This window comes from Apteryx mantelli, chromosome 15 (genome assembly GCF_036417845.1).
Source record: "Apteryx mantelli isolate bAptMan1 chromosome 15, bAptMan1.hap1, whole genome shotgun sequence".
NCBI classification, from domain to species: Eukaryota; Metazoa; Chordata; class Aves; order Apterygiformes; family Apterygidae; genus Apteryx; species Apteryx mantelli.
The window spans coordinates 115,725-394,836 of NC_089992.1; the positions used below are offsets into that span (position 1 = coordinate 115,725).

General features: G+C 48.6%; 13 protein-coding genes and 1 non-coding gene across 23 annotated transcripts; 6 read left to right on the forward strand and 8 right to left on the reverse strand.

Moving 5' to 3' along the window:
- The first annotated feature begins 3,215 nt into the window (after positions 1–3,215).
- TUBGCP4 (tubulin gamma complex component 4) lies at positions 3,216–16,961 on the forward strand. The gene is made up of 18 exons (XM_067305465.1): positions 3,216–3,323; positions 3,424–3,552; positions 4,188–4,310; positions 4,807–4,860; positions 5,345–5,401; positions 5,986–6,065; positions 6,755–6,956; positions 8,996–9,161; positions 10,359–10,483; positions 11,154–11,204; positions 11,613–11,718; positions 12,078–12,185; positions 12,414–12,552; positions 13,017–13,194; positions 14,122–14,256; positions 15,510–15,626; positions 16,074–16,213; positions 16,527–16,961. The coding sequence occupies exons 1-18, from the start codon at positions 3,246–3,248 to the stop codon at positions 16,537–16,539; spliced, it is 2,001 nt and encodes a 666-aa protein (XP_067161566.1). The 5' UTR covers positions 3,216–3,245; the 3' UTR covers positions 16,540–16,961.
- Positions 16,962–18,713: 1,752 nt separating this feature from the next.
- TP53BP1 (tumor protein p53 binding protein 1) lies at positions 18,714–54,777 on the reverse strand. 7 transcript variants are annotated; one of them, XM_067305885.1, is made up of 28 exons: positions 54,613–54,777; positions 54,464–54,527; positions 54,308–54,395; positions 54,000–54,070; positions 53,200–53,361; positions 52,664–52,745; positions 52,379–52,507; positions 51,591–51,736; positions 50,215–50,341; positions 47,687–47,778; positions 46,601–46,776; positions 44,288–45,542; positions 34,943–35,062; positions 34,068–34,304; positions 33,448–33,505; positions 32,094–32,186; positions 30,585–31,089; positions 29,151–29,303; positions 28,280–28,569; positions 27,772–27,948; positions 27,134–27,555; positions 26,811–27,002; positions 24,249–24,452; positions 23,456–23,668; positions 22,763–22,857; positions 20,697–20,896; positions 19,727–19,872; positions 18,714–19,053 (listed from the first exon to the last, which is right to left on the reverse strand). In XM_067305885.1, exons 1-28 carry the CDS (start codon positions 54,775–54,777, stop codon positions 18,866–18,868), a joined length of 5,850 nt encoding a protein of 1,949 aa, XP_067161986.1. In that variant the 3' UTR covers positions 18,714–18,865. The 7 variants fall into 7 exon arrangements, with proteins under 7 accessions (XP_067161986.1, XP_067161985.1, XP_067161984.1 ...); XM_067305884.1 differs by having other exon boundaries at positions 46,601–46,803; XM_067305883.1 differs by having other exon boundaries at positions 46,601–46,806.
- Positions 54,778–102,344: 47,567 nt separating this feature from the next.
- Positions 102,345–141,729, forward strand: MAP1A (microtubule associated protein 1A). The gene is made up of 6 exons (XM_013954288.2): positions 102,345–102,404; positions 123,280–123,362; positions 124,071–124,211; positions 125,913–134,799; positions 137,125–137,357; positions 138,128–141,729. The coding sequence occupies exons 4-6, from the start codon at positions 126,063–126,065 to the stop codon at positions 138,281–138,283; spliced, it is 9,126 nt and encodes a 3,041-aa protein (XP_013809742.2). The 5' UTR covers positions 102,345–102,404; positions 123,280–123,362; positions 124,071–124,211; positions 125,913–126,062; the 3' UTR covers positions 138,284–141,729.
- A 4,600-nt stretch (positions 141,730–146,329) lies between these two features.
- On the reverse strand, positions 146,330–203,842 carry PPIP5K1 (diphosphoinositol pentakisphosphate kinase 1). Of its 4 annotated transcripts, XM_067305200.1 has the most exons (31): positions 203,830–203,842; positions 198,501–198,670; positions 197,983–198,157; positions 195,132–195,327; positions 194,935–195,025; positions 193,804–193,889; positions 193,406–193,560; positions 192,301–192,402; positions 191,888–192,049; positions 190,724–190,845; positions 190,168–190,269; positions 188,819–188,905; positions 188,296–188,371; positions 187,664–187,773; positions 186,543–186,628; positions 185,971–186,099; positions 182,946–183,067; positions 181,999–182,181; positions 179,519–179,660; positions 178,650–178,873; positions 177,391–177,518; positions 176,775–176,889; positions 175,201–175,308; positions 173,691–173,807; positions 173,151–173,315; positions 171,929–172,019; positions 163,577–163,699; positions 159,475–159,537; positions 149,947–150,084; positions 149,388–149,501; positions 146,330–148,128 (listed from the first exon to the last, which is right to left on the reverse strand). In XM_067305200.1, the coding sequence occupies exons 3-31, from the start codon at positions 198,127–198,129 to the stop codon at positions 147,422–147,424; spliced, it is 4,191 nt and encodes a 1,396-aa protein (XP_067161301.1). In that variant the 5' UTR covers positions 198,130–198,157; positions 198,501–198,670; positions 203,830–203,842; the 3' UTR covers positions 146,330–147,421. The 4 variants fall into 4 exon arrangements, with proteins under 4 accessions (XP_067161301.1, XP_067161304.1, XP_067161305.1 ...); XM_067305203.1 differs by lacking the exon at positions 203,830–203,842 and having other exon boundaries at positions 193,526–193,560; positions 198,501–198,782; XM_067305204.1 differs by lacking the exons at positions 191,888–192,049; positions 203,830–203,842 and having other exon boundaries at positions 198,501–198,782.
- Positions 203,843–204,909: 1,067 nt separating this feature from the next.
- Positions 204,910–215,071, forward strand: CKMT1A (creatine kinase, mitochondrial 1A). Its single transcript, XM_067305301.1, has 9 exons — positions 204,910–205,118; positions 211,624–211,822; positions 212,056–212,151; positions 212,386–212,607; positions 212,837–212,922; positions 213,658–213,781; positions 213,988–214,122; positions 214,441–214,566; positions 214,821–215,071. Exons 1-9 carry the CDS (start codon positions 204,970–204,972, stop codon positions 214,935–214,937), a joined length of 1,254 nt encoding a protein of 417 aa, XP_067161402.1. The 5' UTR covers positions 204,910–204,969; the 3' UTR covers positions 214,938–215,071.
- Positions 215,072–215,411: 340 nt separating this feature from the next.
- Positions 215,412–226,639, reverse strand: STRC (stereocilin). The gene is made up of 23 exons (XM_067305442.1): positions 225,811–226,639; positions 225,704–225,728; positions 224,036–224,963; positions 223,637–223,699; positions 223,400–223,497; positions 222,798–222,983; positions 222,202–222,388; positions 221,761–221,876; positions 221,433–221,565; positions 220,936–221,118; positions 220,108–220,488; positions 219,974–220,032; positions 219,389–219,673; positions 218,805–219,155; positions 218,608–218,770; positions 218,312–218,471; positions 217,615–217,862; positions 217,269–217,583; positions 217,028–217,170; positions 216,674–216,822; positions 216,475–216,572; positions 216,102–216,249; positions 215,412–215,507 (listed from the first exon to the last, which is right to left on the reverse strand). Exons 1-23 carry the CDS (start codon positions 226,637–226,639, stop codon positions 215,422–215,424), a joined length of 5,334 nt encoding a protein of 1,777 aa, XP_067161543.1. The 3' UTR covers positions 215,412–215,421.
- A 2,433-nt stretch (positions 226,640–229,072) lies between these two features.
- Positions 229,073–236,150, reverse strand: CATSPER2 (cation channel sperm associated 2). Its single transcript, XM_067305777.1, is given in 12 exon segments — positions 229,073–229,104; positions 229,685–229,846; positions 230,064–230,176; positions 230,295–230,712; positions 231,234–231,412; positions 232,107–232,231; positions 232,558–232,713; positions 233,299–233,465; positions 234,027–234,095; positions 234,602–234,775; positions 235,911–236,070; positions 236,139–236,150. Coding segments are annotated over 12 exon segments (1,767 nt in total).
- Positions 236,151–238,279: 2,129 nt separating this feature from the next.
- Positions 238,280–247,808, forward strand: PDIA3 (protein disulfide isomerase family A member 3). The gene is made up of 13 exons (XM_067305327.1): positions 238,280–238,501; positions 238,602–238,680; positions 239,710–239,827; positions 240,480–240,587; positions 241,518–241,647; positions 242,334–242,450; positions 242,943–243,068; positions 243,652–243,834; positions 244,386–244,494; positions 245,334–245,462; positions 246,417–246,496; positions 247,045–247,102; positions 247,398–247,808. Exons 1-13 carry the CDS (start codon positions 238,329–238,331, stop codon positions 247,515–247,517), a joined length of 1,530 nt encoding a protein of 509 aa, XP_067161428.1. The 5' UTR covers positions 238,280–238,328; the 3' UTR covers positions 247,518–247,808.
- A 3,802-nt stretch (positions 247,809–251,610) lies between these two features.
- LOC106494091 (uncharacterized) lies at positions 251,611–252,639 on the reverse strand. The gene is made up of 3 exons (XR_010885766.1): positions 252,523–252,639; positions 252,200–252,302; positions 251,611–251,734 (listed from the first exon to the last, which is right to left on the reverse strand). It is a non-coding gene; the product is annotated as an uncharacterized protein (transcript).
- A 2,707-nt stretch (positions 252,640–255,346) lies between these two features.
- LOC136993433 (peptidyl-prolyl cis-trans isomerase FKBP8-like) lies at positions 255,347–258,489 on the forward strand. Its single transcript, XM_067305779.1, has 7 exons — positions 255,347–255,820; positions 255,917–256,005; positions 256,093–256,310; positions 256,489–256,661; positions 256,730–256,807; positions 256,934–257,040; positions 257,147–258,489. Exons 1-7 carry the CDS (start codon positions 255,347–255,349, stop codon positions 257,181–257,183), a joined length of 1,176 nt encoding a protein of 391 aa, XP_067161880.1. The 3' UTR covers positions 257,184–258,489.
- Positions 258,490–259,926: 1,437 nt separating this feature from the next.
- Positions 259,927–264,235, reverse strand: LOC106494095 (ras and EF-hand domain-containing protein-like). Its single transcript, XM_067305404.1, has 14 exons — positions 264,092–264,235; positions 263,698–263,772; positions 263,434–263,549; positions 262,853–262,921; positions 262,620–262,701; positions 262,266–262,339; positions 261,997–262,192; positions 261,739–261,831; positions 261,468–261,609; positions 261,319–261,400; positions 261,006–261,120; positions 260,478–260,588; positions 260,328–260,404; positions 259,927–260,199 (listed from the first exon to the last, which is right to left on the reverse strand). The coding sequence occupies exons 2-14, from the start codon at positions 263,767–263,769 to the stop codon at positions 260,103–260,105; spliced, it is 1,326 nt and encodes a 441-aa protein (XP_067161505.1). The 5' UTR covers positions 263,770–263,772; positions 264,092–264,235; the 3' UTR covers positions 259,927–260,102.
- A 1,982-nt stretch (positions 264,236–266,217) lies between these two features.
- On the reverse strand, positions 266,218–270,267 carry SERINC4 (serine incorporator 4). The gene is given in 11 exon segments (XM_067305686.1): positions 266,218–266,502; positions 266,817–267,121; positions 267,368–267,440; positions 267,781–267,907; positions 267,980–268,075; positions 268,432–268,643; positions 268,708–268,801; positions 268,913–268,992; positions 269,075–269,253; positions 269,966–270,100; positions 270,217–270,267. Coding segments are annotated over 11 exon segments (1,569 nt in total). The 3' UTR covers positions 266,218–266,285.
- A 1,812-nt stretch (positions 270,268–272,079) lies between these two features.
- Positions 272,080–273,589, forward strand: HYPK (huntingtin interacting protein K). Its single transcript, XM_013954294.2, has 4 exons — positions 272,080–272,303; positions 272,594–272,649; positions 273,054–273,105; positions 273,354–273,589. Exons 1-4 carry the CDS (start codon positions 272,118–272,120, stop codon positions 273,447–273,449), a joined length of 390 nt encoding a protein of 129 aa, XP_013809748.1. The 5' UTR covers positions 272,080–272,117; the 3' UTR covers positions 273,450–273,589.
- An 899-nt stretch (positions 273,590–274,488) lies between these two features.
- Positions 274,489–279,058, reverse strand: MFAP1 (microfibril associated protein 1). Its single transcript, XM_067305588.1, has 9 exons — positions 278,899–279,058; positions 278,579–278,798; positions 277,836–277,965; positions 277,272–277,459; positions 276,605–276,713; positions 276,370–276,530; positions 275,936–276,095; positions 275,415–275,504; positions 274,489–275,244 (listed from the first exon to the last, which is right to left on the reverse strand). The coding sequence occupies exons 1-9, from the start codon at positions 278,975–278,977 to the stop codon at positions 275,062–275,064; spliced, it is 1,320 nt and encodes a 439-aa protein (XP_067161689.1). The 5' UTR covers positions 278,978–279,058; the 3' UTR covers positions 274,489–275,061.
- Between the last annotated feature and the right edge of the window lie 54 nt (positions 279,059–279,112).

Here is a 279,112-nt window from a genome sequence, read left to right on the forward strand (position 1 = left end):
ACATCCTTCATTCTAATGACTTATCTCATCTGTAACAGTCATTCCTTAACACTGTTCTTTGCACTTCAAGTATTCATAGACAATTGAGACCTTTAGATCTCATTTATCCAAGATAGGTTTATTTATGTCTGTAACAAGGTTTAGATCCCTATTCATTTTTGTTGTCTTCTCTAATTACCCAGTTTAGCTACATGTTCTGTGTTAATGGGCCCAGACTGGCCTATAGGAATCCAGACACAGTTGCCTCCATTGATAATATTTCTGTGACTCCTACCCCTCATATATTTGATGATACTGTTTGGTATTTGGTCACCTTAGGCCGTGGCTTGCCAAAAGTGAAAGTCAGCTTTGTGTCTCCCAGCACCAGATCAGAAACATAGTGGCCAAATGAGACAACTTACTGACCTGGTCTAAAAATGCAGTGCTGTTTCAAAACCACGCTCTCTCAGCCCTGGCCCTCCCATCCTTGGGGCAGGGAACTTTGCAAGAGGCTCTGGGAAAGCTGCAGAGGAAGTGGCTGCACACTTGGGGGAAGGGAACATGGCCAGCCCCACACCACTTGCTCCTGCAGTGCCACACCAGCCAGGCAAGGCAGGGCAGTCTGGCTCACGATATGGGATCTCCTGCATCCCTTTGCTTCCAGACTTGCTTTTGCATCCTGACCTCACTTCACATGGCCCAGAAGCTACCTGGGACACAGCCCTGCATGCACACTCTGCAGGACTCCCCAGGGAAGCCTGGAAGCAACATGACAGAAAAGCACAGAGCCCAAGCACTGCCCACAGTCATGGCACAGAGCTAGGATGCAGCCAGAGGCTGCTGGGATGGCAGAGGAGCCCTTACTCTTCGGAGGCAAGTGAGCCATCCCACACTCTGAGCTCCTATCAAAAAACACTCTCCTTTCTCCCTGTAGCAGTGCAAGATAGGCAAGCTTTGTACTGGAAAAAGACTTCCTGAATTGGAAAGCTGTGCACTTACCCCCAAGCACCAGGTACACTTTCTTTCTCTTGAAGTGTCTGTAATGTCCAAAGAAGCCTCAAGGTTACATGAAAAAACAATCCCCATTGGACAATTCTCAGGATACATTTGTCTGTGTGTGGTACAGATTCCATGTCTTTTTATCTGCTTTGTAATGCTGCTTTGCTTCCTCTGTATTTGTTCTCATGTAGGACTACCTATAAAGACACTTGGATTAAAATCTTGAGCAGACCACAATATTTAGCTGCAAATAAATGAGTGGGAGTGGGCTGCAGATTTACAGATTGTAAAGAAAAAGAGACAATGAGGCATCCAGTCTGACCTGTTCTGCAACACTAGCCACAGTACCTTACCAAACACTGTACATCAAACCCGTAACTTTTGGCATCCAAAAGGACTCCAATGATAAAAAGGCCTCTGTATCTCTATTTAAATTGCTTTAATGGTTACTTATAACCTTATCTCTACTACGATTCATTTCCAACAATTCACTAGCTTCATGGCACAAATGTTAGCAGCTTTTTTACACCTTTGCCAAAGGAAAGTTCATTCTGCTCTGATAAATTTTATACCCAATTTACTCCTCCCCTGTCTCATAAACGACTCTTATGAGATTATCACTTTCTGTGGAGGAACGCTACTGTAAGCTTAGTTTCTGTCTGTAGAAGACTGCTACGCTTAGATTCAGGATTTCTGTAACAGATTACATATGTAATACCTATTTCCATAAATAAAATATAAGCATTGTGTTAATAGTACTGTACAAACACACTACTAGATGATGTATTTAATATTTACAAACAAACCATTTGGGGGTAAATTAGTGAGTCATCATGCCCTCTATGAATTAAACTATCTATAAACTATGCACAGCATGCTTAGCTTCACAATCTTTGAAAACTATTTAAATTCAGCATTGATCAAATCCCCCGTTAGTGCAGAAGTTTTGGCCAGCAGCATGGGATTGAACCAAAGCCTGTTATACATGAAGGAAAGACTGCCACCAATTGCAAGACTGATGTTGACAATGCTAAACCTCAGATACAGCTTCCTAAGGGCAGGAGCACCAGGTAGTTTTACCGGCCCAATTGTATACTGTGTTACTTATGTCAATGATAAAAAACAAATACCTAGCCAAATTCACCTTTGGTCAGACAATGGAGGGTTTGTCAATGTAACAAAGAGTTATTTTCTTATATTGATACGTGAGAAACTGATACTATTGGTGGCTCCTAAATTATGCCTAAAGATAGGTATAGGAATGTATATGCATACATGTCAGAGAGACAGTATTAAAAGAGAAAATCCTACTCTTTAAATGATGGGGTTATGCACTAGGAATTTATTCTTCCCACAAGAAGCTTTGCTACCTACATTTCAGACCTTATAATGACAAATAAATGAACCAATTACATGTTAAAAAAGGGAGAGTTAACAGACACCAGTTCCAAGCGATAAAAAAACTATACTTAATACTGATTTTCCCTAGATGAGGAAGTAATGAGAAAAACTGCACAAAAAGACACAGCCAAAAGTAGGAAAATGAAAAAAAAATCGTTAAAGAAGAGTTTATTAGACAACTCCACAATTCTGAAAGAGGGCAGTTTCAGTTAAAAGATTACCTGGCTTAAGAGACAAAGTGAAGGAAAGCAATATATAATAAATAAAGGGGAAAGAGATAAATATGAATGTAAAACTGCTATTGATAAAGAAAACACTGATAAAAAAAGTGAGGAACTGATAAAAAAAAAACTGATAAGGAATACTAAAAATAAAGACAAGAATCAGGAGAACTGAGGGTTTTTTTCTATCTTAGAAGAGACCTTCCGGGTCAGCCCTTGCCATCACAGGCAGCCGCGTTACTCAGCCGTCCTCCCACGGAGCCAACCACCAAAGCGGCGCGGCGCGGTCCGGCCCGGCCCGGCGCGGCCCGGCCCGGCGCTCCGCCGGTGCCCGGCGCGGCGCGGCCCGGTCCGGCGCTCCCCCCCCGACAGCCCGGCCCCTCCCGGTGATTCCTCTGGCGACGCGACGCGCCCGCCCTAGCACAGCCGATTCGTATCCGCGCCCGGTAACGAGCCGCGCCACGACAGCGCGCCCCGCAAGCGGCCAGAAACGCGCCGCACCGGGCGCACCGCAGGCGCCGGCGGGGCCGCCCGGCTCCGCGGCCCGGGGGCGCGAGGGCGGCGGTGCAGGCGGGGGCGGCACCCCCGCGCGCCCTTCCCGGCGGCCCCCGCGCGCCCTTCCCGGCGGCCCCCGCGCGCGGCAGAATGATCCACGAGCTGCTGCTGGCGCTGAGCGGGTACCCGGGGGCCGCCTTCACCTGGAGCAAGCGCGGCGGCCTGCAGGTGCGGCGCGGCGCGGTGCGGCGCGGCCTTCCCCTCCCCTCCCCTCCCCTCCCTTCCCCTCCCAAGCCTACCCCTCCCCACCCGCTCTTTTCTCCCGCAGGTGTCCCAGGAACTGCCGTTCCTCCACCCCAGCGAGACCAGCGTCCTGAACCGGCTCTGCCGCCTCGGCACCGACTACATCCGCTTCGCCGAGTTCGTGGAGCAGTACACGGGGCACGTGCAGCAGCAGGTGGGGCCCGGCGCGGGGCCGGGGCTGCGGGAAGAACTGCGGTGGAGGGAAGCTGCGGCGAATCCGCCCGAACTGCCCTGGGGGCGCCGGTGTCCTGCAGCACGGATCTGTGCTAGCACAAGTAAATGCACTGCCCAGACCAGAGCTCCAGAAAATGCTGCGTGATTCTGGCAATGGAGGGTCCAGGGCAGTGAATATTAAAAGATGGACCAAGTTATGCTAAACTCATTTTTGGGAATGCGAGTTGTAGTAATTTGCGGTTGCTGCAGAGTGGCCAGGGTTTGTGAACCGTACGGGAAGTTCAACCCTTGAGCGCTGTGAGCCTTTGTCATGATCTGCGAAGACCTTTGAGGCCCAAGAAGCATGCATAATCACAAAGAAACACCAGTGGCTACTTGTACTTGGATAGCTATTCCTAGCCCTTGCATGTGTCCACAGAAGGGCTAAATACAGCTTTGCTCAAGCAGCTCCCGTGTGAACCAACAGTTGGTTTTTTCTGGGTGCTTTCCAGTGGGTTAGCGTGCATTTCAGGATGTTTGGACCATTGACTGCTGGTGTACTGCTCTGCTCAGAGGCTCCATTACTCCTTAGATCTATACTCAGGAGCTGATGTAGATTTTATTGTTTGGTTTCAGGACCATCATCCATCTCAGCAAAACCAAGGTGGATTACATGGGATTTATTTGCGAGCCTTCTGCACAGGTCTTGATTCAGTTCTGCAGCCATATCGACAGGCACTACTTGATCTTGAGCAAGAGGTAAAGAGAGACTTGGAAGAAGAGGCTCTTCTGCTGCTAGCAGACCGTGGAAACTTGTAATTTCTGCAGTTAAAAAGTGGTGGTGCCTAAAGAAGTGACAGGATATTTTTCTTTCCTCTTCAGGGACATCTTCCAAATTATTCCTGTGAGGGATCATTGTAAATGACCTTTCATTCTAAGTAATAAGTTCCCTCTGTATTCAATCCAGTGGGTGTCCCATCTGCCTCAGAACCCAGTGTTATCTCAGGCTATTGTGACTTTTCTTTTCAGCTGTGAAGATTCTGAATTAAACACCTGGTGGATTAGCAGCTGTTGCATCTCGGGTACTGTCACTGTCCAATAGTTTCATCGTAAGCTATAGGCTAAAATGAGACATGACCCAAAAATCTGAGAAAAGCTGTGATAACTAAAGGTAGAGGGCATAGAGCCAAACCTGCTTTTTTACTTACCTGTATCCTTATGTTAATTTTTATTAATTGTTTTGTTGTTGTTACAGTTTCTGGCTGACCCTCATCTTTCCATCTCACATGTCAATTATTCATTGGATCAGGTATGTCATGGTGGTTAACAGGTAGTGTTCTTTGGTTGCTTTTATTCTCTGATCCATAAATTGCTCTTTGAATCTCTTGAGAAAATGGATGGGATAAGGAAGGGTCAATCTGCCTTTTTTTGTTTTGTTTTGAACTCCTCTGAAACTGTAGTCCCTTGACCATGCTCAGAGGATAGCTTGCGCTTTGACAGAAAGCTTGGGTCCTCCACCTTTTACTCTTGCACGTTCCTCACTACTTCTGTTTTGCCTGAACTGCTATTAGAATATAGTAACTTCATGCATCTTGGTCCAGTGGAGGGAGGACATTCTTTCCAGAGATCTCCAAGTCACTGAACAAGAATAGTTTCTGTTTGTGGGGAAAGTGAGATGAGATGATGGTTTGATTAAACTATTGTACTCAGCTGCTGTCTACATTGACCCAAGCACAGTTTATATCTTCCCTTGCGTAGCAACCTAATTCAACATTTTGCTCCTTATTCTGCAGTTCCAGTTACTCTTCCCCTCTGTGATGGTTGTGGTGGAACAGATCAAGACTCAGAAGGTACAGTGAAATTACAGCTAGTTTCTCTTAACAACATTCCTCTATAGCTGATTAAATATTCTCTGCCCTCGCCCCAGAACTGAATGTTAGGAAAGAATCTGGCTTTGATAATGTGTCCTATTCCTAGTACTACTATAAGTATTGAATAACTTTATTTCACAAATCCATTTACACTGAATTTGACTTCCTGTTCTTTTTCATTATTAATATGATCTTTGATGATTTGCCTTTTATAATTGCAATACATTTCATTAATTACCACATGCTGCTGATTGGAATTTATTCTTTTTTGACTCTTATTTCTCCCATCCTCCCTTGAAAGAAAAAGGCAGAAGCTAATGTTTTCAGAATCCAGAGATATTTCCTATTTGCTAAGAGAGATTTTTGAGAGAAGCTGGGGTGTAGAACTGCACATAGGCATTTTTCTTCACTACACAGAGTATGTTTCATCTCCCTTTCTGTGGGCATTGTACAGCTTGCAAGGGCATTTCTTATTAGCTGAACATGTAGTGTTTCAGTGTCTGAAAAAATCAGTACCGGTCCAAATGACAGACCTAGTCTGACCACTTTTTTTTTTTCTGCAGATTCATGGATGTCAGATACTGGAGACTGTCCACAAGCACAGCTGTGGGGGGTTGCCTCCTGTTCGCAGTGCTCTTGAAAAGTATGTAGATGCAGTAATAATATTATTTCATTCTTATGTAGCAACTAGAGTTAGTGTCAGTGTGTTATCTTACTTATGAAAGCAGGTAATGTCTTTGAATAGGAGTGTCATGCAGGGCAAACTGTACTCATTGTTTATCTATAGAGGTTTACAGCAGCAATTTAGGCTTTCTCCATACTTTGGACTGCAAAGGTCTTACTAGACTTTTGAGGCATCTCTTAGGGCTGAGTAAAGTTCAGACTCTATGGTTTCTCTTCTTGTTGAGGTCCACCTGGCAGTTCTGGATATGTCAGGCCTACTAGGGTTTCTTGATCCCTCAGAAAGATAAATTTGATTGGGTGAATGTTACTAGGTTTGTATGTCCTTGGGGAGAAAGTCAGACCACTGGATTTTAAAAGATAATTTATGGTCATGCTGAAATGGTGATTAAGTAGAAAGAGCAGGACTGGGAAGCCACTGCAAATGTATATTTCTGGTATGCTAGCAGATCTCCCTAGAGAAGCCACATATTCATGATTATGTTAGCTCAGTCTTGCAAGTGATTCGTGTGCTTTTTCTCTGTAAGCAAATTCCGTGTTAGCCATTTAGCATTCACTGCACTGGCTGGTTGACTTACTGAACTTTCCAGAATGATATATGTTGAGGTTACTATGTGCAGATGCCCCACTGTCTGTTTCTCTTGACCTCAGGATTCTGGCTGTGTGTCATGGAGTCATGTATAAGCAGCTCTCTGCCTGGATGCTGCATGGATTGCTACTAGATCAACATGAAGAGTTCTTTATCAAACAGGGCCCATCCTCTGGGAATGTTCCTGGCCAGCCTGAAGAAGATGATGACGACCTAGGAATTGGGGGACTAACGGGAAAACAGCTACGAGAGCTGCAGGACCTGGTAAGACTGCAAGTCATCGCTTGGTATCCTCTGGTCCTTAGAGAACTAAAGAAGAAATACTTTGTCTTCTGCTTCAGAGGAAAGCTATGCTAGACTGGACATCACTGAGCCCTGGTAGGATGGCACATCAACGGAAAATTGCAATAGGTTGAAGCTGGGCATAAAGAACAAAGCCATAGAGGTGGGCACAGCTGGATAATTTTGGGGCAGAAAGGCCTACTGATAGAATCTGTTTAGATGCTGATGTCAGGTAGTACCAATTGAGCAGCTTCAGGTTTTGAAGTGCTATACTCACCCTGCTCTTGACTGTCTTCCAACTCCTAACAGTCACCACTGCAATCTGCTCAACGTGGACATTCATGGTAGCATCAGCAGTTGCAGGGGAAAGGGTGTGGGGAGCTTGGGTGTTGACTTGATTTGCACTTCCTCCAATGGTAGTTGGACTGGTTACCTTTCTTGCACAACCCTTGGTGCAGATTAGAATGCAGATATTACTAACAGGGTAATACTGCTGACTTTCTCATTGGGGAAAAATGTCTTATGGGAGAGTCAGGAGACTGCTAAGAACAGGGTGTGAAGTTAAGCAAGGGAGCAACATGCCAGTATATTGGCTAAATGCATTAATTCTTCATGTAGATGATATACCATTAGAGTGCCTTTGTGCAAAGCAGCTTTCTCTGTGGAGTACACTTCCACATTTTGTGCATCTGAAGAGTGTTCATCTCAGGGACTAGTGAGGAGCAACTGCAACACTGTTAAGTTCACACTGTAGCTGACTATGAGAAAACACTTCCTGTGCATTCATGGTGTTAGTGTGCTGTATGTAACTCCAGCTGTGCATGCACAGAAGATTCACACCTGAAAGACCCCATGTTGCACACCAAGTGCCCTGTATAAACAGGCTGTGCTGAGGATAGATTACACGTGGACAAAAACACAGAAAACCTTCTAAAGGCAGTTAAGGGAAAAATAAACTTATTTCAATATACTGGATGTAGGCAGTCTGTGAAAACTGGTAGGTCTTCTAGATCCCTGGTGGAAAATGTAGGCATTAAGAAGATGAGGACACTGAGAAAGCCTAATTAAATCTATTCTTCAATTATATTGACTAACAATGCTGGCAATAGTTTTGTCAGATAGTAAAATAAGAATTCCTCAGCTTGATGTGTCAGAAGAGTTGGTAGAATAAACCGATAAAGAAAATACTTGGGTATTTCATCACCTAAAAGTGCCAGAGGTATCTTAAGAAAAGAATTACCAAGTTGCTAACATCAATGTACAAACTCATACTGAACTCTAGTATTAAAATGAATTCTGCAGATAACATTCTCAAAAATTTGGTAGCATGGTGTTTTTGGATAATGGACCAATGAACCTTGAAAACAGGATGAAATCATCAGAATTGCCTTTCTGAAAGAAAATCTTGCCTCTCTACTTGGAGTTTTCTGTATTAATACATCAAGAAAAAAGTTAATAACTTACTGTATTTTTGGAAAACCTTTCACAGGAATTAACCAAGGAAAAGAGATATTTCCTAATTCATGTCAGCAAGCCTTCAGATCTTTAAACTAGTTGCTCGCTAGTAGAGGTGTTTACATCTGGCCTGTACCACAAGCAGTGCTAAAACATGTACAATGAGGGTGCGGGACAATTATTTTTGGTACTGCTAACAAACATTGTTATGGCAGCAAAAACTAATGTGATGTAGTTGCAACAAAAAAATTCTTTTGCTGGTATGATATTTTCCTTTGGGAGAGCTAATTTGCCACTATTCCACAAAGGCTTAGCTTCTCTCTCTTTTCCCTCCACCCCCTTCCTGATGAAAGCAACATCATCTTTAGGGAGATTTGCTAGCATGCCAGAACTGTAAATAAATTTGCAGGCTTACTGAAATGATGCAAATCAGGTTTGCTTCCTCTCCACTTACTTTTAATATTGCATTTTGATTTTTTTTTTTTCCTTGTTATACCTTTCTTGTCTGGTTTTCTTAACTTTTTTTTATCTTGTGTTGTCTTTCTTTTCCATGGGCTCTCTGACAGCGCTTGATTGAGGAGGAGAACATGTTAGCTCCATCTCTAAAACAGTTTTCTTTGCGAGTGGAAATGCTGCCATCATACATTCCTGTGCGGGTTGCTGAGAAAATCCTCTTTGTGGGAGAATCTGTACAGATGTTTGAGAATCAAAATGTTAACCTGACCAGGAAAGGTAAGAAACATCTTTCTTGTGGCCTCTGCTCAGTTATGAGTGACTGACAAGTATCTTCCAAAATGCTGCATTATGAATTCTTCAACAGTCACTGACAGCCAGCTGATGTTCTTCAGAACTATAGATGACTGTGCCAGCTCAGACCAATGGTCCCAGTATTCTGTTTCTGACTAATTCCTAGGGAAGAGTGTTAGAGCAGGATGAATAAATAACACTTTCCAAATACAGCCTCCAAGTTTCCAGCAACAAGTCACAATGTGATTTACTTTGGATAAGTAAAGCTATCATATAGGTCATGTTTTCTTTTCAGTTTGCATCCTTGTCCCTGAAGGGTGCAAATGGACACAGGGGCACATCTTGCTCTGAGTCTGTATTTTGAATAATGGTGTCATAGGATTAGAACGCATACACGAACAGGAGAGATTCAGTGCAAGGCAGTCCCAAAGATGGCTGTGAATGATAAATGATCAAGATGGAGCCTTGAAGACAGCAAAGCAAAGGTAATTCTGGTTGATGGTGCTGAGTGCCTGTAGATAGTTTTGGAAGTATATACCTAAACCAATTGGGTAAGACTGCAGTAGAGTCTCTGTCTTGAGCTTGTCAATATGAAAACCACTCAAATGATTCACATGATGTTGCACAGAACAAAGGACCAATTAAACTGTACTGTTTTCTTGCCCTTGGAGAAGGGGGGAGGAGAAAAATCTGTCTTCTAGCTTAGTTTAAAAAACAAAAAAAAAAAACAAAAAAACCCACTCAAGTCCAAGTAGTATGATAGATTTGAGGACAAAGGGAAAAAAAAACAACAAAAAAACCTCAAACCAAACCAACAACTAGTTAACTGGGCAGAAAAGTTGTGGGTTCAAAGATCGAGCACCACAGTGCTAATCCTAGGAAAAGGCTGTTATTGGTGATAACTTTTTTTTTCTGGTGATGCCTAATTGTTGTCCACTAATCCAATAGTGGCAAACAGCATACTAATACCAAGGCATTGTCATGTCAGGTGTCTGTACTGTCATGGTATTGTAATACTAATCTTGTACCTACCTTGAGGCTTCAAGTTCACATTTCTCTTGTCAGACCTAAGATGCTGCTGCCTGGACAGCCTGTCTGCCCCACTGTGCTGGAAGTGACCTGCACTTCTCCAAATGGTATTCCTTGTTATTGTCTCCAAATGCTTTTCTCCTTGCTGCATAGGCTCCATTCTAAAAAACCAGGAGGACACTTTTGCAGCAGAGCTACATCGACTCAAGCAACAACCACTCTTTAGTTTGGTGGACTTTGAATCTGTGGTTGACTGGATACGGAGCACTGTTGCTGAGGTAAGGATCTGAAGAAGGAAAACCATATAGACTGAGAAGCTTTTGAGTTTTGTAAATGGCCAGGAGAAGAGGGGTGCTCTTTAGAATCAATGTTTAAACAGGAGAGTGAAGGCTGCAAGCAGCGTTCATTTTGTTGTGGGGCTCAGAGCTTCATGTTACCTCAACTTCTAACATTGCAAGGACATTAATAAATACTGTCCATCCTCTATGGAAGAAAGAAGGGAATTAGTATGTGTTATTTCACTTGTAACTATTTCAGAACTTTTTATCATGCTTTTTACATCACAGACACCCTCTTACTAGACAAATTCTTTGCTTTGGCAAAGTATTGTTTACTATTTGAAAAAAAAGTAATGACTGGCACTTGATGAAAGAGGTAGGGAAAGGTTACAGAAGTGAACAAAGCTAGGGGTGCAGTTGATTTCATAGGAATTTGGATATTTTTTTCTCAAGGGTCTTCATTCCTGATATAGTTCAAGAATGTTCTAACTAATGGCATGAGCTGCCTACACACAGGAGTTACTGTGTGCCTCTTGTGCTGTATATAGCACTTTCTATAGATTCTCTTCTATACATGTCGAGTATTTTAAGACAGCTACTGTTCTGATTGAATGGGTTTAATTAAGTCTGAGGAGAGATTTGTTTTGTTTGTTTTTTGTTTCCTCCCTAGCATCTTTGGAAGTTGATGGTAGAGGAATCTGATTTACTAGGACAACTGAAGGTAATGTAATTACTACCTTGTTTTCTCTAAAGAAGCTTAAAGTTTTTTTGTTGTTGTTGTTTTTTGGTAATGTCTCTTTTCCATTAAATGCTTCATTGTCTTAGGATCTGTATTTTCTTCTTTTAGGTAAAACTGTTTTCATTTTCCAGATCTCAGGAATGAGCGCAAAGTGGTAGAACTTGTCAGAGATGAAGTTAGAGGGGTGTGTGTGTGTGGCTTTGTGGTTTGTATCCTGCAGCAAGGCATCACAGACCTTTTGGGTGCAGGATGAAATTCAGAGCTTTCCAGATATGTTTTGATGTGGCAAAAGTTGTCCAAGCAGTAATAAAAATGGATGCTATAAACTAGGATGCACAGAGTTTCTGCTCAGTTTTTGACATGCTTACATACAAAAACTTATTTCCACAGATTATTAAGGATTTTTACCTTTTGGGAAGAGGGGAGCTGTTTCAGGCCTTCATTGACACTGCACAGCACATGTTAAAAACACCCCCTACGGCTGTAACTGAACATGGTGAGTGTTCCTCAGTCACTCACCAAATTGTCCTTACTCTGATATGGCAGGAAGATGGTTAACCATATTCAGTACAGAAGAGCTCCATCTTATGCTCTAGGTATCTATCTTCATTAATCTTGAAAGAGCAGCACACATGAATTAGAATCACTCACAGAGTGGGTTAAAACAACATCTTCCAGAAACTTTCAGATTTCAGGTTTCTCTCCATATTCAAGACAGGAATTAAATAAAAATGGTGGAAATGGTGTGTCAGTGTTGTCTTGAATAGCCCAGTATAAATAAGTAGTGGGTGCAAAATTATCATTAGCTGCAGCAGCATCTTGAATATTCTGACATCTGTGCTCTCTCATTGTCAGATGTCAATGTTGCATTTCAGCAGTCTGCTCATAAGGTATTGTTAGATGATGACAATCTTCTCCCTCTGCTTCACCTGACTATTGAGTATCATGGAAAGGACCACAAAGGTATTTACTTGCATTTTTTATAGTGAGGTAAGAGGGGGGGAGATGATGGCCTTATTTTAAAGTCCTATTACTTCTCCTTTTCTAGAGTGAAGAAATATTAACTTGGTTCCCTTCATAGCCCTGTGCCTTGTTTGGCTCTTCTCATTCTGTTCTTTCCTCTTTTCTTCCTTGCCATGGTTGTCTTGACTGAGAGGAAGACTTAATTCAGCACCTTTAATTTTTTTTAAGATACTTCTCAGACTCGTGAAGGGCCTTCCCGGGAGTTATCTCCACGTGAAGCCCCTGCATCTGGATGGGCAGCTCTGGGCTTGTCTTACAAAGTTCAATGGCCACTGCACATTCTCTTTACTCCTGCTGTTTTGGAAAAGTAAGTATTAGGTAGGGTCACTGTCTGTCTGCCTGTATGCTCCCAGATCTCAGGCACTCATTGATCTTCCCCTCCCCCCCCCCCTTTGAAGAGGAAGAGCTATAATACTTTAGCTTGCTCCCCAAACCATAAAATTATTCTTTCCCCTTACTGATATTGGGGGCACTTGTTGCTAGTGACAGTAAGGCCTATAAGATGCTGACAGATCTCCACTGTTTTATCAACAGTACTACTTGGACAAAACACTGTCAGCTCTTTCCTCCTTATAGTGAAATGACTTAATATTTTTTAGGTCAACTCCCACTAAAAGCAGAAATCAGTCACTCAGATGGGCTTTCACCTGACCTACCCTGCCTGTTGGCAAGCAGCCACCTCCTGTTTCTTTTTCTAGTCTCACATTGTTATAGGTTCTGTGGTACCTGTACCCAAGGAAGATTTGCATCCTAAATATTTTTTGACTGTAGGTACAATGTTGTGTTCAAGTATCTGCTGAGTGTGCGGCGGGTTCAAGCTGAGCTACAACACTGCTGGGCTCTCCAGATGCAGCGCAAGCACCTGAAATCTAACAGAACTGATGCTATCAAGTGGCGTCTGAGGGATCACATGGCTTTCCTTGTGGACAATCTTCAGTATTATTTGCAGGTCAGGATTATAGAGAAGGGTAAACTACATCAGTTAATCAAGCTGGCAGAAATTCATGGCAGGAGCACTGAAGTCCTGTCCCTCAAGATTCAGATTCTTTATACCTTAGGGAAATTAGGATAGAGAACTCAGAACAAGTGTCTAGAACTTTCTGAGTTCCCAGACTCAGTGTTACAGTTTATAAAACTCTGCTGCTTCACAAGTCCAAAAGCTTTGAGTGCTGTTGGAAATGAAGGAGTTCTGGTGCTCTAGTGCTACTAAGCATTCATGAGAAGCCACAGTCATCCCTGAAGTAGCATCATTAGGATACCATCCTGTCTTCCTCCCCTGCCCCTTTAAGTGAGCTCCAATTTGAGTCTAGTAAAAAGTTATTTTCTAGGAAATGCAAGAAGCCATAATCTGACCATTTGATGTTAAAAACAGAATTTTCAAATGTAAACATGAGTTACTAGTAGCACGATTTTGTGAGAATTACAGATCAATTTGGTAATAGCCATAGCAGCTAAACTGAGGGGGCCTGGTTTTCTGGCTTTCTAGATTCTCTAGAGTAATCTGGCTGAGCTTTTGCACTGCAGCTTTGCCTGATACTCCAGATAGCATCTCCCAGTGTAAAATTCAGAGGTGAATACAATCAATCAAATACCTTTGTTTACATGTTAGCTATATACTTTCTTATTAGTTAATCTTAAAGGAAGTGACCACTTGCCTTTCTACTTAGGCGTCAAAAATTGTTTCTTTTCCCTGTATTACGTAGTGCTGTTGTATATAGTTTCCCATTCAGGAGGCAGAGAGAAAGTGATGCTCAACTTCTAAGATAGGAGTAGCAATAGGGAAGGTAAGTTTCTTACATGAAACTTCTAGCTGGTCTGAACTATTTCTGTCCCTCAAGAAGAACATACTAATAAGATTTATTTACATACTCCTCAGGTGGATGTACTGGAATCTCAGTTCTCACAGCTTCTGCAACAGATAAACTCCACCCGAGATTTTGAAAGTATACGTTTGGCTCATGATCATTTCTTAAGCAATCTGTTGGCTCAGTCTTTCATCCTCCTAAAACCTGTAAGTAGGTCTTGTTTTCACGCTTCCACAAATTTTCCAACTGCCGTGAGATTATACACAGCTTTGGAACAGATACAATAAACCATCTCTTCTGAAACAGATCAGTGATTATCTCCATCAGAGCATAGGCTATAATTCCAGGAATAAAACGGAGTATAAAGTAGAGCAGATCAGTTAATTTACCTTTGGTAAGAGGGATGCTACATTCCTGGCAGTTTTTATATCAAATTTATTCTAGTCATTGATTATCTATCTGTGTTGTTAATTAGAAAACCTGTCACTATGTTTTTCTCCCAGACAAGTTATTAAAGAAGTACTAACTAGCATAGAGTTAGGAACTGTATTTCTGAGGGACTCATTCAGAAATGCATTAGTTTAGTAAAAATTCCCTCATTTATACTTTGAGGATAAGAATAGTTGAGATGATACTTCAGCGGTGCTTTAGTATTGTTGTTTTAGTCAAAAGTATGTTAAATGATTGCCATTATCTTTATCAAACGTGTAGCCTCAAAAAACATTTAGCAGGAAGGTTGGTATCAATGAAACAGTGACAGTGGGGTCTTGTCTGTTCCATTATTTTGCTCAGTCTATGAGGCTGTAGCATAAAGGTGGCAAAATACTAACTTTACAGTCTGGAACCTTCCAAGCATTCCAGTATTCGTGTCTGTGAGGTAGTTGGGCAGCTCTGTTAACACTCTTGAGTGCAAATTACCTTGACCAACTGATTCCCCAAAATCCCAAGTTTTGCGAACAGAGCAACTGAAACCTTGAACCTTATCTCTGCAACTGTGGCCTGCTGGGTGGATAGGAAAGCCAGTTCTCAACTTCTGTGCCTATGTTGACAGCTGGTCAGCTGATGCCAGTCAGTGTTTCAGATGAGTTTTTCCTGCTTTTCTGTGTGAGGGAGGCACACTGCAGGATCTGTCCGCTTAGCTGTTGATCCTTTTTAGTGAAACTTGCAGAATGTTCATCTCTTTAAAGCTTCTACTCCCCTTCAAAATAATATCCCCTAAAAGTTGGGGGCAGGGGGGTGCAGAATGCAGCATAGTCTTTTAAGTACTATCTTCTTAGAAAACCCTACCAAAAATGCTACAGATGCTTTAACATCTTCCTTACTAATTGTTGGAAAACATGACATCAGCAATATCTCGATTATGAATGCTGCAACTTCTCTGATACTAGAAAAGCTTTCTCTGTGTTTGATCTCTGTATTTGTTAACTACTATCTCTTTAAAAATTTTTTTTTAATGCAGGTTTTCCACTGCTTGAATGAAATTCTGGATCTCTGTCATAGCTTTTGTTCTCTGGTCAGTCAGAATCTGGGTCCATTAGATGAGCGTGGAGCCGCACAACTCAGTATTTTGGTCAAGGTGAATCTTTGTTTAAATGGACCTTTTCTTCCCCCATGCAAATAACTGCCTAAGCAGTCATCTTGGTTCTAACAGCTGCAGAGCAGGAGTGAGTTTAAACTGAGATGAGACCTTCCATATGAGTGCTTGCAATGATTTTAATTATTCTGCAGCTCCTGGGTAAAAACTCTACCCGCACAGAGGGGAAGAATGTAGTGAGATATGCAGAAATTACTCCATTGGAATAAGAAAGGTTGTAGAGGTGGATATCAGTTTGTGCTTCTAACTGTCCTTTCACATACCTAACATCAAATAATTATTGTGGCTGACAGCTTACCTTATAGTGGGTCACAGGCATCACTTCTCTTGCAGTGAGTCTCTTCTTTGGGCTGTTAAAGGATTGTTTAGGCAGGAACAGATGAAAGTTTTTCCTGAGAGTGCCTAGAGCTGACTTCCTCTACTTTGTAGGGATTCAGTCGCCAGTCATCACTTCTCTTCAAGATTCTCTCTAGTGTTCGCAACCATCAGATAAACTCTGACTTAGCTCAACTGCTGCTACGTTTGGATTATAACAAATACTACACCCAGGCTGGAGGAACCTTGGGCAGGTAGGAATATCTTCAGGGTTGCTTGTAGCAGTATCCTGAGGTACTTGAAACAGGAAATTATCAAAATGATCTGAAGTGATTTTATTGATTGTGTAAGCCAAAATTGTTTATTAGAAGCAAAATGCTAATACTATGGCAGAAGAGTAACAAAACCAGCATGATTTATTTTTCATTTTCATATACCTTCTCCCCTTCAAGTTTGCTTTGGCATCAAGTTGAGCTACCTGCTAGTTAATGTCAGCTGAAAAAGACGATGTGTTGGTAGAGAGAGTTCCTCTTAACATGTAGTTAATAGCGTATTCTTCTCTTGCAGTTTTGGAGTTTGAGTACTAAGGCCTTTTCTTCTGGTTGTGACTGACAGCGCTGCAGGTAGTAAAGACTGGTGCTCTGAGAGAGTTTGCACTCATGCGAGTTTTTCTTCATAGCTGGCTCTGCCTGATGAACCACTGTTTCAGAGAGAAATGTGAGACTGCCTAGTAATTTGTGGAAAGCTACTCCATTTACTCTGAGCAAATATGAACATGCTTTCTGCAGCACTGTATATACTTCTACCTACTTCTTGGGAGGCAGTCTATTCCTCTTCTGAAAGTGAAAAAATACAAGGATTATGATGTCTTGGCTCTTCACCTGGACTTATAACCCTTTGCAAGTTGGAATATGGAATAAATGGTCTATTATTTTTGACTATGGCTCAAGTTCTGGCTGTATCTAGAAATTCCACTTGTACAATAAACTGATTTACAGTTAACTATGTCTGCTACTCAAATACACCTACAGGTACGTGAAACAACTGACTTTGCTAAGGCCCTTAGAATGTGATGTAGATTAGGCAGGGGGAAAGACAGGATAAATTGTAAGAGCATCTTCTCATACAATGCACTAGTCTACCGCATCAGGATAGGTAAGGAATCCACTCATAATGTCACATGCTTTCTCTGTATAACTTGATACATTTTATTTGCTGAATTTATTCACTTTAAGACAGAAAGAGCTTTGCCTTATTCAAAGTATGAAGCCCATTATGTGGGAGAAAAACATGCTAGAATTAAAATAAGGCAAAACTTAACTATGATGTCTACTATAGCTGTACCCTGTTTTCATTCAAGACTATTTAGAATGCTCCTAGCGACTATCATACTGAATCAAAATAAATCCATATTGCGTCTGCAATATGTAAACTACTGTGAATGTCTGCACTAAAGAGCAGAGGTGTTAGAGCAGCACAGCAGTAGCTGGAGGAAACTTTTTGTAGGTTAGGAAAACAGATTTACTAGCTTTGGGATAACAGACAGACTATCTTGACTAAAGTCTGCTTGGGCCAGTGGCACAAAAAAGCCCTCCAGGCAGGTAATATGTTTTCTGATTTGAACACCAAGGTACAAGGAAACAGGCTTTCTGCTTGAGGAGTTGGTATTTTCACAATTGCCTAAGCTGCAGCTCTCAGGAAAGTCAGGTGCCCTTGAGGGAAAATCCACTATGCTCAGTCAGAAAGAAGCAGTAACAACAGAAAGTCAAATAAGAAATCTGTCATCTTCTATATGCTATAGTCCTTCATGGTAGGACTGTATATATTGGTAGGCTTATACTGTACAAAGTTTAAAATCCTGAGACCATGAAAAAGCTAAAAACTGGAGGAAGGATGTTGAAGTTAGGGGCAGGAAAATCACATTGGATTTACAGGCCTGCTTACTCAAAAGGTGAGTCACTCAAATGATGACTGATCTAGGAAATGACTGGGGATGGCGAGGGGGAGCCTAGATCAAGAAAAGCCTAAGCTTTTGAAATAGAGGACTAAAAGTTGTGTTCAAGGCCAGATGGAGGCCTGAGTATACCTCTAGCATACAGTACTCATAGGGTAAAGGGTTCTCAAACTGAGCTCTTGCCTCACATCAGTTGACTGATGATTATCTTAAATGCTTGACTCTGAATGCAGCAGCTCAGAATCAGATGGCTTAACCCCATTACCTACACCCCCTGTAACAAATACACATGGCACTTACTCTTACATACTTTTTGCACCTCAGTCTTCCATCAGTTTAGTTGTTCTAGGTCACTGTGTTTATATCTCCACTTAGTGCCAGTCTGCACTCAGACAGGTTAATACCTATACGGTCAGGATAGGAGAAAGAGAGGTAGCCCAGATGAAATGGCACTTTGTTCTAGAAATTCCTACCAGTCACATCTTGCTGAAGTTCCTGGAAAATATCAAAAACAAGCTGGGGGGGTTACTAAACATACCATTCTTTCAACAAAGAAAGAGAAGTGCTGCTGCTGCCCTGCACTTGGTCATAGGTATATACTTCTCTGCACATACAGCCTGTCAGATGAGATCATCTTTCCTTCCATTTATAACTGCCTTTGTGTTGCTGTCTATCTTTGTAGAAAATAGGAGAGTATTAGTGTTATTCAGCCCAGAGAAATGTAGGCATTTCTTTCCCTCTGCCTCCTTCTCTGGGCAAGACCCTGGGACAAGTTCAGATAAGTCAGAAGCCCCAGCAGCTACCACAAGAGATTCAACATTTATTTCATCATAAAAGTCCAGCAAATAAAACTATATACAGTAATCCATGCACATTGTTCAATTACACAAACATTTAAAACCTGATTAAAACACAGTCTGCACAACAGAAGGTGGGCAGGGCAAAGGGCAGTTTAGTGGGGGACATAGTCATGTTTATATTTCGGATGCTTGTTGTAGCCTACTCTCTCCCCAGCAATAAGGCTCTGGATCACCCACTCTTGCGACACAACAGGCAGCCGTAATGCTTCTGCACACTTCAAGAGACCAGCTGGGCAGGAAAAATCAGTCACCACCACGTCATAAACACCCAAAGCAATATCTGCACAGGAGGAAAGACAGGCATCTGTCAGGTGAGAAAAAGAAAAGGACCTTCCCTGCTGCAGATGATCAGTGTGTTTCACTACTCCAAATCTCTCTTCCATCTCCTCTCATTCCTAGCCAGTGAATTCTCTTTGTACAGACATGCTCTACAGCAAGACTGCACCTTGTAAGTAAAGGAGTCCCTCTAGTCCAGGTAGAAATTAACTAACAGAAATTCAACATTAGTAGCCAACATTACAGGCAGTAGATAATGAGCTTGACTTCAGCCTGTGAGTACCAGGGCCTACATCCCATGTGGAGAGGGAGAGACAGTTGCGTGTGCACACAGGAGTTCAGGGGGACAAGCAAGAGACATTTTAGTGCCCTACAGAAGGTCTGGGAGCAACTCATGACTAAGTTTCTCCCTGTTAACATAGGCTGGAGGCCGACTGCCCACATCCTAAATTACTTCAGCATATGTTTATCTGGAAAAGAAGCATCTCCTAGATTACATTCAAGCAGAGAACTAGTATCTGCCCTTTGCTCCACACTTTGCCTTCCTGTATTCTTAAAGACATCCTCATAAGCCATCCTAAATGGTTTTAGGACTATACTAGAGACCACAGTGGCACAGGATTCCCAGCTACTATGCATGAGAGACTGGGGTAGGGGGGAGACTGGCCAATGAGTACCTTTGTTGTGAGCATTTGAGTAATGCTGTTTAACAGATGCTGCTCCCCCTGTCATGAGGATTTCAGACCACAGATCCAGGAAGTTCTGCTGCTGGTCTGACACCAGGAGAACCTTCAAGTTATGGAACGGGTTTTCTCGGGGGTGCCTGGAAAAAGAAGAAAGATGCAGACTGCTAGGAATCCTGTATAATCTGGAACTTCATTTGGGGACCATTATCTGGTCACTTGACTGGCTCCCATATGGGTTCTTGAATATTTTGCAATGACTTGTCCTCTTACCGCTCCCCTGAAATACCTGGAGCAACTATCCTCTGTTTATAGATAGGAAAACAGAACTAGACCTGAAATACCACATGGAGGGGATGCAGGGTCCAAAAATCCAAAGTTAGGCTAAGCTCCTCCCCAATCCTGAGCCACCTTTTCTGTACATATCCAAAATGCCTCAGCTTTGACAGGGCTGAGCAGGCAGGCATCATTCTCCTGCACAAAAGCCCACAGGGATTTGCAAACTTCCCTTACCTTGCCGGATGAGTTTGATGTGACAGACGTTCTCTCAGAGCAAACCTACTGGATTAGATTCCACAGAAAATGCAGAAGCTGGTTTCAAAATATGCAAGAGGAGAAGGAAGTGGCATCCCCTTTTTTCCAAATCAGAGCAATTAGAAGAGTCAGGCAAGGATGGGATAAGTCTTGCCTGAATTACATCTTTCTCATGAGGAGATTGAAATCCCCCTCTCATATTTCCCAGAAGACTGCCTTTTTGTATATGGCACCCAATTCTACCTTTGCATTAGATGTCACTGTAAAACCAAGAAAGAGGTAGGAGCGCTGTTCCCATATGGAAAAGAAAACATGGGGAGCAGTACTAGGGACACCTTCAGTCCTTGCAAGTATTCAAGAGCCTTCCAAGCTAACAGCTCTCTCTCCTTACTTAGCCTGTGCACTCAGATCATGGTTATTTGGCACTTACCATTCTAGCAACTTTTGCTCCTGGAGGCTATAACCAGCTGGCAAAAGGTAATTTCGATAGTTTTGAAGCTGGTTAGCATGACAGCTGTCATGGACCCAGATATGAGACACACAAGGGATCCCTCTGGCAAGGCACAGTAAATACTTCCGAGTTCGACAATGCTGGTCCGCAATTAAAAGACACTGATATGCTGCATTACACTACAGGGGAGATAGAAGACATGTAAACAGGAGATGTAGTGCTTGCACTGAAAGTATCCTGCCAGTAAACCCTTTAAAGAAGAAAATGATCAAAACTAGGAGTTTTACAGCCATATTTTTGTGAAAAATGAATTAGATTAACAGATCCTGAAATCAGAAGCAACTATAATGACCACCTAGTCTAAGCCATGCAGTACACAGGCATAATACAAAAATTACTAGGCAGAGTTTTTTGCCTATTTCTTCCAGGTGAGACAGAGGAGGAGATTCATCTTTTAGGCTGGGACTAGTCACTAGAAAATCCTCTAGATGCTTGGGCAAGTTGCTCTAAGGGCAATTTATCCTCTCTGTCAAAAATCTGAACCTTACTTTCCGATTTGGAGAAAAACAAACAAACAAAGAAACCCCCCAAAACCCAAACTTAAATCTATCATCTGCCATGCAGTCTGTAGGATGTTGTTCTGGTTTTGCCTTCTATTATATGCCCTCTTTATATAGCTAGAGGAAAAGACTTTGACTGAACCAAGCAGAAATTAATACGCTCACCCTGGGAGCCATCATTACTTGTAAATTCTTGTCAGCATCACATGAAGGTTCTGTACATATGTGCCTACATTCTTCACATGTACATGTATCATATACTATCTAACCTGTTACCTTGTACTTCAAATGAGCATAGAGAATCAAACAATCTAGATTTGTACATAACAATGAAAACACAGTTTAATACTTTCCTGTTCTATATTACCTCCAAATGCCATTGATTACCCTAAATTCCTTATGGTATTTTCCCTAGGTTTTGACGAAGGAAAAAAAAAACCACCAAAACACCATCCATACAGGGCCATGCCCATGAATGCAGGATTGTACATTTGCAGATAGAGCTCTTCATCTACCAGATTTATTTGGATACCAATAATTTCATTTAGTGTCACTTTTACTTAAATTTAGAATTTTGCACAGGACTAGGTCAAATTATTTGTATACACTAAGGATAGTCTGTTCCAGTTATTAGACAAATTGGATTGTTCTTACAAAGTCAGTAGCACATTTGAAAAAACTTGTTTTATAGAAAACAATATTACTGATTGGTATAACTAAAATATCATCATTAAATTCTTCACCAGCTGCAATGTGGCTCAGTCTTCTGGCAGAGTTATTTGGGATCTTTCAGATTAATTGGCCCATGTTCTTTTTTTAAATCTTTTTTATACAGGTCATTTGAATTTATCGCATATGTATCTTCTTCGCTGCCATTTTGTATGGTGATTAACTGCTGGGTTAGGCAGGCCCACTACAAGTTGCAAAAGCAGCTGAAATTAAATTTTGATAGTAAATTGCCATGTCATGTATGTATATGTATGTGTATAGATATACAGGTGTGCGTGTGTGTGTGTGTGTGTGTGTGTGTGTGTGTATATATCCACCATGTCCTCCTGGATGACCAGTTGATCATGAGCCAGCAAAGTGCTGTTGCAGCAAAGGCGGCCAACAGCATGCTGGGTTGCATTAGGAAGAGCACTGACAGCAGGTCAAGGGAGGTGATCCTTCCCCTCTGCTCAGCACTGGTGAGACCACATCTGGATTACTGTGTTCACTCTGGGTTTCCCAGTAGAAGAAAGACACAGACATACTGGAGCAGGTCCAGCAAAGGGCCACTGAGATGATTAACGGATTGGAGCATCTGACATGTGAGGAGGGGCTGAGAGCACCAGGATTTTTGAGCCTCGAGAAGAGAAAGCTAAAGGGGATCTTATCAATGCGTATAAGTATCTGATGGAAGGACATAGAGAAGATACTCATACTCTTCTCTAACTTCAACTAATCTGTGATTCTATGGTTCTAGACCACTCTGCAAGCTCTTACCTGTGTTTCATTGAAGTCTTCCAGGATATAGCCAGCTCCTGCTCGCAGCTGCTGTGCTATGTAATGTTTGTTGTATGGAGTCACCTCTAAAAATTCTAGAGCAGAAATAGAAAGTTAAATCTGTGGCTATAATATGCTCATATCCATACCCCCCTCAGTCTACAGAGCCCTCACCCATCCCAAGACAGACCCCAACCTTTTCTCTTAAGAACATCTAGAGGAAACCCTCAGGAGACTCCAAAAAAAGGCAGCAGAAAGGGGAGCACAACACTGGCCAAACTAGCCAAGTGAACATGTTGTGGCTTTCATCATGCTGCAGTTCATTACACGAAACACCACCATAGCAAAAGCAAATTGGAACAACCTATCCATGCTTTTAAGACCTGTGGTTCTCAGCACTATCCTGTATCTCTGATAACCTTCCTTCTCAAATTATACTACTCCAAGTCTTCCTATCTCACCGATTTTCACATGTTTTTTTAACTTCCTGAACAGCCCTGTGATCATCATCGATGCTTGCTACGTTTCCGTCTGAGTTTTAGCTCCTTTCTTCAAAGTGCCTAATACATCTTGGACTAAGCAGCAAAAAGGAAAAACTGGCACTCACACAAATGCCTGATCAAATAGCATCCAGCCTTTTTCCTAAAGCCACATGGTTCCACTTGGAAATGCAACGAGGAAGATTGATCTCACCTTCTTCCTCTTCACTACTCCCTGCAGGACCATCTGATGGTTTCTGGCGATTGACCAATTTGTCACTCGGTGTTGCCATGGTGAGAAGAAAGGCATAGCCCAAAAAGAGGGTCTTGTTGTGGGGCAACGGGCCATGATGGTCCTCCAGTACTGGGGGGTCTACAGCATCTACACTTTCACAGGTGCTCACAAACTCTGCTGGTCTCACAGCTCCTGTGGAGAGAGAGAAAAGCACCATGAGTCTCAAAAGTCAGGTTCAGTAGAAAGACCCTGGGAAGGATTTAGATTATGTTCAGTTTTGGTTATTTTACTAGGAGAGACAGAGGGAGACAGAATCAAGCCAGCCTTAAGCTAGGTTAGGTAGGGGTCTTTTACCCTTATGGTTGCAAAGGATCTTCAAATCATAGCCTGAATGACTAACGGGACAGTGTTTGCCAGTCTGTCAGCGTCCTGAAACAAAGGGGCCCTTCCCAGCAATAAGTGTTTCAGGACTGACTAAACAGATGAGCAAGGAGAGAGGCAAATCACAGCATTAAGGTCAGAACAGTATGTCGCAAAGGACATTTCCAAAAGACAGAACTGAAAAGACTGCAGATAAGTATTCAAATTATGCTAAAAGCAACTCTGGCTGCTGAACGCGTCCAAGGAGAATCAGTCTCAAACCCTGCCAGGCAAAGAGGTAATCTACTCTGCTTTTGGCTTATGGGAAGTGGAAAGATCAATTACAGAAATATCAATCAGGGAGGAAAAAAAGGCTGACTGCAAGTTTAAGAGCAGAAAACAAGGTTCTCACCAGGCTTTACTGTTGCTGACTTGCGCCCACGTTTAGCCGGGGATCTCTCATCTTCAGAGGCAACAAGTTTCCTCTTCCCAGATAGCATTCCCAGTGGGATGCGTGGACTCTCCAGCCCTTTACGAGTAGGAGTTGTGCTACTGCTGGAAGTGCTGGGAGACCCAAGGTTACTACGTCGCTTCCGCTTCCCCTCCACGAGGTTATCTATAACACAGTATGCAGAGACTAGTCATCAGCTGTCACCTAACTCCATAATCTTTCATCCTACATATCTGTCCAGAGATGGCTAAACTTAGTAGTACCTAGCAGGCACATACTATCACCCTCTGACAGAAAAGAGCAAAAAGAAAATCTTGCATGTACATCTTTCTTCTCAGGTCCTATATCTTGCCAGTCTCTCTTCCTCCCAGTACTGCTGAACGGTCAGTATCATAGCAGCCTCCCACCAACTGTAAGCGAGCACTGCAACCATCACTATCTTGGAAGCTCGTCACTCTCAGTCATCTATCTGCAAGCACCTGTGTTCCCTCTTAAAGAAAATACCCGTTCTTCTTGCACACAGTGTCACTTAAAAAGCAGGCGTACACAGCATGTGGCCCATGACACAATTTGCTTGACTTATACTGCCAGCCATTTGATAGAGACACAAGCAAACACCTGCACATCAGTTGCTCCAAGACAACTGTCAACATAAGTATTTTCATTAGCAGCAAACACAAGACAGTTCAACTCTTTGATGAATAAGGACTAAACTGAATAGTGTTGTCTTCAAGGTAAGAGCTTGAATATGGAAAAGAATTACAGTGCAACTGACATCTTAAAACTTGCTTTTGTGGCTTTCACTCTTAGTGAGGCACCAACTTGTACACCTGCCTGTGGCTCCCCAAGCTCAGCAACTCTGTATAGAGGCTGAATGAGTGACATTGTTCTCACTCACAAATTCATATAGAGGAAAAGCCGTGTTAAGTTGAAGAAGTAAGAAGTCTAGAAAGGCTAGGTGATATTTTAGAAAGCCAAAGTTGACTCTGCTGAGATCACAGAAATCAAGCCAGGAAAACTTAGCTACAAGAAGTTTGGCTAACCTGCTGCATCAGTAGACTGATATGTAGAAGTTACTTCATTACCCAGAACAGTTGTTAACATCACTTTTTTTCTGCCTTTTTTTTTCCTCTCTGTTTGAGCAAATCTTTGACTTCCTGTAACGCTTCTAGATTTCTTTCTGCCCAGTCACATTAATGCAAAGAAACAATTTCAATCCAAACTGATAGCCAATATCTGTACCGAGACAAATGTGAAGTCGGGAAATGTGGGAGCAGGGGCAGAGGATAGAGGAATAGGAGACTTGAATGGGAAAGGGGATTTAGAGTTGAAGAAAACAGGGACTAGAACTGTGCTTAAAGTAACTACAAAGCTGTGGTGGTTATACATGTAGAGGAATTTGAGGCTAAGGACACTTCAGTATTATCAGACACCAAGAACTGCAGGATCAAAGTATTTGTCACAAAATAATCCATAAACAGTGCCTGAAGGAGTTGGTGCCAGCTCTTGGGAAGAAGTACCTGCTCACCACCCTACTGGCTGTGGTGGATATTAGCCAGTCAAAATTTCAGATCCATTGCAACCCAAGAACCTTCACACAGACTGTAGATAGAAGAAAGGACTAGTCTGTCTTTAGGGACACATTATTATTGTGTTTGACAGTATTCTAGTAATATATATAAACGACAACATGTAGTTTTTAATCAAAAGCTGATTAAACGGTTGCACTTAGTGCACTAGAGTCTTAAAGAAACAAAGTTCATATGTCACAATGTATTGCACGTGGATTACCACACACATCAAAAGAGTGTAAGGATCTGTAGAAGAGGTAAGCAGGAAAAGGGCCAGAACCCGAAATAAACAATCACATTGTGGGAAGGCAACATAGACAGTGAAGAAGAAACAACCTGAAGTATAATGCAAAGGCAAAACTCATGGCTTAAATCTAGAGAAGCAGACTGAAGGCTGTATTGTAAGTTTAAAAAAGAGAAAGTAAAACACCAAGTAAGGTGGTAAGGTTGCATGTGAAAACCTAGTCAACTCCACAAGCTAGCCAACACCATTAACTCTCTGGGCAAGACACACTAAGAAAAGGATCTCAAAGATCTTGTTATAAAGTCTAGACCAAACAGCACATCAGATTTTGTTCTGCTCTCAATTTCGTATTTACACCCACCTGAGCCCTTCCCTTAAGTTTTAAAAGGTTTTCTTTTACATGGAAGAATCTGTCTAATGGGCCATAGCCAGAGGAACTGGGTCTCCCTGTGCTCTCTCTGTTCAATCTCCCCTGGTAAATTCAGAAAAGCTGCAGTCTGAGGCAGTGCACAGAGCTAGATGGACCTTTGATCTGGCTCAGCTCAATTCTTAGGTAGTTCCCACTCAACTCTGAAAGCATTATTGAATACTCAGAAAGATCTAGATACGGATAATTCAGATGAGGAAACAGAAAGATCTCAAACGCACAAGTTGCAGAACAGGAGGTCTTCAAACTACATACAGGAGCTCAGCGCAGTCTCCCCTTACCAAGGCTGATGTCAGCTGCCTTGGTCAGGGGGGTGACAGGTTCATAAGGACCTAGCCCAAACTGCTCCCGGAGCTTATTTCCTTGTTCCAGAGACAGGATAACAGCCATCCGTTTGTACCACTTCCTCTGGCCTTCCTTTTCAATGCAATAATATAGCTCTCCAGACTCCTTCCGGTGTCCTTTCACTACACCTGACAAGACAGCAAATGACAGTTGTTAACCAACTACATCCAGGCTTCTCATCCTCCTGCACAAGCGTCCATCTCCCATTAGATCCAGCAGCTCAGAGAAGCTAAGGATTGAGCTCGAATACTGCTCTTACCTGCACTGAAGTACTCATCCTCTGAGAGTGCAGTCACCTCAGTCTCCAGAGGGATAGGGTCACAGAGTAAAATATCTTTTCCTAGCACATCACATTCATACCCGTCATCAAAGAGCAGCTTGTACTTTCCTGCCCCAACATCTTGAGTAATCATCCCAGAATAGAAGTAGCCATTTGAGGACCACTTTGCTACAACCCTGAGGCCCACAAAGCTGCTTCCAGAGGATGAATCTGCACAGTCTGAAGGACCAGCCACCACTTGTAATGGGATTTCTGGAGAGTCACTTCGACGTAAGGCACAGAAGCCAGCAGTGTCAGATTTCTCCCCTCCATCTGGCAGGCGAACTGTACGAATAAATGATTTCTCCTCGGGTGATGCTGTAGTTGAGAGATCCTCCACACCAGGCAATCCAGTTAAATCTCTGTAGAAAAGACAAAAGCAGCCCCAGAAAGATCAGGAAAAGCAGCTACTAGGTGCAGAATATTTGGGTGAGATGCTTGCAGCTGCTACATGCTGCCTCTAAAAACTAGTTCCTGAAATACTCTGTACTCCTTTTTCTCCGTCACATTAAGACACCAGCTCCCCATTCTCTTCCTTGACAATAAAGTTTAGATTACAGTCTCCTTTTTCGGGGTACCTTGTTCCCGTTGCTCGAGATGGCGGACGGCCTCTTCTTCCTCGCCCACGAGGTGTCACAGGTGCTCTTCCACCCTGACGAGCGCCAAGCATAGAGTCCTCATCTTCCTCACAAGGAAGCACTCCCGTCTGGCTAACCCTGAGAGGAGACGCTGGCTGACCAGCTCCTTTCCTAGGACTAGAGAATTAATTAGTTCAGTTAACTGTTCGGAAAAGAGCTGCCAGCTCATTAGATCTCCCCAGTTTTCACTGTGATTTGACAACTGGACAAAAAATTTGCCTCATCACTGCTAAACCATCAAGAGCTTAGGAAAAGTAATGCATCACAAGAAAACAACCTCTACCCTTTCAGGAAGAACAGATGGGAAAGCAAAGACTATGTCCTCATTTCTGTATATCAAGCCAGAAAATTCTTGGTTTAAGGTCTACCCTGCTTTCACATTCCACCCAAGTCAGCTGTTCACTTCTACAAAATATCTACTCTTTCTTTCCCAAAGCTCTGCTGGTACCTTAGTTTTCCTAAGATGCCTCTGCCAATGGGTAAAGCAAACTCTCCGGTTTCCGTCCCGCACGCTTTCCCTTTGACAGCTCCTGTTCCTCGCCCTGAGCTGCTGCTGCTGTGTGTGGCAGAGTGACCACTACTTGCTCCACTGGATGTACGGTGGAGGCTTGAGGCCTTAGATGAGAAGGAGCTGACATCGCCAAGGTCCCCTGAGGTCAGTGATGAGCCCACTGCAGTTCTAGAGGAGGATGTGTCAGTCTCACACTCATGGCACTCCACTACAGGCTCCTCAGTCTCCTTATGAGAAAAGAGAGGTGACAAATGGTTGTTAGATGGAGGCGCTATAATCACCATGCAAGAGTGCAGAGAAGTTGAAATCACATTCATGAAATAGATGATAACCACCCAGAGAGAGAGTCTAGACTGATCAAAGGTAGAGAGGGGCATTCTCAGTGCCACTGAGTTGCAGAACAGGCTAGAAGGCAAAATTACCTTACACGGTTTGATTTAAAAGGTAGAAGCGATTTTTGCTGACCAAACAGAATTTCTGCCCACTCTGAAATCTCTTTTCTGACAACCTTCCCAAGAACTTCAAAATAATTAGAAGAGGATAATAAAGTCTTCTTCTTCAGGAAAAAAAGACAACAGAATGTCTTCCGAATACAATAACAAGTATGAAATACACCAGCAACATATACACAGCTTTCAACATGCACTACATAGTCTACATGTTCACTGATGGAGAAAAGTTACCCCCTCAGCAGGCTGGCTTGTTCACTCAATTCTTGTTTTCTGCAGCCACAACATATTCGCATTTGAATTCATTTTGTTTTTCAGCCAATATATCATTACATTTAGCCCTGGAAACAAGAACTTACCTCAACTACCTTTCGTTCCACCTCTGCACCATTTATGTAGTAAACATCCGTGATGACACGTGTAACAACAGTGCGTACTTCTCGAATAGTTCGTATGTGGCGATGTTGAACCCGGCCTCTGGGTGGATGAAGAAGGTTAAATTCCTCCTCTCCCTGTAATAACAGAATAAATCAAGAACAAAACAGACCACAATCAAAAGCAAATTTCCTCTGGGTAGAGATACTTTGCAGCACAGTTTTTTTCATGCCATATTATCAGGAGATAGCTACATACAAACAGGATCTGCTTGGTAGTCCAGTTCTCATGGGACAGTTTCTTCTAGATTCTCACACTCACCACGTTATCATTCCTAAACCCCAATTACTTTTGGAAAAATTGTTCAGAAACATCTACACTGGGTGTCAAAGGAAACAGATAACCCAACAGCTTTAAGTCAGCAAGCACTAGAAACAAACAGTTCAAATGGTGCTGCTCAAGTACTGCAGCAAAGAACCTTTCAGCATCTGCATCTTGTTGTATGTTAGAAGCAACAAGATGAAAGACCCTGAACAGGGGAGAACTGTTTAAAGTTTACCAGACAACACATTTTGATGACTGCCTTGGGGGGAGGGGAAAGGGGGGTTGGAAGAGGGGAAAATCACAGTGGTCTAAGGAGGAAACAGCAAACTTGCTTAGTATGGCTTCTGATACTGCTTTCACTCAGTGGGCCCTCAGACACACCACATCACTGTTGCACTGCATATTAATGGCCCTGCTAATCTCAAATTTACCAGAGAATGCACTATTCTGCATTCAAGTTTATAAACAACCATTTTTCTAGTCCTTATGGTCACATGGAAATATGCAAACTGCAACTTTGAAGCAGTGATTCTTCTCTAGTATGCAAACTTTCTGATATATTAACTTGAAGTTATTCACCTTGTTAGAATGTTCTGCACTTATTTCAAGATGACAGTTTATTATGGACACTTGAAGGGGTTTCTCTGGAGGAGCTCTCCCCTAGGGTGTTTATCCATTGTCACTGGATGGAGTGGCAGAATAAGCTGTCAAAAGCTGGTTGGTGCAAAGTAAGAGGCATCAAACCCTTCATTCAAAATCTCCTGCAACTTCTACCTCCAACCAACAGAAGGTGCTTTTTTTTTTTTTTAAATAGCTTTAACCATATCTGGACACCAAAAAAAACCACCTACCACATTTCTCCGGAAAACAAATATGGAGACATTTACTTCCCAGACTTACTCTGTCCACCAAGTGCTGCTATCTTAGCATTTGTGTAAAGTTCACACAGGAAAGCTTGTGATAGTAACATTTTAAAGTTGTTTCTTTTCTTTTTTTCTGCGTGTCAGAAAAACTACCCTAAGTGATTTACTGACTGAGGGAATATTTAACTGGTCTAAAGCAGTAAAATTAAATACAAGCAACCTTCATCCCACCTGACTGTGCAGAGAGTCTGTGTCCTCTCCAGAGGCATTCACAAGCTTTTCCCCACTCTCCTCAGTTTGGATGTTTGCATCTTGTCGGTCAGGTCTTTGCCCAGACATACTAGTTCCCACTTCCACCTGCCCACAAAGTTCTTCTGCCGTTTGTGTTGCTGTTGTAACAGTTGTTGGGGCAAAATCTGCTGCAGTTTGAATCCCTTTATTATTGGTGTTCGCCCACCTCTCTTGGCCTTCAGCCCTCTCTTCAGCTGTCACAGCCTTATTTGGTTTCTTTGGCATTCTTTCCCCTTCTTCTGTCTGACCGCTTACAATACCAGTCTCCATAGATTCAACTTCCTCTGCATGAGAAGGCTGTTGATTGTAGTCCTGCTGCAACTGCTGAGAAATTTGGACCTGTCCACCACTGTCCTCTGCCTTGTGCTGCTGGCATTGCCAGTCACCAGGATTTTTACACAGTTCCTTATCTTCTTGTGTGCCAGGAAAATTGAATAGATTCCCCCTGCAAACCAGTTACATACAGATCAACATTAATGATCAAAAAAGCAAGAAGTCCAATATTCAAGTGAAAGCATTTTAAGATAAACTGGCAGTCATTCAACTGCTTTGTAGAACTGTAAAGAACTCACTTGGTGAGCTTTCAAAGTATAAAATAAACCTGTGACATCTCTCAACTGATTCACCTGGCTGCAAGGAGAATGGCTGACACCTATACAGAACTAGGAATTCTAAAGTTTTTGCAAACATTACTAAAGCAACCTATGCTCCACATATCAGGCACCAACTATGCAAAATGCTTCTGGAAGTCATGCCATCCTTGAAGGTGCTACAGTCTGCTCCAGCATTCCATTGGCTTGAAGCAATGATAACCAGTCCTGGGGAGAAAAGGCAGGAACATAAATATGAATGCCATCCCATGTTTTCACTAGAATTTCTCTGCCCAGTCACAGCATTATCAGATATTACATGGGATCGTATACTGAGCCATACTAAGAAGTAACCATTTGGCTTCCCTCATGTACTTGAGAGACTTGGAGGAGTCTGAAGTAAAAGACTCCTACACCTAATACTCCAGCCAGCAACCTTATCCCTATCAGCTACGCAGCAGTACAGTCCTTTTAAAAGCAACCATACACAGTGAAAACTGACAGCCTTGGAGAGAAGACAATAGCAGAAATAGCAACAAACAGAACAGGTCAGAAGATCTGGGGACAGGAGCAAGAAAAGGCATGGAAGCAGCTCTAAATATGCTGTCAGCTCTTCCAAGCCCCAGATTTCATCTAAGCATATTAGCCAGCTGCAATCACATCACTTCTCAGTCAAAAAGATAAGTCTGCTTACCATATGAGACAAAGACAAACATACAGTACTGATTCTACTTACCCTGTTGTCCCCAACCTTCTAAGTCACCCAAAGGCTGTGACCTAGTGGAATTTCTTTGACATAGGAAATGCACATGTGCATGTAAGTCCAACCAGGACTGGCAGGCAAAGACTGAGTAGTTACCTAAATGGAGAAGCGGAAAGACCATGGCCTCTGGCCTCATCCTCTCGCCGAACTTCACAAACACGACTAAACACAGATGATGACTTCTGGGAGCTAGCAGTGCAGATTAAGAAAACAAACAAACAAACAAAAAACCACACACATCAGGGAACAGAAAAATTCCTTGACAGAAAAATAAAATTCTCTAGCTACTTGGAAAAAAACAAATCCAACTGGTATTAAAATTGAGTTTGTTGACCTATACAGTCACAGAATAAAGATCGAGACGGTCAGTCTCAAAGGTCAAGAAACAATTTGCAATTGCATAAGCATTTCTGTCATTTCTTCAGAAACCCTCACAGCCAAAAGCAATCGAGAAATTCCAGGAAACATAGGGTGGAAAATATCAGCATTATCATGAATTTCACCAACCACTACCTTTCATAACCACCAGGGGACACCATTAGATCGTTTATGGCTTGTCAGGATCCTCATGACACCGCAAAAATATTGGGAATGACAGCTATAAAGCAGACCCTAAGAGATCAAATTCAACCTGTACCTACAAAGGCCACCCATTCTCAACAGTGAGACATGATTACCATCCAGCATGCAATCCTGTGACAAGAGATATTGAGTTTATTTCAGAATGTTATCATTGCTTCAAACCCTTATACTTCAGTCAGATGACTATAAGTCCCTATCTTCTGACTCAGATTATTATTACTTACAAACCATATTCCTCAAAACCAGCAATGCTAGGCACTGTGCAAATACAGTACACTGCAGTCAGCCTGCCCCCAAAACCTTATTTCTTAAGTGCGAGGCAACAGATAAACAAATACACATGAAAAGAACAAGGGAAACACTTAAATGTTGGTCAACATGTTAATTGTGATTACAGTATACCATTGACTTGGTTAGTTATGCTTCTATCAGCCTCACATCAAAAAGAATATTCTCTTTCAAAACCCTCAGGAGTTGAGATTCCTTCCAGAAAATTGTGCAGCACAGAAAGAAAGCAGAAAAACACTTATTCGAAATTTAAGAGGTGGATAGTGCAGATTGCACTTTGGACTGAATGAGACACAAATTTATGCTTTGACTATAATCAAAGGGGGCAAAATAAAGATGTTAGTAGGAAGCACAAAGTCTATAGCAGAACAGCATGTGTGGCATTAACCTTATATCCATGCTTATGTATACAAAACACACTGCAAGAGCTAAGGAATTAATGCCATGACTACTCTTAAAAGAGCTCCCTGCTTCATATCTCATTTTAATTTTTTTTTTCCCTGCTGTTGGTAATGAGCAGAAAAAGATCTACAAAGACCTTTGTATTCATCCTTTCTGCATAGCAACAAGCCTCAGTTACCTGGCAACAGCCCCAGCAACAGCAGAGGATCCATTTTTCCTTTCACTGGCTGTAGGCTCTGAAACAAGAGGGGGAAGGGAGGAAGAATTCAATGTCACACCTGAACAGTCTCTCCTTCCCATTTCCAGCCCCCCCCCCCCATGCACTCCCAGCAACTAGAAAGGCTGACTGTCATGAGAAGATAGATATCTAGGCTTCCTCTCCCAACTTCTCATCATGGTCCTGAGCTTGTACAAGTTTTAGAATACTACACTGAATGTTACTCTTCTGATTAAAACCCTGTCAAAACTTTTTTCTCCAGATTATATTTTTAATATCTTTTCCCTCCTCAATATAAACAAACTCAGTTCCTGTCCAGGAATGCTGCCAGTCACCGTACATTATAATTTTTAGTCTACTGGAAATACCTTTCCTCACAATAGAGGCCTCTCCTCTCACTCCATCCTTGCTTAGAGCATTGCAGAAACAGAGAAACAAATTTAAGTGACACTGCCCAAAAAGAAAAATGAGAAAGATTTCAGAAGTGACTCTGAGACAGTCTCAGGGAATGCCACTGAGCAGTTTTGAGTTAGGGCTGAGATATGGCAAAACCTCTATGTTCCCAGGTTCCATTCTCTTACTTTCCAAGCTGAATGGCAGGGACTCCTCACTCCCATCGTTCAAAGGGGTTACAAGGTTCATTCGCAGAGAGAGTTTCCCATCAGCATCAGGAGCCACACCGGAATCTCCTTTCTCGCATACTTCCAACACGTCTGCTGATACTATTGCACTTTCTACATTGACACTGTTGGTCCCCATTGTGCCCTCTGCTGTTACATCACTAGTTGCTATAGTGCTGTCTGGACAATTATCATCCACTGAAAACAGGAAAACAGAAAAAAGTAAAAATGAGAGTAGCTGTTGTGGTCCACCGCGCCAGGGTTCAGGTCCCAGTTGTGTTTTGAAGATGCTTCACTGTATGCACTACTAGCAATGGTGCAGTAGTGGAAATTCCTGTCTGGCCATCCTAGAGCTCTAAAGCATAAAAGTTCTGCAGCAAAGATACCATCTTTAGCTTGTGACCAGCATACATTACTATTACTAAAGCAAAAAAATATACACTTTCTTTTATTCAGCAAATCCAGACCGCTGTTTTGTGAGCCTGACAAAGTCCTGCCAAAAGATAATGAATACTGGGAACAATCATCTTTTAATTTAAAACTCTTTCTTTTCACTAATCAGATGGGTCTTTTGCATCCTTTAATGGAGGTGTATCTGGGAGGGCAATGAGTTCAAGGAAGACATGTTCCATACTATCCCATTACTCAGGGAGCAAACCCCTTCACTGGAGACCAAGGAGAGAACATAAAGAGGAAACAGTGGAGAATGATGACCCCTCCTCATAGGAATGCAATGTTTTCTGCCAAACTGGGTTTAAGTTATCCTCCTGCATCAAGAATCAAAAGTTTCCAAACAGGCTTCCACTGCAGAACAGGGCCATTCAGGTCAAACTCACCAATTGGTGTGCTGTGTCTTCTGGGCTCCATTTTAAGCTGGCCAATAAGCGGTGGTGTTACGTTCATCAAGGGCTGAATGACATCACCCTCCTTTGGCAAAGTAAAATGAAATGGGGTTCCTAAAAGACAGGGAGAGCCAGGATTAGTAATCTGATGGGAGCCCCCTGGTCCAAATACCAAAAGCACAGGGCTCACTGTAAATGGTGAGAAACATAACCCTCATGCTGTGCTGTACTAGAACTAGAAGAGCTACTAGTCTCAGGATGGCTGCTCTAACTGATCTTCCTCACATTTTTGTGATGTGCATCATAAATTATCTCAGGAACTCTCTCGGTGAGAGTCTGGACTGTGGTCAACTTGATGCAGTTGTCCCCAGGTGCTAGATAAAAGAAAGACTAAATATCCTGACATGAATAAGACTTTTACAGAATGCAGCTTTGCTCGAAAAATACTCAGAATTTTCACAGAAAAGAGAGATAAGACCAAAATGAGAAATGAAGGGTTAGAACTGAAGTGAATTGGCAGAGCTGTGTGTTGAAAGGCATATAAAGCCTGATTAGTACCCTGAAAACTTGCACAAAATGATGCTTTATCATCAGATACACTGATGGTCAGCAGATACACTTCTGATAGCCATCTATGAGCCTGAACACATTCTCAATTAGTATCAGTCAGTTAAGGGTTAAACCATGAGAGTAGAAACTTGCCTGGATAGTAAACCTTAAGGCAAATGATACTACAGCTTCATAATCAGCTGCATACTGGCCCTGTACTTCTGTCCATTCCTGCACTTCTGCCTCTCCTCACGCAGGCTCTAGTGTAAGGGTCTGCAGGGTCTTTTGGATGAGGCAGCCTATCCCACCAGGGAAACCACCTCCCTGATAAATCCTGTAAGATCCAAACATGGTAAATCTAACAGAGAAAATAAATAAATTGGTAAAACGTTCCTCCCTCTCCCTTCACCCCCTGTCATCTATTTGCAAAACCTCAGTGTGGTATATCAGTAAATTGCACTCTTTCCAAATTGCATTGAATTATTTAACAAAACTAACAGAATGAATGATTAACCCTTTCCTCCCCATTTTAAGGTCAAATAGGTTTTCATCATCTTTGTCACTAATTCCTCTTTTCCCCTTTTTCTTAAACTATACTTGGTCCTTGGACTTCATCCAAGATATTACCCTAATAACACAGTTCACAATTTACTTAACTCCTGAATTTTAATAACCATGTATAAAAAAATAAATGAAAAAAAACAACCCAAAACTAAGCGGGGACAGAAAATTGTTAGTTAAGGGCATAAAAACACAAATTGAAGATGCTAAATTCAAGAGCGAGTGCTACACATTCAGATACCACTTTTAATTATAGCCAGATGCAGTGCATCGTTCTTCCGGTTGCACAAGACACTAAGATATGATTTATACAACTACCTTGCAGCAAAGGATGCCATAAATACCGGACATGAAAAAGATGTAATTCCTCCCACAGAAAATGCTGACCAGTGAAAAGCTATTTATTGTCCTTTTGAAAATTTATCTTCACCATCACCTGCCCTACTGTCACAAGTTTTAAAGAAACGGTTCAGCAACTGCAACATACTGCAACATCAAACTAAAGGCTTAGGCATATTTTTGTGATGGGTAGATATTTCATACTCATGCTCCTTGGGTACACTCCATATCAAAAGGCCAATGATCATTATTCACTAATAGCTTGCACATGCTTGCCATACTATGACTTATAGCAGATCTCCATTTAAAAAGTGTTTTATTTAAAAATCAAAGTCTTTAGAAACTCCACAGAATGCTGATCAATTTACATATCACAATCCCTTCTAGACTACAAATCCACATTTTGCAGACTGATATCAAATTATCAAAAGAACAAAACACTTAAGAAATGATCGGCCTACATTTGTAAGAAAAGATAATCTATTACTAAACCAACTGATACTATTAGAGAAAACAAACAAGCTTTCATGTTCACAAGACCTGAAAAACATGTATGCCTGAAAGCTTAATTGTTTTCTCCTAACTCCATCAACCGTTCTAATAACAAAAAAGGCTATTTCTCCCTACAAACTTTGCTTATATCCTTAAGACCATCATCCTATAACATTTCCTTTTATCGTTCAGCACCAAAAGATTCCATCTTTCTTTGGCCCACTCTGCCTCCCACAAGTTTGCTAATACTAAGGTACAAAAAACTTCAGTTGCTTGGACAACACTTCAACAGGAAGAGTTGTGTTGTATTAAAGCACAATACAGCAGTGGCTGCTACTAGCACAGCACAAAACTGTGCCCTCATATAAAAGGAGATAATGGCAGCTTCCAAATCTGTCAAGCTAACTGAAGCATAGCTATCATCCCCCTCTTTTCTAAAGAAAAAGAAAAGTCCCACTTCCCTTTTTGCACACAACTCTGATGCTTCTAGGACACTACCACTGTAGGGATGGCCAGCCTGCAGCTCTCAAGCAGTTCAAGTGCAGCTCCCTCTGCTCTACCTCTTCTCCCTACCCATTACCTCTACAAGAGGTGTGCCACATGTAACCGTGGCTCTCATAACACAACACATTTTTCAGGAGGAGAGATTCCCAAATGAAACAAGAATTGTAAAACTGCCTTCCCAAGTAAACAAAGTTTAGAGAGAGCTATGGCTCCACAAACTGTGTCAAAAGTACTGTGGTTTGCACGGATTTCTCTGGTGAAAACACAGGCCCTAAAAAGTGAGCTCTGAACAACTTAATGCTCAGTAGCAATAGCAAAAGCAAAACAAACATTAATAATTATCAGGAAAGTAAAACAGAACCGAACATGATTATGCCACTGTCTAAATCTATGTTTCACCTGAATTTTGAATACAGTGTGCAGTTCTCCTTCTCAGAAGGCACAAAGAATATGAGAGTCTCAGGGAAGGACAAACAGAATGATTACAGCTATGGAACACACTCTTCACAAGGAACAATTAAGAAAGCCTGGACTCTTCAGCTTAAGGAAAAAATAAAAAAGTGACTGAGAGGAGATATAATAGAAACCTATAACATAAGGGGCACCATGAAGGGGGGGTAGAGCCAATAACTTGTTCACCGAGTTCCAATGTAAGAACTAGGAGGCATCAAATAAAACACCTCAAGGCAGGTTCAAATCAAAAGAAGGCAGGTCTTTATGCAACACATAATTAAACTGGAATTCTTTGCCCTACGATGATGTAAATGCTAGAAGTTTATGCAGCTGCAAGAGGAAACTGGATAGATTAATTGATAAGAAATCATTTATTGTAAACTGAAAAAGTACTTGGGGAAAAGTCTATTATGTGCTTGCCTGTTCTTATGCTGTTCTTAAGCTTCTGCTTTTGACTGTGCTCAGGACATTGGGGTGCACTGGATCTTTAGTCTGTGCCAGCGTGGCTACTCTTAAGTTCAGAACAGCCATTTTAACAATAGCATTAACAGGTAACCAAATTTGTGTTGACAAAAGTAAATTCAGAAAACGTTCCCTCTGTTTTTAAAAAAGACTCTTCACAGTTAATACAAACTGTCAAAATGCCTTAAGTCCAATCACAGTAAAAGTCACAGCAAGTAACGGAGAAAGGTTGCACAACTTCTGCTGCACCTGACATCTCACCAGAGACAAAGCTACTGGATATGAGCACAGAAATAGACTAATTATTTCCCCCAAAAGAAACTTGAATATTGCTAGAAGCTAGTTCTCTGGTTGAAGCAAAGCATTTCATAGTTTTGCAAAATGGGCTAGATGAGAGAAACAGCTGTTTCTCTCATGTGGAAGCTGCAAGACAAAAAGAGACTCTGCTTAGACCAAGAATCTGAAATTCTGAAAGATCCTGAAGCTCACAGAAACATTCAGAAGAAGAAAAATGTACATCAGCACCGGTTAGCCCAGACGGCACCAACGTTATTTCCCAACTGCCAGTGGAAGGCAGGAGCTCATGAACCTCAGGCAGAAAATAATTGCTCCTTTCAAAAGAAAGGCCAGTAGTAATCAACTTTCTCTATCAGCCTCACAAAAAGAGCCCGAGCTCAAGGACAGTTTTGCTATGGACCTCTGAAGGACAGTCTTATTTTTTAAACCACAAATCCACCCTGACACCATCAGAGACCCTTCATGCTGGTAAGATGCCTATAAGAGTCCATCAAGCAAGTCCAGATGGTGGCTGGTTACCAGTGGCATTCCTCAGGGGTTGATACTGGGGCCAATACTGCTTAATATCTTTATTCATGACCTGAATGATAATACAGAATGCAACCTCAGCAAGTTCATGGATGATACCAAATTAGGAGAAGCAATCAATATGCTGGAGGGCAGAAATGCTATTCTGAAGGATTTCAACAAGCTAAATAAATGGTCTGATGGAAACCTCATGAAGTTCAAAGGCAAATATAAAACTCTGCACCTTGAACAGACTACCCTATGCAACAGAACAGGTTGGGGGCTAACTAGCTAGAAAGCAACTTTCCAAAAACAGGAGCTGGTGGTCTCACTGGAAAACAAGTTTAACAGGAATCAGCAATAAAGAAGGCCAGTTGCATACAGGCCTATATTATCAAGACTGTAGCCAGGAGTTCAACGGAAGTGATTCTTCCCCTCTGCTTGGCACTTGAGAAATTGGATCTGGAGTACTGTATTCAGTTTGGGGCTCCCCAGTACAAGACAGATGCTGACATAATGAACTGAGTCCAGTGGAGAGCTGTCAGGATAATTATGGGTCTGAAGCATACAATGTATAAGTAGAGGCTAATATGTTCAGTCTTAAAATGAGAAATTAAGTAAGGGGAAGTATCAGGAGGGTACAGAGAAGAGCCAGACTCTTCTCAGAGATGCATAGTGATATGGTGAGAAGCAATAGACGAGTTGAAAATTCAAGAGAAATTCCAATTAGATGTTAAGAAAAAAAAGAATTGAGGTTGTGTAATCTCCATCTTTGGAGATACTCAAAACTTGACTGGATAAAGCCCTAACCAAGCTTCTAAGTTGGTTTTGCTTTGAGCAGAGAGCTGGGCCCAGGTGACCTACAGAGTTTCCTTCCAACCTGAATTATTCCACAATTCTATGATTCTAAGAACTTAAACATTCTAGAGGAGAAGAGCAAAAAATATACCTGCTTTGTCCATCTATTATGAGGAATTAATTCACCATGGGATAATACAGTCTTGAGACCTGAACGCTTCAAGTCCACAGTGCTAAGTATCACTGGCAAGGGTAGGTATAATTCATTTACCTCAACTGAACACAGTCATACTTCCCTTCTGAAACGCTGGGTGGCTGGTTGGGGATTTTTTTTTTTTTTTAAGGAAAGATTTAAGAGGTTTAGCTAAAACAAAGACTGATACTAAGCCAAAATTAATACTTAACAAATTCCATTTCAGTATCATGGCTGGCAAAACGGAATCAGAAAATAACAATTACTTGATATTTTAAACTGTCATATGTGAGCAAAAGGCACAAAAATGTATCCATGATCCTGAAATACACTGCTATGTAAACAATCTCCAGCCCCCAGCTTCCAACCACAAAGAGCAGATGGGAACTACAAAACAGCTAGCATTATGCAGTGGATGTCCCTAACATATTTTATGCAATGTAAAATGTACTTGGGTAAAATGTATCCCAAAAGAATGATTGTTTCATAAACAGATGCTTTGCCAGGCAGTAGAAAATACAGGGTACCTGCAAAGTTCTTAAAAATTCAAGGAAAGATCGTTTTGCACTTAGATATTTCAAATGGGACTTCAGCAAGGAGTGGTAACAGCAAATGTATCAAAGAAAAGAGCAGAGTTTGACACTGTTTTAATGGATCTTAACAGCACTGTATATCTTGGTCAGTACCAATTCCAGAGCCTGATGAATTTCAAGAGAACATGAAAAATTCACATGGGGATATATCTAAAAGCTACCTTTTTGATACAACAGTGAAACTCATTTATTTGCCCCCCTCCCCCCCCCCCTTTTTTTTTTTTTTTTTTTTGAAATTCAAAGATGTTTCGGGGGAAGGAGAAGGATATCTTCCATAAAAACATACTCCTTAATTAATACTTTAATAATTCATCTTTATCTAGTCACTTTTTATTTCATTTCTGTGCAGCATCAAATTTTAGCTACGTGCTACTTTCTTTCCCAATCATTCCACTTCACGTCAAGTAATATTTGAGCTCCTGGCATTTCTGGCCAACTGAAATACTCTACTTCACCTCTCAACAACTAAAGAGTTTGCTTTAACATTCTGAAAGAAACTGATGGTCACTAGTTATGGGATGTGAAAGAAAACAAAAACAGAAAATCCCTAACATTTGACTGGTCCTGTCACATTCAGAAGAACAGGTGCAAAAGTGACATCCATTAAATTGCTATTATCATTTGTATGAGTATATGTATGAATAAACATATTGGAAAAGTGGAGTTTTTAAATCTAAAGTAAGAAGGGATCAGACCCCCTAAAGCAAGGGAATTTTTATAAGACTAAATCTATGCTTAGTTCAAAATGAAGCAACTATTGCACAAGCTGTTCTCAGATGTTGGTGATGTTAGGACTCTGGGGCCACAAGGCTCCACACTCCTTGACAATAATTTGAGCTTTATTTTGTTTTAAAACAGATCATGAGGTATTGACATCAAAGTCTAGCTTGAAAACTGCTATTATCTTGTGATGGAAGTCCCTCCAAAACTGATTACCTGCATGAGCATTCAAATCTCTTTTCCATACCTCACTGTAATCTAGCTTCTATAAAAATCAATATTTACCTGTCATTCTTTTCTCACTAAACAAGATATTATCTTCATCCTATTTTTGAATACCTCAAGTTTCCTCTCATCAGCCAGCTCCGTACTATTAGTTATGTTTCTCAAACTTGCCAGAAAATTTGGTATCAAAAACACGCACAAGTATTATACTCAAACCTTTTTCATCCAAATCTCCATCTAGCACTTCAAATTCATCTCACCTACTTCTGTTCAGACATAAAGAAGAAAGCTCTTCCTCTTGCTCCTTTTTGAAATCTGCCATTTTGACCTTTCCAAACAGGATCACATGTTCCAGAAGTCAGCACGGTTCAAGGTCACAAGAACTGAAGAAAAGGGGAGGGAACCATATAAGAATGAGCTCAAAAAGCTATCAGGAAGAAACAGCCAAAGCTGCCATAAAGATCAGTTTGTAACTGCAAAAAGTAAACAAGTAGTTCAGAAAATAGCAATAAAAATATCAGATGGGTGAGACTGATCAGAGAAGTTCTGAAGAAATCTATAGCTCTGGAAGAAACAAAAATTGGCAGAGGAAACAAGAGAGATGTCCCTCACTGAGAAAGAGCAGTAAGTTGTTCAGGGTAGTTAGCAATTAGGAGTGTGTAAAGGGAAAAATTAGACTGAGCATGAGGATATGTTTTTAAACAGTATTTCTTACACTAATTTTTCAAATGACAAACTCGAAAACATGATCACTTGTACAATGCTCTGCAGAACAGACTATAGGACTATATAACAATGCTACAACCTTCAAGTGATAAGAGAAATTCTACCTAGCCCATGACTTCATAGATTCCACAAATCAAAATCCCAGACTGGGGATTTTGTATCTACTAGTTGGTTCAAAAGCATCTTCCCTGCTAAACATCTTATTTAATTCTAACAGTATTGCACAACTCTGTTTATCTTCCATGTTACTCTAATTGAAGGTCTTAAATAATTCACAGTGAATAAAGTACCCAGCAAATCAGTGTAAAGGGTTAAATAAGCCTCTAATAGCGTACTAGTCAGTTCAGGGGACATAAAGACAACAATTACCTATTGACAACTAATGTTGCCAGACTCAACTTTCATGTTCACCAACTTCAGAGACAGGAAGTCGCCTACTGCCATCACAAGAAGGGGGAAGACATTCAATCTATTTGCAAATACAGAACAAACTCAATTGCTTCAATGAACTTAAAAGACAAAACTTACTACGAGGTTGAAAGAAAATTTGCACCAGGACACACTAAGATTCACTCCCTCCCTTCTGTAAAAACCATCTACATTATCAAAATGGCACCTCTGTGCCCCCCCCCCCCCATATTCTTATATATATAAATTTCCACAAATTGAGGCAAGAACTATGTGGAATGTTTACAGTTATTCCATTACTTCCTCATCTTCTGTCAAATTTCTGTTACAAAAATCACAGACTATGCCAACTCTGCAAAACCCCAAAGTATCATTCCTAATAGAAAGATTGCTTACATCTCAAAAGTTTGTATGATACAATACAAAGTTCTAATGAAACTTTGTCTTATATTACTTTCTCATTAGAGTACAGAATTCTATGCTTTAAAACGACTCCAACTAAGAGGCAAAATCTCCACAAAATTCAGGGACAGCATCCCAGTTTTCTTATTTAACTACACAACAGCTTGTTAAAAGGATTTTAATGCACAATGTAAAATCACAATAACATTACACAGAGTTGATGCACACAGGCATAAGGCTCTAGTCAGACCAACATTTTAAGGCAGCATTGTTGGGGTCACTCCTAGAGCAGTCCCATCCTTTCCTCCTATTATAATTTCTAGCCACTTATTTCTCATCCTTGAACAGCAGAGCTACCCAGAGCTGCATGGCAAACCAGCGTGGAGGAATGATCCAGAAAGATAACCTTTTTTATCTGTTGTTGATTAAGATTCAGCCAGAACCATTCCTTATTCTAGCTCACTGCATAAAATCTCGTCCCAGGTCAAGAAAAGGGGTGCAAAAGGACAGACAAGAAAGGGCTGGTCTGCTTCTTTCCATGTTGACTTCTGCTTCCTTAAAACGTTTGCTGAACCACAGCTTAAGTGCGAGTGCAAAGCCATTCAATTTAAAAACAATCTCAAGATAAATTTGCTATATTAGCGTCTGGCTCAAAGATGCTCTAAACCTCCACCAAGAAAATTCACCCTCTGAGAACACAGAAAAGAAAGAGTAAGGAGACCTGAAAGAGGGAAAGTACAGACTACCACACACACACTGCCCTTCAAGGACACTACTGTTGTTACTTCTGACAAAAAAAATTAAGTTAAAAAAATCCTTGAGCATTGTCAAGGTCAGAACATTTTGCATTTTTAAAGTTGCTCAGTCAGAGTCCTGCCATAAAATAGTGAGAGGGTGTTAGGAACAAGTACTACATATCACACTTGCCTGTTGTAGTGTTACAGAGGGGAAAAAAGTAAAAGCATATTACACATGTAATGCTGCTCTTAGATACACCAGTCAGCATACATCCAAGATCAGTGCTTCCTGAAAACACTGAAGATTGTACACAGCTGTCCTTGACATTATTCAAAATATGCACCTCTGAACTACTAACCTGAATTCACTTACCACTGGAAGGACTAGGGGACTTAGCAGCTGCCTTCTCCTGTGGCTGCATCTGCTCTTCCTGCTCCAGATTCCTTGTCATAACAATATCTTCTGTACTCTTTGGTACCTGATGCTCTTGCTGAGTCACCAGCATATCAGCCCCTTTCTCCTGAAGTGGTGGCCGATTCCCTATTATCATTATCTGGCCTAATTCTGAACCATCAGGATGGTTTTTGGCACACAGTGCCACTTCTGATGAAATGTCGATCTTTAACTTGGGAAACAAATTGTTGTGTTGTTCCAATAACTCTCCTACAGAAGGTGGAGATAAAACTTTACTGAGCTTTGGCACGTTTTCTGAAGCAGCCCTAAAGGACAGTTTTTCCATGTTTGTCACCTCTGCATTGCCCAAAGTGCAAGCTTTTGAAGTTTCTTTTGCCCAGCTTTCTGGTCCAGCCTTTTCTAATTCTTGGGTCTGATCTGACAAGTTTTTGATGTTTTTACAAGAACCATCAGCAAATTCCACTTCCATATCTTCATGACACTGTATTTTCTTTTCAAGAATAAACTTCTGAGTATGGGTTATGTTGATAAGAGACTCATCTTCATTTACTTGCTTCTCTTTCACCTGCAGCTTTTCTTGTTCTTCACATTGAGTCTCAGGAACTGCCTCAGGTTCAGAATTCTCTTCCAATGGATTATCCTCAGACTGTGCTTCTTTACCCAGAGTATACGACAAAATCTCAGGCTGGTCAGACAGATCTGCAGCAGCCTGACTTCCAGAGTTACACTCACGATCACCGTAAGCAGTAGGGGCTAATGGCCCATCATCTGCTATGCCTTCAGCATCTAACTGCATTACAGGTTTTCTTGCAGCCTGAACATCCTCCTTTTTTGATTTTTCACAGTTCTCAACAGAGAGGGCTTGGCAGCCTGCATCCGGCCTCAGTTGTACGTTATCATTCTCCATGGAACTGAGTCTCAAGTCTGAGGCCTTACATTCAGAAACCATCTCTATCTGTGGGGTTTCACTATCTCGGCCAGTTTTCAGAGAGCCTGAACTGCCTTCTGCATTCATAGGCTGGCTACATTCACTGACAGAAAGCATCAGCTTACAGGAATCAGAAGGCTGTGACACAGAGTCCCCTGCAGGCATCTTTGACAAAGCACCTGTGGGTCCAGAGAGATCTCCAGGCAAGCACGAATGGGGTAAAACAGGAGCTTTTTCTTCTCCTTTATGCCTTTCCTCTGGACTCTGAGTTGGAATAAAGATATCCTAAAATGAAAAAAGTGGGAAATAAGAAGAGTTCCATGAACTACCTTCTTCTGGAAAGATCATGTGCCCCATCAAGCATCAAGGTGTTCAGAGTAGGGCTGGTTTTAGTCGTGGAACAAGACAATGGATTACAGAACACAGCAAGTTCAGCACAAAACTAGTTTAAGAAAACTTTTTCTCCATTTACATGGGTCACAACTGCCACCCTCTTGCTGAGAAAAAATATCATCATCCATTATCTCTTAGCACCTCTGTGGCAGAATCAGAAATGATCCTTGGTTAGTCTCTCCAATTACCAAACCATGAAGTATGGGGCAAGTATTGCAGTTCTGTTGCTCTTACCAGTTAAACAACCAAGGGTTCTGTAAAGACTCTCTGGAAGATCTATTATATTAGCATGAAAGCCACTTTTAGCTAAGAAGAGGCTACTTGCTTCTATTAGTGCAGTCTCCAGTACAACCTTTATTCTCTGCCTTGAGTTGATGAAATTTGTTATTTTAAGCTCTAATGTCCCCAACTGACTGTTCAATCCTTTTGAATAGTAACTAACTTCCATAACCAAGAAACACAAAAGAAACAACAGATAATAAGACTAGGTAACTTAAAAGAAAAATGCAGTAAGTCAGTTCCTTTTATTACAAAACAGTTTCACTTTCTCTGTGACAAATGATGCTAAGGTCTACCCTAGTAAAAGTCTAACTTACAACATGCTTTGAGACACAGGATGTGTATCAGTATCTGAAAGCAACAGCCTTTCAAAGAAACAAAGAAAGAGAGCACACAAAAAAATTCTAGCACAGACTGAAAGACAATAGATCCTATGTTGAATAACCCATTGTGCCCTCTTAAGTTGGTCTGCACCTTCTCTCTAAGAATAAAGTGCTACACTTACAGAAGAGTATGATCAATACATAAAAGGGACCAGTGGGAACAGGGAAGCTCATGAGAATCAGCTTAGTTGGGAAGCCCAACACAGAAGCACAGAGACTGACTCAAACATGTGTCTTCTGCAACAGCCATACAAAAACCTCAGAAAAGATATTTACATGAACCCTCACATGAGAGAACTCTGGTTGTGATGGTATAGGTAAAGATCCAGGAAAGAAGGCTGGGGCACTCTGGGACACTGGAGTTGAAGCCTGTGGCAGGACAGGAGGTTCTGGTAGGATACACGGGACGGTGATCTCCACTAGCACATCTCCTCTCTGCTTCTCCTGTATCAAGTCTCTTCCTTCTGCTGGGAGAGATATATTCATCTGTTCTTCTAGTTTGAAAGAGCAGAAAATAAATTACTGGCAGATTCCTATGTAGTACTTAAAGTTTCCACCATTCTATTAAAGAATCAGAAAGTTGTATAAGCCACTGAAGACAATATCTTTTAACTGGTGAAGGTGTTTCTCTGAGATCAGTTTTTTTTCTCTTTTACTGCCTCTATTAAAATGCAACCAAATTCAGAATTAAAAAACCCCACTGACTAAGCATCTACTCTAAAGGTATTTTGCATTTTGTGCAGTGAACAAGACAGGAATCTTGCAGAAAGGAATAGTGATTTTTTGTCACACTAAAAGTCTGCATGGATATCTTATCTCTGACAGTGAATACCATCAGGTGCTTAGAGGAAATGTATAAGAGCCAAGGTATGGTATAGAACAATCCCTCTTTTGGCACAGCCTTCTAGAATATACACATAATACATGAACTTTTTTTTTTTTTTTTTTAAATGATGCGTAAGGAATCTAAGTTAAGGCAAAGAATTGTTACAATGCAGTTTCTGTCCCTACTATTACCCTAATAGTATGTATTTAATACAAATATCACCTGTAGCAAGACTGGCTTGCCTCCAAGAAAGGAGGACAATTGCAAGCAGCCCTGTATCCAATACAAAGTATATCCACCACCTTTCACCCCATGGAGAACTAGCCAACAGTACCAATTTTACTATGATAGCTATACAGGAAATGTCAATAGCACACCAGGATCTGAGTCACAAATACACATCTTCCAACGCCTACCTCTTTCAGTGTTCTCAATAATGCTTTATTCCTTAGATATAACTTAAGCAGGGTTTGAAAAAAGACTGCATACTCAAACTGAACCACAGAGTACAGAAAAACCACCACAGGCCAGTATGCAGACAGTTTTACCTTTTGCTTCCTCCTGTTCAGTAGGACTGCTGGGGACAAGAGTGTTGGATCCAAAGGCATCAGGAGAAGGAACAACTAGGTCTGAAGAACCACTGTGAACCCAGGGAAAGGAAAAACACGTATCAGCAGAAAATTTATTAACTTCTCAAATGTAGCTCCAGCTTATCACAAGTCTTCTCACACAAAGAGAGTGTCAGGTGTTTGCTAGCAAGAGACCTGAGACATGGTTATTGATCACATGAGCACTGTTCATTTCACTGCAAAATAAAGTCATGCTCCTCTAACAGTGCAAAATTAAAACATAGTTTGCTTAAACTAAAACAAAGTCAGCCCTTTCGCATGGTCAATTATGACATCCCCGTAAAAAGGAGGGGTAAGGGCAGCATCTTCTTAGACAACTGTGTGCTTTTGCAAATAGACTGAGTACACATTAACAGAACCAAGATACTCAGCCTAAACCCCTCAAAGGTCAATAGATTAGCACAGAGCACCAACAGCTCAGCTCCCTGGAAGCACATGCCTGCAGATCACAATGAGAAGCCATGAAGCAGGAACAAGCTAGCCAACTTAAGATATTTTTATGGCCAATAACAATAACAAGCATGTAAACAAACATACTACCAAAAAAAAAAAAAAAAAAAAAAAAAAAAAATCAGACAAACCACATTTTCAGATGTTTTGGGAGTCCCTCGTCCAAGTACCCAATCCATTAAGTTTTGGTTTAATAAACTGCATCATAGCTATGGAAATCTCAAAAATAATGAGCTTTATTAAGTAAACCTTTGCAGAGTGCTGTTTAAGATTGCCGTCTCTGAACTACTGTCTTCCTATTATGTGACACACAGCTTTCTCATTCTTCATTCTTCCATATGTCTCTATCTTATATCAAAAGGATGAAGTACTAGTTTTGAGCTCTGGCTGGGAAAAGATGACTAGGAACTCCTCTGACAACACAGATTTAATGGAAATTAAGGAGACTGTAGCATCTCCCTCACTGCCTCCAACAGCACTAAGCTAGCACATGACCTGCTCATGGCTACACCCAGCCTAGTTATTTTGACAGCATCTCCTTGCTCTCCACATTAGAGAGTGAAATGAAAGAGATAATTACAGACAATTGATACAGTATACTCAGCTTAGAGATAAATAAATAGTGAATTAGCTGAGAAAAGTAAAAGAGTCAAGGGTATGGTATTAAGATGGGAGACACAAAAACATACATTGATTAAAAAAAGGTGGGGGGTGACAGGGAAATCTGTAGATGAGGATCCCTCACCAATAGGGGCAGAAGACTTGGGGCTTCTGTGTTGTCAGGGGAGTGGGAAGGAATCAGGAAGCAGAGTGTTCAGGACAGTCTTCTCTAAAGAACAGTAAGCAAGTCAGGCTCAAAGAGTCAGAGAATCCTTGCTAGAATGAGAACAGAACTGGAGAAAAAAGAACCTGCAGCAGAGGAACCTATTCTGCTTTGAGAATTTCCATCTAAAGCAACCCAAACACAAGGAGAGGAAGTAGACAACAAAGAAAGAACTAGCATGAACTGTGAGACTGTAGAGGAGGGAAAAGAGTCACAAGTGGGAGAAAGCACATGGCATCCAGGATCATTAGAGGACAAAGAAAAGGCAGGACCCATCACAACATGAAAAGTCAGAAAAAGAAGTATCAGTAGATAGATTGTGCTGGAAGAGAACTGATAAGCTCAAAAGGAGCTTTGTTTAGGCAAAACCAGCTAAAAAAATGCGTCTTTATGAGAGCTAGCCCAGGTTTACAGGCTGGAATCAGCAACCTAATTCCCTGTTCAGCTGCATCTATCCTTTTAATCAGAGAACATTATCAGGGACACCCCCAATAGTGATCTCAGAACTCTCCTAAATTATATACGCGCCTCTACCCAAAGGCCCCTTACGCCACTCCCCTCCCCCCCAGCAAAAAACCCTCCGAAGTAAAACAACAAAGATTACACCATCATTCGCCGTATCAGAAACAGGGCGGTTCATGGAGTTTTCTCCCTTTGTATACAATCTCCTCTCAAATATGTCTTCTCTGTGAAATAAATATAACATCTGCTTTTTTACACTAAAATTTTCCTACATGAAGCATCCCTTGCCTAGCTGGCCATAAACTGATGCAATTCAGGAAAAGTGTATATGCATGTACACACGTTTTTTGACAGAAAGATGCTGGGAATCTAAGAAAGTTGGTGCAAGCCAAACATTCTTTGCTCTGGAGACTGAGACAAGGGATTTTAAAAATCCTCCTAATCTCTAATTTAATACCACATAAATAAAGCAAAGGCATAATGTGTAATTCCTATTCAAACCATGTGAAAGGAAGTTCAAGAGCTTCATTTAACTCAGTGGCTATTCCAAATTGTAAGGTACAAACATGAATGGGTGGAGCCCAGACTAAGATAACTTGTGCTGGTTGTATGGGCAAAGGTGAAGAGATAGCATCAGCAATCCTTGAATAAAGAAAGATGGTGGAAATGGTACAGAAACTACTAAAATACAGTTTGGGGACTCTGTGCTTACGTGGAGTGACTCTCCGGCACAAGGGATCCCTGTCCAGAGAGCTGTAGCAGGTGCAGACTGCGAGCAGGGGTACATGCCAGAGATCTTCCCTCTTCCACCCTGGTTATGACGCAGCCACTCCCAGAAGCTATTTTAAACAAAAGGAAACAATAATAGGAATTTGGCCATAAGACAAGTTGATCAGAAAATTATGAGGGATGATACTCACACTACTGCAAAGTTACTTCTCAGGTAGATAAGGACAGAGCTGATTTTCACACAGAGGTGGAAAAGGACAGCACATGGAAGTCCAGTATGCAGAATTTGAACATGATACAGTTAAGATGAAAAAGCTAAGTTTGTAGCTATAGAATGGACTTTTCAATAAGGCAAGACAATACAAGTCTTTGCACTTGGGAATTTTACAAGAAAATCTCCAGTGGCTCCACAATCAGCTCATTTGATCCAGCACTAGAATGCAAATATAGGCAAGGCTCTTACAAGCAAAGACACATTGTAAGGACCACTGTCTCGGTTTGAGTAAGACATTATTTAACCTTCTGGTTACAGAGGGTTCACATGCAAGATCATACTCGTGCACAAATTAAAACTAAACAAAAAGCATAAACTAAGTGCGACTTCATTTAGTCCATGCTTTATAGACCGACCGAGCTGCCTTTCAAAATTTTATTTTTCAAAAGTTTATTTTCTAGACCTTTCACTATTAAGATTTTTTTCAAGAACCTCTGTAGTTCTTCATGAGCCTTTTTACTTGCATATACCAAAACCAGACACAGACATCTTCCTAGCATCATGTATAGATATAACCTCTCTCCTGATCCTATTTCATGCAATCTCTTCTCTTAGAGGGAAAGAATGCTAACCTAGATGGCAAATAAGACCAACTGAAATTGCAGTAAAAAGATCTTGGTTGCAGGATCCTGTCTCTTCCCTAACAGGAATGCCAACTCAGATGACTAAGCTGGAATGTTTTGCCCAAGTTAACCACCATAAGTAAGCCTACAATATTTATCCACATTTTAGGTTGTGCATCACAAGAAAGCATCAGCATTATTACTACCAGTTTCAGAAGTAGGAAGCAGGTTTATTTTTGTTCTTCAATGGACACAGAAAGAAAGAAAGAAAAAAAAAAGTATTTAACGAACCAGTCTCACTGTACTAACAAAAAGCGCCATTTGGCATTGCTCAATAGTATAGTAAAAGAGATTGTGGCCTTTTGTTTCCAAAGCGCTTTCAATTTTAGCAGAAATTATCTGAAAAAATAATCAAAGTACTCTGCACACCCTAAGGTATTAAATGTCTATTCATGCTAAAAGATCAAATAAGAATGGTTATGACCTCTGGGATGGACATTTTGGCTGTTTGTCTGTTGTTACCTGTTGCGTTATCCTCAGGAAACATCTCTTCCTGAGTTGACAAGATCTCCAGCTCCTGATGACCAGAATCAGTGAATTTCTCAGTTTTAAGCAGATCAGAGACATGCATTTGTTTCCTGGTACCCTCTGCTCCTTCCTGCAGAGTTCTGGGAAAGCAAGACATAGTCACTGACCTGAGAAATTCAATGTATCAAACAGTACCTCAAAATTGCAAAGAAAATTTATCAGCGTAGATGTAATCTATTCACTTGTGTATACCACAGTAAGAAAAGCTGGGGGGTGAGGAGGGAACAGATTCTCTCACTTGACAAAAAGGATGTTCATACTGGACTAGTTACATTTTCAAAGTTGTTTTGTAAGTTTTCTACTAATAAAGATGATGCTTGAAACAATGCAGATTATTCTACTGACTTCTACTCAATGTAGAGTCTAAGAATTTTGTTTCACCTGCTTTTAAATACTACTTTATGACAGAGTATGACAATATGAGACGAACTAAAAATTTCACAGCTAAAAAAAAAAAAGAGTAAAACTATAAACCTTACAAGAGCAAGTACTCAACAGCATCCAACACATAACTCCATACATCAGAATCAACAGAGTCCTGGGATAAACATCATTTAGCACCCAGGTTTCTCCTGTGGGGGCAAGGTCCATACTGCAGCAATTGAGGTTTTGATATAGCTTCAACTTAAACTGAAACTTTAAATATATTTACTTAAATATATTTAGCTTTCTAAACTTTGAGAAAATCATTAGTATATTTTTCTATAATCCAATGCACTCACAATTTAAAAATAAACTTTTTGGTATCTTTAGCTCTGTAACAGTTTGACACCTCTTTTCTCAACCAGGAAGGATGAAAGCACTGCTCCTCCTCAGTCAGTATTGCTGTGTCAATCTCTTCAGCACTTTTCCTGCAGAAATGTCTCATCAGTACGTCACCTTTCTCTTCACTTTTCTCTTTTGCCTTGAAGCCTGACCCCTCCTACTCCTAAAAATCTAGTAATAAACCACAGAATCAACTTACAGAATTTCAGCAAGAGATCTACTAAGAAGGTGGACTGTTTTACCTTTCAGACTCTTTTGGCTGGCATGCCAAAGCAGTATGTGTTTCCCTGCTGGAGACAGTTTCATTGCTACCCACATTCAGCTCTAGCAAGATAGAGGGAAAAAAAAAAATTGTTACTGAAATCATCTGGATTACTATGTAGTCAGAGGCATGTGGAGTTCTGTAAATTACACAAATATCAAGACAAGCCTTATGCTTAAAAATTTAGTCTCAAAGCATCAACAGAAAAAAAGGACTGGATGAGGTTTTTAACCAGGAAGGAAATTCAACATCGGATTAACTGGATGTTTGGTAACAAACTAGGAAAAAGGTATAAGAAACAATGACATCACTTGGACAACAAGAAGAAAACAAATGAAAGAGAAGGACCAAAGGAAAGAGAAGGCAAAATTCATTTCAACTACCAATGCCCTGTGAACTCATTTTTACAAGCTGCTAATCCTGCCCTTCCTGTCAAAGGAACGTAACATCTACAAGTCAAAGAAAGCAGAGAACTGACAGACCAACAAAAGGGTATCTAAGCTCATTTTCACATACCATCTTTAGTATCATTCTTCACAAGTCTGAAAGAAGAAGGGACAGCATCTCCAGGCTGAAACTGATGCCCAGCATCTCCTTCATTGGGCACAAAGTCACTCTCAAAATCCTGGCTCTGTGAGAGCTCTAAAGCTCCAAAATGCAGCTGTGACGTGCCTGTATCTAATACAAAACATCCATAACTAGTACATACATGAAAATTTCCAAAAAAGTCATCTGTCGCTGTTTGCGAGGACAAAAGATACACTAACTAACAAAAAAAGTATCACAGCAATTGATGAAACTCTGAATAAACCAGACTCTCCTCTCAGCCTTACTAATTGAAAACACAATAACAGTACAGGCACAGTGGCCATTATGTCAGAAACTATTGCTAATCAGTGAGGTCTTACATAACGGTTTTAGGTACTGCAGCATATTTGGATACCATAAGCAGAATCCCAGTAATTCTCAATCCTGGTAACTCAGACTCTGTGTCTGAAAGCCTTTTGATGACAACCATTATGCCAGGAATTCTTTACTGTATTGTAGGAAGCCTGTCCTAATGGTCAGGAGGCACCCATGCCTCTTCTAAGCCATTTCTTGTCCACCTGATACCTGGTAACGAGGATGTGAAATTACCATTGATTTTTAAGCACCAAAGTATACACAGCAACCCCCTGAAAAAGTTGCCAATTTCTGCCCAGTTATTACAGGCATGACTATCCCTGGAGGGAGAAGCAAGCCAGCCAAACAGAAAAACTACACTGACGCTTGCTCTGATTCACTGCCCCAAGAAGAGATATAAAACAGAAAGTTACCTTCTATACACGGTGAAGTAGCGCAGTCCTCGACATCACCTTCATCTCCTTCTCTGGCCTTTCCAAGGACACTGCAACAGAGTCATTCTCACTGCTCCCAGGCCGCCTCCTCGCGGCTCGCTTCGCTCCGAGCGGCCCCCCGCGGCCGGCAGTGCGCGGCCGGCGGTGCCCAAGCCCTCCTCCGGGACTGCCCCGGGCCGGCGCAGGCCCGGAGCCCTGCGGAGCCCCACCACCCCCAGGCCGCTGCGCTGAGCCGGTCGCCGGCGGCTCCGGAGCTGCCCAGGCACCCGCGAGGCCGCGCCGCGCACCTGCTCTCCCCGCCGGGTGGCGGCTCCTCCTCAGCGACGCGGCTGCGCGTGCCGGCGGCCTCCGGGCGGGCAGGGGTCGCCATGGGCTCTGCAAGCACAGCGGCGTTAGCGCGGCCGCGGCCCGCGCCCGTCGCGGCCCCCGCGCCCAGCTCTTACCTGCGCGTCGCTCCCGCTCCGCGCCGCCGCCCGCGCGGCTCCCGCTGGGACCGCACACGAGCTCCTGCAAGACACAGACACAGGCAGGGGCCGCGTGAGGGGACGGGAGCGCCGCGCCGCCGCGGGCCGCCCCGGCGCCGGGCACCCACCAGCACGGGGCTCGGGCTCCGCCGCGCCGGCAGCCGGCGGGCCAGCAGAGCGAGGCAGGCCTGCTCCGCCGCGCCCGCGCTCTCGGGCTGCGAGTCCTCCACGATCAGGCGGGGGGTGTCCTGCTGCGAGAAGCCGGGCTCCAGCTGGCTGTCGCCGGGCTCCATGCGGCCCCCTGCGGGCGGCGACGCGCTCGGCCGCGCCCCAGCCGCCGCCGGCCTACGGCGCCGGCCCGGGCGAGCGGCCGCCGCGCGGCACCGCGCTTCCCGCGGCCGCCATGTTGCGCCGCGCGGATTGGCGGCGCGGCCCGCCCGCCCCCCGCAGCCGGCGCCGTCGGCGGGCGGGGCTCGCCGCCGGGCGGGCCGGGCGCTGGGCGGCCGCGGGGCCGGGCGGCCCGTGCCCGCCCCCCGCAGCCGGCGCCGTTGCCGGGCGCTGGGCGGCCGCGGCCCGCGCCCGAGCCCGAGCCCGAGCCCGAGCACGAGCCCGACAGGAGCGGCTGTGCCGCGTGGTATCGCCGCTGGGGCGTCAAGGCAGCAGATGTGGAGCTGCCTCTCCCCCCCCACCCCCGCTTTATTTAGCGGAAGACGAAAAACCGCCGCCTTGGCTTCGCCGCGGGAGCCGAGCGAGAAAAGGGACCCGCGTGGTCGCCGTGCCGGCCCCGCCGGGAGGGGACGCGGCCCAGCAGCCGGGCTCGCTTCCAGGCCCTTTCATAGGTTGTGTAAAGTGACTCTCATAGATTTGCAGAGAAAATATGCAAAAGAATTTTTGCAGGTTACATACTCCGATGGAAAAGAGGAATGCTCCTTCCCCCCGGAATATAGCATCTCACCCTGCCCTCTGGCCTCCTTTTTGATTAAACACACACAAAAAGCAGTAGTTCAGTCTCCAGAGCGGAACCAAGTATTGCTTACCCTGGACAATCACAATATTGTAGGTAAACTTTTAGATATCATAGGAAAGTGAAATTTGATTAATTGTCTTGTATTTATATGAATAAATAGCAGCTACTGAAGAAGGCTTGGGCAGAAATTGTGGCAGAGGTGTTGTAGTTCAGTATGAGATTTAAATTTTTAGCCTGAAAACTAGTAAGTTTGAACAGACTAAATCCTCTTTTGCAACTCCTCTTTGTATTTTATACATGATAACTCTTTATATTTTATTTTAAAGGCTGCTGTAGAAACAAAGCCATAGAAGGCTGTAAAATGATACCTGGTGTGGAAAAAAATAGTATTACTCAAAGTTATAGGCAAAAAGTTGTACATAATGAAGACTTGTAAATAAGAATTTGTGTGTAACAAGTTTTGTGTGTGAAGCCCAAGTTTGCACGTGCATGTTAAGAACATTAAACAGGCTATAAATATTTACAATTCCTACATAGGAAGGATGCTTTAGTGCTAGTCCACCTCCAAAAAGATGCTCCTTCAGCACATATTAAACTGTGTTATTAAAACCTTTTTCTGGTATACTAGTTGCAAAAATAAGTAAAACTTTGGATATTGTGTGAAATTTGCCCCAATACCAAAGAACAACACAAAGCCTATGATTACTAAATCCTTCTTTTGAAAGCTTAAGTTGTTCACAGGCTTTTGCTAGCCACCTGGAGAAGCCAGAGTTCATCTTCATAAAATATTTTATCCCAGGGAGCTGAGAAGGAGACTGAAATCCTGAAGGGACAGTTGGCAGTCTATGACCCCCAAGTAGCTCAGAAGTTTCAGAGCTGGCTCTTGCAGTCTGTTCAATTCCCTTCAAGCAGAATTCTGCTCCCATCAGAATGAAAGCATTTCAGATGGTCTTCCTTTATGCTTACTCTCAAAATTAAATGAAATTTTAAAATTCCCCAATTTTTTGGCAAAATAGAAAGTAAATTTGCCTTCTAAGCACAGGTATTTAGTATGAGCCAGCATGTTTGGAACAAGTTTATGGTGCTCCATTACTAATCATCACTGGAATTACTAGTGCATCTCCAAGCTTGCTACCATCTTCCCCTAGAGTGTATGAGAATAAACTCATTTTCTTATAGGCAGAACATTACACAACTATATCCTTCCTCACATCATCTATTATACTTCTGCCAGCAGCTCCTTTTTTTTCCATTAGTTTCTCCTAGTGTCTACATGCTCTTCCTTAATGCAGGTGAAATGCCTACTGCTAAACCAAGCCTTTCTTCAAAATCCAGATTTTCATCTGAAGGTGTTTCTATAATAAATCTGGTTAAAAGATACATATTTTCTTACTTCACATAGCTCACTATATAATAAAGAGAGCAACAATATTATCTCACTGAATTCAACAAACATCCCTTTGTCTCTCAACTGTTACGCTGTAGTCTCACTGCGTTGTTTTAAAATTGTTAGCTTTTTGAGGCACTTGTTGCATCTTTCTGTACTAGAAGATGTCAGCGTGCTCAAATGCAGTGAAAAACTGTAATAATGCATATGTCAGGCTGCAGTTTTCACATTATACGGGGGGGAAAAAGAAAATGATTGTGTTTATAGCAACATGACAGGTACAGGCAAGCAGGCAGACGCTGGCCATGCACAATGTAGTTCATGATCTTTGGGAAGAAAATAAGAGAGAGCAGAAAAACAACCGTATTTTGAGAAGCAGGTTTCAATGAGCTCTGATAATTGGCAGGTAAGATCTTGTGCAGCAAAAGGAGTTAGAAAAAGATGGCAGCTTCTTTACTAAAGGCACAAGTGCAAATTATCTTAGAACAAAGAAAGGGTAAGAAATGTTATAAGAGACTGAAAACATGGAGGAAATTGAAACTACATCAGCTTGCTTAGAGAATAAGTATTAAAAAATGATATAGGCATATAGGGACAAAAATAAAGAAAGCTAAGGCTCAAGGATGGAAATAGCCAGAGATATCAAGAGCAACAAGAAAAAGATTCTACAGACACATCAGTAGGAAAACAACAACCCCCAAAATTGTTGGTCTGCTATTCAAAATGGGAATGTTACTGGCTGATTATGCCAAGAAGGCTGAAGCATTTAATGGTCCTTTTGTGATTTTCTCTAAAAAGATTAACAGAAAACAGGAACTAGCGCAATTAAATAACAATGCCAAATGCCAAGATTTCAGCCTTGAAACAAAGAAGAAACAGGTTAAAGAGTGCTTATCTAAGCCAGATGTTTTAAAATTTGTTGAGTCTAGACTTCATCCTAGAAAGCTTATGTAACTGGCTGATGGTGTCTTACATGTGTTAACAGTTACCTTTGAAAACTCATGGAGGACAAGGGAGTATCTGAAGACTATGAGTGGCAGATGTGCCAGTCTCTCAAAATTCCCTTCAATTCCTTCAAAACTTCTATAACAAATAATCAAACGAATTACCAGTTTGTACCTAGAAGATAACAAGGAGATGAGTTAACAGCAACACAGATTTGTAAACACAAGTAACATAATATTGTTCTGATTTCTTTTCACATCAGAGCAATAGGCCTTATGGACAGAAGAAAAGTGGCAGATACAACCTGGCTACAGTAAGGCTTTTAGCAATATCTATATGGCATTCTCATAAGCAAACAGGAAGCATAGCTGTGATGAAATTTTGGTAGGTATAAAACCTGTTGAATAACTATCCCCATAAAGTAGTCATCAGCAGTTCTATGTCAAAACAGAAGTATGTTTGAGAGAGGGTCCAAACATAAATGTCCTAGGTCCTATTCTGCTCAATGTTTTCTTTAATCACCTTGTTTACAAAATAGGGAGTACACTTATTAAAACCACAAACAACGTGAAGTGGAGAAGGACTATAAGTAGTAGAAGACAAATTAAAAAATGGTCTGAAAAATAAACAAAATGCAATGCAGATTAAGAACAAAGCTCTACAAAGAGAATTCTCTGCACAAATTCAGGATAGGGCTGCTAGGCTATGCAACATTACTGTAATATCAAGCTATTGGGGGTCATAGTGCCTGACAATCTAATCACAAGTCAGTGTCATGCTGCTGCCACAAAAAGGTGCAAACCACACATTACACTCCTGTATAATGTGCATGCATGTAAGGTGCATGAAATAGTCCTCATACTCTACATTGATAAGACCTAAGCTAAGCACTATGTCCAGTGAGAAGATGAGAAAGGAAACAGTTATCATAAACGTCTTCAAATAGAATAAAGTCTTTGGGAAATAATTTGTTTTGCATATTCACAGTGTAGAGGATACCTGCAGATAAGTTTAAACTAAGTAAGAAAGATTCAAGGCAGAAATAAGTAAAAATGTTTAAAAAAGGTAAGGATAATGAAACTGAAGGTTATGCAGTCACTAACATTTAAGATTTTTAGAAATAGTAACACAGAGGTCTAGTTGATCTTGGTCTGAAATAGGAGGTTGGACTAGATCATCTCCAAGATTCCCTTCCACTCTCTTTTTTTCTACGATTCAATGTATCTGTATGAACCAGGATGGGAGAAAATTCAGAGTTCAGTTGAGGTAGTCAAGTTAGTAAGTGCAAATCTAAGTGTAACCACAAATGTTTTGCATTAAATCTGAAATCTCATTTTTCTGAAGGTTTTGTTTCCATCCGTTTTTATGCTATGAAAGAAACAGCATGCTTTATTTATAATATACAAATCTTTCATCTAAATATCCCTCCTCAGTTTCCAAACAGTCGTTTTTCTGAGTCATATCACAAATTATGGACAGGGTGTTAGGCCAACTTTAGGCCAACTTTACAACAAAAGTCAGGCCAACTTTATCTAAGAAAAGAGGATAAAAGAGCAAAATTAATCTTTGCTTATGTTCCCTCCAAATGAAACACATCCAGCACCAGACTCTCAATGAACAAAGGTATTAAGGTATGAAGGCTGTCTGATTTTTCATATTTGGAGTATTTTCTCTGAAGTCTTGTATCTTATAGCATTGCAATGGATAGTGAAACTATAGTTTATTTTGTTCTGAACAGCCCTTTCTAATGTAGTCTAATATTAGGATGGGCAACTGGGAATCAGGACTCCTAGTACTCATTCTCATTTCTTCCAACGTGAATGCAATTTTCTGTGTCTTAGTGCAGCCCCAAGTCCTATCTTTGAAATGAGAATTCAACATATAGGATAATATTCATATAAAAGGCACCAAATTCTGGATCCAGATTTCAAGTGGGAATTAGATACCTGAACAGGAGTAGGCTTGTTACCAGTCTTTGAAAATCTAGGTTTAAGTATTCTACTGTTTTATTACAACTTTTGTTATTCACATGGGAGGCACATCCAAAAGCTACCTGGTTGATTTCTGTATGCATTGTCTTCTGCTTCTACTCATTTGGGAATAAACTCTGCATAGCATTAAGCATTCTCAGGGCCTGTGAGTCCAGTGGCAAATAAGAATGCCTAGTGTGCTAGAGATTGAAGGTCATTATAAGCTGATGTACTTTATAAAATGGAAAGTGCAGAGTTAACTGAGAACAGTTGTCCTTGTTTGTGCGCTCAGTGGTCCTGAGGCAGCATCAGGTGTGATCACAGCGATCTGCATTTGCACATCCCAAACTTTGCTGCTGACAGCAAGAAAGCCCTCGTCCTCACGAAGAGGAGATGCATTTGCATAGCTCGGCCACCACCAGGCCGCTTCCCCGGCAGCCTGTGGTCTCCCTCAGCGGGACGCCCCGTCTGCGCTGTGACCTCCGCCGTGCTCTTGCCCCGCTCCCGCCGACTGCAGCCGCCCGGCCCCATCGCACAGGCAGCGCTGCAGGAGCGCCCGAGCGGGACCGCGCGAGGCAGAGCCGCTCCCGCCGGCCGCGGCCGCAGCTCCCGGGCGCGACCCGCGCGGCGCCCCGGCCGGGGGGCTGCGCCGGCCCGCGGCTCCCGCTGGCCCCGCGGCCCGGCCCGGGGGCTACGCCGGCCCCGCGGCTCCCGGGATCGGTGTCCGCCGAGCGGAGCACAAAGGACAAAGTGGCCGCATGCGGGGGAGGCGACGGAAGAGGGAGCCGCGGCCCCGGCGCGCTTTACCTGGTCTCAGCCGGGAGCCGGCGAGCAGAGCCGGTGTCGGCGCTCCGGGTCGGGGCAGCGGCGCTACGGCGACATCCCCGCCCCCGCCCGGCGCCGCCCGCTGACATCAGGAGGGCGGCAGCGGCCCGGGCCCGCCCGCCGGCCGCGGAGGCGCGGCTGCCGCGGGGCGGCTCCGCCCAGGCCTCGGGCCGCGGGGAGGAGAGCGGCGGCGGCGACGGCTCCCCGGAGCGGGGCGGGGCCGCAGGGCAGGGCCGGCCGGCGCCGGGGCCCTCCGGGGGCTCCGCCGCACCCAGAGCCCCTGGCGGGCGGCGGGCAGCCGGGGCTTGCTGAGGTCGCGGGAAGGACGCCGGGCTGGCGAGGGCGGCCTGAGGGGCGGCCTGCCCTGCGACCCTCCCCTCGGCCGCAAGGGAGGCGCCCGGTCACCTCAGCCCGCAAACACAGGCCCCAGGTGCGGGGGCCACACCTGCGCCCGGCGGGGCGTCTGCCCCGGATGCTCGTGGCTCCCGCTCGGTCCGGCGCAGGCCGCCCGAGGGCCCGCCGCCGCGGACCATCTCCTGCATCACCGCCATCTCCTGCGAGCCCTAGCGCCCTCCTGCCTGCGGCTGGCTCTCCCCTCAACATGGCACTCTGCTCAACCACTTTATAATCTGCTAGGTGATAAGAGAGGGACCAAATCCTGTATTTCTCTCTTACCCTGCTTGAGACATTAAGTCAGCTGGCTTTTGATCAACTACGATACCCAGGGCTTCTGCCTCCTCAGTCACTTCCAGGTGATTAGCTCCAACCGGTAACAGAAATTCTTGTTCTTAGTCACTGAATACACAGTCTTACTCTCTGTAATATTAAATTTCATCCTGTTTTCATTTTTCTAGCCCTCAAGGTCATTCAATTCTTGCTGTACAGAATTCTCCTTTTCCTCTGCAATGGTGATACTTTTACACATATTCTTATCACATAACAGCTAATGATGGATAATCTAAAGTAAAAATTTAGCAAAAGCAAATCACTTGTACTCATAAGAAAAAGTCAGAATTAAAGTCACAAAGCTTTGGGGAGCCTCAGATTACTGCAGCCTGCTAACTCTTGTTAAAACTGTCTGGTTTTCATGAAGATTTTTCTTTGTACTGACTACCAAGTGTTGACTGAGACACTGTAGTTCAGTGTGGCAAGAACACAACTTTTCCCTAAAGCAGAAACAACTTTGTGGAATTGTCTATGATCTCGATAGACCTTTCAATCTGATCACAACAGCCTCTCTGTTTTTAAATAAATACCTGTTTGATTTTTAGTGCAAGAAGTGATGCTCTGAGGAAGTTTTTGAAGTAACTTATGGCAGATGCAAACTAGCTGGAACTTTGACTGTTAGCTTTAACATGAACAGACAGAGCGAAAACAGAATGAATGGACACCTGCAAAGGTTGTTATTCCTATCTTGAAGAAAGCATGAGAGACAGCAGGACTAACAGAGGGAAGCAGCAGCAGATCTAAAAACGGGAAAGCAAGAATATAGGCATAAGAATTTTTTAAAGATTTTTTAAATGTTACAGGTGCATTACATTTGTTTATCAATTATTTTACTTCATTTTTGTTATCATGATAAGATGTGGAAGTTCAGACATGGTTTATTAGATCCCTGTTTGACATAAGCACAAAGTATGTTCTTACTGGACTTGAGAACATTTAGGGTTTTACCCAATATCTGTCTGGAACATACAAGCATTTTCTGCCTCTCATTCACAGATACAGTATCATTAAACCATTTTCAGAACACAGCAGTGTATAAACAATTACACAATGGCCCCTAGAGGGTGCCCAGATGACATCAATATGCTTTTCTTAGAGAAAGATAAATTGTGGATGCTGGGTAACAACTTCTAAAGCTCCACTAAGCTGACCCAAGAGTAATATATAGGCAACTGACACTATGTTTCTATCATAGTTTAAAGGTAAACTAAGATATTTTAAAATAAACAGTGTACAGATGCACACACAAGTATAGGATATAGAGACCTTACTGTGCATTGTGCTATAGGATAAATACATTCAAATAGGGAATTTGCTTGTTTTACCTTTTGAGACATGAAGGTGGAGGTGTCTGTTTCTCTTGTTTCAGTTGGTAATATCACAGACTCCTTAAGCAGCAGAGCAGAGGCTTCCTTAGGTGACAGTAATGCCAGCTCCTGCAGGACAAACAAATTTCTAAATCGGTCACAGAGGGTAAGGGAAACAGCAATTTTTTTTTTAAATATAGTGTTCTAAAACCCCATTTCTAATGTCTATGTACACTTCTTCGTTAAAACTTTTAGTCAGATATTTCTATAGTCATTTTAAAGTTGATTTTCTTCATCTTTCATTAATGCTGAATTTTAGTGCAAACATATAAGATTGAAACATTACAGGATTTTTAAATTATTTGTTCACTTAACCATTATTCAGAGTCTGTGTGTTCCAGAAGTGGTAGAACACTGAAAAACATACTAGCATCAAACATGGAAGACGATGCAATTTATCGATCTCTTGTGACCTTCATACAAAGGCTCTTGAAGTTATCTGTCCACTAATGTAATACATCTATATTCTTGATTTATGATAGAGTGACCACAAATAAGCAGTCAATATATGCACAAAAGCAGATGAATGCAACAAAAAAGGGACAGATTTTAATTGTGCAAGCCTTACATTTGCCACAGCAAATAAACTTTCTTCTTGGGCATACTTTTCACTTACTGGCTTACATGTCACTTTCTTTGAATATCCTTAACATATTCAGTGACACAAAATGCACTATGTAACATTGCAATTTAACTATAAGCCTGGATCACATAGTGTGTCTGCGCTTTCTTCTGGAGAAATCTTAAAATTACTTCATGGCTTTACTGGGCAAGGAAAGGCATGATAGACATGCACACAATTATGGTGGAAAGTGTAATTCTGTAGCTTCTTTGAACTGTTCAGTGAGGCTACTGGCAACCTGTACAGTTCAGATTGCAAAATTCTTCATAATATTCCATTTTTGCTCATTTTTATGCTTGTGCTTTGCCTGAAATTATTGCACACAATGACTATGCATGATAATGTCATAGGCGCTTAGATCCTATTCTTGATCAAAACTGCAATTGTCCCAAATTTCACAGGAGACATTTTGTATCTTGCAAAGCCTTCTATAAGATAGTGGAAGGAGTGCTGCTGTGATAGATCATCCACAGGTTACAGAACAATTAGAAAAAAAGTGGTTTGGCCAAATGGAAGACTTCTGTTTCCCTTTTCTGTGAATATTTTACAATGCACCCTAAAAGCTGCAGTATAAATGGCAACACAACGCCAACTATTTCTACATTGAAGCATTATCAAAGTTGATGCCACAAGTAAGGATGGGTGTGATCTCACCACGAAGTTTTATCAAGGCCATGCGTGAGAAAAACAAAGTATATTTAGGAAGACACCTATTTTTCCCATCGAATTAGCAAGTGTCACAGCCAAAATGAAATTATATTTCACTTTGGTTAAAGGCATTAACCTTATTCAGATACTGCCATAGGTCTCTGGTTTCCAGAAGTATATTTATTCATAAGGATATTTGTATTTTCTTTAGCTAGCGAGGACAGAATGTCATCATTCCAGGCTAAAGGATTGAGAAATTGAAATTGTGTAGATTGATCTTCCTCTGACAGTCTGAAGATCCTTTTCATTCTTTTAGGAGCCTACTTGTTTTAATCCATTTTTATGATGGTTGTTTACCTGTGATTCATAGCCTCTCATTGTTGAGAGGTATTCCTTTTGTCTACTTTTGCCACCTCTCTTCCTGTAATGTTTGTCAGGACCAGTAATGTCTGTACTCAGCCTAGCCAGCTCATGATACTTCTTAAAGGTGCTGCCTACTGCTGCAATGCATGGAAGCAGAAATTTGCACTGTAATTGCTATAAAGATCTATCATGTAGATCCAAACTGTGGATTTATAGGGGAAAGGAAGAACTTAGCAGGCTGAAAATCCCTCCTTTCACCAGTGCACACACTCTAGGACTCATGAAGTATAACAACCATATGGCTGCACAGCTATCCCATCTCTGCTGTGACAACAGACAGACCTGATCACATCAGAAAATAATAGAAATTTAATTATTCTATCATTTGCTGGTACTGTAGAGGAATGCAAACTGATCATATCAAAACAAGACATTTCTAATTGTAAACAGTCTTCCCTAGAGGTTCTAATCCCTATGGAACAGAACCAGGCTTGGATATTCTTTTAAAGCTTCACTCCAGTTTGCATGTATCCTGTTTCTTTTTCCCATGGCAGAAAGCCAGCTGGAGGAGCCTCTCTGCACTGCAGTGAAAAGCTGCAGCTCTGGAAAGCTATGATGTCAAAAATAAGCAGCAAGTATCAAGACTGAATCATCTGAAAACAGAAGGTATTTCTACCAGCTGGTATGAAAAAATTTGAAAAATTTTTATCTTCATGTTTCCCGTCCATGATCTGCAATCCTACTTTCAAGCTAGAATTTATTATATACTGGTATTTATCTGCAGGTTTATCTCTTTATTCACATATTTACCTGTTTCAGTGCAGTCCCTTGAGACAAACTAAATAAATGCAAGTTTAAACACACACAAATAATTTAAACCCCCTTTCAGCCCTAATTCTCTGTGTTTTCAAGATTTATTTCATAAAGATCATACCCAGTGGTGTCACCACAATTTCAAGTGAGAAAGACTTATTGCATCACACCCTAATTTGTCTGTTTAGAGCTAGGGCACCTTCAGATTATGGCTCTCAATTTGAGAAAGCTCTATCAGCTAGTACCATCAGTAGTAGCCTGCAGAGAAAATTATTCTAGATTTTTCCCTCTTTCTGTGGTTGTTTTTTCCCCTGATTATCTTACTGTCAGAGTCTCATGACACTACAGATTTTCAGATTCATATATGCTTGCCAAAATGCTGACTGTCTGAACCTCCTGAGGTTTCAACTGTGTCCTCGCCGCAGGCTTGGCAGGTCAAAACAAAACAAAGCAAAGCAAAGCAAAACAAAACAAAACAAAAACTGAGACAAGCACCCCTCCCCCCCCCGCTCCCCAAGTGAAGACACTGGTTTCTCTACCCATCATGCATCCTGAACTGTAACTCATCTCTATGGGAATCTTGCAGGCTGCAGGGGGCAGAACCTGACGCTGTTTTAGGAAACACTGCAGATTATTACAGACTTAAATCTTATTTTACACTAGCTGTGTTGCTTTTTCTCTCAGCTGCATCAACATAGGACAGATCTCCATTTCTTTTTCAGAAGAGACCTGGATTTTTCTATCAGAAACTACACCTTAGTGGCTTTCCCTTGTTCAGCATTCAGGAGGCTGATGCTTTGAGCTTGCTCAGCTATTCCAGATGCTGCATTGAAGCATTTTGAAGGTGTGGGTAGCTAGACTGTTAGTGGTACAGGCTTGTGGCTTGAATTAAGGCCTTGGCACTTTTTCTGCTTCTAGCTTCTCTGGTCACCCTGGATGTTAAGAACTTCTGTTTACACAGCAGTTGACAGCTCACAACAGTTTTATACTGGATACTAGCCAAGTTCAGAGACTTTTCCTGTATCTCATATTTTTGGAATCTAGGAAGTATCAGCACGTACCATTGGAGACCACTACACTTATTTTTAATTGAACAGGAAAAAGAAGAGTCACAGGAAGAGATGAATATCTAATTGTTCTGCTTACTGCCAAGTGATAGAGAAGAAAGAGGAAACTTAAATGATGACTCCAAATCTCAGCATCTTTCAGCACTGCCAGTTTCTGTGATTTTAAGGTGGATATTGCAATAACCTAATATCAGGCATTAAAAAAATCTCTGTGGATTTCTATGTTTAAGTAATTCTCTAGCAGTTTTGGTGGCAGAAAAAAAAAATCCAAGACAACCTGGTGGCTCCAAACCAAGAAGGTAAACTACCCACTTCTCCAAAATATTCTTTTAAAGCTCCAGAGCCTGTCTCATGGTTTTGAACATCTGAGCTTGGCAACTGTGCTGCCATTTCTCCTCCTGCCGAAAGGAGAGAGGGCAACTCCCGCCGGGAATCCAAGAGCCCGGCTCTCCTCTCCGGCCTAAGGCTGGCTGGGGCTCCCAGCAGCCAGCTGTCCCGTCAGCGACAGTGCCATGTTCCGCGCCTGAGAGCAGCTCGCTGCCCGTCAGGCCGCGCGGCCGGTACCGGAACCGCCCGAGCCGGGAGAGCGCGGGGGCGGCTTGGAGCCGAGGCCCTGCGCGGGCGGCGGGCGGCGGCGCCGGCCCTCAGGCCTCTCAGGCCCCTCGGGCTCGGCGGCGCCGCGAGCGGAGGGGCTCGGCGGGGGCGGGGCTGTTGCCCAGAGGCCACGCCCCACCGCGTCTCCTCCGCAGTAGCGCGGGACCACGTGCCGGCGCAGCCAATCGGGGAGGAGCCCAGGGCTCTTTAAGAGCCGTGCGCCAGTCGCCGCGCGCTGCAGCGGCGGCAGCCGGGGGTTGCTATGGAGACGGCGGCCGGGCCGGTTGCCATGGAGACGGCAGCGCCCTGGCTGCCGGGCGGGCGGCGCGGCCAGGAGCCGCGGAGACACGCGCTGCTCGTGGTGATCGGGGAGATCGGGACGGAGCCGGAGCGGGGGGCGCTGCGGGGCGCCCTGGAGCGCGGTGAGGGGCGGCGCGGCGCGGCGCGGGGCTCCCGCTGCCGCGGCCCGGAGTGGGGAAGGAGGGCGTGAAACAGGGACCGCCCGCGCGGGCGGTGCTTGCCTCCGGCCGCCGCAGCGGGTGCCGCGGCCGCGCCGCAGGGCTGTGCGGGGCCGCGAGCCTGGCCGCCCGCGCGCGCCGCACTGTGCCCGCCGCGCGGCGGTGGCGGTGGCGGGGCCGCGGCCGGCCCGCCCGCCGCCCGGCCCCGCGGCACGGCGGCGCCGCGGCCCGCCGCAGGGTCTCGCCCTCCCGCGGAGGGCGGCGGTGCGGCCCGGAGAGGCCTGGGCAGGGGCGCTGCCGCCGCCCGCCCGCCCGCCGCGCCCCCCGGCCGCGGGCAGGGCCGGTGCTCTGCCCGGGTGTCTCCGACGTGGAGCGTGTGGATGAGGGAGCTAGTGCTATTTCATGAGCAGGTAGTGGGGCCCGGGGCGACAGTGACCGATGGAAGTCTCGGGCTGATGAAGACGATTCCTGCTCGGCTAGGAAAGCTGCCAGACATGGGGCAGTCCTCTGTGGAGCTGTCTGCAGAGTTAACATGGGGGTGTTACTGATCCCTGGAGTGACTGGAGTCTCATCTCAAGGGAGGAAGAACCCCGTGAAAGATGGCATCAATAAAAAGTTAATTGTGGTTCTGTTCTTGCAGGCTGGCATACCTGCAAACATTCAGGCCATAAATTGCTGTGTGTTTTTCCCCCTGAGATTCCTTTATTCCCATCAGTGGGGTGCAGTTAACACTGTTCTTGAATGTCAAAGCTTGAAGACATTTTATGGTTTCAACCCCAAATTTCCATCTTATCAGTAGGGTGGTTTATCTGGTGAGACTGGTTACTGCAGTGCTGAGGGACAGCTGCAAACAGGCCTACCCCTGTCTGAGGAGCTAGCTGTGTGAACCGGAGAGGCTGAGGGAGGGCAAAGCGGAGCAGAGAAGTTAACTGCTTCAGGAATGACGGAGCAAGAAGTGACTGCCATAGCGTTTTGCTCTTTTGTTATTGTCTATGTTGTGGTAGAGCCCAGAGGCCTTTGTAAAGAATCTCTCTGTGCATATTAGATGCAGTGTAGCCTAAAAGGGGGTGGAGGGGGAAAGAATGCCAGTTTTCACTTTCTGGCAATTTCTGATGTTTCCTAAGGAAAATGATAAAGCAGATTACATCAGCTGCATCAGGACCTCAAGGAAATTTCTGTCCTAGTAAGCAATTTAGTACACCTCTGAGATATAAAATAACAGCCCTGCAACTGTGCATGCCCTTCTTAATTTTTCCCTGTTTCCAAGATATGCTGGTTTAAAAGATGGCAATGATAACAGTTGTAATCATTGTCTAAATGGCATTTTTGGGAGATGCTTTTGTGACTGTTTTCCTCTCAAACATCAGAAGTGCTAAGGAACACACAGACAATGCAATTTTAAGAAGGGGATGTAAAAATGTCAAATCTTGTCTGGTTACTCCACTCCAGCATCTTCTCTATCCATCTTTGCTGGTAGACCACTTAGCAGCTACTATGATAGCAGTGTTATTCCATTTTCAGTAGGGGTAGCTCAGATTCAGACCATCTGGCCACTGAAAGTTCTGCTTTGAAGGGCTGCTGCTGCTGTCTGCACAACAGACTTTGCAACGTAGATGTGCAAGTGCAGCAGCAAAAGCAAGTTCCAGTTAGTTGTCTGTCCAGAAGCTTACCAAAATTCTGTCAAGTTGCAGGCACCTCTTTACATAAGAGCCACTTGAGCAGGAGTGTTGGTAAGTTACTAAACTAGCACAAGCAAACTGCTGAGGGAGTTTGCTTCCTCTGTCACTGACTTGGAGTATAACTTCCAGCAAACCGTACAGTTAGCTTCTCCACTGTGAAATGAGATAATCACTCTGAGATCTCAAAGTTAAGATTATTATAGATATTAATAATCTTTGGATTCTTAGTAATATTAGGAACCTGAGGTCTTGATCAATGTACAGCCCATGTATTATCCTAATGCTTGAGACAGCTATACTTTTAACTCGGGGGGGTCTAGAAATGTGAAATGGTACAAACATTACATCTCCCACCTCTTAAGGGATAGCTTGCTGGAAAGGATTCACATGAGATTTGTGTAAGGGTAGAGCAGCCTGCTGAACAGAGGATTTGATTTCCTTGGGAGACAAAGCAGCATGCATAACAACAAAATGTTTCTGCCCCTCAGAAAAGCATTTTTCTCTAACTTTGTTAGCATAGTAAAGGGCTTGCAGCTGTGATCAAAATCAGATAAACAAAGTTTGCAAACAAAGTTGGTGCAAAATGTTACATGCTATACATCTGAGCTAGATAGTATCTTTTAAAAAGGACAAAAATGTTAGTCTTTGTTTTGTATCATTTTTCTGCTGGCTGTCAGGTCCTGTCTGCACAAAGACATACCAGGGAGAGATTATTGAAAAGTAACTCAATCTCTTGCCCTGGCTATTCCAGAAAGTTTGATTTTCCAAGGTTCTCCCTATATTGCTTGGTTCAGGGGAATGGAATAGTGAGTACAGGATTTTGTGGGAAGCTGCTTGTTCCCATGTTCAGTGCTGCTTAAGTGGTAACATCGTGTATTCGTGGGAGACTTGAAAAAACTTATTCTGAAATGATGTCTAACAAATATTAATCTTTCTGTTCCAATGTGACTTTTTGCAGTTTTAAAACAATATTGGGAAGAGTAGATCTGGTATTAAAGGAAATGTCAAATCTTATAAGCCTATTATCTCAGCAGGAAATAAAAAGTTTACAAGGGTAAAAGGAGAAAGATGAGAAACTAAGTCACACAGTACCTGACCTGAGCTGTGCATGTCTGAAGAAAGTGAGCCTTTAGAAACCTTGATATGGTATAGTCTGCACTTTTGTATGAGGAGATTGTAGAAGATGATAATTGGCAAAGACAGTGTTCTGGGTCCTGTGCTGTTGGATGAACAAGTAAATTGTGGCAAGTGAGGAGAGATTAGGAGTGACTTTGGACTACATGGAGGGGAGGGGGGAAGCTGAATAAATTGTAAGTAGGATAATGAGTGGGATGAGAAATTTGTTCCTCCCTTTCCTAGCTCTGAAAGAGGATCTCTCCTTTCTGCATCCTAGAGGATGTAGCAGTACCTCATAATATCTATTGCTGCAGTAGGACACCATGACTCTGACACAGCAGCTAGCATCAGCAGGATGTGCCCTGCAGAGTGCCACCTTGTTCCTTTCCAGGTTTGAATGCTAATCAGCACTGCATTAAGAAGCACTTACACTGAACGCTTTTGTGTAAGACATTGTGCTTTCCAAAAGTATTTCATAGAGAACTCATTTTGTCTACCTTTCTCCTTTATCACATTTGTTCCTGTCCCATGGCCAAACTGGAGGGAATAGATATTCTGTGACATTGAAGTTGGTGGTAAGTTTTTCTGATATTGTGTTCACTGTTTTTATACACTCTGCAGTGCAAACTGTCATGTAATAGGTAACCTATATTACTCTATGGTGTCTTTGTGACCAGAGACAAACTAAGAAGAAAGTTATCTTGAGCTGCTCTGGATTCTGCAGGCCTTCAGACTACTGAACTGTGTGATGAGCTGGTTACTAACTCCTCCCTTATGTGTAGAGAACTGAAGCTTGTATCCTAGAAGATACCACCTCCCACCGCTTGCCAGCAGTAACTATTGCACTACATTGAGTTACTGTGCTGGAGAACTAGAAATGCAGTAACTGGGAATGGTATCTCCGTGAAAAGACAACATGCTTTACTTGGAAAGAAGGCAGTTATAAAGTTTTATTGATTGTGCATCTGATATTTTATGCAAGAGAGAAAATGTCTCCAGAAGATGGCAGGAGAACTCTGGGCAAAGACACTGTTAACAAATATGAGAATTTAAATTCTTGTTTCAATTGACTCTTAGAACTCTGTGGCATTGGCCTTCAACAGCTGTACTATTGCAGGCAGCAGCATGAGAGGCCAGAGTAGTAATTCATGCTGATATTCTGTTTTTTGGTAGTACCAAGGTAGCTCCTTGCAGGGATATGAAGATCAGTGATATGTAGTGTTTTGTGTCATCCAGAATATACAGCTGCTCACACTGAGGTCTGAAGGTGACTTGCATGGCATGGTGCCACTTGCTCTGGGAGCAGACACTGCCTCCTGCTGTGATATGAAGGTGATTAGCTTACAAAGATTATGTAGATTAAAGAGCAAACTCAGAGGGTCTCAGGGGGATCAGGGCCTTTGAAGGAATGATTAGGTAGAGGGAGTTGGGGGTGGGGTGGGCTTTTGTGACTTGGAGGCGGCACAAGCTATAAGAGCATAGAAGCTGATGTGTCTGAGCCGATTAGTAGTCTGACCATCCAGTAGCCCGTCTCTACCAGTGGCCAGTGCTGGATACTGCAAAAGTTGTAAAACTACCATAATGTGTGTGTTTGCTTAGGTAGTTGTGTAATTTAGTCATAATTCCTTGTAGTTTGCTAGTATCACTTAAGTGAAGCTTTACTTGAATGAAGATTTGCTTATTGCACTTCAGAGAGATGTTTTATGACAGGTAAGTATCTTATGACCCTCAGCTTCTGAAGACTTTCTCAGTCCTAAACATGCTCTTTAGGATACGCAGGGATCAATGATGCTCTTCCTGTTGATTCCACATCTTCACTTCTGGTTCTGAAGTAAATGTACTAATGGCTCACTACTCTCTCTTGTTGGGCAGGAATTCGTTCCTGGAATATTAACCTTCTGTCCTGTGATCTGAATGAGCAACTCCGACTCTTCGTAACCCGGCACCTGGCTCAGTTTTCTTCAGAAGTCAAAGGTTAGTTCTTTTTAAGTTTATTGGCATTAATTTTTGACTTTTCTGGATTTGAAAAGATACAGAACAAAGCTGATTCCAATTTAGAATACCAGATTCAGTTAGTGAGTTGTCTGCCCAGGATTCTGCAGAGAAGAACACTAAAGGAGAAAGCAATCTTAAGGGTCTGCTGGATCGAAGAAATTTAACTTAAAATAACAGATATTACTACTGTGAATGGAGTGAATAGAAACATGTGCTGTTTAAAAGCCTATTAACCTAGTAAGCTAGAATGTGTTTATCTGTATTCTATACTTTATTCAGATAGCACAATATAGTTTTACTTAAGCCACTTATTACCAGTCTCTTTCTTCCTTTGGGGTTTTAGAATGCACTTCTGTGTGCACAAAGCATGTGGAGAGTGGTGTTTAAGACTAATCAAATGGCTTTCAGAATCACTTTTTTGAAGGCCTATCTCCCTTTTCTAAGAGGAAGAATGATGAGTAGGAGCATTATAAAAATGCTGTTAATGCTAGAAAGCATGCTTGCATAGCTTGCAAAAGGCTTGGACTCTAGTTAGGCTGCTATGTTTGTGTAACATATGTTAAAGTTTCTATAGTAAGCACAGATGACACTACTGCAAAGTCTTTTTATGTAAGAACAGCTTATAGCTCACTGTACCTCTTAAAGACTCCTGTAAAAGCATATGAATATATTTTCCAGTTGGGAAGACTGTTTTTCTAATGGATATCTGTGAAAGAAGATACTTGGACTCTTCTCCGATCTGCTACTGACTTAAATTTCCTGTGACTTTCTCTTTACCATGGGGATAGAAAGTCTTCCTCCTTGCAAAGCAGTGCATATATATTGACATATGGGATTAAAATACTGTGTGTTAAACATACTAGTTGAGGGACTAAACATAGGATCTGTCTGAATCTGAAGCAATTATGACAGAGGCTGTGGTACAAACAGACTGAGCACTAACAAGTCACCGAGAGTATATCATATTCACCCAAGTTTTCTTAGAACTTTGGGTGAAATACCTTGATTAATAATAGCAACATGAATCCTCTCACTTAAAACTTCCTTGGCTCTTGAAGAGCAATGGGTGATAAATGTGATGTCAGACCTTAAAAGAAGGTTCCAGCAGGGATCCAGGAAATTGCAGGCCTGTAAACAAAGTATCAACTCTACTGGGCAAATCGGTAGAAATTATAATAAACAGAATTAGTGGACACCTGCAGAAATAATCTACCTGAGAAGAGTCTCCATTGGTGTTGCAAAATGAAGTCCTGCTTTTCAAATGTCTTGAAGCTCTCTGAAGGAGTAAGCAAACAAGTAGATAAGAGTGATTTAGTCTACCTGTCAAAAATATCTTGGAAATATGAGTCCTTCATGAAGGCTGTTTAAAGAAGCCAGTTAGCCATGGAAAGAGGCCAGGCTTTAGTACATGTAAGTAACTGAATGAAAGATAGGTAAACTGGGGTTTTGGTGTAAATCACAGCTCCATCAATGGAGAGAGATTGCCAGTTGAATTCCGCAAGAGGGATGAGCAGTGAGGTAACAGTCTGCTGATAATGCAAAGGGTAGTAATGATGACTTCTCACTAAAGAATTTAAGCTACATAAGGTAATGCACATATGCAAAAAGAGACCAGTCATAGCTTCAAATATAAAACAGTGAGTTCTGAGCTGACCCTTACCTCTGGGGAATGAAACCCTGTGGTTATGATACAGTTTATGGAAACATCAATTCAGTGCTTGGCAGCAATCAACACAGGTCAAATGGTAGGAATTATCAGGTGAGGAATAGAGATCAAAACAAAGAGCATTATGCCACTGTATAATGGTTCCCACATCTTGAATACTGTGCAGTTCTGGTCTCCTTGTCTGAAAAGAATGTAGTAGGACTGAAGTAATGTATGGAGGGGTAACAAGGATGGTTGGAGGTCTGGAATAGCTTTCATTCAAGAAATGATCGAGTAAGCTGAGACTCTCCACTTCGGACAAGAAATGACTAAGAAGATGAACAGGAAGTAGGAGACATTAAATGAAACTAGTGGAAGCCATGTTCAAAAGAAAAGATGATTGCATATGAAACAGTAGACCTGTAGAACTTATCTCCACAGTACCCTTTAGCAAGAAGCTTGTATGGTTCAAAAAGATCAGATAAATATTTGAAAGAGATACATTGGGGTTTTCTAAATAGACAAGCTAAAACAGGCCCAGGAAATACTTCGAATGAAATAGTTGGGGGCTGGGAAAGCATTAGAGGGAAGTATTGTATGTTTGCTTTCTTGACTTTTCCCTGGGTATGTATCTATGTTCAGTGTAGGAGGCAGGATATTGGACAAAGGAGACCCTTGAGCTGAACATGTTTGGCTGTTTGTAAAGCCAGGGGAGAAATCACGTGACTAAACACACCTACATGAGGAACTACAAAGAATGCTCCCAGTCTAAGGAGTCTAACTTGCACTTAATGCAAAGGAAATGAGCAGCTTAACTGTATATTCAACTAAGGCATGGCAGCAAGGGGCAAAATATGGTCTTAAATCAGTGATGGGGCAAAGTCCACTCATCCAAAAAAGTTTCTGCTAGAGAGCTGTGGAAAGGAAGATTTATAATTTGACTGAAGTTTGGGGTGGAAGGTTTGCATTTGTGACTCATGGAGCACTTATGATCTGACTAGGATTGGGTATCAGAAATCAGAGGAATCTAGGGGAAGGAGCCTGGACAATTACTCCCGCCTAAAAATAGATGTCCTAATGATAGCTCTCTCTTCCTGCCAGTGCATGCTTTGTGTTCCTGCCCAGGTGAAAACTATACCAAATAACTCGACTTCTGAAATGTTGGCCCTCTGCTGTCATGTACCTGATCCTAACACACAATCAGCTCTGCAAGGTGATGACAGGTGGCATCAAGGTAATGTTTCTCTGGTAATGAAGGCATAGATAGAAACTGGGAATGTGTGGTGACTCAGATGAGACCGAGTGCCTGCTGCCCAGGCAGTCTGCATACAATCATGCCTATGGATTACTTTAATACTTCTGTTTCAGGTCCCCATTGCAAGGGGTATTGTGTTGGCCCTTTAAAACAAGGGAGAGTATGATCCTGCAGCTCCTTAGAACTGGAAGTCTTAGGACACATGGCCCAGATCACCCAAGGGAAGCTGCCACCTTCTGACTTCAGGTTTTGTGCAGCTTTGCCCTCATCCCTTCAGCATATGGAGGATTCCCAGTGTCCTGACATGAGGAGAGATCACTTAAGAGCATTGCATTCTGGAAATGTCATAGCCAGATGGCAGAAAACAGCATATCTTTCCCAAACATCATTAGACCAGAGTATCAGTAACAGACCAGAGATGAACACAAGGTTAACTAACTACTCAGCAACATTAGTCTGGCTTGCATGAATGAAACTTTAATGTCCCCTCTAACCTTACTAAAGTCTATTACAGAACACTGAATACATATTTCAAACCCTAAAATCTTGGATGAGGCAGAACAGCCTCAGAATAGAAGCAAACAGCACAAATGAAGGATTTCTGTTCACATACACATCCAAAGACATTCCTTAGACATTGGGTCTCTACAATGTGCTGTTACATTCATTTATTTCTGATTAGTTAATTTCTGTAGCTAATAATACATGAGTTGCCATCTTCTTGCATGTCCAACACAAAAACAGACTTACAATCTGAGTTTGACTGTGACCTTATCTCACCTCTAAAAGGGACATCAGATACAAATGTTGTTCTCGCTAGCCATTCACAGCCATTTCTGTTCTGAGAAACAAAGCTGCTTTGGGGGGGGGAAACTATTATTATTATTATTATTATTATTTCCCCCCCCTCCCCCAGTGAAGCTGAGAAAAGATAGAGTAACAAATACCTGAAGCTAGAGCATTTGAGCTAACTGTTCATTTAATGCATGGTAGCAATCATACCTTACTTAAGTTGTCCTCTACTACTATAACTGGTTAGGCAGTAACATGTTAAATGCCCAGTTTTCTACAAGTGTTCTGAGGAGTTAAACTCTAGAACCTCTAACCAACTGATACAAACTTTTACAACATTATATTACTGCAGCAAACTATCAAGAGTTTTCTATTTTGTCTGTCACTGTAGTTGAATACTGCTATGAGCAGAGGTAGTCAAAACCAACCAGTCCAAACATCCAAGCTAAAGTCTGATCTATTTTGCATTAAAAAAAACAAAAAACAAAAAAACCCTGCCAAATCTGAAAGGAATTCACTGGAGAAGAAAAATATCTGACCTAAACGGATCACTAGGGCCTGTTAAAGGAGTGTATTTTCATGAGGTATTATGTGAATCTGAAAACTCTAATATGCATGTGGAAGAGAGCATTAGATAAAATATTCTTGTGCAACAGCAGAATGGGTTGTGTATGGCAGTTTTTTTAGAAAAAACAATGTGAAAACTGTTGCTAGTTAAGAAGAAACCCAAACTGAGTTGATGACCCCCTTTCTATTGAAATCCTCCTTAACTGGCATATCCTTAACTGAATAATTAAACCCCACTGATTGCTGAAAGTATAAAACTTACAGTATTGTCTCGCTTACGATTTTCTTCTGATCCAGTCTTCATTTGGGATAATGGTGATGTGTGCATTTGTCACATCCAGGTTAAAGTTCTGCATCCTGTTATATTTAGGCCTGGAAACAAGAAACAAAGCTTCAGCTTGTGTAGGAGATAATAGCCATCCCAGTGACTGTCCAGTGTTACCCCTGTGGGGCCTCTGGCTCCCACTCCTTTGTTCCTTGTTTTAACTTTCAAACTCTTCATGAGTCAGCATATAGCTTCTCTGTAAATACCTCTGGTATGGCTATGGCTTAGAGGTGTGTCGCGAAAGGAGTGATGCACTCCACTCATAAGAGGGAAGCAGCACTATGTTTATTGCGGTAAGACAATGATTTAACAAAGTTCAATCGTAAATAAGAATGATTTAACGAGGTTCAGTTGGCAAGGTTCACTCAGTTATTTACTGCATGAAGGACAGGGTCAGATGCATGCGCAGTGGAGACCCTCCCGTTGAGTCACGAGGTTCAGACTGGACCCCCTTGCTTTCTAAACTCCTTTGGAGAGGAGCCTAGGTGCAGCTGGATCCAGTCCTAGTCTCAGACTTGGTCAACGGTTTATGTCTAAGGGATTATGTGCACAATTAATCAGAGCTATAACTCATCAAAGTTTTGCAAAGTTCGCAAAAGTTCAGCATGCTATTAATCACTTACTGAGGATCTGTCACAGGTAAGGAATCTCTCAACCTCGAGGAGTAACCTTGAGAGGCGTCCCTGCTCAAGAGGAGGTTCTGCAGTGCAGCCCACTGCTGTGCAGGAGAGCTCAATGGGCTCTGGACTGCCCCCTATTTATGGGGGGGAGATGATTGACTCATAGTCATATTTACATACCAGATGGGCTTTAGCTGGTGCATGCTCAACTAGCCCCTACATATGTGCTGTTTACAGGGAGGTCAGGTTGAGGGGGAGAGAGCACATCAGCAGGGGGAAAGGAGCACACTGTCACAAGGTGCCATAAAAGAACAGGACCCAAAAGATGACCTAATCTTACAACAATGTGTCCATTTGTGTATGGTAGGACAGTTCTACCTCTGGAGCAATGTAACCAAAAGCAAAGCATTATTTTAATTCAAGCTGTAAAGTAGGGGACTGAATTAGACTAATGTCTGGCATCTTTAAAGCATGATATGTCCTATTTGAAGGTTTTCCCCTCATAACTGAAAATCTTAAATATAATAAAAGTGCTACATATATTCTCCCCAGAACTGATTTCTATAAGGTCTGAAGGCTTTATGGAATCTACTGTGGGCTTCCTCGCACAGTTTTAATTATGTGGAAAGTACTGAGATATTAGCGATGCAGTCTAAAGAACTGTAGGTTCTTGCTCTTCTGCTACTCATACACTGTGATTTCATGGACAAACAGCTTCTTATTGCTAACATTTGATTTGTAAAATATTGTCTAGGCTATCATTAATCTCTTGTTAAAAGTGCTGTGGTATGGTAGGACATGAAAAAATTCTTGCTTTTTTACACTAGAGTCTAGAGATAATGACCTGTTTCCCCAGCAGTGCTCAGCATTAGACAGGCACGTAATATAGTAAAATGTGTTCAGTATTTGCTTCGAAAAGAGCAAACATAGGGATAGGATGCTGGTAATGTGAACACCTCTGTGGTCTGTTTGTATACTTACTGAAATATGTGCTGATCAGTAGCAGTAATTTTTATCTCATCTGTATAGAAATGCAGATTAATAGGTACAATTATGCTTTTAATTTGACAGACATTAGTGGTCTCAACTAAGCAACAGAACAATGGTAAGTCTCTTTAGTAGAGCAGTTTGTGATCTGTAAGTAGGACTTCTATCTTCCTACAGAACAAAATAGGAAACTGATATCCTATTTTCCGTTCTGGTATAATAGTTCTGGTGCTGCAGTGCAGACTTTAAGCAGCCATAGTCATCTGCAGGATCTAGTAGAGCTGAAAACACATTTCATGCTCATGCTATCCTGACTTTTCCTTGATGTAAAGATTTCACATGTTGCTATGCATTAACCAGAGCACAATGGAGAAAGAGTTCTAGAGTTGGCTCAATCAAATTGTTGCTCAAGATTCTGGCACTGCTATACTTCAGTACCATTATAGAGAGAAAGTGAGAGTTTAGACACCAACGGAATGCGCTTCATATTCTAGAACAATTCTCAGCCTTTCCTAGAGGGACTCACCTGCAAACCATCCTTGATAGGCCTGATATGTCTCTGTCCCTCTTATCTGTTCAGTAGAAAATTTTTCTGTTAACTGGGATAAAGTCCAGTTCTAGTTCATCCTACAGAAAATATTGATACAGGGTGCATTGAAGCATGATCTCTGTATGTGATTTCCTGAGGTGCTGCAATTCAAATTAAGGTCTTTTTTATGCTGGTGTGGCTCTTGCAATGTTAAGGCAATTCCCAGATGCTTTTGCCTCTTCAGAAGTGATATTCCAAATAAATAAGGTGTTTTCTATCTAAATTTGATAAGCTAATCTGAGGGAAGCTGCTCTTCTCCAATAAGCTGTAAAATAGTTTCTGGCATAGATTCTTAATCATGTTTACCAATTGTAGCTGTGATGAGTTGTAACCTAGGCAAAATCTATAGGAAGTGGTAATATCTCCCATTCAGTTGGAGCAAGGCAGGCCAGTTCTGAGATACACTTTGTCTGAAAAAAAAAAAGTTGTCTTTCTACCTTAACTTACACCTTTTATTTATGCATAGGCCCCCTAAATAGACAAGCCTCTAGACCCCTTAGCAAGTCTGCCATTGTGCTTGTCAGGAGAACAAATATGCTCTTACATTTCAGGATGGTGTTGGTGTGGCTATTTGGACAAGTCTCTGAGAATCTGTTTGTTATCTGAAAGTCTGTGCAGGCAGTTTGTAACAAAAGTAATGTATTTGGTAGTTCAATAGCTTTAGAAGCCTTCTGTTTGTGAAGGACCAGGGAGAGAAGTGAGCGGTGGATGGATTTTTCCTAAGAAAAAACAGTGTCACTTACAGCTCTTGCAGTTTCTCTGCTAGCAGTGGGTAATACTACTTAAATCTCTTACAATGCAGCTTTTTTTTTTTTTGGTATTGTGGTATCACTGAGTATCATGACCCTATTGAACAAGATATCAGAGACAGAGGGGAGTCTCTCCTAGTGCAGATTCTTCTCAGCTCATCTGATTTCACCGAGGGAGTTTAAATTGTCCCTAGAGGTTTTATCTCACATTAGAGACTTAAAGCTTAATGTGGTACTGGATGTGGTACCACCCTTCCCTGGAGCCCCCTTCCATTAACACACATCTGCAGAATTTCTTGTGGGACTACACATTTCTACTGACTCTGCACAACATCTTTGCTTTAGTACTTTTTGGAAAAGGAGAAATGCAGCTGGCCCTCATCTCCTCCTGCTTCCTCCTCCTGGTATGCTGAAGCAGTCAGCAGCATAGATGTGAGATATTCTGGCCTAGTTATCCAGGGAACATGGGTTGTTGTCTGCAGCAGCTCAGTTACTACAGGTGGCTACCTGGTTTGTGGCAAGTGTGTACAGCTGGCACATGTAACACTGCTAATAGTGGCACTATTAGAGTCCCCTAGCAGCACTTAAGGCAAGAACAGCCAGGCAGATCCCGACAGAATAAGTGTCTTAGGGGCTACACAAGTCCAGAGAGCAGATCCACCTCAATCTAGATGCTTGCATGCTCCAGTTGAGTGATTCAGTAAGTATGGATCCACATGGAATGCAGCAAAATGATCCCTCAGAATGGTGGTCTCTATGAATTCAGTAATATTGATGTGAAAGAAGTAAGTAACATGGACATACATAAAACTGGAAAGTTGTAAACAGTAGGCACTGTTCAGCTAGAGAACAGAATGGCTGCAACTGTGTGTTTCCTCTTCCTCTCCATAGTTTGGTGTTAGTCCTGTTCTGAGCAAGAAGTTGGACTGAAGATCTCCTGAAGTCCCTTCCAATTAATGTTTTTATGATTCTATGCTATTTGAAAGATTTGTTTGTGAGGGACATGCAGTTCCACACTAGTATGCTTAGCAACGTCTCTAGAGGATAAAACTATTCTCAGAAGTATGTGCTTTAATCTTCGGACCTCATTCCCTTCAAAGTTGATGTTTTCACTTTGTGGTTAGGGTAAAGTCAGCAGGAGCACAGCAGTTACTGTAAAGCTAGAGTAGTTCATTGACCTTTTATTTAATACAAAAGGCTTCTTGCACTCTACAGACTCTTTAACAACCAGCAAAAGTTTGACACCACTGCCAAAAAACAGTCTATCAGGTGAAGGAAGGTAACACAATACAAATAAGTAAAACAGTCTATATAACCGGATGCTCCAAGACTCTCCAATCTGCAATTTCTCACTCAGGGTTACAGTAATCACTTCTAAACTGCATTTTTTTTGTGTTAACACATAGTGTTTGCAGCTGAAATCAGAATGCAACCGCAGCATTTTGTGGGAACAGAGAGGACATAGTTTTTGCTCTAACAAGTTCTTAGTCTGTTTCAAGATGATGTGGTACAAGTGAGTCTCAAATGTGGTACAAATGAGAGGAGGAAAACTGAGGGCAGAGCTGATAATATTGAGGTGGTTGTACAGATGATACCTGACAGCACTAACGAAAGATGATTTATGATACTCTTAACTGCTGGCTCTTGGTGTCACAAACAACATGACTCTTGCTCTAGGGGTGATCCCACAGCATAGTTTACAGGGGAGAACTATGGATGGGAAACCATAGTGACAGCAAGAAACTGAGCATGGATGTGATGAAGGTGACCTGACCAAAAGGAAAAGTAGTAGTCCTGGGTGACAGTAGGAGAACAGAGAGAACGAGGTAGAAATAATTATGGAGGACCTTGCATGGCAAAAGCTTTGTATTGGGAGCTAGTAAATGCTTATGACAAGTAAACAGAGCATGAAACCAATTCAAGGTGAAATACTGAAGGCTTGAGTGCTCTTTTATGGTAAGGGTACTTCCAAATGCATTTTTGCACTATGGCCAACTGCCATAGTCTGCCATAGTGGTTTGAGATGATGTACACAGGCTCCTCATGTTGGATGTTAATAGATCTTCCAAGCAGAGAGGGTCTGTCTCTTTCCAACAGAAGCTGAAATGTGGCAAGGTAGAAATGCTCAGAATAGCTGTTTTTCAGCACAAGGGAAATCTGCTTTCTGATGTAGGTTCAGTTTTGTTCAGAGAAAACAACTCCTTATTCTTCTGAAAACATTAGTTCTGCTTTCTATAGGAATATTAGCAGCTCCTTCTAGCCAGAGGAACTAAAGGGCTTTAAATAGCTCAATAGCTATTCCAATGATCTCTTACCTCTCAGATTGTATTTTGTGTAGTAATCTTCAGAAAACTTTTTTCAAAATAACTTTAATTACATAATTGAAAATCAAGCAACTAAGAACAACTTTCAAGTTCAACTTTCAAACTTCATTTGTTCAAGCTGAACAAATGCTTGAAATAATGAAATATTGATCTTCTAGAACATTCTTTCTGCCTCAGAGTAAAAGGATTATTAGAAATATTAAACACTTCAAGTACTAGCTTGTATGCTTTGCAAATTTAATGTTTTATGATGAAAGACAGCAGGGTTTGTGTCACAGTCTGACCAGCTGCCTTGAGGCTGCTGGCTGTCAGGCTCATCAGGCTCTGAAGCCTGTCACATTAGACCTAAGGCACATATATCACATCCTACTGATGCTCCAGGTCCTCAGACATCCTTTGCTTTACATCTAATGCCAATTGAAGACACTGATATATTTGCCCCAGTCCACTCAAGATATAGCATTATAGTCCCTGAAGGCAGCTCTGGTGTTCTGTTTTTTTTTGTTTTTCTGGAAGTGTACTTTTAAAGTCCCAAATAACTCAAGTTAGGAGAAGAGTCCATTTTTATTATTGATTAGAACTTATGAGAGGAATTCAACTTTGCAAGGGTTAATCACTAGTGTTAATTATACTAGTGGCACAAATCATATTGCGTTAAATTACAAACCTGATAAGAGGTAAAAGATGATAATGCCTGAGTTCACTATGCACATCTTGTCTCAAAGCTTGCACTTGATCCTTGTTCTACATGTTTTCCTTTTTCACTTTCTGTATTTTGAAATGTTCCTTTGTTCATCAGATATGTATTATGGTCATTACTATGACACCCAAAAGGCTACTTGGTGAAAATAAGAAACCAGAGCCTCAATTAGGTATTCTTCTTGCACTCAACTAAGCAAAAATTAGTCGAACATCAGGTTCTTGCTTTCATGCTGTCCTATTGAAATGTTGATTACTGCATGAAATGGCAAATGATGTTTTTTCACTTCAAAGTTCATATAAGCATTAAACCTACCATCTGTGTCTGACATTTCTGTACATACTTGGTATACATTTGAAACTGAGGCTTCAGGAAAATGCTGTAGGATCTGCTCATGAAGTGTTATTCCTATGAACCTAATTTTCATAGATGCTGTGATTCTGTTAATCCTTTATAAAATCAAATATACTGAATAGTAAGGTGCAAGTTCTGTTTAGCTTTTCAAAAATAAGTGAGAACATAAGAAATGCCTTACTGAATCAGATGAGTGGTCTAGCTAGCCCAATATTGTCTTCAGCATTAGCAACAGGAAATGCAATTTAAGGAGAGCACATGAGCGTATCTGCCTCTGACTGTCCTTTTCCCTCATATGCCCTCACTATGCATAATGCTTGGATTAGGGATGTTAAAGGGCACATTCCCAACTACTTCTTTTAGTAAAAGTTGTCTAAACGCCTTTGAACCTACAGGTACTGTCTGCATTAAGGTGGCTGTTTAACCATTAATCATTTTGATTATCTAAGCTAAACCTGAATCAACGTACAATGATGCTCTGCATTATCTTCATAAGCAGCAGCAGCAGCATTACAGTGCTATCCTAGATCATCTTTTAGCTTTCTAGAGATAACAGGGGCTTCAAAGCTGTACACCTAAAAATGGTAAAATCACACTTTCTTGGAACACAGCCTATTATCATGTAAGAACTTTAGCAAAATACTGTGTTTTACTGTTTGAGTATTTAGTATTATTGTCTCCCTATAACTGCTGACTTATGCAACTTCTTATAATACTTGAAAATAAATCTAAGGTTTCCAGTTCTCATCCTCAGATGTAGTTCATGAATGACATCACCACAATATAAAACCCCTGCCTGAACTCCAGGCTTCAACATCCTCTGATATCTGACTGGCTTCCATAAAATTCAGCTAAGGTCAGTGCACTGCTGGCTCAAGTTCTGGGAGCTGGGACCTTTTGCTGTAAAGCTGAATTGTCTGTTAAAACTCAGCAATTAAGTACTCTGGGGCAGTGTCTTTCATGACCTTGGTGAACCCAGTTCTATTGTTCTGACAACCCAGGCATTTCAAGGATTGGAGGCACTGTTTTTAGCACCTTATGTAAGTTCTTTCACAGCAGGCACCTGCCATCTTTTGGTGCATAACCCATTTTAATTCTTTTCCTATTTTTCCTAGAATAGCCTTTTTATTTCTTCCATTGACTCGTTGGCCTTATTCTCCTATCTCTACTTTTTATTAATAAGGTATTAATTTTATTTAAATAAGAAGTGTTCAGCAGCTTTGAGATAAACAGCTGATAATAAAAGAAAGAAGGAGCACTCAATTCCACTCAATACCAGCAGAAAAACAACAACCAAAAAGCTGTTAAAGACAGTTTTCTCCGTTTTGTAAAATTAGCAGCTTTCCATCACTGGATATCAGATAATGAAGGATCTATGTGCTGCAGAACAGTTGCAAATAAAAATTCTGTTCTCAAAGACAGGCTTGATGCTTCTGTAAACAGTGCTCTGTGGTAATTATTTCATGTTGTTCATCGCAGGCATTGCACACAGAACTACTTTGATTTTTGCAGTATTGCAGCGACGCTTCTCTGACTGACAAAGGCAGCATTCTCTCAGTTGTCAGAGGTTTGGCTGCACTCACTGTAAGCATGCCAGCTGCAATGACAGAGTGTCCTCACAAGTAAGACTAGTTCTAGCACACTCCTTTTCTTGGAGTCTGCTGCTCTTCAGGGATTTCATGCTGTTGTCAGTGTTGAGTAGAACTGGTGAGAACTAGAGACACTTACTAATTGCAAACTTGTACAAGCTTTCGGTGATTTGGTATAAATGTTACTGAAATTCTGGTATCACTAATATTTAGAGACTGGTAATAAAAGCCTTGTTAATGCATTCTTAGTATATTGTTAGTTCACTGTGGCAATGTCCACCTTGTTCTCATTTAGTGTCCCTGGCTTCAGTGGCTATTAGAGTAGGCTCTTCCAATCCCTGTGAACTGGATCTTGCTAAGAGGAACAAGACGAGCAAAAGGAAGGGAGGATTAAGTATGAAAATCTTGAATATATGACAGCTCCAACATCTGTGTACAATTTTCTGGTGGTCTTTTCAGTCTGTTTCATTCTACTGTACTACTTTGAGTGCAGTTCCCCAACCCTCTCCCTTTGCTTTCAAAGAATCCCTAGTATTGGCATGGGCTTGAGCAGGAAGCTTCTGACCAGCTGCTCTCAGTTCTTATTTCCCATTTAGCTGAGTGTTGCGCATAAACAGATAGAGGTAAGTGGCTTTGGATGTTCCAGCGCCTGCCTCTTTGTATGACTGAGTGCCCAGAGCTGAGCCAGTTGGGCTGTTACTGTGCCTGAGCTCATGGATACATCTAGTAAAGTTCTCATTTCCAGTTTCCACAGTGCTTCCCAGGGCAGCCTCGCAAAATGGAAAGCATCTTAACTTACAGCCAACAAATGTACCCTCTCTTACTGCTCCAGTCTAGACTAGAGCAGCTGGGGGCATCAGTGTGCTAGATGCAACAGAAATGAGCCATGTCATCAGCTTCCCATATGAGTGCACAAGGTGCTCCTGTTGAATGTGCCCTGCTGTGAAACAGTGGCAGGCCCTCAGCCTGAAGAATGACAACACTGCTTCTGGTGCTCTGCTGCATCCAGCTGGGAAGAAAGAACTAAGCAGAATTCCCCTGAAGTGATCTTGCCCAGGATCTTAGCTGCTATTTGAGGAAATAAACTCTTCCATTGGGTACAGATTCAGAACAGTGAAAAAAGTGTGGAGGGAGTCTGTTAATCCTGTTTCACCATGAAATTAATTGTTGTCATGTGCTATTAAAATTTTAATGCCTTAATTCCTACCTCCTTAAAAAAACAGATGTCCCTGAGTCTATTACTGGCTCTGTTCCAGGATTTTGCCTTGCCCCATTAATCCTGCCATGCCAGAACATATTCTCTTTTTTTCCCCCCCTCTAAAAATTTAGAATTGAAGAATTGGAGGCACCATTTTCCTTTCCTGATCTGGTGCTTCTTCATTCCTGAGGGAACTGAGATGACATGCTTTTATTTGATATTAGGAAATTATAATAGTCTTTGTGCTAGGAAACCGTGGAGTTAACAAGCATCGTTAAGGACTTTGGACCTGGAAGCATCTATCTTTTTGGAGTACCATCTTGCTTTCACTTTATTCTGTATAATGGAATGCCTTGCTGCTTGATTTGGAAACTTCAGGAGACTGAGTGCAAAAACAGTCTACTTTTCCTTATTTCTTGGTGGGGTAAATCTTCTACTGCAGAAGATCCACACCGTATCCCTATTCCATGTGCATTTTTTTACTTACTGCTTTATTCTGCTAGCCTGTAGGAAGCAATGGGGAACCAAATGAGCCAATTCTTCAGTTCAGGCTTCAGAAAATTAAGAGCACTACAAAGAAAATAAATTCACTGCATGAAAACAATTGATTTCTCTTATTTTAAACTGAACAAGCTTTTTAACTGTCTTTGTTTTTAAGGGACGATGGTACAATGACTTTTGTGTTATGCAGGCTATTTAAGGAGAGTCATTGGTTTTTTTGAATCCATCAGGCAGCAAGCAGTCTACTGTAAACCATGCTAAGTTTTCAGTGATTAACTACCTGTGCTTAAAACTATGCCTCACTTCTAGGTTGAATTTGTCTGCTGTGGCTTCCAGTTACTATATTTCATTCTTCTTTGGTTTGCTAGGTTTAAGAGTTTTCTTATATTAGAAATCTTATTGCCTGTAGATGCGTTCTCCCCTTTACCTCATAACTTGCTCTTTTATAAATCAGACTAATTTTGGGGGGTTTTGACTTCAGGCAATGCTTGTAACTCTGTTGTGATCTTTCCAGTTTATCACAACCTGCATTTAAAAAAAAGACTGTAGTGGTCTTTGTATTGCATGTGCCGAGACAACATTGTTACTCTTAATAGCCTGCATATAAATCCACAGAGCTGCCAGCTCTCTACATTAAACTGAGAGCTTGTGTGCTGTTCTCAAGCATGGAGTCTCTGTTTTCTAAAATACAACCAACATCATACAAGTGTGGTGTAAATTTCTTGTTCTTGTCTGTAGCAGGTATCTGTTCTAGTAGACAAATCAGGTTGATGATTTTAGTACCAATCTGAAATCTCAGTTAACAGTTACTATATTTTCTTGCAGATAATTGACTGATCTTTTGTTAGCAACAATTGTGTGGGATTGCCCTAGAAATATTTCCAGTGATAAATGATGAACAGCCAATGAGCAGCTACTTAAAACTGATTTTAGTCCTTTTGATAGAAACTACAGATTTTTGTAGAATGTGGGACTCTATTTTCTTAACTGCTTGATAATACAAGTGCATCAGACCTGTCCTCAGCTTTCTACATAGGTTTCCCAATAGAACAGTGAGTCATAGTCCAGATCTTGGTGCTTGCTTCAATATGCTCAGTGACTTGACCTCAGGGATTTGTGTGTGTGTGTGTGGGGGGGGAGCTAAAACTGCATGGTGTAGACTGTAATAAAACACAGGGAGACTGGGACTGTGCACTGCATGCATGAAAATCACACATGCAGAGGTGGTGTCTTAGAGGCTACATGGGGAACTACATGGTTCCTACATGGTCTGGTGGTCATCACAGTCTCATGTCTTGTTTTGTATGTAGGTGTGATTCTTTGACCTGCTTTCTCTGAAGTAAATGGAGTTCTACAGGCACATGTTCATTAAAGGAAACCATTCAGCAAAACTAAAGGTTTCTGTTCTCTTAGGGGGGAAATAATAGAGAATAAGCTATCTGCCACAGGTGTTAATCACAGGGTTCGCTCACTCCAAGAAGGCAATAGAATACTACTCCGATAGAAAACCTGCTGTATTTTCCTACTCTAAATTAGTCCTTACACAAACAGCCAAAAATTAATGTTTGGTCAGATTTATTCTTCCTGTTCTGTATTTCCACAGATAACTAACTTTCTAATTTTGCAAGTTTTTTTTACATCCAAGTTCCAAAGTCATACCTCAGTCTACTTATTTTTCCCAAAGTTGAAATCAGTGCAGTGACTGGTAGCTTTACTTAAGTTAAAGTTTGCCCTACAAAATTATTACTCTTGCTTCTAAAATGAAACATTGTGGTTTAATATTTTTTGCAGCTCATGGAACCCCAACTCTTGAAGCATATATGGATGCAAAGAGTAAGTGGGTTTATCCTGGAACAGTCTTTTGAATCCTTCATGGATAATGAAGGGAGTGCGCTGTGCTGAATCAGTTCTCCTATTGTATTATATCTTTCATATAAAGATTCTAGATGTCAGGATTTGTTTGAATGGACTTTGAAAAAAAGAGTAATACTTAAATTTGATGAGGAAGGGAAATTATGATGAGGTTTTGGGGAACAACAGGGAAAGGGTTGCTTCTTTGTTCAGGATGCAGTGAAAGCAACATAGCAGTGTTTTTTGGGTTTTGGTGTTTCTTATGTTTTTTTATTTATTTTTTTTAATACTTGTTGTCCTGGTTGGTGTGGATGTTTTCTTGTTTTTTTTTTTTAATTTTTAATGTGAGGATGACAAGAAATAATAAATCTACGTGGGTCTGTCCTTGAGGCAGCAGCTTGTGAATAACTCCATGATTTTTATTTCTCAGCCCTTCATTAAAGGGATTTGGTGGAATGCATTTTGAATATTTGAAATGGTGTTTTATTCTCTAGCGACATAGGCCTTTACTTATCTGTAGAACCTTCTAAGAAAGACAAGCTGGATGAGACTTGAATTTCTCATGGTAAAAAAGGCAAAATGACGACAGGAAAAAAAATCCTTAAATAATACAACAAGACAAAGGGTTTTTTTTTGCCTTCAGATGACCTGTTCCCAGCAGCCCTGGGCGTATATTGTTTTAAACTAAAGCCTATTTTGGATTTTGGCTGCCTTCATTTTGGCAGTGGCAATTGCAGAAATTTGCTATGGCTGTTCACATTTTGTTACTGGCCTTTAGGCAAATGGTCTGGATTTGACCTAATCCTACCCTGCCTGTGAAATTTACTTGATACTGATGAGTCTGCAGGTAGATCTGTGGTAGACAGTTTGACTCCTATAAAGATAGTTCTCCTGGGATCACTGTTCTAAAGATGGTATTTACTTGCATTTTTATTCATATTTCATGGAGATGAATAATTCAGAAGTGATTATTGATTTTTCCTACCACTTGTTTTTCATCCCTGGTTTCATTTGAGCTGCATCCTTGCAAGAAAGCATGTGCTGAAGTGCTGATCTCATCCTACAGGAGGACATAAAACCAGAAGGGAACAGTGCCTGAAATGGATGTCCTATTTGAGCCCTGATTACTGCCTAAGAATACATTTATTTCACATCTTCCTCCCCGCCCCCTCTTTCTTGACTAGTAGGCATTACAGGCAAGGAATGGTTGGTAACTGTAATACTCATAACATGTTTACAGTTAACTAGCACTATATAGGAGGGACTACATTTTATCTCTTTAAATTTAAAATATACTTGGAAGAACAGTTCCTGCTCATTTACATGCTGCAGTCATAGTACATGGTTATCTCCTGTATCTTTGCAAGTGGTTGCAACTAGATCTTGTGGTCATTGGTGGGTTTGTTTGTTTGTTTTTAGAATTTCCTTTTAGTTGCCTTCAAACTTGAGTTCATTCTGAGAGAAGGTCCCATAAAATTCCATTTAAATCTGCATAAAACTGACAAGTTACGAGTTTTGCAGTTTCAAGGAATGACAGAGCTGTTTTACATTCATTAAAGAAAAATGCCTGCATTTCAACATCTCAAAGTTGCTCATTGTAAATATACAGAGGAGAAAAATGAAGTAAGACTGGTATGGGTTAATAAAAGTATTACCTTTTTAAAAGTGTCCTTTTTAGTATTTGACACTGAGTCACATAACACAAATGGCAGTATATTTGGAGTATTTTAAGCTTTCCCAAATATATTCTGTTTTGGAAATTTTAGCTGTGCCATTGCTAGTTTTAAAACCTACTCTCCCCTCTCCCCCCCCCCCCCTTTCCTTTTGGCTTGTCTGCCAGGCTTAGCTCCCCGTCTTCAATTTACATTGTCTTTGTAATTGCCACTGTTTCTTGTTGCCTGTCTGCCTCCTAGGATCCTGTAGTGATCTTGTCACAACTGTCCTACTGGTCTTCTCTCTGAAAGGCAGCATGACTTGTGTTATCTGGATAATTAATGGCATCTGGCAAATCAGTGGCTCTGGACTGACCCTCTCCTTTTAAGGATGTTAGCAGCATTTTTGTCTCCATTTTGTTCAAGCCCTAGAGACAGAGTTGAAAAAACTGCAAGACACCCCAGGAATCTGATCCTTCTCAGGGCAGCTGGTGCCTATTACAATAGATTACTGGCTGCTTCAGAGAATGAATGAGATCTGAGATGGTTAAAAATGTCTGAAAGAAAGATAGTCTCTATCTTAGGATAGTATCTATCCTAAGAGGAGGAATATGGTACACTGGAACAGGTTGCCCAGAGAGGTTGTGGAGTCTCCATCCTTGGAGATATGCAAAAGTGGTCTGGACAGGGTCCTGAGCAACGTGCTCTAGGTGACCCTGCTTGAGCAGGGGGGTTGTACTAGATGATCTCCAGAGGTCCCTTCCAACCTCAGCCATTCTGTGCTTCTGTGAACCTTGCACCATATTTCAGCTCTTGTAACTTCTCTCATATTGCCTTGGTCCCATTTCTTTATTAAATTCATTCAATGCTAGACCTTATTTATACCTCCTTCTTTCTGTATGTCTCTGGGACATATGAAATGCTTTTACTGTGCCTCTGGCTTGAAAAGTCCCTTGGAGGTATCAGATACTAAAGCTGGCAAAGGCTACTAAGGAAGTATAGCCAGCAGGGACACCGTATGTGGAAGGCATGAGTTTTTCTTCAGATAGGCTTATGCTGCTGCTTGGAAACGTTTTCGGAGAAGTCTTTCCTTGAACTCAGTATGATTAAGAAATCACTAGGATTTGGTCCCAGTCCCTTCTACGCCATCCTTTTGGGTGCTAAGGTGTCTTGCTGCACACTCATGCAAGGTACACGCTGCTATTCCTACTGTGGCGCAGTGTTTGCTTTAATCCCTCTTTTCCTGTTCCCTCTGGTCTTTCAGTACTGTTCATGTTTGCTCCAGTTTTGCAGCCTTGATTTATAAACCTCTTTATCCTCTCCATTGAGAGTTGTAGACAGGTCATCTTCTGTCATTTTCCCTAAAGCTTTTATGAGTTGCTGAATTAAATTAGGATCACCATTTTTAAAACCTTACTTTCTGGGCCGAAATAGACCAGTGTGTTGCCACAGAAAACTCACAGGGTTCATGGATTTGTTTAAAGCAGGAAATGGAAGAGAGGCTGATAACAGGTGCTGACAGTCTCTCTGGACCACATTAGGGAGGCTATTAACACAAAAATAAAACTTTATTTAATGAAGAATAAGACAGAGCCAAATGTAATTGATGATTTGGGCTATCCACCTACAAATTTGTCTTTTTTTTTTTTTTTTTTTTTTTTAAGAGAAGCTACTTCTCAGTAGTTCAGATAATCACTACTTAGGTCTTGTAGTATTAGAATGATGAAAAGATTATTCTCAAATTAAGAAAGAGTTGGTTAAATGCATAACTGTATTGGACCTGCAAAACAGTTGAAAGAATGAGTACTTAAGATCAAAAGGTCCTTGAAGTAGAAATATACAAACAAATAACAAGGTGTGACTGCATTTCAGATATGGAGATTTAAAAAAAAAAAAAAGAAATTGTGATAAAAGTAGGAAATAAATCTTTAATTGATTTTAACTAACCAAATAGAGTAAAAAGATAGATATCTGTAAATAAGACAGGAAATAGGAAGAAGGGAAGACCGTGACATAATTGTGTAGAAGGATTCAGAGGTATTCAGCAAAAACAAGTAGCCTTTAGAAAATTCTAGTAAAACCAGTAGAAAAGAGTAAAAATTACTGTTTCTGGACAAAAAATGAGGATAGAAGTGATTTGCTGAAGACTTAACAATAAGTAATCAGTTCTTTTGGTTCACTGAAAGCAGGGAGCCTGTGAAAGATTCAGTAGCTGAACTGAAAGAAAAAAGTAGCTGGACTTGGAAGAAAAAAGTCTTCCAAGAAATCTTTAAAGAAATCTTTACTCTTCTCTGCAATTTTTCACTATAGAGCACACTGTGGTGATATCCTACCACCTCTTATCTTGCAATTACTTTGACAGTCTTGTGTAATGAGAGCCCAGAAGGATGGGATACAAATTAACTGGAGAGATTAGAATTCTGTGCATTATGAGAACAGCATGCTTTTCATTCAGAGGTGCTGAGAAATAAATGCCTGACTTTACTAATAAAAGCGTATTACTCAAATTAAAAGCAGGGCTGTTGCTGGGTCAGTCCATGATAATTCTTCGTCCCGCCAATTCTCAGAAGCTAGTATATTGTTTATTGGAATCTCTGCTCTCATTAAAGCCTTTGGCCTATGGTTGCGAAGAAAATCAAGTTTATTTGAACCAAAGAGGCCTGTGCAAGGCAGCACATAACTCAGAACTGTTGTTCTGAGGAGCAGGACCTCTCCAGTTGCAATATTTATTATATATCCTATTTAGTATTTTCCTTTAGCTGTAGTTATTGCAGTTCTTATTCCATGCAGAAACTCAGCCTTCACTTATAACTGTTTTAAACATCAAGATAGAGAAAAGCATGGAGATGTGACTCTGACTGCCCCCTAAAATTTGAGAATAACAAAAGAAAGAACATTTTAGTAAGTCATTTTCATTATTTTTGCAGGCCTGGGGGATAGTCAGTCTGTGACTTCTGAATATTTATGATCAAGAACATTCATATCAGTGTGATACTGACTCAGGTGCACAGTGATGAAATAAATGTTCACATCATTAACAGTTTAATTCTATATTTAAACAGTTGTTCCACCAGCTGCAGTTCCTCCACTTTTCTTACCTGTGATAACATGGCGGTCTACAGCCCCAGTCCATCCTTTCTTTTCCATCAGTCAGAAGAGAACTAAGCCCAGTACCCCAGAAAGGTCATAGGCCTTTTTAAAGTCCAGCTGAGAGGGAACAAAGTTCCCTAGCCTAAACACAGACTTGTTAGGTTTCAAACCATAGTGACTCTCTGACTATTGTCTCAGTTTGCCTCATTGGAAAACAGTTTATTTTGTTAGCAGAAGTGGGGAAAAAAATCCACCTCTCTTCTCCAGTTCATCTGTTGAAATAAATCTGTCCTTGCACCAGAGGGTAGTAATGTCTTTAAAAATCAATGTTGGAGTGGTCCTTGGAATTGGATATCAATGAGCCTTACTTCAGTACCAAGAACACGGGTTTAAAAGTTGGGTTTTTGTGTTTAACATAAGCCTCTGTATATTCCTATTTTGTGGTGCTGGTGCCTGATCTGTGATGTCCTTTAACTGTCAGATGAAGCTCCTCATTTCCTAACAAACGGAAAAAAATGAAGTGTTCTTGATCATGGTTCTGTGGGTCTCTTTGACCTTAAAAAGTAGGAAGTGGAAGCCAGAAGCTCAGAGCTCTTCCTTCAGGAACTAGAGGGGGTGTGAAGCTCCATAAGTGCTTTGCTTGTTAGTGCCCCTTTTCTTCTGCTTTTGGCAGCTATTTTTAGTTTGTTTTTTTTTTAATGGTTACTCTTATTTTTCTTTAAGAGGTAAAAAGAAGAGGCTATCTGCAATTGTTATCTGACCTCATAAAGGTAGGAGGGCTGCCTTGAAGAACTGCTGTGCAGAAGGTTTTTTAGGCCAGTTAAATAACTGGTTCATGGTAAAGGTAGCAGCTGTTTTAGGGATCTCTTCATCTTTGAGTAAATGTCCTGCTAGTCAACCAGTGGTTGCCCCAGTCATTAATTTAATAGATAACTATATCTGATGTAAAAATCTCAAGAACAGCAGTTGGAAGACACCAAATTTTTGTAGAAAATAGGAAGATTTTGAGGCAAAAGACATGAGAGAGAAGAGCATGGTATGGTATTGACAGAACAGTATTGTTTCTTTATAGAGGAAATTCATGGCTAAAAGATAATTAATTGGCCTATTTGTATGTTCAGAAAGCTTTAACATATTTCAGAAAACGCTGTTAAGGAAATGAGACTAGCTTGTGATTAGAAGCTTACTTTTATGACTCTGTTAGCAGGAGAGAGATTTTGGAACAATTACTAATATCAGTAAATGTCCTTATTAGACCGTTGTATCAAATCTTATTTTTGTTCTTGAAATTGCCTATGCTATATTGGTATAAAAAAAATCAATACTGAAGGAGATCTTGCTGTCCTAACTATCCTGCTCAGGGCTAAATTTGGTCACTGTTGTGATGGGCATTGTCAAGGCAGGAGCTACAGTTTTGTCTCACTGCATGAAATGTCCCAGTGTGTATGCCCTTCCCATAAGTGCTAATGGGGAACTATTAACCTGAAGTACTCTGATAAATCTTCTAATGGCAACACCGTTTCCAGTGTAGACCAGTTCTAGACCTAGGCTGTCTAACTCCCCTTGCTCCCTTCCTGTACCAGTTGCCCTACTCTTTGGAGTGCCATGGACATGTCTGGGTGTTGTAGGTTTATTAGGGAAGATCTGAAAAATTTTAGACTGGATGAAATTATTCTTTGGGCTGGATCCAGCTTGCAGGCTGCCACCTGGACAGTTCTCCTTACACTTAAGTGGGTGACAGTAACTCAAATATTAAGAAGCCTAGTTCAGATGCAGCAGTGGCGGCAAATACATTCTCTGGCTTTGCCCTCAGCAGTGCTGAATAACAACACCATTTGGGTAATATCCTTCACTGACCTTTAAGCTGAAAAAGGGGGCTGCACTTTTTTTTTTTTTCCTCAGTCATTCTGCATCCCCTTGCATTTGCTTTGCTCTTTACTTCTGACTCCTTGTTCATTTTGACTGTGCAAGCTTCTCTAGCTTGCGTTATGCTGGTAATAGTAGATGACAAGCACAACAGATAATTGTAACGGTCTCTTCTGTTTGTATGAATGTTGTGGTGAACATGAAATGAGAAAATGAGAGTCTGAAATGATGAGGAGAAGAGGCTGGGAGCAAAGACAATGGGGAATATATAAAATTTGCTTTTGGAGGGATAAAAGGGGGTAAATATAGCTTGCATGTATGTGTGTATACATATATATATATGTATACATATATGTACATATACAGGTTTGCCATCAGGATGGAGGAGCTAGCCCATTTTTCTTGTGCAGTGTCCTGTTATGGGGTACCATGTCCTGTCTGGAGAGAAGAGCAGGAAAGAACAGATTTCTTCTTCTATGATTTCATGAAAATCAGTAAGGCTTTGCTAACTGCTGATTAAAACATTTTCTAAAGCTATATTGAATATGCTATTCCAAAATTATTGTATTAAAGATAAACATAAATGTCTTCAGTATACCAAAGATAAAATCTGGAAAAATTGATGTGTTTTTAAAAAAGGCCTTGGAAGGATCTGGGGTCCTCTAAGATTAGTATGTTAAATTTGTGTTTGTAATGAATAGATAGATACCATAGCAAAGAATAGCATGAGGATGACATCTACCAGCTAGGGAGGTTCTTACCAGTGACAGAGGTCACCAGCAGCATGTCCTGGGTTCGAGTGGGGCCTGCACTGTTCAGCATGTTCATAAATGATTTGGAGAAGAGTATTAATGCTGAGATAGCAGAGCTGGCTGCTGATTTGAAGTTATTGATAGTCAGTACATCAAGGGCTCGTTGGAAAGATTAGCAGAAAGATATTGCAGTTATGAAAATAAAATGGCAGAAGACATGCTGTTATCACTACAATGGAATGCACTCAGAATAAACATACCTCACCCCGTGTCCACAATGATGGACTCTAATCTTGCAATACCACTCAAGAAAGCAATCCTTTAAGTTACTGTGGATAGCTCTGTGAAAACATCAGTTCAATACTTAGCTACAGTCAAAGAGCAAATGGAATGTTAAGAATAAAGAGTAGAAAACAACATGGAAAACATCATTATGCCATTATATTGATGTATAATGCTCTCAATTCTTGAATGCCTTGTGCGGTTCTGGTCCCTTGCCCTCTTTCCTAGCCTCAGAAAGAATATTGTAAAATCAGAAGTAACAGGGAGGATCAAAAAAGCTGTGCTACAAGAGAAAACTTAAAAAGCTAGGACTCTTCAGCTTATAGAAAAGACAGAGAAAGAGCAATATGCCAGAAAGATATGAGAACATGAATGCTGTAATGAAGGTTAATGGGAAATGATTTTTTTTTTCTCACAACATAAGAACTAGGGCATATTAATTGAAATCACTGTGCAGAAGTTACAAACCAAATATACAAGAGGAAATGCTTTTTACGATAATGCATCATTAAACTACAGAATTCATTGCCACAGAGTCTTAAAATAGAGCTAGGTTCAGAAAGCAACAGAGAAGTTAATGGAATTTATACATAAAGATGTAGAAACAACCTTTGGAGAGTGAAGACTCCTAAGCTGGAGCTCAGCAGAAGCTGAGAGTTATACTTGGAGATATATCACTTTGTCATGTGTTTTATACTCTTTCCGTAGCTGTCCACTCATGACTGGGGGCTAGATGGACTCATGACCTAATCCAATGCTGTCATTCTAAAGATCTTAAGGATTAAGGGTCATGAGGAGGTTCCTGAGGCCAGATTTTGTCAGATGAGAGAGCAGAAATGCACAGGCATGCTATGGAATGGGCTCTTCTGTTTCTTCTCCCCTCTTCGCAGGTGGGAATAAGGAAGACATAGAGGTTTGGTGGGCTGTGTTCTGACCTCTATCCCAGCAGTTTTAATCTTAAAACTCTCAAACCAAATTGATTGAATTAATCAATCATTACCTATAAGTAACAAAACTAGTCATAACAGCATCAAGAAGAGGCAGCATTAGAGAGCCAAGGAAGCAGGGATCTGGACGAGCAAATTGGCTTGTTTCTGCTTTTTGAGGCAAACATTTCATACAAATGGAACTTGGAATTCTTCAGTTCCATGTGGTTGATTTCTGGGTGGGAGATGAGCCTTTCTGCAGCCAAAGACAAATCACCTGCAGTCTGATCAATGCACTGATTTACTTTTCCACATCTGTAAGATCATTTGTTTCACAGTCCAGGCTACTGTCAGAATCCATGAATTGCATGATGACAAGACTTCACTTAAGTCTCCTATTATGTAGTACTCAATAGATACTGAATTGAATATTAAGATCTAAAATACAGGTCTAGCGTCAATGGGTATCTGCAACTTTAGAGCATGGCCCCTCCTTCAGCATATGTAGAACTGTTCCTTGTTGTAATTCCAGGACCAACATAAATCCAGAGGAGCTTTTATTTTATGTCCTCTTTGCAGTTTTCAGTAGACTCAATCCACTAGCTGCTGAACTAAACATAACTGTAAATCCATTGATTTTTTTCATTCTGTGTTATGTAGTAAAAATTTCAAAATATATTTCATTTTCCACCAAAACAGTAAAAAGGATCAACTCTAATGTTAACACAGTTAAGATTCACTCCCTGCTCTCTTTCAAAGAAGGCAGTGGGAATTTGTAGCCCTCTTTAGAAACCAGCCTTTCTCACGCAAAAAATCTGGCTTCAGACTGAACCCTCATTTTCTTTCCAAAACTGAAATCCTTTTAAATCTCTCATCTTAGAATTGTGCCTTTGTGGACTGACTCTATTACCTGTGCTTATTTATATCAGTGACCAGAACCAGCTGCCCTTCTGAGTCATAGGAAGGACAATATACCTTGCTACACATCTTTCAGAGAACATTCCAGCTGTTTGTCCCAGGATTTAGCAATCCCAAGGCATACAGAAAAAAGTGCTAGATCACTTCATTGCAGTTGCTGCTATATCACTATGGCTGGGAAGTTATGCTGTATTGATGATTATGGTGAATGGAAAAGAACTTTGCCCCCCACCATCTCTCAGTTGTCTGATTTGATTGTCAGTGATTGGTTGGGTGCCAATCTACAAATTGGAATTACTCCCTGCAGTGACTTTTGTGTTGGAGGTGAAGATAGAATCCAGAATTCCAGAAGGATCTCTCCTCTCCTAGTATTTACCACAGAGGCTTCTAGCCCATTGGGGATGGTTCCCAGCAACCAGAGCAAACTAACTGGCACAATCAAGAAGTTGGTGTTATTGCCTCAGTGTTGGAACTGCTAAGCAGAGGATTGGGACGTGGCAGATGTAATGAAGCAGTTCAGCATTTCCCAGAGCCTGGAACTATTTTTTTTTTTCTATATGAAGCTGAAGCTTGCCTCTAGAGAATTTTTAATCTTTAGTCTTTTGAAATAGGGTGTTGAGCTGATGATGTTTAACCTATTCAAAACATACAGAAACCTAAGATGTTTGATTCCACTGTGTTAATTTTTCCCCAGAGGTTCACAGGCAACATTTGTTACTGATTAGCATCATCTGTAAGCTACAGAAGGGAGGGTTCTAATTTATTTTTAAAACCTATCCAAATTCTGTGATATTTTTGTTCCTGAGCATTCCATTGTCTCTGACAGCCCTTGGAAGATTTCTGGGAGGGAGATTTGCTGCAGGGCAGGCAGGACATCTTCCAGCTTTCACAGTTAACTCACACAGTTAAAGGTCACTGTTGGCAATGAACATGCCATGGGATAATCTTTATCTTCCAATATTGGACTGATAGACCTAGGCCCAGCAGAGCAGGAATGAGGAAGTATGCTTCCCTGTCTGGCACCTTGGAGGTTAAATGAGCCACCCACTATTATCCTGGTTAAGAAAATGAGATGCGAGGTTCATAGACAGAAGTTTAATTCATTTTCTGAAAGCAGTATCCAAAATAAATCTCCAAAGACAGGTTGCTGGTGTGCTTATACTGCTCATTCAAGTTTTGTTCACTGTTCAGTGGGATTTGGGATCATCATGACATATCCCTCTCTACCAGTAGCCAGTCACCCAGGTACATGATACTGGGCACAACTTTCACCAGCTGGGCAGCTGAAACTGTGCCTAATCTTACATATTGCTTTTCTTTAATTAGAGAAACTGGTTTGCAGTTGTTTGCAACTGTTGGAGACAAACATGAGGATCCCGTTTAAGAGTAACTTAACCCAAAGGCCCCCTCAGAGGAAGTGGGGAGTGCCTTTCTGGGGCACTCCTGCAAGGAGTAGCCAGACAGTAGGCTATAGGAAAAAATCTTTATTCTAATAACATGGGAACCCACCTTGTTGGCAGGAGTTTATCTGGTTTCATGTATTTCAAAGTGCCAGCCAGAGTTCTGGTGTTCTTGAATTGCCCAGACACTATGTCCAAATCATCCTGTTTCACTCAGGAAGGAGCCTGAGCTGACTTTGGTACAGTAGGAGTTAACGAATGACCGCAAGAGCGCTTGGTTTAGGGATGGTCTGAGCGGCAGGGTAGGAATGCCCGAGGCTGGGATACTCCGGCAGGAGGCTGTAGCCCAGAGAGGGTTAAGTCAGCCTGCGCATTGTCGAGTGGGTGTCAGAGAGAGGCTGGGCAGCTCCTCCCTCAGCTTGCATTGACACAGCAGCTGCTTTCTGCAGCCCTGTTTGTGTCTGTGCATCTGTGACTCTCCAGGCATCCTGTGTAGCGGCTGCTGCTTCCATGGGCCACTCATCCCAGGACAGTATGGTATGTGTACATTCCTTTTGCTACCCTGTGAGCCCAACCTGCGGGCTCAAAGGCTTTGAATAGGCAATAGAGGGTGTTGATAGCTTCGGAGAGGACAAGCCCTCAGTGCTGTTTGGAGGGGGTGGGGGTGCGGGTTTGAGACAGCCAGTGCTGGCCTTGTTCTTGGTCTAATGCTATTTTTTCTGTGAAGAAATCTCATCAGTCGGGGAGGAAGGGTTATTCTGGTGGATCTGACTGCAAATTTAGATACCTGGCAAGTGGATTTTACCTTGACCAGGCTCTCTTGCCCTCCTCTGCCTAGTCTCATGGGATGAGTTGCTGGGTCTACTCTGCCCTTGTACAGGAGTGGTTGAGGGAATCTTTGCAGAGCAGTCTACAGCAAATACATTTTTTCCTTCGTTGGAATTTGATCCTATTGGAGTCAAATGGGTGATTGGTGAGTGGTTGAGGGGAAATGGCTAGTGACAAGAGGGTAAGGTGGCTGCAGATAGAGCTAATTTTTTATGATCTATGAGGACCTTGTCCCTGCTCAGCTGCTCTTGTCCTGAGTATAGGAACAGAGACTGAATTCCCTAGCTGCTCAGCTGTTTACTGCACTTGTGTTGTTAGCTGAAACACAGAACAGGATGTATAAAGATGGGTCTAGAGAAGAATCTGGAGAAGATATTCTGCCTGTTGTGGACTTAAGGAGTGCTGAAGCATTGTGATTTATGTCATTATGGCCTTGCATGAAGATAGTTTGCTACTGGAGAAGACATGAGGTGGCAAAAGTCATCTCACAGGCACTCCCTTTGGGCAAGGCTTGGTGAAAGCCAGTATTAAGGTCTGTATCACTGTCCAGCTCAGTGCTGATGCTGGAATGAGACTAAAGCCAGTCAGGAGGGGGAAGGGTTGTTAAGGTGGAATGTCATGTTGTTGATTAGGTGGAAGAGAGATGAAGGGCCCGTTCTGCAATTTCTCTCTCCTGTGGTGCTGCACACCCACACATGAGTAGCTGAAGTCTTGAAGTAGCTGAAGTCTGGCTTGGAGCTGCTCAACACTACATTCTTCCACTACAGAAAGCCAAAAAACATCCAAACTCTTCCAGTTGTGGGGGAGGAAAAATGGAAGGTTCTTGTAAAATGAGTGATGCTGCCTTTCCAGGGCAGCAGAGGAGGAGAAGAGAAGTGACCAGGCTAGGAGCTGATTTTGGTCCTACTGGGCTACAGTGAGGCATTTAGTTCTTTAGAAATGAGAAGAGCAAAATGCTTTCTTTTTCCCAGCAGTAGTCCTTTGTCATCCCTCACCCTGATGTGTTTCCCATGTAGCACAGCGGTATTCCGGCCAGCTCCTCCCTTTATGCATTGCTCTGCTGCATCACTGGTGCTACAGTATGATGATGACCCCATCGCAGTCTACAGACACACAAGGTTCTAGTTTCATAGGGTATCTTTGGCTTCCTTTAGTGTTGCCATTAGCAAACATCTTGTTAAAAGCATTAAATCATCTGTATGCTAATGTTAAAATGGGTTTGAAGTATTTCAAAATAGGGCCTTTTTCCTATAGTGTCCAGAGCTAGAAGAAATGGAGCAGGGTTTGGTGTGTTGCACAGTTCAGGCTACACGACCACGATTATCTGTCAGACTGCTGTTGGGGTTGGAGGGAGGAGAGGGAGGAATTAAAAAAATTCTGTGGTGATACCAACAAAAGCCTTTCTTTATTAAGAAGAAGAGAGGGGCCATCCTGGCTGGGGCTGAGACTGAATGGGCTGGGATTCACAGTGATACAGGGAGGGGAAAAGGGGAGGGAACTGGACACGTTTATCACACAGAGAGCTTGGAGGGGAGGAGCATGGCTGCTGCACACTCGCACACGCAGAAGCACGCACACACACACACACACACACACACACACACACTGCGGCAAATTCTGCAGCTGGTGCCTGCTGGCTTATGACTGCAGAAAAAATGAGCTCTAGTTTAAACTCTCTGATCTCAGAAATGAGGCTGTTTCTATTCCAAGTAGCTCTGGTCCCACTATGAAAAGCCCTGCAGGCTGGGCACTGTTCCAGAATGACAGGGATTCCTCCTCTTTGATGGGTCAAGGGACCCTTTGCTGCATAAGGTCAGTGCCCTCCCTATCCTCCCTCTGTCTGCTGTTTGGGTGCACCCAGACTGCATGTCTGTCCTTACACTTCCTCCAGCAAGAACCTATTGTATACAGGCAAATAACCTTTTTTTTTGATCCCCTCTTTTCCTTCAATATGAGAAGACCAGGCTGCCCCCCGCCCTGCTCACATTCTGCGGACAGAGAGAGGCATAACTTTGCAGTAGTTTCTTTCCTGACAAAATAATCCATGAGAGGAATGTCCTGTCTTCTCTTTTTGCTATTCTTCCTCATGCCTGTGCTGTCAGTGTAGCTTAGTCATGTCCTCAGCAGATATGCAAGCAAACGCATGATGGACTTGAGCACAGGAGATGAGAAATAGCCAACACAGGCACTCTCTGGTGAAAGCAAGGAAGCTGTGTGTGCATGAACAAGAGATTGAGTGTCTGGGTCAAAGAAAAGAGGCCGGGCACCAGAGTAAGGGTAGAAGAGGGGTTCCTCAGTCAGCACCTGAGCTTCTATGGGAAACAGTCTTGTGCTCTTTGTACATGTTCATACATACACAGACCATCCTGGATAGCTTCTGAGGTGGCTCCTCACAAAAGGAGAAGCAAACTAAGAGCCAAATAAAAATCTAGAAATATATTTTTGTGATAAGTGCCTGAATACAGAGACCCCAGAGGATGCTTCTTTCGGCCACTTGGCTAGCACAGTTGCTATGTGCATTATCACAGGCTTTCCACTGGTAATTGATGAACAGAAGAGAGACCTGCAGGCCCTCAGAGGAAGATACTATGAGAAGCCAAAGAAGAGAAGATTGCCTGGTGAGCATAGAGGGACTTGGCAATAGTAACTAGCTCAAAATGAAAGGTGTATCTGCTAGCCTGTTAAGTGTTTGTTAGGCAAAAGTACCTAGGGAGGGAAGGGAGGTAATAGTTACTGGGCTGATGGATAGCCTGTGTGTATGGGAGGAAAGAAGGTAAGCTGTGTGTATGTTAATACTTAGAAATGATTCTGGGGAAGATTTAGGGGATGGAAAAAAAAGACTTCCCACCTCCTCCCCCCCCCCCCAATTCTGAATTAGTTATAAGTCCATGTCATTCTGGACTTCAGAACAAGCCTTGTAGCTGTTAAGAGGAAAGACTACAGAAGGTATTGAGCTATTTTGATTCTAACTTCTCAGTTTGTATGCTTTTTCTCTGCCTCCCCTTAGAGCTGCTTGATTGAGTTGTGTGTATTCCTCCTACAAATGCATATACTTTGTCTTTGTCTGGAGAGAAAACTTTCCCCCTGCTAAAGAGGTGTTTCTTTTGTGTGAAGAGAGGGAAGATTTTTTGTGACTCGAGGACTTCAAATCAGAATTTTTAGCTTGGTTTCCCAGGAAAATGATTGGCCGTTCCATCTGTTTACCACTCTAATAATTCTTGAATCCACTGTATAATTTGAAACCCATTTGAAATAGGAGAAGCATTAAAGGTAACAAGTTTCTACAGGTTTTATGAAAACTGGTGGTGTAGTAGAGGAGAGTGATCCAACTTAGTGCCTTCCCTGGGACAGTATGTGTTCTGTTTGGCCTGCCATCTGGGCAATCACCATTTGTGCACAAGTCAGATAACAAACATTGTCTCCGAGTGTGCTGCCACTTGACCAGTTGGTAGTTATGACTCATGAGAGGAACTGAGGATATTGCAGTGGACTGCAGAGAGGTTCTTCATCAATTCCTCGGCTAATGAAACAACTTAGTTGTGTATCCAGCTCTTCAGCAAATCCCTGTCCTTCCTAGGCTTTATTCACAGATGAACCTGAGCATTGGCGTCCTTGACCAGCAGGTTCTTAGTTCTTCTGAAATTGGCCTTTAAGTCTTGCTGGACCTCTCTCTCAAATGGAAGGAACACTACTGAGCTGGACCTTTTTTTAAGGGGAATGCAATTCCAGTTGACTTCTACATTCCTGAAAGCATCATCATTCCAATTTCTGTGTTTTGAAAGAAATGAGTGAGCCCTTCCTTGCTTTTGAAAATAAAGGCTTAGATATTTCCTCTAGGATGATGAAGGTTGAGAATCTCAAACAGAAGGAGGCATGTAAGCCACAGAGGGGGTAGGATTTAAGATGCATGTCTGTTATCAGCATGTCCTACTGAGTAGTCTGTGTGTCTCTTTGCACTTATTACTGCCTTTCATAAGCCTTCTTGTGAAGCACCAGTCTCTTGCAATTTACTAGCACCTACCTCCGGAGTCAGGATTCACAGCTGGACCAGGTACATAGTGTTCTTTGTGGCTCTGGCATTCTGCAGTACAAGAAATCTTTTGTAAATTTGTTTCATCTTTTGAGATCTTGGGGAGGAAATTGCAAGAGGAGGAGGACTGACCTATAGTCACCAGTCAGTGCATGTGGAAATTTATGTTTCTTTAGTATGAACCAGAGGTGAAAATAAATCACAGAGCTTAGGCACAGCAAGATTATGCCAGACCCCCCTCCTATGCGAAAGGCTGAGCCACTTCTCCTGACTCTCCTGGGATGTCAGCTAAATGCCTCAAGCAGCTATGGTTTAATAAATGGTTGTTATTGAATATGTTCACAGAGCACCTGACCTGAAAGTCTTGTAGCTGTTTTAACCTTGGAAAGGAGAGTCCCTTCCTGTCTCAGGGATACTGGCAATGGTAAGAAAAGAGAAATACCAGCTGGCAGGAAAAAAACAGCACAAGCTATAGCCTTAGCTCCCACCAGAAGGCTTGTCCAGAAGCTGTGTTGTACCACCGCATGGTGGGCTGGAGTTTGCTAACCCTGTTCTTCATGTATTTTGGTAGTGTCTTGAGAAAAGTCCTTTTGATTCTTTCCAGTGAATAGATCAAGATTGTGGAGACTTAGTGGTGTTTTTCACAATATGCTTTAAGTACAAATAGATTGTGATAAAAATGCATAGCACCATAACTGGCAAGTCTGGGTCATTTGTTTCCTCTGCTAACTTCAATATTTATTTAAGAGATTTTGCCTAAATTTTTCACTTGCTGTAGCTGACCTTTTATTTCACTAGGATCCCAGCCAGCTCACCTCTACCATTCCCTGTTAAGTTCCAGTGCAGAGTTCTTAAATAATTAAGGAGGAAGCTAGAAGAAAAAGGCCATTAGTATCTCTGTTTTGAATGTTGCCTGAGGAATGTCAGTATATCATAAGGCACGCATGGCACTAATATCTTGGAGGAAAAGTGGGCAAAAAGCCAGTGATTTACTTTTTGGTTGGCTAGATTTTTGTTCCAAAAAGCCTCCTAAAATGGCATAAGAGGGGTAAGTTGCAGCACTTGGACAGAAATGCAAATACTGCCCAGGCCTTATAACAAAGAAATTGCTTCAAACAAATATGATTCCTTTCCTTGATGGGAAAACATTGGGCAGGGTGGTTCTCTGTGGCTTTGATCTATACAGAATCTTTTTGAAGAACCAGCTTGCAGGCTAGTAAGTATGAGCACAATACATATTTTGGCCCAATTCCCAACTATTAGATTTGCTTTGCTTGGGAGTTTTAATTGTTACGGGGTTTCTTTCCTGCTGTTGGCCCATATTGAAAAGCAAAGGTGATTATCAGTGAAGTGGGATGCTTGAGGGTATGGAAAGGTTCTGTGCCTGTGTGGCTCTGAGGGAGCTGAACAAGTGAGAGGATCTGAGACAAAACTGTTCTTGGTTTTGGAGGCCTCTTCTTGTCCTCTTTATTCTTGCCAGTCAGTCCTTTTTGTAGTCCCAAGTCAGTAAGTCCAGTCCCTGACTCACAGAAGCAGATCCCACTGTGCATTCTGCAAGCTGAAAGAGGCCTGGCTAGACTGGATAGCATAAAGAAGTGGGGGCTCCTGTTAGGACATGAGACTTCAGTGACCTCAGTGCAAGGCAGATGAGCAGGCTGACTGGTGAGAGGTAGTGGCTGAGGTGACTTGTTACCAATATTGAAAGAAGAAGATATCCCTGCTCTGATAGGAACAAGAATTTGGCTCTTCCCAAATGCCTCTCTTTTCAATGCTGAACAGACAAGGCCTGCATTTACTAGCAGAAAGGACAGGTGGCCTTGAAGCTATGCACTTTTGAATAACTTCCTACATCCCATTCATTGTCACTGTACTTCATGCTGTAAATCAAATCCCAGGAATCCAGACCATGCAGGGAAGTTATCAAATGGCAATTAAATCTAAGAGTGCAAAGTCAAAATATATCAGCAAAGAAAGATGTTGGCAGAGGACAGCTGCTTTTTTCTAAGGGCTGACAGAATACAGCCATTCTATGCTTTCCCACCCCTGCCCCATGCTGTCCACAGCTGGTTTAATAGCCATATCTTAAATGCAGATGACATTCAGCAGGTCATCTCCAAAATAAACAGGTGGGAGAGAAGAAAAACTAGTAAGAATGAGACTATCAACAGTAGGGAGTGGGAAGCAGGTTTGAGGAGTCTCAACAGATGCTAGAAATCAGATGTATCAATATTAGGCTGTAAAAAGCTCTGAAAAGGCTCTTGCCAGAAATTTGGCATCTAAATCAGCAAACAGGAGGAAATCTCAGAATGATTCCTTATTTGTGACAGTCATCCCCTCCCTGATACAACTAAGTTTTCTCCACCTAAGACAGCCTGCTTAAACATGAGATCAGCTGTAGCATTTCATATTACATCAGTTGTCAAAAAAAAAAAAAAACAGAGAGGGGAACAGGATAGATCATGGGCTGTTCCTCCAAGTCAGTCAGGATCAGTATTGGCCAAATACTTTGCAACTGGGAGAAATGCACAGTTTTCCTGAAGCTCTGCTATATTCTTGTTGTAAGAACATGTATCCAGTGATGCATATTCTTGTTAAAAGTAAGAAATCAAAAGTTACCTAGCTCTGCTACTTACAGGAGTCTTTGGCCCTGAAATCTAGAACAAGACATCTGCCTCAGTGGCAACAGGAACATTTTTGTGGGATCCCCTGTTCATGGACTAGCAACAAATGACAGCTGAAACTACACTGAAAAGGAAGACATGAGAAATTAGTTTGGTTTCCAAAGGGACCATCTCTGAGTCTGTCAAGGGTTGGTGGAGTGAGGGCAGCAGACAAGAGGGTGTTGTAAGGTGTGTTTAGGTTTCTTTTTGTGGATTTAGTATGAGACATTTAAGAAGTTACAGCTCCAACTCCTCACAGCTGGAGATAATGCTCCTATGCAGAGTTGTGTTGATAAAGATGATTAAGGCATCTCTCATATGAGGAAAGGCTGAGAGAGCTGGGCCTCTTCAGCCTGGAGAAGAGAAGACTGGGGGGGAGGGTGTGGTTCTTATCAATGCATTTAAATATCTAAAGGGAGGGGGTCAAGAAGATGGGGCCAGACTCTTTTCAGTGGTGCCCAGTGACAATATGGGACACAATGGGCACAAACTGAAACACAGGAAGTTCCGTCTGAACAGAGGGAAAAGCTTTTTTACTGTGAGGGTAACAGAGCACTGGAACAGGTTGCCCAGAGAGGTTGTGGAGTCTCCATCCTTGGAGATATGCAAAAGCTGTCTGGACAGGGTTCTGTGCAACGTGCTCTAGGTGACCCTGCTTGAGCAGGGGGGTTGTACTAGATGATCTCCAGAGGTCCCTTCCAACCTCAACTGTTCTGTGGTTCAGTGTTTTTGATTCATGTGAATGCCCTGAGACTATTTCATGGCAAAGGATTCAGGGCTGGCTTGAGTAAGCAGAGCCACTGAAGGGAATGGAATCTCTCCTGACCAATTCTGCACTTGGCAAACTAGAAGGGCTTATCCTATCCATTAATGTAGCTTAGTTTCCATTTGTGTAACTTCCAGTTGAGGGGCATTTCATCAAGAGTTAGGAACAATAACTTCCGAAATAGATACAGCTGTTTCCAAAGTGAACATCTGTCTGTGCCTTCAATTAGTGGTTCTAAAATGGCTGAGCTATCAAATTGCTCTTTAGCATAAAAGTGAGACAGTATGTGCAATTAGAATGCAATAAGATGGTTGCTATGGTAGGCATAGTATAGTAATAGAAGTTGTCTGGGAGAGGAGCTGTAGATGGCATGAAGGTATTAAAAGGGAGAGAGAAAATAAGACAAAGGCAAATAGTTAGAGGGAGTATCTCCTGGGATGCAGCAAGTGCCCACTACCTCCCATACCTTAATTATCTGACCTCTCTGCTGCTGCTTCACCTTCTTAGTATTTCCCCAGGAATGTGGTCAGTCATTTTGCACAGCCTATTCTCACCGTAAAGCACAGTTAATTCTCCTGACAAGCAGTAACAGTGTGGTGAGGTAAGTTCTTAAACATCTCCAGCTAGATTCACAAAAGGAAACCTGAATGTGCTCTCAGACGCCTCATTCCACTCTATCCTGACAGACTCAGCAATGGTTCTTCTGGAAACCAGGCTTCTTTCTTCTTCATCCCAGACCATTCCGTGCTCCTCCTGTTTTATGCTGGTGTCCACACCACATGCTAATCTTTTGGGCGTTGATTCATTTCATCTGTTGTTTTTTCCCATACTCTTTAAAACCTGTTACTTTCTAGTTCCCTCAGCTAGTCTTCTTTTGACCCTAATGAATGCTTGCTGCTGTGTTTTTCCCTTCTCTGTCCTGTCTAGTGTTGTTCTCAATTAATTTCACTCTTTGACTTTGCTCCTGTTGAGAAACTTCTCTTCTCTTTGGAGTTTTATTGCTGATCCTGGTTTCTTTCTGTGGCTTTTGACACCAAGGTTTCTTTCTCTTCATTCCCTGCAGTCTCTGTAGCTTTTCAAAGACTTCTAGTTTTGTCCCTGCCTCTGAGATGCTTTAAAGTTAGCACTTGCTCTGTCCCAAAGTAGCTGCTCTCTTCTTTCTTGACCTTGGTATTTCACTGCTCCTTTTACACTGAGAATGTTAAATTGTGCAGGTGTTGCTTGGAGCAAATCTGTGACCAGTTCTCCAGTTTCCACTCCTGAAGATAACTGGGTAGACACTCTGTTTGAAAACCTCTATCTGAAGCCTCTGAAAGAGTTCAGAATGTGTCACCAGCTCTGCTCTGACTCACCTGATGCTCTTGCATGTGTTGCATCCTTCACTCATTTCTGTGCCTGTCTGTACTGCCAAGTCTCACTTCAGGGTTGGATACAGTGCCTGTCATCCTTTTCTCCAGGCACAGAGTGTACCTCTGTAGCCTCACATCAGGAAACTCTTGAACTCTAAGGAGCTTTAGTGTGTGTATTATTTATTGTATTCCTGAGTGAGTCTGTCTGCACAGTGCAAGGAAGGTGTGACTGCAGCACAGGTAGGCCAGCCCGCTCTTCTCCCCTCTACTCAGCTTCAGTCTAACTAGTATATGAATAATAGTGGTAAATATACCATATGTACTGAAAATTCCCATCAGTCTGTGTCTGGGATGTTAACCAAAGCTAAAACTGATACCGGAAGGTTTCCTTAGCTGTTACCAATGTTAACAGACTAAAATCAATGTGAGTATGCTTTCAATTCTGTACTCCTTGTGGAATGTTTTGCTTCGTAGAGATAACCAACCTACCTTCACTCTTGCTCTATACTGCATTGTGTTTTCCTGTCCTTTTTTCTGTTTATTCAGTTCCTTCAGATGAAGTGTGTCTCCTACTGCACATTCAGAGGGCTTTAGTTCAGTGGTGCTGCGATTTTAGCTATGTAACTCACTATCCTAATATGAAAAATCATTATGCACTATTTTGAAACTTCTGGTAGAGAGCAGCACATGCAATAACGCCTCCCTGCTTAAACACTGTTGGCTTCCCCTTCCTTTCTAGGTGCAGTTAAAAATTCCCTCATTTCATATCCTGCATGGTTTCATCTGTGACACTCTTGGTGCTCACTTGAATGCTCCCTTCCATTGCTCCACAATATCAGCACACATCTCTGCCCTAGCCTTTCTTTGCAGGGAGAGAGTACTCTTTTACAGCATCTTGCCTCTCAATGTTCAACTGATTTTAATATTCCTACTAAAAACATGTTTTCCCTTTGCTAATACCCAGTGATTTTCTTTTTTTAGATAAGAGAAAATCACTAAAAAAATCCTTAAGGAGATAAACCTTTAAATTTATCTACAGATAAATAAAATAGATACTTATTTATCTATTTCTGCAGAGTGTTTGAAAGTATATGAAATAAAGCTTTATTGTAGACATTCTCAGACAATGAGAAGCAGAGCACTTGCTGGTAGACCACAAAGCACTGCCTAGTGCCAATTCCTCATTATTCCCACCTGCTGAATCACATTAAAAGATAAAACTACAGCACTTTTCTAATAGTGTTTTCATATAAGCAGTTGCTGTAGCTGTCACATGCTGTGAATGGAAGTCATGGAAGTGACTCTGAGACAGCCCCTTTTGGCTGTGATCACCCAGTGAATTTGCTGTGCCCTATGCTCTGGTCATCTCTGGAAGAGGAATAAAGAGCTGGAGCTGCCCAGAACTCTACATCTTTTTAGGCACCTGAATCTAACAGTTGAGCACCAGTTAGCACTGCAGCTTCCTGCCTAGCACTGAAAGCATCTCTTAGTCTCTGCTAAGCAGTTGGCACCAACCATCAGCTGCAATCTTCACCTGAGTAATTTTCCACTTATCTTTCCTGACAGTCTCATCTCATCTGACCCAACACTACTGTTCAAAAGATAATGATCAATGAGTTGGAAATATCCCATTGTTCTGGTAAATACAATCTCTGGTTAGAGATCTTGTTGGAGTTCCTATCTGAGCTGGAACTCATGCATAGATTTAGGACTGCACCAAAGCAAAGAGGCCCCCCGTAACCATAGGGCACTGGCAGTCCAAGGGTGTTGTTTGTGTCCCCTGTTGAGATAGTTGTGGCTTACATAATTAATTAATTATTCCTTAGAGCTGTCGGGGGGAGGGAGCAAAGACAGTCACTGCATAGTATGGTGTTTGGGACACAGATGTGTGAATCCAGTTCACATCTCTATGCTAGTAAGCGTTTTAATTGTGTATACAGAACAGATGAACTTCAGCCAGAGAGAGTGAGAGCAACCCTGCTCCATCTCTGGCAGGCAGGGAATCAAATAGAGGACATCAGTCTCCTGAGGAAAGTGCCAGCGAGCAGACCACTGTGCCATCTTCTTCTGGGTCCTCTGTCTTCTTCTGAGAAAACAGTGACTGAATATAGGCCTCCAGCTTTTCACCCAGACTTCAGGAGAGGAGTCAAAGCTGAGAATGTCTTGTCTTAGGACTGTTAAGTGATGGCATAGTGTGAGGGCCCAGCTTTCCCCCCTTTTTCTTGTTGTTGTTGTTGTTTTTTGTTTGTTTTTTGTTTTTCTGGTTGTCTTAGCAGTTGCTCAGCTTGTTGGTGTCTGTTGATTCCCCTTTAAGGGGGTTTGTCTCCCCACTGGGAGAGTGGGCACTTAACTCAGGGTCATGAGATCTGGGTGGCAGCAGGCACCTGGAAGTCATCTACTGCCGGCAGCAAAGCCCGATGCATCCCAGGATAGATACACAGACATTATGTTCTTCTGATTTCCTTAATAGTTCTTTAAGGAATGATCAGGGCTGGGTTGTAAACAGCATGTTGATCATAGTCACAGATGATAATAAAATGGAAAGTGTTTTGGACAGTCAAGAGGAGTAAAAAAATATAATTCCAAGAGCCCAGAGAGCAAAGTCGTCATGGTAAGAAAGAACAAAGAGAGATTCAAACTGGGAAAGTGCAGTGACGCTATCATATTTTTTCAATCAAAACATATGCTGAATGCAGTACAGCCATTTCTGTCTGAAAAACAAGAACTGGGAGCCTGAGATTTTGTGTGCCTAAATAAATAGAGTATCCTGAATATTTTCAAAGTTTTTAGGGGAAAGAAAGAAAAGTAAAAGTAAATGATGGATCACTGCAAGTTTAAGAAAAAAATTTTAATTGCTTTTATCAATAATTTTAGCTGATATTTCATTCTAACAAATCTGTTGCAATCTAAGAAAAAATATTTTTCTTTGAAACTAAAAGAAATGTTTTTAAGAACAGTAAAACAGCTGATTTACTGTTGCAGTCAATATAAGCATTATGTCAGCATTGTAATCTAACTTACACTCTGGAAACCAGTAAGGACTGTGGGTCATGTCTTTAGAGTCTGGGGAATTGGCTAAGCTCCTTTCTTTCTGTTTGGGTGATCCAGTTTGGAAGTGGGGTATAACTCAGAATATGAAGGTAGCTATCTACTATATGGCTAAGTTCTCAGAAGTAGATTACAGTCTGTTTCCTCTAGCCATGGTAGAGGCTGATGCTGGCACTCTCCAGACTCTCATTTGTCCTCTAAAGGTCAATCCAGAGTGAGATATTGCTGTTTGCTTTCCATGCTGTGTCTGTGGCAGTGGCAGGGTTACTGCTGCTTGCACAGGGCCAGGCCCTGTCACACAGATGCTCTGCTTACAGCAGCTGACTCCCTCTGCCAAAAAAAGGAAATGACAGTTTTGTTTAAAATAGAATTTGTCTGCCCAGAATCTTTCCTTTCTGGAACCCACCACATATGCCCACACACTGCGCAGAATCTCTTCTGCCCAATCCTCTGGGGAAGGGTTTCTTTTTAAATTTAATGAAGTTATTCCTCTTGGATGCTTTGGATACACATAGAGCAGGTTGGCCTTGTGCAAACTTTCCCCATGCTGCTCTGCCAGCTCATCTCAGTTTATACTGCCAATGCTGTCGTGGCCCACAGATCCACCCTTCTGCTCTCAGCTATTAAAGCATCTCACAAGGGTTGATATAGCCCCTCACCCTTTATGACAGGTCAGGGCTGTTCCCCCTGAGTGCAGCAAGGGCGCCTAGGTACAGGGAAGCTAAAAAGGCTTTCCTGAGATGCACAGCAAATCTGTAAATGAGGAGGGGTGGAAATGTGAATCCCCAGTTCCTAGTTTGTGCACTGGCTGCCAAAGCAATCTTTGTCTTTATTTTTTAATTCCTGAGCCCTTCTGACTAGTACGCAGTGGCTCCAAATCTCTATCAGCCAGAGCTGGTCTGACTAGCTACACGCCGTTCAGTTTGCATGCTAGAGAGCAGTGGCTTCAGCAGCTCTGTGCCCTTCAGGTGCTGGGTTTGGCACATTGCTTCCAACAACAGCATACTCCTCTCCCTCGTTGCTAAACAGCGCAGGGCTTCCTTGGATTTGCAGAGGGGTGGGTCCATATTGCAGTAAGAGACAGGAAAGTGTATTTGCAAATAGGGGATAAGAGGCAGGACCTTTCTTCTGGCCTTTATAATCTCTCTCCCAAGGAGCTGTAGCTTGGTGTACTCATTACAGTGCTGGTGTGTGTGCAAATGAATGCGTTGTTTTTTCTTCTCTGAATGAACCCTATTTGGGGCTGGAGCCTTTTTCGCCCATTGGCACCAAAGGAGCTGCAGTTGGAGATTTCACAGCTTCTGAATGAAAGAATCAGTTATCATCTCAGCATTATGATATCATTTCAGAATGAAGGAAATGGCAGCTTTTCAGCTTGCACTAGCTCATGTTAATTATGCAAGCACATGCACTCCGAGCACCCTTGTTAACGCGTTGACTGTATTCAAAGGTGGACTTTTTTCAATAGAGCATTGGGAGTCCATGTAATGCAAGGCTCAGCTCTTCACCAAAGTTTAGAAAAAAGGGACTGAGCCTTAGAGAGAGCCTTAGAGAGATCTAGGACCTTCCTGTAAGAAGAGTCTTTTCAGATGTGGCAGTCTGAAGAGAGATGTTCATAACATCAGATAAGATATCAGGAAAGAAGGAGGAATTGGTTTTTAATGACTGTGGCTTTTGTGCCTTGGTCACGTGTCCAGCCTGTGAAATTTTGATATTTTGTATCAATGTGCTATTGGTGTTTGCTTAACAGGTAAAACTTGGCCTACTAAGCCCAAATGATCTTAGAGACAGAGGAAGCAAAGGGTGTGGGAAGGAGACAGGAGGTAAGGAGGACAAATAAGTGCTCCCTGGATGGAGAGAAGCTTGGCTTCCATATGGTCAGAAGAACAGTCTGCATTCTGCTTATGGCAACGTCCTGATATCTCTGCAGCCTAGACTACCTTGTGCATCCATTTCTCTGAGTTGCTGCAAGCCTAAAACAGCTGGAAAAATCAGATGTTTGCAACATAGGAATACAGTTCTTTTAACTGCAATTAGCAATTGGATCCAAAGGCCAGGGAAAGCTTGCTTGAAATAAAATGCAATAGAACAAGACCCAGGTCAAGGGAGGTGATCCTTCCCCTCTGCTTAACCCTGGTGAGGCCACCCCTGGAGTACTGTGTCCAGGTCTGGGCTCCCCAGTACAAGAGAGAGATAGAGCTACTGGAATGAGTCCAGCGAAGGGCTACTAAGGTGATTGTACCAGCTTGTACCTGTTGCCTCTTATCCTATCCCTGTGTACTTCTGAGACGACTATGGCACTATTTTCTGTATACACTCCAGTTAGGTAGTTGAAGACAGCAGTAAGATTCTCCCATCTGCCAACAGAACACATGCATTTTTCTTAGCCTTTCCACATACGTCATGTGCTTCAGCTCCTCTCATCATCTCTGTGGCCTCTGCTGGACTCACTCCATCATGTTGATGCCTTTTTTTTTTTTTTTTTATTTACTTGGGAGGCCAAAACACGTCCCTTGTAACACATCACTGAAATGAAAGCACAGTGCTGAGCAAGAACTGTCTGCTGATGAATTCAGGCTAGAAACAGGAGCAAGCTATGAACTGAAAATCAGCATGCAAAGTTATAGAAGCGTGCAGTGCAATATAGGCAAGAGCATGGACAATGAAGGGAAATTTCTCACCTCCCTTTCAGAATTAACTTCTGTTTCTCACTTTCACTCAGAGTGGTGTCATGTGGTTCAGTGTGCCATAGTTAAGACAAAATGAAGGTAGACCTGATTATATATGTTCATTAAAGTTTTGTGCACCAGTCAGAGCATCATGCCTGACTTTGGCACAGTCTCCCTAGAAAGGTGCCTTTTTAGTGCTCTGGCCTAGGTGATCATATTTTACGAAAATGAGGCCCTGGGTCCCACTGCCCTGTCTCTGGTTTCAGCACGATGAGTTCTAACCATGGCTGTTTCAGTTCTGATCAACAAAATAGGATCTCTGAGGTCTGATGGTCTGAAAGATCAAAACAAATGACAAGCTACAGCTTTTGCAGCTGTACTTGCCAGCCCTTCAGATCAGCTGAGAATTTATTATCCAGCTATGTTTTTTTAGGCACCGCTCAATTAGAGTGGCAAAACCCACTATATACAAGGATCTATATTGAGAGCATGACCTCCTTTTCTGCCTCCAGTACCATCTCCCTGCTTCCAGGATCATCTTGTTCTTGGGCATCCTGTTTGTCATGTAATGACCCTAGTTTTAGTTTGTATTGGTCTCCCTGCATAGTCATCTTTGCTTGATTGCTAATCACCAAAAATACAATGTCTGGTCCTTCACTGTCTTGCCCTCTATCTCTTCTCATATATAGACAGTCCTGGATGATTAATTCACAGCAGCTCCAAAATCTCTATGGCTTTGCTCATCACTTGCTTTCCTCCACCAAAAAGAAATTAATTCTAGACCTGGTGGACAGCATAAGCTATACATATTCTCCCCTTCCCCTCCTGCCAAAAAAAAAAAAGTTAAGATTCTCCTCCCTCCGCACTCATGGCCCATGAGTGCAGCCCGCACAGCCTGAAATGCCCCCTTAGTAATAGCTAGAGAAGTTGTCCGTCACTTCACCTCTGGGACGTTATTATGCAGTGCCCCCATGCTCAGTTACTGCTTACTTCCATCCAAGAGGTGGCTGTCCTGTAGAAAAAGAGCTCTGGGTGTGTCCTCTGTGATCCTTCAGGATGAAGGTGATATTACTTCTGCACAATGGTAAGTAATGTGATCTATGTACAGAAGGCGAATGTCTCCCTCTCTCCTCAACCTTCATGGATGAAGGGCATTTATATATAAAGTCTTTACATATGATATGTAGCACTGTGTATGGGTAAAAAGCAATGAATGCCATGAGTCAAAAGCTAGCTAAGAGACAGAAAACAAATTAGAAATACCTCTTTAAGTTTGCATAGGGTTCAGAGGTGGCAAAACAAAGACTTTAGGACTTCCTGCTAAATATGAAGTTGATCAATACAGTAATGCCCAGGAAAGGGTTGGAATGAACATGGAGGTGGCTAAATTTGTAGATGACTCAGTTACTTATATCTAGAAATGACTGTGAGGAATTTATGCAACTAAATTGAACAGTCATGGTGATGTCACATTTAATTCATTGTCAAAAAAAAGCAAAATCAAGCACACTGGAAAATATCTTCCAGACTCCTTATAAGAGTTCAACTAATTGCATCATGGCAGGATGAAATTTGGATGTCATTGTAGAGCACCAGCTGAAGATCTTTATTTGGTGCAGAGCTAGTGTCAATTCATGTTACCATGCATAAAGAACAGGATGGGGATTAATACAGAAAATATAAGAATGTCACCCTATGAATCTTCTGTCTCTGTCTTGCCTTGTATACTTGCGCTCTTACTCATCCTAAGGGCTACAGTAGAAAAGTTTCAGAGATTGGTGACAGTGGCGATAAGGTCTTGAGAAACTGTCCTCTTAAGGAAAAGATTGAAAAGACTTTTTTTTCCTGCTTTGACAAGGATGTGATAGATAGGAGCATTCTTGGAAGTGCACAGGCATTATGATGACTGCATTAACCAGAATGTGCATGAAAACACAAAGCAAAGATTCATATGAAATGAGGATTTCAACACTAATGAAATTTATTCCCACAATAAGTGGGGGAGAAGAGGTTTCGTTTAATGCATGCAGCTTGTGAGCAGAGTTGGAGGGGGCTTATCAGGGCCAGGAATATATGTTCAGAATGCATCTGGAGATCTATAGTCAAAGAGCTTTGTTTAGATCCATGTTCCAAGCAATTCAAGACTGCAGTTTTCATGGGCCTGAGAAGGCTATTCCTTGTACTGTAATTTTAACTAAGGGATTTTTCCCTTCTTAGTGAGACTGTTCAGACATACATTTCACCATGCTAGGGATCCAGTAAGGACATACATCTGATGACAGTCCAAACAGTGAGCTTTCAATTGCTGTGTCCGCATTGTTGGTCGCACCACTAATTATTTCTATTGCAAGTAATTTCTGTTAGTAGGTGGGAAGGACACTCCAGTCTGTGTGTTTAGGTCCTTTGTCTGTGCAGCTGCTTCTGCAGGCCTGTATAGAGGGAGCAACCAGCAAGGGGGCTCCTTAAGGCTGTTGAACATTTGGAGTCAAAGAGATTTTGGGGTGATCAGCATTCCCTTAGCTGCCAAGTCTGCAGCCACTTGACCGTAGGTCTGAAAGGAATTTGGGAAGAAAAGGCTGTGGGATATACTGCACATTCTGCCATGCCAGGCTGAGCTCCTAGTGTTGTGGCCCCGTACGGATTTGCTACCTTCTTGGCCTGTTCTCTGGCTGTTGACTCATATTGGCTTTGGTCTGCCATGGTCCTGTCCCTGAGCAGCCAGAGCACAGCTTCCTATATGAGCTAGCCTCTCATCTGAGTAGTGAAACCAGCTGGGGAGAGGCTCTGCTTCTGCCAGCCTGATTTTCAGAGTTGTCAATTTCTAATTTCTGTGTGTGTGTGGATACTGGGATACTAGTAGATACTTCTTCCTGAATTCCCTGAGGGATGAAAACTCTCTCATGGTCTAATGAAATCCCCATATGATGTTGGGTACCTTTTATTGCACCAAAGAACAGCATATATTCTTTTCTCCTATTTGCCTTTCTCACTGAGAGATGATAGAAAGATTTTTGCGGAAAACTAGATAGAGTGATTCTGCCTGGCTTGCTATTCTGGATTCTGATAGCATTTCAAGCAGTTGCTGCTTTTCCTGAGCCTGGACCCAGGCAACACCTTTGTGTCTTCACTGACAATGTAGTTACTGGATTATTAAGAGACAGCTTTTTATTTCTGTGTATTTGTGGAATGGCAGAGAGTCCCTTCTTTCCACGTGAATGTAGTCAGCCACAGGAATGGCTTTTCCCTTTCCCAGTCATCTGAGAACTTTGTTTTGGCTGGATGGATATGGAGAGATCCTGTCCTTCATCTCTTCATCACCTTCTATCAGGTGCTTGGGCACAGGTTTGTGATTTCTTGTCATTCAGCACAAATCTCTTTAACAATATGTGTTCACCCCTCACTCAGGGTCCACTCTCTGTGAGTTGTGGTCCTCTGGGCTTGTGAAGGCTCCTCCTGAGTCTCTGTTGCCTGCTCCTCTTTGCATCTTCATGAAACTGTAGCAAGAAGCTGTCAAAGGATCTTGAGAGATTACTGTAGCTTCATATGCCTGCTGAATGACAGATCAGCTCAGCCCAGATCACTCCTGCTAATGTTTGTCTAGCCTGTTGTGAGGCCTACAGTGATAGCAAGGCCTACCCTGGTAGGCAGCTGGTCCCAGTGCTTCACTGTCCTTTGCATTAACACAGTTTTGCTAATATCGAACTTACATCTCCCTTGCTGCATTTTAATCTGATTCTTTTTGTTCTTTTCATTGCTGGCATTGAGAACAAATAGTTCTTTTCCTCTGAATACTGCTTCACAACCATTTTGCTTCTACTTTAAGCTGAGCCATCTAAAAGTCTCAAGTTTGCTTTTGAGTGCCATGTAGGCCAGTGTCAGGAGCCTGACTGATGTAAAAACATGACATCTACTCCTTTCCCATCTGCATTATCTGCTGTTGTCTTACTAAGAACTCCTCTGCTTGTGACCATTGCCATCTGTGAAGAGTTTCAAAACTACATAATTAATGGCAGATTCTCATGCAGCACAGTCTGTGAGGAGAAAGTCATTCTCAAAAGTCAAATTCTTGCCTATGCTATCGTCTGTGGAATTTTATTTAAATGGTGCTATTGTTTCTTTGACTTTTTCTTCCCTTCTCTCAAGTCTCAGTGTTGTATGGAGTAATTGTGTCTGTTACGGTGATTCTTGGGAGCGTTGTAGAATTTAAGGCAAAAAAATGACAGTCTGTTGGCTGCATATTTGGCTGCATCCAGAAGGCAGTAATAAACTTCATCCAGAGATTCCTGATTGAAACCGTTGTATTGGGCTGATCATGAGCTGATTCTCCATGAAGAGGTTTGTGGAGTTAGTGATTCCAGGGGGAAGGGACTTCATTAGCCTTCTCAACAGGACAAATCTCTTGAGGAGTCATCTGTCTCAGCATGGCTGTGTGGTACCTACCAAGATCCTGTGGGGAAGGTGTCAGTCATTCTGAGAGAATGGCTGTAATGGGGTATTAAGGGACAGCAGAAAAATATAGCTCAGTTGAGAAAATAGGTATCTCCAGTCCCAGGAGATACTGTTTGCCCTAGAAGCTCATCCTAGTTAAAGGTTTGCTTTAGCTTGATATGTTTTCTTTACTGCTTTCCTGTGAGTTTCTAAGGAAACTCCTGTAAGACAAGTTAAGCTAATTCTTCAAGGATCTAAAATAAAATATTATTTTCTATTTTTTAAGGCATATTGGTATTCTTTCTTTCTTTTTTTCCTTCTTTTATCTGTGAAGTAGAGTCTAAACCCCAAGTTCACATGTGTTGAACAGCTGGAGGAGAACCCCTCACCAGTTTAGTATCAAGGTTGCTGTTCTTGGTGAAATCCTAGGTCAGTCCATTTCCGAAAAGGAGTGCAGTAATTGATTGAATGCTGCATGAGCTCACAAAAGAAGCCAGAACGTTTTTACTGGAAGGAAACCTTCTTTGCTGTGCTGCGTCTTTCATTAGCCGGAGATTTCATAAATTGAGTTTTGCAAGCTTGCTGCCTGCATTCCTACCTCAGGCCTGCAGGAATATTCTCTGGACATGGAGTCCAAGCCAGATCAGCAAGTTCCCCAGAGGTAGCAATTACTCAGCCATCTTTTTTTTTTGGGGGGGGGGGAGAAAAACACAGATGACTGAAGTAGGCATTCACCTCAGCCCTCCTCTTCCCAGTAAACTACTTTACTACTACAATTCTGGGCTCCCCATTACAAGAGAGACATGGCACTACTGGAGAGAGTCCAGCAGAGGGCTACGAAGGTGATTAGGGGACTGGATCATCTCTCTTATGAGGAAAGGCTGAGAGAGCTGGGTCTGTTTAGCCTGGAGAAGAGAAGGCTGAGAGGGGATCTTATCAATGTATACAAATATCTAAAGGGAGGGGGTCGAGAGGATGGGGCCAGACTCTTTTCAGTGGTGCCCAGTGACAATATGGGACACAAACTGAAACACAGGAAGTTCCGTCTGAACAGAGGGAAAAGCTTTTTTACTGTGAGGGTAACAGAGCACTGGAACAGGTTGCCCAGAGAGGTTGTGGAGTCTCCATCTTTGGAGATATGCAAAAGCTGTCTGGACAGGGTTCTGTGCAACGTGCTCTAGGTGACCCTGCTTGAGCAGGGGGGTTGTACTAGATGATCTCCAGAGGTCCCTTCCAACCTCAACCGTTCTGTGATTTTGTAATACTTTGAAAAGTGTCCTGTTAGATCTTGGGAAGTCAACTGATGTCACCACTGAGAAACCATTATGGCCATGGAGTCAAATGAAATATCACCTTCTTGGCTTTCCTAGCAGCATGTGCCTTGTGAGAATTTGCTGTGCCAGTTGATAAAAAAAACAGCTGGGCTGAAGGAAAGGTGCTGCAGTGACAGAGGACACCATTCACATAGTAGTGCTGCAGAGCTGGAGAGTCACCAGCAACCCCACCTCCTCTTCCTTTTACAGTTCTTAAAGGAACTGATTGCTTCTTTCCCCAGCCTTAAATGTGCTGCTGATAGCTACACTCCAGTGCCAGCCTTGTGCAGCTGGCACAGCCTAGCATTTGCTCTGTCATATACAAGGGCACTGCTGTCCTGAGCTGGACCAGTGCCAGGAGAAGCTGCTGTTAAACTCAGCTTGTGTGTGAGCAGGGGGCTGGGGGGGGGGGGGCCACTTCGATGAGGTCAAGAGGCTGAGTGGGGTCACCCTGTTGCCATCTCACTCACAGTGCACAGTTCAGTCTGGAGTTTGTGTGCCACTCTGATTTCTCTCTGAATTAAGTTGAAGCACAGTTATGGGTTTTGGTGTGGATATGCATGTGACTGGATGCTTCTGTAAAGGGCCTGTCTGCACGGCTGTGCTTCAGTGTCTTTCTGAGAACCACCTGCTTGCTGCCAAAGAATGGAAATCTGCCCAAGCTCTGGAGATCTGCACTACTTTAGTCCACCAGTCATACCTTCCATCTGCCAGCAGCTGCTGGCCCCATGGCTTGGACTCCTCTCTCTCTTTCAAGTATGAAGAGGATGGTTTTTCCACGGTGGTCAGTGGAGCAAGAGGATGCGCGCAGAATGCTAGCAAGCCGCACTTTGTTTACCAGTCTCAGCAGTGGCAGTTCAGCTGCTTGGGCTTGAATCACGGAAATGGCAGTGAACAGCAGTATTTGCATGCTTGTTAGTCCTGCAGGCAGGCCTCTTTTCCTGTATACCCGTCATTGTCTGCCAAGCACTGCCCAGGCTGCAGCCCTCAGGCTGGCATTGCCTCTGCAGTGCCTTGGCGCCTGGTGCCTGGAAGGATGAGATGCCCACACACTAAGCACCGGTGATCACACTCTGTGCCTGAGAGCCCTCCTTTCACGTGGCACTGCTGGTGCCACTGCTGGTGTGGGTTCTGCACATCAAGCTGTATTCTCCAAGTGACATGGGTAACAACTGCCGAAAAGGTCTGTTTGGGATGTACAGTCATGAAGGTGACAGAAATTAAGGCCTGGGAAATGGCATTGTTTGGGTTTCCTTTTGTCAGCAGTAGGTCTGGGACAGAGGGGAACAGATTGCTTCTATCCTGGATGCACTGAGCAGCATGTGAGCAGAGGCACTGGTGTGGGGTGAGTTGTGTGAAAAATGCATGACACAAATCAGTGAGGAAACCAGGTACTCCTTTTGTCAGCTGCTGGGAGCCAAGCAATGCCAGGACATCGACAATGCTTTTACAATTACCATTATGGAGGATGAATATTTTATTGCTTCTTTTGGCCGCAGTGCATGCCCCAGAATCCTTCCTGGGCTCCTTCTCATCTGCACCACCTGCCACCTTCCCATACTACTCCCCTTGGGCTCCCTTGCAGCATTCCTTGTTTGTGCAGGGGCTCTATCCCAGTCCTATCCCATCCATATGCCACATCCCACACCAAGTAACAGAAATGCCACTGAACTAAGTGTAAACATTTCCTTTGCACAGCCAGTGATGTTTTTGTTTTAATCTGGAGGAACCATTTTTAGAGAAATGGAAAGAATACAAGTTCAGGAAGCAGCTAGAGATGCAAAGTATACATAGCTCTGCTGAGAGCTTAAAGCCTCTCTTTCTCATTTTGGGCTGAAGAGTGATTTGTGTGAAAGTTGCCTTCTGGGCATAGCTAGCTATTTTGTGCTTAATTGCTTGCAGTCAGAGTGAAACATCCCAGCAAACTGAGTTTGGTCCAGACCTTTCTGTGATTGTTTCTGTTTCCTTTTGGTATCTTCCTTTGAAACACCAGCTTCACCGTGCTGCTTCAGAAGGACTGAGATCTGCCTAGAAAGAGAGCTGATAGGAGGTTGTGGGCTAGAGAGAGTGGGAAGAACAACATTGGCAGAGAGCAGCAGTTGCCTGAAAGTTGAAGAGTAGAAATAGATGTCCATTTTCAGTGAAGATTTATGGTCCTTCAAACTATATGAGGCGTTAAAGCCAATGGAAGATTTAAATTCTATAAATTATATATTCCAGCAATTAACTTCTAAGTGTCTGGCTTGTAAAGTGGATGTAATGCCCAGCATTAGATATTTGCAAAGACCAAAATCCAAAAAGCGAGGTGCTGCCTGCAGTGTCACGGGCAATACTGCAGGGAGGGTCCTGAACATTGTCCTGCTTCACAGAGTTGTTTGACACAGGGTTACACAAAGATGGATCTAGCCCCTCCTTTTGGGAAGGCAGGCCCTCACCACTGTTCTTTCTAATAACAGAATAGGATTCAGGTATTATATCAGTATTTTGCCAGGTCGCCATGTAATATTCATGCCAAGGTGAGCATACAAAATGCTTGTTTGCACTGACAGGCTCTTGCTTGTTCTTTGGCTCTTCCCTTTCTGCATAGATACAGAGCAGACTCCTGTTTGGATTCCTGTTTGTGACTATCACAGGAGGAAGACAGGAAAACAAGCATTCTTAGCATCTAGATGGTTCCTATAGTAGCAGGTCACTTCTAAGAGTGTGGGTCTGGATAAAATGAAAAGCTTATTAGAAGAAAAAACTTATTAAGAATGACAAGAGATTTATTATCAGTGCTGCACCACCCTAGTGAAGAGTGAGTCAGCACCCATCAGCTGGCTCATGAAGCCCTACGGTAGCTGAGGCATGGACAACATCCAGAGATACCTTTCCCTGGAAGCTGCAATGAAGCAAGATACTTCTCTCTGAAGGGTATGATCTGTCTGTGCCAGTTGTTTGGAGCACAGCTGCTTGGCACAAGCAAACAGCTTGACATGCCTGGCGCTGTTGACTTCAAAACATGTTGGAGCTGAGTTGCAGATTATGCTGATCTAGATCTAGGATTTTTTCCTTGTTACTGGAAAGGGTCTGCTTTGGTCTGTGAGACCCAGGTATTAAACTGGGGTTTGAATGTAAGCTGAAGTCTTGCAACCAAAGCAGTGCAGAAGTAGAATTTTTGAAGCTAAAATACTGGTGGATACTTTCTTAGCAACTTCTTCCTGCTCGTCTAATCTCTTGCCTCTCCCCAGGCCAAAGAACCCTCCATCACCGGAGTGATACTCTGGAGACAGTGATCCTGGTAAATCCCAATGTGGACAGCATTGTGTCTGAGGTAAGGGCCAGATGCCAATGGGTTTTCTCCACATCAGCTCTTCTGCCTATGTTTGACATGGAGGGTCATGGTCATCACACTTCCCACCTTCTGGAGTTTGACCACGCTGCCAGTCTGCTGCAGTATGTGGTGAAGCTGGCAGATATTCTGGTCTTGCCAGGAAGATATATGCTGTCACCAGTGCTCTGCGGCAGACTTTTCTGCTAGCCAAAGAAATACGCATGAGAGTTTGTGGTTCCTTGTATGCCAACCCTTTGGGAATCAGCTGCTTCCTGGAACGGTTGGTATCTTAGACCTATTTAATTTTAAGGATTTCTCAGGAGCTCGTAGAGCTTCCTAGCAAGCAGGATGGAGGGCTTCTGAACCTCAAGCATTCAAGCTAGGTGAGCATCTAAATGTGCAAACCTCTGACATAGTGTAATAATGCTGAAAATTTTCTCTTAGCATTGACCTGCTTTCTCAATGTGAATGAGGAGGATGTGACATGGAGCTGTGTCAGGCAGGCAGTAGCAGTGTCTTCCCTTTTCAGTAATGTACTCTCCTATACGTAGAGAACTTATGTTTTGGCTATTTGTGAATAGTGAGCACATATTGCCTGGAATAGTTCTTATTGTCCATGTAGTTATGCTTCTGAGCACTGGTGAGGAATACAGATAACTTTTTGACTTCAAATCAAACTGGTGACAACATTCTATGTCATCATAACAGGTCCGGTCACTGCTGTGTGATTCATCAGCCCACAAACTACTGATCTTCTGTGGTCAGAGCTCAGACCAGGAAGGAGACTTGATCCTGCAGACGGGGACCTTCACTTACCAGAAATTTGCTGAGATACTTTCAGATCCAGAGGTGAGTGTGAGCAGCAATCCAGGATGTCCCCTCCTGTTCCCTGAATGTGTGATAGAGCCTGCAGTGTAACCTGTGCTGCTCCTTCAGGTGGTGGATCCCTGGGGAGTGGGCTTGAAATCCAGCAAAACAATCACACACACTATAAATAACTCATGCTACAGCCTTTTGTATCTTGCTTTAACTCCCTGGCTTAAGTTTTCCAAGATGGCAGGCATGGGTGATTCCACTTTTAAGTGCTCAGCTTGAAACATCCTTTCAGATCTGCTCTGCAGTGTGTAGAGACTCGGAATTTCTTAGAGCAGGTCTCTTAAAATGTCTGTGGGCTGCAAGCAAACAACAGTCAACAGAAGCCATCATCACCCTGGTAAACGTGGGTATTTCTCTTCATTTCACAGTCTGCTCACTGAGCACAAAAGTTCACAAGGTTCAGAGTGTTTATTAGCTGTCTGTATAGCTATATACAGAGAAAGCTAGAGAGAAAGTTTTGGATTCATTGCATAAAGATGACAAAGGGATGAAATGTTGTAGTTATTTAATCATAGAATCACAGAATCATTCAGGTTGGAAGGAACCTCGAGAGGTCTCTAGTCCAACCTCCTGCAAGGTAGGCAAGGTAGCTCAGGGCTTTGTCCAGTGGGTTCTTGAAAACCTCATAGGACAACACCTCTGGACCTCTGCTCCAGTACTAATTATCTTAGCTAGCTGTATTACAGCTTTCCTCAGAGGCTCTAAGCTCTCTTACTATTGAGGCTCATTGCCAACACAGATATGCTACTTCAGTTTTTGACAAGCCCACTTCCACTGATCATTATGCACAGATGTTTAGAATACCTGCACTGGATTTGAATGTATAGTTGCTGCAGGAATGGCTGTGTGATTAGTTTGGCCATTACTAACATTATTGCTGTAGTTGCATCAGGAAATTTGAAAGTCTTTATTTATTTTTCTCTGTATTTGCTAATATAGGCTGATTGTTCCCATTTGTTGCTGGTACCCATTTATTTGGACATTAGTCAATTAAGGGCTGCCTACGAGAACACAGTGCAAAGGAATGTACCTGCCTCATTCCAGATACTTTAAGAAGTTCGAGGTGTAATTCTCCTTTGCTCAGGAAATGTTCTGAGTAGCTCTAAGGAACCTTGGAAATCATATCAACCCTAGCTCTATTTTTAAAGTATGCAGCATATCTCCAACCCAATATATATCAGAGATGGGATCCTGACTTTTTAAAGTAGGTCCAGGAAAGAAAATGAATCTGAACAGAAGAGAAAGTTCCATGGCACTAAAACTGCACCAAGTGCCATATGAGTGTTTGCTGGGCAATAAGTGAGGGTCATCAGTCAGATAAGTTTAGGCAACGATGCTTAGCATTGAAAAGGGTTTCTCGGGCTTAGAATTCATAGATCAAGAAGAAACAGCTCCTTTTGTGCCCAAGCTAGGGACTGATATCCCAGATTAAAGGAAAGAGGACAAGATGGCTTCTGCTTTTGTTTTCTTTCTTGAGGCCTTGTCACACTGCATTCCCAATAGTCAAGAAACATAACAGCCCATCAGCATTAAGCATTTCAAAAGAGAGCAGAACACGGTCCCATGCATCTACTTGCAATGGGCTTTTTGAATATTTCACCTGTCTTTTTAAAAAGAGCTGCATTGGTCTCAGAGCACTGTTTGACCTTGATTTCTTTGTACCTGTCTCAATAGGTCACCCAGATTCTTAGCAACACTGATTCAGATACCAAGGCCTCCCTTACCGTGTCGTGTTTGGGAGAAGGAGACTGGAGCAACCTTGGGCATCCTCAATTTCAGGAAATTATTAATCTGAAACTGAATCCTGACCCAGTCCTGCCAGAAATGGATGGGGTGTCTGAGTTTGCAGAATATGTCTCTGAGACAGTTGATGTGCCATCGCCATTTGATCTCCTAGAGCCGCCCACCTCAGGGGGTTTTCTGAAGCTTTCTAAACCCTGCTGCTACATATTTCCTGGTGGAAGAGGTGACTCTGCTCTCTTTGCTGTCAATGGGTTTAACATCCTAGTGGATGGGGGCTCTGACAGGAAATCTTGTTTCTGGAAGCTGGTGAGGCACCTGGATAGGATTGATTCTATTCTCCTGACCCACATCGGTGCAGACAACCTACCTGGTATCAATGGGCTGTTGCAAAGGAAAGTTGCTGAGCAAGAGGAGGAACAATCCCAGGGCTCCACCAACTACAGTGACTGGATGAAGAACCTCATTTCTCCTGAGCTGGGTGTGGTTTTTTTTAATGTTCCTGAAAAACTGAAAATGCCTGAATCATCCATGAAAGTAAAGCGGAGCATCGAAGAAGCTTGTCTGACACTGCAGTATCTCAACAGACTTGGCATTAAATCAGAGCCTCTGTACAGAGTGGTGAGCAATACCATTGAACCTATCACACTTTTCCACAAAATGGGAGTGGGTAAGCTGGATATGTATATATTGAATCCTGTCAAGGACAGTAAGGAAATGCAGTTTCTAATGCAGAAATGGGCTGGTAATAGTAAAGCAAAGACTGGCATAATTCTCGCAAGTGGGAAAGAAGGTGAAATTTCTGTTCCCTATCTCACATCCATCACAGCCCTAGTGGTGTGGCTGCCAGCTAGCCCAACAGAGAAAATTGTAAGGGTTTTGTTTCCTGGAAATGCTCCTCAAAATAAGATACTGGAGGGTCTTGAGAAACTCAAGCACCTGGATTTTCTGAGGTACCCAGTGGCTACTCAGAAAGATATCTCCTCTGGAATGCCTCCACCTGTGCTGAAGCAGACCAAAATTAAACAAAGAACTGACAGTAAAGAGAGTCTTAAATCTTCCCCTAAGCCATCTGTGACAAAGCAGGCTAAGAAAGAAGAGGCAGTTGAGGAGGGGATTAAGGAGGTAAAACCAGAGGTCATAAAGGATGCTAAAACTGAGAAAAAGGTTAAAGACCAGGCTGAGAAAATTCTTGAGAAACCTGTAAAACCTGAAAAGATAAAGACAGAATCAAGTGATTCTCTCAAAGCTGAGAAAAGAAAACTAACAAAAGACAAGACTGGCAAAAAGCATCTCAAAGAGAAAGTTTCTAAACTGGAGGAGAAGAAAGACAAAGAAAAGAAAGAGATTAAGAAGGAGAAAAAGGACTTAAAAAAAGATGATGGAAAGAAAGAGGAAAAAAAAGATTCAAAGAAAGAAGACAAAAAGAAAGAAACTAAACCAGAGCCAAAAAAAATGTCTAAACCAGACTTAAAACCATTTACCCCAGAAGTAAGAAAAACATTATACAAGGCAAAAGTTCCAGGCCGAATCAAAACTGAGAAGATCAAAGTCAAACCTGAAAAGGAAGTACCTACTGAGCTGAAGACATCACCAATGCAGAAGACACCTGTACAGATGGAGCCAGGAGTGACTTTTGTGGCTGAACAGAGGTTAGTCCTGTCTTCACCAGAAGACCTTACTAAGGACTTCGAGGAATTGAAGCATGAAGAGAAAGGGGACCTGCAGGTGACTCAAGAAAAGTCTGATATTGAAGTTAGTGGTATGGTTATGAGAGGACCTGAGGCAGAAATAAAAGTGTCCCCTGACATGATTGTTCAGAGTCACCTTGAAGCAGATCTGATTTTGAAAATGAGCATTTCTGATGAGGGAATAACTACTACTGATATGGAAAAAGAATCACCAGCAGAGGAAAAGGCAGTTCACCAGCTAGAACTGAGAGCAGGTCAAGTTGAAAAAATAGAGGATGAAAGAACAGCAATGGACAAAACTCTTGAGATGAGATACTGCAAGGGAAAAGCTGAGCAGGACAAGGAAGTTCAGCTGTTGCCAGACAGACAGCAGGTACCATCACACACAGACCTCATGGCAAAAGTTGTTCAGTCAACAGTGTTCAGAGAGGACGAAAAGGAGGAAGAGGCGAAAATCTGTTTGGACACAAAACAGAGGGAAGCAGAAACAAAGACTTGTGAAAAGTATATTGAGGGGGCAGAAGTACAAGAGGAGGGTGAGAAGGAAAAGCGAGAGGATGTGATAGAAAAGGCAGAGCTGGAAGAAAAGGAAGAACAGTACATGAAGGCAGAGGAGAAAATAGAAAAAAATAAAGATTTCTATGAGCTGAATCAGGATGAGAGGGAGGACAAAATATTTACCACTAAAGAAACAGAAAAAGAATTTAGTGAAGTGGGTGAGAAAAACAAATCACTAGCAAAGGAGGTAACAAAAGAAGAGTCATATCTGAGCAGTCTGCCAGTCCCACCAGGAGCCACAGCAGAACATGTTTCATACATCCAAGATGAAACTATCCCAGGCTACTCAGAAACAGAGCAGACCATTTCTGATGAAGAAATACATGATGAACAGGAAGAGAGGATCCCACACTTGAAGTATGATGTCAATGCATATGACATTTCTGTTCCTGACCACCCAGGCTCTTTTGAAGCAATACATGGAATACAGGCCATGCCTGCTTCTGACCTTGCAGCCAAGGGCTATACTGGCCAGGAGTCTGAAATCCTAGCATATCCTACAAACATTGTGGCAGCACCTCTAGCTGAGGAAGAACATATATCCTCTGCTACCTCCATTACAGAATGTGATAAGCTTTCATCTTTTGCAACTTCAGTAGCAGAAGATCAATCTGTTGCATCTATAACAGCCCCACAAACCGAAGAGACTGGCAAAAGCTCTTTACTTCTAGACACAGTAAACAGCATTCCCTCATCACGGACTGAAGCAACCCAAGGTCTGGACTATGTTCCCTCTGCTGGCACAATCTCTCCCACATCTTCCTTGGAGGAAGACAAATGCTTTAAATCTCCACCTCCTGAAGATTTCCATGCACTGGCAGAAGGAGAGAGAAAACCAGAAGCTCAAAAAAAGGATTTTCATGAAGAGGCAGAAGAAGAAGAGGAAGAAGAAGAAGAAGATGGGACTCCAAATATTGAAATGCCTGAGAAACTCAAAGGTCATTACAGTGCCCCACTGTTTGCTCACCAAGGACATCCTGACAGTGTTTTAACCAATGCACCCACAGAAGTGATGCAGACTTCTGGTCTGCCATTATCCACTGAAGAAACATCATTTTCCCAGGTTGACTCTGTCTCTGTAGAGGCTGAAGAACGATGCATGAGTCCTGATGATAGTACAGTCAAAATGGCCTCTCCCACCCAGTCTGGCCCCACTAGTGCAGGACATACACCTTTCCACCAGTCTCCAGTGGAGGAAAAGCTAGAAACGGTAGATTCAGAGCTATTTGAAAAACAAACAGATGCTGCTGCCAAGAAATTGGAAGGACAAACTGTTGCGGCAAAAGGGGTCAAGAGTGAAACTGAACCTCTCAGAGCAGATGAGGTGTCTGCAGCTAAATATAGACATGAAAAGGAAGTGCCTGGCCCTGCACAGCACAAGCTGGGCTTGGGCAGTGACATTCCAGTATCTCCTGGGGAGGAGGTGCAGGAAGCACCCCTAGGAAAGGAGGAGCTGCCCTGGCTCTCCTACCACAAACAGGACACAGTAGTGATAGGGGAGGAGGAGGAGCTTTCCACACTGCCTCATCCTAGCACAGATGTGTTTTCAGCAACAGAAAAAGAGCTAGGAACTAAAACCATAATGGAAGGTTTGATGGGATTTTCAAAACATTTGTCCGTTGAACCAGTCTCTACTACAGAAATGTCTCTAGGAAACATGGATACTCCACAGTTCACAAACCAAAGCAAATCTGAAAGTGACAAATCTTCACAAATTTCCCCAGATGACACCAAATCACTTTCTTTTACAGAAGAAAGTCTTGGTAAAGAAAAATCGCCAGATATTTCTATTAAGGAAATAGCTACTGAAGAAGGAAAACTGCTCTGTTTCACTTCAGACACCTCAGAAGAAAAATCTTCTCATGTTTCCATTAAAGACATTTCTCCAGAAGATACCAAATCCATTTCTCTTACTGAGGAGAGTCCCAGCAAGGAAATCTCTTCAGACATTTTTGTTAAAGGGATTTCTCCAGAAGACATCAAATCTCTTAGTTTCACAGAAGAGGTATCTGCTAAAGAAAAAACTATGTCTGACTTTACTGACAAATTCCCTTCAGGAGCTACCAAGTCCATACTTTTCACAGAGCAGAGTCCAGCTACATGTGAAAAATCCCTGAAATTTTCTGCCGAAGAACTCATTAAAGAAATGTCAAAATCTATTCCTTGCCCAGAAAGTAGCTCACTTAAAGACATATCACCCAGAGGTACTTCAATTGAAGAAATGTCTCCAGATGATAGAAGTTTGTTTTCTTTAACAGAAAAGGGCCCATCTAAGGGAAAAACTGCAGGATTGCTCTCTCAGGAAATATCTCAAGATGTAAAGGGCTTACACTTTACAGAATCTAGCCCAATTCAAGATAAAACATCTTCATGCATTTCTACTGAAGATGTAAAATCTTACAGGTTCAAGGAAGCTAAAGAAGAAAAATCTCCAGAAATGGAAGATTTTTATGTGAAAGACTTGAGTTATGAGAAGAAAGTGTGGTTCCCAAAGGAGGTGGAGGAGATCCCTGTTCAGGGAGGCCGACAGAGGTACAATAAGGAGAGAGAGAGCACATTCTTGGATGAGGTAGCAGAATATGAAATGAAATCCCTTCCTAAAATGGGAGAGGAGATCTTGTCTCCTGCAGCGCCTGGCAGTCACACCTGGGGAAGAGTAGAAAGTGAAGCTTGGGGCTCTGCATATGGGTATCTTCAGGAAGGAAGAGACACTGGAAGAACAGGGCTGTTCACCAGTGAGGAGGAGGAAGATCTTCGACATGCTGAAGACAAACCTGTGCTGCTGAAAGCAGAAGCAGAACATTTCAAAATGGAATCATGTGACTACAAAGAAGACACACCGAAGGGTGCCAAACCTACAGCAGAAACAAATAAAGTGGAAATAGTTCCTGCTGACATCACTTTCCCAGGAAAAACACAAGTGGAGAGTCCACCTCTGTCTTCTCAGCATATCTCTGGGGAGGAACACCAGGCCAAAGCATTAGCTGGAGACAAAGAAAGGGAAGAATTGTTATTGACATCTAAACAAGATTACTCCTACTTAGGTGATGATGAGAAAGCTGTCTTAGGTATCTATGCGAAGTCACTAGACCAAGCACTGACAGCATCTTCCCTGTCTATATTGGCTAGCGCTCTGGAAAAGGAGACTGACACAAAACCAGAACCAGAGAGGCCTTACAAGATAAATCAATGCAAGACACCTTTACAGGAGGAAGTCCCAAAGAAGGATACAGAGAAGAAATCAGATGCCAGTGGTCCGTATCAGGAAATAAACTCTACATACAAGCTAGATAGACAGCAAGAAGATGACTGTAAATCCACCAAGGCTCCTCATGAGTCTGGAAAAAGCAAAGAGCAGACAGCAGCATCTGCTCTGTTGCACTCTGCAAGACCAGCAGAATATGAATATGTAGCAGCTTCCCCAGAAGAAAGTGCTGCAGGGTCAAGTCAGAGTGCACACTCCCCTCTAAGACAAGATTCTCCTCAGAAAAGCAGTGCTGCTATGGGTCGTGCTGAGACTGTCGGTTCCGCCAGCCAAGCAGCATATCCTCCAGAATCCTATTCCAGGAGCCCTTCTGAACCTCAGTCCTATGATGAAGAGGTCTGCAGACCCAGGGGTGATGACAGTTACACAAGACCAGAGCAAGAAGAAAGAGAACCAACTCCCTACCCTGATGAAAGAAGTTTCCAGTATGCTGACATCTATGAGAAAATAATTGTGTCTGGAGCTGGACTCTCCCCCTTCACATCCAAGGGTGCAGATAGCCCAGGTCAAACTGACATGTTGCCAACAACAACAGAACTGGTCTCTCAAAAAGATCGATTTTATCATGTCTCTGCTAAGGAAGAAGAGTCCTGTCTTTATACCTCAGCCGAAAAGGAGCTGTCATCTCCAGCATCCCCTAAAGATAAATCAGGTTCATCCTTTGAGTATGCAGACATCCATGAAAGATACTCGCCCTTGCCTGAAATAGATAAGCCTAGGACACCCAGAATTCAAGAAAAACTGAAGGTGTCTTCTGCTTTGCCAGAAGAACTGGGCTCTTCTCCGCACCCATCATCTGCAAGCACAGCATTTGCCTCTCCTACAGACATGATTGACCCATTTCATCAAGAAAAATCAGCTGCCTATATTGACACTCCTTGTCCAGATGAGAACATCATTTTGTCTAGCCAGGAGCAGAGATCTCTATCCCTGAAAACCCAAAGCCCAAAGCCCAAAGCAATACACTATGAGAAAGCAGGGCAAGGTGAAGAAAGCACGAGTGATTCAGAATTAGAAAAAGGTGCTAAGGAGAAATCTGAAAAGGACTCTAAACTGCCTGGCCCTGTCCAAGCTGCAGGCACTGTCTATGCACACGTCTCAGTAATGGAGAAGTTTCAAGTGTCAGAACCACCTCCCCAAAGCAAGCATCAAGAGTCCATTTCACCCACTTCTACTGCTTCTTCACCTTCTGATCCAGGATGGAAAGAGGAATATGGAATTAGGAAAACTTCATCAGCCACAGTTGTGGGGACATATGTTGCTGGTTACAGTGACCTGCCAGACATAGGCACAGATAAGCAGGCTTCAGAAATGTACCACTTAAGCCAAGATTCTTTGCAAAAGAGAGAGGACACTGAAAAATCCACAGAGGAATCACAGTTCTGTGTAACAGATTATCCAAGTACAGAGATGGTCTCCGAGTGCTATGAGAAAGCCATATACTTGAAATCTGCTTCTGAAAAACAGAACGAGGAATACAGAAAAGGTCCAACAGCAGAGGGAAGAGTGATGGATATCTCTTCTGGATTTGAATGCTCTCTGCTAGGAAAGAGTGAAACATCTAGTGTGTTCAGACATGAACAATCCTTACCAAGCCATTTAGGGGATGTATCTCTTACTTTAAAGGTTCCTTGTGCTTTGCTGTCAGACAGGGGGAAGAAAGATGAGTACTTAGAGGTTTCTGAGAAAACTGGCAGTCTCGACTCATCTTTTACTAAATTGTCACCACTGAGTCCATATGAAGAAGATAAACTGTTCTCTAAAGCTATGGAAAGAGAGTCTGTGCCCCAACAGCAGCTGAAAGATGACTCTTCCAGCCTGTCAGAGGAACCTTCATCTGAAGCTACCACTCCTGTGATACCAAACACAGCAGAAAGTTTCTACTCCCACATGCTTTCCACATACACAGGTGCAGGAGCAGAACCAGGTACCAGGAGTCTTTGGGATGTGTCTCCACAGATTCCAGATAAGACTGTGAAAACACATTCAGCTGAAACCAAAGACTTTGTGTTTGCTGAAGAACATGGCTCTGCATTCACTTGTGGAATGGATGACAGCACTCTGCCATGCAGAAATGAGAGCCAGAGTTCACTGCCCACACCATTCTCTGCAGAGAAACAACAGCAAGCCTGTGCAACCAGTCCAGAGCAGAAGTCATCATTTACAGAACAGCTGATGACATTGACATCTCTCCCTGACATGTTGACAACATTTTCGCCTCATCAGCATGAAGATGAAACCGCAGCCAATGGTCCAACAGAGGTGAGCACAAGTCTGCAAGCTTTCCAAAGCAAACGCCATGCAGCAGAGGCAAAAGATGAAAAAACATATCCTGATTCTGACAGCAGTTTTTCTCCATGCACAGGCAAAGAGGAAACAGAGAGGCAGAGCCGTCCTTCCTCTCTGATGTCTTCTGAACACAGTTTCCAGCCCTTTTTCCCAGATGTGCAGAGGGGTGGAAGAACAGAAGACCATGGAGATGCTTCCCATGAGATGGAGCCATATTTAGGAGGCAGTTCTGACTATGGACAGAAATTTTCCTCATGTGAATACAGGCACAGGAAGGGAGAGCTCTCTCCTTCATTCATCAACCCTAGTCCTCATGAGCTCTCTGAAGACAGTGATCTCTCACAAGAGGAAGGTCATCCTTCAGTGCAAGGGAGACCACTCCACACTGGTAGTAGCCCTGTGCAAAGTGCGACAGTGGAAGAAACCCCTCCAACATCAGTGAGTGATTCTGGAACCTCCCAGTCAGACTCTGATGTCCCACCTGAGACAGAAGAATGTCCATCCATCACAGCAGATGCCAACATGGACTCGGATGAAGATGCCGATTTCCTTCCGGTGGACAAAGCTGTTGGGAATGCTCATCATGCCAGTACAAGGTCCAGCCATGATCCTCAACCTGTTCCAATGGTAGATCCCCATCCCCATCCTCCTCACCCTGATGTCTGCATGGTAGACCCTGAAATGTTGGCAAATGAGCAAAGCACGAGCAGAACTGATAAAATTTCCAAAAAGGACATGAAGGAAAAGAACAAAGGTGTGAGGAAGCCTTTGAACAAACCCAAATCATCTTCTCCTGCCCGAAAATTAGATGTCAAAGGGAAACGGTCACCCACTCCTGTGAAACAGCCATCGGACAAATCTCCAAAATCTGCCACTGCCAAAAAAGAAAGAGATGGAGGAGAAAAGCCAAAATCACGTAGTACGCTGGTGCAGCCTCCTCACACAGAGGATGAGTTGTCCCGGGGTAGTCACAGCAATCCTGGCAAGAGCCTTGTTAATGGCATCAAAACAAACCCTGGTAAGAACTAGTTCCTTAGGCATGCATTTTTGCTTTAGGTTCAACATAGAGAAAAAGCACTGAGTTAAATATAGCAGAACAGTGAATAGGACTTCCTAGTCAGGCATAAAAAGTTATAAGTAGGGAGAAGGGAGAGAGGTTGTCATACATGTCACTGAAAAAAAAAGAAAAGAAAAAAGAAAACCTTTCAGAAACCCCTGCAGAGCTGAAGCCAAACACTTCTGCAAAGAGTCCTTGGTGACTTAGTTTGTGCTGGGAATGCAGAAATCTCTAGGCTGCGATTCAATGACACCCAGGGACTACTTCTGTGGAGAGGTGGTAGGTATTTAGAGTTGGGTGTTGTTGAAGAGATGCCAGGAATTGAGAGACAATATATGTGTGTGTTTTAAGAAGTGGTGGTAACCTCTCAGCCTGTGAGTGAGGTAAGTGCATTGAACAGGACAGAGATAATGCTCTTATTTAGAGCAACAGGTGCCTGCCATGGTCAGATATTTCCTTTCCTCTGAAATGTTAAGTGGAGATGGAATAGGAACAGCCTCCATGACTGAGTACCACACTACAGGACAATGGTCTTTGTTGCAGCTCTTTCTGTAAGGACCTGAACAGGCAGTCTGACAGCCTTGAAGACTATGGTCTTCTCTTGTTCCTAAATAAAAAGGTGTGAAAGAGGGAGTCAGCCTCAAGTATCTGTACAGCTCATGGTCTCTTTCTAAGTGGTCACACAGAGACCAGTGATCTACTAGTGTCATCCTATTGCATGATATTAGTATTAGATGATACATTACCACATCAGCCTCAGATCTGTGCTGTGCCCACAGTGCCAGGCACTTCACAGACACAGAGGAAATAATAATGCTTTGCTCCAGAACACTGGTGCTGAGTGTAAGGCAAAAGTCAGCAGGCGGGTAGGGCCATGGAGCACCAAGGAAGCTGAAACTCTGCTGATGCACTGTGGTCTCAGCAGATACCCATTGCAGGCAGCGTGGCAAAGACAGGGCATAGGAGAAGAGGGAACAGGGAGTTCCTCTTGATCAATAGCAGCTGAAGATAAGGTGACCTGAAGACAGCCTGTGTGCATGTTGCAAATATAATGTGTAAGAGCAGCTGATAGCACTGACACCAAAGGCAAAGGAGAGGCTGAACAGATGATGAAGGATCTGCTCAGTGTGGTGGTGAGTGAGATGAAAGCAGTGGATGGAGCAATGAAGTGGTCACACTGCCGGGCCAGGTAAGGCTCTGCAGTGTCGTATGGGCTGAACAGGGGCTGAGCCAGCAGACTTTTGTGACTAGCTGAGAGAGACACATGGTACAGTCAAGAGAGTGCCTGCACCAGGGTATCAGCACAGCATCTTGGCGGCATTGTGCAGAAAGGATAGGCAAGATGCAGTGTCTGGATATGTGAGCCTGAAGGGAAGCTGTATCTTTGAGGCAAAGATATAGGATGGAGGGTTTGTGCACAGAGCAGTGGTCTGTGTTGCCCAGATCAACCTTGGCCTGAGGACTAGACAGACAGCCATAAGAATGGCTGACACAGGCAGAGATTTTTTTTTTCTTTCTTTTCTTTGTGTAGCAGATAGGCAGCACAATGAGTTGTCCATGCTGGTAGTTAATGGCTTTATGCTGATAGAAGGACCTACCAAGGGACAGTACATGGAGGGAAAAAGAGAACAGAGGCCTCTGTGATTCCACAGACAGCAGGAGGCAGGGAGGGGACTGTCGTGTGTGTGTGTGTGTGTGTGTGTGTGTGTGAATGTAAGCTGCAGCAAATGACAAAAAGCCATGCAACAGTAGTAATGATGTTGCTAGGAAAGAGTAATAGAGTTAGAACAGTAGTGGTTCACAGGGATGGCAGAATGATAGGATGGAGTGTCCAGAAAAAAAAAAAAGACTACTGTAAAACCCTAAGCTTGCATATAAAGGCCATTAGAACCGGTTTCTTTGGCAAACATACGTTATTAAGCAACAAAAAAATAGGACTCATTAGCTAAATATTGATTGGGTTAGCAACTCTGCAAAAGTTAATAATAGGGATTTTAATTCTGTTCTTCAGGAAAGACTTCCGAGCCTAGAGCCTTCCAGTCCCACCCCAAAGAACAGAACTCCCTTTCCCTCCCAACAGCTGTAACAGCACAGGCCCCAGAAATCTACTCAGATTACCCCTGGGTAGCAGAGCCTGGATAAATCTTTTAACTTGGTCTCTGCAGTAGCAGGGGAAAAAAAAATAAAAACAAAAACCTTTCTGAATTCCAAGTTCTTCCCTGCTAATTTGAGTGTTTGTCCTCTCCAGAAAGGTTTTTGATAGCCTCTGCTTTCTTTCTTCCAAAGCTTCCAATAGTCCTAAGAGTGGTTTGTCTGTGCCCATGGGTCCACCTGTCTATGTGGACTTGGCATACATCCCCAACCACTGCAGTGGAAAGAACACAGATCTGGAGTTCTTCAAGCGGGTTCGAGCGTCATATTATGTCGTGAGTGGGAATGATGCAGCCAATGGTGAGCCAAGCCGTGCAGTGTTGGATGCGCTCCTGGAAGGGAAGTCTCAGTGGGGCGAGAACCTGCAGGTAGGCCATGGAAGTGCCAAGGAGTGGGTGATGCTCCTTGTGTCACAAGTGCTGGGGAGAAGGTGCATGTCAGAAATATACCCAAAGGAAGTACACTAAGAGGAACTGAATGGGACTGGGAATGTCCTGCTCTGCAGTGCTGAAAGAGTAGCTGTTTGGTGTTTCTGCTCTGATGGGAGCTCTGTTTGTACCCATAACGAGGGAGGAGGACAACACCCTTAGACTGATGAGAATGGAAACAGATGTGTTTTCCTTTCCACATCCTTTGGGGGGGGAGAGAGCAGTTAGAGATCACTCATTCATCTGCTGTAGGCTTAGCCTAGCCTCAAGCAAAACAATCCCATGCACAGCCTGAATTAGCATTATGGTGTCCCAGGCCCTGCCTGGCACTGTTGCTAGCCTTGCTTGCTTAAGCCCTGTCTGCTAGCAGCTTTTTATTAGTGTCTTTAAATCTGAGTGTTCTTACACAAATTTCTTATATAGTCTTATATAGTGCCTGACTGGTGGGCACTGGTTCTGAAGACAGGTACAAGAAAGTTTATATGTTCTTTCAGTTGCAGCAGCCTCAGATTTCAAGGTCCCTGAGATGCACTTTGGACCAGCGCTGCATTAGAGAATCTGACATCTGAAAGACATTAAATAGAACACATAGCACCAAGGGGACAATGTTCCAAAACTGATGATAGGAAATTTTAGCCTCAGGTCCTATGGGCATTGTTTATTACTGCAATTGTTCTCAAACAATCACCCTGGCTGCTCTCTTTCCCCAGGTAACATTGATACCGACACATGACACTGAGGTGACACGAGAATGGTACCAGCAAACCCATGAGAAACAGCAGGAGCTGAACATCATGGTACTGGCAAGCAGCAGCACTGTTGTGATGCAGGATGAATCTTTTCCAGCCTGTAAGATTGAGTTCTAAATCTCCCAGCCACACTTTGCACTCATCCATTGACTCTCCAATCATCGATGCAACATCAGAGATGCCATCTAATCACAGTCCAGTTCTTCTCTGGTTTAGTCCTCTACATGGTTCCCATTTGTCAGGCAATCGGGTACCCATCTAGCTCAGCACTGGATGTCATGAGAGAGGCACGTGTGGGGGGGCTCTGTAATATTCTGGACTGAGCTAAGAATTTGTGAAAGGGCAGTTGCAGGCCAGGGGCACTTTCCCTTTCCCTGCTTTATTCTGCTGCCTGTACAGTTTCTGTAGAGTATCTTGGCTGCCTTGCTGCTGTGAGAGCTTGTTCTACTCTCTTCCTGGCTGCCTTGCCATTTGACTTGTAGCACCCTGAAGCTCATCTTTCCGGTGCGGGCTGAAATGCTGCTGCTGCATGAAGACAGTGTTGGGGAGGGGCAGAGAAGGAAACTAATTTGCAAAGAAAGTGGAGCTAGGAGATAAGGAAGGCCAAACCCTCCAAATGGTAACAACACTCCTGAATAATATGATGACGAAGGGCATTCTTCCCTCTTCCACCCTGAGCATACAGGTGTTCTGCAAAAGGGGAACCTGTACTCCAAATAGGCAGAATCACTGCCTGCCAGCTCTGCAGGTTTCTGTTCTGAGTATTTGGTTGTGGAATGCTGTAACACCTGCTCACCCTTCTCATTGTGGGCAGGGAGTTGGGCTGAAGGACATGTTGATTTGAGGGTAGTGGGGTGTGTGTGGGGGGAGGTGGGAGGCTCAGCCTATTGCTCTTTGCTACAAAGAGCACAGTCCTAACCTTCTGACCTGAGCTTTGCACACGTACAGTGGCTAATGTACTCCTGCACATCATCAGTGTGACAGTAGGAGGCACAGAGGGGCTGTTGCCCAGTCACACTCAAAGAATAACCAAAACGCACAAGTACTGACCCCTCTAAAGCAGAAGGGCTGAAACAACTCTGGCCTCTGTTGGCCTATGATGTACTTACAACACCCTGCACTTGTAAACCAAAGGCTTTCTTGAGGAGTGTGGTGAGGCAGCTGATGAACCTGCACACTGTACTAAGAGATGCTATTTTCTGGAGTGTAGCTGATGTGTGCCAGCCCTGAAAGCAGCAGCAGTAATCTCCTCCCTGCCTGTATGCCAGAGGTCTAGTTCCTTAACCACATTCAACTTTTTTGCTACCCCTAGGATGCCTAGGATGTGAGGAATAGAACCTGCTTTGTGAGGAAAGGGGATCCTCTTCCCTAAAAGATTTGGGGAAAGTAGTTTAGTAAAGGTGTTTGCTCTTAGTTCCTCCACATCCGTGGCAGGGACATGCATACTTTCCTTGCCAACACAGCTGAGCTGCTGGCAAGACACGCTGTGCAAACATGCAATTGCAGCTGGCAGGCCATTGCTTGCACACCTATTGTGGGCTTGTGCCCTTACACTCAGGAGTGTAGCCAGGTGCCATGAGTGCACCATTGTCTCTGAATAGCCACCCAGAGCCTCCTTGGCATTCAGACCAATTCCAGCTGCGGGCTTCCAGCACTTTCAGGAGAGCAGCTCAGCTGCTCTGAGCCTGCAGCACCAGTGAGCCTTTGCCACATCTCAGAGCACTGCAAGAGGGTCTTGTCACAGGGAGGATTTTTATTTTATCATTTAGTAAGACAAAGAGAGTGGCAGTAGGACTTGCACTGGGGAAGGAGACATAAGATAAAAAGCAATGTGTCAAGGCTTGGCATATAACTCAACGTATTTCCATCTGCTTTGCTACTCACTATGCTTGGCACTGAGCCCAGATCTGGTTCCAGAATTAGCATCCCAGGACTCTGTGTTGTGCTTGCCTGGGACGCTTTAGTCTCACTGCTAGTTTTCTGGTAGCTGCCATAAAGGAAATGCTGCCTTAGAAGCCTGCTCCTAGGACTAAAATGGGATTTCTAGGGAAATTGTTTATTTTGCATTTAATTTATATATTTATTTTTTGATGTTAAGCTACATTTTGTGTGGATTTAATATTTTAATTTATACATATTAACATGGCACCGTGTGCTCTTGGTGTCAGTTCATAGGTTTCTCAGTGCGGATACTCAGATGCTGTGATTTAAAGAACAACAACAACAACAAAGACCCAGAGAATTGGGTAGAGTATTTGCTGGCAGGGAAAGGGCTCTCTGGTTGAAGCCTGCCAGGCTGTGTCTAAAACCAAGCACCTGCAAGACAAAGCCTGAGGATAGCAACCCCTCCCCTAGGAGCAGCCAGCCCTTTTGACACAGGCCTTGTTAGGAGCATGTGAGCTTACTCAGGGATTTATCAAATCCCTGCCTTGTGCTGTATTCATTTAAACCATTGGATCACAGTGCATCTGCCAGAAGAATAAATGTCATTCTCTGTAATCCAATGGGGTCAGTGTCTATGAATGTTGGGTATGGCAAGCAATTGCAGGCAGTAACAGACTCTCTCCAGTTTTCCCCTGGACACTGCTCTGGGGATATCGCCTTCAGTGCTTTGGGGAGATCCTGGCACACCTGCCACTGGGAATGGCTGACAGCCATCTGCAGGGGCAGGATGCCCCATGCTCAGCACCAGGTAGCCAGAGGAACAATTGTTGCATCCTCATTGACTGGAGCCCTGGCTCCCTCAGAGTGGCTAGGAAGAAAAGCTAATGCACTAACTTTAGATAGACCCACATGTGAATGTTTCTCAATTTTAAACTTGAAGCAATTCTGACTAAGAAGCAGTGATAGTGAGGCTTTGCAAGGTGCCTGCATCCTCCAGGCAGGAGTGCCATCATGGGCATGTGTTCCACTGAACACCTGCCCTCCACTCGCTGTGCTCCTGCACTCTGCAGCTCTGCTGCTTTGACAGCTTTATCCTACACCAGTTTGCTTCCCTGTCCTCAAGACTCCACACTTTTTTTTAGTCTTTTGTAGCAGTCTGTGCTGCCTTCAGCTTCTCTCTCTCTCTCTCTCTCTCTCTCTGTCTTCAAAAACTATGGGGAAAAAGACTTGTAAAAATGCCAACTTTGTAAAAGGTCTGACCCTGCTCAGCCCTGTGAGTGGCTGCAGGGGCCAGCAGGACCCATCCAGAGCCAGAGGTAACACAACACCATAGAGAAAACATTAAACTCTGCTTTTGCTTGTTTCTGCATGTGGGCAACAATGCGTAATCTTCCTGTATGTAATAGGTTAAAAAAAATACTATTTTAAACCTATAATTAAAAAAGTGAACGTCTTAACTGTATTGAAATGGCAACTTGTGCTCCTAGCTTCTTTCTATGCTGAATGTTTTAAAACAGAGCCCTGATTCTTTTCTTCAGCATCATGTTCCTATTTCAATTTAGTTCCTTGACTTCTGTTCTTCTGTCCCTTTCCACGTGAAACACTGTAACTAAAAACTGTCAAGGGAGGAGCCCAACACATTAATAATAAAGCCACATTAATTGTGAACAAGAACACTCTCAGCTGTTTTAAATTGTTCCTTTGAGTCCACACTGTAGGCAGGGGGCATGTAGATACTGCTGCCATACCAGTATCCTTCCCTCCTCCCATGCTGGCCAGCTGCATCACAGCTGATGAATTCAGGTGAGCCCAGGATTTTCCACTAATGACACTTTTTGCTCTATACCTTCACTTGCAGCTCCTAAAACTTCCTATAGTCCCACTGAAGGGACAGCCACATCAGGGAGACACCCCTACCCCAGACAACAGCCTCCCTCCTTGATCCCAGTGTGGTAATTTACAGTTCCAGCTTCCTCCTCTTCAGAGGAAGAATCCTGCCTGTTCACACATGACCAAGGGCACAGGCCTGGACGCAGCCTGATACTCCAGTGTGGAGTTGTGCTCAGCAGCCTGTCCTGTGGATACCCCTGCTGCCTTGCAGTCCCTGAACGCTGCAGCACTCTGCCAAGAGCCTCGTGCAAGCCAGCCAGGCAATGCACCAGCATCAGGGATTCAGCTCGGTGCCTGAGGCCACTCAGGCACTGACAGGGCATCACACATTGCATATCCCTACTGCAACAGAGGATCTTCATATCTCTCCACAGCCTACCTCTGAAGGAAAGTCAATTTATTTCAGCTCTTTTGCTACTTAGTGGAAAACTAGGACAGCAGTCCTCTGCTCTGCCTGTGCTAGATATCAGTCAGGAGAGGCTGATGCCCAATCAGCTCTGCTCCTGTCTGGGTGTCCCCAGGAGGACAGTGGCATAGTTGAGTGCAGGGGACAGGGAAAGCAGGCACTGGTCTAGGAACCTTGGAAGAGCGGCCATAGCTGCCACAACATAATATAGCTGTGCAGCACGTTGCAAAGAGCTTAGAGCAGCCTGCTAAAGCTGTTACTAACAGGGGAGGGACCACAGACCACTTCCATGAACCAGAAACTATTTTCACAGCCGCTTTCCATCTCAACAGTACATGGACATGCTCCTGCTAACTGAAAGGCTGTGACCATACATGTTTTTCCCGAGGGTGTACAGAGAAAGGTGGCCTGAACACCTGTTCAGCACCATCCTGCAGAACAGAGCTCCCTGTCTGCCCGTTTAGGTGGACCATGCAGGCTGCAGTGAAGGCACCTACTACAGGCTGTTTTGCAGGAGAAGGGAGGCAAAGTCGGATTACCATAGCAGAAAATGCAGTAGGTAGAGTGCAGGGACATGGTGCAAGTCCCATAAGTATGTCCTGAGGCACCAGTGCCCCTACAGCAAAGAGCAGGGGGACACTGAAGCTGGAGTCTTTCAAGCGTCAGTGAGACCTGGATACCAGCATCAGTGCTGACCCACAGGCAGGTGGCTGTAACAGGGAAGTAAATCAGCACAGGCTACAGAGCAGGCCTTGGCTTTGCCAGGGCTACAGTTCAGTGCCAAACTAGACTTTGGTCAAATCAAACAACAAGAGGCAAACAGCAAACCCTTCAGGCTCCTGGGCTGATTGTTCCTCTGTGGCCAGTAGACAGAGCAGGCATTAGCCTGGTGGACTGGAGCAGAGTCCTTCTGGACCAGAATAGTAGGGAAAAAGGGGACACTCACACAGAGGATAGAAAACAACTGTCCTCTGCTTGTGAGTTGTGTTTCAACAGTCAGGGCTGCCTGAGCCTCACCAAGCCAAAGATGCAATGACTGCATATGCAGTACAATCCCACAGTTTCTCCAGCTCCAAGGACTCTGCTCATACATGCTGACTGACAGTGAGGAACACATGGTCTGATGGAGGAACCATCACTTTCCACAGCCCACACAAGATATTGCCATGCTCCAACTACCTGATATAGACAGTTGGTATTTCCTGCCTGCTCTGCCTCAAGTCCTTGATCCATCTTTCTATACTGCTTTTCCATTGCACATGGTGACAAGAATTCAGGAAGGGAGTTTTGCTTAGCAGTATCTGCCATGGATGTGACAAGCCTGATCCCAGCTACCCCAACTACTGCAGGCAAAGTTTGTAGCTGCACCCAGCCAGAGATACAGGACCATGCAGCAGCCACTTGTGCTGATGGGACAGGGACCTGTGCAGCCCAAAAGCATTTGAAAAGTGTAGCTTAAGCATCAGCATCAGCATAGATTTGAGGAGCCAGAGCTGGCTTTGTCAGGATTTAGCTGAAAACGCCAACTCCTGCCAGTGTATCCAAAAATTACATAATTGTCTTTTCTTTTTTCTCCTCCTTTGTTACTCAAAGCACTTTGTTACACCACTTCTAGTTCAAACAACAAAGAGATCATAGAGAGAACAGGACGAGACCAATTTCCACATCCCTTTGTTTGGAAAGGGATGTGCCATCAATCACAACTGCTGCTAAGCCAAGAAAAATGTGCTGAAGACACTGCACTAACAGCAGACAGTCAGTGCTGAGATTTCACCACACACACTGCAGATGCTCGTTTGGAAGTGTTAGAGCATCATGAAAGACCATCGAGTTCTTAACAGAGGCAGCTGTTAAGCAGCTCTTGTATAGAGGGTACCATCACTTCCTGGCCAGTCTACCAAGTGTAGCAGAAATAGGCTAGAACCCAATTCTTGCACCACAGCAGCTATCCCAGCTTCCTTCTTGGCTGTCTGTGGAACAATACTTGGTTAAGTCTTTTGAGTTCCCAACCCCCAACATTTGCCTCCACAGCATAAACACTACTTACTAGTCACAAGCAACCAAACTGTCTCCCTGTTACTCTGCCCTGCATCAGGAAATCCTTTATAACCTGATACATCACAAACTGTCTGGAGAACAAAACAGAATTACTACTATGCAAAATACCAATGCAGACAATTTCTGGATAGAGGACTCCAGCAGCCGAAACACATATTCAGAAGCTGAAATTAGACACTAATTAGAATTCGTATAAATATTTGCACCTTAGGACATGGAGTATTGTATTTGTCAACATGACAACAAAACCCCTCCCTGTCTCTCTTTCCTGGGCCCAAATTCTCATTGAACTTTAGAAACGCAGCAAAGCCACAGCTGCTAGCTCCTTCCAAAGTATGGCTCCCTTTTCATTTCCAGATGAAAAAATGGGCTGAAGATGAGGGAACATTATAAATAACAGTGCTTCTTGTAACTGGAAGGAATCTACACAGGAATTCAGCTACTGCAGCACTCATTAGCCCTTTCCTGCAGAACCAGGCCTTCAGAGCCTTGCAAAAAATGCCCTTTTCGTACTTAGATGACTTGCCATGTCTCACAGCACCAGCTCTTGGGCAGTGTTACTACAGCAGTCACCCCTGTCAAGCTGTGGAAGCACAAGGATACTGCAGACAGTAGACACTTTCCCTGGGGGAAATGGTTTTCAACCACAAAGATCCGTAAAGGCTTTTCTTGCACCCAAAGCCCAGTCTGTCTTTGCTGCTTGTTGGTATGGCAGAAGGGCAGCTAGCACTGAGAGACAGGCCTGACCCTTCTCTCTGCAGTGCAGAGGGAGCAGAAAGGCAGGTGACTTGCCAGACATTGTACAAAGTAAACCCATCCCACAGTAGGTACTGAGACTCTACAAGAGCTCCCAGTTGTATTGGGGTAAGCATCCTCAGTCCAGGTCCCCGACCCCACAAGACTCCACTCGCATCACCTTTGAAGGAGCAGTGCCCCACTCAGCAATGATAGCTTGCAGAAGATGCTACGTCTACTACAGCAACAACTCTGCCCAGGTCCAGGCAAAGCTCCCAGCTCTGTGCATGCCCAGGTGGGCTCACCCTCCCTGCACAGAAACAAGCAAAGCCTGGCAGAAGCAGCTCTTGCTTCCAGCAGGGACCCTGCTGCTAGAGCAACAGTGCTGACATACACTGACCTTGGGAGCGAGCTAGAAAGGACAGCAGAATCAGGTGCCTGGGCGGTGCCTGAGAGGGGCAAGGGGGATCCAGAGAGCTTCCCCACCTCTAGCTTCCTTGCAGCCAGCTGCTGGAGAGGGGCTCCAAAGTCCAGGAGTCCCCAGTCAGGACAGGCGGAGGTCAGGGCATCTGTTTTCTCAAGTCCTTAATGTAGGGTCACCAATAACAGAAGGAGGGCTTCCTTACAGCATGAAGCAGGCCCTCCTCCCAGGCCCCAGCATATATCCTAACAAGAGCAGGCTGGCACAGCCCTGTGGAGAAGGGGAGCTAGGTTTCCTCTTGGCACAGTGCTGCACTCAAGAGAGCTGTAAGATTGCTGCAGTTCAAGTACAAGTAAACATCACCCTACTTAAATACTGAAACTGGCAGCCAGGGATTATCAGGTGTGGGGAAGAGGACATGATACACAGGACATGCTTGGAGCTCTTACAAGGTTTGGGTCAAGTGAAAGGAGCCTAACACACTGCCCCTGCATTTTCATTCTTCAGCAAACCACCCTGGGATGTGGGAAGCCAGGACCCCTTCCCCCTTATAGCCAGTCCTCCTACGGAGGAGAAGAGAGGTACCTGGCCTTCCTGAGAAAGGCCCCATGCCTGCATACTCACTTTGGTTGTAACTAGTCTCGGCCACAGTGTCTCTTTCAGGGCGGCCAACAATGAGCAGTGCTAGTGCCTTGCTGTCCTGGGCATTTGCACGCTCTAGTACGCGCACACTGCTGAGCAATTCAGCATCAGAGACAGAGACACCAGACCCACAGCATAGATTTACTGTGAACACACATCATCACAACACAGCACAGAGATCTTTGGGCACAGCTTCACAGAAACACAGATCCTAGCTACAGACAAACACACAGACTTGTCCATAAATACAGGAGGCACAGCCCTGGCCTGCACTCAGGATATGGCAGGGACACCTGTGCCAATCTTGCCCTCAGGCTTGTGCTCACAAGTCATTTACATAAATATGCATTAAATATTTTTCAGTTTATATACAATAAAGATTTCTCCTTATTGGTTTCTAATAATCCTGATTTGCTCAAATAGCAGTTTCTCTTAATTTCTGTCACCAAAGAGTTCAGAGCTTTATCCAGCCTGATCCCTGGGGACTAGAAAAACCCGTGTGTGTCCTCCCTGCACAACTCTGACTGGATCCCCAAGCTCCTGCCTGCCTGCCCCAGCCCAGTTGGAAAACATGCAAGTCCACTCCAAAGAGAGGTTTTCTTGCAAGTGGTGGTCTTGAATCTGATCACCACATTACTCCCCTTCCCACATCCTTCCAGACTGCCTTCTGCTTCTCCTATTCTTCCTGCCAAGGACTCTCTGGACCTGTTTTTGGTGACCAACGGTGGGGATGGAGAGGTGGAGAAAAGGAGGAAGAAGCAGAGAGGAGGCTGGTGGTTGTGATGAAACCCAGTTACTTTGGGCCGGGTTCTGAAGGCTATGGGACAAGCAATTTCCAGGGAGCAATTATCCCCTTTTGCCTCACCACCCCAAAAGCCTTGGCCCTACCAAACCCCTAACACTACTGTCCCAGTGAGCACACAGCCCTTGGAACACCCTGCACTAATGCAGCCCCTTGTCACTGCTCCATGGAGGTGCCATGCCAGTACGAAGACTGCACGTGTTGTTGGTTTAACATGGCAGATGGGTGTTGTCACTTGCCAGTCAGCGAAGAGCTGGCTTGCATAGGAGTGGAGCAGACTCTTCGGCACCTCAGAGTCCTGTGGCCTCGGGACATGGCTTGTTCTGTGCTGTGGACAGCCAGCTGCATGAAGTGCTGTGCAGGAAGTTGGGCTGGCTCCAGGCTAGAAGTGCTTGCAGTGTGCTGTCCAGTGAGCCACTAGTTCTGCTGATCCTCCCAGCACAGTGGCTGCAGCTCCTCCACGCTTGTTTCAGGAGGCAGTGGCTTGTCCTGGTACAGGTGACCAGACAGAAGCTGGCCTGACAGAGCACTGTTGCCCAGTGACTCCTTGCCCATACACTCTGGCTCCAACACCTCTCCCAGCAGCTCTTCGTCACAGAGCACCAAAATCTCCTCAGACAGCCCTGAATGATCCAGGCCAGCCATTCCCCCTAAACACTCCTCACCTGGCTTCACTCTCTCCCCAGCTGTCCTTATCTCAGACCCTGCACCACACTTCGACTGCCCTGTGTTATCTAGATCTAACATTTCCCCAGATGATTCTTCTTCATCCAGCTCCACAATGCTCTTCTCCTTTGGGTCAGAGTTCTCACCCACCAGTTCCATCTTGCACAGCTCCAGGACCCTACCTGATTCTGGGCCCTTATTCCAGATCAGGGTCTCTGGGGCGCTTGGCTCCCCACTGAGCTGATCCATGGACAACTCAGACATCCCTAGCTTCAAGTTAAGCACTCTATCTGAGGACTGTGTCTCCCCTTGCTCAGGGGACAGGCTATTCAGCTGCTCCTCACTTTTTGGGGGGCTGATGGAAAGTTTCTCAGTGAAGCTGAAACGAGCGCAGCTGTCCACAGAAGTTGGGGAGGATGGGCCTGCACTGGAGACAGTACTGGAGGGACCACTGCTGTCTGCAAAGAGGAAGAAAAATCTTAGACATTTAGGTAATATTTTCAAAGCCAAAGCCTGAGCAGACTCAAACTGTCCCAGTCCCACAGCTCTCCAAGCAAGCAGGGAGGGTCATCTACATTCCAGGCACCCTGGCAGGAGCTTGCAGCTGCTGTTAGCTGTGCTTCTGGCAGCTCAGCTGATCAAAACCCAAGCACAGATACCACACTTGCATCCTGACATACATTGCTCTGTTGACATACAGCTAAGAGTGATGCTGATGGCCTTCTAGAGCAAAATGTGAAATCTGATGTAGGACTTTGATCTGAAAAGCAGTTTCTCATTTCCTCATTATTATGGGACACTATCAGCTTCAGTCTTGCTCCCCTTGGTTTCTGACAGACAGTCCCTAAATGTTGAGTTAGAGCTGCCATTGGAAGAGGTGGTGTTACCTCTCTGTTGATGCTTGCTCTTGCCTTATGTTGTACAACAAGCTGGACTACAGAACAGATCTAGGTTAAATCTAATCCAAAGGCAGAGGATTAAACATCTGTTTTCAGCCAGATCAGTTCCCTGACCTTGCTGCCTACACACACACACACTAGGCCTGGCACAAGGAATGCACAGCCAGAAGAGTGGGACTGTTCTTTCAGCAGCAACCCAGATTTGTGTTATTAAGGCATTTGCTGTGCAACTGTCTGCTAACCCTTTGCCCTTCAGTCCCAGTTAGATATTTGCAAACAACAGTCATCAGCTCTGCAGAGACTGTGGGAAGTGAGACTCAGAAGCTACAGAAAGAAGCATAGAAGTGAAGAATCAAAGGATAGGCTGTCCTATATGGAGTTCTGGGTGAGGCACCTACACAGTTGGTAGGGAAGGGAAGGCATTTCCATATGCTGAAACTAAGTTGGCCATGTGTCACAGAGAATCACAGAACTTGATATGAAAACAAAGTGCATTTAGTTCCTGCATGTCCCAGTGCACACAGCAGAGGATGTATGGAGAGACAACACACATCCAAACAGCAGATGTCCCAGCGATGTACAGTACTATAAAACAATCAGGTTTTGCATCTTTCTCTGGAAGCTCTCTGACAGGGTAGATGACTACTTCCCCTTCACCTATTTCCCCTTTGTCTCCACCTTTCCCTAACCAGTTTCTGTTCCTTCAAGGGCAGAGCCTAGAAACCCTGAGCACCACTACTTGGCTTTCACCATTCGGCACCCTCTACTTCCCCCCTCACCACCACATTCATTTCTGACCAAGAAAGGAGCACACTCACACCAAGGGGGTTTATCCGAACGCTGGCGCAATGGGAAAGAGGATGATGACAGGATTCGCTGAGACATAAAGGGGTCTCCTGGTATCTGGCTGCCAATCATTGAATCAAACAAAGCTTCAAGGAAAAAAAACAAAAACAAAAACATAGATCAGTAATATTCAGACACAGAGTCCACATAACCCAGCAGCCACTAGCAGTTGCTCAGGGAAGAGCTCAGGAACAGTGCAAATTCAGAGCCGTGCCTGCCCTTCAGCCTCTGGGGATCTGAGATTGGGATTTCCCAAGCTGGAATTTGCATCTATGTCACTGTACTTATCAGTCACAGACAGACAAGACTGATTACTTGTCTCTCAAATAAGTGGCCCTGGATGGTTCTGAGCAGGATCCCATACCTTGCTCTTGAACTAGAACACCCTGGACTAGGTATCAGAAATTGTACTTACTACCAGTCCTGTCAAGTTGATCTGTCCCAACAATGCAAAAGAGCAGAAAGTCTGTGCTATCTCCTTGCCTTGACTCTATTCTGCCTTACCCAGAGACAAGCCCACCTCATCAGTACCTGCGGTAGACTGGACATGTGATTCGCTGCAACTCCTGCACACAGCCGTCAGGAACTCATTGACCTGTCGCAAAGAGAGGGAGTTGTGCAGGGTCTCCAGGGGATAAATGGTGGGAACCATGGAACAGCCTTCAAAACCTGGAAAGAGACCCAATCAGAAAATGAATAGAGCAAACAGCAGCCTAAACCCATGCAGGACCATTCACGGCTGAAGGAGCTGGACAGCCTGGGAATCAAACAGGCACACTCAGGCCTAAGGTCACCTTTTCCAGGCCGGGAAAATTGCCACTAGGCAACCACATGCAATAACAGACCTGAAAGCAAGCGTGCGGGCACACGCAAAAGGAGAAGGAGGAGGGAAATATCTAGCAGCAGCTGTTTGCTGCAAAGTCTGACTCTTTTGTTAACCTATCTGGTAATTATAAAGAACTTAGCACAGAGCCCCGCAATTTGCAGAAGCTCCTCTAGGTGAAGTCAGCAGAATTTCCATGAAAGGACTCACACTGCTGCTGACTCCAGCCTGGGACACAGTCCACCCTCTCCCCAGTGAATTACAGCACACTGCTACAAATGCAGGGAGTAGCAAAAACCTTCCTCTCTTACAGCAGACCCTCCAATATAAGCCTGACAGACTATCCCCAAAGCAGGAGGTGGAGAACAATATGAATTATTTGGCCCCCTAAACAAGACTTTTTTGCCAACAGTCCCAGAATTAGTAGAAATTGGTATCTCAGTACTTAAGGGACATAACTCTTTTGGTCAGAGCAAAGCTGCATCACAACTCTTCACAAGAAATTTTTTGCTACTCAAGCCAACAGAGCGTTACAGCAAAGCACCTTTCTCTTCATACAAGCTTCCTGGCAATGCCCTGTGGCACCAAGCCAACATGAAACTGTCAGAGGAGAAAGGAAGAGAGAGATGAGTCATTGGATTTACGGGAATAAGGCCTCCTTCTGTTCTGCCCCTTGCATTTAAAGGCCTCTAAACTTCTTAAGCCTAGGCTTCCCATTCTGTGACTCCCCAAGCTCCCTCAGCAGATTTTTCTCTCTCCAAAAACAACCCTGAAAAGGAATTGGTTTTGTTCCTATAGGTAAGGAAAGTTATTTTAAAATGCAAAAAGTGCAACAGTTCTTGATGTATTGCTGCATCAGGATTGCAGCCCAGCACACTCCCAGGCTCAAATTGATCCCTGAAGCTTGACAGCACCTACTAAGGAGAAGAACTTGAGATCCTGGATTATCTGCTAAGGGTAGTATTGTTCCAGTCACCTTCAAGTTTCAATGGACAGCCTCTGCTCCAATGCGTTCACCTAACTCAGCTCTGCAACGGGCAAGGAGGGTAAGCCAACAGATGGTATTTAAAGTGAATCCATGTGCAACATGAGGAAACCACAGACCAGAACATCACCAGTGTGCAGTGCTGCAGGGACATTCACTGCCGTAACAGCTACTGGAGACAGAGAATGCTTTAGTCAATCCAGAGAGGTTACCTGTGCCACAAATGGCCTATAAACATTAATTCAAGACATGAAGGGTAACAAATCCTTGGCTAGGAGGAAGGAATGTAAGCTACGGCAAAACTACCATGCTCTTCTGTCCCTTGCCGAGAGGTCCCTTGAGCAGAAGGGCTGAATAAACAAGAGTCTCTATTCATTATTTTCACGTAGGTATTCTGGGAGACAGTCTAAAGGAAAAGGAGGAGGGAAAGACTGAAAGAACAGCAGCGTGGAGATGGTTGTGGAGCAGAGTATGAGGCTAATGTCATTTCACAACAGAATCTGGTTTAAGAAGGGCCAAAGTTGGCTCAGTTATCTGGGTCTCCAAAGAAAAAGGGAAGAAGTTTAAATTTCACATAGGGCAAAGCAGAGTAGTTCCAAGATGCACTAGAGGCACTGATAAGGAGCTGAGTGTGTGGACACTCCTACAACAAAAAGAGAAAATCAAAGGTCCAGTGTTAAAGGAAACATGAAATTGAAAATGCTACTAACGCGAAACAATGCACCTAGATCTCAGAAGTGCTGAATGTCTGCTAGCACAGCTCTTTTCAGCACTATGTGACATAATTGGTCCAAAGAAAGATGAGAAAAAGGCAAAAGTTTCCCTTCTCAAGGTGAAATACTACTATTTTTTAAGCAAGCCTTGCCATTTGCATACAGTAGCCCACTTTCCTGCACACTACCCTTTGCCTGCTTAGATGTTATTGAGAGGCCAACAAAGGCAGTTTCTTGCCACCACAGTAGAGCCAAGGAAGAAATTACTGCTAGAGACCATAATTCTTATTTGTATCACAGTGGCAGCCAGAGGCCCCAGTAAAGGATCTAACCACTGCTGCACAGCACATGCTTAACAAAGAAATGACATCTTGGGGAAGGAGCAACAGACAAAGTGTGAGTGCAAAACATAACAGGAACCCAGTGCTGACAGCTCAGCTATTGCTGATACTTCCTGAAACTCTTTTCATGGGGCCTGCAGAACAGACATCTCTGATGTGGATAACTGCACAAGAAATTAAACAGAGTCCCATTCATTTTGTACCAAGGAGTCTTAGAGCAGCCCACAGAGGAACAAGTCTAATTTTTTATTTCATTTGGGTTTGACTACACTAGCTGCATTAAGGACGCAGAGGGGAATATGCTCCCTCCAGAATTAGGCCTGCCCTGCAGGGAAAGGCATGCGGCTGGGTTGTGCAGACCAGAGTAGCTAAAAATGAATCCCAAACTCAACTGTAATCTTCTCTGGGCAAGGAGGACAGTGTGGTTATGTCTCTCAAATTTTTATTCAGTGAAATAAAAAGAAGCCATCTGTTAGAGTCAAGCAAACAAGCTCTGGTAACAGAGAAACCTTAAGACCCACAAGACAGAGGAGTCTGCTGAACACGTATTATTCTGGATGTCCCAGGAGACTACATGTGATGTAAGCAGCAGATGCATTGGGGGGCATGTCTCTGCTCTGAATTGGTAATGCAGAATCACCCTGACACAACAGCAGAGAGTACGGTACTGCCTGAAGAGCCATTTTGCAGATGACAACGTACAGAGGTATAATCCGTCTACAGGATTACACAGCCTGCTTCAGCTCTCCCAGGCACATCGATGCTAAAGCTGAAGGTCTGACCAAATTACAGCTGAGTTAACTACATTGCAGTTCTGATCCTTCTCCCCGAAGTTTCACGTTCCTGACATTTGAATATATTGCTGAGCACTATTGGAGAATCTATTCTGATTCACCTCAAAGTCTGAAAGTAAATTCATCTAAAGTTGTTAGCAGCAGACCTAAAATAAACAGATTTTACACTGGAAAAAGGGAAGAACAAGGGAGAAAACAAGACCTTGACTCCACTAACATCTTGATTGCTATTATTATTACACAGGAGATGTGCCAGTCTAGAAGAACAAACAACAGGGCAAACCCTCTAGAGGAAACCAGTATCATTTCATTTAATGGAAGCATCTAATTTGAAACAAAGTAACACACAAGTTTCCTAAACTCTATCCATGCCCTAAGGAGATCAGAAAAAAAGTTTCCTGTTTAATATGAGTTGGGAAAGTTACGTTTATATTGGCCAAATGTTCCCTGAAATGAAATCAGCAGAGGTGTGATTATCCCTCAGAGCTGATAACTCAGTAACTCATCTAGGAGACAGTTGCATTCTTTCACAGGAGGCATGACAAAGGATCAATCTTCAAGGAGTCCGAACAGTTCATTCTTTAGCTTTACTAATAGTGATCTGAGGTCCCAAATATGGTAAGCTTTTCTACTAGCAGAGGGACATAGTTAAAAAAGAATGCACTTACTGCTCCAACAGGCTGATAAGTACAAAGCAGTTACACTGAACAAGAGCAATAACTTAACTACAGTCAGCCAACAGACAAAGATCAAGGCCAAGAAGGACTCAAATAAGAAGTCTTTTTGGTTCAAAGCAATCCTTTCTGTGTATTATACTTTTGCCTAAGAGTTCTGAACACCAGCACACACAACTTGATTATCAGAAGTTACCAAGTTACTACCCAGCTCTCCAACTGTGAACTCCACGTTGGAGTGGGGAAGGTGCCCATTCCTTTGTGACAGACATTCTGAAAGCAAAATGCAGACCAAAGGGACCTGATACCTCCAAAAAAGGTCTGTACACCAATATCATATCAGCTATTCTGGAGTAAAGACAGCACTCGCCTACTCTCAGCACAAATTCTGAAGGGTGTGGGAGAAAAAGTTCTTCTCCAATACGCTTGGTCAGTCCAATCTTTGGGAGAGCACCAATATGTATATGAATATGTACTTACACATGTGTACATGACAGGTACATGAACTAAGATTTTTGATAACCAGCCTTTCAAAATGTCTGAACAGTCAGATTGAAGGTTTATTCTAGTCCAGCATCTCTCCGCCCACAGTGCCAAAAGCAGATATGCAGGAAAGCGTATTAGACTAGAGATCACATGTAGTGATTCTTCCTCAAATACTCCCCCAGACTCCAGTGACTTGCAGCTCAGAGCTGTCCTGAACTTGATGCATCTCTTCAATGAGATTCTCCAGCCTCCCTTTGAACTCAGGTAAGCTCTCAACATCCCTCACGTGCTGTGGTGAGGAGGTCCTCAGTGTGTGAAAAAAGTCACTTCTGTCTGAACCTGCTTCTCACTCATTCCATTTGAAATCTCCTATTTCTTGTACTGGAACATTAGATAGATCCCCCCATCACTCCTCTCCAGGCCACTCAGGTTCAGACCATTATCACAGTCATCTTTCCCAGACTGCAGATTTCTAGCTTACCCACATCTTCAAGTGGTGACGGTAAACTTAGAGCCCACCATTTTATATACAAATTTGGGGCTGTTTCCCCCTGCCATTTTACATTTACTTACACTGAACATAACCAGCTCTTTTACTGCTTAGTCACTCATAATCATAAGGTCCTTCTCTATTTCTTCACAGCTGACCTTTGCCTTCAGTACCTTGCAATACATTAACAACATGAACTAACTTCACTCTCTTCCTTTTCCAAACAATGAGCATGCTGATGAGCACAGGTTCCCAGACAGATCTCTTCAGGGCTCCAGTGCTGATCTTTCTAACTATGGATACCAAGCACATACTTCTAACTCCCTGTCCCAGTCTTTTAACTCATGTTTTCTTTGTGTGGACAGAAGTACGATTGAAAGACAGGAAAGAGAAGATAGGTGTACACAGTTTTTATATAGGGGGGAAATAGGACTGTCAGCTGCAGAGACTGGAGAAATGTCTGCTAAGAGAAGAACCTCAAGAGGAATTCCAAACATGCTAAATAACTGTGGGCTTGAGGTCAGTCAGACTGAGAAAACTGAAAGAAAACTTCACTTACTGATTGTAGAGATCTGACTTTCACACAGAGAAGCTACTAAAAGCTGCTGTATGTAGCTCACAAGTTTGGCTGCATTAAGATGGGCTCCACAAGCCGGCATCATGCTGCAATACTTGGAATGCCAGTACCCAAAGTGCTAAGATTTGTTTCTTCTCTCTACTAGAGCTCACACAAGATGGTTGACATCTGCAGCAGGGCAAGCTCAGCTTTGGCTTGGGAGTAGTCTGTTTTGTTCCAGCATCTCTCCCCTTGAAGTGATTTCACTCCACTTTTGTATTAGTTGCTAGGAGACCAAGGATTATCCTAATTATATCTGAAAAGCAGTTGCCATCTCCAAGTTGTCTGCTTAACAGAAAGAGCCATATTGGAAAAAACAAAAAACAGACTGTATAAGAAAAATTCTCTTCTCCAGGCTCTGAAAATGCTTGACTCTGTTTCTTCACCAGATAAAAAACTAAACTTTTCTGTGTCCATTCCTTCCACCTACGGGTCTGAATGAAAAAGGGGATCCATGCATCACACCACACAGTTCAGCAAGCCACATGCACCAAGCAAGTTTTATGGTGCAAGGTGAACGTTAACAGCCAGGCCTAGCCAGCTACCCTTCACAAAAAGAAATCTTTCTACTTATCTTAGAAGCACTGAGACCTCAATGCACCAGACCTCCCACCTGTGCCAGAGGCTGGGAAATACCACAGAAACAGTGATCTTTGGTTTATAACATCCAGATCCAACACTGAAATCACCTACCTCTTCCCACCACAGACATGACACACTGCAGAAGTCCTAACAGGCAAAACAGATGCCATGCAATGCAGACATACAGAAGCTCAATTTCTACTGTAAGTTGCTCTCTCTAGAAACAACACAATCCTACAAGCCATCACTTCCCCTAAATTTCCACAGCAAGCTCACCTGCATGTGACCAGCTGCAGTGCCTCCTTAAACTTCATTCTTCCCATGCTCTTACTATCTACTTTGGTTTCTCCCTTGATAACTACAGGGACACCAAGAAGCACCCCACTAGGGCCTGCAAAGCGGTATCATGTCAGCAGAGCATCACACAGGTCAGAGCTCATCACTTCAGATGAGGACACTCAAAAGAAGCTTAAGGGCTTGCCCTGGCTAGAGGAAGGAGACAACAATCGCCAAGGATGGAAAGAGCAGTTACAGCTACACACAGAACACTGACTCCATGTGGAAAAGCTTCTTCCTACAGCTCCAAAACCACCCGGTGCAACAGCCCACACACCTTGCTGCAGGAGCAGCCCAGAGATTTGAGGGATGCAGAGAGGGAAATGCTTTCCTTTCTTAGAAGCAAAGCATACTTTGCATTCTCAAGCAGACAGTGGTCCCTGCTCAGCTACAAGAGCATGGGACCAAGGCAGCTGCAGCGTGCAGTACCGTAAAGACACTCCAAGTCATCCTGCCCTGAGATCAGCCAGCTCCTGAAGAGGCGCAGGTGGTAGGAGCACTGCTGGAGGTGATGGGCTAGAGTGGCATCCAGGGAGATGTTCCGGCTTGTGGCATAGTCAGAGGAAAAACGGCGCAGCAACTGGGCAACGTGGTGGTGCTCAAATGCATCTGGAGGAAAGTGGGCCATAAAGAGTGAGAGGAGAGTGGGAGGTAAAGCTGGGAAATAGAAAAAAATATGAAGATGCAGGGAATGGAGCTGCCAGCACCAGGGCTGCTGGGTGGGAAAAGACTCACCCCACATGCTGAAGCCCAGTCCCTCCCACAATGAGCTGATCAGGAATACCCTTAGTTCTGCATACCCCAAATCCTTAGGCAGCAGGTCGGACTCCCATCTTGGTCAGCCTCTGCCAAACACAGCTGCAAATCATGGGCAGCCCCACCACAAGCTGAGCAGCAAGGCTTTATGCTTGTAAGTGAAAGCCTGACAAGTAAATAAATCTTAGGACACACCAAGTCCAATACAGTTCAGGTTCAGCTACATAAGAAAGTCACCCCCAGCCTAGCCCTCCCCCAACCAAAACAAGAAATCTAGACCAGCAACAGAGTCTTACAGTCTTGCATCCAAATGCAGGCAATCACTTCAGCACATGGACGAGAACAAACAAGCTGGCGTTACAGGCCTGGAGACTGTGAAAGGGCAGCCAGGGGATAGCAGGCTTTGCCCGAGAACCTCGTGCCTAGGGATTCTGGAAAAACAGAGTGGGCACAGAAGCACTGACTTCCCCTTTCTAGACTCTCAGAGCAGCCCTGTACAGTCTGTTGTGATGTCCTTGGCACAGCATGGCAGACAAGATACTAGTATGCAGGCCCAACTCCTCCCTCCCATTTAGGGCCTCAGGACTCATGTCTTACTCCCAAGTCTCATAGGACCAGGTCATAAACCATCCGGTCTGACCTTCTGCTTGGCAACTGCTCTGGTTCACCCATCCCATCTCACTAAGTAGAGGCAGCTCTTTACAAACAAAATCCAGATTCAGAGATATGAATAATTTTTGCACCCTTAGGTGAGTGGCTCAGGTAGCTAAATATTCTTCCTGCTAAAAGCAGTTGCCAAGCCCAGACCAAACATGCCTAACTTCAAGCTCACACTTCCTGGATCTCCTTCTTAGTTTTACTGATTAACAAACACTTTGCAATTAGACATTTTCATTAGGTTCTTGGAAAAAACCTGATGCCCAGTTTCCTTTTATTAGATTTCTGTGGGGGTCAGTTGCTTTACAGTGTGGCTTAGAAAAGACCAGTGCTTAGCACAAGCTTTGTTGGCAAGATAGAATGACACACCCTGCTGACATACACCATGTGTGCTCAAACAGTTTTCAGACATACAAAACAAACTGAGCAGGTGGTCACTCTGGGAAAAACAAAACTAAGGAAACACAAAAGATATGTCCCATTCAGATATTTGAACAATAAAGCCACATTTAGCTGCCCCTTCCCCTTTCATCTTTCCCAAAGCTCTGGTCTTTTGTAACAGTCTTCTGAATTTCTTTCATCTTCCAGGTCGCACAGAGCAGAATTTCTTCAGATTTACTAAGCATCAAGATCCCAGAAACAGCCTTTATCACATAAGAGAGAAATATTTAACCTGATATCTTTCAGCAGTCTGCTTTGGTCCTAGCTTGCCTCAACAGCAGGAGCCATGAGGTATGGGTAGGAGTAGTGCTGTGAAACCAACTGTTTGTGAAAGTTCTTCTGTACAGGCTTAGATAATACATACTAGCTCAAGTCATCTGCTACAATAGAGCTAGCTGTCTTTGTAACCTCAAAAGACACTCAGTTCAGGTGTTATGTTGGTAGCAATATGAAGCAGAGCTGGTGAGTACACATAAGCACTATCAGACATCCTTCTTTACTGCTAGCATGACATGAGTGAAGCAGGCCACACCACCCTAGGGAGCACATTGTTGACACATGTTCCTTCCCCTTTTAGTTCAGGAAGGTGACAGGGCCCAAGCCAGTTTTTTCCACTGACAGCAGATGAGTGAAAGTTTTGGAGACACACCATTCTTGGGGATAATGTGTAGGAAAGGTGAGACCACTCCCACTATCCTTAGAGTAATCAAGGGACTACCCTAACAAACAGGATTGCAGATAGGAGGCCATGAAGTTACCAGTACTCTTAAGACCACTGTGCTGAGGAACAGCAAGCTTAGAGAGAATGTCAGCATTTCCCTTTCTCCCACTCTAGACTGCACTCTTCCAGGTGACGTGTAGCCCCAGGCTATCCTTGTTTCAGTCCTGCAAATCTGCATTGTAGAAACAGAACCTAAGCTGCCGATGCTCTTGGGATATAGAGCAGATGCCCACCCCCATACGTCCAGTCCAGTGGAATTCTTCCCCCCTCCAAGGGGGCATGAGAGAAGGCTTTAATGTCAGCAATGGAATTAAAGACTGCTTTAGGAGCCATTCACAGAGCTACTGCTCCTTCTTTTTCACCTGGGACACAAATGCCTCTGGGAAAAGTTTGGCAGGTATCCCACAGACAGCACAGGCCCCGTTGAGCAGTAACAGAGGATGAGTGAACAAGTTAGTCACAATGAAACAAGGGGAAAGGGAAACATGTCTGGATACTAGATACACAGATGCGCAAAAAAACCAACAAAAAAAACAAATAACACAAGAAGGCTGAAAGGAGGAGGATATGTGCAGAAGGGAGAACTGAATGTGAGCATGGGGTTAGAAGTGTGAGGGAACGTCAAATCAAGGAAGCAAACGTACCATTAGTCGGATGCTTTGCAAACGACACAGAAAATCGTTTTACGGCTGGCATAGACAAGAGCTCTGAGGAAATAAAAACAGATCATCTCAGTTAACAGCCTGCTTCTAAGGATTCCTCTAATCTTCATACGCTAGTAGCTAGCCTTTCAAGTTCACCCTCTGCTTGACCCATGTAACACATACTCTCATTGGCACTGCCACAGCAGCCCTCACACTTTCTGTCTGAATGTTTGACCAAACCTCTTAGGCTCTTCACACACTGCCTGCTCCCACTTTCCTTGCACTGTCCTAACACTGACTCCCTTTATACTGCAAAAACTCTCAGACATACTCCATCAATCACAGGCAATAAATACATCCTACCCTCCCACTACACTTCCAGCCACCCAGGAGCACTCGGCCCCCAGGCTCAGTCCAGTGAAAGATGCAATTAGGCCATAATTACAGCCACAAGAGCACAAGGCCAAGCAAGCAACAGCACCATATAAATATAATTCTCAGGAATTCACCTCTGGCCTAAGGAAAAACAAGACTGTTTTCTACAGAGTAACTGAAGATCCTTAGGACAGTTAAGTGCAGTTCAAAGCATCCTCTTAATGTAAGCTAAACAGAGCTATTTATGAATTAAAAAGTTAAATCAGCTAACTATTTTGGGAACAAACATAAAACCCATGAAGACACATCTCTACCTTCCTGTTGCTCAATGCATTTCAACATAGCAGAGGTTTTGGGATACACCTTTCAGACTGCTCCTCAGGCTTGTCTTGGCCATGATTCAGGCCAGGCCAAGCTCTCCAGAAAGACAGCACAAGGACAGACTCTAAGCATCTAATGGAGCACAAACAGATGAGTTTTAAAAGACAGGTTTTAGTCTCTATATGCTACCAAAAAAGGCCAAAAACTTCAGTTTATTCCCACTCTGGGAACTCCTCAGCTATCATGGGAAAGAATGGTCTAGATCAGACTATCTGTATGCAGGATTTGGTGTGAGAATCCAGCCAATCATACCTTTTACTGCTACTTAGGAACTAAGGATGTTTTTATTTCTTATTCATATTTTTCATGCATCCATTTTACCTAGTAAATAAAAGCCATATGGCTATTCCTGTGCACCAAGAATAGGTGTTACACACATCAATTTATATACTGTCACACTCCCATTGAGCTTCTGTAGCTACATCCATTAAAATCACACTGACTTGCCTGTATAACATATTTAAACCAATGCTCAAAGTTGCTGCAATTACCCTTGCCAGGATAACAGCCATAAAAATTGATTTTCTCTCTTTACACTCAACAAATATAGCATAGCAAGCTTCCATACATATGCAACCTCCAAGTAGTGTCTGAGTCATCACCTTGCAGTCAGTCAGCTGGTAATCATCTCCGTTCTACCCTGAATCTCCTTCTTGCTTTTATCAGTGTGTCAATTTAGATGGTGCCGAGACACAAGTTACTGGGTCCCTGGCTTCAGACAAACCAGCTTCAAAGAAACATCAGCAGGGGTGGACCTTCCCTCAACCCCACAACTCACCACTGTGAGACACAACTCACCACTGAAGTGTTCCTTAGCCCTCTTCCAGACCCAAATTAAAAGGCTTAAGAAAAAAAGGTCATTTAACTTCACTGAGCAAATCTTTGATGAAGTGCTATAAACCACACACTACACCTTGAAGCATCACAGCCATGAAAAAAGGCCAAAAAAATTCATGCAAAAATGTGCTCCAGAATCTCAGCGTTTTTAAACATTATTAGCCTGATGGCTACGAAAAAGGCCTTGATATAGATGTACTCCGAGAGACTGAAGTCTGCTGGAGCTGCTATGTCACTGCTTTAAACTCTAATGACTTTTGGCTTAAATGCCAATGCTCATCATTTGCTGCTCATTTAAGCAGGAACACTCAGATCAAATGCTTATTTCATATTCCAAACTACCTTCCCCAGAAACCAAATGCTCTTCTGCCTCCTACTTGTTTTTCCAAGCCTCCAGCTTCTTCCTCACAATTGCTATTACTGCAGCAAGGCACTGGTAGCACAGGGTGCAGCTGCACACTGAGAAACATGAAAAAATTAAGTGTAATACCAAGATGAATAATTCCAGGCTATGTTAGTCACACATTATTTAAGCAAGTCTACCTTTTAAGTACTTAAGGCTAAAGCTGTGTCACAGTGTGCAGAGACCTTGTCACAGAATTTAGGCTAAACCAGCAGGACTCTGCTCCGAGCCTTGACTACAAGTAGCCAGTTGTAGGCAGACTCCTACTACACCACCTACACAGAGAGGCTGCACAACACCAGGACTGAGCAGAATCAGTTCTGTTCCCAGCTGAGTGTCATCTAGCTAGCCATCTCTGACAGTTTTCCTTGAGAATTAGTGCTGCCTTTGGATTCAGGCCGCTTGCAGAATTGCAGAAAAGCAGCCAGATCCCCAGCTGGTCTTTTGAGCACCTCTCCTAGTATTCACACCCCTACCTTATGCCAAACACCATGAGCTGATTTTGGGACCTGTGAGTAGCCAGCACTTGCTGTCTTGAGCAGCTCAGAACTGGTACAGCAGGGTTTTAAATCCTTCCAGTTCACCTTCATCTCTATCACTCACAGCCTGTTACGTGCTAGAGAGCTCCCTGAAGAGGTGAGAAGCAACACAATTTTCTCTTACACAGTGAAGAATGGTCTCAATAGAAAGGTATTTAATGAAGTCCCAACAAGTCTGAGAATTGAATAGCATCTTTCCATCCTGATTTGCTAGGCCATTTTCCTTGCCTCAAAACTGGACAGAAATCCAAAGGAACCAACCCTGCTTCCCTCAAAGGCCACAAACTACTGCCCTAATCATCTCCCCCCTTGTAATGCATTAGTGCAGGTGCTCCTTATGAACCCAGAAATAAAGGCACTGAGACTCCAGTAAGGTATTAATTAGATACCATTTACTGAAGGAGCTAACAAGAAGGAAAAAAGACAACAGATCATCTTACATCCCTTCAGATGCTGGGAACCTGAGTTGTGCAGTGTCAGACAAGCCTCTCCACAGATGGAGACTGTGCAGCATGCCGTGTCCTGACTGGAGGTCCATCCAATGCTGCACAGCTCATGGTTCCCAGCATCTGAAGGGACATAAGATTACCTATCTTCTTTTTTCCTTCTTCTGTTAGCTCCAGAAAATGGTATTTTAATCAACACCTTATGGAGTCCGAGTGCCTTTCATTCTGGGATAATAAGGAACACTTGTTCTGGTGCATTATACTGCTACAACTCCTTCGGAACACCTCAGTCTTTTCTATGCTCTGTGCTCCAACTTCCTTGAGGATAGGGATAGACTCTGCTTCTCGATGCACACCACACTAATGCTGACTACAGATCAGTCCTCAGCTGGTAATACCCCTTCACTCATGAGCATGGGGCAACATTTATACTAATGATCCAAGTACATTTTACCAGACTGTCTTGATGAAATTTAAGGCAGTTTCTGCAGAACTAGTCACAGCAACTAGACCTTACAGTCCTTTTGCCATATTTCCTCCAAGCATCCCATTTACGTCAAGCATGTCAGGCTTATATACTTGCTTTCTGGCAACTATGTCAGGCTCTTCTACAGCAGTGCCCAGACTTACTCTAGTACCTACATAACTCCTGCCAAGCACATAATTCTGCCAACAGTGCAGCCCCATCTCCTGTAAGGTGGAAATTACTGTTTCCACAAAAGCTTAGTTCAGCATCTGCAAAATCACCGAGATAAGCAAGATGATTCTATGTGCTGGATTTCTGTACGAGGACAAACCTATGGAGCATCTAGAATAATGATTCCTCACCTACGACAGCAAGTAGCATTAAAATATCAGAGCAAAATCAGACACCAGCAATACCATACATCAATATAGAACTCCTCACGCAGTGTCAGCTCCTGTCTTATCCTAGTGACGATCTGATTGATGCAAAAGGATCATGATTTCTTGGGACATGATAAAATGCATTACCGTAGATCTGATGAATATACACATTAAATTATGTTACTCCTCTTAGCAGTCTAAGTCTTTGCCTCAGTAGCATCCTGAGGCACCAAAGTCCACAAATTAACCATCTGCTGCAGAGAGAACACACATACCGTCTTTGTATGTCAGGCTGCTGGCAAACTTTTTGCCATGGCTGCGTGCGTAGTCCTGGAGGTTGGGGGCACTGGAGGAGCCTCCCAGCACAGTGGTGCTAAACAGCCCGGTGCATTGTGACCCTGGAAAGGCATGGAAGGTGTTAGTATTACATCTCCACTGCATGCAACTACAGAAAAGCGGGGTTAGTGGAAGAACAAGGAAAAAAAATGCCCGCTTTGAAGACAGTCTCAGGAAGAAAATGATACTAAGGGAGCATGGGGAGGCAGTATTCCCCACTCTAAATTCAGTAGTGCCAAATGCAAAACAGGTAGCCCAATAGTCAGCACTGGGAAAGTTCCTAACTCCTTTGGGGGGTTTATTTCATTTGGCTTTCCCACCCTGATGTAGGTGAAACATCTTGATGGTCTCCAGTCAGCACACCTACACATTCACATCAGAAATGCCAGAGATGCTAAATCGCTGATGTGCAAGTTGCAGGGCATAATTCCTCTCCTCTTCTGTCCTTTCTCTTTGAAAGCTCCTTCTTCTGTAGGACACTGGGAAGGAGAAACAGCTGCCTGTCTCCAGTAAATTTCAGTGTTGAACCTGTTGATCAGCTAATGGGGATCAATTACTGTGTCAAGCACTAACAAAAGGAATATGACCAGACAGCTTTCCTCCACAGGCTGCTGCCCAGATATTTCACATCCACTTGTTCTTGCCTTACTATTCCAGTGTAGGTTTAAGTGTTCCATGAACTATCCTTACAAAAACCAGATGCACACACAGCATGGAGCTTTGCTTGCCCTATGGCAAGGAATAGGGCATGCAAGATGGTCTCAAGCACAGGAGGACAACCTAGTACTGGTCACTTCGGCAACTGCTTGTCTTCGCTTTTCTCAGGCACAGCAGTCCTTAGAGTGATTTGACTTTATGTGATATTGAAAGGAACTGCTGGGCAAACGGAACAGAATTCTTTCAACTGAGGAAAGCAGTTATGAGCAAGACAAAACCTTTGATTGGCTATAAATTCCATTTAGATTGTCTGATATTACATTCTGTACTGAGAATACGAACTGCTAAAAACAACATTACTTCCAACATTACAAAAGGCTTCCAAGCAGGCTGATTTTGCTCCACCTTGTCTACCCAGGCAAAAAACTGACATACTGCCTATTTGTATTTAACTAGAATAGTGAAACTATTACTACTGTTGAACTATTAGTACTTGCCATATAGCAAGTATCTCTGGGTTCTAAGATATAGCATCACAGCATGATTCAGGTTGGAAGGGACCTCTGGAGGTCTCTTTCCCAACCCTTTCTCCCCCCCCCCAACTCTCAGAGCAGGGCCAACTTGGATGAGATTGCTCAGGGCTTTGTCCAGTCAAGTTTTGAATATCTCCAAGAACAGAGACTTTACAGTTCCTCTGCGCACCTGTTCCAATGTTTGGCTGTACTCATGGTGGAAATTTTTTTCCTTCTAGCTAATTGGAATTTCCTATGCTGCAACTTCTGTCTGTTGCTTCTCATCCTATCACTGTGCACCTTTGAGAACAGCCTGTTTGTTTGCTCTATAACCTCCCATTTAGGTGGCTGAAGACAGCATTAAGATCTACATCCCCTGTTCAACTTCTGTTCTTAACGTTGAACAAACCCAGTACTCCCAGCTTCTCCTCATAGGTCATGTGCTCCAGCCTCCTACTCACCTCCATTGCCCTTCACCGGGCTTATGCCCATGTGAACATGTCCTTCTTGTAATAGGGAACCCAAGACAGGATGACACTACTCCAGACACATTCTCATGAATGCTGAGTAGAGGGGAAGAATCACTTCTCTTGACCTGCTAGCTGCACTCTTGCTAATCCAGCAAAGTATGCTGTTGGCCTCCTTTGGTGTAAGGACACACTGCTGACTCATGTTCATTTGTTGCTTATCAGGACCTTTTCTACAAAGCTGCTTTCTAGACAGACCCTCTTTGGAGAAAAACCCCACCTCCTGAGCTTTAAGTCATACATGTGCAAGCTCAGCTTAAGTTGATGGTACCCGTTTCTTGGAACAAAGGAGAGCAACTCAAAGAACTGTCTCATATACACTGAACTTAAGCTACTCCACCACTGTAAACACTGCTGGTAGCGTTTTACAGGACAGACCAACATGTACATGTTCTTAGACAAACAGGCAAAGAAATCTGACTGATATAAAAGTCTTAGAAACTTTCCTACTAATGCCTTAAAGTGAAGCTCAGTACAGTCTCAGGATGAACTGGAATCTGTTAGAACGCAAACAATTTTGTCAAACAGCATCCAGCATGACACCCATAATCATCTTTCCATGTTTTAAACAAACAAAAATATCCCCAAAACTCATTTACTGGCACACAAACAATGGAACAGAAGATTTTCATTCACTTGCTATCCTGAGCAACTTTGTGCCATTAATCATTAAGATAAGGACACTCCAGTGTTTCTGTTCTCCTACAGTAGACAGAGGCATTTTGTTAACGACCTCAAACCTAAAGAGACTTTACAGGGATGACTCTATGGCAATTGCCTAGTATGAACTCTAGGAGACTGCTGTAGCCAAAGTAAACAAACTGACATGCATCCTAAAGAACATAATAGCATACTAGTCATTTGGATTTTAAAAAGTAGCAAGATTTGATAGAAATAACAATGTGCACTGGATATTTTTTTCTGTATTCAATTTTTAGAGATTTAAAAATAAGCAACCCTTATTTCCCTACAGGAAAGGGAATCTTGCACAAAGTTGTCTTCCCCATTGGCAACACAACACTTCTGTCACTCCAAAAGAAAGGAGGGATTCTACCCCTGTTTTGAAATGCTCTTGGAGGCAAAGAAAGGCTTTGAAACATTCCTAGGCTTCTTAAACCAGACGCACACATGCTATTCCAGACAATCCAAAAGGATTCAAAGAATTCTGCCCAGAAAAACATGTCATACTCCAAAGCACTGCTTTACACAGCCAAAGCAAGCTGCAGCAGTCCCCTCTTCCAAACAGACATATCAAGACATTTTTTAACTGACAAAGATATGATTCTGGCAGGTATAGCAACAGTGTTATAATAGGAGCTCTGCCCTGCTAGCCTTTCCTTTCTGCCTAAGCATAGGAGGTTTTACCTGAACCATTCCCCCACAGGCAGACACTGACAAGGTCAGGCAGCAGGAGAGGAGGCTCAGCTTCAGAGAATCTCAGAAACAGCAGGTAGTAGCTGAATGATCCACCTCATAACACAGCTGTGAGACAAGCGGCCAAAGTTCAAGCTCCTGTGAGTTCCTTATTCTTTCTTATATTTCCACAAAACAAACAGGGAAGGCATCAGGAAGGAAGAACTTGACTTTTACAGGTAAAGATGCATCATTCTTTCCAATAGTTCTCAGGTTGAGAGAAATTCAGACATCCTACTGACCAGCGATTGCACAAGCAGGTGTTGCAACACAGGTCTCTCCTGTTAATCCTTTTGTGCCTGCAGCTACAAGATTCTCTAGAGGAGGTTAATAATGACTGCACTGAGTATCCAGCTAGAGGTCTACTGTCACAGATCAGCTATCTCTCTCTCTACTTAAAGTTTTGCCTCTGCATATCTTAACTGTTGCTAGAGTGACCAGCAAAGGCTTTCTAGCAGGGCAAGTCAGGTAAAAACCTGAAAGTAAACCTACTGGGATCAGATTTCAGATTTTGTTGTCAAGGAAAAGTAATATTGTACAAGGGTCCAGTGCAGTAGCAGTCTTGTCTATCTCCAAGAGAGATATTCATCAAAAACACAAAAGAGGCTGCAACATCTAGGCTTTCCAGAGCAGATGCCTTCTGGTATTCAGATATCCAGTCAGAATAGCTTGCAGGCAGCGTTTGATGTACTCAGTCATTCTCTGAGCAGATGCATTTCCTTTCAGTGTGCCATCTCAGAAATTCTCATTGATTCACATGGATTCACAGAATAACCACAGGTTTCTTCAAGCCTAAGTAAAGCAGTTTATAACAGCTTCCTTAATCCTGCAAGTGGTCTGGGGAAGGCAGAAATAAGTAGACAGACCATTTGAAGTAGCACATTCAAAGAGCGCTATGGCAAAGGATATTCAAAGAGCGCTATGGCAAAGGATATTCAAAGAGCGCTATGGCAAAGGATATTCAAAGAGCGCTATGGCAAAGGATATTCAAAGAGCGCTATGGCAAAGGATATTCAAAGAGCGCTATGGCAAAGGATATTCAAAGAGCGCTATGGCAAAGGATATTCAAAGAGCGCTATGGCAAAGGATATTCAAAGAGCGCTATGGCAAAGGATATTCAAAGAGCGCTATGGCAAAGGATACTGTGCCTTTATGAAAATAATATGCATCAGCCATTACTCCTTAGATTTTAACAACTAGCTGGAGACATAGCTGTCAGACTCCAGGGACATTTACCTGACCATTCCAAATAATATCCCATTAACTTGGTAATTATTAGCTTCCAAAGAAGCAGCTCATTCACAAGTGACAAAGAAAGGATCAGGCCTTTCAGAAATCCCTTGATTGCAGGATGTCCAAATAACAAAGAATAAAGAACTGATGAGTCAGAACTGCTGCCAGGAAATCCATGGCCATGGCTTGAAGCTAAAATGCAAAAACGTTTAAAAAAATAAGAAAGTGGGGGTAACTTGTACATTTCCACCTCCTGGTGCTTACTAGTCATCTGCAAAGTCTAGGGTTCTCAGCTGTCTTTGGACCCCACAACACAAAAGACAGCTATTCAGCTTCCAAATTGATCTAGCTTTTTCAAAAAGTTTTCAGGAAGAATTTCAACTATTAAGCCACAGTTTAGGTTAAGATGGCAGAGACTAGCACTCTCAAGGGTGGGTAGAAAACACCAAGTGCCTTAAAACATTATCTTCTGCTGGCCACCATGCAAAGAATGGCTAACCAGGGAACTCCAGCTCAGTTAGACCAACCAGTCAAACACTGCTGCAGATGACAGGTCTGTTCCATACAAAGGCCCTTTATGAATCAAAGGTAGAAATATAACCTTATATAAAGAGTAGCTTTGCATAGAAATTGCTGTTCTATGGAACAGAAAGCCTGCTAGTTCTCTTGTAAAATCATCTCTTCCTGCTAAGTTTAGAAATAATGTAACAAATGATTATGTCATGCAACCAGAAAGCCAATCTGCAAGTACGAAGCTTGCTCTGTTGCTCCCATACTATGAAGGACATCTGCATCTTCTCTTGCTAGAAGCTGAAAGGAGGAGATTGTACACAAAAGGAGTTACAATAATTACAAGAGTGCAGCTAACAGAGACAGTGAACAGATGCAGCAGTTTGCACAGCAGTTCAGGCTGAATAGCACAAAGAAGAGACCAGCAACTCTGCTCAGATCAGCATACACATCCTCAGCTATGGCAGTGATGGTATGGCATGGTCCCCAGCAGCCATTGGAGCAACTGTCCCTACAATATCAGAGGCTTTGATCCTGACAGAACTACAGTAGGAGGATGAAGCTCTGCAAGTCTCAGGCTGCAGGAAGTGCCTAGGGCCTCTTACTGAGGCAGGGGCAAATGTTCTTCTAGGCTGCAGGAGGTGTGCCGTGGTTGAAGAGCTTCACCAAGTGAAGGAGCTGCAGGAGGAGATCAGCAGACTGTGTAGCATCAGAGAAGATGAGAAAGAGATTGACCCCATCTTCTCTGAAACCCTGCAGTTTCAAGAGCCCAAACCTCCAACTGCAATGCAGGGGCATGCAGAATCTATGCCTATCAGTTTGGAAGGTGGAAATTTCAACAACAGCGAAGGCTGGGAGTGGTTTACTTCTGGCACCAGGGGGAGGGGTCCTGCTCCACCAGAAGACTTGCAACTTTGGAATAGGTTCACTACCCTTGTAGCTGATGAGGAGTTGGGGAGCACTGTCAAACAGGGCATCTGCACCAGCTGAGCCTCAGCCACACAGGAGCACCTGGAGGAAGCAGCAAGTGTTGGTAGTGGGAGACACCCTGCTGCGGGGGACAGAGGCCCCCACTTGCTGACCTGAGCTGTCATCCAGGGAGGTTTGCTGCTTACCGGGAGCTTGCATTTGGGACATTGCGGAGAGGCTGCCGAGGCTAGTCCAGCCCTTGGGCTATTAACCCCAGCTGCTCTTTCACATGGGCAAAGACACTGCCAAGGGAGACCTGGAAAGTACCAAGCATGACTACCCAGCTCTGGAGGCAATGGTAAAGGGCATGAGGGCCCAGACAGTGTCTCCTTAATGCTGTCAGCGACAGAGAAGGGCTTGAGAGGACTGGACAGATCTTGCGGATCAACAATTTGTTGAGCAGCTGGTGTCAGCAACAGTGTTTTGTTTTCTACAACAATAGGACCCTTCTTTGAGGATTGATGGCTGCTTGGAAGAGACGGGATCCACTTGACTAAGGGTGGCAAAAGCATCTTTGGCAACAGTCTGGCCAACCTGGCAAGAAAAGCTATAAAGTAGGAGCAATAGAGAAGGGAGAGAATGACCAACAATCAAGCGAGGAAGTGGTGGGTGGTGTTGGCAAGCAAAGGGTCTGGGGTGATGTGAACAGAAGGGACATCATAATCAACAATACAGGGCTGAAGTGGAATCACCCAAAGTGTATGCATGTAAATAGGGAAGTGCTTATGGGACAGCAATATGGGGAAAGCTCTCATGCACTTGCCCAGAAAATCAGCACACTTGGGTGCCTCTCTAAAGTACCTGTATACTAATGCATGCAGCATGGGGAACAAACAGGAGGAATTAGAAGTCTGTGTGCAGCTACAGAGCTGTGACCTCACTGGGATCATGGAAACATGGTGGTATAGCTCACACGACTAGTGTGCTTCTATGGGTGGATGCAGGCTCCTTAGGAAGGACAGGCCAGGGTCGTGAGGAGCGGGGGAGCAGCCCTTTATGCAAGGGAGCACTTGGAATGCACGGAGCTCTGCCTGGGGACAGGCAATAAGCCAGTTGAAAGCTTATGGGTCAGGACTAGCAGGCAGACCAACACAGCTGACGTTGTAGTGGGTGTCTGCTATAGACTGCCTGATCAGGAAGAAGTAGATAAGGCCTTCTTCAGATAACTGGAAGCCTCATGTTTGCAGGCTCTGGTTCTAATGTGGGACTTTAACCACCCTGATATCAGCTGGAGGGACAACACAGCAGGGCACAAGCAATCCAGGAGGTTTCTGAAGTGCATTGATGACAGCTTTCTAATGCAGGTGATCGAGGAGCTGAGAAGGAGAGGCACTCTACTAGACCTCTTTGCTTACAAACAAGGAAGGACTGGTTGAAGATGAGAGTCAGGGGCAGCCTTGACTGCAACGATCATGAGATGGAAGCGTCTGAGCATGCATGGATGGGATCAGAAAAGCCAAACCCCATCTGGAATTGAACTTGAGAGTCATGAAGGGAAACAAGACAGACTGACAAGTACATAAACAGCAAAAGGAAGGTTGAGGAAAATGTGAGCTCACTGCTAAATGGGACAGGGGTCCTGGAGACTGAAAAGGCTGAGGTACTGAATGCTGCCTTCTTCAGCTCAGTCTTTACTGGTAAGACCAGCCTTCAGAAATCCCAGGGTCCTGAGACCAGAGGGAAAGTCTGGAACAAGGAAGACTTACCCTAAATGGAAGAGGATCAGGTTAGGGACATTGAAGCAAATTGCACAAGAAAATCCATGGGACCTGACAGAATGAACCCATGAGCATTGAGAGAGCTGACTGATATCATTGCGAGACCACTCTCAATTATCTTTGAAAGGTCATGGCAACTGGGAGCAGTTGCCACAAAGATGATTAAGGGACTGAAGCATCTGTCATACAAGGAGAGGCTGAGACAGGTAGGACTGTTTAGCCTGGAGAAGAGGAGGTTTGCAGGGGGTGATCTTATCAATGCTTATAAATGTGTGATGGATGGGCATAACAAAGGTGAAACCAGATTCTTTTCAGTGGTGCCCAGTGACAGGATGAGAGGCAATGGCATAAACTGAAAAACAGAAAATTCCATCTGAACATAAGAAAACACTTTTTTTACTGTGAGGGTGGTTGAACACTGGAACAGGTTGCCCAGAGAAGTTTTGAAGGCTCCGTCCTTGGAGATATTCAAAACCCAACTGGACACAGTCCTGGGCAACCTGCTCTAGCTGACCCTGCTTGAGCAGGGGGGTTGGACTAGATGATCTCCAGAGGTCCCTTCCAACCTCAACTATTCTGATTCTGTAATAAGACTCTACAGTAATCTAGGCAGTAACACTACAAGAGGACATAATACACACAAAAAGACACACATGGAACTTGAGCCAGACATATATGTGGAGAGACAGACAAATGCACACAAACATACAGAAGTACAGGAGGACAGGCTGGGTACAGGTCAAGTACAGTACCTAAGCCACTTTGCTTCATCTCAGAAGACTGTCTGGAATAGGTGCTGAAGAGGCGATAACCTCCTGATTTGGAAGACGACTCTGAAAGCACCTGCAAAGAAAAATAGTATAATCAGTGCCCCCTGCCCTAAGGATTCCTAACCAATTTACCCACTGATCTCAAAAGCCTTTATAATTCGATTAAAGAAAAATGTCCTTGAATCACATTTTTCAAGAAGGGTAGAGCTCAGCTTGTGATATGCTCAATTATTTTTAATTTCAGGTTTGCATCAGGTTGTGGAAGAGCAGAGATTTCAGAAGTATGAAGGGATTTGTGTACTCAGCTCCTTGTCTCCCAGGACTCCTGCTAGGATCACTGCGACACAGACTTCCTTCTTTAGAAGCAGAAAAATATATCCCCTTAGTTTACTATGTGCCTGCTACAAAGAGCTCCTGAGTGTTGCATACAAAATTATATCATCAGTGACACAGAGACGTAGTCAGCTAACAAACCTCTCAAGCCCTGAAACTCTGCTTTCACTGACTCAGAAAATAGATAGCAAAAATGCCTGTTAAACCCCGCCAGAATGAGAAACAATTCTAGAGCACCTTGAAGGTGTCAGCTGCCAGCTGACTATGAAGCTAGTCTTATGACAGTGGGACAGCCCTGAAGGAGAGAAGTGAGGCTAGCACAAAAAAAAAAAAAAAAAAAAAAAGCAAACTTTGTTGCTTTAGCAGATCAGCGAATGGGACGATTGTAAACCCTATGATAGGTTAAGTACCCTGCAAATAAGCCCACTAAATTAGCAGGCACCTCTGATGCTCATGAGATCACAGATGGGAGACAGGAACAAAAACGGTGGAACTGAACTGTGAGATGCAAAGGCTGGAGTCCAAGGGAAGCCAAAGTTGTCATCATGGTTAGGTGAAGAGGTTGTATGCAATCTCACAGTTGGTTAATGCCTTTACAACACATGATCTGAATGTACTTGTGCTTCTCAAGCATTTACTTACTTGCTCTTCCAACAGCACTTCCTCAACAATTGCTCTGTCCAGTGTTCCCTCTGTCTTTCCTCAATGAGAAGGAGTTTGGTAGGTCAGTTTTCCAAAATCCCTATTCAGCATCTCCTGTTCCTTTCATAGAATCAATTCTGACTCTGGTATGTTAAGAGGAATCCCAGGAAACCAATACTAGGCAAGGGACCTTCATTAGAATAACTGAGAGTGCCCATTGTGTTATTACCTCCATGGACCCTGTTTTCCGGTTCCTGATCAGTGGTGACCTCCGCTGAATGCTGACTGGCTCGGAGGGCTGTGGAGACCTCTGCTGTGCCTGATCTGGCTCATCAATGCCCTTCTCCTTGGAGAGGTCTTCCAGGCTGCCTTGGTCTGCTTTCTTGTCCTCATTCTACAGTAAGGAAACATTGGCAGGAGGCAGACAGCTATAGTTCCACATGACCTTACCAAGCATTGCCCAGAGCATTCATTCTAGGCTTGGTTCTCTGAGTTCTACCAAGCTCAGTAAGACATCATCATTCTGTTTTTCCAAGTATTGTCAAAGACTGCCCAGAAAACAGCCTGCAAAGCTAGGCAACGAACATAACCCTTTAATAGTTCTCAGATGCAAGAGAAACATCAGAGGAAGATTTTTTGCTGGAGTCTAGACCATACCAGAACTTGGCAGAATAGTAAGGCATATGAAGGTGCACCTAGGATCAGAGTTAACAACATCCCCTACAGGCAGGGCAGCCTGCGTCATTCATATTCAAGACATCGTGCTCACCTCTGCTGATGCAGGCCGAAAGCCAAACCCTGTAGGGACATTTCCATCTTCCTCACAACCTTTTACACCAGGGCTGAAATGCAGCTCCACATGAAAACGCTCTTCTGAAGATGGGTCCTGTGAACATAAGGGAGAGGGAATAAATAAATAATCAATCCCACTGTCAGCATATGCTATGATCTGAACCTAGGCCACCCTGCCATGCCAGTGCAGCACACATCCCAAGCGCATCCTTTTGGAAGGAAAGCGGAAGCAACAAGAAACCAACCACAAACAAACTGGCTTTGGGTTTATGTCTCATCCAAAAGGACAGCCCCTAATAGCACAGAGCTGAGGCATTCAAACTGTTGTTATTCTGTGACAACAGCCATCAGAGGACTGAAACAGGATCAGGCTATAGATAAGTGTGTGTATGTATTTATATTTTTATATATATATATATATATATATATATATATAAATATAAATAATTTTTTCCCCCCATACACACACACACTTAAAACATAGCCCCTTTGGATCCACGCCTGCTGCAAAACCACAACACTTGGGGGCAGGGAGAAATCTGGTTCCTTCCCTCCTATGCCCTTAGTTTTATAGATCCAGGTTGTTCCAAGATTTAAGTAACCATCCGCAATATTTAAAAAAATTTTAATTGCATTTTTTTTGTTTGGTTGGTTTTTTTTTTTTCTTTTTCTTTTAGGAAGCAAGGACTTCAACAATATGTCACTAATGATGTAAAACCAAAAATTTCATCATCTCTACTCGGTAACAAACTTACACTATTACTAGGAGATCTATTTAGACTAAGATTTTTTTTTTTTTTTTTTTTTTAAAACATCCCTGGGGAATATTTCTCTTCTACCATTAAAACTCCACATAAACTCTCTGAACACGAGATTCTAATCCTACATCTTATGGAGTAAAAGGAGTGCTCCACTCGCTCACTAGGACCTCCTGCACTACAGGTCCTAAAACCTTATCCAGCAGCTCTGCACTGAACCTGTTTATGGTCATTACTATCAGTTTCCACATTCTAGCTGTTTTTAAATGACTGTTTCCTAAATACATCAATATATAATTCCCTAAATATATCAGTATATTTTTAAACCAAAGAGCCTTTTATGAATGTGGAATTTCTGGACAATTTCTAGAAGCATCCTGGAACAACTGTCAAATATCATTTGTTTTTATTTATTTTTTCAATTGTTTATTTTAATTAAAATTAAGAAATAGTAAATGGTTTTACTTTAGGAAATGCTTTACAATAGGCAGTGTTAGTTGCACAAATTTGGTATTACTGTTCATGGCGGTATTGTTTACATGGAACAAATATTAACTGGGTCACATCTCCCACCTAAAATAAAAACTAGCAGTTTTGTTAACAGTCTGTACATCTTTATTCACAAGTTAAGAGAGCTCAGATCACAAACTTCCCAGCTGAGCTCATCTCTTGGGGACTGTGCCTTGCATCATGGCAGGAAGGATTTTACCCTACAGCTATACCCCTCACCTTGTTGTTGTCCTCGTAGAGCATGATAACAATCTGGGTCATGTAGTTCAGCTCTGAGATAGCACTCAAATAGTCCATGGCTCTCTTCCACTGCTGGTCTTTGTTCTCCTGATATATACACATAAACAGTCGCATGGAATAAGCAACAGCAGACACCTTGCAGCATTCAGTGAAATGGGTCTGAGAGGCATTGCCTCTCCACAATAACAACATTGTCAGGACAGAAACATCTTGCTTAACTTGCATGAAGAGAAATGACCTTGCAATGAGGGCAGGGTGCTTACAGTGAGGAGCAATTGCATAGAGGGACACTGCAGCTATCCATACAATTCACTTGCAGATCTGAGCACATCCAGCTGCAAGCCCCCTATGCCATGCCGATTGGGAAAAAAGCATAATCCACAGCAGGTTCCCCAACACAGTCATTCTCAAATGGTGGTCTACAGAGTAGAGTGTTTTAGAGAAATCACAAGAAAGCACAAGGGATGAACTGGAAAAAAGGGACTGAGTGAAGCTGTTTTTACTCAAGGCTGAAAGAAAAGGCTACAGAGCTATCCAGGACCCCTGGGTTCCACGAGGCAGGGCAACCTAATTGTTTCCCAGCATTGCTAGAGAATGACCATACCCAGAGTGCCGTACACACTGCTGTGGAACATTCCACCATCTAGATGGATATGAAACAAACCTCAGTGGTACAAATGAACCCAGATGCAGCCTAACATCCCTGTGCTGGCAATACAGAATCTTCTGATGCTGGAGTGGACAGTAACAGCAGCATCTTATTCAGTAAGCAAGTAATTAAGAGGTAGTTGCATGATCACAGCCTGCAGACAGTGAGCTTCCACAGACATCAGAAGTCATGCCTGCTAAACAAGCCCTAACTCTCATGGCATTTCAGAACACCGTATTTAAAAACTGGAAGGCAAACCAAAGGGTCTACTGAGGCATCTAAAGCAGAGCTTTTCTCAGGGCCTGCATGACAATTCCATCAGGAAGCAGGTTCCGAGAGCAGACTTTTTGCCTAGTGAAGAGCTTGGATTGGAAAAGTCATAGTCCCTTAAACTGGGCCATCTGTCTCTGTTGGTGAGCGCTCACTCTCTATGCTTTTGCAACCCCAGCTCACTTCTGAAAGCAAACTGACTTTTTTGACTTAGAATTGACAGAAGTCACTAAATAACAGAGCCAAGCCCTTTAAATAAATGGTTGAAGGAGGTAGGAAGAGAGAAATTCCCTCAGTCTCTACTACTTTACACTGGTATCTTTCTACAGAGAAATGACCTGGACTCCTCCAAAATCAGCAGGGCAGCTCTTGGAGAAAACATGCCTCCATACAAGCAAGGCACGCAGTGTCAGGAATGAGGAAGAACTATCCTCTTACATGCCAGAAAGGCAGTAAGCTGCAGCATGCAAACACAGCAGAGATGGAGTTTGGCCGGAGGCCACTGATATGAGTCATTAGCAGGAGAGCTGGCTAGAGGGGCAACCTACAGACACACACTGTCCATCCTGGAAAGGGCCACTGAAAAAAAAAAAAGGAAGGAGGCTTACTCTGGGAGCACTGTTGGGACACTTACATCCAGGAGCCCTCCATAGCGGAAGATACTGAGCAGAGAGTGCACATGGCTCTCACTGGTGAAGTAGAGCCGTGTCCGAACATGGCGACCCGGTGACAAAACTCCTCTTGAGTACCTAAACCAAAACCAGCCCCATGTTACTCTCAATCCATCACTGAATTATCATCTATCATACAGCAGCATCTCTGCATGCTTAACAGAACTAGATAATCACACACCAGTAACTATCAAAGAGCAGTAGGAACAGAACAAACTGAGTGAGCACTAGGCACAGAAGCAGTCAGTTCTGTGGTATCCACATGGTGGGGCAGAGGTAGCCTCATCACACTAGCATCTGCTTCTCCTTGCAGAGACAGGAACGAGTGCACCACCATCCAGTTTCAATGGGTTTAAACTTCTGTGTCAGGTTGGCTCTCACTCAGCAGCCTCGACATGCCCTTCCCACTTCTTTTCCAGCTCTAGGAGCACCAACATGCCTTCCTTTTGGTATGTCCCTCAGTATATGTTTAGTGTCTCCTCCCATACCAGTACAGTCTTCTGGCACGGTTCCCACACACACTGTTCCAAAGCCTGCCCTCCCCCCGCCTCCAGCAGCAGCATGCAACATGATCCTTACAAGGGATGCAGTTTGTTGACAGACTCATCCTCATGGGTTCTCTGCAGGTCCAACTGGATCTTTTTAATGAGAGGAAGACAAAAGCCAATAGCAATTTCCAGCTTCTCCTCCTTATTAATCCCATACTCCTGCAGAAACAAAACAATAGATATCCTTGAGCCTTGGTTCTTTGCCACATCTTCAAATAAAATAAGGCTGTTTGCCTGCACCCAGGCTTTCGAGAGCCTCTGCATATTCGCAGTGACATGACAGTAGTGACTGCAGACTTTCAGTCCTGTCCACAGGCATCACTACAATTATGCAAGGCCAAAATGGGAAGTGCCACTCAGCGCCTTTTTCTAATTGTTTCACACATTGAGGAGGATAACAGAGGACAGGAACACTTTCAAGAAGTGTCTAGACATAGCTGTCAGTAGAGTTCCAACACTTGTGAGGTGCAAATGCCGTCAGGGAACATTCTCTCATGACAAACACTTAGATCCAGATCTGGCACATGCATTAGCACAGTACCTACTATTTGCAAAGAAAAAACTTGAAATGGCCAAACTGCATCTCAGCCAGAAGAGCATGAAAATGCTTAGAAGCCCATCTTTGCCCCTAAGTGCAATTGGACCCTGCTGGTAAGAGCTCTTGTCCCATGCATATGAAGCATTTATGCCAGAAGTGGGACAGAACAATATGAATATAGAAATTTACTGCATGTAGTCATCCTTTTCTCTACCCTTTCCGCGTGCATAAGCTTGGTGAGAAGCCAATTTTGCAAGCTGAACAAGTTCTAGTTTAACAAGGACATTAGATCTGCTAGAACAAGCCTTCACTCTAAAGAAGAAATCTTTCTTCCCATATACAATCTTGTATGAAGAAAATGTTGCTATAGTGCACAGATTCAGCTTGAATGTGTCCTGTAATGCACTATGATGAACATGGAAAAGCTGTTGCATCACCTGTTCATTACCCTGAAGCTGTCAGATTCCTCATCTAGGAAACAGAACATCTTAAGCCCAGAGTCACCGCAATTCACCTGAACTAGCCTTCCATCACGAGGACTTGATCCCTGATCTCAACCCCAGATCTTCCCTTTTGGAGTGGATGTCATAAATGGTTTTGCCCCATACAAACAAGTAGAGATATCTAAGAAATATCTGCAGTGCACTGCCTTGAGAGTTAACGTGCATGAAACTCAAGAGAAAACAGACAGGGAAAGAGTCAGAAATTGGCAGCACAGTCATCATTACCCAGTCAGGCAGGACAGGCTCTACCTGGGGTATGATCACATCTGCCAGGGCTTTGGAGAGTTTGAAAAGCTCTGCTGTGCCTTCCAGTTTCAGGGCACAGTTGTGTTGTACATCATACTTGATGCAGTCATAGATATCAGGGATCTTGCTGATGTCATAACGCCCATTCTTCATGCGGAAATCTCTCTCCAGCTTACTCCAGCGTTGCAGCATCAGTTCTAAAGTCTCACTGTGGTACAGCTGCAGGTCTAAACAACAGCAAACACAAAATCACATTCACATCCTGACTATGTGTGTTCCAGCTGACCTGAGGGCTGCTACGACTGACTTCTAGCAAAGAAAGCCTCTGATTGCTATGCTGCCCACAGGAATCCCAGCTATGAGAAGCCACTGGACCTGCTGCACTGTGTTTTAACCTGCAGCCCTAAACTAATTCTGAAATATTTCAGAAAAGTGAAGCTGCTTGATTTTTGGCTGATGTCCACTATAAATTGTATGAGTGTCCCACAACTGCCTTTTTAAGGCTCTGCACTGTCATTAGGAAAGTTCTTAGAGGTCAACAAGATTGAAAAACTTACCATTTATAGCACTGAGTCCCACTCCAGGAAATGCTTGAACAAAGTCAGGTATAACCCTCCAGGCTACACTGATGCTGTCTACATTCACTTTAATCCTCATGATGCACTTATCAATTCCTTTACATTATAGTTCTCTTGAACACTAGTTGATAGGAGAATAGGAGCTTCTACATCAATAGCATGTACATAATTTCACTCTAGAATTTCATTGCAGAAGACATACATAAACCCTAGTGGTGTATGGGAGCTAAAAGGAAAGCGCCCATATAAGGAAAAGTGAATCTGTTCCAGACCCTTTCCAGCTCTGATGCTCACCTGCAGATTTAGGGTCTTCCAGACGTTTTTTTATCTGGGAGGTGAGATTCTCGATCAGGGCGAACACCTGGTTACAGACCTCTACTGGGTTCCGGATAAATGTCATGGAGTTGAGCAGAGAAGCGCTGCCAGTAGGTGCTAGCTGAGAGAAAATACCAGTACAGATCAGTTAATATCTTTGCAGACTGGCAGAACAAAATGTCTGCCTCTTTCAGCTGCCCTGCTTTCTGATTAGGCACAAAGTTGTGTTCCCAGTCAAGTGTAATAAGCTAGTTCTGGAGGTACTTAGGCATCTTCTTAGAACTGCCTCAGGACCAAAGTCAGAAATGGCAAACAACTACTCCTTCCAGATCAGATCTCCCTTCACCTACTAGACCCGCTCTTGCCTTGCTTGTAAACTGCTTCTCTGTGCTTGGGCCAAAGAGCCTCCCAAATGTTTTAAACAACTGTTTCAGGTGAAAAACGTTTCCTAATGGTAATAGGTTTCAGCCCTGTAATTAGATCTCAGTCTGTGAAAAATAGCGTTTTGGGGCCTTGTCAGAGAAGTAGCTATAGTGCCTTTTATTGGTTGCTACGCTGGATGTAGCCCATGCTCTCTATTCTGCCGTTATCAGACACTGATAGGATCACAAAAGAGTTTGTGCCCCCAAAATCTTCTAGAACGGATTTAGAATCTGGCAAAGATGTACTCTCCATCCACAGCAACTGAGATTGTTCCAAGAAGTATGCAGTAAACCACAAGAACTCACATCCCAACAAGACAGACCCCACAGGAGGTGAGGACAGAAAAGTCTCCCTGCTTTTCATCATCTGCATTAGTGATGAGTGGTTGCCAAGTGGGTCCAGGATAAGCAAAAACTATTGCATTTGGCTGTTGTGCTCACAGCCTCAGCTACAGCACTCACATATACAGGAGGTGCAGGAGGATTAGCAACTGTCAGGGCCAGAATCATCTCTCAAGTCATGAACCACAACATACAAGAATAGGAGCTCAAAGATTCATCAGCTTGAACATCTAAAAGGAAGATTATGACCACCTAGCTTCCCCACAGGCAAATCACAGGCCAAAGCTTCATACAGTGGTCCCAGAATCAAATCCAGAGAATTTAGCTAGACAACAGAAAAGATGGGGAATCATTCTTGGAAGACAAACAGGCATCTGAAGCATGTTCAGCAGGCCTCATATCAACACAGACCTCGATGAGATTAGATAGGGAAAGAAAAATGAGGCCATGTGAAATGTTGTCCCTTCCCCATTTCCCCAACTAGAGATTATCTGAGAAAGATACTTAGTTTGGATTCAAAGAGTCAAAGTTCACTCTATTCCGTATCAAGTCATTTCAACAGTTGGTCACACTTCCTTTTATAACCATGCTTCTTAAATCTGCTTCAAAAGTCAGTTTTTAACCTCTAAATGACATAGACTATCTGACCTAAGCAGCAAGCAACTTGCATCACTGTATATGGTTCCCATACCGGAATTGCCAGGTACTAGCAGCAGGGCTGCACTTGCACTGAGATGTTGAATAATCCAAATTCCTAGCTAGGGGAGGAGGGAAAAGGAGGGAATAAACCAGTGAGGGCTACCAAACAGCAGATTATCCCAGGATCACTTCCCATCTTGCAGAGAAGCAACTGGGAACCCATTTTCTCCCAGCTGTATGGGAGAAGCAATGTCTTCTTGTGCAGCTACTCAGCTGATTCCAGTGCTCTTTTCAGCATCACTGCCCTCCTGAATATAGTCTCCATTCTGTGTATTGGACCTGCACATACTTCATCCCTGTAGTTATGTGCAAGGGTGTACATAAAATGTCACTCGGCTGTGCCCAGTTTATTGCAGGACCCACTGTTTCGTAGAATGTCCTCTTATTTTCCTGACACTCCAGCAGTCTATGTTGGTTACTGTTTTCTGTTATACTACCGAAGAAACAGGTTCCTGTAGGGGCCTCATTAAAAATCCACATAGAACAAGGATTATTTATTACCATTTCTAACCCATATGAGAACATACTGAATAACGTTGGAGGAGCCAGTGCTTTCACAACAGCTTGGAGCTTTCTTCTAATATAGCCTACAGTGATTCTACACAGTGGAAATCTTCAAAACAAACTGTCAAATGCCAACCAATAGCATTATATTTATACTTACATTAATCAAACAGACTTGTCAAACCCATTTTCTATTAATATACTCATAAAAATAAAATGCACTTCTAAAGGGAGAGGAAGGTACCATGATCATTCTTGAAGGGAACAGGGGAGTAACAGAGGATCTCACTAGAAGGGCAGGGATTATTACCCTGCAAAAACCTTCCCTTTTCCCTAAGTTCTGTTTGTATCATATAATGTTGACCAGAACTGACCTCAGACTGACCAAACTACTGTTCACATACCAGCAGGTGGTTTTGCATCTTAAACCACTGGAGCAACACTATTCTCCTTCCAGACATAGAAAGAGCCAAGGTCATGTAGGTGCTTTACCTTTTCATAATCCTCTTCACAGAACCGAGCATCCTTCTGCATGATTTCATGCAGCCGTGCCTTCACTCTATGTTGACAGCTGCTAAGGGAATCACTGTCACTGTCCAGGAGACCATTCATATTGGCACTTTTCACCATTTGCACCAGAATGGGGGTCAGCTCTCCTTCCAGGGCCAGGAGACCCTAAAGCAGCACAGAACAGGATTTCAGCTACATGCAACCCAAGCAACAAATATTTCTGCAAGCTTCATGGCCAGCCTTCAGGCAACTTGAGTGAAATCTCAACTGCCCTTGAAAAGCAGCTTACAGCAAGAACACCCACAGTCAGAAGTGATTCTGGCATGCTCCTAGAACTACTCTAAGCCAAACATCAGGTCTGTCTACAGCAGCCCCAGATTTGTTTAGGCCATCGTTGAGTAGCCAACTTAGTTTGCTGGAAAACAGTGACACAGTAGAGGCTCTGAAGAACAGCTAGCAAGGCCACTAAAGGATTCCCCTTTGCTCAAGCTTTAACTGCAAACAAACCTCTTTCCTTCCCCCTTCCTCCACTGCACTGCAGACATTTCATTCCCTTTTTAAATCCAAAAGCCAGCAAATAACCCCTTTAGTTGAACTGTCACCAAAGAAATTCTTATTGTGTAAGAACTGCATACTCAGCAATATGAAATATGCTCTAACATCAAACACACAAGCAATACTCCATAAATAACTTACCTATCAGATTCCTATCCTGGGCATGATACCAAGGGCAACATATATATGGAGCTACACTGAACTTCCAGTACTGCTCCATGTACTTGCTATTAGCATACTGCCCCACCCTCCCACCACAGAGGAGAAAACTCTTAGGACAGTTCCTTCTTCATCACTGGAAATTTTCCTTTAAAACTGATATATTTTAAGCCTTCTGTAGCAGAACTAGCAGATGCCCAAAGGAGAGGAAGGACCTTTGCAAAAGCTGCTGCTGTCATCTGAACTCGTCCCTCATCAGAAGCATAGATCTTGAGATCATGACGGTAGGTGCTGTGCAGTCTAAGCAGGCCACATCCAGGGAAACCAGCATAATCACCTGGAACAGAAAACAGACTCAAACCCAGCCTTCTGACACCTGCAAAACTATCAGCTGAGTATACTGTAGAATCCCACTGCTTTAGAAAACAAACCTTTCCATAGTATCAAAGCTACATAGAGAATATATCACTTTCATAGCCAGCCTTTAGGCTGTTTCAGAAGAGATAGTTCTAGTTAATATATTAAGGTTGAAAATCTGATTCAGGTTTCGCTTAACTTGGGAAAGTTCATTTCTGAAAAAGAGTGCAAATTCACCAGTCAAGGTTTGATGCTACCCAAATTCTGCAGGAACCCTCTCCCAACAGTCAGTAACTAGTCTGCTAGCTTGAATGCCCCCGTGCAGAATAAAGCCACAGAAAAAAACTCCCTCCTTCTACTCATTCTCTGTGCAAAAGCAGGTACTGCTGCCATCAGGACTGCAGACACAGGCATTCAGTAGCGAGGAGTCTGGCTTCCAAAACATATCCAGTAGAGCTGCAGTTATCTTGTGGCATGAAATACTATTTTGTTTATGATGGCTGAGTTAACCACAGGATACAGAGCAGCAGTGGAAGAAGGCAACTCATGCAGCTTTGAGTCTGACCCTCCAGAGACAGAACACTGGTGACTAATTTGCTGCTGCCTGGGATCCCTTAATGAGTTTGCACAGTACCCAGCCATAGTGCACAGGCAGATGGGATAACTGCTCCCAGCACTGAGCTCATAACTCCAAGAAACATCCTACTAGACAGGAAGGGAGAACAGACAGAAGTCAGCTGTATGTCTGGACAAAGGGGCCACATACCAGCTACTACCCTGGAACTGTAACACAGCATCTCATTGCAAAGTAAGATCCCTCCCTCTCCATGAAGGACTGCCTGAGGCAGAAAACTCCAAATCCTTGATTCAGAGGGACTGAAGTTCACTTGTACATGCTCAGTCCTAGCCCTACTGTAAGCAAGAGCGCAGTAACTCAGTGCTCACCGGACATGGAACAGTGTGTTCAGAATTGGCATAGACAGTACCTCAGGATCCAGCCCAGCAGTAACTGCACCCCACTTGACCAGAGCTCTGCAGACAGGTCTCTTCCCTCAGGATTTGGCTCATTATACTGCAGTTTACTCCCAGGATTTTTCCCGGAATTCTCTCCCCTACACACTTTGTCTTCTGGTCTCCCCAGCCTCTTGTCCAAGTCAGTAGCTGATTCTCTCAGCTCCTGGCTTCAGAGATCCACAATAGCACCAGGCAGTTCCCAGCCCTTTTAACATTGTCAATGTTGCTGTCTTCAAAAATTGCACACAGGCCCTGACACGAAGATCCTCTAATCACTACTGCTACTTCCCCTTCAGTCTCTGTGCACTGAAAGTCTGCTCTACTTTCTGGCATTGCACAGTCAGCAACACTAGTTTTATCATCTCTTGGAAAGTTTATTCCCATATATGTGCTAAAAATGTGCTCTTTGAGATCAGAGGCATGTGACCTTAAAGCTGCCAGGACTCTGTAATGGGTTCCCTCTTAAAGAGCCTATGTCATGCCTGTACTGCTCACCAACACATTCACCGGATGAAGAGCAAAGAGTTATTACAGTTCCCCATTCTGGATGTATCATCACAACCTTGATATCTCCAGGTTCATTTGTCATTTGCTACTTATATTGCAAATGTAATACCATACATTTAGAGACTCCCTACACTAGAACAGCAGTAAGAAGATCCGCAGAAACAATATGAAACCCTAGAAAACAAAGCAGAAACTGCCAGCTATATTGTGTGCAGACACAGGTGGGGCCATTAGTCTCACAGCAAACATTCTTAAGAGTTGTTCTGAGTTCAGCAGTGATAATCACAGTCCAATCTCCTGTACCTGATAGGCTACCACATGTCACGCTGTCCCAGAGACTGTAGTGAATTATACTTGGCTAGAACACCTTCCATGAAAATATTAAACTCTTGTCTGAAGGCGAGAACAACAAAAAAGTCCACCATTTTCCTTCCTTCTTTGTAGCATTGGTCTATTACTTCACTGCTATACCAGATCAGTGGCTAGAAAGGCTTATCTCCAGGACATATGAAAACCTGGTAGCATTGGATTCCTCCCCTTTGCCACACCCTTATCCCTGAATCCTTCAGATTAAATAGCTCAATGTATTTTAAGCTATCACTAAAAGCCACCCTTCCCAGCCCTCAATTTTTGAGACTGTACTGCATCTTCTCCAATTCAATCTAAATTAATTGAATTAATTCTATTTCAAATTAATTAAATTAAATAATCATAGAAGTCAAAGATAAGCAGTATCCAGTACTGGTCTCATCAGACCAATACAGAAGTGTATTACTTATGATTCTTCTTTACTTGGGTGAAAAAAGCAATCTCTTAGTCTTTTTTATTCTTTGGGCTCTTGTTGATCTATGTGCGTGCTAGATGCTTTTCACAGTCAGTCACATAATCATGGCAGATAAAATATGGAGAAGTTCTCTCTATTCCCCTTTCTCAAGACAGAATTATCTGTGTTCAAGACAATTTCCACTGTTCTCTACATCTGACCTAAATTCCTTGTTAATCAATATATAACTTTTGCATTCGGCTGCATCAAAATGTCACTTTCTTAGATGGCTTCTCTTCTTCGAATGCTGGAACATTAATTGAAAGAATGCTATCGTGTTTCAAGACACACTAACGCTTAACCACAGCAGTGGACATTTCTAGCCAGCTTAGGGCTTTTTAGGTGCAAAGTCCACTTTAAGTATTTATCTTTATCGGTTCAGCTCAATAGAACAGAAACAGTAATGATTCCTGGGTCACACAGGCTGCACACAGTCCACAGAAAGTCTGAGCATCCCTGTACATGCTGGTGATTAGTCAACTTGGCTGGGCATTCTGGTGCAGTCATACAGGACCCAAGATGCATAAAAAAGTGCTTACCTTGGCCACCAGGGTACATACAGCGAAAGGCTCGCCCCAGTTCTTCTGCTTGGACCCTTCCTGCTGGTGTCAGTTCTCCACCCCATTTCAGCACCAGGAGAAGAGATGGGGAAGACTCTCTGCGAGCTTCTAGGAGGCAAACAGGCACTCACTATGGCAGGTCTCAAAACTAAGCTTCAGGGAGGTGAGGTGCATGTGTAGGGAAACCATCAGAGCACTTGCAGGGCATTCTCAACACTGGCTGACTCAAAATACACAGGAACCAAATCTGGCCTTTTCTGTGGCTTCAGCAAGTACCAAAATAAGAGTCTCTGCTGTTTGAAGCTATGAGAATTCCACCTGTATTTACAGGCTGACATTCATGAAGTCAGAAGTATAAACCTTGTGGTACCAACTAGAGTGTATTAGTACACTACATTGTGCATCTCTCCAGCCCTTCTTATGACAGCAGCAAAGACAAGACATGGGTCAATAATTCTGCTTTCATCTCCAGAGGCCTATATAGGTGGTATAGCTGCACACTCTTGAACATCAGGCTTTAACATCATGTCAGCAACATCAGGTTTCTTTACCTTCATCTTCACTTGCAGCTTTTGGATGTCCATGAGGCAGATAGGTCAACTGCACCTTACGGTTAATGCCAGAAAAATGTCCATACCTGTCACAAGGAGAGGGGGAAAAAAATAAACCCAAATTAATTCCACTCACCCCTTCCCAGAGCTCCCTAGGCAGCAAAAAAAAATACAGGCACTGACTTCCTCCAGGAACACCATTGTCAAGGGACATAAACATTAAACTACATAAACATCCACCTGTGAGCCAGCATGCAAAAAAGCCAAACCAAAAAAAAAAAAAAAAAAAAAGCCCAACCCCCCTCCTCCCCTGACAAAATTCAGGCTCATTTACTTGCCTGCTCTATTCAGCTGACATCATTGTGCACGTTCATATCCCAGAGGGGCTTTAACCAATCTTTGATAATTTCTATCTACATCTTTAACAAGTGAATTGATGAAGTTACAGTAAAAAATCTACCAGCCATATAAGCACAAATATACCTACACCTCTAATCAGAAGAGAGAGTAGGGGAAGGAATCATGGCAAAAATTCATCTTCTGTGCTCCACAGAAATGGCATGAACACAGACACTACCTGTGTATGCCACAGTGAACTATGGCTCTCTTGGAAACCCCCCTTTTGTTTCTAACATGCCAACACCACCATATTGTCTTTTCTTCTGGCTGTGTGAAACCTAAGGGGACACAAACATCTTTTCATGTTTCCCAAGGTGCCTTTTGTTAAACTTCTGGCACCAGAACAACCTCATGTAAAACCACATTTGTTCCAAATTTATCAAAACATTTCATATCTATGTGGCCCCCACAGGACTCCAGTTCCATTCCTGCAGCAATGGAAACTCAGCTTCATCTTGAGTTCTCCAGCTAAAAACAGACACCCGGAACAAGAATCACCATTTGTTTTGATGCCAGGGAGAAAAAGTTAGGAGCGTGGCACCTTTCATGTACAGCTGCTAAAAGGGGATGCAGGAGTCTGACCTCTGGGGAACCAGCTGGCCAATACATCAACAGCACAGCTTGCTTCTACATCACTTCCTTTTCCCGCATCTTCCTTGTTATCCCTTGCTGACCCACAACCCTGAGACAAACCCATGTTGCCCCAAGACATTAACTCTTACATCTCCAAGACGCTCTTCAGCTGTTCCAGTTTGGATTTCCTCTCCTCAATCTCACAGTCACTCTGTGTTCCCAGTTCCACCACAAGCTGCCGTGCAATGTCCAGCACTTCCTGTTGGAAAGCAGACACTGTCTCAAGTGCCCAGCAGATCTGGTTCAGACTCACCACCATACTCTTGCAAGGCCTCCAGAAGGCTCCACCCAGCATCAGGACCACATACACACTCATTAAAGACACATTATTTCATAAGACAGCTTGAGCAGAAAAAACTTTCACATTCCAGTCAGTTTCATCCTCACCCCATATTCCAACCCTGTTCAGAACCAAACGGATGCCTCAAACTCCCCCCACTTCACAGCTTGGAGTGTTCTCTCACCAGAGGCAACCACAACAGACAGGCTAGCTGCAGCAAGGCTGTCCCCATTCTACATTCTTTGTCTTAGCCAGGAGCAGTCTCCACTATGCTCTCATACTATTACCCTGCTGTGTACGCAGTGGGTAAAGAATGACACAGGGAGTGTTTGTGCAATGCTGCCCCTTTAAGGGTTTCCACCCTCCCAAAGAATTCCCTCGCACTGGGATCCATATTACCTGCATCTCCCACACAGTAATCCCAGAGAGGGCTCCCCTCACCTGTAGCTGCTCTGGTTTCTTCAGCTTCAACTTCCCTGTCTTGTAGCCATCATATTTCTCAAATAATTCAAAGAACCTGAACAGACAACAAAGAACCCTGATCCAGTTTCTGCTGTTCCAGTGCTACAAGGATGGTCATCCCTACATATGCATTCATGCCCTGTTCTTCAAGAAAAAACAGTAGGCCCACAGACTCTTCTCTATGCTTCAGAAATCCCCCCAGAACAAGTGTTTTCAGCCTCAGGTAAGAAAAGGAAGTAACCACTAGCTTCCCTTTGGTGAGGTACTTCACTTTACAGCACCTAGCAAACCTTCGCTCTTTCTTCCAGCACTCGCACAGAAGGTGCCAGGATCTGTATGGGAAAAGAAGGCTCCTTCCACAGAGCAGAAAGCATTTCCTGAATGGAACCATGGAAAAACACTGCCTCCCATGCAACTCAGCCCTTCTGCTCCATTTGTGGATTCAGCAGGTGGGCCCTCCTCATTTCCCAACAGTGCAGGGTCTTCTTGCCTTGGTTCTTACCGGGGATGCTTAACTTCCATCTTCATCTTTTGCTTTGGGGTTCGATCTCCATGCCGGATGACTGCAATAACACAGCGAAGTTCCATCCTGGGGAAAAACAAGATACACCTCTCAAATATATCCTTAAACTCCAGAATTACCACTAGAAAGTAGTTGTCGCTTCCCTCATCAATGACAGAAATCCTCCCAGCCTAAAACAGGCACCAGTGCTAAGGCTGCAAGAGCAGTCAAAGTAGTGCAGACACTACCAGGCTCATGAGCACCACAGCATTGTAATATGACATGCAAAAATCTAATCTATAGCAGATGGGAACCAGGCTAGGTGCTACGGAATCTATAGATACAGCATTTTAAATTGTACCAAACTTCTTCCAAGAAAGGCACAGTTTAACATGCCCAACTTTGTAATCCTCATAGCACCACTTGGAAGGACATAGGAAAAAAACAACTTGGTCCTGAAGAATCGTTATACAGTCAGGGTCCTGTCTGTGATCAACCAATAACAGCTGTATATAGAGAGATTCCGCAGCAATCAGCCACTTGCAGGAACCAGTAGTTAGGCTGGCTCATTTCAGAAGGGCTATATGACTTTGCTTTTTCAGATATTAAAATATCCATCCATATCTCTTACAAGATCCCAGACCAAATGGGGGTTGATTCTATCAGTTTCACTGTCACAAGATACAATAGAAGCCAGCAGCCCCATGAGTGTGCAGCATTTGCATTTGCCAGCTTTATCCAAATGATCCTATGTTACAGGAAGGATGAACACATGCTCTCAGTTTACCTCTTCTGTAGCACCTATTTTTTTCCCCACTTCATGCAAGCATGTTCAGGAGCACAGAGAAATCTTTGTCTTCATCTTTTAGCCTTCTGTGGCGAAAGACTAGTATGGCCAACAGTATCAAATGAAAGCCTTGCAAGTGTACATACAATGTGAATACTTCAGCTAACAGTTTTCCACCCATTTCATTGGCAGCTTAAAACCCATTTGCTATGAGCAGCTACCTACCGAACAGTGGTTCCAGTGAGCCAGGTAGAGTGATGCCTTAATCCCTTCCCTGTGCTGATCAAAAATTGAGGCCTCCTGAAAGCCACAAGCAGTTTCTGTAACTCTCTCAAAGAATGCTCTTCCGCATTCATCACTCCTACAACTCATTTACTATCTATTGCCCATTTCCTGAGCACAGCTGAGCCTTTCCATAGACATCTGTCTTCAGTGTCTCAACCAACACAGCTGCTGGAGAAAACAGTGTTGCTGGGTGATGCATGTCTCTTGGACATGGCTTGCACTTTGTCCCTCATGCAGCCATTAAAGGGATCCTTTTGAGAAGCTCACAAGTACTCACATGGTGCCCGAAGTTGTGGGGACAATGGGAATATCTTCTGCCTCTGTTGGGATGGACCAGGGAATATGAAACTGGGGAGCCAATTCACGCATGATTATGTTTCTGAAAGAAATCAGAACACAGAATTCACATGAAATGCCATTCTCTCAGTCCTCCTCCTCCTCCCCTGTGGTCCAGGTGAAAGGTTTGAGGAGAGCCACAGACAACTTCTCCTCATCTTCCTTACAGAGTCATCTAACACACCATGGGCTAGTTAAGGCACCCAAAAGAGACAGGCACTTGCATCACCAATACTGCAGCTGGGCTTAGCATCCAATAGTGTCCTGTAAGACACACCTAGCTATAGACAAAGACAGCTAAACCCAATGCAGGCAGGAACTCCGGGGGCAAAGAATAATTAATCCCTTCCTCCCAAAGCCAGGCCTTCCCCTGCTGAACAAGTGTCCCCATCTGAACCATGCGCAGACTTCTCCCACATATACTGGTCAGGACTCCAAATTCACTATGCTTTGCTACAGATTCCCTTACCCACTACCAAAACTTGAACTTTACATACCCAAGGATTTTGGCACAGTCATCGTAATACTTCATAGAGTTCTTCACAAAACTAAAGCCGTTCACATCACAAACAAATGAGTGGCCATTTGCTCGCAGGAGGTCAAACCCACATACAGTTTGCTGCATGAGGAAACAGAGGATTCATAGGCACACTGTGAAGAAGCACAGCAAGCAGGACAGTAGATGAGTAAGTTAAGCAGGGCTGAGAGGGCACTCTGTCACACAGACCCAGTCAGCATACACTGTCCAATTCAGCTCCACTGGTGTCTCCAAAGGCACAATTTCTAAAGTAGTTCTCCATTTCACACCTGTCTCAGTCTTGAAGTAGTTAGCAGTAACGGGCCCTTCAGAGGAGTCTTTACACCTTCACAGCTTTATCAAGGGCCCAATCCATGAACTCCTGTATTAAGCAAGTTAGTGCTACCTCAAAGAGCAATAAGGGTATAAGAAAGGAGCTCCTACCTCTCCTGCTCTTGCCTCTAAATTCAGCTATTATGATCCAGACTGAAGAAGTAGAGAAAATAAGTGGTGCATGCACAGACATCCACCAATGCATGGAAAAGGTTATAATGAAGAATAAACCCACAGCTGTACCAGAACAACTACATGGGATGCAGATTGCAGCAGGGCCAGGAACAAGTAGCCAAGGGCTGCTTCTGCTGACATTGCTGATGAAGCAGAACAGGTCCTGTAACTGTACCTAGACTCACATGCACATTCACTCCGCCTACCTATAAGTAAAACACAAATGCACACCAAAGCCATGTCAAGAAGAGAATGAAAAAGGCCAAGAAAAAGATGACCAGGCTATCTACACAAACATGAAACAGCAAAGGAGGGATCAGTGCAGATCAGTTAGACAGCAGCATGCTTAGGATCTGATATCAAATGCTCAGATGCAAGCTGGGCACCAGCCACCTGCCAGCACAGAAGGCATCTGCTGTAGGCCCTCTGGCCTTCCCAAGTCATCTCTGACCAGCAAACTGACAGGGCCAGCAGGATCAACTGCACCCAGCTGGCAGAGAGAGTTGGCACCAGGCATGGAACACAGTCACATCAGAGATACATAAGAGCAAAAGACTCAAGCTAATACAGGTGCCTGAGTCATGAAGCAGACATTCCAGGGAGTATTCTGCTTGCACAGGAGAGAAAACACACAAACCTTAAAGGCTACACAGACTTTCCTGGCAACTAGCTTCTCCATGGCAGTCAGCATGACTGGGTAACGGATTTCTTTCCCTTCACTGTCCCGTTCAACCTTCCCATCCAAAGCAGGGGATTTGCGAGCCTCTGCATGGGCGTAGTCTGGCCCAACAGTGTACACCTGAGAAGAGAAACAGTTACACCTGACATAATCCCTAGACTAACTGCAGGTTCCAGAAGGTATTTCTATTGCAGACGCACACAGAAAAAAAGATTAGATGCTCTCATACATTCTTCTTGTTAGGGTCTGCAGAATACTAGCTCCTCACTTTGTGATCCAAGCTGCACAATCAGCACCTCACAGGCTAAACACACACTCCAGAATCTGCTAAGGAGGACTGCCCAAACTTCAGCTACCCAGGTTTTCCTTACCTTTACATCAGTGCCATCTGTAGGCATGAACTCTTCATAAATGTATGAGCCTGTCTTCCTTACACTGCTCTCTGGGGAGTACACACTACTCCGGCTGCCAATCTGAAAGCATAGAATAAAAACCTCAGGGTAGATCATAGGTTTTCTTTCCTTAGATGGAAGAACAAACAGCATAAATTTCATCCCATACTTAAAGAACTAGCTGAACATCTCTCAGAACCCCCAGCTATTATAGCACAATAATTCACAAAGGACAGAAGAGACTGCAAAATGCAGACACTAAGTATGTCCTTTTCCAGGTTTTAAAGAGGAAAAAGTTATTATAGACCACTAGGTTGACTCCAATCACCAGAAGAATATGGAACAGAAATAGCGGGTAAAGACATAGAAGGTAAGGAGTCTAGCTAATAAGCAAATTATAACAAGTTATGACAAATCATAGTCAGATCAATTTAACTTCCTTTTAGGACAGTGCAACAGATCTTATAGACAGGAGCCAATGTCGTTTTCATTTTCAGTGAGACTTTGGATACAATCTCAAGTGACATGCCTATATGTAAAAGCTAAGGAAGCAATCATTTTAAGATTACTAATAGCAGATGCATAACTGGTTGGAAAATCATATTCCATAGTTATTAATGGTTCACTGGTAAAGCGGAGGAAGTGAGTAAGGGCAGACATAAATTTCCTGTGGAATCTAGGAATAAATACTGCATTTATTACATTTACAAGCTACACTAAGCTGAGAAGGGCAGCAAGCATGTTAGAGGACAAGAATAGAAGTAAAAAAATCATCTTGATAAACTGAAGAAGTGATCTGGAAAAGACAGTATGCAGTTCAATAAGGGACACAGTTCTTAAGGACTGCTAAACAGGACACAGGTGAAACAGAGGATAGTGAAAGTGTAGTCAGCACTAGCACTAGAATATGTCTTTCTGCAATTCCCAACTAGATGGGATTTAGCTATAAGTTTTACAAAGGTATAGACTACCCCCAAAACAAGACCTTCCTTCTCGCTTCCCCAAAACTTCCTCCTGAAGCCACATAGGTCTCTCAGACCCATGGATCTGTTGGTCCCAAAAGCAAAGCTGGAGTGCCCCTCACCTTCCGAAAGAGCCGCTGGCTGCCCCCACCTGCTGAGGTTGGGTAGTAAATATACACGTTATGGTCTTCAGCACTGACTGGCTTCTCTACAAATGGCTTTGGGAAAACAGCTCCATTTACCTCCACATGGTCCTCTCCTTCCACTAAGTTGCATTCTGAAGACAAAGCACAGCAGCAGCACGTTAAGTAAGGGGGCAAACAGCCCTGTTGCAGAGCTGAAACCCTTTGGTCCTGGCCAGTCAGTCAACTTCAGTATTTTGGCCTTTGACCAGGGGCCAAGTCAGTTGACAAACTTATGAATCAGGCCTGTTCAAGCTCATTATCAGTGCTGGTCTCTGCAGAATATCTAAAATGGTATAGTATGCAAAAACAGCTCTCAGCAGAGCCTGGACATTTACCTTCTGGTCTATCAGGGTCTCGATTGAGCACAGCATAGCGGGGCAAGTCTATTCCCTCTTCTTGAAGAATCCGATACACTTCCCGCCTGTAGAGGACAAAAACAATGAGAATCAACAGAAGAGTCTGGAAGGTCCTCAGTACGTACCAGGGGAAAGGCTTCATTTTCACTGATGAAAAACAAAGTCAAATGAACACAAGAAAGTCTCAAGACAGTGCAAATACTTCTCAGCACGTGTTCTCTAGATGAGACCCACAAGCTACAGGGCATGCCTCAGCCCTACTCCTTATGGAAGCATCCCAGAGTAGACCTCTGCCTGGCCTAAATGGGGATGCCCATTTGCTAGCACCTGCCCAATCCACAGCAACATACCCAGCAAATGCCAGCTGCCCAGATGTGCCCCCTCAAAGGGTGCCGTCACACTCAGCTGCCCATCACCCATCCCTTATTTTGCACCCAACATCAACGGGGAAGCTGCATTTCTCTCACTAGAGTTAGAACGTATGGTGCCTATCAGTACCCACAGTAATGCTGCCCACAACCCAAAGACATGTGAAGTTTGGTGTCTGGTATTAACTACTCATCTGCAGTCAAAGCACTCTGACTATATGAACTGAAGTACATGACTGTAAGTTAGCATTTGACTTCTGACTGACTTAACCCATCAACTTAACTTACCAAGAGCTGACTGAAAAGCCTCTTCAAGTGTCTTACCAATATACCCTCTTCAAGGGAGGGGTATATGCCCTCCAATGTTCCCTCAGCCTGGCCTTGCTGCTCCCAATTTCTGCCTGAGAATCCCATCTCACTACTTGGCTCTCTTCCTCAGAGACCAGTCTTAGTCACGCCAGTCTCATCCTTCAAGATCATGTCCTCTTTTAATTCACTCAGCCTTTCCTTACAGTGCATTTGCACCAGAAGCTAAAACATGCCATACCTCAATGGTTTCGCCCCGAAACCTATTTCCCTCATGTTAGGGGGAAACAACCCCTAAAAGCCACTGCCAAAGTGTTATGTCCCCCTTTCCCCTGCCCTTGTTTGCTTACAGCCAGGAAGATGAAGCTTGCACAGCATGCTGAGGAGGAGAATCAGTTGAAGAGGGAAGGGGCTTTAGAGGATCCCAGACACCTACCTGTCCTGGATGTAATACTGCATATCAAGGTCATTAATCAAAAACGGCCTGCACAGCTTGGCATAAGCAACTGCTTTATCCAGTGGGAATCCTGAAAGGCAGGGTGGTGGGGGTGGGGAGGGAAAAAAGAAAAAGATGAATGGAAACTCCCTTGTCCAGATCTCAGGTAGGATAAGGCCTGCCACACAGACTTTTACCTTTGGAGTGGAAGGAGATAAGGCAGTCACATGAGGGCCAGTTCTCTACCGGTTCATTCAGAATAACGTCTTCCCCCATAATCACCACTGTAATATACTCAAACTTGCACAGACGCTCCAGAATCTGCGTCATGGGCTTTGACTTGGACTTTTTGGTCATGGCACATATTCCAACCACAATCTGCCGTTCAGGTGGCTAAGGGAAGACACAGGGCAGTTTAGTACAGGCTCAGCTACTTTACTGAATTCAAACTATAACAGCATAGAAATACAGCAGCTGGGAACAAATGAGGGATTTTCTTCTAACCACATCTATTCCCAGCTCTTGCTAGACTCAAACCCATATACACTTCCAGCTTCCACTAGATTTTACTTGTAGATGTTGTAAAGAAACATCCCCAAAAACCTGCTTCTTTGCCAGATAATATGTATCTTTTCCTCTTTCTGGGCACTAATGCTAAGGTCAGAAAGAAATACCTGGCACCTGAACAAGCAGCAGGGACTGGAATCCTGTACTATGTTCTTTGGCCCCTAACTCACAAAGACTGTTAATAGAGTTAGGAGGACTCCAAAAAGAGCCACAAATGCTGTATTTGTGGACTCCAGGAGCTCAGCCTGTTTGTCTTATCTGAGAGAAAACAAAGGAGAAATGACAGCACTAGCTACAAGTAGAAGAGAAACAGTACCAAGGACTCTCCCATATACCTGACAAAGATACAGCAAGATCCAGTGGGAGGAAGCTAAGTTAAATAAGTATAGAGAAAAGGCATGCATTTTAAAAAGCACTGATAACAGTAGCTGAGAAACAGGCTAAGGTCTGTGGTGGATTTTCCATCACTGGCTTTTTAAACCCAGACCGGGTGCTTTCAACAGATTAATTCTGGTCAGGGTAAGATTAAACTCAGTGAGGTTGTCTAAAGTGATATACACAGGACTGCAGATACACAAGACACAGAATGGTGGTTTCAGACTGTAAACTGAGACTTCTGAAGTTACTGCACCGATTCCCAAAGCCAAGGGCTCGGATTCCGCAGCAAAAAGAATATCTAGGAAGTCTAAGGGCTTCCAGTTCCTTTGCCTTACCTGCTAAAATAGCTCTTTATTGAGCATCAAGGTACATACCACTGCATATTTTTGAAGGGAGCCCATATGGGCTCCTAGGTCAATAACACAACTGCAATGGAGACTTTAGAGTACAGAGCCAATGTGAATAACAGCTGCACTGGCATATGGTCCCATTAACTCACACAACTAGGAGCAAAGTCCCTGCAGTAGCCCAAGTCCCATGTGCAGAACAGAGCACATAACAGAGCAAAACAGCAGATTTCAGTCTTGGCTCCAATCCTCCTCCCTAGACTTGCCCTGCTTTCACCGTTTCTTAGCTCCACTTCGCTCAGTTCTCAGCTAAACTGATTAGCCAGGACTATTGGAGTCAGTTTTCCAATCTGACAACTCTTTGACTGAAAAATAGTTGCCTTTTTCTCTTACAAGTCACAGGTTATGAGGCAAGAACTGAGGTGAGGGGAAAGGAAAAAGATTTAAAAAAAAAAAAAAGGCAGTCTCAACCACCTAAAAATGCAAGAAACACTGGCCACTCCAATCACTGGAGCATCAATACTATATCACTGGATTCTTCCTAAAGGTGAATTCTCATGGGCTGCTGATATATTTCATCCATAATGTAATTTCTGTCTGGAATTCTATATTGGAACAGGCCGCAGATCACCATGTAACGCTGTAGAGCTTCCACATAGGGGAAAAGCAGTTCTTCTTACCCAGAGAGGAGGAAATGTTACTTCTAACATGCCAAAGGCACCAAACAGTTTCTCTGGGATGGACAGATGATTTTCTCAGGAGCAAAGCGTGGCACATTCCACCCCACTCAAATAATTTGCTCAGCCCATTCCAAAAAAACAACCAAACAAACAAACCTCCCCCAAACTTAAAACGATAAGCCCCAGTGGAACTGACAGAGCGAAAGGTCAGGAGTTTCTTTACTTCATTGCAGTGCCCTTGCCTGCAGGTCTTGCAGAGACAAGTCCCAGCTATTCACTGTTTCCTTTGCATTATCTTTAGAGAGCTACTTTACCATCCTTAAAGAGGAGGTCAGCATACACTGCTCATTACATTTTCTATCTGTGCTACAGGATACACCTGTACTGACCCTCAGAGGCTGCATCATATACCAAACAGAAAAGACAGGAAAACAGTAGATTAAAGTTCTGCGAGGCCACTACATACTATCCTAAGGTTATGTCAGTGCAGTTTAGCACAAGTCACAGTCCATTCAGCCCACTAAGAGGCAAGAGAACTTCAGTGAACAGAACGACCTCTGAACAAATGCCCTTAACAAAGGCCATTGTGGGAGACCAGAAGAGTGGGTTGAATAAGAGCCAAAAGCAGTCAGAAGCTGGAGATGATTCTCCTTTCTGCATTCTGCTCCTGCAGATTACAGAAAAGAGGAACTGTTTCAAATCTGCAGACACTTCTTTGCCCTATTCGCAATTCCCACAGTTTTCCTCAAAAACTTCCCTAGTAAAACAGAAAGATTCATAAGAGATTTAGGCTTAAATTGCCAGGACAAAGTTGTCTGCTATTGTACCTGAAAAAGACCTGCAAAGCAAAAAGGCTAAAATTTACTGCACCATGAGACACTAAGCCTGACTGTATGACAATGCAGTGCATCCCATAAAGGATGACACAGCCCTTCCACATGGCTGTGCCACGTAGCCTGGTGCCATGACCCTGAAATCCTGACTGCCTGTGGCCTCCACAGTAACCACTCAAAATCTGGCTGAGACACAAGAATTCTGCACAGATGCCCCAACCCAGAACGCCAGGACCTCCTCACCGATTCCTCCTCTTCATCATCTTCAAAGAAATCAATTTCATCTGTCTTCATGTTTGATCCGAGGAAGTCCGTCTCATCATCCCTGGAACCGACAACAAACCTGGGAGCAGAGTTTTCTCCCTCACTGGAGGTCGTCAGGGACGACATTGTAGCCTTGGTGGCCGACCATCCCGCTCTGGAATCATAATACACAAAAAAGATAAGGCAGGCATTCTGACACAGGGCAAGCCAGGGGCTGATGCTACTGGAAGGAGGTCAGGATGGGCAGGTCAGGGACTGATGTGGCGTGAATGAACCCAGGGACAGGCTGCCCAGCACAAAAGGAGAGAACCAAGGTGAGGGGAAGAAAGCCTTTAGGCAGAGGTGGGGCAGGAGCCAGTGCTACTGAAAGAGACTCTCAGGGATGGGAGGGGGTACAGGATCCAGAACCATTTTAGATAGGCAGCCCCATTAACCCATTTGCAGCAAGTGGGAAAGGGACAGTGTCACTGCTAGTTTTGAAATAATTTAAACCTTACAATGATGCATGCTCCAATCCGTTGTCTAAATCATTGATTAGGACAGTGGATACACTTGCGGCCTCATACACCCAGAGACTTCAACTGTGACTCCAGAAGTTAGGATGAAGCTTAGGAGAATGAAGGTGAATTTCCAATCCCCAATTTTCATTCCCTTAGTTCAAGAAGACCTGCAATAACAGAAAGACTAGTCTGAGAGGCACATGAGTTTGGGGGAGGAAGGAAAAGGAAGAAATGACAACTCTTAGATAAGGAAAGAAGACACAGAGAAAGCAACAGCAATAGTTTGGGCTGCAGATCAGGGCTTTGGATTTGCAAGCTAGTTCTGATTTACTGTGTGACCATGGACACTGATTATCAAGACATAAGCTACGCTTTATATATATACACACCAGGAAAAGAGTACATCTTGCACTATCATCTACATAGTAGCACGCACTGGCTGCTGCACAAGTGACAGTATGAATACACAGTACGTATGACCTGTATGTACCAACGACACAGCTGTTCATCTCTGCCAAAAGCTGCACATACATAAATGTCAAGCAGTTGCCATTTATCTTGTTTTCCCCGACTATAAAATTGGGGAAAGCATTCTTCTTGTGCAAGTATGTTCAACCTTGAGAAGAGGACTTTGTAAACACCTTATGTTATTAAGCACTTCCTAAGAGTGGACAAGACACACTACCACTGCTTCTCATGCTCTTAAATGATTTCCAGCATTACTCAGACTGACAGTTATTGCATTTCCTATTCTTTTGAAGCATGCTTCCCCTTACAGCCAGTATACCACAGGACACTATACTGCCATGGACAACTCCATCAGTTCCCCATCCTCTCTGTCAGCTCTTCACAGAGCAGAGGAGACCATTCAAATGACATCTGCCTGCTGCCAGCACAGTTTCACAGTAGATGAGAATTCCCTCACAGAGAACAAAGGAGGGAGATTGACTTAATCTATTCGAGCAGGGTGGGAACAAGCAAAAGAATCAAACAGACAGCAAACCAGCTGGTTGTGAAATCCTCTTGGAAATAAGTGTAAAAATAAAGTATGTCTCCATGCAGAAAGACTGTGCACATTCTCAGAAAGGACGGGAGATTTAACAGGTAAGTCCTCAGAGAGAGCACTGAAGCAGAAGTACACCAGACAACAGCCCTGAAGTCACACTATGAGAAACTGGTCCAACAGCACATCTGTAAGTTAACATACCAGATCTACTGGGGGAGCCCACACCAATATAACAGAAATCAGAGAGGTGACACACCAAGACCAAACTTTGCTCCTACCGTACCAAGGACGATCTCCTCAGCATTACTGCCAGCTCACTCCAATATTCTACTTGCACACAAAGCCAAGTGCTGGGTGCTCCCACATGCACCTTGAGGCACAGTGCTCGTCCAAAATAGAAGGGTGTCTAAATTATCAAGGGTCAAAGCTGTAATTCACCATCAGCACTCTCTACTGGTGCCATTAACAGTGCTGGCAGACCAGGCTGTACAGGCAATTTTCATCGTGTGCTCCACATAACCCTACTAATACAACACAAGGACAAGAGTAGAATTCCCAAATTATTCAGGAACTATCTTCATTCCTGGGCTCTGCTGCCTCAGCATGTCAGCACAGAATGAGACCTCAGTAAGTACACTGTCAGCTTGAAGGCTGACGATTTAATGAAATAAACCATGCAAGAAGAGGAGGAGGGTTGTTCTCTCCAATCCCTTACCCTCCCCTCCCTCCTTGAAAAATAGATCAGGCAGCAGAAAAACCTTTGCCCTAAGAACTAAGAAAGCAACAGGTTCTCTACATTCCTGCTTCTATCCCAGGAAAAAAGCCTCTACCTTGCTCTTTAGATATTTCCATAGGTCACGACACTCCATACTAAAAAGCTAGAGCCTCACTGAAGCATCAAGAATCCCCTTGGCATTAACATTGAAAGCCTCGTTATCTCACAGGTTGTTTCTGGTGTGGAGAAAGGGTGGTAATATAACCAAAATCTTTTTCAACTCTCTGTTCAAACTAGATCTCTTCTCTGGATTTCTATGAAGCCAGCATACAGCCTCTTGATGTAACAGAACTGTTAGCTACAGGCATAACTAAGGCACCTAAAATTCAAACAGACCATGACCCTTAAAGGGAAACAGACAATGGAGCACGATTTTGGTTGGTATCAAAGGCTAGTAACATCAGATTTTGCAGCCATGCCTGAATCAGCTGTAGTGCTGGGCTATCACAGAGCTTATTTTGCCAGAGGTGTGGCAAATTTTCACAAGAACAGTACCAGCAAAGTTCCTGTATGGTGTTCAGCCCACACCTTCACTGCTACTTCTTTTCTCCAAACCTAGAGCTATGTGAGATGCGCTGACAGTAGCCATGTTTGCTTCTCAAATACATATGCTGATGAACACATGGTTCCACATCTTTCTCATTGCTTCCTGAGCTAACTGCTCCTAAAGGTCACACATTCAGACCAGTCCCCATGTGCTAAGAACGCTGCAGGTCTCCAACCTTTCACAAACCACAGCAGGAAAATTAAGTGTTGAGTTAATACTGCTGACTGAACTTGCTGAGAGAGTCAAAAGCACTAACACAGCCCACACACACATACACACACACACAAGCAAAAGAAAAAAACCCCAACACACAAAGAGAAAAACTTAGTTAAGCAAGGTTATGGTTTTGAGTACAGGATCTTCAGGCTTCCTAATCCCATCACAAATACATGAGGAAATGTACACCAGCCACTTACAACTACAGACATTCTTGCACTGCCTCCCAACAAGGGCACCTATGATCTGCTACACAATCATACCAAAGGTTAAAGTAATTAACTAATGGCAATCATTAGCTGCTGACACACAACCTGAAATTGAGATGTAAGCCTTGCCCTAAGTGTTCTGGAACTAATTTTTCAGCTCTCTAGACTGCCCTGTATTAGGGACAAGAAATGAGAGAGTAAGATGTTTTCAGGTTCCCCAGCAGATCATTCTGGTGCTGTTTAGCTAAGCACAGATTAAGAGATTAATTCTTTGTGCCCCACTTTGAAATACCAAAACTTTAGAAGAGAAGAGAGTATGATCAGGTCTTATACTAACTTTGCACACCATGTGGCACTGACTAGTGAAAGTTTTTTAATTTTATTAATGGAACCTGTTATAGGTGCAGCTGCATGATTGGAAAGGTAGAAGAGGCAGATCTAGGTCCAGACACTCGGCCTGTGCATTCCAGGGAACCTAGGGGAAGCATTTGACTGGAGGACAAAAGAGCACAGGGCACCACTGTGTGCAAACTGGTGGCAAGTATGAATTAGTTCATAGAACCTCAGCCCAATTTAAGCCAGTTAAAGTATCTGCAACATTGCAATCTTTATGAATATGCGTAGTTGGTATTTTAAAAAATACTAATGCTGGAAAGGTCTTGTTGAACTCTATAAAACTGCATTAAAACACACTGAAAGCTTAGGCCTCAATCTTACGTGTGTATAGTCAGTGAAGTTACTTTGCCTGAAGAGTTAATCCATTGTTATAAGGACTTTGTATTAAAGATTAATTACACACTTAAATGCAAAAGATGTTGTACTCTTGTCAAAAACTAAAGTGGCATAAACTTTTAATTGCTTCAAAACAAAACTATTGCAGAGTTAATAATTAAAAGCTATTTGGACTTAGGGTATTAAAACAAGCTTGCCATGTTCTATTTGTATAGTTCAATGCATTCATAACCAAGATACCAAAGCTGCAATTCTAAAAGTACAATTCTGCCTGTTTGAGAGGCATTTTCAGTAACTCCAAATCCATCAGCAACTTCAGACACAGATAGAGTACATCAATGGTTAAAACATTTCATGCTTCCTGACTAGGAGTTCTTTCTGCTGGAAAGTGCTGCTGTTTGCAAATTTGGTAAAAACTCTTGGCTTATCATTTCTACCTCTGAGCAAGTGTTACGTTGGTCACATAGCAAGTGTAGCAGCTAGACCCAGTTTTGTCTTTTTCGTGGGATCATTTGTTAAATGCAAAACTTCACAGCAGCAAATTTTCTCTGAGATTGTAATCGTTAATAAAAAAAATTACTAACAAACTGAAGCATAAAATAATTTTCCCAAATTTTTTTTTAAAGGAAAGAATAGAAACAAGCTTAAACATGCATGACTTTAATTTTAAAAGGATTAATATGATGGCTAATTTTGCTTTATAAGTACACAAACTGCAACCTGTGGACTCACTAGCACTTGAAAGCTGTAATTTTTACCCATCCTTCCAGTCCACAGCACTGATAATTTCTCTGTAGAGTGGTTAGTCATGTACTTATACCCTTTCCTCACACATCAAATGGGGTACAGACGCTAACCAAATCAGCTCTTTCACACTTTTCAGAAGACTTCCATAAAAAAGTCTCGAGGTTGTCTAGCAGCATATTAGCAGGAAAATAAGCGTTATGGAGTAAGCTAGGGAGTTCATTCACAGTACATAAACTTCTCTGTGACAGCTGTTTAGCTGAGTGCTTTCGTCCCATCAGCTCCATGATAAACAGATGGTAGTAACCACCTTTCACGAGGCAAAAGTTACCTTGGGTTTACCTCAAGGTAGGAGCATTTACATTGATGTTCAATATGGAGAAGTAAATTCAGAACAGTAAATTCAAAATTGACTCCTTCCAGTACCAATTCTGCAGGAAACCGCATCCGCATAGCTAAACCACAGGGACACGGGCAGGTTAATCCAAAGCAAGTTCATCTGGTCGTTGCCTCCCCCCCCCGAGGAAGAAGCACACGGCTGCCAGGAGCGACACAGCACTGCCCGGCCCGGCCCCGTCGCCGCCCGCGGCCGCCCCGAGGGCTGGCCCAGCACAGCGAGGGGTGGCCGCCGCCGCGGCGCTGAGGCGCTCCGCGAGACGCCGCGGCCCGAGCAGCGGCTGCCGCCCCGGGCTCGGCTGTCCCCGGCCAGGCCGCGGCGGGGTCTCTGGAGCCCGGCCGCCACCGGACCGGAAGAGCCACCGAGCCCCACCGCAGGCCCGAGAGACCCCCGGGGCCCGCGGCGATGCGACGCAGGGAGCAGCCGGCCCGAGCCCGCCGCGGACAGCCCCGCGGCCGGGACAGGCCAGAGCCCCGCGGGCGGCCGGGCGCGGCAGGCCCCGCGCCGGAGAGCCGGGCCGGGCCGCGCCACCTGCCCGGGGCGCCCGCCGCCCCCCCCTTCCCACCCCCGCCCCGCGCCCCCCCCCCCCCCCAGCCCCGAGGCTCCGGAGCCCCCCGGCGCACCGGGGCCGCCACCGCACCCGGCCGACCGGCGGCAGCAGGGGGCGCCCCGGCGGGCGCCGCCATTTCCGCTCGCTCACCTGCGGCCGCCGGGCTCACCCTTCTCTTTCGTCACCGCCGCCGGCCAGTCACGACCCGCTCGCGGTCACCGTCAGCCAATCGGCAGCGGAGAGGCGGGGCCGGCGGGGTCAGGCGGCGCGCGGAGTGGCGGCCCCTGGCGGCGGCGAGGGGCGCTGCCGCGCGCACGTGGAGCGCGGGCCGGCCCGGGCCCCGGCAGCGCCCGCGGGCCCGCGCGTCGCCGTGGCAACGGCCCGCGCTCCCGGCGCCGGCGCCGGCGCCGGCTCTGCGGTGTCTCGGTGCCGCTGCGGACCGGGCCGGCGGCCGGGCCGCGGACCGGGCGGCCGAGCCGGGCCGGGCCGCTCCCGCCCCGTGCGGCTCCGCGGGCGCGGGAGGTGGCCGCGCCCGGCGGCGGAGCGCGGCGTGTCCCGCTGGTGCCGCCCCGCCGCCGGTTCGGGGCACGCGGGCAGGCCGCCCTGTCCTGGCCGGTGCTGCCGCGGCCCCGCGCGCCAGGGTCCCGGGGAGCGGTCCCAGCGCGGGGGGCAGCCCGCGCCGAGCCCTGCGCCCGCCCCGGCCCCCGCCGGCCCCCCGGCACCGCCCTCCCGCCTCCCACCTCCCGCCTCCGGGTGCGCGGACTTCGCCCCGGCCGCACCCGCGGCGCCGCCGGCCCAGCCCTGCCCGGCCCTGCCCGGCCCTGCCCGCCGTCCCGGGCGGGGTGCGCCCCGCGGGGGGCGCAGCGGTGCCGTGCGCGCTGCGGGGCGATGCGCGGCGCTATGAGCGGTGCGGAGCTGTGCGGGATGCGCGGTGCCGTGCGCTGCCCAGTGCCGTGCGCTGCCCGGTGCGCTGCCCGGTGCTCTGCGCGGCGCGGTGCCCGGCGCGGTGCCGTGCCCGGCGCGGTGCCCCGCGCACGGCCGCCGCCGCCGGCGCTGTCCAGGGCGCGGTGCTGAAGGCGGCGGCGGCCCCGCAGCCCCCCGGTGCCGGCCCGGGGCGGGGCGGGGCGGGGCGGCCCGGGCAGGTGGCGGTGCCGTCGCGCCCCCCCGCGCCCGGCGGCTCCCCGCCCCCGCGCCCTCCCCGCCGCCGCCGTTCCCATTCCCATCACGTCCCCCCGCCCCGCCGCGCTCGCGCTCGCGCCGCCGCCGCCGCCGCCGCTCCGCCGCTCTGCGATGGCCAGCACCTTCGCCCGCGCCCTCCCGGGCCGCCGCTCCGCCGGCCTCCTGGCCATGGTGGGCGCCGGCTCGCTCGCCGCCGGCTTCCTGCTCGCCCGGGACACGGTCAGCGCGGGCGACCGGCAGCGGCGGCGCTACCCGCCCAGGTACCGGGGCGCGGACGGCGGGGGCGCACGTGCGGGGTCGGGCGGCGGGCGGCGGGCGGGGGCCGGTCCCCGTGGCTGCGGCTCCGGAACGGGCGCGGGCGCTGCCCCGAGCTCCGGCCGGGCGCGGGGCTCCGGGAGCGGCACCGAACCGGGCACCCAGCCCGCACCAGCGGCGGGGACCGGCGGCGGGGACCGGCGGCGCGGCGGGGGCTCGGCCGTGCTGGCCGCCGCCGCCGGGACGGAGCCCGAGAGCCCTCCGCCACCGCGGCGCGGCCGCCGAGCCCGGGGGTCGCCGAGCCCGGGCCGGGCGGCCCCGACCGCGATGCCGGGCGGCGCTGCAGGACCCGGCTCTGGTTCTGCCCGGCCGGGCCGGGCCGGGACCTGCCGGCTCGGCAGGGCTGCCACTGGGCCCCGGGCACTCACAGCTCCCTCAGCAGAGGCCGCCCGCAGCGGAGGCCGCTCGGGCCGTGCCGTGAGTGCCGGCTCCGGCGCCATCCCCAGGGACACCCCCGGGGCCTGGTCCAGGCACGGTCAGCCGGCGTAGGGCCCCCGTCGCCCCAGCCTGGGCCGGGCTGGGCCTCACGGGGTTAGTCCGGAAAGGGGAAACCCTGGGAACTCCCCCTGGCCCTGGGAGCACAGGCAAAATGCTGCAGACAAGGCACTGCACTGGCAAGGCCCAGGGACCAGGTGTGGGCAGAGCAGGAAAGAGGGATGGTGAAAGCTGGGGACAAATCCTTGAGAGCAGGGCTGGGGTGATGGGGAGATTTCTCAGAGGACGGAGCTGGGGGGCGTTGTTAGTCTGGCAGGGAAGAATCCTAAAGGCGTCGAGCAAGGGAATACCCCAGGCTCAGCCCAGCTGTCGCAGGAGCCAGAGGAGACTTGCCAATATCCTGGTGGGAACAGGACAGAGCAAAAGGCTTCTCTTTCTCTTATCTTGGCAAAACACCCAGGAACTCCATCTGCAAGAGCCTGTGTCAGAGCAGAAACTTCTCCGCAGCCCCCCAGGAGCTGGCTAAAGCTCCTGGCCTGACCCCATCTGGCTGTACCAATCTTCACACACGCCTTCCTTTGGGACAGGGACTTCTCATGTATTTTGAAGAAAAGGTTTCCTGGCAGTTCCTCACTTGCTCCTCTCAGGCGCAGATTTAAAGGGGGGGGGGGCAGAGGGGGCCATGGGCCCCATGAAAGCAGAGCAGTTCATCGTGCTGTGAAGGGGACGCCCTGCGCCCTCCCAGCCAAAGCTGCACCCAGCCCTGCACCTCTCCATTCATGCACAGGGTTGCTGCTGGAGACATGGGTGCCCAGGGGCGCTGGGGCAGCTCGCCAGTGTGTGCAGTGCGTTTGCAAGTGCTGGGGTGACACCTGCCTTTCCTGGCAAACTCTGAATGAAGATGAGCCCTGAGATGTGCAATGAGGACTCGGTGCGTGGCCTGGATGGGGAGTGCTGGGCCAAGCTGGGCAGGCAGGCGCAGGCATGGCCACGGCTCTGACTTAGGGTTGTTTGTGGGGATAATGCTGGCTCTGCCTGAAGGAGCTGCTGGCTGTATTTACACAGCCTGTGCCTGATCCCTTAAGCCAGATAAGTATAACCGGCTGCAGAGTGGTGCTAAGGTTCAAGCTCTAGTGCAGGAGGTTTCGTGTCACTCCCCGCTCAACTTGCTCTTTGCCAAGTGCTGCCCTTGGGGAGCTGGGCTGGGCTGGGCTCCGGAGGGAGCCAGGCGCTTCCCCCGCCCCGCGAGCACCCAGCACCAGCAGCCTCAGGCGGAGGCACCGCCTGGTGCTGGTCACGCCACCCGCCTCGGCAATAAGGAAGAGAAGGTCTCTCAAAGCCGAGTGCCCTCGTGGCTGGGGAGAAGCAGACGCAGGTTCCTCCCGCCTGGCTCCCAGCGCTGCTTAGTCCTGTGCGGCACCGGGGACCAAGTGCGGCAGGCCAGTGCAGGGGAGTAGAGGTGTGCCTCACGAGGACAGGGTGGCTTAGGGCCAGGGCCAGGAGGAGGATGCACATGGCAGCCATCAGCAGGGCCCTCCTGCCTTGTGCCACCAGCACTGGCTGCTCAGCCTGGCACAGCTCAGCGGCGTGTCAGGAAGGCAAGGAGCGCATTTTCCTCTCCATCCCAAAGCCGGCAGAGGCTGAGTGCAGTGAAGGCTGGAGCAGGGAAAGGGACGGGATGTTACTGCTCCAAGCACGTGCGGCTGCTGTGATCCCTGCGCCAAACACCGTGTAGTTAGCGAGCGGTGCTGCTCTGCATTGCAGGCTGAGATCCCTGCTTGTGCAGAAAGCTGTGTGCTAAGAGCTTGCTCCGGGGCTCAGACACACTGTGTCAGGCCACAGAAATGAGGAGCTGGAAATGGCATGAGTTCAAACAGTGATAAATGGTGGATATTTTTGTTTATTCACCTCCCAAGAGGATTGTATTTTCAAGCTTACTGAACACTGCAGGACCACAGACATCAGGTCTTCACTGAGTGAGGATGGTGAGGAAAAAACATCAGGACCTGTGAGACCTGCCAGACTGGCGTGAGAAAGGCAGCTGCTCTGCCCGTGCGCACCCCGCTCCTGCAGACAAGGGCACCGGAGTCTGGGGAAAGCTGGCCTGTTTCCCCATTAAACCTGAACACAGAAGTGTGCTCCTTGCACACACAAAATGCCTCCCAGATCTTTGCTTGTGGCCAGGGAAGAGGGGCAAACTGGAAGTGTTGCAAAGCTGTTGCTGTGGCAGGAGCAGTGGCTCAGGAAAAGCAGCAGGTCTGACTGTTAATACAGAAAAACAAAAGCAGGGGCCGGTGAACAGCCAGGCAGTGTCTGTGGGAAGCAGGGGCTGGAATGGGTCTGGAGGAGGGGGTATAATCGGGGAGGGGAGGACGTGGCTAGGAAGCACTGAGACGAGCTTCCTGATAGGGTGTATTTGTCTGGAAACAGTCCTCGTGACGGTGCTGACATTTGAGAAGAGCCTGGACAGACCCCCGTTGGGGATTCACAGCAACCATCAGGGTTTTTCCTCTGCTAGGTTTTAAATTAAATACTGAGGGGTGTTGGTAACAGCCTCGAGGTCCAAGCAGTGCTCCACAGTTGCATGCACAGCAGCGGCGCTGCGATCCACACGGCTGTGCTCTGGGGAGGGGGGGGCACGTCACTCCCCTCGGCTTCCTGATGCTGTGCAGAGGAGACGTGGGCACAGCGGTGCCTGCTGCCAGGCAGGGTCCCACACGAGGCACAGCATCATGCTCGAACAGTCACACCGACCATCCCCGCCGAACTGTTCCCAGACACCCCCCCCCGCATAGACAAGCCGCATTGCTCTGCTGCGTGCTGCAGCCTCGGCGGCACCTGGCTCCTCCCGCCGCCGCCGTGCAAGACCCACGCTGCTCGCTGCATGGCCCCCTCGCCGCTACGCTGCCGCGTGCGGGAGGGGCTGCTGCTCCGCACGGGTGCCAGGACGGTCACCCGGAGAGGCAGTGGCTGGTGGTGCCAGGAAAGACATCTGGAGGCTGCTGGATGAGCCTTGAAGAGCCCAGGGGAGATGCCATGGGCTGCCGCTCCAGGAGGAGCTGCCCAGCCTGCGGATGGGATGATACCCGCTGAGCATTTAGCAGGCGTCCTCCTAGGGCGAAGCACCTCCTGGTGCAAGGACGCGGAGAGCGGCTGCTGCAAGCAGATGCTCCCTGAGGCCACAGGAGGACCACAGTATTGCACTGGCTCTCAAGGCAGCGGGTGTGCTAGCAAAGGCCTTGCTGCCACATCAAGGTATCTTGGCAGAAATAGCTACTCAGTCCCCGTGACTGGGGGAGCCTGCAGGAGCACACCCTATAGGCACAAAAGCCTGATGCTAAAAATGTCGTCATTTTATGACCAGTTTTGGGGACACAAATCAAGGGATCAAGGCAACCCCACAAAGGCCCAGTGCAGTGTCATCCTCCTGCTCGTGCGGGAGAAACCTGGATATCAGGATGGCACACCTGAGGGAGAGCAGCCCAGGCGGCAGAGAGGGCAATCTCCCATGCAGCCCTGTCCTGGTTTTGCTGGGCATGCTTGTGAGCACAGCCCTAAGGCTTTAACAGCTTCATCTCCCGAATTGCCCCGCTTTCTTGGCACCATCCAGCCTCATTTGGATGTTCTAGAGAGGCTGGAAAGAGATTCCCCAGATTTGCTGGCTATGATTCAGGGCTGTTCTGGGGGAGGGCATGTTCAGCCCAGGAGCTAAATCAGCACTGCAGCATAGAGCCTGTAGGCAGGGGCTTGAATCTCTTGGGTTTTTGGACTCTTTGAACACTTCCCAGTGAAGATGTGGACTGAGCATATCAGCTGGCACATGTAAATCTGCAGCATCTTTATTCTTACTGGCAGTAGGCTTGCTTCCCTTAGCAACCTTTGCAGGGTCTCTGGATGTAGTCCATGACTCCATGGTGGAAACCACAGCAAGCTGCAGTGCCAGCATGCCAGGCAGCACTCACAGTGCTGGAAATGGCGGGGGGGGGGGGGCAGACACATCTGAATGTCCCACTCTGGTCAGCAAATGTTTGTACCCTGAGTTCATCTCTCGGGGGGGGCACATGGGTCAGCAGCCAGCGCACGGCAGGAGCAGTGCAGGAGGCTGGAGCAAGCTCCTTCCTGTACATGACAAGTCATCCTTTGAACTGGCATCTCAAGCCGGTAGAGGGGGAGCAGCCCCCAGCCTGCAAAGCCTGGGGTTGGGCCCTGCCTGGCGCAAACATCTCCCTGCACTGGGCCAGGCCAGAACCAGCAACGACCTCCCTACACAGAGCAGGCAATGTAAGCCCTAACTCCCTTTCTTTCTGCAAAGCTTGGGAAGCCACAAGCACTGGCCAAGCTGTAGGCGAAAGGCCAACGCACATTCTTGGCCTGCAGACGCAGGGGTGGAGGCGACAGCAGTGACAGCTCTCTGCAATGCAGCACAGGGGCTGGGCACCGGCAGCCAAACCCTTCGCCCTGTGCAAACACTCGACCCAAGCACAGGGTCCCAGGGACCGGGAGGATGCCCAGCACCCCGGCTGGTGATGTGGCCAGCTCTTGCTCCCTCAGCCCAGACCTGGGCTGGCATGAGCACCTCTTCCCCTGCCCGAAGCCTCCCACAAGCTGCTCTGTGCCACCCCGGAGAGGGGACAGCTGCCCCCAGGGCTGGGGGGGCCGCCTGGGCTGACGAGAGCCAGCCTTGCGCCACGAGGTGGGGGAGGCACCACCTCCCTGCAGAAGGGATTTGGCTGTGGAGAGCTTTGCAAAGGTCCTGCCCTGCCAATCCCCACGAGCACAGAACAAGCACAAAGCCTGGCTAACGTGGGAATGAGGTCAAGAGACGGCCTCCCCCTAAGCTGATTAGAGACAAGCGTCCCCCTAATACAATAAACTGCACCAAAGCAGCGTGGTTCCCACCAGCTGCAGATCAGGCTCAGCCGATTTCCTGCCCCGCCGCGGCCGGGGTGCAGGGACGTGGGGTCAGGTGCAGGGGTCCAGGGCCGGCGGCGTGCTCAGCCCTGCAGCCGGCACCAAGGGCATGCAGATGGATGTGCCAGGGCCCTGCGAGTAATGCATCCTGGCTGCTCCCGCCCGCTGCAGTGGAAACCGGCTCCTGCCACTCGGCAGATGGCCGGCACTGGGAAGAAGGGGCCAGGGAGGGCAGCAGCCCTCCATCTGGGGGGCTTTGGGGCAGGCCCAGGGAGGATCAGGGGAGGGAGACCCTCTCCCTGGACTGGCCACCAAAGCAGCTCAGCACACGGGTCCTGTGAGCTGCCCGTGCCCACGCACATGGCCGGCATTGCTGCCCGCTGCTGGCCCGGGGAGCTCGCCCAGGAGCACATCCGGTAATGAGCCGCACCCAGCAACCCATCCGGATTTACTGTGGCCCCTTGTCCTTGTGCCAATGTCAACCTTCAGCTTGGGCTGCTCTCTGCCCTCTCTGGCACTCGCCGTATCACCATGCACGCCAGCCGTATTGATGTGCCCGCCAGCCACGTCGCTGTGCGCGGCAGCCATGTCACTGTGCATGGCAGCCACGTCGCTGTGCACACCAGCCATGTCGCTGTGCACGCCAGCTGTGTTGCTGTGCACACCAGCCACGTCGCTGTGCATGCCAGCCGTGTCACTGTGCACACCAGTTGTGTCGCTGTGCACAGCAGTCATGTCACTGTGCACGCCAGCCCTATCGCTGTGCATGGCAGCCATATCACCGTGCATACCAGCCATGTCGCTGTGCACGCCAGCCATGTCACCGTGCATGGCAGTCGTATCGCCATGCACAGCAGCTGTGTCACTGTGCAAACCAGTCATGTCGCTGTGCACACCAGCTGTATCACCATGCATGGCAGTAGTGTAGCTGTGCATGCCGTGCCCTCTCCCAGCTGGCCTCTGCCAGGCTGGATGAGCAGAGCGGCTGCACCTTCCTCTCCGGAGCTGCCCTTGCAGCCCTGTGAGCGCCCCAGGGCCTCAGGGCAGGAGCACGCACTGAGTCCCCCAGCCCCGGGCCGGGACTCATCAGTCTCCCCTCCGCAGTGCTGAGTACCCCGACCTGCGGAAACACAACAACTGCATGGCCAGCAACCTGACGCCTGCCATCTATGCCCGGCTCTGCGACAAGGCCACCCCCAATGGCTGGACCCTGGACCAGTGCATCCAGACCGGCGTGGACAACCCTGGCCACCCCTTCATCAAGACGGTGGGCATGGTAGCGGGAGATGAAGAAACCTACGAGGTGAGCAGCTGCCAGCGCCCTGCCATGCCCAGGCGCTCCAGGGCACGGGAGGCGGCGGGCGCTCATGGGACACAGGCAGTCGGAGAGGCCCTGGAGCAGCCCCGCGGGGACACAGGTCTGTCACGGCAGCCGCCCCTTGAGCGCTGCCCCACGGGTGGCCATTGCGGTGCAGAGGCAGCACGGTCCCCGGCCCCCCAGCCACGCGCCCGTTCCGCATGTCCCTGTGATTGCAGGTGTTTGCCGACCTGTTCGACCCCGTGATCCAGGAGCGGCACAACGGCTACAACCCCCGCACCATGAAGCACCTCACAGACCTGGATGCCAGCAAGGTGCGTGACCGGCAGCAGTACCACGTGGCCAGGCGGGGGCGGCAATGGGGGCAATGGGGGCGATGGGGGTGGTGGAGGTGATGGGGGCAGCAGGGGGCCATGGGGGTGATGGGGGCGATGGGGGGTGGCGGGGGGCAGCAGGGGGTGGAAGGGGCCCTTCCTCCCCAGGGACGGCGCCTGCGCGCGGTGCCGCTGCTGCTGCATAAACGCCCTCGCAGCTCCCATCTGTTCCAGATTAAGTTCGGGCACTTCGATGAGCGCTATGTGCTGTCATCCCGGGTGCGGACGGGGCGCAGCATCCGCGGGCTGAGCCTGCCGCCAGCCTGCACGCGGGCCGAGCGGCGCGAGGTGGAGAAGGTGGCCGTGGAGGCGCTGAACGGCCTCAGGGGCGACCTGGCGGGCCGCTACTACCGCCTCAGCGAGATGACGGAGAAGGAGCAGCAGCAGCTCATCGACGTGAGTCTGCGCGGCGCCCTGGGGGCAGGACCCTTCCTGGCCCCGGGCGCCCCAACGTGCAGTGGCTCCGCACGGCATCCGTGCACTGGCCGCCGCCACCTCCCTGGGGCCAGTGGCTCCAGCGGCTGGAGGCGACGGCAGCAAGCTCACCCTGCCAGGAGCAGGGCCAGGGCGCCCGGCGAGGCCGGAGCGGCCGTGGGAGCACGCTCACCCACTGCCTCCCTCCCAGGACCACTTCCTCTTCGACAAGCCGGTGTCTCCGCTGCTGACGGCGGCAGGAATGGCCCGTGACTGGCCTGACGCCCGAGGCATCTGGTGAGTGCCTGCCTGGTATGGCTGGCACCAGCCGGGCAGCTGGGCGCTCTGCTGACACCAGCCTGGACATCCCTCACCAGCCGCAGTCCCTGCAGTAGCTGGGCACCCCCACAGCCTGCAGCACCCTCCTAAGGAGGGGGCAGCTTTGGACCCCGACATTCGAGCCCCTGCTGTGGCCCTGGCTGCTCACTGTCCCGCGGCACCTCACACCCTGGGCTGCCGGGCACCTGCAGCCACCTCCTGCTCTGGACACCCCTCATGCTCCTTCCCGCTCTCTGCAGGCTCCGTCTGCCCCCAAGACCTTATCCTTGCACAAATGCATCTCACAGCTCGTCCCCAGCATCCCTGCATGCCCCTGCAGCAGCCCTCGTACCTGCAGTGTGACAGTCAGCACACGCACGCCTCATTGCCCTGCCCCGCTGTGCAAGCACAGCTCCTCCATAGCAGCCTCGCAGAAAACACCCCGCACAGTCCCCCCGCTCCAGCTGCCCACAACCTGGCACCCGACGCGGGCACTTCACACTGCCCAGCCCCTCTGGCAGCCCCCAGCTCCGAGGTGCAGGCGCCGTGCCCCGCTCCCCCGGGACGGGACGGGCTGCTGGCGCCCCGGTGGCTTCGCCCTTGCCGTGCTTGCCCAAGCCCCAGGCCTGGAGCCAGTGCAGCCCTCGGCACGGGTGGCACCGCTGCGGCTGGCTCGTGGGTGGCCGCATGGCCTGAGCACTGCCCTGTCCCCAGGCACAACAACGAGAAGACCTTCTTGATCTGGATCAACGAGGAGGACCACACGCGCATCATCTCCATGGAGAAGGGGGGCAACATGAAGCGCGTGTTCGAGCGGTTCTGCCGGGGCCTGAAGGAGGTGAGCACCTGCCAGTCCACGCCGCACTCGGCCTCCGGGACAGACGGATGGACAGACGGACAGACAGAAGGGGGACCGGCCACGCAGGGCCCTTGCCCAGCTGGTCCCTGCACGCTTGCCTGGGGCCGGCAGCGCCCGCAGGGCCGTGTGCCCAGGGCCAGCGCAGCAGAGCTGGGGCTGAACAGCTGCTTTTGCCTCTCACCCAGGTGGAGCGGCTGATCCAGGAGCGAGGCTGGGAGTTCATGTGGAACGAGAGGCTAGGATACATCCTGACCTGCCCGTCCAACCTGGGCACAGGGCTGCGGGCGGGGGTCCACATCAAGCTGCCGCTGCTGAGCAAGGTAGTTGCTGCTGCGGGGTCTGCAGGGAGCCGGGACCACCTGGGCCGCTGGGAGCAGAGCCCGGCCAAGGGTGCAGGCTGGCAGGGGAGCCAACCCCAGGCCTTGCCCAGGTTCACCAGGGAAGCAGAGCTAACTCCAGCCATGGTCCAGGCTATGCCTCCGTCCACAGCTGGAGAGGGCCGGGACCCGGACCTGGTCCTGGGTCTGCTCGCAGCAGGGCTCCCTGCACCCCTTCCCTTGCTGGCGGGTCCCATCAGCCCCCGTTGCCTTGCTGACGGTCCTGGCCAGTGCTGACACCCCCTCTTCTCTGGGCACCAGGACAGCCGCTTCCCCAAGATCCTGGAGAACCTCCGGCTGCAGAAGCGCGGGACAGGCGGGGTGGACACGGCAGCTACTGGCAGCGTCTTCGACATCTCCAACCTGGACCGTCTGGGGAAGTCCGAGGTGGGTGCAGGGCAGAGCCGTGTCTGGGCAGGGAGGCTCTGGAGCGCATGCGCACACTGGGCCCCCGCACCAGAGCAGCTGCAGGGCCGCGTGCCGGGGCCGACGGAGGGTCTGGGCACTGCGCTGCTCGCGGGGGCATGGGCAGCACAAGCCCTCGCGTGGGGCGCTGGGCAGGTGCCGCGCTAGTGTGGCTCGGCCAGAGAGCGGCCGGGGCCCTGGAGGTCCCTGACGGGACACGCGTGCTCCTGGCGCAGGTGGAGCTGGTGCAGCTGGTGATAGACGGCGTGAACTACCTGATCGACTGTGAGCGGCGGCTGGAGAAGGGGCAGGACATCCGCATCCCCTCCCCGGTGCCGCAGTTCCGGCACTGAGCGAGCGCCGTGGCAGCACCAGCCCCGCAGGACCTGGCTCCTGCCCATAGCTTACGCAAGCACCATGCCCAGCATGTTGTTGTCCTGTAGCCCATGACGCCTCGTGCCAGCACCCATAAACTTGCGCTGCTGTAGCCAAGGCTCGGTCTGCTCCGCATCCCAGCTCCCAAGTGCCCTCTCCCCTGCCTCTCCGCACCTGGCCCTCCTCCTGCCCACGGACAGGGCACCCACGTGGGTCTAGGCTTCCTGCCCTGCCTCAAGCCACCCCAGGATCTCCACTGAGCCACTGCTGCCCTGGGGACGGGCCCCCGGGGCTGCCCTGGCCCGGGGGGCACAAGGGGCTGCACACGGGCAGGGGGCTGGGGGCAGCAGGGGGCCGGGAGCCGCTGCACCAGGCTGGCTGTGCCAGCAGGAGTAGGTGCTGCTGGGCGGCGCGTTGCTGCAGGCAGGCAGGGAGCAGAGCTGGGTGCCCATCGCAGCTTTATTACCAGGGTGCACACAGACAGCTGCGGGGCAGGCAGAAGAGGAGAGCCAAGGTGAAGCCAGATCGGGGGCTGGCTCCACTCCTGCCTGCAGAAGAGAAAGTCCTGTCAGAGAGCGGAGGTGTGTGCCAGGTTGGGAAGGGGCTAACATCACTGCTGCTGCCAGGAGCCCTCCATGGTGTGTGCACACACACGCGCATCCATGCATGCACAGCTCTGAGCAGGGCTGGCCCAGTCTGCTGTCATCCCCATGAGCTGTTCAGGGTCCGGGTTTAGGGCAAGAGGTAGCAGTGGGGGGCGGGTCTCAGCTGTGCGGAGGTGGGACGAGACACAGCCCAAGAGGGAGCGCAGGCTGGGCAGGCAGTGGGGCTGGGCTCCCTGCGGGCAGCGCTCCGGCTATCCCGCGGGGGCAGGTACCTCGCAGGGCCAGACAGCCCTTTCCCTGCTCTTGTGCCAGGCTCCTCTGCTGTGGGAAGGGAAGCCTCTGGCAAGGGCGAGGGTCTGATGCTGCCCCTTGCCAGAACTGCACGGTCTGTGCCCCCAGGGAGCCGGGCCTCTAGTGATGGGCCCCACGGCGCAGGAGGTGAGGAGGCAGAGGAGCTGCTGCAGCAGGGAGGCCGGGCACCGCGCGGGGGGGCTGGGCACATGCAGCGTTGGGGTCAGAAGCCCCCGCTGCTCTCACCTTGGCCGTCCTGGGCTGCCTCCCCCTCATACTGGGCACTGGCCAGGGCCCGGCGCTGGGCGCTGCTCAGCCTCCTGCGCTGCTCGGGGGTGACGGCCGAGGCCTGGGCGCTGGAGAGGGTGAGCAGCTGGGCTGAGCCGAACACCACCTGTGAGGAGAGCCCAGCTGGTCAGGGCCTGCCGCCTGCCGGGAGAGCCCCCGCATCCGTGTTCCGTCCCGCTGCTGCCCGCATTGTCCCCGGGAGGGTGCTCCGGCCACCCTGGCCTGGCCCAGTCGGGGTCCGCTCCACTGCGTGCGGCGGGACAGCACTGCGTGCTCTGCTGGCCCAGCACGCTGGTGCTGGTGGCTACAGGAGGAGTGAGGGGGCACTCACTGCGAACTTGGGTGCCGGGATGGCAGCGATGGCCTGCGGCGTGAGTGCCCAGATCTGCTCGGGGACTAGTGCCGAGAGGACGATGTCGGGGAGCCCGGCTGGGGGCGCGGAGGGCAGCAGTCACGGGGCCTGGCTGGGGCAGACTGCAGCGACCACAGCACACCGCTGACGTCCCACCCTGCCTGGCGCTGCCCCTCACCTGCCAGTGTCCCGATCTCCGTGAAGATTTCAGGCCCCCAGGCACTGGCCGGGCCAAAGGCTGCGCTGGAGGTCAGGCGAGCGGCCAAGGCCTCCATCTGCTGCTCTGAGCAGCGCAAGCTCAGGGAGCCCAGGAAAGGCGCTGCTTTGCTGTGGGGTAGCAGAAAGCATCGCACCCCCCAAGCAAGAGCTCGGCCCCACACATGCGGCGCAGCAGCACGGCAGCCGTGCCTGGAGCAGCATCCCTGCCTGCACCCTCTGCAGCATCCAGCAGTGCCCGGGAATGCCAGGAGCCCTCTCCTCTCCTCCTGGTGTCCGTGCAGCGCTAGCCCCAGCTGCCCCACGGGGCACACACCTGAGCTCCTTGGCGTCCAGGCTCTGCATCTCTGCAGCCCGCAGCCCGCAGAGCAGGTGCCCCAGCGCAACCAGCTCTGGCAGCACCAGGTCCCGCGCGCGCACCCCACGCTGGCGCAGGAAGCTGGACACCACGGCCTGCGTCTGTGGGAGCAGAGCCCCATCACGGGCAGCGGGTGGCGTGGGGGGGACCCGGCTGCCCGTACTGCTGGCCACGGCGGGGCGCCCGGCTGGGTCCTCACCTGCCCGGCCGACCAGCCGTCCAGGTCCCCCAGGGCGGAGAGGGCCCACCAGTCAGAGAGCACCAGCTGCCGCAGCTCCGACTCGCCGAGCTGGGTGGCCAGCCGGCCCAGGAGCAGGGCCAGGGCTGGCTCCGGCGCCTGGACACTGCCCAACAGCTGCACGGCACCAGCGGCGCTCGCTGAGCTGCCTGCCGGCCACCGCTCTGCTGGCACCGCACCAGGACATACCGCGCAAGGCGTCGGCACCGAGCCTGGGGTGCCTGCGCCAGCACAGCCCCACGGGCAGCCTCCATGGCCAGCACGGCCCCATGGCCAGCCCCCATGGCCGGCACGGCCCCCCATGGCCAGCACAACTCCCCAGTCCTGCACAGCCCAGCCCAGCGCCCGTGTCCCTGGCTGCTGCCCCATCGCCATCCCGTCTCACCCGCCTCGCCTGGCCCAGGACTGCTCGGAGCTGGTCGGGGCGCAGAGCCGGGTCCTGGCTGAGCAGCCCCAGGCAGCGCTGGAGCTGCGCAGGGTCCATGGCAGCGAGCTGGGCTGCGCTCCAGGCCGCGGGGAAGGTGGCACGCACATCGGCACAGCTGGGCACGGGGGCTGCAGAGCAGGCGGGAGCGACGCCTGGCCTCCAGCAGCACCCGCCGTGGGGGGGGCATGGGCCAGCCCGGGAGGGGACGGAGCCAGGGATGTGGGGCTCAGGGGACACAAGGCCAATGCCGGGGGATGGCACCAGGGACGTGGGGCTCAGGGGACACAGGGCCAATGCCGGGGGATGGCACCAGGGACGTGGGGCACAGGAGACATGGGGCCAATGCTGGGGGGATGGCATCAGGCATGTGGGGCACAGGGCCAGCCCTGGTCGGGATGCCCTGGGACTGTGGGGCACCAGGGGACACGGGGCAGCTGGGCATGGGGTGCGCGAGCAGAGCCCGTGGCAGCCCCGGGGGAGGCTCTGGGGACACGAGGGGCAGGAGTGGGGGAGGAGGGGGGCAGGAAGGGGGCAGGAGCGGGGCAGGGGCAGCAGAGCAGCACAAGCACGGCCTCACCTCGGTGGCCCGGCTCGTCGGCTCCCACCAGCGGGGCCACCAGGGCCTGCTGCGGGCCAGGGCCGGGGCCGGGGGGGCGGCAGAGGCGGCCCAGCTCGCTGCGATCCCAGTCCCGCTGGCTCTGCAGCAGCTGCTCCACCGTGGCTCGGCTCAGCAAGTCCTGGGGCAGCCGGGGAGGGCGGTGAGCGGGGCAGGACAGACCCGACGGCCGAGCGGCCCAGGGGCAGCGGGGGCGGCACCGCCGGGGACGGGGCGAGGGCTGGCCCGGGGGCAGCGCGGCCGTGCAGGGCGCTCACCCGGGGCACGGCGCGCAGGCTCCGCGCCGGCAGCAGGAACACCAGGCGCCCCAGCTGCTGCAGGGCGGGCGGGCGCCAGCGCGGGGGCGGCCTGCGGAGAGCGGCGTGAGGGACCGCCGGGCCCGGCCCGGTCCGCCCGGTCCGCCCGGCCCGGCGCCGCCGCCTACCCCAGGGCGCGCTCCGCCAGCAGCAGCCGCCCCAGCTCCTCGGCCGCCTCGGCGGCCACGCAGGTGTCCTGCAGCTCCTGCAGCCGCGGCAGCAGGCTCTCGGGGGCGAGGCGGGCGGCGCTCTCCCGGCCCAGGAACCCCACCAGCGCGCCCAGCGCGTCCAGCGCCTCCGCGGCCAGCGGCGCCGCGGCGGGCGGCGGCGGGCGGGCGGCGGGCGCGGCCTCCCCGTCCGCGGCGCCCCCGCCCAGGGCGCGCAGGGCCCGGCGAGCCAGGGCGGCGCGGCGGGCGGGCGGCAGCGCCAGCAGGCTGCGGGGCCGGCGGCTCGCGCGGTCCAGCGCCGGCCTCAGCGCGGCCGCGGGCAGCGTCTCCAGCAGCTTCGCCCTGCGGCACCGGGAGCAGCGCTGGGCCGGGCCGGGCCGGGCCGGGCCCAGCGCCCAGCGCCGCGGGGGACGGGGCGCCCGCCGGGGGCAGCGCGGGTGCCCGGAGCAGGGCCGGCGCCGGCGCGGCCCCGCGGGGGCGGTCAGGGCGGGAGGTGGCGGCGGGGCGCGGGGCGGGCTGGGGGTTCGGGAAGGTCCGGTGGGAGCGGGGAGGGCGCCTGGCTGCCCGGCACCTACGGTAGCTCCATGAGGAACTCCGGTCCCAGCCGCGCCAGCTCCTCCCGGGCGAGCGGGGGCCGCCTCAGCACCTCTTCCTGCACGCAGCGCCGCTGCGGACACCGCTGCCGTGAGCCGCCGGGCCGGGCCGGGCCGGGCTGGGCTCGCCGGAGCCGCCTCCTTACCAGGCTGGCGGGCAGGGAGCGGGGGCGCGCGTAGAGGGTCCCGAGAGCCCCCAGGAAATCCTCGCGGCGCAGCTCCTGCAGCGCGGTGCAGCTCATGCCCACCGCCAGCGAGCCCAGGGCGCTGCACAGCCGGGGGTTAGACCGTTTCTCCTTGATCGCTCAGGGTTGTACTACCCGCATCCCTGAGGAGACCTGCTCGGCCCCTGCCCAGGGCACCAGCCCCCGCCTGGGGCACTGATCCTGCACCCTGCCCTGGGCACCCATCCTGCACCCTGCCCCTGCCCGGGGCACTGATCCTGCACCCTGCCAGGGCACCGACCCTGTGCTCAGCCCCTGCCCAGGGCACCTGGCCTCTCCTGGCTCCCTGCCCTCTGTTGGGCCCAGCACCGGCCCCAGCTGGTGCCTGGCTGGCAGCTCTCACCCGGTGGCGCAGTGGCTGCGGTTGGTGCCGGCTCCCACCTCCCTCCAGAGGAGCTGGGCCTGCGGAGGGGCAGCGGTGGGAGGTGGGTGGGGGGGCACAGGCCCCCCCGTGCAGCCCTGTGCCCGGCCCCTTACCTGCTGCGGGGACCAGGGCAGCTGCAGGGCCCGCGGGGTGCCCCGCAGGGCCTGGGCGCCAGGTCGCAGGAGCTGCAGCGGCACTAGGGGCAGCAGGCAGTCGGGCCAGCCGTCCAGGGGCTGCTCCTGTCGGGGGCCCTGGGGAGGTGTTGGGCACTGGGGTGAGCACTGTGGAGTGGCTGGGGGCCTCCAACCCTGCTTGGCTGCGGGTACCTGCAGAGCCTGCAGCAGCGCCGCCGTCTGCGCTGCTGAGAGCAGTGGCAGGGCTGGCCCCAGGCACGCACAGCCTTGGCGCTGGAGCAGGGCCAGCACAGCCGCCAGGGATGTGGGGCCCAGGCCTGGCAGCAGGGGACACAGCCTGTCCGCGTCGCCCGCCATCGCCTGCCGAGAAAGGCACCAGCCTGGCTCAGACAGCTGTGCCGCAGCGGGACTGTGCTGGGCCGGGCCAGGCTCCTCGCCCTGGGGGGGCTCTGGAGCAGCGGAGGGGCTGGGGGCAGCTGGGAGCAGGGACAGGTGTGGGGACAGCAAAGCAGAGCTGTGCTTTGCGCTGGGGCGCAGCACCCACGGCCCGTCCTCTCCCGGCTCCTGGGCTCTGGGGAGGCAGCGGCACCCGGACACTCACATTGTCCCTCTGGACGGCCCGCGTGAGCAGGAAGGATGCCTGGAGGGAAGGACGAGGCAGCGGGCTCAGCCGCGGGGCCCTGCAGGGTTGGCACCGCCAGGCAGTGAGGCCTGGTGGCTGTCATGCTGCGTGGGGCTCCCAATGGTGTTCCTGGCCCAGGGAGTCCCGCGGGCCCTATGCGGGGAGTGTGGCCGTGCTGGGCTCACCTGGGTGCGCGTCAGCTGCGCTGGCTGCAGCGTGGGCAGGAGGGCGTCCAGCTGGGCAGCTGACAGGCGCTCCAGGAAGCCCACCCCCATCTCCGGGAGGACACCTTTCCACACTGGCAGCTCCCCAGGACCCACCGTGGCCAGGTTGGTGGAGCGCAGCAAGTCCGCCAGGGCGAGCATGACCTGCCGGCGCAGAGCAGGAGGGCCGTGAGCTGCGGGCTGGCAGCCAGGTTGCCCCATGCTCTGTCCCAGGGCCCAGACGGGCCAGCAGGGAAGAGATGGAGATGATCCTGGCACCTGGCCCCGACATGCTGCCCGGCTACGAGACACTGCACAGGCAGCCCCGCTTGTGCCGGCACGTCATGGTCAGGCTCCCCCGGCGAGCAAGGGCATGGGAGACTGCAGCTGCGCTGGGTGCCCATCCGCGAGGTGTCCGCGGGGGTGGCCTGGGACGGCCGCCTGCAGCCCGTGCATCCCTCCCCACGCAGCTGGCTCACCCGCCCGTGCTGCGGCAGGGTCCCTGCAGCCGCGCACGCCAGCAGGCTCTGCTCCACCGGCCCCCGGGGGTCCTGCAGTGATGCCAGCTCCTGCAGCTCCTCAGAGCTCAGGAAGCAGGCGAGGGCCCCAAGCCTGCATAGAAAGAGCCATTAGCAGGCAGCATCCATGTGGCACAAAGCCAGCGAGGGCAGCTCTGCAAGCACCTGCCCTGGTGCTGCTGCCTGGCAAGGCCACGGCCCCCCAGGGGACTGCAGCCCCTCACCCAGGGCGGCAGGGCACAGCTCAGGGCACGGTGGGGCTGGTGCTGGCAGCACCCGTCACGCTCACCTCTGTGCTGCCTTGGGGCCGGCCTCGCGGCTCCTGTTCACCAGGCTGTGTGCCACATGGCGGCCCTGCACCAGCCCCAGCCGCAGCGGCTGCCAGCCATCCCCCAGCCCCCAGACCTGGGCAGGCACAAAAGGGTTAAGGCACACAGGGAGCCTCGGCCAGGTCTCCCGACCAGTCCAGGCTGGGCACATGGGATGCCCAGACGAAGGGGTGCAGGGTCAGGGAGTGCGGGGTTCCTGGGTGAGGGGGTGCAGGGTCCAGGGTGCAGGGTTGGGGTGCAGAGTCCCAGCCCTGGGGCAGGGTCAGGAGTGCAGGGTCCTGCTTCCAGGCAGGGTCAGGGGTGCAGGGTCCCAGCCCCCGGGGCAGGGTTGGGGTGAAGGTGTGCTGGCTGGGTGTCCCAGCGTGGGAAGCCAGGCGGTGAGCCGGGGACTCGCATCCCACCTGCTGGGGCGTGAGCTGCAGGAAGCTGCTCAGCGGCAAGTGGGGCAGCAGCGGCAGGGCCGCGTGGAGGAAGCCAAGGGGCCAGGTGGGCACAGCCCCGAGGAAGGGGGCCTGCAGCAGGCGCCTGGCGAAGGCAGCTTTCTGCCCTGGCGTCAGCTGGGTGCTGTGCATCCGCAGGGCTGCGAGGCTGTGGGGACAGGGAACCAGGCACAGCTGCCGAGAGACCACCCGAGCCCATGCCAAGCCTGCACTCACCCCAAACAACACCCCAGAGACCTTCATCAAGCACGGTCCCCACAGATACCGGGGCGCCAGGGGGCTTAGGGGTGTTCTGCACGGCTATTGCATGGCCAGCTGGGCCAGGTCTCTGCAGAGACCAGGCAGCTCAGTGGCAGGGGCTCTGCAGGGGACAGGGCAGGTTGGGGCTGAGTTGGGGTCTCTGCAGGGACAGGGCAGCTCAGTGGCAGGGGCTCTGCAGGGGACAGGGCAGGTTGGGGCTGAGCTGGGGTCTCTGCAGGGACAGGGCAGCTCGTGGCACAGCATGGAGCAGGGCCGAGCCACACGTGCAGGCAGCTCAAACATGCAGCTCTGCTCACACGGTCTCGTTGGCCAGGAGAGCCGGTGGGAACCTCATGATGTCAGACACAGCCATGAAGGGGATGAACTGTGACAGGTCAACAAACAGCTGTGGGGTGAGATGAGGAAACCTGCGAAGCAGCAGTGAAGCCAGAGACTGCAGCGCTTCCTCTCTGGATGACAGCACCTGCAAAGCTGCGGTGAGCCTGAACTCCGGCAGGGCACAGCCCCAAGCACCCAGCACAGGCCCAGTGCCGCTGTGATGGGTCCGGCCCAGCTGTGGCCCCAGGAGAGCACCCCCAGCATGGACCTTGCAGCCCCCCCAACATTGGCTTTGCACCCCTGTGCTTGGGCTCTGCACACCCTCATGTGCAGGCTGTGCAACCCCACCCATGGGATCTGCACCCCCATGCATGGGCTGTGCAACCCGGCGTGCTGCACTCCCTCATGCGCAGGCTCTGCACCTGCCCTGAGCGGGCTCTGCATCCCCATGCATGGGCTCTGCACCCACAGCGTGCAGGCTTTGCACCTCCCACATGCAGATGCTGCCCCCACAGCGTGCAGGCTCTGCACCCCTGGTCCTGGCCCAGCCCCTCTAACCACATCCACTCGCAGCCGGTGCCAGGAACGATGCAGCAGGGCCAGGAAGCGCTGCATGGCCTCACTCTCTGCTGAGAGCAGCAGCTGGTGAAGGTTCTCCCGCGGCATCTGCAGGTACTCCTGCGGGGAGAGGCAGCTCAGGCCCTGCGCCTGCCGCCGGCACGAGGGCTGCAGGAACCGGGGCACAGGAGGGGCGCGGGCAGGCAGATGTGCAGGGTGCTCCATGGGCTGGTGCCAGCCCCACGGGGGGAGGCAGTACCTGCAGGAGGATCTCCAGCATTGGGGTCTCCTCGTCCTCCTGGAGCAGGTCCCAGAGCACAGCCTGCAGGAGAGCGGCACTGAGCTCCGTATCCCTGCCCAGACCTTCCCCCAGCGCTTGCCACCCCACAGCAGGTGCCGGGGAGCCTTGCTGCGGGGCAGCCGACGCGGGGGCAAGGGGAGGAGCGGGGGCGAGTGTCGCCCTGAGCCGCGGCCCCGGTGCGCTGCCCCAGGCTCGCCATTCCCTGACCCCGGCACCAAGCAGGGGAGCCCCCAGGCGTCTCCGCTCCGGCAGGCATGTGCCCCCAGGCACACTGCCGTCCCAGCGAGCGAGGGTCCTTGCTAGCCCCGCGGGCAGGGAGGGCCCCACCGGGCGCTTGCTGCCCCCCAGCTCACTCACGCTGAAGCAGCCCAGCAGCTCCCTCTTGGCGGCAGCCCGGCGCTCCTGCCCCAGGTAGCGGCCCACGGCCTGCAGGATGCCGCCGGAGGCGTTGGCCCTCAGCGAGTCCCAGAAGGACGTGTTGTCCATGAGGCTGGAGAGCAGGATGGCCTCGCTCAGCGGCTCCCTGGCCGCCTGCCCAGCCGCATCCAGCTCGGAGAGGGCCAGGACCAAGTCGAGCAGGCGCAGGAGGTAGTTGGTGTGGGGGACCCAGCCGGGAGGCTCCTCCTGGCAGCGCGCGAGCCGCGACGTCAGCCCCAGCAGGTAGGCAGCAGGGCCCGGCCCGGGGGGCAGCGGCAGGAGGGCCAGCAGCCGCCGCAGGAGGTGGTGTGCCCCGGACCAGCCGTCCTGGCAGCGCGCCGGCACCCCGGGCTGGGGATGCCCCAGCGGCTGCGCAAGGGAGGCGTTGGCACGCGTCGGCTCCTGGAAGGTGCTGGGACTCGTGGCCAGGCTGGCACAGAGCTCCTCCAGCAGGAGCTGCTGGGGGCCCGGGGTCTCCCTCAAGGAGACGTTGCTGCAGACGGTGGCGTTGAACTCGGCTGGGAAATGTTCCTGGCAGGCCCAGGCCCACGCTGAGCCCCCGGAGAGGTACCAGTCCGCGTCTGAGCAGGCGGCCCCCAGGTCCCCAGGGCGCTGGCTGGAGCCCCTGGAGCTGTTGAAGAGGTTGCAGTAGAGATAGACGGTGAAGTTGGAGATGCCGGGTAGCCCTGGGATGCTGTCATTGCACACAGCCTCCAGGACGGGGGGCAAGAGTGAGGGCTCGCCCCGGGGTGCAGCTGCCTTCCTGGGGACGGGCTGGAGGCAGCCAGTGAGGGGCGGCGGGGCCGGGAGCGCCGCAGCCGCGAAGCCCAGGGCCCGGGCATCCCAGCTGATGTTGTGGTGGAAGCCCCTGGAGGGCAGAGACCAGGTCAGTGTCGGCACTGCCTGCCGCAGCCCTGCCTGCCCCTGGAGAGGCTGCTCGCCTGGGCCCAGGTGCTGCAATGCCCGCGCGACTTGTCCCATCCCGCCCCGCTGGGACACCGAGCACCGTGCACTGCCCGTTCCATCCCATCCCACCGGGACACTAAGCACCACGCACCGCCCATCCCGTCCTGTTGGGGTGCTGAGCACCATGTGCTGCCTGTCCCACCCCATCCTGCTGGGACACCAAGCACCACGCGCTGCCCGTCCCATCCCATCCCACTGGGACACCAAGCACCACGCATTGCTCATCCCGTCCTGTTCCGCCAGAGCACCATGCGCTGCCCATCCCATCCCGTCCCGCTGGGGCACTGCGCGCTGCCCGTCCCGTCCTGCCCTGCCCAGCGCACGCAGGCAGCACCACATGCTGCTCAGCTGCTGCTGCCACAGCCTTTGCTGGCACTGGTGGATGGCGATGCGCTGGGCTGTGCAGCGGGGCCCCGGCCCCCCAGGTGCAGGGGTCTCAGCCGCTGGCACGGCGGGGACAGCAGCCCCGCCGTGAGCTGCCCCAGCCCAGCGCCTGGCCCCGGCGTGACCGGCGGAGCCGGCGGGGCAGTCTTGGCCGAGGCTCCTCTGCTGGCACGCCTCACGGACCGGCACAGCGGGCTCCTCCATTCCCAGCAGTGGGGCCCATTCCCGCGGCCCCACGCGGCGGCTCCCCCGACTCACCACAGCAGGAGCTGCTGCAGGGTCCCTGCGGGCCAAGGGTGAGGGTGAGCGCGGCGGCTGTGGGAGCGCGGCGCCCAGTGGGGCCGGCGGCCGCGGGAGCCGCTCACCTGCGGAGCAGCGCCCATCCCCGTCCAGGTGCGGGACACGGAGCGCCAGCGAGGCTTCGTGCACCAGAGCGCCCCGCACGTGGGACACCCTCCTCCGGAAGTGGCTGTAGAGCCCGCAGCCCGTGGCCCGCGCCAGCCTCTGCCGCAGCGCCTCCAGGGCCCTCTGCGCTGCCCCGCAGGGCCCCATGGCCCAGCCGGGCTCCTCTGCCCTGGCCTCCCCCACCGGCGCCCAGGGCGGCTCCGGCCGCAGGGCCTGGGCGCCAGCGGGGCGCCTGTCCCGAGGGGACCAGGGCTGCGGGGGGGCCAGCAGCCATGCCAGCCAGCCGGGGCCGCCGCTGCAGCCTCCATGCCCCACCGGCGTGCGGCGGGGGCTCTGCAGCCCGGCCCCCCCCGGGCCCAGCGCCCCTGCCACCAGTGCCTGCCCCAGCGCCTCGGCCAGGCTGCCGAGCAGCCGCCAGCGCGGCTGGGGCACCAGGGGCTGCTCCGCGCCGGAGAGGCTCCGCAGCCTGTGGAGGAGGCCGAGGAGCGCATCCCAGTGCCAGCTGCCCCGCAGCGAGAGCAGGACGTGCTGCAGGTGCAGGAGGGTGGCGCGGGGCAGGGGGTCCCCGGGGGGCTGCTGCGGCTGCGGCTGCGGCTGCAGCACGGGCCCCCATGGCTCGCCCGCCTGCTCCGGGTGCTCCAGGAGCCTGGAGATGTTGTGCAGGAAGCTGGACAGCCCATCCTTGCCCTGCCGGGCACCGCGTGGGGTCTGGGCAGGCCGTGCACCCGCCACAGGCGGGACCCCCAGGGCCTCCAGGCCTGCGAGCAGGGTCTGCATCAGGGCTGGCATCTCCCCTGGCTGCTGTGCTCGGGCTTGCAGCACGGCCGGGAGAGCACCGCTCAAACGTAGGCTGTCCCAGGACTCCAGGAAGGACACGAGGTCTTGGGGCATGATGCCATTCCCTCCTGAGGCAGCTCCTGCAGGGCAGGGGCAAGCTGGCTGGCATGCTGCACGGCGCAGCCGCCTGCCAGCCGCCCCACGGCCCCACTGTGGCATCCATAGGGATGACCCCTCCACCACTCCAGCAGTGCCTGCTTCAGGTGGGCCCCGTGTCCCCCCCCGGCTGCCCCTGCAGCCCCACACTGAGAAGCCTCATCTCTCCAGGGCTCCGCAAAGCTCTCCTGTCCTTGCCACACAGGGCTGACGGCATCGCTGGCAGCAGTGCAGGCACCCAGCAGACTTGCACCAGGGTTGCGCCCTGTGCAGACCCTGCTCTTCAGGACCACCCCCAGCTTTCTGTGCAGCTCCATGGCACTTCAGCACCCAAGACCACCCGCCTGGTCCCCAGAGCTGCCCAGGCACGAATCTCCCATGGGTGCACCCAAGCTTGGGACCAGCCTGGCCCACAATGCCAGAACGTGCGGGGCAGCCTGCAGTGCAGAAATGGGATCTCTGCCACCAGGAGCCAGTGCCCAGCCTGAAGCCCCTCTGCAGCGTCCCGCTCCCACAAAGGGTGCAGGGGCTGAGTGCCCGGGGAGGACCCTGGGGTCCAGCTCCAGCTCAGCGGGGCCTGCAGGGGTGTGCGCACTCACCGGAGCTGGGCTCCCACCACAACAGCAGAAGCAGCATCCAGGCACAGTGACGGCAAGTACCCATTTCTGTGTCCTGCAGCCGGCAGGAGCCTCCGGCAGCTGCCACTGAGGAGCTGGTGGCGATGAGGGAGCTTCAGCTGGACTGTGTGGACGAGCTAGGCACCACAAAGCAAGACTTGTGCCACGACAGGAGACAGCAGCAGTTGCTGGAGCTCACCTGATACCTTTCTGCAGCCCGACCATTACATGCCCCTGGGAGGGATGAGCCCGACTCGGGCTCACCTTACACTTTCCACTGGCAGAGAGGGAGGGACATTCGGGGGTGCCCAGGAGCGCGTGAATGATAGGGACAGACAGAAGAGGCCCCGCGGGGCCTGCTGTGCCCTGGCCAGTGCTGGCTGGCTGCTGCGGGGGTGCCCACGCCACCCAGGCCCTGGCCCCAGCCCCAGCCCGTCTCACACCTCTGCAGACACAGGGCTCCAACTTCCCCCTCCGATAGAGGCACCCACAGACCTCCTGCCCCCCCCCCCCACAGCACCCTTTCTGGGCCCCACAGACCCCACCGAGGAGCCGCACCGCAGGTCGCTCCCTGCTCCCCCAGCCCCAGCCCCGCACCACCCTGCTCACAGCATTTCCGCCGTCCGGCAGCGCAGCGGACGAGCGCGCCTGGCACCACTCCGGGGCTGGCTCCGACAGCCCCCGTCCCCAGGCCTGTAACCCGAGGCCGGCCCGACTGCCCGCCCCTCTGCCACAGACAATGCCCAGGCTACTGCATTATTGATGCCGGGAACCCGCCTGCCCTGTGCTGTGTGCTGCACAATAATGGATGAGCTGAAACCACCGGGTCTCAGCAGGCACCTGCCTGTGCCAAGGAGCCAGGCTGGACTGGCTGGACGGTGGCTGGCACGAGCTGCCCAGGACCCCGGCTGAGCCGCGGGCTGCAGGGTGTAAACCTCTGCCTGGGTGTCGCGTTGGGGCTCGCCAGGGTCAGTTCCCTCCCAGCGGTCCCGGGGGTCAGGCTGTCCCCAGCCGACTTCTGCCAGGGCACGTCCCCCTCCTCTCGCATCCAGCACCAGTCCAGGTGAGCTGCAGGGTGGGCGCCCGCGGCGCAGGGTTGGTGCGGCGCCTCGGGCCGCGTCTCAGCCCCTGCGGCGCTGCAACGGGAGCAGCCGCCATCGGGCTGAGCCCCTCCGACGTGACCCGGCTCTGCAGCCTGCGGCCACCGCCGGGCTTCCCTGCGCCCCGGCACCTCAGCCCCGGGGACGGGCCGGGGCCGGGTCTGGGCCGGGCCGGGGCCGGGAGGGGCCGGGGGCGGGGCCGGGGGCGGAGCCGGGTCTGGGCTGGGCCGGGGCCGGGAGGGGCCGGGGGCGAGGCCGGGAGGGGCGGGGGCGGGTCTGGGCTGGGCCGGGGCCGGGGCCGGGGCCGGGGCCGGGGCCGGGTCGGGGCCGGGCCGGGCGCTGCGGCGCCCCCTGCCGGGCCGGGCCGGCGCCGCCCGCGAGGCCGCCGCACTGCGGAGCCGCCGCGGTGTAACGGGACAAACAGGGAGCAGGCGGGCGGCTCTGGATTCACGGGCGTCCGTTTCGCTAGAGACCCCGGGGCGCTGCTGCGCAAGCAGAGGGACGGGAGGCAGCGCGTTTCCGTGTCTCCGTCTGCTTTTGCACTCTGTCTCGCGCCCTTCCAGCGTCGCTCCTCACTTTTCCTCTAGGTTCATCAGTGTCAGGACTGCGAGGAAGAGCAGAACTTGTTACATTTCCTGCTAGTGAAATTGTGGTGATTTCTAGCAGCGCGGGTTAAATCTGCCTTTGCACGTTGCCCAGCTGCCTGGTAGAGCAAAGTCCTGCAAAACAAGAGCCAGCCCTGCTGTGCCCAGGATGATTGCAGCAGGCAGCAGGTCTTGGTCTGCACACTTTGCTCAGCTCTGTGGTGACATGGTCCTCAGAGCATGGGGCTGGACAAGCACCGGGTGGGAGGCAGAAAGCAGAGCTGACCGGACTCCACAGACTGGCAGCTCAGGTTAAACTGTGTGTTGCTGAAGTGTCTGGAGCTACACAGGAAAGACAGCAGGACAAGGGATTCACCTGGGTGCACAAAGAGCTGGGCAGCTGGTGGACAGAATTCCGGAGAGGTCAGCCCCCACCCGGACTGAGCCGTGCAGGGCATAGGAGAGCACGGTGCACTTGTGGACAGTGGTGGGGCTGGATGGAGGGAGCGGCACTGGGCTCCTGTAAGACCCTGTGCTACAGGAGCCTGCTGCCGGGACAGCCATGCAGCCTGGGTCTGGCAGAAGGGAGTGCACACTAACCAGCATACTTCTGCAGCTTCTTGCGATCCTCCAGGTTATATTGCAACTGCTCCAGCAGCTCCAAGTAGCGGAAGAGGGAATCACGGGGCCAGAGTACTTGTACATCTTCATTTTCATCAATCAGTCCCTGCAGGTTCTTGTGAATATATGTCTCCCAGTCCACTGATGGAAGCAAGGCCTCAGTATCAGAGCTGGCAGAAGCCCTGTTCCCTTCTCCATAAGAACAGGCCCCTGCTTTGTCCTGCTTCAGCCTTCTTCTAGCCCTTTGCAAGAGGAGCAGACCCTCCCCTCCCGTTACTTGGGGAAGAATGTGGGCTGCCTCTCTGGTGTCCCCCCGGCCTCCTGCCCAGGTTCAAGGTGTGGGGGCAGCAAGACTCACAGTCCTTGGGCAGGAAGTCCTTCATGACTTGCTCTACTGGCAGCTTGAGTTCAGAGCTCTTCTTGGACAGAGCAGGGGCTTTTCTGCCCAGCTCTGCCTCTAGGTCCAGTAACCTGTTGCAGGAAGGAAACCCACAAGTGAGCACTGGCCCTGGCTGACGTCTAGCCATGCTCCTCCACCATCTTGCTTCTGTATTTGGATCTGAGCTACAACAAATCTAGCCTATCTAACAATTCTGCTTTGTTTCTGAAGTGGGCAAGGGGAAGAGACTCATCAGACATGGCTGGCACAGGGCTGGCTGTTTCCCCTGTTCCTGGGGGCAATCCCATAGGGAGGAGCCCTGGAATGCTCTGGGTGCTGCTGTTCCTGTCCAGGTCCAGGATGTCCACACTCGCCTGGCAGAGCCACTGGGTGAGCTCTTGAGGCCTGTCCAGGACTGGCTGTGTCTCCTGCAGGGTAAAAGCAGGGAGAGCATCATTAGGCAAAGATCTTCTTTGTGCTGCAGTGTCCACATGCTGTGGGAAGCATTTTTTGGCAGGGGATCTCTACCTCTCTCTAATTTGCATTTTAAATAAATCCGCTTGCTTCTGGGTTTCTATCTGCTGCACTTCTTCCATCAGGTCACTCCGGATGGTTTGGAAATTACTCACTGGGAAGTAAAGTGATGAGTGCTGGGAAGAGGGTCTTGGCAACATGGAGGGAAGGGGACTTGGATTTGTGGGCTTTCCCTAGGCTGCTCTGCCTGTGAGGAGTTTGCTTGGAAGGGGCTGTGTGCTGTGCCCATTGCCCATATTGCTGCTGTGTACCCTGGAGAACTTGGGAGAGTGGGAAGGCTCCCCAACCCCTACGAAGGAAGAGAAACCACAGCTGGACACTGGTCTCCAGGCTCCCCATCTGTTAGAGATCCCAGGTTGAAATGAATAAGAGAGTCAGACATGGCACCTCCCTCTCCTTTTAAATCTCTTGCCTTTTGTTGGGCCCTTGTCCCATTGGAACTAGCAGTGCTTGCTGTAGGAAAGGGCAGCACCCACCTCCCCTGTCCAAAGCCAGGTGCTGCCCTTGTGATGGAGCAGGAATAGGCCTTGCTTGTTTAGACAAAAAAGTACCATGTGAGTTGTTTGGGGGGCCCTGCAGAAGGAGGTTGATGGCTGGGCCTGACCCAGTGCTCACCCATGATGGCCACAATGATGTTCTTGAAGAGGAAGGACCCGATCAGCAGCCAGAGGATGATGTAGGTCCCACTGATGAACTTGTTCATATTGGGGATCTTCCAGGTGTCCTGAAGCAGGTCGTACCAGTGGTCCATGGTGAAGAGAATGAAGACAGTCACCACAGCATTGGAAAAGCTGCTGCAGACAGAGAATGGCTCTGTCACATGTGGTCTTTGTGTCCTCCTGTCCATCAGCTGTGTGAGCTGCAGCAGGGTGAAGCACACCCCAGAAGAGTGTGGCTGCCATCTGGGTCCACGTGCAGTGTGCCCTGTCTTGTGTGCCCCACTGCCCTGCTGCCTGGCTGCTCCAGGCTTCACACAGCCTGGGTGCAGGGGAGTCTGCGTGGGTATTTTAGGCTACAGGTGTTACGTGCTACCAGATGGGGTGCTGGGCATGGCAGGGCTCTAGCAGACCATCAGAGATCTCACGGGGGCTGGAACCTGTCCTTGTGGCGGAAGCCAGAGCACAAGATGGCAGTGGAAGTTGTGAGCTTTTCCCCTCAGCCCATAAAGTACTGGTTTCCCTCTCCAGCATCACACTGCCCTGCACTCACTGGCACCCCACATGCACATGGTAGCTCCAATCAGCGCTTTGGGCAGCCTGAGCTGCAGCAGCAACCCTGTTTCCCTGTACATATTGCTAGAGCATGGGTCATGCTGGGGAGGAGACAGCCAACATGTGTGGCACTACGATGGTGCCAGTGCCTGGTATCAATATCGCACGCCCTGGTCACACATTGGAGAGGGCAGCTGTGGGAGCCCAGGGCAGCAGGCAGAGAAGACGTTTCAAGGTGGAGGCTGGGCACCGAGCCTGCATGACAGAGGCACTTTACCTGAAGTAGTCCTTGTAGTTTTGATCTGCGTAGTGCGAGTGGGTGTAGTTCTCAAAGAAGAAGACACCAGAGACAGCAAACACGTAGAAGAAGACGAGCAGGAACAGGAGGATGTAAGTCATGGCCTGGGTTGGGGTAGAGGCAGGGCTGTCGGGACAGGCAGTGTTGGTTGGCACTTAGCAGGGAAGGGCAGAACATCGGGGTGCTGCTGCACTGCGGGACAGTGGCTGTTCCTAGGTGCTAGGAGTCAGCCTGGAGCATTTGGGCTCTGGGGAGTGCTGGGGCAGGGTCAGGAAGTGGGTAGCAGTGGGTGAAGGCAGGTGTTGGCTGTGTGGTAGGGTATAGGCGTGACAGATGCTCTGCTGGGAAATGAGCTGTGATAAGGGGGAGCTATGCAGTAGATACGTGGCACAGCAGTGGCTTTCCCACTGCCGTTGTATCCCAGGCCCACCTTCAGGGCCTTTGCTATGGCCATGATGATCAGCCGGACCTGCCGGAACCTGCAGAACAGCTTTAAGGAGCGGAGGATGCGGAAGACACGGCGGATTCTCTTGGAGACAGACTCCTCCGCGATGTGGAACAGGTACAAGAACTCGGGGATGAGTGACTGCAGTCAGGAAACAGTGTGGAGGTCTCAGACCTGATAACCAGGCCAAGGCAGCACTCTGTGTCTATGGCCACCCCATGGTGCAGCAGTCCAGCCATCTCCCCACACTACAGGGGATCTGGCAGCGCCAGCCTGTGGTGGAAGTCCCCGGCCCAGAGGACGGAGAAAGGAGGGTCTGCACCAACTGTCCAGAAACCATGAGTCAGACCCAGAAAGACAGACATCAGCTCCATGAGTGTCCATGTTGTCTAGTTTGGGCCTGGGGCAGCCCCATTTTCCAACCTCCAATTTTTTGCACCACTGGAAGTGGACCTCTTGTAAGCTGGTGACCCTGGAGGCAGGACCTGGGGAGGGCTCAGACAGCCAAAGAGCTGGCAGGGTGGCACTGAGTCAAGCCGAGCAGGAGAGCATGGCATGAGTCTGAGCAGCCCCGAGCGTGCAGCAGGCAGAGCCTGTCTGTGGGATTTCCAGTGCAGCGAGGGACCCCCACCCCACCCCACATTGTGCCCTGGCTCTGGGGCAGGGAGCTGGTGTCACCTCCGGGCACTCGCGGTGCTGCACTGGGGCTCGCCCAGGGCCTCTTACCACAAAGGTGATAGTGCAGTCAAAGATGTTCCACCCGCTCTTCCAATAGTCCCTGAAGCTGACCAGCCAGTTCAGTGCAATATCAATGATGAAAATGATAGCAATGACCCAGACTGCTACCTCCAGGGCAGTGGTGATGTTGTGGCTCACGCTGGCCTTCATCAGCTCTGGAGAGCACAGGGGACAGTTGTTGACACTCAGCTCTCAGCAAGAGGGGACAGGTTACAGGGTGAGGGCAGGAGGAAGGCTGCTGAAAGGGGAAACAAATGGTGGGACAGAAATGCTGTACTGAATGATGTCCGAAAAAGTCCAGCCGAGCTGCCAGACTGGCTGTGATGGGAGGGAGTGCTCGGAGGCTGAGCTTTGAGGGCAAAGGCTGGTGGGATGGCCCGATTTGAGGCACTAAGTCCTCAGAAGGGTGGGATGGGACACAGCAGGATGGGAGGCTGCAGCTCTGTACTGGCTGCAGGCAAGGAAGGTGGGTATCTAAAATTAACCACTGATACAAATTCGGCCACTAGTGCTGGCTCTTGTGGGCACGTCTTGCCAAACCACCAGGCACAGAGCATCCCTTGGCAGCAGCCCTAAGCCCACTGCCATGGTGTATCATGAGATGCAGCAAACCCTTCTGCATGGGGAGGGCTTAGCCTGGGGAGATCCAGGCCTGGAGCCAGTGCCAGGGTCAGGCTGGCACTGTGCAGCAAGGAGGAGAGGACGTTCCTGCTCACCGCTTTTGATCATCAGGACAAGTGTGTTCAGGAAGATCAGGAAGATGATGAAGCTTCTGAAGACCGTGCCTGAGGTTCGTCATTGAGGGAAACTTGGGACACTGATTGCCTGTCAAACTCCATGGACAGAGGAACTCACAAATGGGACTCAGAGGTGCACCGTGCGCTATGAGACATACTGCTCCATGAACAAGCTTGGGCTTTGTCTTAGTGCCCTGGCAAGAGAGTCCTGCCTTTGACAAGTGACACTCCAAGCACTGGAAAAGCTGCAAAGTGGTCCCCATGAAAAGCTGTTCAGCAACAGCTGCTCACCTGAGAAAGGCATGCCAGGAGGGCTTGGGCCTCAGTGTCTCAGCCCTCCAGCACTAATTTGTTCACACAGTCCCTGCTCATCCATCACTGGGCAAAGACTGTCCTGGCTGCCAGTACGTGGAGCCCCTCTCCCAGTAGGAAGCCAGTTTGATCCACCCCATTCCCAGAGCTTCCCCCACACACAAACACTTGGAGGGAGCCTGCGTCCCACGGGACAACGCTGCCCACTGCTGCACGGTCATCAGGCTGGCTGTGGAGGATACTGCGCAGGAGCCAGGATGCCCACAGGGCAAGGGGAGGCCAGCGGCTGCTGCGGACCTCAATGCGACTATGCAGGTGTTTCTCTGGGGTGATGAGGGTCTTCCTGATGGGACTGATGTTGAAACGGACCAGCTGGTTATGATCACTGAGCATCAGCTTCCTCTGCTTCCCGGGATCTGTGTAGAGACTAAGCAACTCCTAAGGGAATCTGCCTTCTCCTGTGACTGGCAGGGGTGGCAGGCATGCCGCTGGAGTGATGAACTAAGAACTGGTGACACTGGACAAGGTCTGGCCAAGCAGCACCCTCCAAACAGAAGCAGATGGGGTACTGCAACACTGGAGAAGGAAAAAGCAGACTTTGCCGGACAGTTTAGTAGGCTGTGTCCAAATCCCCTTGAGAGGCAGGGCATCCTTAATGTGGAGCTATCTCAAACAACTGCACACAGCTAGGATCAGGCTGGGCTGTGAATCCGCCTTAAATCAAGTCATGTATAACCTTCAGCAGCTGCCATGGGATCACACAGCAGAGCTGGGATCAGGACCCAGGAGCCCAGTCGTCCCTGTGTTAATTCAAGCTTCCATCCAAAGCATTTCATGCCCAGCCACCTTGTTCACTCTGCTCTATGTGCAGCCTCGGACAGGCCTGTTACCGGCTACTAAACTGGGATGTGCAGGAACTTTAAGAGGTGCTTTTCTGTGCTGCTGCTATCAGTGAAGGATGCAAAAGCACAGGCACGGAGGGTATTTTGGAAGTGGAAACAACTGCATCCTGCCTCACTCCAGCTCCTGTTTGCCAAATTGCTGGATGCAGGACAATAACTGTGTCTCTTCCTCCTGCTCTAGATGATACCTGAGCAGAGGATGGGTACAGCTGGAAAAAACGTTCAGGCTAGGCTGACTTACCATGCTGCAGCAAAATCTACTCAAACAGAGGTGGGAGAGGGGATAGATCTTAATTTGTCCCTTTCAACTCTGCCAGAGAGAAGAGGTGGAGCTGCTGCTGGCCAGGTGTGAGAGCCTGGCAGATCTGAAAGGCTCTCAATGTTTAGATTATTGCCATAAACCCTTCCTTTTGAGGGGGAAATGGTAGCTGGCAATTGCATGTGACTGGGGCAAGGGGAGTCATCCCTGCACGCTCCCAGGAGCCCTTCACTGACCTCCTGCCATTCTCCCATTCTGCCAAGCTCTCAGGCACAGCCTCTCACCCACACCCTTGGGGAGTGATGCAGAGGGCAGGCAGCAAGGTGGACAGTGAGACAAGCATCTGTGCTACCCACTCACTGCCAGCCTGGCAGACAGGCATCTGGTTACCAAGGAAATCCTTGATGTTGTGTCGGGGGATCGCTTGGCTCAGGCCCTGGAGGTGATCCATCAGGTAGAACATCCAGACCAGCTTGGCGCGAATGGCCTCAGCCCGGGGAAGCAGCTTCTCTGGGGAGCATCTAACGTCTCTGTGAGCATCCTCTGCGCTCTGAAATGGAGAGGGAGAGCAGCAGCATGGAAGGTGCCTGTGCTGGCCATGCCTGGCAGAAGCCTCACCTGAGGATTCATGGCTCAGGGGTTTCTTTGCGCTGCCTTTGCGCTCAGAGGCTCACGGTGGCAGTGCCGCAGAACACGGGCTGACATCACAGTGTGGAACAGAGGGAGCGCAGGCGAACCCTGCTCCGGGTGGGAGCCCACCTGGGAACAGCCGCTGCGGCTGATGCCGGCCAGTGCGGAGGAACCTGCCCAGTTACAGCTGGGGTGTGCGGTGCTGTGCGCGCAGTGCCAGCAGTGCTAACACCCCCGCGCCCCCCTCCTCCCGTCCTCCCAGGCCTGGCCCAGGCACCGGGAGCGCTGGGGCCAGGCCGGTGGGCTCAGCTGCACGTGGGGGCCTGCTCCGCAGTAGGATTTGCAGTGCAGCTGCTTCACACGTGCTGGCAAAGGATGGTCACATCCAAATGCGCAGCCTTGTTTCCCGGGGCTCTTTGCTGTCATGTTGGACAAGGGCTCCCCTTCGTGCTGTGTGCCCCGCTCCCTCGTGCCACTGCCTGTGTCTGGCTGCTGTGGCTCTGTTGGTACCGGTATTCACAATGTTACATTACTGAGGTCAAACTCAGAGAAATTCCTGATTCCTCTGGCAGCTAGTCCATTTTCGAACCACTAACAGCCAATGTGGTGTGAACACCCTCTGTGCTGCGGTATGTGCAGCTGGGCGTATGCACCAGCTTGCGTGGATTTGGTGGGCAATACTTGACGCCACTGGCCTTTTGTTTCCCATTCCTTCATTCCTGAATCACCCTCTGTGTTTCTCAGGCCTCCATAAGCTCACCAAATATTTCCTGCTTCATTCTTTTTTCCTTCATCTTCCTGAATTTTTGTTAGTCTATTCTGATTTTGGATCTTTTAGGAGTAATTTCTGTAAGGCAATAAAAATAACAGGTGATTATTTTGTTTCTATAAGAGGAAAGATCCTCCGCAGGATTGTCAGCCCTGCAGTTTTGAAATACCATCTCTAGAGTCTTGTTCTTGTGGCAGTCTAGAAAACAGTAATTTCTCCTGTGTTTTTGGAGAAAGAATATGGTAGCAAGGATTTGGAGCATCTCCAGAAGCAGGGAACATTAGCTGTGGTCAGCTTTATGCAGCTCTTGTGCTGTGTTGCTCATAAGGAAACACTGTAGGACTATGGCACTATCAGGACATGGAAACGAGCGTGCCTGCTCACAGCTAGCCAGTGACAGTTGGCACTTCAGCAGGTAGCCCGAGTATTAAAGGATGTGCTCCTGATCACGCAACCAAACAGCAAAGGTTATAAATGAAGGGTAATGGATTAAGAGAAGCCTGCTGCTGGGCGTGACTGGAAGCACGGAAGCTCTGCGAGCCCTGCTTTATAACGCCATGAAAAGGGATGGGTGCAGGGTCAGGTGTGTAAGAGTGATTGTGAAAGCAGAGGTTGAAGCACTTCTTGGAGCCATCCCCTGTGGCTGCGCTGCAGGTCTGCTGTGCTGGATCTGCATCTGCAGAATGCTCTAAGCAGAAACAACTCCAATACCACCTGCATGTGCTACTTCCAGACCCTTGATGTGTTTTAAATACATGATGGCCGTGGCACGATTTTTAACCAACATGTAGTGATGAAATGAATTAAATCCCTTAGAGGCTGGCAATCATTTAACAGCACGTGGCTCCCCGTGAGTTGTGGCTCCACGGCCCATTACCTGGGCCCAGCAGGGCCACGCGCACCCGGCGGGGCCCGGCCCAGCGCTGCCAGGCTGCAGCCCGGGGACGTCGGCCTGGCGCCGGGCTGCGGGACAGGGGCCAGGGAGACACCCGGCCCGGCCGGGGCGTGTTGGGGCGCCCTGGGGGCGGCGAGACCGGGCTGGAGCCGGGGCCGGGGCCGGGGTCCGGGGTGCTGGTCAGTGCCGGGGCCGGGGCCCGGGAGGTGGGGCGGGGCCGGGGCTGGGGCCCGGGGGGCGGGGCGGGGCCGGGGCCAGGGCTGGTGCCCGGGGGGCGGGGCGGGGCGGGGCCGGACCGTCCCCCCCGGCGCCTGTGAGGGGGAGGGGAGGAGGTGCGCTCTCCGCCCCGCCGGACGTTGCATCAGCCCATTGGCCTGACCTCGTGTGACGCGCGGCACGACGGCCAATGGGGAGCTGCCACACGGCAGATCCGGCTGGGGAGGTGGGACTTCCGGCCGTGGGCGCCCCCGACGCCTGTTCAGCCGCCGCCGCCGCCGAGGAGGGAGCGCCCGCCATGTCCGCGCCCCGGCACCGGCCGCTGCTCGCCGCGCTGCTCCCGCTCCTGCTCCTCGCCTTGGCGGCGCGGCCCGCGCGCGCCTCCGACGTGGTGGAGCTCAGCGATGCCGACTTCGAGAGCGGCCTGGCCGAGCGCCCGGGGCTGGTGCTCGTGGAGTTCTTCGCGCCCTGGTGAGGGCGGCCCGCCGGGGCCGGGGGGGCCGGGGGGCGGCGGGGGACCCGCGGGGCCGGGGCCGGTCCGCGTGGCGCTCTGACACCTCCGTCCTCCCAGGTGCGGGCACTGTAAGCGGCTGGCGCCCGAGTACGAGTCGGCAGCGACGAGGCTGAAGGGGATCGTTCCCCTCGTGAAGGTGAGCACTGGGCTGCCCCGGCTCTCCCGACGGGGCGCCGCTGTCGTGGCGGCTTACGAATAGACTTTGGTCAAGTGGAAGTTTTGCTATTGCAGTCCCTTAACAGCCTCTGCGATGAGCACATCCGGTCTCTTCATGGCTCTTTAGAGCTTTGAGCGGCTTCGTCTCTTTGAAGACTTAAACACCAGGGAATGATCTGGAAGCTGAATCCTACAGGGGCAGCTGCCCATTCGCTTGGTGTGCAGAGCATAATGAGGGTGTGTACCAGTGTCTGAAAGAGGGCTTGCCCAAACTAGGGATGAAGAAGCCTTCTTTTGAATGTGTAGTTTAGTCTGGGTATCAGCGTAGTACTGTATTCATTGCATTGTTCCTTGACTTCATAAAGTAAGGGTTGAGAACAAGCCTTGTTTTCTGCCAGAAAACTTGTACAATTTTCTGAGGACGGGGTCTCCACTTTCTTTCATGGGAAGTGCACTGGATTCTGGTGCCATAATCTCCCTGTTGATTGAGGTCAGCCTGTTTGTTTCAGCCATTGCAGGAACTTCAGGACTGATAAGGTCCTGAGAAGAGTTAATTTCTCTAAAACCTCTCATTAACTGTAAGCAGTCTAGTCTTTCTGCTGTTTTTCTTGTGTTGTCTGGTCACACAGGCAGCTGTTGAATTTTTCCAGTATTTCCTCAAAGATTTTTTTGGCCCTGTTATTACCTCCATCCTACCTCCTTCCCCAGTAGTGCTGCTATTGACTGTTCAATAATGCATGCTGTGTAGCAGATCCATCTTGGACCACCTGGTTGGATGCATTAGGCCTGGCTTTTGATCTTCTGCATGTGGCTCTCAGATGCTTCTCAGATCCTTATGCTTTATGTGAAAGGAATCCAGGCCAGTTTAAAGACACTTGCTAACTTTCAAGGCTTTTAGTCTTCATCTTTACATTGTGTGATAGCGTGGAGATGTGGGCAAGTGGCAAAGCTGTCCTCTTCTGTACGTACACAGAGTTAAGACAGAGTAGCAATATTTCTTTTCTTTTAGGTTGACTGTACAGCAAACTCCAATACCTGTAACAAGTATGGAGTCAGTGGCTATCCCACTCTGAAGATTTTTCGAGATGGTGAAGAGGCAGGAACCTATGATGGGCCCAGGACAGCAGGTAGAAGCTTGTCAATCTTTGCACATCTAACAATAGTGCTAGAAGAAGGTCCATATTTTATAGAATTGTTTGTGATGTTAAATGTATTGAGGGATGCAAAGAAGGATATCCTTCTCCCTTCCCCCACCTCTTTGTGTTGGGAGAGCCCTGGATGCTTACTGTCCCTTAAAAGGCACCTTTAAGGGTGAAAAGCTCCACATTATCTTTGGGCCATAGCATCCTTGATGGGCAGTATCCAGAAAATGCGTGGGGGAAGACCTCATATAGATGACTTCTTGGTACATATACCTTGCTAATCTCTGAATTGTACAAATTAAAGAGTATTCTATGTCTCTTTTTGATCAGATCTCTTGAAAAATATGACTTTTCACAATACAGTCTTCTGTAACGCTTTGGTAGCAAACCAGTGGCTCTTGATATGAGAATATTGAAAATATTTTTTTTCCTTTGTAATTGCAGTCCTCTGAAAAGCTCTCCCTTTTAGATTAGTTCCTATGTGAAGTTGATGCTAGCACTACTTCAGTTCATATTATATTTATTTTGTGGAAGAGGAGTATGGACTCTGAAGAAACAGCTTTTGTTTTGGGAAGCTTGAAAAAGACTTGCGAAACTTTGTAGTGATGCCTTTAACAATTATGAACTTTTTGTTAAGATGGGATTGTCAGTCACCTCAAGAAACAGGCAGGACCTGCTTCAGTGGCTCTCAGTTCTGTGGCTGACTTTGAGAAATTCATCGGTGATAAAGATGCTTCTGTAGTAGGTGAGTAGAGTGGTTCACTGCAGCACTTAAGGTGCTGGGCACTTAGCCCTGGAAGATCTTGTGGGGATACACAGTGAAAGGACGAGGCAGTATCACAAACTGTGACAAGGGGAACTGGAGCTGGATGTGAGCAAAAAAGTTCTTCATAGTAAGAATGACAAAGCACTGGCGCACATGCCTAGAGGGGTTTTGAAACCTTCAGTCTTGGAGGTCTTAAACTCAATTGGACAAAGCTCTGAGCAACCTGATCTTTCTTTGAAGCTGGTCCTGATTTGAGCAGGAGGTTGGAATTGATGACCTATGTGGATTCCTTCCAACCTGATTCTTTTTTCTTCTTTTTTCTGTGGTTCTTTGACTGGCTTTCAGACTTCCTGTGACCATAGTGTCTTTTATAAAGTTTGTTGCTGTTTTGGCTGACTGACAACAGATAGCTTCAAATTTCTAAAGTATACTAGGGTGATATCTCAAGGTGTTAAGCTGTTGACATCATGTGATTTGATCATGGTTAACACATGATAACAGCAGCTTTCCTTTATGTGAATTAGATATAATCATGGAAATACAACCGCATGGGTATTGATCAGCATTCCTAAACTTGCTACGTATCATTGGCTGTTGTTACTAGTAGTGTCACATTTGGTTGCCAATGGAAATCTTTGTGCTCAGAAGACAACTGCTTCCCGTGCTGGGTGGGTGGATGTCAGCGTGGATTGCTGAGCTAGGCAAACCCTTGAGTAGCTTTCTGCTGGTGAAAGGGAGGAAATATAGGCATTAAAAATGGGAGAGAACCTGTCAAAAGAAGGTCTGGGCATTCATTTGAGGACTTAATTTAGAAGGGGTGTTCCTGTGCATTACAAATACAAATGGTATGAACTGTGCAGTAACTGCTGCTGAGTCAGTTTGGGGTCACCATCTGTCTTTCTACTGCAGGCTTCTTTGGAGATGCATCTGGTGATGCTTATTCAGAATTCATGAAAGCTGCCAACAACCTAAGAGATAACTATCGCTTTGCACACACCAGTGAGGAAGAATTGGTGCAGAAGTATGAGGAAGATGGAGAGTAAGTTGCTTAGTAGAAACATTCCTTGCTATTGAGACATTTGGAACAAATTCATGGATTTCACTTAGGCTTATTAGCTGGGTTTACCTTCTGAATATAGCTTAAGGTATTCCCCAGCTACTGGTAGTCTCTCTTCTTTTCTTTTTCCCTCTCTCTCTTTTTTCCTCTCTCTGTCCCTGTCTCTCTCTCTCTCTCTCTCTCTCTCTCTTTGGAATTAAGGTAGAACAGCAGATGAAGCTACTCCTTCTTAAAAATTGCTGTTGTGGCCTTTAAAATTCCCTGAGTACCTCTGGCTCAGTGTTCTTTGTCCTGGCTGTTTCTAGATGGTGGAACTGCATGGGGAAAATGTCCTCCATCTGGTACAAGCTGTTCCAGGCTTTGGAGGGTTAATACCAGGTGGGAAATACCTGAACAGAGGTGTTTTGCTTCTCCATTGCTCTTTATGTTGTGTGTGGTGTGTTTTAAGTTTTCAACTGTTGAAGGCCACAGCCTATCTGAATAATGGAACAGGGCCTGCTAGGTAGATATAGGACAGTAGCCCTGCCTGGAAACTGGACAACCTCACTGAATCTGTGAACAGTGAATTGGGGCAGACACTAGAGATTGAGTTCTTATCCCCTCTAGCTGCCACTCCTTGGAAATTCAGGGATACTTTAAACTAATTTGTGGTATCTGTTTCCCCTCAGGGGTATAGTCTTATTCCGTCCTCCACGCCTGACAAGCAAGTTTGAGGACAGCTCTGTGAAATACTCGGAAGACAAAATAACCAGTGGAAAGATCAAGAAATTTATCCAGGAGAACATGTGAGTGATGCCTCACTGGACATGTGATAGTGGCCTGAGCTGGATTCAGCCCTGTCAGACCTTGTTCTCTATAACTGGCATTACTGACACTTCCTGCTTAATCAATGTCCAAAAGATGTGTCTTGCAAGCACCATCTCCCTTGGGGACCATCTTGTTTCTGGTAACCCTGGCATGGCTGTTGGCATTTACTCTCCATATTCTACCAGCCACACTTCTGTTTAAAATATAGTGAATTTCCTGAGAGGTATGTCAGCTTTGATCTCAATTAGGTCTAAATGTGTTAACTGGTGTTGTGGCTAGAGATGCAGACTTAACTTACCATAGTGGTGCGTGAATGAACAAAGTGTTTCTTTCTTGGATCTTGCTGGTTACTGACATGTAAAGTTCTCCTTTGGGTAGGAAACAGGATTGTGCTGCATCAAGCCCATTCCTGGGAGGTGATGGGTTCTGGGCAGTGAGACTGAAGCTGCTAACATCTGTTTCATTGATAGCTTTGGCATCTGTCCACACATGACTGAAGACAACAAAGACTTGATCCAGGGGAAGGACCTGTTGGTGGCATACTATGATGTGGACTATGAGAAGAATGCAAAGGGTTCCAACTACTGGCGCAACAGGTAAAGAAGCAGATAAGCACCCTCCCACTCCACCCCTTCCTCATGTGTTCCTTACATTAGTATTGTTCTGTAGTTCAGTTTTACATGTAAACAAAATGAGGAACCTTAATTCTCTTCTCCCAGGAAACTTTCAGCTGAGTTTCTAATCTGAGCTATTGGGATGGCTGCTCTCTGCATGGCCCAAAGTATAGAGTATCTTTATCCTTCAAAACATCACTCGTTTAGGGTTTTGGATCTCTAGTCAGAGGATGCCACTCAAGACCTCGAACAGAAACTTCTGTACTAAGGTGGTGTGAGATCCTATCCTTTTTATTCCCCAGTAGGTGAGACGCTGGTGATCAAGCCAGTGGGGTGGAGAATGAATGCACACAGCACTTGCACAGGCTCCATTCAGAGCAGAAGCAAGCTTACTCCTCTGCTTCTCAGCAGCAAATCTATAGGACTTCCCTCTGCAGAACACATCACTTCTCACGAAGGAGTTCCTTATTCAGTGTCTGCTTCAGTTTGAAAGGTGTTATATCGTGCAGGAGATATTCTGTTCAGTATTCATGGGAATAACAGCTTTTTTTTTTCCCCTCCCCAGAGTTATGATGATTGCAAAGAATTTCTTGGATGCTGGCCACAAACTGTCTTTTGCTGTTGCTAGTCGGAAAACCTTTGGCCATGAGCTTTCAGAGTTTGGTCTAGACAGCAGCACGGGTGAGGCTCCTGTTGTTGCCATCAGAACAGCCAAAGGAGAGAAATACGTCATGCAGGAGGAATTTTCGTAAGTTGTTGAACTTATCAAGTGAGAGGCAACACTGCTAGGCTTTGGTCTATGACAAGCTCATACCTCATTAGCCTGAAAGAAACTGGAAAGCTGGATGTTCCTGTAGGAAAAAATGATTGCTGGGTCAAAATGTCTCCTAGTTGTCAGGTGTGCTTTACTGCTCTGTACAGAACTTGCAGTCCTTCTATTGTTAATGCAAAGGTAGAGGATTTAATTCAAGATGTATTTAAGTGTCTGTTTAGAAAATAAGATGCATTAAAGGATACAGGTGGGAAAAGCTGCACCTTTCTTCAGGGTGGGGATGGGGGGAACTTAAGGGGGCTAGAAGACCTAAAACTTAGAATGGGGTGTGCATCCAGCCTTCTGTCAAGACCCTGACAGTGTCTGTTGCATTTGTCCCAGGGTCTTCTAAGCCAGCCCCAGGCTGGTGCTGTCAGATGCAGGTGACATCTGTTCTGTGGGTGGAAGGAGCTTAAATCAGCCTTGAAAGTTATCCTCTCTCATCCTGTATGTGTCATGATGGCTGTAAAATGTCACTTTACTTTCAGCCGTGATGGAAAGGCTCTGGAGAGATTCTTGCAAGATTACTTTGATGGAAATTTGAAGAAATACCTGAAATCGGAGCCTATCCCTGAAAGCAATGATGGGCCTGTGAAGGTGAGTGCTCCTGTGTCTAGGGTAGCAGCAGCACCTACCGGTGGATGAAGGACGCTGTCCAGCAGCAGCTTCTGGTCACATGGTGATATCCCATACTGTGAGTGCTCTGTTGTTGTATCTTGAGGAAACCTGTGTTGTGATGCACCAGAGAACTCATTCCCTTTGTACTGCAGTTGTCTGAGCCAAGGGAGAAATGCAGCCTGCAGTTCTGATTTCAAATGTTCTCTCAGTATAGTAACTGCTACTGGGGCATGCTACTGCTGTGAACTAGAGGTAACACAGAGGCCTGGTGCATTGACTTGTGCTTCATCATGGCATGGCTTTCAAGCTGGTCATGACTTTATGTATTATTTCTAAAAAGTGTTCATCACCCTTGCTGGGGAGGTAAAAACCTTACCTTTTATCCATCCCTGTAAATTCTGTGCTTAATGAAAGTGTTTCATGTCATGGCTTTATAAGGGCCTGATAAGAGAGTGGATGTCACTGCTTGTTTATGTGTGAATGAAGATGCCCTCAGCCAGTCTAACAAAAATGATTCCTTAGCATGAAATTTGTTGGGATTGAAAGGGGGGGGGCAATCCCCCTCCTTCCCTAAACCTCACTTATATGTAGTGCCTGCATCTTATGACAGGTTTTCATCTGTAAGTAGAGCGTGGTATAGCTTAGTGAAGGGCTCTGTGTCTGGTCATTTTGACACTTGTTATATAGATGCGGTTTAAATATTACTGCTTGCTGTGGGAGGGCCAGGCTTTCCTGGGCAGAGTGTATGGACCATGTCATGTTATGGCCCCTTGCTGTTGACTTACAAAACACTAACTTGTATGATCAAATACTATCAGGTGGTGGTTGCTGAGAACTTTGATGAAATTGTTAATGCAGAAGACAAAGATGTCCTGATAGAGTTTTATGCACCCTGGTGTGGCCACTGCAAGAATCTGGAGCCCAAATACAAAGAACTGGGGGAGAAGGTAGGTCCAGGACTCCTGCAAAGGCAAACTAGATCTTGCAGCACAGACAGAACCCGCAGGATTGTTTAATCTAGTCCATAATAAAGGTGGCATAACTGTGCCTTCCTATGCACTTTGAGGTTTGGAAGCACCTGGGCGTCTCCTGTGAATGTAGAAGTGAATTAGCAGGATCTGGAGCATGGTAACAAACTCATTGGTAGGTTTAGGCTGCTCCCTTTGCTGTGGCACGTAAATATTCCCTGATCGAGTAACTGGCCTCAAATGGCAAAATTCCCTTTCTTCTTGTTTCTCTCTGCATAATTATAGTCTCCTGTTCAGTCGAGGATAACACTACCTTGCAAATTCTAACTTGATGGACAAATGGAATAGCTTCTTTTGAAGCACGGTCATGTAGCTGCCACTTAATGCTTCCCGCTGCTCTTACAAGCTTGTGAGAAACATCTGTTGAAGATGGTTCATATTGGCATACTTTACTAGCCTCGGTCCCAATTTGTCAGCCCTGTACATTGTTACAGTCTCTGCTAGCCTGGAACAAGTGCCTGATAGTGTTGTATCAGGATTTGATAGTGACATAAATTCCTTAACAGATCTGACCAGTGTTTCTCTTAGGCTGTCAGGCATCGTTCCTACTTGAGCACTGTTTCTCCTCACAGTTCACTTTCTAAAAGATTGGAAAAAAGCAGTTGCTCTGGGCTCAGTGTTTTCCAGGAGTTACACCACACTAATGCAGCAGGTAACATTAGCTGATGTGTGCTGCATACACCTGACTGAGGGAGAACTCTGTACCCTGTGCCCCTGTTTACACAGAAAACAACTGCTCAGAAGGAAGCTGCTCGCCTTTCTGTATTTAGTGTGTGCTGTCCTTTGACGTAGCTGTTCTAGAAGGTGCTGATAGATCAATACCTAGTGTAACTACCTTGGATTGGTTACTAATTATGCTCTTTCCACTGACAGCTCAGCAAAGACCCCAACATTGTCATTGCCAAAATGGATGCTACAGCCAATGATGTGCCTTCTCCGTATGAAGTTAGAGGGTAGGTGTTACTGTTGGTATACTGCTGTGTTAATGGAAGGGTCCAGGCTTCTCTCTCTGACCAGCAGCCGCTACAGGAGAGCTGAAAGTCTCCCAGGCTTTTGGCACGCTATTGCTGGATATTAAAGTGTGAAGAAATTGAGAGTCAAGTGACTTTCATCTGCCTTGCTTATTTGGGATTCTAGTGTCCTGGCCTTGTCTAAAGGCCTGTCTTGCTGACAGCTTCCTCTGCTTTTGCATCTGCTGTGATTCTGTTCTTAGCAGTGTAAAAATGACATTGGGCTCATTTTTCTGAAAACGGTTAAGCTGGCAAATCTGGACCTAGTTGAGCTCAGCCAGCTCTGCAAACAGGGCCAGTCTTTTGGAGGCCCCACCTACTGGCTGAGGGTTGGTGTGCCAGAGCTGCTTACACTGTTACCATGTTACACTAGAGGAGTGTAGGGTGCAAGTCCCCTTGGTGAGAGCTAGCATGATTTTTTTTTCTGAAAGGGCAGAGCCCAAAGGAAACTGAGCACATTAGGAACTGAGATGTCTCTTCTCTCTCCCCAGCTTTCCCACCATCTACTTTGCTCCAGCTGGCAACAAACAAAGTCCAAAGAAGTATGAGGTGAGTATCTGGCTGCTCTTGGAGCTTGGGGATTTCTGAAGAGATTAGTCAGAATCCAGGTGTCCAAACAATGCTGAGTCTCTCTGGAGCTGCTGATTGCACTCTAGCCCTGTTGCCCTGGGAACACACCTGGTGGTACCTGCTGGGAATGTTCTGCTGCATGCTGCAGACCCAAGGGGGAGAGCTCTGCTTCCAGTTGCTTTGGTCTTCTGCCTGGCACCTGAACTCCCCCTCTAGCAAAGGAGAACTCCACAAGGACTGCAAGCACCGCCTTATCTTTTTGTGCTTTCTGCAGGGTGGCAGGGAAGTGAGTGACTTTATTAGCTACTTGAAGCGGGAGGCAACCAATACCCCTGTGCTGCAGGAGGAAGATAAAACCAAGAAATCCAAGAAGAAGGCAAAAGAGGATTTGTAAAGTAGCCACTCACCATCTTGTCAGGATGAGCTCTGTGAATTGGGGGAGCACTGGGCAGCCTGGGGTCAAATCTGGGTTGTGGAGAGCCAGTGACCAATGCCATGTGGGCTGAAGGGAACCCAGCTGCTGTATCTAGTTCTGTTTAATTCCCTGCTGTCTCTTAGCTGCACTGTTGTGGGGCTCCCCAGACTGGTTTGTTTTGTGGTTTGGGAGGGGGTGGGGGGCAGGGTTATTTTCTAATTTTTTTTGTACATTTGGAGAAGTGAAACAATAAAATGACCCCCCCTTAAAACCAGTTTTCTCTGTTCTGTGGAGACCTCTCAAAGCCAGGATACTGCTGTGTGTAGGTCAAAAACTTCCTACTGTGAATCTAGTTTAATGAACCTTTAGAAGGCTTTGTTTTCTAGATCATAAGCTCAGCCTACAGTCTGTTCCCCTCTTTTGCTCAGTTAACAAGAGTCATTCCAGAGTGCAGTGGCAGCAAGTATCTCAGTGTGCTGTGCTTCAGGCTTGGGGCACAAGGAATCTGTTTGCAAATGCTTGTTGCCTGCACTCTGCCTGACAGGGTAGTAATGCTGCTTCAACAAGCTTGGAGGTATGTAGTACTAATGTAATCTAGACAAATGTGGGTAAACAGAGCAGTCTAGTAGTAGGGCTTGCTCAGCAGCATATAAACAGCAATAAATCAGCTTTTAAGCTGATATAAAAGTAGTCAATGTATGAGAGAAGCACTAGTAACTACATATTCTATCAAAAAACAAGTATGACCAGTGCTGAGTGAGTTTTTTGTAGCCAGCAGGCTTCTCTGGCAAAGATCCTTGTCTGTGACTCTTATGTGTGGTTAGGGGCAGTTAAAACCTGTTAATTATAAAGCCATTATTTCTCTTGAAGTAGTGGTGGTAGAAAACCACCCGGTAGTGGTGGCTTTCTTCTGGAGGGAGAGGAATATGATCCTATGCTGCAGCTGGATTGTATAGGCTGTGACTGACCATCTCGGGCAGCCCTTCCTTGTTTTGGGACCAGAATGTGCTGGCAGGAAAGGTCAGGATTGATACTGTGGGTGAACAGAGATGAGCTGTTGCTCTGAATCTTTGTTTGTCAGGCTGCATGTGAGTTGAGTGAGGGGCTGGTAGACTCATAACACACTGCTGTGTGTTGCAGCAGTAACCATGGTAAGAAACCAGTGCTTGCTTTCTCTGTGGATTCCTCCCCCATACTTCCAAAGGGCTGTGTACCAATTATTTATTGCTGCTGGAATTCTCTGGGTACAGCAGATCACACAACACTCAAACATGGTCCTATGTCTACAGTAGCTATGCAGAATCAGTTCTGAAGTACAAGAATTTCTTCCCCAGCTACATCTTTCTGTACTCATGCTTCTGGTTGACAGCTGTTCTATGTCACAGAGCAAGTGTTAAGGTACTGGGTGGCAGGGAATGATGACATTCAGTGATCCTAGAGCAAAATGCGAGTTCCTTACATGTCAAACTGACAGCAGGCTGCTGACTTGATGCAAGGAACAGGGAAGCACAGCAGGCCCCTATTTTTGACTGCTGGTAACTAACTTGTATAAAACTGGAGTACTGTTTCCTTAATGGGGAAGCTACCAGCCTGGGCCATGTAAGGGAAAGCAAGGGGAAGCTTTTCTCTGATCCTTGTCTTGTTCCAAAGTCTGACTCTGCAGAACTGATGGTAGCTGGGCACTAAGCAAGGCTTAAGTTTTTCAAAGGGTATGACTGAGAGCTGCTCTTGATAAGCATCAGTGTCCATTCCTGGGCCAGCAGGGGTGAAGCAACCACAGGATTGGTGGGTGTTATGTTTCCTGGCAACAGGGATGAGGAGGATGTGAGAAAGGCATTGTGCTGTGGCCAGGAGAGCAAGAGTGATGGTGCCTGCCCAGATGCCCAATACTGTGTGCAGCAGCTAAACTGAAGCTAATGAGTTTTCATGTGAGGAGAAACAGAATTCTAAGGAAGACTTTATTCACCAATATCTCAGCAGGGCATGTCATCAAACCTACTTCATGTGATTGACAAGGTCCTTGCTTTGGCCTCCATGGTGCTAAGAGCAAAACTGCTTTGGAGGTCTGCAGTGAAAGCTACCTCTGCTTAATGCTGCTTCCTGGTTCAGCCCCACCAGAAGGCAGTCGCCACCCAAAGAGTTGTCTAAGTGACACAGACCTGCTTGGGTTGGCACAGACCTCAGCAAAAGAGTCTTTGAGCGCCTCACCCCGCCTTTCCTCTGTCTCAGGCGGAATGGCTGGGCAGCCAAGGCCACAGTCCAGAGCAGCAAACCAGTTTGCAATAGGTGACCCAGAGCAGCATGCAGTTGAAACAACTTGCTTCTAATAGCAACCAGGCAGCTGTCCTGTGCAGTAGCTGCATATGGGCTGCTGGGCACTAAGGGAAGCACTGATAGTATTGTGGTATTCCTTAATCTAACCCTTAACCTAATGCACTTTCTTTGATGTGTGCTTCTTCCACCTCTTCTGCACTTCAGCATGGGCACAGGTCCTAAGAAATTGGGGGGGGGGGGGGAGTGACTTCTGCAGCAGCTTGCCTAGGAGCTCCTGCTTTCTTCAAATTGTAGGATCAGGTTTTTGATGTGAGACAGCTTCTGGTGGAGGTATTCACAGCGATGTTTCTCCTGCTGGTAGCTGGGATAAGTCTGGGGGAGGGAGGGGGAAAGTACAGGTCAGCTCCTGGAGGGAATCAAGTCCCTACCCTGCATCCAGCCTTACCTTCTTGAAGTGGCTGTATTCATGCAAAATTGTAGTTTCAAGTGCCTGAAACCCAAGAGAAGCAGATGAGCAGAATTGGAGGAGAGCTGTACTGCTCATGCCCCAGGTCACCCACACTTGCCTTGCGTTCCTCTGTTCCTTGTTTCAGAGTCTTCATTTTAGCTCCCAGTTGAATGAATTTCCGACTCACGTTACCAATACGAGCGTGCAGGTAGCGGTACTCTGTGTAGTCTGCACTAAATGCTGCCTCATAGGCTCTGCACTGTTCCGCTGAGCAGATGGTGTGGTATTTTCTGCCGCAACCAGGAGAAAGGGCTTGTTCTTCCTGTGTCTATGAGCCCTCTGCAACAGGGAAGAGCCCTTGCTCTTGGCAGGGCAGGGGGCTGGCAGCGCTATGTAATGCATGGCAAAGAACAGGCAGTGCTGTGACCCTGCTACCTGCCCCACTGAGTCTGGGGTCTGACTTGCAGCCTTTCCTGCTGCTGACACTGCTGTTAGGCAGGCAACTTAGTCTCAATCTGGGAAATGCTGTGGGGCTGGTTCTAAATCACTCTAAGCAGGGTAGCCCTGGGGCAGTGAATGTCCAAGCTTCACTTACCGCAAGTAATCTGGGATCTCTGCTGAGGATGAGCTGCTAGCCTGTGACCTGGCATCTAACAAGGAGCAGAAGATCACAAGGATTAAAACTCCCCTAGACCATCTCTCCACCTCAGCCAGAACCTGCCCCGCTCCTGCACGTCCTGCAAGCCTGAGAAGACCTGTTCCCTGCAAGCCAAGCTTGCAGTCACGCAGCTCTCACAGATACAGAGCCCTGTGTCCCACAGGGGAGCTCTCAGAGGCCTTCTGAGGAGGCCTGGGGAATCCCACTGCAGGGCAGCCCTGAGCACTCTGCAGACAGGGTGCAAGGGCTGCACTGCAACCTCACCTGCTCAGACCCTTGAAGAGCTTTAGCAGTGCAGCTAAAGGAGAGGCAGCCCCAGGCCATAAGGCTGGGCAATTAACCCAGGGTTGCACCTTCCTGGTCCTTGCCTTGGCCTCCAGAACCAAAACCTCTCTGCTTGCCTGAAGTCCTGTTTTGGGCCACCCGCCTCCCTACTAAGACACCCTGGGATCTGGCTAGCTTCTGCTTTGTGAGCAGGCTGGGCCCACATGCCCTGGGGCTCTGTCCATGGCCATTCTGCCTAGACACCTGCTCACCTCTAGGTGCAGGGAGGTGCTGCTCCAGGTGCAGGTCTCCTTCCTCCCAGTCATCATCTGCCTCCTCTGTGCTCACCTCCCTCTCTGAGCTTTGCAGCTCACCAGCCTGGCTGCCCAGGGGCAGAGGCCCAGCTTGCTGCTGGCCCTGTGCTCCCAGCTGCTCCATGCTGGTTGCCTGCAGGCAGCTCCTGTGCCACTCTTGCAAGCCAGGGGCAGGCTCCAGGGCCCGGGACCTCTTGCTGCCTCTTGGATCTGAGAAATTCAGCAGTGCCAGGCGTTTCTGAAATACAAATCAGCTTTGCCTCAGGACCTGTCCTGGACCCCTGCCCCAAGCCTCACTGCTGGAGGGACCCCCAACAGCTTTGATCTGGGCCCAGGGCTGCTGCATTCCTTGCTCCATGTCAAAGTCACCAGACATGCCCTGTCGTTTGGGTTGTGTTGGTAGATGAGGGAACCAACAGCAAGGCCAACCCCACACACACTTCTCGTGGCTCTTCCATGTTCCCCAAACAGGGACTGCAGCTGGGAACTGGAGCAGCTCCACACCCAGCTGTGATTCCCTGCTGCACACTGCACAGGGTGGCCTGGACACCAGGCAGGAGCAGAGTCCAGAGCCCTAAAGCTACTGAGCTTCAGTGGGAGGCACTGGGCTTCACCATGGAGGAAGTAGCCCTGCTGAACCAGGCACGTTCTCCCTGTGCACACACCTGGGGGCTTTCTGCTGTCTGCACCTACAAGGACTTACCACCCCCAGATGGTTTCTCCTGGCACCCTGAGGGGAGCAGCCATCTGGAGACTGCTGCAGAGGCACCAAGAAGGACCGGGCCGAGGGTTCATCGGGCTGGTTCCTGGAGCATGAGAGAGAGACGTGACCAGAGACCAAGACTAGGGAAAGCATCTTTGAACACTCAGTGCCAGGGCAGTGGCGAGATTGTTCTGATCCTGCCCAAAGGGTGCTCAGCAGCTGGGAGTAAATGCAACCTGCATTGGCTGGACCCCAGTGCTGAGCATGCACATCCAGCCCCCCACTCCCCTCACTGCTGCGTGCCCCAGATGCCCCAACCCCACCTGCGCTGCAGCAGGGCAACCTGCTTCCGCTCCTGGGCCGTGTACCCGGGCCAGTCCTCCCGCACCCAGCTTGTCAGTCCCTCCTTTAGGCGGTAGCAGCACTCGGTGGGATCCAGCTCCGCGACCTGCATGGGGAGAGCAGCAGGGTCAGAGCAAGTGCTGTGGTACCTGGGCATAGGAGAGCGCTCTGCACCAGTACCCGCTCACCTCCTCCAGGGCAGCCAGCAGCCATCCCCAGTCCAGCCTGCCCACCTGCATCCCCTGCAGCCGCTGCACGAGCTCGTGCTTGCGATGGGGCCGCAGGGCCAGGAGCTGAACCAAGCTTTGAACAGAAGCCCTAGGGCTGGTTGTTGTGGGCCTGTGCTTCTTGCTCTCTGGGACATGGCAAACAGAGCCCTTTCCCAGCAGGCAGTTCTCACCTGCCTTCTTCAGACCTGCGATGCCTTTGCCTGCACATACATTGAGACAGAAGTGTTGATATCCGAGGAGAACCACAGCAGGACTTTACTTTCCTCCACCACAGCCCATCCCTCCCGGCATGCAGCCCCCTACCCCTGCGCTCCCAGTCTCCTGCAGCCGCCCCTCCATGGCTGGCAGGACAACGCTTTGCCAGCTCTCCCAGTGCCGCAGGTGTCTTCTGCTAACCAGCATGGTCTGCTCCCCCCACATGTGCAGAGCTGCCACCCTGGCCACAGCAAGCAGTTGTGCCCATATCCCAGGGCTGGCAGCACTGCTGTCCCAGAGGAGCTGCTGACATCAGGGGCCCTGCAGCCATCAAACACCAGTGATCTCTGCCAGCATGCTGGCATTGGTCCTTGGTGTGACACAACCCAGCACTGCCCCAGCCTGGGAGGGAGCAGGTGGCTCAGCACCCAGTGTCACTCAGGCCAGTGCCACCCGCAGCACCCCACTAACCCAAGTTGAGCTCAACAGCTGCTCGGCTCCAGGGCTCCTCAGGCTGGGACACATGCTCCTGCAGCACTGGGTAGGTGCTCTCAAAGGCACAGACTGTGATTTTCTCCTGGATGCTGCCCACGCTGTCCAGCCGGCTCTGACCTAGCCTGGGAGCAGACAACATCTCCCGCCAGCCGAGCCCAGCCCTGCTCCCCTTGGCCCCAGTGGTGCCTAGAGGGGGCCCGTGCAAGGTGGACATCCCAAGCTAGCGAGAGAGGAGGGAGTTTGTCCCCAAAGGCTCTATCTCCAGGGATGCCACTGCCTTCAAACATGCTCCAGCATATTGCGTGCCCCTATGGCAGCTGTGGGCTGAGAACGCAGTGAGCTGCTTGCACTGCTCTGAGCTTGCTGGGCTGCCTGGCCTGGTCCACTGGGGACAGTGAGCAGAGCAGGAGGGGACCCCACTGGGACCTGAGCGGAGATTGGACCAGGCAACCCAGGCCAGCACCCAGCAGCCATTCATGCCTGCAGCACCGTCGGCGTGAGCAGGGCTGGGGCTGATGCGGTGCCGTTGGCTTGGCAGCACCGAGCCTGGTGGCAACCAGGGAGAGCAGGAAAGGGGCTGCTCCCGGTGGGGCATGGACAGAGCAGGCTTGCAGCTCCTTTGCAGCCCTTGATGCTGCAACATGTCCGCGGCGGTAGGCTCACCTGGGCACAGCCAGCCGTGCACACTCGAAGCTGGCCTGTGGCTCGTCCCTGCTGTAGCGCGAGAGGAAGAAGGCAAAGAGCCGCGGGGGCTCCCCGGGGCCGCCCGGCACCGTCAGGCACTGCCGGCGGGGGACGGGCCGTCAGGGCGCCCGCCCCGTCGTGCCGGCAGGGACCCTGCCGGGAATTGCACCCGGCGCCTCCCCTTTCCCCGGGGATCGGCGGCTCCCGGCGCCGGGGGAGCGTCCGGGGTGCGGGGCTTCGCTCACACCCGGGTGCCCGGTCCCCCCGCGGCAGCCCCGGTCCCTGCCCCACTCGCCCCACGGCTGCCTTGGTCCCCTCCGGCACCTCCCGCTGCCCCGGTCCCCGTGGCTGCCTCTGGGTCCGCGATCGCCCCGGCCCCGCCGCTGCCCGGCCCCACTCACCCCCTGGCTGCCCTGGAAGGAGATCGCGGGCCCCGGCGCCCCCTGCAACAACAGACCCGGGTGAGTCCCGCCGGCGCCCGGCTCCCCGCCGCCCCGACCGACCCGGTCCCACCTGCCGCCGCTCGCAGCCCCGCAGCGCCCGCGCCGCCGCCTCCGAGAGCCTCACGTGCAGGAGGCTGAGCCGCGGGCCCCGCGCGCAGCCCCGGTACCGGAGCCGCCCGCGCAGCTCCGTCCGCGCCCGCCGCATGGCTCCGAGTGCGCGGCGCCGGGGCGGCACCGGGGCGGTGCCAGGGCGGTGCCGGGGCGGTGCCGGGGCGGTGCCGGGGCGGGGTGACACCGGGGTGACACCGCGGCGGCACCGGGGTGACACCGGGGCGGGGTGACACCGGGGTGGTACCGGGGTGACACCGTGGCGACACCGGGGCCGGGTGACACCGGGGCGGCACCGGGGCGGGGGGTGGGGGCCCGGTGCCTCGTGCGGGGCGCTGGAGCGCGCCGGTGCCGCGCGGCGGCGGCCGGGACGGCGCGGGGCGGCGGGGCCCGGGGGACCCCCCGCGGCAGCCCTCGGGCTGAGCCGGCTATTTTTGCCACAGGCCCGCAAAGCCCCTGCCGTCACCGCTAATCCCCTTAGCGGCTTCCCGGCGTTAGGTAACGGGCGCGCGGGATGCGCGCGGCGGCGCCCCCGGCCCGGGGCGGTCCCGGGTGGGCGCGGGGCGGCGGGGCCGGGGCGGGCTGCGGGCGCGGCGGCTCGGGGCCTGCCTGGGCCGGGGTCCGCTCGTAGCGCCGGGCCGGTGGCGGGCATGGAGGCAGCGGCGCCCGGCGCGCAGCCCGGCGGCTCCCCGGAGGGGGAGGCGGGGGCCGGGGGGCGGCCGCGGGGGCCCGGCCGGTGCAGGGCGGTCCGGTTCCGCATGCCCCCCACCGCCATCTCGGTGCCGTCGGTCCGCGAGGAGGAGCCGCTTTTCTACCGGCGGCTGGAAGAGCTCGTGGCGCCGGGCCCCGGCGGCTTCGGGCCGCTCTTCGCGGCCGACGGCTGGAGCGACCTGACCGGTGAGTGCCCTCGCCGGGCCCCGGCGGCGGCGGCTCTCACGGCCCGCGTCTCGCCCGCAGGGGACCGGCTGCTGCGGAAGCGCGTGGTGTGGGACGGCCGGGGCGGGCCGCGGCCGCGGCCGGGCCAGGAGGTGTCCGTGAAGGCGCTGGGCGCGCTGGAGGACGGCGGCCTGGTGGAGCGGGATCCGCGGCTCACCTTCGTGCCGGGCCACGGCGACGTGGTGCAGGTCTGCTCGCGGCGGGGCCGGGGCGGCCCGCGGGGCCCGCGGAGCCCGCGAGCCGTGGCGCCGGGCCGCGCCCCGACCGTGCCCCGCCGCCCGCAGGCTCTGGAGCTGGGCGTCCCCACCATGGAGCCGGGAGAGGTCTGCTTCCTCCTCGCCGCCTCCCCCTACGGCTACGGCCGCCCGGGCAGGTAGGGCGCGGCCCGGAGGGGCGGCCCGGGGGCGGCCGGCGCGGCGCGGCGCGGCGCGGCGGGGCGGCAGCGGCGCTGTGCCCGCAGGGAGCCCGACGTCCCGCCCGAGGCGCCGCTGCTCTTCGAGGTGACGCTGATGGAGGTGCGCGACGGCCCCGACCCGCGGCGCCCGCCGCCCGCCGCCCGCCTCCGCCTGGGCGCGCAGAAGCGGGAGCGGGGCAACTTCCACTTCGCGCGGGGCGACTTCGCGGCGGCGCTGCGCTCCTACCGCCTGGCCCTGCGCGCCCTCGACGGCTCCGGCGCGGGTGAGGCGCGGGCGGCGCGGCGGGGAGCGGGGCGGCGGGGCCGGGGCCGGGGTGGCGGGGGGACCAGGGGCGGCAGGGACGGGGTCCGGGGTGGTGGGTTCGGGGACTGCGGGGCCGGGAGGGTCCGGGGGCCCCGGGCGGCGGGGCCGGTGCCGCTGATCCCGGCTCTGCCCCGCAGCGCCGCCCGGGCCGCAGGAGGAAGAGGAGCTGCGGGAGCAGCGCGTCAAGTGTCTGAACAACTGCGCGGCCGCCGAGCTGAAGCTGCGGCGGCCCGGGGAGGCGCTGGCCTGCTGTGAGGCGGCGCTTTGCATCAGCCCGGACAACGGCAAGGCGCTGTTCAGGCAGGGCAAGGTGGGCCCCGGGCCGGGGGCGGGGGTCCCGCCGTGCCGCCCCGCTACCGCCCGCTCCTCTCCCCGCAGCTGCTGGCGGAGCAGGGCCGGGACGAGGAGGCTGCGCTCGTCCTGAAGAGAGCCCTGCGGCTGGAGCCGGCCAGCAAGGTCGGTGCGGGCAGGCGGGCGGGCCGGGGCCGGGGTGGGGGGGGGGGCGGGGGGACCTGCGGGAGCGCCCGCTGGGAGCCGGCCCGGGGCGCCCGGCCTCGCCGCAGCGGCTCTCCCGTCCCGCAGGCGGTGCACGCTGAGCTCTCCCGGCTGGTGAAGCGCCGGGCCGGGCGGCAGCCACCCCCAGCCCCCGAGGAGCCCCGCGACGACCCGCCGCGGCCGCGGAGCCCCGGGTGCGTAGGGGCGGCGGGGAGGCGCCGTCGGGGCGGGGCCTCCGGGGCGGGGCCGGGGGTCCCGCGGGCCGGGCTGGCTCTCTCTAGCGCCGGTCTCTCTCCGCAGACCCTCGGCGGTGCCGGCGGCGGGAGGACTGGCCTGAGCGGCCCCGAGCCCCTGGGGGACGCCGCGCCACGGGTGCACAGAGGCTGCGGGGCCGTCGGTGCCCCAGGCTGCAGCAGGCACCGGGCATCGAGCCGACGAGAGGGGAACATGCCCCATCGCCCGCACTGCACCCTGCACTGCACCACCCTGCACCACCCCGCACTGCTGCCCTGAACCACACTGTGCCCCGCACTGTTCCTCCCCCCAGTGTGCCCCACACTGCCCTGCACTGCACCGTGCACTGCACCCCCACACCACCCTGCACTGCCCCACACTGTGCCCTGCACTACCCCACCACCCTGCACCACCCCGCACTGCTGCCCTGAGCCACACTGTGACCTGCACTGCTCCTCCCCCCAATGTGCCCCACACTGCCCTGCACTGCACCGTGCACTGCACCCCCACACCACCCTGCACTGCCCCACACTGCGCCCTGCACTGCACCACCCCACCACCCTCCACTGCACCCCCGCACTGCTGCCCTGCACCACACTGTGCACCTCACTGCCCTGCACTGTACCGCGCACTGCATCCCTGCGCCACCCTACACTGCACCCCCACACTGGTGCCCTACACTACCCCACACTGCATGCTTACACTGCGCTCCTGCACTGCTGCTGTGCATCGCACTGTTCTCCCGCACTGCTCTCCTGCACCACTCCACACTGCCCTGCACTATCCTCCCACACCACTCTACACTACACTGTACCCTGCGCTGCTCCCTCCCACTCCATCCCATAGTGCACTCCACACTCTCCACCACACCACTCCACACTGCACTCTGCCCCGCCCCCACCCTGAGCCACACACTACACTGCACCCCTCACTGCACCACAGCCCTGCACCCTGGCCCACCCCCGCACTGCACCCTGGCACTGCACCCTGCCTTGCCACCACCCTGCACCCCCCACTGCGCCCCGCCCCGACACTGCAATTCACACTGCATCTTGCCCCTGCACTGCGCCCCGCCCCCACACTGCACACCTCCCCTGCACTGCACGCCCCGCCCCCGCGCCAGGGCCGGAGGGGCGGGGTCTGAGAGGCCCCGCCCCCGGGGTCCGGGGCGCTGTTCCGCGGCTCTTACGCCTGCGCGGCAGCTTCCGGCACTTTCGTCCCCGTCGGCAGGATGGCGGCCGTAGCCTGCGGCCAATCAGGCGGGGCCCAGAGGCGCGGCGGGCCAATGGGAGGGCGGCCGGGGGCGGGGGCGGCGCGGCGATTGGCTGCTGCGCGTTTATAGGACGAGGCGGGGCGCCCGGCGGGGGCAGTGCGGGACGTGGCGGCGGAGCGGCGGGAGGCAGCGCCATGACCCGTGAGTGCGGGCCGGGCCCGGCCGGGGCGGGAGGCGGGCGGGCGCGGGGCCGGGCGAGCTGAGGCGGCCGTGCCGTTGCAGGCGGGAACCAGCGCGAACTGGCCCGGCAGAAGAACCTGAAGAAGCAGAGCGACTCGGGCAAGGGCAAGCGGCGGGACGACGGGCTCTCGGCCGCCGCGCGCAAGCAGAGGTGAGCGCCCGCCCTCCCCCGGCGCGACCCGGCCTGGCTCGGCGCGGCCCGGCCTCCCTGACGCGCTCTCCCGCCCGCAGGGACTCGGAGATCATGCAGCAGAAGCAGAAGAAGGCCGACGAGAAGAAGGAGGGCACCAAGTAGCCCGGGGCTGGGACCGGGACCGGGGCCGGGCCGCCCGCCGGCAGGATGCCCCGCGCCGCCCCGTGGCCGGCCCGGCCCGCCGGGGCCCGCGGCAGCGCTCCGCGGCGCCGCCCCCTATTAAAGTAGCTTGTGGAGCCCTGCAGGCCCTGCCTGATGCTGTGCGTCGGGGGCTCCGCACCCCACGGGAGCGCCGCACCGGCGACCCTCATGTCGTATCCCCGCGGCCGTCGTGGGGCAGTGGTGGTCGCACCCCTATGGGCATCGCGTCCCAACAGGTGTCACGGGGCGACAAGGCCTCGAGGAGAGGTGCTGAGGCGGGGTGCAGCCTGCGAGGCCTCCACAGGCCTCACCCCAGCGCTAGGTGGCCTCCCCCTGGGCAGTGAGCCCTGATCACTGCTGTAGCTGTGCTGTGGGGCGTCACAGGCAGGAGATGGCTGGGGGAAGTAAGGGGTGAATGTCCTGGAAAGTGGGGAGCTGGAGAAGGATGGGCGCATGCTGGAAATGCAAGAAAACAAAACCAGGAGAGGGCTCTTTGGGATGGAAAGAGAGGTAGTGAGGACCAGGAGGGAAAATTCTGGGGCTGGCCAGACTAAGGCAATGTGGGCTCTGAGAGCGGGAGCAATGGTGGCTGGGCTTGCACATGGATGCTGGCCCACTTTTGCAGCAGATGGGGATGGACAGGGCTCAGGATAAGGCTGTGCTGATAGGGAGCAGGCAGGGGAGCAAATGCTGGAGGCAGGAGGCTCTTGGGCTACTGAGGACTGCAGACAGCTGTGTTGGACTTGATGCTGTGCAGAGGTGTCAACCTGTGTTTTCAAAGGGAAGACTTTGGTTGGGGCATTGGGGGATATGGGGCAAAAGATAGGTGGGGATGGCGATGGGCCATGCTGCCAAGTAGATGCTAGGAGCAGCAGGGGACAGGTACTGTTTCCTCACATCTTGCTTGTTTCCTGGCCTGGAGACATTAGGGAGGGTGAGACAGGGCAGTAGAGCACTGGGCAGGGGTTGGGGCCCAGCCTAGAGAGAAGGAACCCATTTGGGTAAAGCTAGGGTACCACTTCCCTGGCTGCTTCTCTGCCTAGACAGCAACTTCAGCCAGCAAGCTGTGAAAGTTTACTTACAAAAGAGAAAACATCTCTAGTCCGGAAGCTGGAGCAGGGTGAGCTGCCTGTTCCACAGCAACTGTGTGGACAGTGCTGTAGAGTAAGAGCAGATGGAGTTGGCAGTTGTCTGTGGTGAGGCCGTGAAGCCCAGCAGCCTGCTTGTCTCCTGCACTAGGTCCTGCAGCAGCTCAAAGCTGCCCTTGGAGGAATGCTCAGGTCCGGTCCAGTGCTGTCACCTCTGCTGAGGTCCGCTGTCCTCTTCACTTCCCTGCAGGGTCGAGAGCAGCAGTGTTAGCAGGTCCTGCCTGCCCTCCAGCAGGATGGGAGCCAGGTGACCACTGCAAGCCCTCCTGCAGCTGGGGGAGCTGCATCGCCACTGGGCAGGGGGCTCCTCACCGGGCTAGGTGCAGCACAGCCTCCACCACGTTAGTACCATCCTTAGCACTGGTCTCGCAGAACAGGGCTGAATAGGCCTGAGGAGGAGAACAGCCTGTGTTAGTGGTGTCCCTGCCTGCCCTGTGGGCACAGAGCGGTGTGTGTACTCACCATGGCCAGCTTCTCTCCGTGGGTCGTGTGGACCCCTGCTGCCTCTGGCAGTCCAGGGCGCAGGTCAATCTTGTTCCCGACCAGCATGAGTGGAAGTGGTCTCTCGGAGGCCTATGGGGAGGGAAGGGCAGCTCAGGCCACCATGGGGCACAGCGGTCTCCAGCCCCAGTGCTGGCTAGTGCAGCCCTTGCCTGGGGTGTGCTCTCCTTCAGGAGCTGCAGAGCTCTGCTGCCTCAGAGCTCTGGCTGCCTCCTGTTGCACTTGTGCGGCACCAAGCCTTCCCCAGCACCCAGGTGGAAGGGTGCAGTTTTAAACCATAGAGCAACCAGACCCTCCCCCCCCCAAAAGAAAAAAGGCTCCTCCCAAAGGCTGCCCTTGGACCTTCCTTAAGAAATGGTCCAACTTGCTATTACTTGGGTTCTGCTTCCCTAAGACAGTCTGGGGCACAGTCTAGGTCTCTCTAGGGAAGCCTCAAGGCTCCTGCCCCCCTCCAGGAGGGTACAGTGCTTGTCAGACCCTTCCCACTACCTTGATGTCCTCAAGCCACTGGCGGACCCTGAGGAAGCTGCTCTCGGAGCTGATGTCATACAGGAGCAGCACGCCGTGGGCTTTGCGGAAGTAGGACTTGGCAATGCTCTGGAATCTGGTGCCGGGAAGGGTGTTAGTGCTGTGGGGGCTGCGCCTGGCTCTGCATTCCCAGGCTTGCACCAAGGGCTCCTCTGCAGCGGAGGACAGCCGCTGTGCCTGTGCAGTGACCTTGGCAGCCCTGCTGGCCTGCCTGAAGCTGCAGAAGTGGCCCTTGCTGGCTCAGGTCAGCAGCAGGAGCCTTGGCCCCTCTCACCTCTCCTGCCCAGCTGTGTCCCAGATCTGTAATGTGGTTTGCTCCCCATCCACCAGCAGCTGCTTCACTTGGAAGTCCACCCCTGAGAGAAGAGAGTCATGTGCTGTTCTCCCACTCCCCCCCTCCCCCTTCACCTTGGTCCTCAGTACCTAGCGTGGTGGGGATGTCACCTCTGAATTCATTTGTGCAGAGGCGTAGCAGGAAGCTGGACTTCCCAGCACCAACATCTCCAGCCAGCACCAGCCGGTAAATGGGACAAGGAGCTGCAGGTTCCTCTGTAGTTTCTGGTGCCTGATGGGAATAAACAGGAGGAGGGCTTGGTGGGATGTGGTGCTGTGCCTGGGTGGCACGTGCTCTGCCCACCCTGTGCTTTTCTCCTCACCCCAGTTATGTGCGCCTGGCCAGGGCATTGCTGGTTACCTTTGGTGTGAAGGCAGGAAGCTTTCTCTTGGTGAAGTGCCTTGCAGGGTGGCAGGATCCCTCTGCTGCACCTGGCTGGCGGGTGGGTGCCTGCTGGGTGACAGACATCACGTTGCAGGGCCTGAGCCCATGGGCAGAGTGTGGGGCACCTGGGCAGCCCTGGCCCCACTGCAGGTCTCCACGGGCTGCAGAAGCTGCAGGTAAGCAGACTCGCATCCCTTCCTAGTACGGGTGCCAGGCCCTGGGCAAATTTGTCACCTCCATGTCTGAGCATGGGCTGGCAGGAGGCGCATCCTCTGAGCTCTTGCTCCCGGCATTGCTGAGTGACAAGGCCGTGTCTGTGCTGGAGGCCGAGCTCTGCCGCTGCCCGAGGCCAGGGCTGCTGCAACCTGGGTCTCTGCCTGCCCAGGAGGCCGCAGCAGAGAGCAGGCTGCATGAGGAGTCCCCTGGGTACCTGTGCCAGAGGCAGCGGTCAGGGAGGGGGTGGCAGCGGCCAGTCCAGCCCTGTCCTGGCCATGCTCACTCACCTGCTGTTGGTGACCTCCAGCAGGCTACATGAGGGGGCAGCGAGGGGACTGCCCTGTCGAGCAGGGGGTGGTGACTGCAAGGGGACAAGATGTTCAGCACCGAGGTGCCCTGCAGCTCTCCTGCTCCTGGCGTGGGCTGGGGAGCAGCGGGAACCCAGCAGGCCTGGGACACCCCCAGCTCCCAGGGCTCACACGGGTCCCATGTGCAGCCCCCGCTGTGCTGGGGGTGCAGGCAGAGCAAGCAAGGGTAGCCCCATGGCTGGCACCCAGCATCCCTGCCCGCCCAGCACTGGCACTCTCCCTCCCCTCCCGTGGCGGTTGCAGGCCCTGGCTCTGCAGAAGTTGGAGGCTCACCTCTCTTGGGCTGCCATCCGCGTCAAGCAGCAGCGCTGAGCGCAGGCAGCTGTTGCTCTTGTACAGGCTCCTGTTAGTTGCCCTGTCAAGTGAGAGCAATGTCAGACCCAGCAGTCACAGGGACCAAACTGGAGAAGGGCTGGACCCAGGGCAGTGGCCCCCAGGCAGGCACATTGCAGCCTGTCACCTGCAGCTGTCCCATGCCAGCACTGCCCTGCCAGGCCTGTACATACTGCAGTGTCCTGATGTAGCTCGTGAAGGCCAGGTTCTCCTCTGCCACCTCCCTCAGTGCCAGCTGCTCTCTGCAGAGAGACGCATCATTGCTGCAGGGCTGGACCTGCCCTGTTAGCTGGCAGGGGACTGAGCAGGACCTGCCAGCCCCAGCCCAGCAGGCAGTTCTGGGGGTGGGGGAGGTGCTGGCACAGCCAAAGGCCCCAAGGACACCCAGGGTCGCAGGGGATGCCAACAAGAGGCCTGGAGGGACATGGCAGCAGCTGCAGACAGGCTTCCCTGGCTGCCGGTGCTCAAGACTTGACTGAGCAGGGCAGCGTTTCCTGGGCTGGGCCTGGCCCTGCCCCAGGGCGGCAGGGAAGAGGCTGCCAAGCCCAAGCCTGAGGTCTGGCACAGCCCTGCCTGCGGCGCTGGGGCCCTCCCTCCGCACGGCTGGGGCTCTCATGTGGCACCCGCGTCTCACCGCTGAAACAGCCTCTGGCGCTGAGTGCTGGAGCTGGGGCACATGTGGGGATGTGCAGGCAGAGCCACTCGGGGCTGGGAACAGCCTCGCCACCCCCTTCCCCTCTCCCCCAAAGGTCACCTCTTCTGCTGCTTGGCCTGGTCGGAGAGGTCCCTTTGCAGCTGCTCCAGTTCTGCCTGCAGCTGGGAGATGCTGGCCTTGGCCTTGAGCAGGGTGAAATGCAGCTGCTCATTCTCCTGGACAGGGTGACATGGGTGCCTGTTGCAGGGTCTTGCCTGCACAGCCTGGTGCTTGAGGGTGCTGGCTGCACCCACTGCGCGCACCGGGGAAACGCAGGTCCTGGGGGCTCCAGGACCCCAGCACAGATTCGTCCCCAGACTCCACCTGGGTGAGATCCCCGAGCTGATGCCGCAGCCGCATGATGCCATCGTCGGAGCCCTGCATGTGTCCCTGCATGTCCTGTGGGGAGAGGGTCAGAGCCGCAGCCCTCACGGCAGCCCTGCACCCAGCACTGGCAGGAGCCACTCTGCCAGCACCTGCCGCTCCCAGCCAACCTCCACTGCTCCCGACAGGCCGGGGCCGCAGGAGACCCCCAGGGCAGCCCCACTGCTGCAGCCAACCCGACGGGGACGGAGCTGCGGGAGACCCCCAGAGCGGCCCCGCTGCTGCAGCCGCCCCGACGGGGCCGTGCCGGCCCCCAGCTCCGCCGGGAGCCCCGCGCTGGGGCAGCCCCACGTCCCCCGGGGACGCCCCGTCTGGCCCGGGGTCCTGCACTCACCTCCTCCGGGGCCGCGTGCTGCGGGCGGGCCGGGCCGGTGAGCGCGGGCCGGCAGGACCCTGCCCCGGGCAGCACCCCCGGCCTTGCAGCCGCCCCGTGGGCTCTCGGCGCAGAGCCGCCGGCCCGTCCAGCAGGAGCCGCCGCCGCCGCGTGGGCCCCGTGGGGCGCGGGGCCGGGTCGGAGCCGCCCCGGCCGTGTTTGCTCTGCGGGCGGGGCGGGGCGGGCGGCCGCATTCCTGCGGCGGGGCCGGTACCGCGCCCGCCGCCTGGCCCGGTCCGGTTCGGCTCGGTCCGGGGCCGGGGCCTGGACTCGCATCCCCCCCACGCCTCCGGCAGCCGCCCACCCCGGACCCCCGGGCGGCCCCTCCGCCACGCTCAGCCCTCGCCCCGCACCCTGCCCCTGCCCCAGCTCCCCCCGGGACCGAGCCGCTCTTCTGAGCCGGATCCACCCCGGGCAGCTCCGGGCACCGGGTGAGGGGGCGCCACCGCTGTGCTGCTCGTCACGGTCCCACGGAGGGTTTTGCAGGTGCGACTGCTCTGCCAGTCCTAAGCCCCCCTGGGCGGAAGGGTGCGGGGCGGGATGTGTCTGGCAGGGCATGGCTGTGGTCCCTGGGGAGGGGGCAGCGTTGCTGAGGGATGGGATGGAACCAGCCATGGTGCTGGTGCAGGGCACAGACCTTGGATGCTGGTGCTGGCCATGGGCTGGGACAGGATGATGGGGGCCAGTTGCCTGGGTGCTCGCATTCAGGCATCACTTCTCCATCTTCCTGCAGTGCCCAGGACTGCCAGGCACAGGAACACCCTTCCCACGAGTGCTGCAGCTGGGAGCTGGGTGGGATGCGGTGCAGCCGCGAGCCCCTGGGATACTGCACCACCTCCCAGTGCCTGGCGAGAGCTGTGCCTGGGCCGTGCCCCATGGCCAGCATCCCCTGCAGCGGGGCTCTGTGGAGACAGGCGTGGGGGGTGGGCACCCTCCAGGGCAGCACGCAGTGCCCCCCACCCTGTCCCAGGTGCTGCCTGCTGCAGGAAGGTGCTGGCTGGGTGTCAGGCTTTGGGCAGAGCCAGGCTGCACACGGAGTGCGAGCTGCTGGCGCAGGAGCCTGGTGCGCTGCTGTGGCCCTGCCTGCAGCAGCGGGTGCAGGACGTGCCCGAGGGCGTGCCCGGTGGGGGGGGGTGTTGGAGCCAGGTGGCGCTGCTCAAGGACCTGGCAAGGGCTCAGGGTGCAGCGGGGACCTGGCCATGGGGAGCCTGGGGGAGTCGGGGCTGGGCCAAGGGGCAGCGGGGCTCTGTGAGGTCTCTGCCTGTGTCCTCCCTGGGGCAGGCGACCCGCTGTGATGTGCAGGCGCCAGTGACCTGCAAGAGCCAGTCCCTGCAGGGGACAGGCAGGGACAGCCCGTGGGCTGGGGCAGGCGGCCACATGGGGCCCGGCTCGCTGCAGCCACTGGACCGATGCCCTGACCGCTCATGGGCCTGTTTGGACCAGTGCACCCAGGATTGCATCGTGCTGGAGCCCAGCAGCCTCATGCATCCCTGTGTCTGGGCAAGGACTGGCTCCTCTGGGGCTGGACCAGGAGCACGCTATGGGCACCAGCCACAGGCTGAACACCTCCTAGCCCCCGCCAGGACAGCCCTCCCGGCTGCACCAGCCCTCCTGGCTGCTGTCCCCGTCTCCCCGAAGTGACCTCAAGCCACGGCGGCTGCACTGGCTGGGGCTGGGACTGGGGCACTGCTGGCACCCTCTGCACCCAGCCCTACAGCTGCTGCACGCTCGGGAGGGCAAATGGTGCAGGTCAGCTTGGAGCTTTACATAAAAAATGTATTTGAGGAGCTATTTACAGTGAATGCAGTGCCAGGCGGGTGCGCAGACACGGCGCTGCAGCAGGGCAGAGCCTGCTCCCCGAGCAGCAGGGATGTAGCCCAGCACCAGCAGGACCTGCCTCCTGGAGGGGACGGGAGCACAGTGGCTGCGGCCGAGCACCATCACACAGGCTGGGCTCAGGCCACTGCCCTGGGGGGCTCTGGCTCCGTGCCAGAGCCACGTCCCTGGCAGCGATGCAGCAGGGCGCCCAGCTCATGGCTCTGGTGCAGCAGCTCCTGGACACTCTTTTCCAAGGATGGTCCGTCAGGAGGGGCCAGCAGGGCTGGGGCACTGCCCCAGGTGTGGCAGGGGCCAGCCCTGGCTGTCTCCGCAGGGGCTACGTGGAGATGCTGATGCGCTGCGGGGCACGTCGTCGCCGCAGCACGCGCGGGGGAGGGCTGCTGCGCCGGCCTGGGGGTGAGCCTGGGAGGCACAGGGGGCTCAGCAGCAGCCACAGGTAGAGCAGGACGCAGGCCCAGCACGAGGCCACCTTCACCCAGAAGGCTGACCAGCTGCCGTGCGTGAAGGTGGTCTCCAGCACCGCGTCCTCATAGCTGGTGGGGAGAGGGCAGGCGTCGGGGCGCCTGAGGGAGGTGGGAACGGGGGCTCCTGGGGGTGGCTGCAGCCACTGGGTCACCAAGTGGCTCTGGGCACATCCACCCGCTGTGGACACAGAGCCCCTGGCGCAGCATGGAGCCCCCGGCTGCAGCACCCACCTGGCTGCAGCACCTGCCCCGCTGCAGCGCCTGCCCCATTGCAGCACCTGCCCTGCTGCAGCACCTGCCCCACGCCAGCCCAGGGTAGCTGTGTTCACACCAGCAAAGGGGCGGGAGCGCAACGAGGGCTGGCTGGCAGAGCAGGGCCCTACCTGAACCAGTTGGTGAGGGTCATCATGACATAGAGCGAGGCGAGGAAGAAGACAAAGTGGAAGGCTGAGTAGCTGTACACCACCCGGTCCCGCTCGTCCTGGATGACGCACAGTGTCCCGACAGGCTCCTCCACGTGCTCACACATCTGCTCGGTCCCTGGAGAGCAGGGTTAGGGCAGCCCCCGTGCTGTGGGGCACGCGCCGAGGGCACTGTGCCACCCGTGCCACGAGCGCCTGCTGCCTCTGCACCCACCTCGCAGCTCCTCCTCCATCTTCTCTGGGCAGCAGAAGCAGCAGGAGGGTTTCTGCAAAGTGATTCGGAGCTGTGAGTCTGCGATGGGGTGGGGGGGACACAGGCAGAGCCACCCACAGCCCTGTCCGGGGCTGGGGCTGGGGCCGGTGGGGATGCACCATGGAAAAGCCCCGGCGCTTTGCAGAGGAGCCTGCCACTGCCCTGGCTCCCAGGGCTGGCCGAGGGGCGAACGAGGGCTGGGAGCTCAGGGCCGGGGGTGTCCACAGCGGGGAGCTCTGTGGGGCAGTGTCACACTCACTTTGGACTCAAAGCTGTAGACTTTGACCATCCATAGGGGCCCAAACACCTCAGCGAGGTAGGAGGCTTCATTGCTGCACCCGGGACAGAGGAGGAACCGGTGACACAAGGCACTCAACAGCCCGTGCCCGGCCCCCGTCGCCCCACAGCCCCTCTCTGGGATCGGCACAGCAGGAGCCTCGCCGTGCCTGGCCTGGGGATGCCGCGCGGCCCTCTGCCCCCTGCAGCCCCCAGCTCTGCCGGCTCTGCCACAGCCACAACGAGTCCCCACACGGTGCCGCTCGTGCTGGCCATGCCAGGATGGGACGGTGCCTGGGGGCAGGCTGTGCATGGGAGGGGAGTGTGCTGGGGGCCGAGCTGTGTCAGGGCCAGTGCCACACTGTGCCATGGCCCCGTGCCGCAAGGCTCACGCACCATGCAAAGAGCACGCAGGCGTACATGATGCCAGCCCCCAGGATGGTGACGGTGGTGTCCTCTGCCTGCAGCTCGTCCTGCCGGACACCAGGGAAGCAGACGGTGAGGTTCTGGCCCTGGTAGAGCACTGTGGGACGCAGGGGTGAGACGGGGCCGGCCCCGGTGGATGTGGGTCCCCACAGCAGGCCCCAGCGCTCACCTCTCTCCGGGGGGCGGCTGGACAGTGCGGAGAAGGTGAGGTACATCACGTAGCAGCTGATGATGGAGGCCTGCAGCAGCCCCGACCGCGGCTGCTCTGCAAGGAGAGGGCCAGGCCTCGCTGGAGCCCCGCGTGCTGGCGGACGGGCTCCCTGCATGGGGCATGGGATGGGGCCAGCAGGAGCCCCGGGGCCGAGTCCTCCTCAGGCACCTGCATGTTGGTACCAGGAGGCAGCCAGCCCCGCAGCATGGCATGACTGAGGCTCTGGTGTGCCGTACTGCACCATGCCACACTATGCCATGCCATGCTGCACCATGCCATGCCATGCCGTGCCATGCCATGCTGCACCATGCCATATCATGCTGCACCATGCCATGCCTTGCCGTGCCGTGCCATGCTGTATCATGGCATGCCGTGCTGCACCATGCCACACCGCGCCATGCAGCACTTACTGAGCCGCACGCAGGGCGTGATGGAGATGAAGGACATGATGCCGCAGAGGCTGCCGTTGATGGTGAGCAGGGTGCTGTTGAGGCGGCAGGCGGCCGGGTGGGTGTAGTACTTGTAGAGGAAGGAGAAGGCCGCAGAGGCAAGGGTGTAGAAGGTGGCTGTGGCCAGCAGCACGGCCAGGTACCAGCGCTTGTCCTGCGCGGCGCCCGTGAGCCTGCCGGGAGAGTGGGGTGAGGCCGGGCACGGGGCCCCTGTGGTGTCGCCGAGCTGACACTCACCAGTTCTTGTTCCAGGTGTGCGCGAAGGCGGTGATGAGCACCAGCTGCACCAGGATGAAGGCGAAACCCCCGCAGATGCCCACGTAGTGCCAGGCTGTGGAGAGCAGGGAGCCATAGGGCGGGCGCAGGTTGCCCAGCGCCGGCTGTGGGGGCTGCGCGGGGGCCGGGGCACCTTGCCGAGGGCCGGGGTGGGGGGGTGACGCACCTCGGATGAAGTTGTCCTCAGGGATGAAGAAGCTGGCAGCACAGAGCCCCACCAGCACCAGCAGCTTCGGGAGCCAGAACCTGCAGGGCAGCGGCAGCAGGGGAAGCATCAGCCCTGGCACCCGGCCCCGACCCCCGCAGCCCGGTGCGGCCCCAGCGGTACCCGTTGTGCAGCTGTGCGCGGCAGTCCGTGCTGGAGCGCACGTTGAGGAGCAGGGCGGCCTGTGCCAGGTGGAAGCAGGCAGTGCCGAAGCAGACCCGGTACACGGCCGAGGAGCCCACGAGGCGCTCGCAGTCGGTGCCGCCGGCCAGGTGCTCGCACAGCACCATGGAGAAGGGCACCTGCGGGCACGGCGGGACGGGGCTGGCGGTGTGCCCACTCCTGGGTACCTCCAGCACCCCCAGCGCCGCGGGTACCCCGGCCTCTCCAGTACCCCCAGCATCTCCAGTACCCGTGGGAGCCCCAGCATGCCTGAGAGCCCCAGTGTTCCCGATACCCTCAGCGTGCCCAGCACCCTGGTACCTCCAGCACCCTCAGTATCCCTGGCACCCCTATTACTCCTGAGATCCCCAGCATCCCCAGGATCCCTGATAACTCTGGCATGTACCCCGGTACACCTGGCAACCCCAATATCCTGGGACCCCCAACACCCCGGGATGCCTGGCAGCCCTGGCACCCCTCACACCCCCCAGGACCCCTGGGACCCCAGACCTCTTACACCCCTGGGACCCCGGCACCCCCAGCATCCGCAGTGCCCAGAGGAGCCCAGGACCCCTGGCACTCCCGGGAATGCTCGCACCCCTGGGATGTCTCACACCCTGGGGATGCGCAGCACCCAGAGTACCCCAGGGCCCCTGGGACCCCAGCACCCACAGCATCCCCAGCACCCAGAGTATTCCAGGACCCCTGGGACGCTGGCACCCATGGCCTCCCCAGCACCTAGAGTACCCCAGGGCTCCTGGCACCCTGGCACCCACAGCATCCCCAGCACCCAGAGTATTCCAGGACCCCCCGGCACCCCCAGCGCTGGAGCCCCCCAGCCCCCAGCCCCACCTTTTCCCGGACGGCCTGGGCCACGGTGCGGGACAGTGCAAGACAGCACACGGCAGAGGCAAGGACGTGGAGGAGCGTGTAGAGCAGGCGGGTGCCCGTGGACACGCAGAGCCTGCGGCAGGGGCTGCAGCACAGCTGGGGGGGGGTGCATGGTCAGGGGAGACCCCACGCGGGCCGACCCCAGCACCCCCAGCCCAGCCCCGCTTCCCTTCCCCTTCCCCTGCCCTGCCCTGACGAGAACTCAGTCCCACCTGGCAGAGGAGCGAGTGCAGGAGGTGGCTGCGCGCCTGAGTGCCCGCCATGGCCTGGCCTGGCTCAGCTCGGCCCCCAGCGTCCTCATGGGATTAGGAGGATTGCTGGCTCAGCCCGCCCTGCCATCTGCTTGCGTCGCCTCCAGGAGCCGTCTCCAGGGCACACGGCCGGGAGCAGGGGACATGCCTGGGGTGCCAGGGACCCAAGCCATGGCCCCCTGCCCGGGACCCCGATCCTGCAGGAAGGATGAGGACCTGGCACCTGGCACCCCAGCACCGGGCTCGGGCTGGAGAACAGTGGGGCAGCTCGGTCGGAGAAGGTTTGGCTGCGCTGGTGGGGCACAGCCGGGACTGGCCCTGGGCGCTGTCGGATGGGGCAGGTGTTCGAGCACTGTGGGGCAAGCACGGCCGCGGGGGGGGGCCTGTGCGAGGCCCCAGTGCCAACCCAAATTGCTGGAAGGGAAATCGGACACTATGACAGGGCCGCCAGCAGAGCTGGCAGCAGCTGGGGTCCCTGGCTGCTTGGCCAGGCGGACACATCGGCACGGTGTCCATGTGCTGCCAGCGCAAGGTCCTGTGCCCGGGCACGTGAGCGGGTCAGCCCAGACGCAGCGTCCTGCCGTGCCAGCACTGCAGGCCGAGCCCATCGCGGGCCTCGGGGCTGGTGGGAGCACGGTGCCGCGCTTCCAGGTCAGCAGTGCTGCAGCTGGCCGCCTGCCATCCCAGCGGCTCCTTGCATGGGGCACCCAAGAGCTTCAGGAGCTGGGGACGAGCTGTGGAAGGAGCTGGAGGCCAGAGACACATCCAGAAGGTGTCAGGAGGCTCCGGAGCAGGTCGCAGTGAGGCCTTGCACAGGCGCTCAGGGACAAGGATGGCTCCCTCACCGAGAGGAGTCGGCTGAAGGAGCCAGCTGGGCATGGACCAGGATGGAGGCGCTTGAGCGGCACGTGACGGGTGGCCATGGGGACAGGCCCCACGGGAGCTGGGAGGCAGCCGGGAGCTCCAGCGCCCGCAGCTCGTGGGGGGAAAGCTGCTGCGCGGCCCCGGCCGGACCGTGGGATGCAGGCTGCCACGAGCCCCACGCATGGCCCGGCAGCACCGATGCCCCATCCCCGAGCTTCACTGGGAACGTGAGGCTGGGCCAGCTCGCCGCGTGCTGCTGGACAGGCCGTGCCGAGAGGGCGAGCTGCGATCCCGGCTGGAAAACCTGTGCAGCTCCCAGAGCGGGGCCAGGTACTGGGGAGGTACTGGCCGGGCACAGGCAGCTCCCGGCGGCACGTGGCAGCAGCGGTGCCCATCCGGCAGGCACGGCCGGGCATCTCCGCTGTGAGTTTATCCCACGGGGAAGCCAATTAGGCGGCGGCTGCGATCGGCCGCGCCAGGAGCCCCCAGCACCGCGGGGGGGATCCTGTCCTTCCATCCGACGTGATTACGCCAGGAGCCAAATCGGGATCATTAACCCTCTTAGGCGGCTTAGCGCCCGGGAAGGCGCCCGCCGGGCCGGGCGGGGCCGCGGCGCGGGCAGGGGCCGGGACACCGCGGGCCGCGGCGCGGAGCCGTTTGCACGACAAACGCCGGGGCAGGCCCGGCCCGGGGGGGGGGGGCCCGGCCCGAGGGAGCCGGGCGGAGGCGCCCGCCTGCGGCCCCAGGTGCGGACGGGGCCCCGCAGGTCCGCGTGCAGTGGGGCGCGGCGGGGCGGGACGAGGCCCCACGGCCGGGCCGAGGCGCCGCCGGGGAAACCGACGTCGTTGCCGGGAGCCGGGCCCTGACCCGGGCGGGAGGCCTCGCCCCGCCCCGCCCCGAGAGCCTGGGCCTACTCTCTGCCCCGCGCGCGCCTCCTCTCTTTGGTTCCGGCGGCGGTGGTACGTGAGCGGAAGCGGAAGCGCGGCGCCGGCGGCGTGATGGCGGCGGAGGGGGATGTAGAGCTGGAGCTGGAGACGGAGCCTAACGGCTCCGGGAGCGGCGGCGACGGGGCGGGCGGCCGAGCGGCCGAGAAGCCGCGGAAGCATGACAGCGGCGCGGCGGACCTGGAGCGCGTCACGGACTACGCGGAGGAGAAGGAGATCCAGAGCTCCAACCTGGAGACGGTGCGGGGCCGGGTCGAGGCCGGGGCCGGGGCTGGCTGGGCTTAGCCGGGCCGGGCCAGTGGGGCTCGGGGAGAGCCGGAACCGGGGAGAGTTGGGCCGGGCTTGGGGAGGGCCGGGGCTGGCGGTGCGGTCGGGGCGCCCTGCCCAGGGCAGCCAGAGGCTTTCACCTGGTGTGGCCCCGCTCAGGATCCTCCATCCCGGCACAGCTCCCGCCCGTACCTGTTCCGGGGGAGGCGCAGCGTCAGCCTGCCTGGTACTGTGCACTGAGGTGACTCTGCTTGTTTTGCTAGGCTATGTCAGTGATCGGAGACCGGAGGTCCAGGGAACAGAAAGCAAAACAGGAAAGGTAATGGTACTTCCTTGCGTGTTATTTGGGGCTTTAGGGGGCAATATTCTACGTGCTCAACTTGCTCTCACCTTCGCTCTTGCATCTGTCCCATCTGCCACACTTGTACTAGTGGTTGGAATCTCTCCTCTGAACAGAAGCATGGGGACTGTCCACGTGGGCATGGGACTTCCAGCTTCTCAGCAGTTACATTTCCACCTTGTGGGGTGGCAAATATGCAGCCAGATTTCCCTTGGGAAGTCAGGTGTATCCTGAGAGGAGCTGAGCCTCCTCCCGAAGCACACCACTGTGTTTCTGCAAGGCATCTCTGGTCTCTCCAGTCATAAGTAAATGAGTGTGCAAAGGTGGTAACAGGATCTGGAAACATGTCACTTACTGGTGGTTTGTTCTATCCCTTATTATAGGGAGAAAGAACTAGCAAAAGTCACCATCAAGAAAGAAGACCTGGAGCTGATTGTAAGTACAGGCAGGAAGCTGAGCAGGTGGTGGCATGTCCCAAACCTTGTGTGCAGTCAGTGTGTCATCACTGAAACACTGCACTGAAAGACATGGCTGGCAAATACTTGTCTGCTGTGCTGCGTGTGTGGCGGTGGACCAGGCCAGGGCAGCAGCTGGACAGCTGATGCTGATGCTGACCCCTTGCAGAGCCCAGCCTGCGACGCTGGCTGTGTCTGTTGCACTGAGCTATGCTTGTTTTCCCGCAGATGAATGAGATGGAGATCTCACGGGCAGCTGCTGAGCGCAGCCTCCGGGAGCACATGGGAGATGTGGTGGAGGCCCTGATCACCCTCACCAACTGAGCCCGTCCTCCCAGGACTGTGCTGCATGTGTCTGCCGCTGCTGCCCTGGGCCTGGCCTTGCCCCAGCCACCCCTCGGCCAGCGCAGTGTCGGCTGCGGACTGTGTGTTAAATTATTGAATAAAGGCACCAGCTGGAGTGAGCTGTGACTGTAATTCATACGGAGCTGAGCCCTCGCTCCCTGCTCAGCAGATGTGACACATGCGGTGCTGGCACAGGGCCCTGGGCTGCGGTGCATCGGGAAGAGGTGCTGGCGTCGGGCTGTAACGCCTGAGGTGAGCGGCTGCTCACCCTTCTCAGGGATAAGCTGACCCTGCCTGAATGCTGCTACGAATCTTCTCTTTGTGGTTTCAATCTCAGACTCCTCTCGTGAGGTGTCACAGGCTTCTGCTGGACCAGTCCTTTTGTTCCCGAGCTCAGCAAGCCTCCCCGGAGGCTAATGGTTCCTGCCAGTTTATTTTTTTATGCACTAGCAGGAGTGCAGCTGCGGGAGAGGGAAACACAGCGTCACTGCTGTTCTCGCCTTTGTACGAATCTAGGCATAACTCAGGCCTGCTCTCTGTCGGTGTTCCAAGACCAGGGCTAAGCAGCCTGAAGGTGGGGACTAGTCTGAAGCTGACCCTTCCCTTTGCCCCCTCAGCATCTACTGGCACATAACCAGTGAGAGCAGTCAGGTACTCAAAACAAAAAGAGTTCCCTTAATGGCACCTGTAAGAGCTGTGGTGTCCCCAACAAATTACTGTGGGGAAACCTGCATTTCCTGTTCCTGGGGGATGAGCATGAGCCATGGGGAAGCTGCTCCGGAGCAGCCACTTGACCACCCTCTGCAGGAAGGTAAGGAAAGAGCAGGGAACGAGGAGGTAATGGGCACCTACTGACCACCCTGCCTCAGCCAGCACCTCCTGCACTACACCATGCTGCTCTTGGTTTAGCACAGGCTGGGTGCGATCATGGTCCTGAGCCCTGGTTGTTGCCCAAAGCGCAAGGAGCTGGACAGGAGAGCTGAGTTCCTGGCAGGCCTCTGCAAAGACACTGCCAGAATTTGTAAGAAAACAGTTGCTTTATTCAAAACTATCCTGTCCCACCCCACTGCACAGGTAGAAAAGCAGAGCCCTGCAGAAACAGGGTGAGGAGACAGTGTCACAGCTGTTCCAAACCAGAAAAGGGCCCAACGTGACAACTGGAGGGGAAAGACAAGCAATGAGGAGATGCTTTGGAACAGACAAGTGTAAAATCCGTTAATTCCTCTGAAAGGAATGAGTGGTGGGAGCAGGGTGAGTTGCTATGCTCCTGCACGGGCTCTATCAGCTGTCTAGGAGTTGCTGCTGGTGGAAAGGTGACATGGCTATGGGCCTAGTCAGCACAGATAGACTGTCTTCCTCCACAAAAGATTCAGGTCATGAGTCTGCTGAGTCTCTGCAGCCCTGGGAATGAATTGTGCCACCGAGTGGAGGGGGAGGCTCAGCGCAGGAGCACAAAGAGCAGCTGCTCAGGACAAGTCCTGGCAGCGCAGTACTTTGTCCCTTCTAGTCCTGCCCCGGCTTTCGGGTAGCTGGCACAGACAAGTGCCTTCTGCCCTGTAGTGGGCCACGTGACACTGTTCTGCACACTCCCTTAAGTGGTTTTTCGCTTCTTAGCTGATGGTCGCTCAAAGACATCCCGTACGCCTGCTGCTTTCTGTTTGAAGAACTTGGTGTTCTGTGCGCTCTCCTGGCCCCACGCAGAATCAAACGAAGTCGTGTCCTGGTCCACCAAGTGTGTGTACTTTGTTCGCCCGGAGCGCCCGAAGTTCTTGACCTGTGGAGCAGAAAATCTTATGAGCAGCCGTTCAGGTAAGACACAGGGACTCTGTGGTGCCACCACTCTTCCCCACTGAGTGCAGGGAGCCTCCTGCCCCGGCTGGGGAACCGCTCCCTCCGCACCGCAGCTGCGGGCAGGCACCTTCCTGCTCCTGCCCACACACCCACCTGCATGACTTTGGGCAGGATGGTCTTGTTGAAGTGGTCCTCGAGGGTAGGGGCACTGAAGTCCCTCTTGTACACCTCCTCATCTTCATCCTGCAGGAGGAAGAACACACACCTGCTCAGCTTGCAGGTTTCTAGCAAGCACTGACAGCTGACTGCAGTGGAAAGAGCCACTGCATACCTGTATCATCGCTTTGCTGGGGACTGCCACAGTACTCATGGTCCTACTTAAGCACTGCAGGAAGGTGGGAGAACATGAGTTCTGCATCCCAGGGCCACCTCTCGCAGTTGCTCTTAGGCCTCCTCAGGCCACTTCTCCAGAGCCTAAGCCTGATCTGTAGCCAGTGCAGAGCTAGTTTGGTTCTGATAGGATTTGTCAGCCCAAACAGCATCAGGGGAACAGCTCTGCTGCTTCTGATCTGTCTCAGCTGGGAAACCTCACCCTCACGAGCTTTGAGGCAGCACAGGCTGGCCCCATGCGGAACCACTCGCACATCCCACCGTAGCCCTGCAGCATTGCTCACCATGAAGAAGGCGCCACGGTGGTAGTACTTCTGCAGGAACTTGTATTTGCCCTTCACTGCCTTGTTGGTGATGACCTTGCCGTTGGCCCGAAGCTCAGCACGGCGCTCCTCCTCCGTCAGGTTCCGCATCCGCTCGATCTCTGCCTTCTCCTTCTCCATGCTGGGCAGAACAAAACCCATCAGAATCAGCATCCCCCACAGCACCCTCTCGGGACAACTACTGTTGCAGGAAGCCTTTTTAAGGGATCACATTTACTGACTCCGCAGTGGAGCAAAGCCACCCTGAGGGTGGACAGGAGAGGTTTTGGATGCTTTGTCTAGGTAAGAATGTGCTGTCAAAAGGAAGCAAGGCCTCAATTGTTAGTTGGCCTGCAGGGTGCACGGCCTGGGCCTGCTGATGCTCAGCCACAGATCTAAGCAGAGACAATACTTACGCTTCTCGTTCTTCGCGATCCCGTTTGATGCGCTTCAGCTCACGTACTTTCCAGGCCTCGTACTCCTCCTCATCATTCTCATCATCTGTGTCAAGTGCATCCAGTGCTGCCAGCGAGCGCTTGTTCTCCTCCAGCTCCTTCTTTGCTTCCTCTTCTACAATCTGCAGCAAGAGCAGAAGTAGGCCTGCTGCAGTACCCACCCTCCCCGTGCCACCCCCAGCCAGCCCCTCGGTACCTTGAGCGTGTACTTGCGCCTCTCCTCTGCTAGTCTCTTCGCCTCCTGCTCCAGCTCCTTCTGCTTCAAGGCTTCTGCTTCTCGCTCCTGAACCGTGATCCGGTCCTTCCTGTAGACAGGGACCACAAAAGCCTTCAATTTTTCAGTGTGAGCCCATGCAGCCCATCAATCCCTCACAGACTTGTCCTGCTCCCATACTGCAGTGACCCTTAGCCCTTACTCTCCCCAAGTAAGGGCCAAGTTGCAGAGCTCTCCCCTTCCTGCTGTTGCCTAAGCCAGGGCAGCCTTGCCTAATACCCCTGCAGCTACAGGCGTGCATGGAGAGATGAGGGCACGAGGTCCCTGCCGCGATGCGCTGCCCTCTGCCAGCTTCCCAGCTCTTTGTACAGCATTTGCCCAAACACCCTAGCAGAACCCTGGTGCGACCAAACCCACAGGCTGGTCCTGCACAGTGACCTGACACAGCTGCCTGCGGCTGCTCAGCAATCACTTGCTACTCCTCAGCTGTGCCCTGCCAGGCTGGTAGCTGTCACGTGCCCTTGACAGGCAGGCAGTGCTACCACCTTGTTTTAAGAAGTGGGATCACAGCAGTGATGTTCTGCTTGGTGCCCAGCTGCCAACTCCTGCGTCCTCACGCAGGACTGACCCGTGTGGCCATATCACCTACTTGCGGATGAAGACGGGTTTGAGACGTGGCTCCATTTCATCCTCACTGTCTGTGTACTCCTCGTACTCAGACTCTGACTCAGACTCTTCTCCAGATCTACCTTCATCTTCCAGCTCCATCACCTCCATTTCCTCAGTCTTCCTCTCCTGTGCTCGCTGGCGCATCATCCCACGGCGACGCTCAATCTCCTAATGGAGACGCATCAAACACAGAGGAGTCAGTGGACCAGCCCTGCTACCGCTTCCTTCCACGCAGACTTTCTGCCTCCAGCAGGAAGCCAATTGCTTTCAGATCCTTTGTGCCAGAAGTGACATGTCTGGAACTTCCTTGTTACAAGAAGATGTGCCCATCCCTTGGGATGCAGGGTGGCCTCACCCAGCGTCCCACCTTGCAGCAAAAGGCAAGTCACCCCGGAGTTAAGTCATGGCCAGCTGTGGGGTGACCCCCAAGTCCTGAAACTTCCCAGTTTCACTAGATAACCCATGTATCCGTGGAAAAGGCTATTCCAACCTTTGTCATTCAGGGGCTTTCTTAAGCCAAATCCGTTCAGCTCTGCAAGCATACCTCATCATCAATTTCTTCCTCTTCCTCTTCGCTGGTGTCCTCCCGTTCAAGCCGCCAAGCTTCTCCCTCCACCTCAGAATCGCTGTCTCCAACCACTTCAGGCTCCACAATTTTACGGTGTCTGGCCAGCCTGTAACAGACACTAATTGAACTACAGCACTTTGAACATAAAGAGACTGCAGAAAGATGGCTATTTATGAATTGTTCTTAATGAGACTGTAGTAAAAACTGGAACTGCTGAGTTTGGGGGTAAAACAGCATGTTCTTTCCTAAAAGGCTGGAACAGTCAGGCATTGGCTTTTCCTCCCTGTTTGTGTTCTTGGTAGAAACTGAGCTTTCTGTGGGAAGCCTCCCCTTTATTAGCACTGAAAGCTGAAGCGCCTCCATAGGAGAAGGTAAACAGCACTTGGTTACTCTCTGCCCTGAATATGATTCAGATGAAACCACATCTTCCTACTAGCATAGAGGAGCGTCGCCATGTTAATTTTTATTTCAGGACCTGCTGTTCCCCTGGGACAAAAAATCTGTGCCTGAACTTGGGGCTATGCCCTGGGCTGCTGTTACCCTTGGCTTTAGGGGGTGCTCATGGCACAGCAGTGGCCTGAGGCACAATCCAGCACCAACACAAAGAGTTAGAAGCTGTTCCCGCAAAGACTGGAGAGCGCCGGCGCCTGCCCAGCACTGCACAACGATCAGTGGCAGAGCGGGGCCTGGGTCGCCTACAGGGGAAAGGCGCTGCTCACCGCTCCTCCACGTCCTCGCTGATGCGGTTCTGGAGGCGCCGCAGCCGCGGGTCGTTGGCGAGTTCCTCCTCCTGCTCCTCGGGCTCCACCTCCTGCTCCTTGGCCTTCTTGATGAACTGGAACTCCTCGTCCTCCTCCTCCGAGGACTCCATGGGAGCGTAGTCGGGCCGCTTCCCCGACACATACCGCTTCACCTTCACCTTCTCCATGGAGAGCTCGCCTGTGGGCGGACCGGCCGTCACCAGGGCCCGCGCCGCCGCCACTGCGACCCGGCCCGCGCTCGGGCTCCCCCCCGGAGCCGCCCCCGACCCCCCGCTCACCCTTCTCGTTGCGGACGGGCACGGCGCCCGCCGTGGACTGGATCGGTGGCTGCTTCATGAGGGCACTGGGGACCGACATGGTGGCGGCGGGACGGGACGGCGGCAGCAGCTCTGGCGACGGCGGCAGCGGTGGCTGACACCCTCTTCCCCAGGAACCGGAACTGCGCCCGCCCCTACTTCCGCCGGAACCGCAGTCTGCCCGCACCCGCAACCG

What these genes read in the sequence shown, in the direction of transcription:
- MAP1A (XM_013954288.2), top strand. Translation starts at nt 126,063, where the DNA reads ATGGATGGGGTGTCTGAGTTTGCAGAATATGTCTCTGAGACAGTTGAT. An exon ending in TGGCATCAAAACAAACCCTG is followed by an intron (nt 134,800 to 137,124) that starts GTAAGAACTAGT and finishes TTTCTTCCAAAG; the next exon opens with CTTCCAATAGTCCTAAGAGT. An exon ending in AGTGGGGCGAGAACCTGCAG is followed by an intron (nt 137,358 to 138,127) that starts GTAGGCCATGGA and finishes CTCTTTCCCCAG; the next exon opens with GTAACATTGATACCGACACA.
- HYPK (XM_013954294.2), top strand. Translation starts at nt 272,118, where the DNA reads ATGGCGGCGGAGGGGGATGTAGAGCTGGAGCTGGAGACGGAGCCTAAC. An exon ending in AGAGCTCCAACCTGGAGACG is followed by an intron (nt 272,304 to 272,593) that starts GTGCGGGGCCGG and finishes TTGTTTTGCTAG; the next exon opens with GCTATGTCAGTGATCGGAGA. An exon ending in CAGAAAGCAAAACAGGAAAG is followed by an intron (nt 272,650 to 273,053) that starts GTAATGGTACTT and finishes CCCTTATTATAG; the next exon opens with GGAGAAAGAACTAGCAAAAG.
- STRC (XM_067305442.1), bottom strand. Translation starts at nt 226,639, where the DNA reads ATGCCAGCCCTGATGCAGACCCTGCTCGCAGGCCTGGAGGCCCTGGGG. An exon ending in CGCAGCCACTGCGCCACCGG is followed by an intron (nt 219,674 to 219,973) that starts GTGAGAGCTGCC and finishes CCGGCTGTGCAG; the next exon opens with CGCCCTGGGCTCGCTGGCGG. An exon ending in GGCAGCCCAGGACGGCCAAG is followed by an intron (nt 215,508 to 216,101) that starts GTGAGAGCAGCG and finishes TCTCTTCTGCAG; the next exon opens with GCAGGAGTGGAGCCAGCCCC.
- LOC136993433 (XM_067305779.1), top strand. Translation starts at nt 255,347, where the DNA reads ATGGAGGCAGCGGCGCCCGGCGCGCAGCCCGGCGGCTCCCCGGAGGGG. An exon ending in GGCTACGGCCGCCCGGGCAG is followed by an intron (nt 256,006 to 256,092) that starts GTAGGGCGCGGC and finishes CTGTGCCCGCAG; the next exon opens with GGAGCCCGACGTCCCGCCCG. An exon ending in CCGCGGCCGCGGAGCCCCGG is followed by an intron (nt 257,041 to 257,146) that starts GTGCGTAGGGGC and finishes CTCTCTCCGCAG; the next exon opens with ACCCTCGGCGGTGCCGGCGG.
- PDIA3 (XM_067305327.1), top strand. Translation starts at nt 238,329, where the DNA reads ATGTCCGCGCCCCGGCACCGGCCGCTGCTCGCCGCGCTGCTCCCGCTC. An exon ending in GTGGAGTTCTTCGCGCCCTG is followed by an intron (nt 238,502 to 238,601) that starts GTGAGGGCGGCC and finishes CCGTCCTCCCAG; the next exon opens with GTGCGGGCACTGTAAGCGGC. An exon ending in GTCATGCAGGAGGAATTTTC is followed by an intron (nt 243,835 to 244,385) that starts GTAAGTTGTTGA and finishes CTTTACTTTCAG; the next exon opens with CCGTGATGGAAAGGCTCTGG.
- LOC106494095 (XM_067305404.1), bottom strand. Translation starts at nt 263,769, where the DNA reads ATGCAGGGACACATGCAGGGCTCCGACGATGGCATCATGCGGCTGCGG. An exon ending in CAGGCCAAGCAGCAGAAGAG is followed by an intron (nt 262,922 to 263,433) that starts GTGACCTTTGGG and finishes GTCTCTCTGCAG; the next exon opens with AGAGCAGCTGGCACTGAGGG. An exon ending in GACACAGCTGGGCAGGAGAG is followed by an intron (nt 261,121 to 261,318) that starts GTGAGAGGGGCC and finishes TCCCGGCACCAG; the next exon opens with ATTCCAGAGCATTGCCAAGT.
- CKMT1A (XM_067305301.1), top strand. Translation starts at nt 204,970, where the DNA reads ATGGCCAGCACCTTCGCCCGCGCCCTCCCGGGCCGCCGCTCCGCCGGC. An exon ending in AGCAGCAGCAGCTCATCGAC is followed by an intron (nt 212,608 to 212,836) that starts GTGAGTCTGCGC and finishes CCTCCCTCCCAG; the next exon opens with GACCACTTCCTCTTCGACAA. An exon ending in CCTGACGCCCGAGGCATCTG is followed by an intron (nt 212,923 to 213,657) that starts GTGAGTGCCTGC and finishes CCCTGTCCCCAG; the next exon opens with GCACAACAACGAGAAGACCT.
- TUBGCP4 (XM_067305465.1), top strand. Translation starts at nt 3,246, where the DNA reads ATGATCCACGAGCTGCTGCTGGCGCTGAGCGGGTACCCGGGGGCCGCC. An exon ending in TACTTGATCTTGAGCAAGAG is followed by an intron (nt 4,311 to 4,806) that starts GTAAAGAGAGAC and finishes TTGTTGTTACAG; the next exon opens with TTTCTGGCTGACCCTCATCT. An exon ending in ATCTTCAGTATTATTTGCAG is followed by an intron (nt 13,195 to 14,121) that starts GTCAGGATTATA and finishes CATACTCCTCAG; the next exon opens with GTGGATGTACTGGAATCTCA.
- TP53BP1 (XM_067305883.1), bottom strand. Translation starts at nt 54,777, where the DNA reads ATGGAGCCCGGCGACAGCCAGCTGGAGCCCGGCTTCTCGCAGCAGGAC. An exon ending in GTGCCGGAGAGTCACTCCAC is followed by an intron (nt 47,779 to 50,214) that starts GTAAGCACAGAG and finishes CTGGGTTCACAG; the next exon opens with TGGTTCTTCAGACCTAGTTG. An exon ending in GTCAGCAACAGTAAAGCCTG is followed by an intron (nt 23,669 to 24,248) that starts GTGAGAACCTTG and finishes CTCTCTCCACAG; the next exon opens with GAGCTGTGAGACCAGCAGAG.
- MFAP1 (XM_067305588.1), bottom strand. Translation starts at nt 278,977, where the DNA reads ATGTCGGTCCCCAGTGCCCTCATGAAGCAGCCACCGATCCAGTCCACG. An exon ending in AAACCCGTCTTCATCCGCAA is followed by an intron (nt 276,714 to 277,271) that starts GTAGGTGATATG and finishes CCCTGTCTACAG; the next exon opens with GAAGGACCGGATCACGGTTC. An exon ending in ACCGTGGCGCCTTCTTCATG is followed by an intron (nt 275,505 to 275,935) that starts GTGAGCAATGCT and finishes TTCCTCCTGCAG; the next exon opens with GATGAAGATGAGGAGGTGTA.
- PPIP5K1 (XM_067305200.1), bottom strand. Translation starts at nt 198,129, where the DNA reads ATGTCGTCCCTGACGACCTCCAGTGAGGGAGAAAACTCTGCTCCCAGG. An exon ending in ATGATGAAGAGGAGGAATCG is followed by an intron (nt 195,328 to 197,982) that starts GTGAGGAGGTCC and finishes GTCTTCCCTTAG; the next exon opens with CCACCTGAACGGCAGATTGT. An exon ending in GATGAAGCAAAGTGGCTTAG is followed by an intron (nt 163,700 to 171,928) that starts GTACTGTACTTG and finishes ATGCCTTTCCAG; the next exon opens with GGTCACAATGCACCGGGCTG.